At 41.3% G+C, this 226391-nt stretch overlaps 8 protein-coding genes across 23 annotated transcripts in view; 4 read left to right on the top strand and 4 right to left on the bottom strand.

Annotated features, from left to right (window-relative positions):
- The first annotated feature begins 48984 nt into the window (after positions 1-48984).
- Positions 48985-50674, top strand: RPS27A (ribosomal protein S27a). Its single transcript, XM_066177935.1, has 5 exons — positions 48985-49141; positions 49413-49467; positions 49663-49748; positions 50050-50181; positions 50492-50674. Exons 1-5 carry the CDS (start codon positions 49094-49096, stop codon positions 50639-50641), a joined length of 471 nt encoding a protein of 156 aa, XP_066034032.1. The 5' UTR covers positions 48985-49093; the 3' UTR covers positions 50642-50674.
- An 18-nt stretch (positions 50675-50692) lies between these two features.
- Positions 50693-60893, bottom strand: MTIF2 (mitochondrial translational initiation factor 2). Of its 2 annotated transcripts, XM_066177934.1 has the most exons (14): positions 60758-60893; positions 59278-59509; positions 58694-58799; positions 57625-57796; positions 57305-57465; positions 56709-56885; positions 56171-56310; positions 55657-55781; positions 54719-54923; positions 53886-54138; positions 53019-53159; positions 52104-52268; positions 51793-51933; positions 50693-51417 (listed from the first exon to the last, which is right to left on the bottom strand). In XM_066177934.1, exons 2-14 carry the CDS (start codon positions 59500-59502, stop codon positions 51248-51250), a joined length of 2181 nt encoding a protein of 726 aa, XP_066034031.1. In that variant the 5' UTR covers positions 59503-59509; positions 60758-60893; the 3' UTR covers positions 50693-51247. The 2 variants fall into 2 exon arrangements, with proteins under 2 accessions (XP_066034031.1, XP_066034030.1); XM_066177933.1 differs by lacking the exon at positions 60758-60893 and having other exon boundaries at positions 50694-51417; positions 59420-59504.
- Positions 60894-63242: 2349 nt separating this feature from the next.
- Positions 63243-64430, top strand: LOC136286401 (prolyl-tRNA synthetase associated domain-containing protein 1-like). The gene is made up of 2 exons (XM_066177932.1): positions 63243-63334; positions 63908-64430. The coding sequence occupies exons 1-2, from the start codon at positions 63254-63256 to the stop codon at positions 64343-64345; spliced, it is 519 nt and encodes a 172-aa protein (XP_066034029.1). The 5' UTR covers positions 63243-63253; the 3' UTR covers positions 64346-64430.
- A 1500-nt stretch (positions 64431-65930) lies between these two features.
- CCDC88A (coiled-coil domain containing 88A) lies at positions 65931-132554 on the bottom strand. 14 transcript variants are annotated; one of them, XM_066177925.1, is made up of 34 exons: positions 131738-132553; positions 131516-131616; positions 116686-116794; positions 113066-113135; positions 109428-109486; positions 108745-108828; positions 108021-108161; positions 106746-106915; positions 103819-103900; positions 103080-103238; positions 101522-101668; positions 100884-101028; positions 100070-100254; positions 98581-98718; positions 95399-96469; positions 94827-94954; positions 91827-91968; positions 91069-91245; positions 90405-90566; positions 87318-87595; positions 86172-86315; positions 85474-85660; positions 84970-85115; positions 84208-84300; positions 83801-84012; positions 78958-79041; positions 77719-77922; positions 77363-77434; positions 76723-76809; positions 76310-76390; positions 74665-74930; positions 72971-73460; positions 69090-69189; positions 65931-68556 (listed from the first exon to the last, which is right to left on the bottom strand). In XM_066177925.1, exons 1-33 carry the CDS (start codon positions 131798-131800, stop codon positions 69125-69127), a joined length of 5742 nt encoding a protein of 1913 aa, XP_066034022.1. In that variant the 5' UTR covers positions 131801-132553; the 3' UTR covers positions 65931-68556; positions 69090-69124. The 14 variants fall into 14 exon arrangements, 12 of the variants coding, with proteins under 12 accessions (XP_066034022.1, XP_066034023.1, XP_066034025.1 ...); XM_066177926.1 differs by having other exon boundaries at positions 74665-74927; XM_066177928.1 differs by lacking the exon at positions 76723-76809 and having other exon boundaries at positions 91827-91965.
- Positions 132555-150827: 18273 nt separating this feature from the next.
- Positions 150828-166181, top strand: CFAP36 (cilia and flagella associated protein 36). Its single transcript, XM_066177917.1, has 10 exons — positions 150828-150958; positions 154482-154546; positions 155445-155546; positions 155946-156060; positions 157021-157108; positions 157730-157781; positions 158689-158815; positions 159062-159231; positions 159641-159796; positions 160490-166181. The coding sequence occupies exons 1-10, from the start codon at positions 150844-150846 to the stop codon at positions 160574-160576; spliced, it is 1077 nt and encodes a 358-aa protein (XP_066034014.1). The 5' UTR covers positions 150828-150843; the 3' UTR covers positions 160577-166181.
- Positions 166182-167431: 1250 nt separating this feature from the next.
- Positions 167432-187734, bottom strand: PPP4R3B (protein phosphatase 4 regulatory subunit 3B). Of its 2 annotated transcripts, none has more exons than XM_066177916.1 (16): positions 187279-187734; positions 185877-185932; positions 179949-180047; positions 178822-179442; positions 175796-175873; positions 175477-175593; positions 174732-174848; positions 174257-174388; positions 173739-173841; positions 173007-173048; positions 172596-172754; positions 172216-172385; positions 171463-171602; positions 170540-170724; positions 169873-170075; positions 167432-169148 (listed from the first exon to the last, which is right to left on the bottom strand). In XM_066177916.1, exons 1-16 carry the CDS (start codon positions 187418-187420, stop codon positions 169053-169055), a joined length of 2460 nt encoding a protein of 819 aa, XP_066034013.1. In that variant the 5' UTR covers positions 187421-187734; the 3' UTR covers positions 167432-169052. The 2 variants fall into 2 exon arrangements, with proteins under 2 accessions (XP_066034013.1, XP_066034012.1); XM_066177915.1 differs by having other exon boundaries at positions 169873-169997; positions 187279-187513.
- Positions 187735-191034: 3300 nt separating this feature from the next.
- Positions 191035-206793, bottom strand: PNPT1 (polyribonucleotide nucleotidyltransferase 1). The gene is made up of 29 exons (XM_066177914.1): positions 206603-206793; positions 205111-205171; positions 204722-204796; positions 204171-204276; positions 203782-203831; positions 203245-203308; positions 203112-203159; positions 202291-202404; positions 201859-202045; positions 201629-201680; positions 200844-200901; positions 200589-200685; positions 200382-200484; positions 199497-199567; positions 198850-198886; positions 198028-198094; positions 197831-197920; positions 197466-197519; positions 197255-197361; positions 196632-196703; positions 196472-196535; positions 195839-195922; positions 195302-195385; positions 194550-194656; positions 194399-194454; positions 193768-193846; positions 193347-193394; positions 192838-192996; positions 191035-192116 (listed from the first exon to the last, which is right to left on the bottom strand). The coding sequence occupies exons 1-28, from the start codon at positions 206791-206793 to the stop codon at positions 192841-192843; spliced, it is 2382 nt and encodes a 793-aa protein (XP_066034011.1). The 3' UTR covers positions 191035-192116; positions 192838-192840.
- Positions 206794-224872: 18079 nt separating this feature from the next.
- LOC136287588 (TOG array regulator of axonemal microtubules protein 2-like) overlaps positions 224873-226391 on the top strand; it is a 10292-nt gene continuing 8773 nt past the window's right edge. Inside the window, exon 1 of the mRNA XM_066180365.1 lies at positions 224873-224892. The gene's annotated coding sequence lies outside the window, so the exon portion shown is untranslated. The remainder of the gene's footprint in view (positions 224893-226391) is intronic.

The raw sequence follows: 226391 nt of genomic DNA, 5'->3' as shown, positions 1-226391 counted from the left end.
CGCTCTCCTCTGCCAGGAGTAGTGTCATTCTCTTTTTCTGTTGTTTTAAACGGCGGCCAAAAACCCTCAGCGATTTCCAGAAAGAGAAGGGGATGGCGCAGGGCACCGATCCACCCTAGCCCGGCTTCTCTCACCCTGGATGTGACCGAAGGATCCCGAGGCATCCCAGGCGCCGCCACACTGTGGGGCCGGGGAAGGGTGAGGCGCCGTCCCGGTCCCAATTCGGTTCCATGGGCATCGCGCCTATCGCCACAGGCACATCCCCCTGGGGCGGGAAGTGGAGTGAGCCAGCGCCTTCCTCCGACGGGAATGGAAGTTTTAACCAAAACATGATGCAAAAACCTTCCCGTGTCTGAAGAAAAAAAAAAAAACAAAACAGAGGAGACATCATCAGGAAAGGCAAACTTGTTTAACCACCCGTGCTAGTGTAAGGCAGCCCCACGAAGAGATCTCATCATCTCTTTAGAGTACGAATTTAAATTGTGCAACTTTTGCTGGAAAGAATGGAAAGGAAAAGAAAAATGAAAGGAAAAAGGAGAAAGGGAAGTGAAGAGGAAAAGGGGAGAAAAGGAAAGAGGAAAAGTGGGAAAAGGCAGGAAGGGAAAGAGGAAAAGAGAGAAAAGGGAGGAAAGGAAAGAGGAAACAGAAAAAAGGGAGGAAAGGGAAAGGAAGAAAAGAAAAGGGGGGAAAATTAAGAAGGAAAGAGGGGAAAAAAGAAGGAAAGAGGAAAAAATGAAAGGAAAAAGGAACAAGAGTAAGGAAAGAGGAGAAAGGAGGGAAGAAAACTTGGCACCTGCCTCGTGTTAGATTCTGGTGTGGTCTCCAGCTTTCTGCTCAGAGATGGAACATTGGCCAAAGCCCTTAGGGTAACACTTAATTTAACTAAAATAGCATCTATTTGGATGCTGTTTCCACCCACACAGCTGCCTCAATAAGACCAAAAGGTCTTATAATCCTATATTTAACATTACTCTAACATCATTATGGGTTTTTAACCCACAGATGATTTATTCTCCCACATACGCCCATAGAAAGAGATTAGTTAATGGAAACACTCAGAGCAAGCAGCTGCCAGTTCAGTGAGACATGAGAAGTCAGGGAAAAGAAGCAGCTCCCCTGGCACTTCCCTTCTGCCAGTAGGGTGCAATGGATGCCAAGATGGACGTTCCATAAGCTGTCCCACTAGCCACTAGTGCCTGACAGCCTGGAGCAGGAGAAACTCCCAAGTGGGATCAGTTCAGCACACCTGAGCACAGTGAGGGACAGCTGCATCGCACACTCCAGAGGGAAGAGTTTCTGACTGGAAACTGGGGTTCAATCACCAGCTTCAGTCACTGTCTGAAAAATGGGATGGCAATAAGTGAATGGAGGGGTTCCAAAGGGTGCCAGCACTGAGTGCTCTCTTGCCTCAGGAAAACATATTGTATTCTTTGAATGAACAGTCTGAACCCAAATATTTGTTGCTGCTATTACTATTGTGAAGGCCATTCTAAGATACCCCATTTTCTAAATAACAAGAGACCTTCCAGCTTCTACTCCTAAGTTGCTCAAGGCCAAGGTACACCCTCTTACCACTTTTCCCTTTAAATTGTTCTTTTCCCTAAATTTTGATTCCTAAGAATACACTTTGCCCAGCCCTTGCTTTCCGAAGCTAACACTGGAGAAGCTGTGCTGCCACCCTTCCCCCTGCTCCTCCAAGCAGCCTTTCCCTGCACCCAATCCAGTCTCAGATCAGGCACAGGAAATTCCAGATGAGATTTTTTTTTTTCCCAAGAATGTACAAAGACATCAATATGCCCTATCACTACCAGAAATTACCAGAACAAATGTGCAAAGTATTTTTATAAACACAGCGACTGTAACATTGTTATTCTGCTGGAAACATATGTTTCCAGCAGGTGAATAAGCCCTTGACAAATTGTGAGGTCTTTTGATGTCATTTTTTGCCCCTAAGATTTTGGGTGTTCATTGACAAATGATCCATTTATATTTTCAAGTCAGCCCCTTTTACAGTGATATAAGGGATGCTACAGCAGCAGCAGTATGGAGACATAGCAAATAAAATACTTCAATTGAATAAGATCTTTGTCATTTCACCAGCAAATCTACTTTTTGCATCTCTTGGTTAAACAAGAAAATGGATTTTAAAAATTCCATTATAATATAACCTAAGGCAACAAGGTACCTTTAAAATTTAGTCAAATTCTGATCATAGACATGGTACTGAAACTATTTTTAACACATTTAACTACATTAACTATGGGGATTTTTGGTCATCTACAAGAAGGAAAAATCTATATATAATTTATTGTTGAAATTCTCTAGGGGAATGGTTTCTCCCTTCTGATCCCCTGGAGTTTCCTTACTACATAGAATGATTTTTTTTTTTTTTCCTTTCCCCAAGACCTTTGTCCCAGGCATTTATTCTTCGAAATTCCAGGGAAGAAAGAGGATGAACAAGGAAAAGAGAGGCATTATATAGCCCCCCGCTCAGGGAAAAGATAGTTGGACGATAGCCAATAGGGTCAGAGAAGGAAGGAAGGGTCATTCTATGTGGTAAGGAAACTCCAGGGGGTCAGAAGGGAGAAACCATTCCCCTAGAGAATTACAACATAATTTGGCTGATTTTATCAGAATACTTGGAAGAGTATCAATCATCAATTAAGGACAAATGAAAGGAGTTTTTATTTAGAGACAGGAAGTGACTAAAGATCTTGGAGGGAAACAGGAAGGGAGTTCCAGATTCCCTGAGCAAGTCAAATTAACCAGCGAGAGGAAAACAGAGCTCTGTAGTACTGAAACTATATTGCAAAACACCCCGGATTTTAGCTCTTTAGAAAAATATTTTACAATTCTGTTAGGAAGATTGTCAAAGAGTAGAAGTATTTTGCAGATATTCAGCAATTTAATTTACCTAAAACTTAGTGAAAACTTAATTTTCATGAGCTGTTTTTCTATAGCAGTTAGGAAGGAAAGCATTCCATGACAGAAACCCCAGCAGGGATGTTTCTGAATTTCCACAGCAGTGCTGCTAATGGTTATGTATTGGTGGGATTTTCTCAGTCCACTCTGACCTTCTGCTTGATCTTACACAGAAGTAATATGATATCACAGCATATCATAGACTAATAATGGTGATAGAACAAATGCAATACTGCCACTTCACAGCAGGATCCAACAGAAAAAATCCCCACATTTGGTCTCAGATAGCAATTTAAAAAGATGGATTTAAAATTGCAAGGGTGGCTGGATTTCTGTCCCTCCTTTCAAGCTTTAAGGACAATCCCCCAGGTTTCAGACATAATGTCTTTATCTCTGGAAGGATAAAACTCTGCAATTCTGTATTTTCAGATTATGCCAGGGCTGAATCGAGCAGATTTGTCTCACAGGTTTGTCTTCGCTTGAACACCTGCTGCACTTCTTTGCAAGATCAGCAGTGGGATATTGTGACAAAATCACTGCTTAGTTTATTAATACAAATGGAGCATATGGAGGGGGAAAAGTGTGAAAACAGTAGAACAAAGGGATTTCCATCTTTTGATGTAACTGAGCCAGGCTGGGCTTTATCAGAATCTTCTGTGGGGCCTGCCTTGTCCTCTGCTATAAATAACATTTTCTTGGTGATAACTTTCCTAACATTATATATTCTTTAGTGTTCCAGGCACTTGTTATTCTGAAATAGTTTGATTGGAATCATACACATCCATTTCTACAGTAAATGTCCTACTAACCAGGTCAATATCCAGTATTCTGATTCAGACCTGTCACAACACACCCTTTAGAACTTCCTTCAGCCAGCCAGGTGCTGAGCCCATCCATCTGCATGAACGAGAGCAGTTTCAGGACAACTCTAAAAGACAGCTATTAGCTGTAGCTTTAAATTCCTACGTCCAGGTAGTTTCTTTTTGGTCTCTGTAAGCTCTCATTCAAAGGGACTAAAGCTGATGCGTGGCATTAAAATGATGTTACAACAGTGAACAAGAACACATTTGTTCATCATTAAAATAGGTAGCATTTAAAGGGAACCAAACCAATGACAATGCTCTTGAGCAAATGAGACTGTAACATGAAAAATTCGCCTCACTAAAGCTGCACAGGGATCCACTGTTAATGGGAATTAACAGTCTGATAACTCTTTTTCAGTCTGAATTCAATCTGATTATTTTTTTTCTCAGAAAGAGCCACTTAGGTCTTACTTAAAGGATAATTCAGTTAATTTTATGTTTTACTGACACCCCTGGAATTTTCTAATTTTCAGAATACAGGTAATTCCCGACATTAGGTTTAATGTTACTACTTGTCAGACCATCACACTTTTAAGATACACAATTAAATTATTCACTTACCAGTTTGGCCATAATACTTCTCACTCTTGAGGAACATAAGGACCATCATCTCCAGTGGACCTAGAAACAAAAAATCCATTCTCTATTAAAGCCTCTTGCAAACAGCTCCAGGTAGTGTCAACTACTATTTCTAATTCATGTTCCTCCTCCTAATTTTTATTTTTAATCGCCTCCAAATTCTGACTCCAGCTACTGAGCTGGTGATGCCACTCACTCAGTGACTAGAACTTACAACAGAAAGAATGAGCACTCTGAAATCATGGCATTCTACCAACATTTTTAAGAGCTTTTTTAAAACTTAAGGATTTATTACAGCTATAATAAATTGGAATTTAAACTGGTTTGCTTTGTAAAGGGAAAAGTGTATATAATTTATAATAGAGATCAATTTTTGCTCTTTCTCAGCACTGATATTGATCCACTTAGGAAAGAAACAGCCTGGTAACCAATATTCAGGGTTATTCCCTTGCCTGCCAAACGTGCCTGAGGAGAAAACAGATTGATGGGGGCAACATTTTCACCATTACTGCGCACAAGGCATCACTACTGGAATTAGGAAACTTAACTGTACAGGCAAAGTGTGTAGAGGAACTGGCAGCACTGATCAGAACTCACATTTGAAAGGAAGAGCTGTTACTTTCCAGAACGCTGCTCACTTCTTAACAGCTTGTCCCTTGCAACTGTCTTTAGCAGGCTACAGCAGCTGGAGTCTTCACCTGGGTCACAGTGGTGCTTGGGGCCACAGAGCATCTCTGACTTCCAGGGTTGGAATGTAGGGCGGCTTTGGAAAACACCACCAGGACTGAGACTTCTTTCTTAGAGTATTTAGGGAGCTCTTCCTTTTATCTGGGTCAGACAAAGATAGGACAGCTAAGAAATGTCTAACATGACTTCCCTGCTTTCTCAGTAGCACATCCAGCTGGTCATACACTGAAGCCCTTTACCTCCCTCACCTTTCCCCTGATAAAATATTCCAGCTTTTGAACACTTTTGACAATTTCAGTTAACTATGGTAGTGGCAGAAGATTCAAGGATATTAAACTCCTGATAGTTTTGTAGAAACCAGCAGCTGGCTAAATTAGAGAAAGTTGATGAGCTCTCCTATGCAGAGAGAGCTAGGAGAACCTGGTGGCTCCCCATTCCACTGGTGTATATATAAGTAGTTTTTACAAGCTTATCTGTCATTTACTCAAATGGCAAAACCAAAAAGGAGGATGAGAGGTGTGAGAATGACTGAAGATATTCCAAGATAGAGATGCAAACAATGTAAGACCTAGAGCCATAGGAAACCTGAATTTGCTTGCTTCACTGGTTTTGGAACTAGTTTCTGAATGGTGTAGATAGGGATATATTTTAGGTGAGTCATGCCAATGGTGAAGGACTACCTAAGTGCAAACACAGTGTTGGCAAAGGAAAAAAAGGAATCTTGTAGGCTAAATTCTTTCTGATATATCCTGTGAAAAGGAGCAGAAATGAAAGGAAAAGATACTGAGAAAACAGCACATGGAAAAGAAGGGGCACAGGGCTACTTTATTTCTTAAAGAAAATCAAAGTTCTTCAGATTTCTAGAGCATGATGTTTGGCAGGTATCCCTTACTCTAAACTATTTTCAATGTATTTTTTTTTTAGTGCAAATATAGTTTTTACTCTTCTCATTGTAACTTGTGACAAACTAACATATCTCAGTAAAAACTAACTCCTTGAATGACACGTAACATCTCCTCAAATTACTACTTCAGCACAGGCTGTTAGCTAAGATTTACTGGATTTATTCCATCAGGTAGAGTCAGGTTGCTAAACAGTGTAATTTTTAATATATGAGCCCGAAAATAACTTGACCATATCTTGGGTATAAATGACTGAGTAAATTGAAGAAAAACAATCAGTTTGGCTTTTGAGGCAGCTAGTTGTATGTTATTTTTTTCTCATTCAATTTTATCCACTTGAACTTTTTGAAAATAAAATCAGAATTTAGAATAGCATGCTTTAAGAGCTATCCAACCGAATTGATTCAACAGAATTCTTGTAAATTACAGTTGCTTAAAAGAATGAGATCATGGAACCATAAAATGATTTGGGCTGGAAGGGACATTCAAGACCATTTCATTCCCCCATCCCAATTCCATGGGAAGGGATACCTTTCACTCGAACAAGTTGCTCCAAGACCAACCAGGCCTTGAACACTTCCAGGGAAGTGTAAATCACATAATCATATAATTCTTCAACTCTGCAGTGGGCTGTAAAGCCAATCTTCCTGAGCAGTTTTTGGACACTACAGCAGCAGCAGTTTTTTATCTAGACTGTAATCTGGAAGAGGAACAATGTACACAGACATGTGATCCCTTTTAGGCTGCCACTGAATTCATGTCAATTTTATTTGTTCTTTCAGCATGCTGTATTTCTTGCAGTGTAGAAGTGTTTTGTAGGTATCCTAGTAAAAAAGCACAGATTCAAAACAAAGGCCTATTGATTGGCATTTCAAACACATTCCTTGGATGGTGAGAAGACAACCTCCTTGCTCCTATTAGTTGCATCTAAAAATTCCTCCATTTTGCTCAATAACTGGTGATCCCAGATTAAATTTAGGCAGTTTCTTGATACTTCAGGGTGCTCATGTAGCTGATGTGATGGTCAAATATACCTCTGATCACTCATGTGGTGTCTTTGCAGTTCTTATGGAAGTGTCCTTCTACTAACCTTCTACTCTTGTCTCACAGAATCCTCAAATTCAGTCCACTTGCAGCCAAACCCCCTCAGCAGATCACTGCCTTCATGTTCTGCTCATCTGACCTGGTTTAGCCATTCTTACAGCTTGGAAATTCATACTGATGTTCAATTGTTGCACTGAATTCTTCTTTGAAGTAAAGTGTTTTTTCTTTTTCATCAAGAGGATAAGAAAAAGAACAATTGTAAGGCACCATGAAGTATATGCTTTTTATATTAACTAAATGCAATATTCCATCACGGTTTTTCCATGAGACAGGTGATGGTTAGCTTGGGAGAATCAGCCTCTCTTCCCTCATCTGAGGATTTTTTTCCCCTGTAAAATCCACTTCTCTGACTGCTCCAGAATGCTGAACTTGTAAAAGTAATTTATGTATCCCACTATGGGATAAGGGGGAAGACAGCTGGGAGCAAACAAAAAGAGATTCCAAAACAGATCAGACCTCCAGCTGCTGGCCCACAGAACAGAAAGATCAGCACTGGCACCATCTCAAACCATTAACTTTAGTTCCCCCAGATTAAAACAGCCCAGGACTGGGTAATTCTTACTTCTCCATATAGCATCCAAGTGCAACTAAATAAAGATAAACATATTATTCCTAAAAATAGCATGGGATATCATCGTTCATATTTTTCAGAAATAGCAAGAGCTATTTAAACTACTTTGACAATGAAATCAGGTGCCACCATATAAATACTCAGTATATGATACATTGGTTCAGTTTTAGATCATTTCATGGCAACTGGATGATATTTAAACTTTTATTGCATTCCTACTAATATATAAGTTTTAACACATTGTGTTAGGGATTTTTTTCCCTCTCTGCTTAGAAATTTTAGATCAAATTATAGCTATTCCTTCAATCTAAATATTTTTGCATTTATAGTTGTGTGTGGCATATATATATAGATGCATGGATAAATGCATATCCAAAATGTGAACCAAAGAAGCCAAATCTATCAGACTGGTTGTTGGACACTAATTAGGTTCAGTTTACCCTCTGGAGTGCTCAGGCTCCCCAGTCAAGCACCAAGGCTCAGCGTGTTACACAACGTTGGCACGTTATGAAGTCAGTTCAGCCTACACACAGTTCACAAAGCATAATACAACAGGTGGATGAAAGATGTGTTGCGTAGGGGTGTTTTGGAAAACTGAGGCAACAACAAACCAAAGGGGTCAGTGGAAAAAGAGCAGTCAGCCTTGCCACTTCCCATTCTTAAGTAGTTGTTTTCTCTTGCAAATGTTTGGCATTTGCGTGGATTTGCAAGACAGGTCTAGAACAAGTAAGGAAAGATATACATGCACTGAGAAAGTAAAAGAATAATATCCCATAATTCTAGGTTTAGCTCCATATCCAGGCACTATCTGTTCTCTGACAGGTAATGGCACACAGTCCTGTGAGCCCTCCTCAGCTGTAAGCTCCTAAGGCAAAGCCCCCATAATCTGCGATTTACAGAGTGCAGCACCATGAGCCCACAGTGCCAAAGGCAGCCCCTGTTGCTGTGGCTGGGCTATAAATACCTTCTGCCACCATGGGCTTTTTCAAATCTTTTCCAATCAGATTTCTCCCCACTTGGCAGCCAGACCAGACACGTCAGCTGGGAGCACTGCCGAACCTGGTAACCCACACCGGCAAACTTCAGAGGAATCATTCTGCCCCTGAAGTTAATGGCATGATACAAAGAACAATTTAATTTCCATTTGTTCTGGTGTCATGTCAGCACAGGACTGGTTTGGTCTAAAACCCTCTCTGAGCCTAGCCTTGGCAGCACACAGATGTGTGGGATATATGTGTTTGTAGCTGTGTTGCCTGGGGCAACATCACATGGGATTGGACAAGATAGGCAGGTTTGGGGTTTGGCAATACCTAGATAAGGAGCCCACATGATTCCTGCATGTATCTGTGTTCTCAGTGCTGCCACACAGAAACTCTGGCCCTGCCATAAGCTATGTGCTGCTCTCCCAAAAATCCCAGCCACCTAACAGAGCCAGCATGGAGAACAGCTGGCAGTTCCTGCCCATGTGCCTGAATAAAGCCATTTTCCCTGGCAGAGCAACCAGCAATGGAACTGGGAGTTTTGGGGCTCCCCAGCAATGGTTACATGGAGGAGAGATTGAAATGGCTAATGGGTAAGGTGGGATGTTGTGGATGGAAGTTGTGGACAGAAGCTGAGCAAGCTTTGGGATGGGAGGACAAGTGAAGCAGAGTCAGTCAGCAGCAGGTGGAGAAAGAAGAAAACAGAACTAAATGGAATCTGTATCCCTGGGGTTTTGGAAAAGTGGCCTGTGGCCAGACATGAGAGGGTTAGGAGGAAAGCGAAATGAATCATGAGCCTAATCTACAGAAATTGTAACACATGAAGACAAAAGCGAAAAGGCAAGAAATCCCCTTTTCTAGCACAAAAATAGATCAGGCAAAGAAACAGTGAAAAGTGTAATTTCAGGTTACCTTGCTGTACTGAATGCATTAATAGTTTGATTCAATTTTATTTAAAAAGAAGTCAGAAGAAAGAAAAGGGCATAAAGCCCTCGTTACAAGCAGAAAACCAGATGAGGCAGAAAACAAAAGAAAAAAAATTCTAATTTCGGGTTCCCTTGCTGCACTGAATGTATCTACAGTTTGAATCAGTTCTGTTATTTTAGATACACAATTAACTCAATATTTTCTCTACTCACCTTTTTATTCAAAACTTATTTCTGAGGACCAGTTTTTCTCTCAGGGATGTGTATCTAAGTGTTACTACAGTAAAATGCAGTTGCTTAGGGGTGTCTGAAGGCAAGAGAACTAAAATCTGGTGCAAAATAAATCAAGGCAGTTTTTACACTTCTCTCCATATGGCCAGGGCTGACTTCATAGCCTGACCTTCCATTCTGCTTGTTCCAGTTGTACAAAGTTATCAAAATAGGAAGGTGCTACTCTGAGACAATACTCAGAAACAGCCGAGAATTCATTTATTGAATAATAACAAATTTGAGTCTCTGCATTTATGAATATCACTCAGATTGAATTTCTTGTAGACTAAGAATGCACCCTCAATCGACTGTTAAGCAAAAAACCCCACTCCCAAATAAAAGCTGAAAAGACATTTGAAAGTATAATAATAGTAATAAGCAAAACCATTACTATGATTAAACCTTTAATGTGATTAATGCTTTTTGGAAGGATTACATCTAAAACCTTGGAAGCACAATGGAACTGGGGAGAAAAACTGAAAGGTGTTCAGACTTGGAAATGTACAGTTGAAGAGACGCAGCTGCTCAGCTCAGCATTTCTGCTTCTGAGCATGTGCAGGAGTGACAGTTCAGCCACAAACCCAGGAACTGCTGGCACCAAGAGAGAAACACAAGTGAGCCAAAGTAACGAGTCTGGGAAAGCAACATGAAGCCCAGCTAGCAGAGGACTAAGGACACACAGAAAGTTGGTGTTATCCTAACACAGTTACCAATATTGATATAATCCCCAGTGCTCACAAGGGTTTGAAGTCCCATGAACCCTGCTGCAGTGGTTAGAGCTGTGGATTAGGGACCCCTTTCTGGGCATGCAGCAGGGCAGAGAAATCATCTCCCTCTCAGTTCTCCAGAGCGAGATTTTCTGCACAGCTCTGCAGTGGAAGGAGAACAACCTCCTCCTAAGAATACACAGCATAGCTTTACACATTAATGACATTGGTAAACATGTTCAAAAGATAACCCCAGAAATGTGTGAAATCACATAAAGGTGTATTTGCTTCTGGGAAAAGGGAAGCAACTCTTAATTTTTACCAACCTGGGTAAAGATTATCTCCAGAGAGTTCAATTATATATTTAAAAGAATTGTCACTAAAATCACATCCAAGTTTGTTAAGCAGTGAGCTATTGGGTGAGACTCAGCTTGTATGGATTCAGGCTGCTGCAGCGGAACCCCTCTGCTGGGGCCTGGTGTGAGCTCAGCCCCTGGCTGGCTGCACTTGGGCTGAAGACATTTGAGGTTATACCCACATGAAACGTGGGCTGTGTGAAGAGCACAGTATCAGCAGATGTCTCTGTGCAGAGCAACGCTCCAAGCTAAGGGCTGATACACACTAACCCTGTGTCACAGACTCACAAAGTCCACCTTCCAGATGTTTAGTGCAGAGCCAAAAACCATCTCCCATTGCCCTACTACATCTTTCAGCCCATAGCAAAGACCAAGCAACCAGAGATTTTATCTTTAATTTTTTTTTTAATTAATGAATGAATGTAGGTCTCTTGACAGATAAATTTAGAAATACTCTACCTTCAAAATTAGTTACATTCTGTTTCTTGTTATTGTCTCTAATGGACCCAGCAATCTTCTTCTGTGTACTTGAAAAAAGCAAAACCAAGCTGGGAATACTGCTACTATTCCAGCTTGAGCCCATATTCCCACTTCTTTAGTTGCTATTTGGGATGTTATGCAACACTGACACCAAAGAGATGGATTTAGTAGGACTATGCTGTGTTCTCAGGCTGACAAAAAAAGAGGAACAAAAAGGGCTATGCAAAGTTAAAAAAAAAAAATCAAGAAAAGGTTTTAAAGCAATTGTTGTTTATAAACTTTTTTTCTAGAGCTGTATACTAGATTTTGTACCAGATGCCTTTTTAATGATATCTGGCCTCACTGCTAACTGTGTCTTTGAAAATAAGTGAGTGTTGCCACTCCACATATTTTTCAGAAATTAATGGAATGGGATGTACCCACAAAATTATCTTTAACTGCACCCATTTTTTTGTATTTGTAGATTTCATCTAATCTTTGTACTTGATTCTAAGCTGAACATTCTCCTGGATAAAGTCTACAAATTTCTAAGAACAAACAGTTCAGATATCTCTATTCTAGTTACCACCATACCACAAGAACTGAAATAGCATCAATTAAAATTGTCATTGACCTCTTACAGAGCACTGATATAAGGGCCATTCTCCCTGTGTCCCAGCTGCTTTTTATACAACACGGTATTTGATTTCCTCTGAAGATTTGATATAAAGATTAAACTGTCCAATGTTTCCAATTAAAAACAGTTTGTGTTCTACAGGATTTAACTACTTGATTAAATCACTCATTATAGATCTTCTCACAGTCCTGTTTTCAGCTCTTTCCTTCAGTCTGTAAATTTTTCACTTATGGATCTAATAAAACCATCAGGAAGCCTAAATTTCATTCATATGCCAAGTATCACAAGTATGTAATTAAAAATCATTACCAGGATTCCATCTGCCACTTCTGCGCACTGTCAGTGCACCTGACTCCTCTGTAAGCAGAGTGTTAAGAAGTCTGCAAATTATTGCAGTATGAGCAGAGAAAATGCCTTTGTTCTCCAGACATCCTTAAACTGTGTTCCCTTTACATCTCAGAGTGCTCCTTCTCAGCCCTAGGGAACCATCACACAGCCAGTGCCTTCGTGGGAGTGAAATGCTTCTCCTTGCTTTTTGGGAATATTGCCAGTCCACTTCCTCGCCACTTTGGGATGTGCCTGCCCTTCCGCATGTCTGTGTTTTGTTCCATTAAAGCCAGCGTGATGTCAGGCCCTCTCTGCTGCTGTGAATGCACGCAGAATTAATAGACTTCATCTGCTACAAAAAGATGTTGGCAGGAGTTTTGTTGGCAGCAGGCAGAGTAAGCACATAACTCCCTTAGAGGCTTAGTTACCCTGGTTGCCAGCCACATTCAATATTGGCCCCAAGGTGCTTCCTCTTGACCTTTAGAGACTTGTGGAGTCACCACCGAGCGCTTTCTCTACAGCAGCAACTCTCTCACCTTCCAAGTGCCAAACTCAGCCTCTCCTGAATCCTCCCTGTACCCCCAGCAGCTACCAGGTGCGCCCAGGCAATGGGCAAGTCAGCAGCACTGACTGTCTTTCTCTTGCAGACATGCCCAACCTGCTGTGATCACCAGTTACATGAGAGTTGGTACCCTTTTTCCCCTCAAAATGCAAGTTTGGTGTCCAAAGCTACATGGAAATAATTTATTTCAAAGTAAATGCTGAATCTGGTTGCTATAAATTAAAATACAAATTGCACTTGTCACTCTCAGTCACTCCTCCCTTACCAAAACAATACTGAGCTCTAAGGAGCAGGTGACAGACAGACACTGACCCTGATGGCAGTTCCTATCACTGAATGAAAAGATTACAAATAGTGAGTTCTCTTTGGAGACTTTGAGCACCAAACTAAAACGTCTGTTTAAACATTAAGCAATAAGTATGTGACTTTAAAAAAGAACTTTTTCCTTTTTTATTTACTCTGCAGGGGATGTGCACCTCAACTCTCCCACAAAAATGGTCTTCAGAGATGAAAAATTTAAGCTTTTTTTAACAGACACTGTTTGCAGAGAAACTTGTGGTTGTGTTTGAATGGAGGGCATAGCTTGTGTTTTCAAAACTCTAGTTATATTTAACAAAGTACTGACACAGGCCTGCAATGCAGAGGGCTTGTTTCTGAGCATTAAAAGCCAGCATAAAAGGGGAAAGCTGATCCTGGCCTCTTTTTTTCTGGAAAGCTTGGCTCAACTCCAATCTTCCCTCAGTTTAGAGAGTAGTTAAACTACTTGTCAGCCTAAGAAAAAAAAACTAAGCCACTTCACCTTTCTGGGATCATTTTCCTAGTGAACTGTTCCCTAGTCTTTTTCCATGTGCCTGAATTTCTGTTGCAGTCACAGGTTAACATAAAGAGAGTGACAAAGCCCGCATGGTGCCTTTCCCTGCAGGTACCTGGGAGGGAATCGCTACAAAGGAACCTTTTTAGCATAGTAAAAGGAGGTGTGGTTTGGTTTGCTGCCTGTCAGAGGGGCTGGAGGAGTTTTCACAACAGAGAGTCAACACTGCTTTTATTTTAGCAACAAGAGCTGTTCAAGTGATGGTATTTAAGGAATGAGGTCACATATTCAAGCTGTTTAGATACAACAGTGTTTGGAGATGTCAGTCAGGCTCTAAAGTAGATAAAAAGTGCATCAGCTTATCAGGACGGCATTTCTAGTGCTGGGCATGCAAAGTGAACTCCAGGTTGGCACACAAAGATGCTGCTGAAGGCCTTGACATTATACAGCAGCCCAAAAATATAAATTACAAGACCTGATGCACATCTCTGAATGCCTACACTTCTATGGTTCAGGAAAAAAAAAAGAGTCAGTAGATTTTCTCTGTTAGGAAAGGTTTCAGTAAGAGAGGTGTTGCAGTGGGAAATCTTACACAATCTAACACATTTCCTTACTAAAATGGTGAAACTTACTCAGCAGTGTAACATACCAGATATAATTAATTAACATGGAAAATTTGGCTCAAAATCTTTGGCAAATGACAGAATATATTTGAGCGTTCTCAGGTATCGATACAAAGACTAAAATCTATCCCATTATGTAAAAAACACAGGCCAATGCCTGACATGGGCTGAAATTAGTTGGAATGACTGGAACCTGAGTAGAAATTTTCTTGATCACAGCAAGATTTTAATTCGATCTTTTGTAAAAAAGATCAATAAATGGTTGATAGTCAAGCCCATATCTGATTTACCATAAGCACTTCAACTGAAATCCACAGGAATGTAAGCACTGAGGCCAAATTTTATTTGGCCCAGAACACTGACAATAAGTTTCTTTTCAAATGTAGTCAGTTAAAACATTAATCTCTGTTTTCCTAAATACCTGTAGCATGACAAGTCAAATGCAGGGACACAGACAAGTCTATCTGACAGATTTTGTCTCTCAGCCTACATAGATCCACTGTTTTTTCACTCCTGTAAATTTCTTCTCAATGGTTAGCAAATGATATGTCCTTTCTCAAAGCACATTTTAGAAAGTGTATTTGCTGCTTCAATTATTACAAATCTATTTCTGATATGTGTTTAAATTATAATTCCTGCTACAACAGAGCCAAAAATAGGCATAATAATTGCTCCTCTGAAGAATTTACACTGACTGAAGCTCTACATTGAAAATATTTCCATGCAGAGTTCAATAAAATTATTCACAAAGACAAAATAATTTACGTGTATAAAAGTTGCAGATTCCAGCCAAAAATATGATGGCAAACCCCCTCAGTACAAACTCAGTACTCAGTACAAACCCCCTGCAACTGTCTTTAAAATGTGCAGGGTAAACCAGGCTGTCAGGCAGTGATCTGCATTCAATTTTAATGAAACAGTTTATGCCAAATATCCATCTTCTGACTTCAGAAATGTTTCCAGGACTCATACATCAGCAGATACTTACATTAGGCTGCAGTAATTTACATCATCACAAAGATACCAAGGCCTTTATTCCAATAAATCTTAAGTTTCTAGGTCCCCCTAAATTGTATTTTACTGTTTGTGTACTGAAGCAACAAGATTGCGACAGCAATAAAAATACACAAATACACAATCAAAGCACACTTTGATTTACATTGCTTCATGTTTACACTGGAGCCAAAAATACCCAACAAGTCTCACCTGGCACATATGAATTTTACTCAAGGAAACAAGCCTGTGATGCCTAACAGCAACACTGAGGTGCATAAAGAATTAGCTCCAAAAAGAGGACCTGAATTTCAGGAACTATCCCTGAGAACTTGCCGGAGCGCTTGCTCCCATTATTTCTGTACAGCCCCAAGGCACTGCAGAATTAGCCCTGTATGATCCCAGGAATCCAAGAGTACTGAAGTATAACTGAAAGATATCACAACTTCAACTTGTTTTCAAATGGGATCTTCCAGAAGATTCATTATGGTAAAGAGAAACAGCAGATTCATGTGTAAAACCTTTGGTAGAGACTTAATTCGTAGCAGTCATGCAAAAGCATGACATGATCCTGCTCAAGCATAACAAAAAATCACACAAGTTAAGCAGAGAATTATTTCACTAAATTCTGAGCAGAAAAATTAACTCAGTAAATGTCCCGTTCCCCCTTATAGCTTAGATAGCAACTACCTGGCCTATAAGATATTCAGTATTTTTCTCTAGGGGGAAGGCAGAAATGTGGAATGCCCAGTTGGAGAAACGATCAGTGAAAGTTCTGCCATGGAAAGTGAAAGTAGTGAAGGGAGCAGCCCGTGGGTAAACTGAGACAGCTGAAACTGAGTTCCTGTTTGAAAAAAAATATTTTCACTGACATGTCTACAATTATTCTTCTTTCGTTTCCACAATCTATTGATCATTCTTTTCTTTCTTTCTGTCTGCCAACAGCAGACAGATAATTTTTGCCCTTTTCTTGTTTCAAAATGCAATTAAAGCCTGTCTGAAACAGACTGCTTTTTCTTCCAGAACTTTGATCTTTCTCTTTTGACTTACGCTAAAAACTTTCGACCACAACTCTCTTATCTGTACAATACAACAAACACCTAAACAACCTCTCAAACAAAGGAAACCTGTCTCAAGTTTCCCACTAGGCAATTTCCAACCAAGGTAATTTACTTCCACTGTAACCAATTAGTAGGGTACTAAGAGCATTTTTCCACTTCTTTATTTATGTTATCAAAGTGTGGGTGATCTACCGCATCCAAATGTCTTGTCTCATGGCTGAACAAAAGCTTTCATTTCACATACCTGAGTCAGAAAATCTGCTATTACTTCTTCCAGGTGGAGTTCAAACAGACACAAATGACTGAGTCTGTTCTGATTATTGACCGGATATACCAGCAATTACGAGTGTTTCTAATTTTTTTGTTAATTGAAGGTACATTACAATTGTGCTACACACTGTACTTATTTGGGCCAGATCCTCAGCTACCGTAAACAAGGAGACGCTAGTTATCCTAATTACCCTGTGTCATTGAGGCCAGCTGAATGTAACTGCCTTCTGCAGGTGTCTGTGTTTTTCAGGTTTGCCCTTGTTTCTTGTGGAGAAGCAGAACCACTGACTGTAAACGCCAACAGAGCAAAGGCCACCAGAGTAAGCCTGGAGTAGCCTCTTCTCAAATCATACATCCTCCCATATTACATACCTCACCTCAAAACTCTGCCTTCATTCCCTTCCTCTTTTTGGGAAATAAAGTTATTCTTGCTTCCTTCAAACACCCTCTAATCTTTTTATGGTTTTTAAACTTTTTTTTTTTTTTTTTAAATTGGGGAAACAGTGATAAAAATTCACTGGTGAATATTAAAGGGGACACAGAGCTGTGAGGGGACAGCCTTAGTCTCCAGATTACCTCAACTCCTCAGGGAATCTTTCCCCTAAACTCCACTGACATTAAATCTTCATGGCTTGACTTCCTCATCTTGCAGACACATAAAAGACACTACTCTAAACTGTGACAGACTTTACTGTTCTTTCTGGCTTACTCTCAGAGTATTAAACAGCAGAATTCATTTTCTATCTGCCACTCACCTTCCTTTGTAAATGTAACATCTCCATCTGTTACCTGTTAAACCAAGTCAATTAATTGTTTGTTTTAAGACTGGATGTCTTGCTCAGTGCCAACTGAGATGATAGTGAAAAGTCCTAGAGACACCGGGATACCACTCAGCTCTAAGGAACATGCTGTGTAAAGTTCTCTCAAATATTTCAGGTGTCCTAAGCCAAAATCTGTAGCCTAAATTATCTGTACCTCCCTGTCTGTGAAATAGGTTTCTCTTTTCCAGCCCCTATTGTGCTTCACACATTTACACCTGCCAAAACCCAGCACTAGGCAATTTCTTTCCACAAACACCCAAGTGGGAATCCCCACTAAATAACCTCTGCAATCTCTTTCAGCACAGTGCAGTGACATAACCATACTGGGCTTTTGGAAGAAGCTGATGGCTGCACCTGTCTGGGGACTCCATGTGCTTTGATAAAAAAGCCCAAGTATTCTCAGTTATTCAGCTGTGAAAAAGCTTGCCTGAATTAAAGGTTTTTCCTTTCCTTCCTTACAGCCTCACCTAAGACATACCAATACAGATAGTATGTTTTTCTAGTTGGATTATAGATTGATTACAAAGGTTTGGTTTTAGTTTTTCCCTATACAGACAGCGATATTCTCAGCTCATGAATCTCCCTCATTCTTTTTTCAAGACTGCAACAGTGAAGTACTGATCCAACAAAAACACTTCCTACAAACACTGTGACATGGCATATGCCAAGCTCTCTGCAAGCAGAGCACAAACATGGGGCATCAGGGAGTTCACTCCGCAGATTTTTCCTGGAAGTTGGAATTACATGCTAAGCCTGAAGGATAAACATTTATATTTCTTAACTTTATCAATAAAAAGCTGTCTGTTGAACATATATATGAATATCTGGAAATCTGAAGCCTTCTAAAAGGCAGAGGGTGGGCTGAGGCAGTGGAGACAATGGAGTCTTTTCTCTCCACCCCCCCCCCCCCCCCCACCGGTGCTGACACACGTTTAGTGGCACAGATGCAGCTCCTAAAAAGGAGCCAGGTAGTCACATGCTTGCCCAGAGCCTGCTTTAGTCACAAGCCATGAGGTCAGACAGGTCTTGTTACTGCCTCGGGCATGAATAGAATTTAGGCAATTTTACCCCATCAACACCCCGGTAGGAATTCTCACTTGACAACTTAAAGACCTCCTTGGTCTCACAGGGATACAGTACAAGGGCTGAGCACAAACCCTACAGATAATGACTAATCATCTAAAAACACACACCCTGCTCATTTTCCCAGTGAAATGTAGCAGCTACAGAAAATCCATTTACAGCCTGTCAAAGATGGGTGAAAGAAAGGAAAATCACAAAGGAGCTAATTCTTCATCTTTTCCCCTTTTTAGTCATTAGTCAGAGCCCATTAAGCCCAGCTCCAGCTCCCCTATTAAGGAGAGAAGCCCCGTGCAGATATAATGGGGAAATGGAATGTGAGGAGACCCCTGGCCCAGCCTGTGCACTGCCATCTGCTACCACCAGCTTCCTGGTGACAAGGCTTCATTACTAGGAGTATCTTCCCGTAGGGATCTTGAATGCAGCCAGGCCACTGCTCTCAGGCTGTCTGACTAAGCAGCTTTTGCCTGAGAAAATGTACAGTTGTTCCACCACTGGGAATACATTTTTATTTTAGAGTCTCAGCATTTCCTAGTTAAATACCCAAGGACAGTTTTGGCCCTCAGTGGATAAATGCTGGTGAACAGCTCAGAAAGGAAGCCACAACTAAGCTCCTTTTTTTCATCCTGACAGTTGATAAAGGGATGGCAGGACACACTAAATTGGACAGAGACCAAACCATTAAAGATACTACAGGATCAAATTCTGTCATCAATAAAATATGAACTACTCTGCAAGAATTTACCAAATCTAGTATTAAAATGACTTTTCTTTTCAAGGGTATGGAGAAATAGCCACAAACCCTGAGATGGGTGTTCCTGGTGAAAATTACATGCTATAATTCCACATGCTGCAATTACAATACAGCATTGACCAATACTTTGGATCATAATGCATAACTCAATACCAGCTTTATATTTACTACTTAAGAATATGGGAGACAAGTCTTCAGAAAAACTTCCTGAGATAGAATACATTAGGTGCAGAAAGGTTGCCTGTCAGGGTGGTGAGTCTGGTGCCAAAAAGTAAGGAACTTTTTGTGTGCATGGAAGCAACGTGGCAAGCTTTTGTAGGCTGCCTATAGACACCTCCCTCTTTACATTCTGCACACACTCTATCCTGCAGGAGCGAGTTTTGTTTGCAGATGACAGGGTTTCTCAGCAACGTAAGAATGCGAAGCAGAAACATCATGTGTCAATAAGAAAAATGCAAAAAGTCAGTCTTGGTTCTCTTTCACAATCTGGTAGTTTTCCTTTCATGCCTTTCCCCTGCTATACTCTTTGCCTACAGATCACACAACAATTATCAGAGGCCATCTCAGGTGTGCTCCTGCTGTGTACACAAAAATGCCCCAAAGGAAGAGAGGAAATAAAGGGCGTAAATGTAAGTACAGAGATTAAACGGTTCTGCTTCTCATGCAACTCCACAATACAGTTAAATATTCAAGGTCCTAGCTACATTATTGTGAAAAATCTCAGACCTGATGCAGTTTTAGGTCTGTTGATAAGCAGGATTGCAGCTCTTTAGCTTAGCACTCATATTCATCCCACCTGGATATGATGACTGCTTCTGAATAATCATATTGGTTTTACCTGATCCATGAGTGGACAAGTTAAAAAGGGCTCTAACGATCAGTTTAACATTCAGGAAACAAGCATACTAGAAAGCCATTTAAAGTGTTTCTTTTCTTAATGGTTACATCTTGGAGCAGAAGCATGGATCTCTTTGGCACTTTTGACCACAAACAACGCTCCTCAGTACTTTGTCACCACATTAATCAGATTTTAAACGCAGCCCCCTAACTATAACAGAGACCTATTTCTTCTCTGTTACCAAAAGTCATTATCTTTTGCATCAAGCCTCAAACTGATAGGTAATGAGGTGAACTAGAGCAATAAAATGGCCCCCGGTAGCCAACACTGAAGTTCTCTGTCATTCCCACAGCCCCTCTTTAGCTGAGGAGAAGCAAGAACAGCCTTGAGACTCAGCACTTTTGGGAAGGTCCAGCCACCCAGGCTAAGCAATATTCACTTACCAGCTCTAGCTTTGTTTGCAGAACTTGAAACCCAGTGGAAAACAATACCAACAACTCCTTGCCGCTCAGCTCCATTTGTCCTCTAACACCTTATTTTGGGGAAGGAAAGAAACTTGTTGCTGGACACCCTTCATGCCTTCACTAAGGAGCACAAAAGAAGGAAAGAAGTCATGTCTCAATTTCACTGTTTCCAGCAGGCTTATGTCCTTCATACTGTCAATCCAGCCCTGAATATTTATATCACTGCCAGTCAACAGACTGTGCTCTCTCCCAGACTGCCAGCCAAAGTGATTGCTCAGAGCCAAGCTGCTGCTGTTCTTCCTGTCCTTTCCAAGGGTCCAACTTCACATCAGCAGATAGAGAAAGATCAGCCTGAACAAGGGGAAAATTCACACATTCTGAAGTCTCAAAACAAGAAAGTAGATTCATCCACTGTGGCAAGAACCAAGAGCAGGAGCAATCAATTTGTTTGATCCAAGGTCTTTTGGAAGAGGTGTTGCATCAGGAGACTCTATAAGAATAACATTAATATTTTGGTAGCTAAGTCTGTGAAAAGGGTGGTTGGAGCATCACAGCAGCGGTGACATTTAGATGGCCATGTGCCTGCCAGCTTGAAGAGATCAATCATTGCCTGATAGAAGAGGTGACAGATTTCAGAACAGAACAGGAACTATAACTCAGTACTTCCAACACGCTGGATGTGACTCTGACTATTCATCCAACATGTCCATCACATGACCAAAAGGAACTGGGATAGAAATTCTTTTTGCCAGTGTCATTTCTCCGTTTTGTCATCCCTTAGATTACCATCTGACCAGATGGGACAAGTGTCAAAGTTAAATCTGCAGCATCTGTCCCACTCGTTCTTAGCAGGATGTGGGAAAGACATTATTTTACAAGTGATACTTGGAGAAGCTATCCTCTGAAGAGTCACAGACCTATTCTGTGACTTATTCAAGGCACAAGGGCTTATTTGGCCTGCTTGCAAGATGGAGAGAGAATAGCTTCTCCGAATGTTGCTTTTTTTTCCTAAACTCCCCTCTAATTAAGATATTTTAGGTATCTGGGACAGTTAAATTTTATTTTAATAAGCTGCCTTTGGAAACTGTTATGGAATTTACTCATGCTCTGCAAATGCAGGCCTCTCCTCACTAATACCAAGCAACTTTTGAGATGTCAGTTTTTTATTTGCCTCCCAGGCTGCCCACAGTTTTTGGCAGTGGGCCAAACTCAAGGACACAATCACTCAAAGAAAATAAAATTTCAGCTAAACACATTCATTTCTTTATTTGTTAGCATGGTTCACAACCTTATGGCAGTGGCATTTTCACAGGAGTGTGGCTCCATGGTGAAGATATGATCATCTCTGGGATGTATTCTTTGAAGAAATAGAGGTCATTATATACTCTTCATTGTTCCCCAGATATTTAAAAACACATTGTTTTGCTAAAACTGAATTACTAACATGAAGACTTTGAAATGATTGTGCCATATAGTTCAGAGGAGGCTTCTTGAATTCCATTACAACTAAAAAAAAAGATGAAAAATACCGCTTCTAGTATTTTTGTCTCTATTTAACTCTTTGGCTGTCATCTTCTGACATGAGGCCCAGTATTTGCTAAATTTCATCCCCAGTCCAGGCCTGTACTTTGACAGCACCTGTATATACTGTATGTGAACCACACCACTCTATGTTATCTCAGCTCTCTATTTGTCTAGAGCATCAAACAGAAAAAAATGTTGAAGAAAAGATAAACATCCTTTTCTTTTCTTTTCTTTTCTTTTCTTTTCTTTTCTTTTCTTTTCTTTTCTTTTCTTTTCTTTTCTTTTCTTTTCTTTTCTTTTCTTTTCTTTTCTTTTCTTTTCTTTTCTTTTCTTTTCTTTTCTTTTCTTTTCTTTTCTTTTCATCCAGTAGTAAATTACATGTGTTAGAACAGACCTGACGTCCTGGGTTGAAGTATATTCTATCACCATCTTCATGAACTGTTGAAACCAGGTGAGGCAGTGCTCCCTGCCTCCTCCCCTCCTGGACTATCTCCTGTTAATGGGCCCATCAGGCCTTATCACATGACTCACCATCCCATTGTGAGATGCTCCGCCCAGAGGGAGGAACCAAGCATTCCAGCCTGGATATAAGCTGAGACTCTGAACACCAGAGGGGCGCTTACCCACTGGATTCCCAGAGGACCCGAGCTACCAGACCTTTCTACAGGATCACTGCTTCAGGAAGACCACCTCATCTGGACTGCTTCCATCACTCTGCTCAGGTTGTATTCTGACTCTGTCAGTGGTCTTTTGTACTATTGCATCTATTCTAGTTTACTTTCTTTCCTTTTTTTTTCTATTAAATTGTATCTCTGACTTGGAGCCTCTCATTTGTTTTGCCTTCAAACTACTACACCTGAGAACCAACTTTAGATCAAACCGTTATAATAAAAATTAGGACAAGGTAATAGCTACTAACCATAAGTCAAATTGTGACCTGTGCTTAAAAGTGGCAAAAAGAAAAGTCTAGAATATAAGCCTTAATTTTTTCCCGCTTCTGAAGCAAAAGACAAAATGGGAATGAGTTCAACCTACTCCAGTTACTGCTAGATGATGGATGACTTCATTCATTCAACCTTCCGTAAGGTCGCCAAGATTAGAAGACAAAAACTCCAAATTCCAGCACAGGTCTGCAGGCTTTGCACCTCTAGCACAAGCTGCAAAGCTTGGTGTCCCTTTGGGAAGCACTCTAGAGTGGGGCACATTCTGAAAAGATCATGTGGCCCTTACCAGTACTGAAAAATGTCTATTCAAGAAAGTAATGAAGCTTTACCAAATTTGGCTTCTTAACTTCAGACTTGGAAGTTAAAGACCCAAGCAAACAACAATATTCCAACAATACTGTTTTTCCAGTGCCTGCAGGGTAGTCTTAGGCTCTGGTTCTGGCAAGGGAAACTTCAGTTCTTCTGGTGCTCCTGAAACAGAGAATAGATCCTGCAAGCAAAGAGGAAGAAAGCTGTAGTCACATGCAGTGTCACACAGTTGAAGTCATGCACTGGCATAACAGCGAGTGTTGTCAGTTGTCAAAGGCCATCTGTAGCCAGCAGACTTAAACTGTCATCCTGGAAAAAGATGCAAACAAGCCTAATGGGAGATTGCATTATCCTCTTCCTGGCACTCAATCAATGAAGCTTGTTCCCTGAACAGATATAGAAAACAAAGGGCCACATTCTTTCGTTCTCTTTTTTTTTCTTCTTTAAAAAGAAAATCATTATTTTTTGGCAGTTGCTATGTTTTCAAAATTACAGGAAAAATAGGAAGAACCAAGGAAGTCCAGAACTGAAGAGTCACTTGTCAAACGTGGCTTGTGTGTACTCGTTCGCTCCTACAGGAAGAGAGGGATTGCTCCACTGTTTGTGGAATTGACTCAGACTTTTGTTTGGATCATTTAGGGGTGTTCTAAGTAAGCAAATTGACACGCTGTTTGTGTGCTTTCTCTGTTCATGGAGGCGTGAGGAATTATTTTACAGTGTCAAACACGCTGTGTGAACTGCTGGAAAAAGATACTAAATAGGAGATCCATTCCTTGGAGCAGGAAATGGAGACACGCTTAGAGATGATGTATTAAGTGTTCCTGAGGGAAAGCAGTGACTGCTCCCAGTATATTTTGTGTCGCTCCAGCTGGTGTCAGATTTCCAAATCAACCTGCAACAGAACACAGATGTGCTGGGGAGAGGTCCCATCCCACCACGTGGAGGCCCCTGGGATGTACGAAGGGAAATATTCCGAGTCCGTGTTCCAGGAGGCAAAGATAAATGTGCTTGTTTGGTTGGTTCTAGTGCAGGCAGGGGCCAAAGAAGAGGAGCGCTGAAAAGTGAAAAATGAGCCTTGGGATCTGTGCCTGGTACTGATGCAAATGAAGGTGAAACTATACAAACAGCAACACAATCAGACCATTCATCAGTCCTTCATTAGCAGCTTTTCTTTGCAACTCCAACAGGAAAGAGAAAACCTTCCCTCCTTTTAGGAAGGACCAAGAGGGTTGAGAAGAAAGCCTAATTGGTGAGTGTAGGGCATGCACACTGTAAGGGCATTTGTAATGCAAATGGCCTAGCCCCAAATCCATAGGTGGTGTTAGTGTAATTCAATTTACACAGCCTTTGTCCTGCGGAATCTCACTGAGCCTGTGATAGGGAACCTCAGCTTGTGGCTAAACAGTGTCTGCCACAACCAGAAAAGCTCCAGCCGCCGTGCTAAGATACACATGCTAAGATACACATCTACAATTCGGATGAAACCAAAGGCAGTCATCTCGCTCAGATTTACAGGAAAGGTCAGATTTCCGTAACACTTGCAAATCTAATGTGCTTGCCTTGCTTACCCACAGGAACACAATCACTAGTAGTGAAAAATGATTGCTTTACAATCTTCTGCATTCCTTTAATAGGAGAAAAGCTTTTCCTCTTCTTTTCCTCTGGAGGATCTAACCTTACAGTTCTGTTTACATATGTGAGGATTACATTCTGGGCACCCACATTTCCATACTGTGAAAATTCCTGCCACTCCCCATTAAAACAATCTGACTTGAGCTTTTTACAAACCTCTGTGTAAAAATTTTCCATGCAATTGGCTGCAAATTTCGGAGAACTGTTTCCAGGAAATAAGTCAAAGGGAAAAACACACTGTCACGGTGATAGTAAAAAAGGAATTCTTAGAGTATTTAGAGGGTTGGGTTTTGGGTTGTTTTGTATTTATCTGGAAGAGCATGTAACTGGTAAGGTGCATCTTGTTGTCCCTGAAATAAATATATAAATATTAGAATTATAGAGAATCATAGAATGGTTTGGGTTGGAAGGGATCTTAGGGATCATCTTGTTCTACCCCTGCCGTGGGCAGAGACACATTCCACTATCCCAGCTTGCTTCAAGCCCTGGCCAACCTGGCTGTGGACATTGCCAGGGATGGGGCAGCCACAGCTTCTCTGGGCAACCTGTGCCAGGGCCTCCCCACCCTCACAGAGAAGAATTCCTTCTGTGTATCTAAATTCCCCCTCTTTCAGTTTGAAGCCATTCCCTTTCATCCTGTCACTCCAGATCCTGATGAAGAGTCCCACTCTATCTTCCTTGGAGGTCCCTGGAGATCCTGGAAGGTTCTGGGAGGTCTCCACTGGTAAGGTGTTCCAGTCCCCTTATCAACTTTGTGGCCTCCTTTGGACTTTCTCCAGCAGTTCCATGTTTTTCTCAGGTTGGGGGTACCAGAACTGTACACAATATTCCAGGTGGGGTGTCACAAGAACAGAGTAGAAGGGGAGAATCACCTCCCTCGGAAGAATTCTAACTCAGATTTACGTTGTAGAGTTTCTTGAATTTCAAGACCCTAGATTTCTAGAGATCCCAACATCTTTTACAACTCTGCATGCACTGAGACAGTGGAAGTACTACCCAGCTGCAGGACTTTGATCAGTAACTGCTGAAACCAGGTCCTAGAAGATGAAGGCACTGAAAATGAGGTCAGGAACCTGGCTACCCCAGTACTAACTATGGTAACTTCCTCCCCAGTGCAGAAGGCACCTGTTCTCTCCAGATTGATGCAAAGATGTTATGCAGGAAGTGAGCAAAAAGGGATAAAATGTGTTGCCTGCACAGTCACAGAGAGCTGATTCTATCTATTAAAGATTTCTCCTATTAAAATAAAGCATTGCCAGGTTACCTAGAGAAATCACAGATGGGGACTTGGGGCAGCACAGCTTGTTTCTTACTTCTCCCTCTTTGTTCCCATCATAACATTTGTAACACTGCACCACACTAACTGAGCTGCTGATCTGTGGTGTGACAGGGCTGCATTTTAACCACAGGGAGAAAAGCAGAGGCTGAGTGTTCAGCTCAGGCTCTTTGGAGGAGTGCCTTGTACCACACTGGGTCCTGCCTCTGGAATCACAGAGCAGTCCTGATGCAATTCCAAGTGTGCTTGCATGTCAGCTGAAACATTGCTGCAGAAGTAGGATTAAGGGAAATTATTACTTAAAAAAAACAAGTGCCAAAATACCAATAATCGGTAAGTAATTTGAAGGACAGCTTCAGGAAAACTAACACAGCCATAGAAATATCATTAAATTCTGTGGAGGCACAGGGAGGAACAAAAGAAATTCAAGACCAAAAGGAATTAAGCCTTTGGAAATAGACCAACAGCCAAGGATTCTTCGGATTTAAGGTCAGCCTTAGCCACTGGCTGCATTGCAGAAATCGTATCTGAACAGATTAGAATAAATGCAGATTTCAGCACTGTGGTGCCTGAGCCTGAACACTTGCCAGCCCTGTCCTTGATTTGACTTCTGCTTAATTCCATGCCAAGACTGAACAGCACTTCTTCACATCATGGCTGATCAATAAGGATCTTCTATGCATGAGCTGCCCAATTATGAAATATATAATACAGGTAACTGACAATAGGAGACAGAGGAACTCAGAGGAGAAAGCTGAACTTGAACACATGATGCACTATTAATTTGTGCAGTGCGTGCTTCTGTACCTGGCTGCTACAGATAGTTGGTAGTACAGAGGAGCAGATGGGATTCCCAGAATCAAATCCTAGAGAAATCAAAAAGGTGGGTGGAAGTTTGGTTATAGCTGGGGGCTATCACAAACATCTGTGCCAAAGTAGTTAAATAGAGATGGCCAGGTCCACACATTTTTCTTGCCAGTTTGGAAGGGACTGATTCCTTACAACCAAAAGTTGGGCATACAAAACAACAGGAAACAAAACTGGAGAAAAAACTGTCATCCACAGGCTCAAATGCAAACCTTTCATTCTAGCTAAAATTAGCACAGCTGATAATTATCAACCTGAATTTATTTCAGATTCCACCTTTCCATCTCCCTTTACATGAAAATAACACACCTTTAGAACAATTTAACATGCACAGCTGCTGAACCTGTTTAAGCATGACTCAGAGTGGAACACGAACTGCACAGCAGGAAAACATGACCCTTGTTCTGGGATCCCAACTCTTCATTATTCACATTTGACTTCAAGGAGAAGCTGAGGCAATGACCAATATGCAAGTGTGTCTTGGTTTAGATAGACAGGTATCTGCCAGGGAGGGTTGGAGTCTCCCTTGAAATGTAAGCCCCTCCCCCCTTTTCCAAATTAATATAAATTTGCAATTAAAAGGCTGTCAGGCAAAGATTTTGGGAATAGGTATAGCAGTTTTTTACTAGGGATATAAAAATACAGATGTTGTAGTACAGAAGAATAAGCAAACAAATAAACAAGAAATCCTAGAAAACCCTGACAGAGTCAGCAATACAACCTGACACCCTGTTGGTCAGGGTGTTGGAAGCAGTCCACAGTAAGCCCTCCTGGAGTGGCAGATGTGGTTCTGTTGGAGTAGAGATGATCTCGTTGAAGAAAAAGGGTCCAGTAATGGTGAGATGGGTCTGGTCTTCCTCCAGGGATCCGGTGGAAAAACTGGATACCTAGTGGGACTGTGGCTCCTTTTTATCTAGGTTAAGATGGTTTGGCTCCTCCTTCCTGTGTGGAGCATCTTACAATAGTGCACTGTAATGTGTAATGTCCTTGATGAGCTCTTAATGGTCCATTAGCAGAAGACATTCCCATGGAAGTAGTGAAACAATGAAAAGAGATAAGTAGCACTCCACCATCTGATAAGTGACACTGACTCATTTGGGCAAAGATAAGCAATTCTGCTCCACCTAGATGGAATAGAATAATATGCTCTTTACAAAACCCATGACAAAGTGATCCTAGTGGGGCCTGAAAGGACACAAACTGGGATCAGGAACAGCACAGGCTGCTGAACACTGGATAGTTTAGTTCACTCTGTCTACAATTTAAATCCTTACAATCTGGAATTATATGCAAGGTGCAACGTTCCTTCAATAAAATAAGAAGGCAAGAGAGACCTCCTCTGAGACCTCCCTGAGGTTCAGTTTTGAGAAAAAGGAAGGAACAGTCAGTTTGGCTGACTCAAGTTTGTCTATTTTTCTGGGTTTTTTTAAGTGAAGCTGACTCACATTTTGTAGATTGTTAGTAAAGAAATTTTCATCAGTAAAATAACAAAGGTCATAAAGAAAACTAATGAATATTTCTGATAGACATTTCAACTTTACAGGCCATTTGCAGGGCAGGCTGTGAGAGAATAACGTAGTCACATGGCCTCTTGAATTAAGAGGCAGTGCTAAAGCCACATGCAAACATAACTGGATTTAGAATTGGATATCCAATTAAACTTCACAGATTACATCAAAAGAATAGAACCCATCCTTTTTTCCTCATACATCATTCTCAGAAATTTATTTTAGTAGTGTCAAAGCAGAGTTATTGGTATTTTGATGCAGTTTCAACATCCCTTTTAGATGGAGAATGGACCCAAGACACGATTCCCTTCCACTTCAGCATCTTTTCTTGTCTAGTTGCTGATGTTTGTGCAGCGCTTAAAGACATTCTACAAAAATTACTGGCCCCCACCTATGATTTGTTATTCACAGCTGATAAAGCTTTTCCTATAGCACACAGAGTATTTTCCTTAGACTGAAGTGGGAAAACCAGAACTGGATGGATCCTTACTGAAGCCTGAGATACAACTCATAGAAACCAAAACTAGTTTTAAACAAGCCCAGCTTGTTTGACGGAGCCCTGGAAGTTCCCTGGCTCCAGCAATCCTGAGGAGAGTCTGCTATGGGCTAATTTTCCCTGTTTCTGGACAGTGTAGTTCAGGGTCAGGCTGGATTCCTAGAAGCCACACTGCAATTTCCAGTGCAGACATGGCCTGAGGGGAAAAGCCAGCACTCTTCAAAGCCCATGCATTCAGCCTGTCGTTATCAGGACTGTCCTACTGAGATTACATCACCCTGGATTTACCTTTCCTTTTTAAAAACAGTTCTTCTGGATGATACAGCTCAATAACAGAGCAAAAGAACAGCAACAGAAGAACACTGGTTTCTTTAGTCCAGAGACACTAACAGTGGTGAGGCATCAACTGTTCTTATCAAAACCTCCTATTTCTACATCCTTTAAAAAGATGATATTCTTGAAAAGTTCTTGTGGGGGAACTAATAATGAGTGCTGCTGGGAATTTTGGTCACTAAGATATGCTTGGGAAGTGTCGTGGGTTTTGTAAAGAACAGGTTATTCTATTCCATCTAGGTGGAGCAGAATTGCTTATCTTTGCCCAAATGAGTCAGTGTCAGTGTCGCTTATCAGATGGTGGAGTGTTACTTATCTCTCTTCATTGTTTCACTACTTCCATGGGAATATCTTCTGCTAATAGACCATTAAGAGCTCATCAAAGACGTAATACATTATATTGGACTATTGTAAGACGCTCCACACAGGGAGGAGGAGCCAAACCATCTTAACCTAGATAAAAAGGAGCCACAGTCCCACTAGGTATCCAGTTTTTCCACCGGATCCCTGGAGGAAGACCAGACCCATCTCACCATTACTGGACCCTTTTTCTTCAACGAGATCATCTCTACTCCAACAGAACCACATCTGCCACTCCAGGAGGGCTTACTGTGGACTGCTTCCAACACCCTGATCAACAGGGAGTCAGGTTGTATTGCTGACTCTGTCAGGGTTTTCTAGGATTTCTTGTTTATTTGTTTGCTTATTCTTCTGTACTACAACATCTGTATTTTTATATCCCTAGTAAAAAACTGCTATACCTATTCCCAAAATCTTTGCCTGACAACCTTTTAATTGCAAATTTATATTAATTTGGAAAAGGGGGGAGGGGCTTACATTTCAAGGGAGACTCCAACCCTCCCTGGCAGATACCTGTCTATCTAAACCAAGTCAGGAAGCTCCTAGGCAGTTGCCAAGATGATCTATGTGCGAAGAGATCCTTTTGGCTGGATGCTGGTTTGCAGGAAGAGACCCATCTTAAAGCACAAGCACAAAAGAAATGCACCAGTCAGGAAGGGGAAGGCAGTGTTACCACAGAGCTTGCCAGGTGCGTTAGCACTGCAACAGGGAAGCCTCAAAACTCGTGTGCAGCAGGACATATTTCTGGAAGCCAAAATACTTCCATGTAGTGCAGTCTCCATTTCCCAGGATAAGGAATAATTTCTCACATAAAGTTCAAGAGAAAAATTATAAGGCACAGTCTGTGTTCATGAGAAATTTTTTTGTCACACAGGGTAAATGGAGATTCCCTTAATGGACAAAATGAAAGCTTTTATGTTCTGTCAATGCCACCAAGATGGATGTCAAAGACACAATATATTCCAGAGATCCATGCGGAAAAGAAATCCTCCTAATTTCTAGCCCAGGGAAAATTCAGAATTATAACTGAACTTTAGAAATTAAGCTTTTAACGGGATTCCCATAGACCTTCAAATCACCCCTAGATACAAGAGAAGTTAGGATCCAAATTAAAGCTTCTGTTTTAGGTCCCCCTCTGTGCCTGAAAATGTCTGTCATACACGGAATTATCCTGTCCTGAAATGTGGTAGTTCAAAAAAAAACCCAAAAAACCAAATAAAACCAACCCATGAACATCTCCCAGGACCATTCTCAAAGCAACTGGGAGTAGCTTTTCTGGTTTGGAAAAGTGAATTCAATGCCTGCCAACACCAATACCTCAGGCAGAACTGTAGCAGCTGTTGAAACTATCATGCCTGTGTTCCTTATATTCAGCTTTTACCTCAAAAACTCATAATAGTCTTAACAGTTATACTACTTGTGACTAAAAATGAGAGTGAGCTGAATGAGTAAACAGCAGCTAATTTGAAACAAATTTCCAATTATGAGCTAACTCTTTTAGAAACTTCAGGTTCAATGAACCACGGATGCAACTTGTTTATGGCCATAATGTAAATTATGGAAAGACTGGAAGAGCCCAGTGTCTCTCAGTTTATTTGGAAAGAACACAGTTTACCTCTGTCAGTGATTGTGCACTATCAAGGACAGCAGTGCCTGGCACATTAGCTTGGTACTCCAATTCTATCATAAGAAAGATTAAGACACATTTCTATTAGATTCACACTGTCTCAGCACTAGGGAAATATTTATCCTTCAAGTTCCTTCTAATATAGGTGCAATTATTATTGTAATTTTACACAGGACAGAATGGTAACAGAGACAAATCAGGTCTCTTAATTACCACCCACTGAAAACTTGACAGTGTTGTTTCAGGTTAAACTTTGTTCTGCAAATGTATTAATTTAGCATTTAGCTCCTCTGTCCCAGGGGTCACGAGCAGTTCAACAGGTATGTTTGGAAATTGCTGCTTCTCTGTGTCTGGGGCTTCAGCAACTGATGCACACAACCATGCCATGCAGCGTGATGGCAGCCAGAGCTTCCACACTGTGTAGAGGGCTTAGACAAGGACATTTGCAGTCATGAATACTCCCCTCAAGCTCACAGACAGTCCAAGTAACACCTATATTGACTGACTTCAGGGGGAGACACTCTTAAAGGCTCATGGTGTCATGGCTGGAGCTAAGTTTCATTTTCCCTAGCAGCAAAGCAAGATTGGTATTTACTGCAGAGAGTTATTACAAGGGTTGCATAATGTTGGCAGAGTGCTGTGAGCATGAAATATGCCTCATATCATTAAATATGTGACAGATGTACCTGCAGAGAACTCATTAATTCTGATTTCTATTCCTGTTAGTCTAGAAATATTAGCATCTAATTGTTAGTTTCTAAAATATTCTGACAAACTTTTTTTAACTGAAAAACTGTGTCAGCATTTATTTTGGACTATCAGATGAAGTCTGTTCTCTTGTATGCCCCTCAAGTAATGTGTTACAATAACCTCAATTACCTAACAGAAAATGGTGGGGCCTTGAGCAGGAAGGCTTTAAGGAGGAGCTGGAAGATCTCTGCTCAGTAAACCCAAACGATGAAACCTTCAGTGGCATACGAAAATTCTGAAAATGAAGGCCAAATCTACTGCATGTGTGAGACACAAAAACTATGGCAGCATTGTAAATATTCTGAAGTTTTACTGCAGTGCCCATCAAGGAGCAAAGGGCTGAGTCGGGACACAGCCAGCAGCAGTGTGCTGTGTGCCGTAACTGCAGTCTGCTATAAAGAAATCCAAAGGAATTTGCATATCTTCTTTCCTTAAAGAGCATCTAGTGGAAGAAACATTGATTTTCTCTCTTCTGAGGTTTTTTCCCCCTGGAAGTCTTATGATCAGTTGATTCTACACAGTCACCAGAGTCTGGAAGTGATGCCAATAGCTGTGTAAAAAACCCTGCAAAAATGAATTCATCCATCTTAGTGGCAGACAGAGCTCACCCTCCCAAACACTGCTTCCCTGGAAAGGACAGCAGGACACCACATGTTGTTCCATACAACAGCATATGGGAACCAGGAATTTACTGGAGGTTTCCCCAGACAGCAGCTTTGGGGACAAAATCTTCTATCAGCTTAGACCTCTCAGCCTGCCTCATCAGCATCTGGTGACTTGAAAGCCTGACAGAGGAAAACTTTACATAACCAGAAAGATACCAAAAAAATGGGTATTCACAGCACAGCAGCAATACCTTTATAAACACTGAATAGGAAAACCAAACCAGACCATGAAATAGAAACACTGCTTTACACCACAATTTGCAGCAATTACAACCCTCGTCAATAGCAAAGTTGGAAATAAACTTACTGGCCAACAGACCTTTGCAGGAAATAAACTGTTTACTTTTTTAATAATTTGGGGAGGGAGCTAAAGAGAAGGGAACTGCACAGAGTAAACATGTGGGAATGGAAACATTTGCATAGTGTGGCAGCACAAGTGTGGACAGGAGAAATCCCAGTGTGGGTTTGCTGAGCTGTTTCCCACAGTACAGGTACACAGCAGGGAGGTAATGCATATGCATAGGCAAATCAGGGCAGTTTTCCCTCTCTGCTCACCTCACCGCCAATTGTTATTTCTTTTATTTGATTGCTCTGTTAATCTAGAACACAGGTCTGTCTTGCTGAGGCTGAGGGTTGTCTTTGTTCATGGAATAATATGCTCAAACGGTCTCCAGCAGGAGGCCTCTGCCAGTGACTCCACAAGTCATAGAAGCTTTTTCTTCCAAGTGTGCTCAGCAAGCAGCAACACTTTCCATAGGATCTGAGGGGTTTTACTGCCACAGTTTTATTTTTAATTCTGACTAAATATTCACTGGCTACACATCCACCTTTGCCTTCTTTTTGTTTGATTAGGTTTTTGGATCAGCACAGTGTGATATCTCACCATGAACAAGAGTTCAGTCTCTGCCCATTCCTTCAGTACCTTGCACATTGCAATTTCACAGAACTCAGAGTCCCAGCTGAGTGGGATGAAAGTCCTTGAGATCTGTTTCTAAGCAGTACTATAACTCAGAAACCTCTAACAGTGTTTGGGAAACAAACTTGGGGAAACCAAATCAAATTTGGGTTCTTATCTAGCATCACCACAAAAAAAGGTAGCTTTTTCTGTGAAACAAACTGTATTGCACAAGCAAATGGCATATTGAATTTCTGAACTACGGCTAAGCAAGGAAGCGAACCTTAGGAAAGGATAACACTGTTGCTTTGAAGTGCAGCAAGGCTGAGAAAATGTTTTTGACAGGTCTTAGGAATGGACTTCTGCTCAGCTTGGCTCATTTTCTTTGTGCCATCCTGAACTATACTGAGAATTAAAGAGGACACATGGAAGAAAAGAGACAAAGGGGCTTGCAAAGGGTCAAATAGTTCAACAGAAGCCATAGAATAAATGGAAATTATAGACGCAGTTTCATACTTTCAATCCTATGCAGAACTTCAGTGACATGCCATCTAGGCTATGTGTTAAACATCCTTAGGTAGGTAACATGTATGCTACAATACACTGAAAACAACATATTTTAAGCAACTTCTCTTCTATGTACTCTATGGAATTTTATCTGTAGGACTGTTGAAGGGTATTCCTGCTACTCTCTCAGTAAAGCTATTAGTATAAATGGGACCAACTCCTACTGTCACAGACAGCATAATGCTAAAAGGTTTAATAGGCTGTTTGGCAGGAGACAGACAGAATAGATTCAGCTGCTAAAATGGTGACACTGACACTTTGCCCTTCGTTACCCACGTTCTTATCTTTCCCCACAGAAAAATCAGTTTTGGATGGTGCAAGCTGTCAGTCTGTGGGTTTGTACTTAGGCTGCACTACAATGGCCCTGCTTCACAAAGACAAATTTATTTCCCAGTAATATTTGTAATCTGTTGCTATTAGAGGTTTAATTAAATATAGCTTTAGGGCACTAATTAACACATAATAATTACATGCTCTGACTCTCCTCCACACCCATCATCTAGCAAATATACAAGATTAAATCAAAATAGGCACATAACGTATATTCATGGCATGGCCTTGCTTCCTTCCCATTGAAGTCAACAATAAAGTTCTGAAATAATCAGGCAGACAACTCCATAGAGAATAAATTGCCTAAAAGTAAATTTTTGTGTCTTGACAAGTTGGCATTACATTACAGTTTTAGTATTCATTTATGGGTCACAGTTTTATTTTCAGTCCTGCCAATACTTTAAGGCATATGGGACACAGCAGGGAAAGGACATCTGAACAGAACTGTGCAGACACACTGAGTACCATGAAACAGTTAAAAAGAATAATACGCGGGGAAAAAATAATCATCCAATCCAACAAAACCCAGCCAAGCTGTACATGAGATAAAACCCAATATAAATATTGTGCCTTTCCAACCAGAAAAGGGCCAGGCAGTTTTTTGCATCCTTCACAATTAATAGGCCAGAGCACTCTTTCCAGAGTTCTCTATCCCTCAAGAATGGTTATTTAATCTACTTTTAATCCCTCTGTGTTTTCACCTGAGTGTTGAGAGCAAGAGAAGAAAGCTCCACCATCTAGGCTCCCATCTTATTCTGTCTAATATTTATGAGAGCAAAGCATGACTAAGAAAAAAAATCATTCCTGACATGTCATCCCTATAACACCCACCCAAGCAATTATTTATTTGCAATGGCCTGGCCTTCTGCAAGGCTTTACAAGGGGTTTATCTGCCATATGAATTTGTTTCAGACAAGTCACTACTTAATAAATCCACATCCGGAAGGAGGGTTATTTTCTGCCTGCCATGGGCATTACCCTCTGCATCCTGCAGTGCTTGTCTGTCCCCGTCACTAGCACTGCAAGCAGCCTCCACACAGCTTCGGTTCTCACACGGAGCAGTGGGTGGGTGTCGCTTTGGTGCATTACTTGTTTCTGTAGAATTGAATTCCAGGAGACATCCCACGTGGAGGTCCTTGGGAGCTGCACCAGGTGACACCGAGCCAAGACCGGGTGCGGCACTCGGTGTTCTCGGGCGCCACCTGCCGGCAGTTTGTTGATCACGGCCACCTCTGCGCTTCCAACAGGAATTTTCCGTTCTAGAGGTGGGGGTGCAACCCACAACGTCCAGCAAAGCTCCTAAACCATAGCCTGTTCTGCTTATGCTGCTGCTGGTACCCCATCGTGTCTCAACAGCTGATCCCAAGCCCCAAAATCTAGGTCTCGACTACATGACTCTAAGCCTTGTGGTCATTCTGACCAGTGGTGAGGCTGATTCACCTCTTGCTAAGAGATAAAAGCGTGTTTTGTGCCAAGATCTGGACTCAAAACCATGAATCCCTTAAGACCATGAATTCCTATTTCCCTGCAGCTCTCAAACACACGGATGTAAGACTCCAGTTCATGCCTGTTCCTAGAGAGAGAGAGACTTACCCTCTCTCTGAAGACAAAGGCATCACACACTGCTCTGGGAAGAACAAACTGTTGTTTGTATGGATCTCTGTCATTCCAAACCAGCAGAATAAATACCTCTAAGAGTCAGCTATTCCCATGAGACACTAGAGAATTCGACATTATTTGTGTGTGACAAACAGAATCTAAATTTACAAGTGTATGAATCAAACAGGGAATTTCCAGAAGCATTTTAGAATGAGAAGACCATTGAGCTGTTTCTCTCCAAAAAAACCTCCTGCCACATGGAGGCTATAGAATGAGGAAGAAATTCAGCTCTAAAATTCTCTGCTGATGACACAAAACTCAGTTTGGAAGCATTAGCTAAAGAAAAATACAAACCTGTTCCTACAACCACAGCTATGAAAACAAATTGCATATACTCACCAAATGGAAATTAGGAGTATATTTAATAGCAGGGCTTAGCAGAAGCAAGTGTACAACTATTAAACCCTGTCATACATTTTTTTGCTGAAGGATCAGCCCTAAGAATAACTAAACCCACCCTGTAAGTATCTCAGTGCAAAGAGGATTTAGACATGTGCAACTAATGAGGGATGTATTAATCCTGATGCATAAGAATATTTATACCCATACTCAGTGCTGAAGAAAAATCCTGAATATAATCTTGTATTCAAATATTCCATGAGCAGCTGCCAGTTCCAGTTTGCACAGTTCTGGAATGGAACTGTTGAGATGCAAATTCACACAGACATTACTTGTCTGTGAGTCTAATTAAAGATACAGACCTGGTGCAAATGGCAAAGCAGTGCTGGTTCAGCTGCACATGGCACCGATCCTGCATCACTGCTGAGCTCACACCCAGCATTCAGTAATCCACCACTCACCTCTCTGCTTTTCTCTCCAATAGAGTTGCAAATATCCCAAAGGAGAAAACTACAAAAAAAAAAAAAAAAAAAAAAAAAAAAAAAAAAAAAAAAGAAAGAAAAAAAATCCCAAAAAACCAAAACAGACTCCTCTAGAGGAATTAAAAAGGAAAGGCATACAAGCTATAGAGCCACCAGCTGAAATGCCACTGGATGACAGTCTTTTCTACCTGAAAAATAAAGCTATACCTGTCTTCTGACATTCCTTCAATCTTTTTTGAATTCATGGTTGCTTTCTTGAGCATTCCCTGCTGTTCACCCAGAAACATTTGCATTATTCAAATTTCACAGCTCAAGGAGTTCCTATACTCCCTTAAATTTCCGTATCCTCTCCTACAGTTCTCTCCTTTTTTGTTTTTCTCCCATCTCAAAGTTCATAAATAATATGAAAATTTCTTCTCCTCCTTCCTCACTTGCATCCAGGTCTCCACTTCCAGCTTTCCTTTCTGTGCAGCACTACACTGTCCCCCTCTGCTCTTCCTGTTCTTGAGCCACCAATTCTTTCACAGATGAAAAGGGTAACAAAGGAAAACCAACTATTTATATACCTGATGATGTGACACATACATTTTTATGGAATAATATCACACATTCACAGTACAAAGTCACAGCTTCCCATCAAACGTGAGATCCCAGATGCTGTGCTCCAAAACACTAAATACCAGTTAAGTGCCTCAGATTCCAGCACAGAATCACCATCCCTTTCGCCAGCTCTTATCTCCTGTACCTTCCATAGCACTCATTACTTTGGATACGACTCTCAACTAACTTTTCTTCCCCTTCTCACACCTTTCCACTTACCTTACCACTCCCTACCCTGATCTAATAAATTCTATTTATTCCTCTTATTGGCTCTAAATTCTACATCTGATTCCAAAGAATTCCCTCTGTGGGGACTGATACAAATGTAGCCAACTGTTCTCAAGAGATGAACTTCAAACTTGGAGGCAAAGTGTAAAAACTTGTATGAATATCTGTTCTGCAACAGGGGCAAAACCACTTCCACCAGCCCCCTGCAGCCTTTGGGAGCACTCTCCAGCCCAAAAAGCATGAACAAGTCTGTCGACATCATTGTTCTGCTGCTGCCTTCATTGCCCATTTTAATGGAAAAATATACAGGAGGAAGTTCTGATTTCTATTACCAGGCTGCACAGGAGCCTGGTAATGAACAAGACTCCATTTGCAGGACAACTATGTATAGAATAAAAGACAATCAGGACTCCAAGGAATTTACTGTCAGAGATGAGACACAACACATATAAATTTTCTACAAGGGAAGTAAAGAGATAATAGTATTGGTGAACATGAGAAGTGCAAATCATACAATTATGACCAAGCTTTTTGTCAGCACTGCTGTAGGAATTGATTTCAAAACTTTCAAAAAATGCCCATGAAAACAAGCAGTTTGATCCAAACAATGTAATTCTTTGCAATTAAGGGGAAAATCTTGTTGTTGATAGTAACTTTGACTGCAATGCAAGTTCTAAAGATTAAGATGCCTTTTTAACTGTATCTGACATAATATAAAGCTTTTTGCACAAAACAGCTAACAGAGAACAGCAGTAAAATTTAGGGGAAGGAAAACCTGGATCCTTCATAAGATGTGATAAATATAAATGTCAAGTCAGCCAATCAATTTTAATTAACTGGAACTCAGAATTGCAAGGACAGACTGCATTAAGCCTACAGAGTGGTCATGTTCTGGTACTGATGAAATAAAAGTAATAGCTATTAAATCAAATTAGAATGAGGAGGTAATGTTAAGAACTAAGAAATATTTATTTTTCATCAGCGTTAAGTTTAAAGAAATTTCAGTAACAAGTTCTTACTTTGACCAGCTTTGATAAAGGGATCAATACCACAAATGCAGTTGTAGAAATGTGGGGAGGTGTGTGGGGTTGTGCTTTTTCTTCCTTTTACTATTTTCTCACTTCTGTAAGAGGATGATCATAGACACCATCTTCCCTGCTTGGTAAACCAGCTACCAGAAGGCTTCCGATTCTTGAGTCAAGAGCCCCCAAGGCACAGAGCATGGTCTCCTGAGAGCCAAGGGGAGGAGAAGCCCTGAGTGCGGGCACTGGCTCCTCAAGGTCCCACTGCTCCTCTGTGTGCCAGAGATGTGCAGATGAGATGCCTCCCCCCAAGTTTACCAGGTAAAGTCACTTGCAGGAACCTGCAAGCACGGCCTTCCAGGAAGATGTCAACACTCTCTGGCACCTCATTCCATCTGCTCACCTCGTGCAAAAGCCAAGAGAGGGAAAGAAGCTGCTCCAAATGGGAAACTTACAAAGCAGCATAACTGCAGTGCTTTGACGGAGCCTCTGGCACTGTTCTGTACAAGGGCAAATATCTTCTTTGAAACAAGTACTAATATTCTCCCTCTCTTTCCTCCACCCTTTCCACAGCCCTTGGGAAATCTCTCTCCTCCAACTCCTTGCAGTTTCCTTCTGTTGTTCCTCTGCTGCTGAATGATCCTGTTGCCAGAGCAACGGCAGCTGAGGAGGGGAGCAGGGAGAGGGGCCTGGCTCAGCTGTGTGCTCTGGCAGCAGCTCTGACCCCACAGCAGCAGCCTCAAGAAATGAGCAGCTCAGCTGAGTGAGGTGCAACCTCATTAGGTGCTGGGGATTTTGCAACCACCTAATATTTTTGTACAATTATGAATAAAATAACCTAACACTCACGGCTGTCAAGCAAGTAGTTGTGTAGCTTATCTACACACCCAGATTATATTAATAATGCAACCACATTTGTTACTCCTTAATTTTGGTCCTAGTAGAACTCAGATGTACAAATTAATCAGCAATTAATCTCTAGAATCAGAATCTGACCTAAAATATTCAAATTATTATGCAGTCCTCTGCTCTTTTCATTGTGTATTTTAGAATTCAGAAAAGTAACCAGAACAAAAGTGTCTATCAATGACCTTTCCAGATCTACTTCAATATTTGTAGTGTGCTTTCTTTTCATTTTTGCTGTCTGTCTCTTGGTACTTGAGCAATACCTGGTGAAATGAGAATGTAGTCTCAGTGCTATAGCTCTGCAAGAAATAATAATCTCTGCAAGATTGCCAGCAGAGATTTCTTTTCTAAGATTGTTTTATTGGAAGAAATCTTTTTTTTCTTTCTTTTTTTTTTTTTTTTTTTTTTTTTTTTTTTTTTTTAATAGCATTCTTCTTACATAGTTTTGTGTTCCTGCAGTTTATGAAACTCCATGGGCTGCTCCCCCTCCCTTGATGGTTTATTATCAAAATGCTTGTAATTGACTACTTGCTGCTCTGGTATTCCAGGAGGGAGGATTGGGCAGGTTTTCCTGCTTTTGAGTAACTATCACTTGCAACATCAAGCATGGAATAATCTGTGTTGACATGTCTTAAATGACACTTCACTCTCTTTTCACTATAATTTAATTTTTATTCCTGAAGTAGAAGCACAGTTAGATGTTCCACTTGCATCAGGTACTAATGGTGAGATACTGCGAAATGATCTGACCTTTAAAATTTCATATCAATGTGAGCTTCATTCAAAACTCACTCACTCCATCTTATCCAAGTGCCTTCAGCAACTGCATGCTTGCTAATCCTGTCCTCTGCACTGTATTTACAGAACTTTTTAAAAAACAACTTTTAGACTATGTTTATTTTTGCAGAGCAAAAAATAGAGAACAACTGGAGTACAAGCCTGACAGGCTCAACCAGAAAAAGCTCAGAAGATAATCCTTCATTTTTTGCTCCGCTTTCTTCAGAAATAACCTACTTCCATTTTCAGCTATCTAGCAGAATACCCAGACTGAGTATCATCAGAGCAAAACATAGTCCAGAATTTATGGCTTACTAAATTCAGGGAGAAGCTTTAATTAATGAAGTCTTGAGCGCTGTGACTAGACAGCAGATTCCATCAATTAATTTGGAATAAAACTAGCAGGATTTCTCAGCACATCTGGAAGTTTCAAAACAATCTGTCAAAAGCGTTATTGTCTCTGGGCTTGGGAGCAATTGTGCTTGGGAGAGACTGAATCATTGGCCAGAGGTGCCTTTTCCATGGCTCTGATCAATGACTTCGACAAATCAGGTGGTTGTGTCCAGCTCTGAGAGCAGAAAAAGTCATGGAGTTCAGGGAAGAAAAGGGACTAAGGCCAACCATCCTTAGTGTGACTCATGGATTTCGATGGGATTACAGAGGGATGGAAATAGATCACATTTACCCTTAGGTCACCATGCTAATATAATTAATCTTCTGTCAGGAAAAGATTGCTCCTCCCATGCTGAGATTTCAAGTATAAGGACAATTTGCCATGGGGATACAAGGAAGGTAGAAGAAAAAAGTGAAATAACGGTAAGAGTTTGAAGAAACAACATAAAAATTTTGAATATCTTGATTTCTTTAAAAGGTCCTAATGAATATCACTAATAGACTCTTATCAATATAAACCCTTATCAATACATTTATCATTTATCTGTTTGTCAACACAAGTTCTTTTATGCAGATGACCTTCTACCCACGATTTTCATTTGGTAAAAGCTGTAGCACAAAATTTTGTTTGGCTTCGGATAACTTCAGAAAACCTCTCACATCACATAAGAGATTTGTGATTAAAGCATGCAAAAAGCTTAGTTATGCCCATCTCCACTCCATAAAACTTGTCACAGTAATATTAAAAAAAAATCTCGCAAAGACAAGACTTGAATAAAAATAATATTATCACTTCCTCAAGCTCTAATGAAATTTCTTAGTGAGGGGGTGGAGCAAAACCATCTTCTGTGTGGTAAGGGCACTCAGCTGGAAGTGGATCTTGGACGGGCTTTGTACTTTTTCCAGTGAATAATGAATTAAAGACAGAAGATGAATAATGAATTAATTTGAAATCAGAAAAATTCCATGAAGCAGGAAGAACAGCTTATGACTGCCTCCTTCAGGTAAGTGTCCTGGGCATTAGGCCATGGAAGTAACCTCCCATTTCCTCTCATTCCCATACCTTTCACCTCCCATTCAGTAAGATCTTGTTAATTAACAGCCTAGTTTCTACATAAATCAAGGTATAATGCTGACCTTTGGGAGTGACTGCAGCATACTAGTCAAGTACAGAGAGGAAGCAATTCAGCTTCTCACAGGTTGGCAGTAATAAATTGCATAGGACCATGATCCTGTGCACCTGTACATTGTGTTCATTCTTCAAGTATTTTAGAAACTCACAACCACCTTATCATATTTTGACCAGACAGTTTCATCCAAGTCAGTCAGGCACTGAGAAAATGATACATTCTAAGTTTGACCAATAAAAAAGAAAAAAGGAATATGAGTACTGCAAGTATCCAAAATGTTTCAGAATCTCTCCTATCACTGAGGTGACAAGACAACTCTTGTGCTTCTCCTGTTGTGAAACCGCCTACCTTTCCTTCAAAATAATAGCTGAGATTGGAGGGAAAGTTTTACAAGGCATGCATCCTTAAACTTGTTTGGACATTTACAGGTGTCTTTAGCTTTTATGAAATTCCATTTCTTCTTTTTACTTACTTTTGGGTGTTTGAATATTGCTAAAATACTACTTGGTTTTATGGGCAGTCTGGGTAAAAGTACATTGACATCTTGCTAGAGAATTTTTTAGAGAGCCTTTTTTTTTTCTTCAAGATGAAGTGACTGAAAATTCTTGAGGTTACTTAATAAAGCATGCATCTAAATTTGTTTAATTCTCAATGGATGATTATCAGCTGAGTCTTGGACTGGGAGACACCAAGCTCTTCTGAGAGAAAAAGAGGCATACAAGGTTGCACCAGTACAATTCTTCCCAGTTTGCTTTAGATAGTATTCATTTGACACTGCACCTGCACTTTCTTCTGGAGTTTGATTTCTAAAACTTCCAGAGGATGCTGAATAAAAAACAACTAACAAGTAAATAGGTCAACAGCAGAAGCACTTAACTCAGGCCTGCCATTTAGTCATGAACCCCTGCTGCAAATTCCTGCTAGAAATCCCTGCTGCACAGTGCAAATAGCCACAAAGGAAAAAAAGAAAAGAGAATAAAACCTTGTGTTTGGTCCATCACTGTCTTGTTTCACTTAACAAGCACTGTCATTTCTCAGCTGCTGCAAACACTAAACAAGAACCATGAAATCACTCTGGGGATTATGGCAATTGCGTCTGCCCTGCTTTCTTGCATGGACAGCTTCTGTGCAGTAACAAAGTCAGTGAGTGACCTTTTTGTTTACTGTTTTCACTCTTTTGGTCAAAATTTAACCTATATTGAGTAACATTCTTAAGGGTTAGATACTTAAGGGCATATGTTGAAAAGTGAAATTTCATACCCTTCTCTATTTCTCATTCACACAATGCTTCCAAGATCCATACACTGGTAATTCTTCTTTTAACTACAGTTCTCTTGTGAATCCTAACTCTGCAGATTTATCCATATAATAAATACTCTTTTAAAGAGTGCCAAAATGTATTAAAACTGAAACAAACAAGCAGTACCCATGTGTAGCTCAATTACTGAGATGATGGTTATTTGGGAACATGTAACACAGTTACAACAGCAAATGACATTCAGTATTCTTCCTGCTGATACTGGCTATGGCCTGAGAGCTAAAAAGAGGCTCTGCCAACAGGCACCTAGGGAATCTGCAGTTTGGCATCTTCCCTTCCTTAAGGATCAGCTTGGGCCAAGCTCTCATACTGGCTCTTACAGTTCAATATGGTCCACAACCCAGACAATTCCCACAGCAGCCCAAGGAGCAGGTGGATGCACGTGACCAAAGCCTACAGTTGTTCTAGGGAGGCATTTGTGGTTTTGACAGGATTTGTTAGATTATCTTGATAATCTAATTTTTATGATAACTCTAGCAATGACGTAGCAGGGAACCAATTAAAAAGACCAAGCACTGGGACATGCCTATATTGCATCCCTTTTGTCCAGCTCCCCAGTGAGGGCCCACTCAGAGCAGATCACTCACACTGACTTTAAACCCTTGTGCAGACCACAGCAAGACTACTGGTGTACTGAAGCTGGCAACATAGATGCACAAACTATTTCTATACCATTCCAGAGCTTTCTTCTCCACGGAGAATACACTTTCAGTTAAAATACAAACATGCACACATTCTCACACAGACATATTAAATGGACAAATAACTGATACTTGTTGGTAGAAGCATTCTCAGCATTGTTTGTGATGCTCTGTTTCCTACAGCTCCTCCAGAGCTAGGAGGATTCTTCACTTGCCTGCTGTAAGTGCTCCCTCTGTTGTTGTGCAGAGGACCTACCACCAAACATGTTCCATCAGCATGGCATCTTTCTCATCTTCAATCTTCCTCATCTTCCATCCTTTGAAGTGGTAACTTTTCATGTTTATTTTCTTTCCAAGTAACCTCTCTGTTGGCCCAGCCTTACAAAGTACTGCTGGTATAATTTAGATTAACAATGTATCTAAGAAAAAGTAAAACCCACATTTAAATATCCTGAATTTGCCCTAGAAAGCTTTTTATTACTCATATTAAGCATACTACAGAACACACTCACTGATTTCAATGTGGATTAGAAATCCTATGACTGAGTTGAAAAAAAAAAGGTGATGAAATTAATGACACATAAGAGAAAGACTGTATTTTAATTTAAAAGGTTTAAAGGCTAAAATCTCTGCTTGCATTCAAAATCATTTCTGAAATCTGTAACAGCAACAGAATGACAGAGGGGCTGCAGGCACAGAAGTCAAGGGCAGTTTATTGGAGCGAGACACAAAAAGCACATTAGATACAAATAGCTCTGTGTGGATGCAGAAACCTAATTTTCAGAAATTTTGTCTTTAATTTCAAACACTTCTCTTAGCTAAGTTCAGGCAGATATGTGTTAGTTTGTCTGCAGAGTGGTTTCTTGGCACTTGCTGCCCATGTGATTTGCTGCAGCTGTCAGCCCTTGGCTTGAGCTCCTGCTGCCTGGAGAGCTTCTGCCCTTGGGTCTGGCAGAGCAAGAAAAAGCCTCTCTGAAAACTTCCAGACCTTGGAACCAAGCAGGACTCTGTTTATTTTTGTGTGTCCTAAGCACTAAGTGCTGAGGTTGCAGCTTGCCCAAGAGTCAGCTCATAGAGGCTCCACTAGAAGCCAAGTGGCTGCAGAGTTCTCTCCATGAAAAGTTGCCCAAAGGAGCTCTGAATCCAAAGTAATTTGTAGGCTGGAGTCAATTTCAACTTGAAACTTGAAATTTCAAGTTTCAAAGTTTGTTATTAAAATTTTGTTGTGTTTTGTTTTTCTGCTCATTTCTTCCAACAGCCCAAACCCATCCTTTTTGTGATAGGCAGAGGTAAAAACTATAAATGAAAATTGTAGTTTTCTAATATACTGTTTTCTGAGGTAATGAATTAATGCAGAGTTAGGACAGCTTTCTAACAAAAATAAGCAATCATCTGAAAAATCAACTAGCAGGATTATTCTGTATTTGTGTATGGTTACCACTCCCTTTCCCAGCCATAAAGCCCCACAATGATTTTGACTCATTTCCCTGAACACTGTGGAAAGGCTGGAGGTGATGTTACAATCTAACCTTTTACTTGGAAGAATTGATACAAAGAAGATTTTTTTTCCTATAAATAGAAGTGTCGTAGAATGACAATATCAAGAAACGCTAGAAGAGATGGTAACCTGAAAATCCTCCCAGTAAATGGTCTGAAATACAGCCAGGAAATAAAATAAGAATTAAAAATAGAGTCATAACTAAGCAACACATAGAAGAAAGAAAAGGACACATTTGACCTTTGACAGGTAAGTCTCAGGGTGCTGGAAGTCCTTGGAATATACTGCTTTTCAACTGAAACTACAGAAAATATAACATCTGTGATTTGGGAAGAACTAATCTAATTAATCAATGGACAGAAACAGGAGAGAGCTATTTTTGAGTAGCAGTTACTCAGCAGACTATAGGAGATGAGTTAATGAACTAATTTGTGTGTTTGATATCCAGGGATTGTATTAGCAACGAAATCTCAGCACTGAGAAATAGACTGCTGCATTACTGGGGTTTTCAACAGCATCTAATGCCCAATTGCTTCCAGGAGTCTGGATTCTTTGGGGAAAGCCTCAGGTTGTACATTTTCATCTGTACACACAGAAGTAGATTTAAGATGAGCTTGTCAGTTTTCACAACACACAGAACAGCTGAGCTCTGCAATTTCAGTTTGTTTAGAGAAAGGGCCAAGGAAGAACCTCTGAAAATGGATAAAAATGGACTCCATGTGCAGGGCTGCCACAGCAGCACTTTTATGAACACCAAAAGGGTCACCAAAAGAATGTATCCTGGGAGGGCTCCATTCAGTGTGATGGGTGACTTGTGATATTTCAAATTGCTACACCACAGCACACAAACTTTTCTTCTTTCCTTTCCAAACATCCAAGTGACTTTTCAGCTGTTTTATCAGGGACATAATGAAATACAAAACATGGCAGGGCAGGATAGCCCAAATTCAATTCAATTCAAACTTTATAAACTAATACATTTTTATGAAAATATTTTTTAAAAACAGAGGATTTTTTTAAAATACTGAAATAATCCCCTCAGGCAGATGATTTGTTATGAAACACCTTTTGCAGCATCAGTTAATTCAGGTTTTCATGTTAGCAAGGTTTTACACAATCACTAGCAGCTGCCATACGAAAATAAAACAAGAATGGAAACATTTAAAAATATAAATTAAAGAAGCCAGAGACAACTAAATTATTAATGTCTTAATTAAAGAAACATATTTTGCACATATTTTAAATATTTTAAATTACTTCAAGCTCCATTGCTCTTTTCCTATAGTATAAAAGAGCTGTGGGCTCAGATTCCAGAGCTTTTAATCTCCTCTGAAGAAAAAACTGCATTCCTTTAACTGTTCTTGAGTCTGGCAATAAACACCTCACATTCCCATTTGGTTGAAATGAGGATATCCTTGCATACAGTAACATACTACATTATGTTATGGGGTTTTTTGGATATGGCGTTTATAGAGGGAAAATGAACAGCAAAACAACTTTCTGGAACACTCAAGTATGACAGAATGAAAATAAAATGAATAGAGAAAATTATAGAGCAAGCTTTATGGTGCTGCTCTAAGATAACAACAACAACAAAAGCCCCAAAAGTAAAGTAACATTGTTAAAGATGATGAAAATGCAAAAAAAAAATTTCATTATGAGGCAGTCTCTAAATTCACCTGAGATAAAATAATCACCAATATTGTTTAAAACTAAGGTAACTAGCACTTATTTGGATAGCTGCAACAGCAAGTAATAACATACATTTTCTCCAGGTGGGCACTAAATGTCCTTTGCACGTACAGGTGTGGAAAACCAAGGGAGCAGGGGCTGTGCATTTTAGTATCTTAAAATACCAATCCAACTCAAGATTTAACAGCAGAGCCAGTATTCCTTATTCCAATCCATCTCAAAAACTACGAGTCCTGATTTATTCTGGGCCTTTTTCATCTCAGTGTCTGAAAAAGGCAGACAGGCAGGCATACCTCAGGAAATTCAGCAATAACCCTTGCACAGAAGGGCTGGTAATGCTAACGCAGGGCATGTGAGATAAACGTCACGGGTCTTTTTAATTTTGTTGTTTTTCTCTTGGTTTAGGACAACTTTATCATTTCAAAACTCCCATAAAGTTACAAAAAGTGGTTTTCAAACATGAACCCTACTGTTTTTCCTGGGATTATGAATTCATTGTAGTGACCCTGACTCTACTGCAGCATTTACAGGGGCACAAAAAACAGCTGAAAATGTATCAATCCTTGATTTCTGTAACAACACAGAGGTGACAACCAGTCTGCTTATACCAACTGGAGACAAAAAAACCAGCAAACCACTTTTTACATACTGCCAAGTGCTCATTTACTTGAAAACTATTTGTTATCTTAAAAAATGCATTATTGTATATAATGTAAGACACCTCAGATAGACCTTACCCAACACAACCTACTTTCCCAGTTCTTCATAAAAACATGGAAGGGTTGAAATTGTTAAAATGGCCCCAGCTGATTATTCAAGCAGGCCCTGATTCTGCTTTAGCCTTTCCCGTATTTGACTCATAAGCATAAAACCACCTAACAAGTAATTTCCAAATTGTGACTCAGGACTCTTTTATTCCTAAATCACCTACAGCTTTCCTAGTTTTAAAAATCCTTGTCCAAATATAAACCTAGAATTAATCTCGAGGAGTCTGCAGGTGGCAAAGTGCCTCCTCAGGAACCAGGACATCGAATTCTGAGATTTCACGCTGCGGCGAATCACAGAATCCCAGAATGGCTTTGAGTGGGAAAGGACCTTAAAGCTCATCCAGTTCCATCCTTCACTGTGGGCAGGGACGCCTCCCACTAGGTAGCTCCGGACTAGACCAGGGAGCTCCAAGTCGTGGCCAACCTGGCCTTGACGGAGACGCAGGTAGGTCAAACATCCGCTGTCCCTAAAACAACAACAACGACGGCCACTACAACGCACAGAACAACCACAATCACAAGGCTGAAGAACCCCCCCACTCATGGCAACCCCGCCTCCTCCCCTACAGCGGCACCACCTCCCTCGTCATGGCACCGCCTCCTCCTCGCCTCACAGCAGCCCCGCCTCGCACGTCACGACAGCTCCTCCTCCTCCTCATTCGTCACGGCGGTCCCGCCTCATCGTCATGGCGTTTCCTCCTCCCCGCACGACGGCCACCGCGATGCACTGTGGGAGCCGCAGTTCCCGCCCACTGCTCCCGTGGCGGGACTACACCTCCCAGCAGGGGCGGGCGCGGCCGCCGTTGGCGGGGCATGCCGGGAGCCGTAGTCCCGGCCGCCGCACGCCCTCCCTGCGGCGCGCACGGAAACCCCGTGCGTGCGAGTGCGGCGCTCTCTCGGGCCGCCGCCGCCATTCCGCGAGCAGCGCGGGTAGCCCGCGCTCCGGCCCCGCCGCTCCGCGCCGCCCCGCGCCGCCGCTGAGCGCCTCGCCATGCAGATCTTCGTGAAGACCCTCACAGGGAAAACCATCACCCTCGAGGTGAGCCGCCGCCGGCGGGATGCGCCACCCGTGCCTGCCGGTGCTCCGAAAGGCGGGGATGTGCCGGCAGGCAGCGGGATGCGCCGATAGAGCCCGGGATGTGGGGGGAAACGCGACCCTGCACTGTCTGGGGCGGTTCCGACCACGCGGTGGGGGCCGGAATGGCCGTGGCAGCACCGGGCGTGTCGGGAGCTCCTCGTGGTTTTTCGGCCTTTCTGGGCTAATTAAAATGTGCAGCGTGTTTTGATTCTGTTGTTCTGTTTCATAATAGGTTGAACCTTCTGATACCATTGAAAATGTAAAAGCGAAGATCCAGGATAAGGAGGGTAAGCTCTAAAGGCACTTATTGGCTATTATATATTGATATCAGTCAGTATACGCTGAATATATTATTCTGCCCTCTACTCTTGTGGGATTGACATGTATCTTAAACAGATGTAATTTCCTGCAGCAATCTTGATTTTATTACAGCATGCTGTAGCTCACGTTCCTCGTTTTTTCCTGATTTGTGTCATCATTAGGCATCCCTCCGGATCAGCAGCGGCTGATCTTTGCTGGGAAGCAGCTGGAGGATGGACGCACACTGTCCGACTACAACATTCAAAAGGTGAGTAGGAAAGGCAGGACACAGCAGTGCAGTATCCAGGAATGGGATGGGCAGAGCTGACTGACCTTTGCTGCTAAGGCTAAGGAATGTTTTTAATAAATTCAGCCAAATCAAGGGATTGGAGTAGTGTTAATGCTGAGAGGTTAGGATGCCACCTTAACAGCAAATAATCCTTTTAGAGCTTTACTAAGTGCCTGTCACTTTAGATGTACTTTCCCTAGGTAGAAGGAAGAGGGCTGTTTAAATGCTGCACTTGCCTTGAGAAAGTGTTTTGAGTCTATTTCATGTGTTTTACAAACAGGAATCAACCCTTCACCTGGTGCTGAGACTTCGTGGTGGTGCTAAGAAAAGGAAGAAGAAGTCTTACACAACTCCCAAGAAGAACAAGCATAAGAGAAAGAAGGTTAAGCTTGCAGTGCTCAAGTACTACAAGGTAGGCAGAACTAACTCAGGGAGAAACTTGATGGAAACTCAGCTTTCATGAGGGAAGATGTGGAGCCTATAACAAGTCTGCACAGATTCTGGTGTATTTACTATTTAAACTCCTTCTATTTACAAATATCCCACGTGTTAAATAAAAGACACACGATCTGTTGCAATTGGGCACTTCTGACACATACCTCAAGAAGCTTGATGTAGTTGCTGTTACAAAAAGTATTATGCCAATGGAAAATACTCAAAAATATTATTGTTGCTAGAAGGTGGAGACTGTATGTGAACCATTGCCTGTTTGTCCTTCCCAGGTGGATGAGAATGGCAAGATCAGCCGCCTGCGCCGGGAGTGCCCTTCGGAGGAGTGTGGGGCTGGAGTCTTCATGGCCAGTCACTTCGACAGACACTACTGTGGCAAGTGCTGTCTGACATACTGCTTCAATAAGCCAGAAGACAAGTAAATGTACCAGACAATAAAAATCTGAGCTTCTGTACGGTTGAATGATTTATTTCTGTGGTGCTGTGTTTCCTCTCTGCTGATCAGTGAGAAAAATTTGTGGACCTTTGGGTGCTGCCTGCCAGATACACTCAAGATAACCTCAGACATGGTCTCTTTAATGTGGGACAGTTCTGATCTGGAAAAATAGGAAATTCAGAGGTCTAGAGTCATGTTTGCAACTGGGTCAGCACTAGAGAATTTGGTGTGGGAGGTCTGGTGACAAAACACAGCCAACACACTGAAACACAGCACAGCAGCATGGGGAGGCGAGGGAGGAAATTGCTGTTATTTTGGAACCAAGACATTGTCATCAGAAATATTTTACCATGATGGTTTAACACACTTGAAGTGGTTGTAGTTACCCTGGTGATTTTATCTCATGTTCCAGTGAGGGCAGCTGGTTGCTTGACAAGATAGAAGAGCAGAACATTGCAGATATAAAATGTATCTGAAGTGCACTGATGTAAAGAACAACTCCTGTGTGTCTCTCAAAATTCATTTAATGTTAAGAGTTAAAGGCCAGCCAGGAACATAATATATGTTCTTTAGTGTTCATGTGAAAATGTCTTTAAAATCCCGGGTCCCAGGAAGTTTTCTGTTGAACTTCTTTTTCTTCATAACAGATAATTTCATCTCCAATACTGAATTCCAGATTTTTGTCCAAACTCAATCCACAATCCATACCCGTTTTTATTACCTGGACATCATCTTTATGGTGCTTCAGCGATGATAAACATCCTACAAAGAGAAAATACATGAGACAGAGGCCACCAGCTGCACAGCAGAGCAGTGGTTTGGTTTGCCTGTCCTTTAAGATTAATGTGTCACTTTGTGGCCCCACAAGGGGAGTAGGAAAATGTGTCGATTGGGGGTGCTTGTGTTTAATGGAAGTCAGACTCCAGCTCCTTTTGGCAGGTAGATCCTGTGTTGCTCCCACTTGCCTACCAGAGAGGGTGCTTGGAAAAAAGTCTGGGAACAATACACTGGCATTCGGTGGCTTTCCCTGGACAGAATTCAGGACTTCTCTAGGATGCTTTGCACAGGCTTCCCAGGAAATTAGGAATATCTAAAAATACGGAACACAAATCCCCATTTTGTGGCAATTCCACTTACCTTTCCAAATAACATCCCTGTTACGGATTAGCTTAAACTTCATTTTTCTGTCCAGCAGCCCCTTGTGCACTCTGCATCCAGCCACTGGAATTTTGTTTTTTCCTACTGTGACAGAGAAGGTGTCAAGAACAGAAGCTTCCCCTAAAAAAAAAAAAAGTGAAGTTGAAGTACACAGGAACAACAAACTGGCAAGAGGTAGAAGCAGGCTGCATTTTTCTACTTGCCATGCTTTAAGATAAAAAAGTGGTTATAGAAGAGTACAGAATTTGCCACACACATTTTGAGGCAAAAATGTATCAATGAAAACTCACCTATTGTAGTCTCCACCACAGCTGACGGCAGCCTGCTGTTCAGCTCATCCTTCAAGTCTTCTATAAGTTTGTAGATAATGTTGTGAAGTTTAATTTTTATTCCCTTTTTATCAGCCAGCTTTTTGATACTTTCGTTGGCTTTCACACTGAATCCAAATATTACACCTGACAAATGAAACAACTGTCAAGTGATGACTACCAGGGATGAGTCTTTGAACAGTTAAGTGAAATTCTGCAGCACAGGGTACATTTTATTCCTGCTTCTCTTTTAAGGGGGGACCATTTACCTCTCCCATTGGCACATGGACTGCTACAAACCTATCAAAATCAATGGCCCAAAAAAGCCCACACAAGGTCCCTGATGACAACTGGAGGTATCAAAGCAGAAAATAACACATACAGCTCATGTAAAGGACACAGATCTCTCTTTCTGGGCTGGAAAACCAACTTGGTTGTCCAAATAAGGCTCGAAGTGAATTCTGAATGACTCTTGCCCGCCTGTGGGCTATGGCAGGTGCAGTGACCTCATGCTCTGCAGCAGGTGAGAATTAAGGGATATGAACAGCAACAATTGACTCAGTCCTACATCCAGTTACCTCCCTGAGCAAAAGGAAATGATTTTCTAACCTGTTTTTCTAGCTTTGCCCTGTGTGAGCATCGTAAAGCAGCCCAAGTGAAGAGCCAGAGTTTAACAAGTGAATTTTTGGCAAGAGCTTTTCCAGAGTCCTTCCATTTCCATAAGACTTTCAGCCTCCCCTCCTCTACCAGTTTGATGTTCAAGAAGACATTTTCAAGATGCACAAAAATTTACCTTATTCATGCTGCTAATTATTGAGAAAACAAAACCTGACTGAGGCCTACCCATTTCAGTAAGTCAGTAATTTCAAAACTGTAACATGATTTTTAAACACACACCATTAAATGCTTCAGCAAGATTGATATCGTTCTCACTGATATCTCCCATTCCAAAGTAGACAATATCCAGTTTGCATTCATCCTCACAGTCGTAGCTGTCCAGAATATTCAGAATAGCTTCAACAGATCCATCCACATCACCTGTATGGATAAATGGAAGTACTGCTGGCTTTGTGTAAGTCCAAGACACAGAAATTACAACTAATGTCAACTCCACACTGTGCAACAGAAAGCCTTCTGACATCTGTCAGTCTTGCTATATTTTGAGTAATACATTAAAACCCATCCAAAAAGTCTGTTCATTCCAAAAATAGACTGGATAAATATGGCTCTACATCTGCTGTCACTGTCAGGTCACATTTGCAGGTTTTCAACTACAGTCACTGCTTGAGTAACACTAAAAGAGGTTTAACCAAGTTCCTCCTAACCCACTTAAATACATAATTGTTACTCTCCTCTATTTTGCTAATGCAAAATGCTTATAACTTGTTTTTTTTTGTTGTTTTTTAACGTATATTTACGTATGTGTGTATATATATATATATATATATATATATATATATATATATATATATATATATATATATATATTTATAGGGGTTTATATGTATGGGCTTTACCCAGGAGCTCCTGAGTGTGTGTTTTGGACATGTTAAGTTTTCCTGTTGCTCTGGCCCTGCTGGCAGCACATCCTCCTGACCACTGGATGTTTCCTGATGCCCTTCCTCTTATGAGAGAAGTTCAATAACCAGTTTTAAACTGATCAAACTTTTGGTAATAACAAACTGCATTTAGTTTAGAGCTCTGTTTCAGACTGAGCATTTGAGAAGCACAGAACCAACGGAGCAGAACAGACAAGGACAGCACCTTTAACAATTAATGAGAGTGTGTTCTCATCCATCTCTGTTCTCTCCTTAGGCCTTGAGAACATCAGATGCTTATTGGCCTTATACAGCACTGCCTTCCTCTGTCTCCAGGTCAGGTGGGCCAGCTTCTGCTGCTTCTTCTCATATTCCAACCTGTGTTCCTTTTGCTTTGCTTCAATAACTTCCAGATCCTTCTTCATCTTCTCCTGTTGTTCAACATAGGTCCTCCAAGCCACAACTTCCTGTGCCCTTTGCTGGGCAGGAAGACAGAAACATTACCTTTAAAGCACTGCATCAGAACACTCTGCAATTCCATCCTTTTGCATCTTCTCTACAGGCTCACTCATTTTCCTTCACTTTTAACTATAGGTTTTGCTGCACACATGGCAGAGAATGAGACAAGAGCTTTTCCTCCCTGAGCTACCACATGACTCAAGGCCTATTTTTATAGTATCTCTGCATTGCAGAAAAGAATTATTGTTCATTCTTTCATGTGGTGTTTTTCCAGCTCTCACAACACCTATTTCAAGCTGTATTTTATGCATTTTCTTTTTGTCAGACAAGAGTTATGTCTTTCTCAAATTAAAACACTCATCTCCTCAAGTACTGGATTGTTCCAGTGGAGATGAGGACAGTCCAGCAGAGGAAAGGTGGAAAAGAAAGAGGCAAAATGCAAACCCTCATTCCTCTTCCAGAGCACCTAACTCAGGTCCCTTAATCCCCACGCTCAACCTTTCATGGTATTTTCCACATGATTAAAAGCTCTCACTATTACTCAGCTCCTTCCCATCCTTGCAGCAGTCTGAGCTTTTCACTGAAGAGTTCTTTCTGTACCTCAGACTCTACTTCAAGGATTTCATCTCCAGCTGAAGGGGATTCCTTCCAGCCCATGATTTCCACGGGGATGCCTGGTGAGGCTGCATCCACAGCTTTGCCATTCTCATCAAACAGGAAACGCACTTTTGCCCAGGTCTTCCCTGCAACCAGAACACAGCCTTTCCTCAGAGTTCCTCTCTGGATGATGGCTGTGGTGAGTGGACTAGTGAAGAACACAGGAGACAAATAACAGACAAAATGCAAGCGACGTTTCTCCCTGTCTTCACGGTCAGTGTAGGCACAACGAAACCAGAATGGATCTGTGATCCATCACAGGCAGAATATTCCTGTGATGATTTACTAGACCATTCACCAAATTTTTCTTTTAATAAAAAAACCCCAAAAGCTGTACTGTACTCTTCATGTCCGCAGGTCAATTCCAAATCTGACATTTGGGAACCCAGCAACAGGATGATTTTACACATTAAGTGAACCCCCACCAAAAAAAACCCCAACTCCAAACATCAAACCCGAACAACTTTACAGAATTCAGTTGATTCTTAAAGAGGGCAAAACATACCTTGTTCATAGAATCTGCAAATGGACTAAGGTACTTAAGTGCAGAATGTCATGTTACACAAAACTTTTCAAGAATTTTGTATGTATTGACTGTTAACTTCACCATTCCTACATTTTAAATGACATTTAAAAAAACACATGAGTTCTACCATTTTAAACTATTTCCTGTTACAGGATTTTCATTTCAGGGACATGATGAATTTTGCCCCATCAGTTTATAACCTCTTGTGTTGCAGAGTAGTATTTCAAGGCTTTGGCTAGGAACACTGCAAAGAAAGTGTTCCAGCTTTATTTACTGAGACGCAACTCCCCTGTCCATTGTGTCTGTGTTGTCACAAAGTGCTGCACTGAAGTAGCAGAGGTGGCACTTGACTCACCCTTTCCCTTTGTCTTTCCGAGACTCAATGATCATCCCCTCCACCAGCCCTGTGGCATCTGCCTTCAGTTCCAACATCTCTGCCAGAGCAACAGTTGCCTCTGCCAAAACCATCAGGTTTTCCCCCTGCATAAAACCACACAAAAACACACAGAAAAAATGAATTACCCATGCAAAGTGAGATCAGAAGTTCACCCCTTAGTTCCAAATTCCCCCATTGAAATGCGATGGCATTTAATACCCAGGCAAGACTTCAAGACATCAGACACAAAACTGTTGGGACAGAATTACCAGTAGAAAAATTAGGTATTATTGCTTGCTCGAAGTCTAAGCCTCAAAATACATTTCAGTGTGTTTCAAATAATTCTGGCAAGAGCCAGTATCACTGAGCTCATGGCAAGATATCAAATACCAGGAAGAGAAGCATTTTATTTTCCAGCTGCCAAATAAAAATGCATTTCTCTGCACATATTAGAAATGTATGAACACCATCATTTTTTATACCACAATCTTACCTTGAGTGCAGAAATATTTACAGCCTGAACATCACCTCCAAACTCTTCACAGACCACGTCATGAGCCAGCAATTCCTTCTTTACTCTTTCAGGATCAGCTTCAGGTTTGTCACATTTATTAATGGCCAGGATAAGAGGAACTAAAAAGAGAACACACAAACTCAGTCTAACCAACCTAACCAAAACCTGCTGTTACCACCACAGCTGCCAGAAAAGGTTAGAGCAAGTTATAGCCACTTAGAACAGATCATCTCACTTGGTGCCTCTTCCCTGAGCAGCCATCGAGATCTGAGCTACCAGGAGGGGAAGCTGGAGGAGTTATCCAGGGTATAAAAGGGTAAAAAACCCCAAACAATGAACTCGTCTTGCTAAATATTTGTATTTTAGGATCTTACTGCAACATTCAATACATTTTCAAACATCACATGGGATGATGAATGGGACTCGAACAGTTACTTCCCAAGTTCTGTGGATTCCAGTCCAAGGAAGTTTTTTTTGGGAGGTAAAAGCAAGGTTCCCAAAGCCCCCCATTCTGTACCTCCTGCATTTTTGGCATGCTGGATGGACTCTATGGTTTGCTCCATCACTCCATCCTCTGCTGCCACCACCAGAATGACGATGTCGGTGACATTGGTGCCTCTGGCCCGCATGGCTGAAAAGGCTGCGTGGCCAGGAGTGTCAAGGAAGGTTATCTTTTCCCCAGAAGGCATGTGCACTGTGAACAAAGGGCACAGCTTAACATCAGCATTTCACTCAGCTTTATTTGACGTGCTGTAGATCAAGCCTCACTCCTTTGAGAGTCATGTCATTTTAACAATAATGACATGTTTTAGACTATCAGGCAAATATTGGCATGAATGTCAAAGGTGCTGTTATATCCTCAGAAACAAGGAAGTGTCCTGGGATCTTCCATAATCCAAAACAGTCTAATGTCAACTTGTGCAGACAATTAATTTCAAAGTTCTATGTACACAGTTATGACAGGTATCAGCAAGAGACATTTTATATTATGGTTTCCTTTTTCACCATTTATGTGGCAACTTTTTTTCCGCAAAGAACTGGCAGCAAGTCAGCCTGCTGTGCGAGATGGAGAGGAAAATGTGTTACACCTGAGCACATGGACTTGGATCATACCAATAAAAGCCCCAATGTGTTGCGTGATGCCTCCTGCTTCCATCGATGCCACTTGGGTTTTCCGCAGGCTGTCCAGTAAGGTTGTTTTCCCATGATCCACGTGTCCCAGGATGGTGACAACTGGGGGCCGCGGGGTCAGTACTGCTGGGTCTGCAGGAGGTCTGCAATTGCAGCAAAAATAGGAGTTGTAAATGTCAAAAAATTCACTGGGCCATGCCCACCACAGCACTCGCTGCCGCACAGTCAATGCTGCCTCCTCTCCAAACACCTGCAGAAAGGAATAGAATAAAAAGAGACAAAAAGAACAGCTCACAACTTACCTCTTCACAGCATCTGTGTTTCTCCTTTCCTTTTCCTCTTTCAGTTTTGCTGATTTATACTTCATTCCTGATTTTTGAACAATCATCTTGATGTGGTCTTCATGTAAGATGGTGTCTGGTTCTACTGAATCAAGGTTAATGTCCGTGTACAACAGTGCTTCATAAATATGATCTGTAGCAAACATAAACACACTTAACAATTACATCCACAAAAACATGTGGGACAAAAAAACCCAACCCACTTCATCAGACTTTTTCGTTAATGTCTTTGTGCTAGTAAATATTATTCACCAAGCAATTTTCCTTCAGTTATATTTATCTAGAAGTTGCCATTAATCTACATACTTGCAGAGAACTTTTTGCAGATTTACTGAAAATCACTACTCTGTTAGCTGCTACAATCTTATTTTCCACTCAGATAATCATAGCTTACTTTTCCACTAACTCCAAAAGAGAAGACAACTGAAATTCATCTAAAGCAAACAGCAAAGCAGTGAATTCAAGGAGGAAGGAAATTTGATAAATCTGATCATTTGCTCCTTTCTTTGGTTCTAGAACCACAGAACATAGTTCAGTAGTCAAAAATGGTTACAGGGAGCAATTCCAGACAAGTCTTGCCACTCCCAGTTAATCAAATGACTGTTCTAATGAAACAGAAAATGCTCCTGAACCCAAGATTCCTACTCCTACTCTGGATTTTGGGCTGAAGCTCTTTAGCCAAGAGTTCTTAACTCACAGGGGTCCAGCTCTGACAAACCAGGGTGCAATGTTTTCCTTCTGGAATAAATTAGCCCTTACGAACCACAGCCACAAGGAGCAGCCTGCATGGATCAGAGGCCTTTCTGCTGGAAGGGCAGACAGACCTGGCTTCTCCACATTTAAATGTCTAGCCTGTTAATCTGGATGGCCCAACTTCTTTTTTCTTTAGTCTGCACTGTGTCTCCCAACATCTCCTTTGGGATGGGTACGACCACAACTAACTACGGCCACTGAAGACATCTTTGCCTTTCCCACTAGTGGAAGGGGTGTGACAGATATTGCTGTTTCACACCCCAGCGCAGGCTCTCACCTATGTCTTTGCCCATAGCTTGTGCTAGTTCTTCCACAGTCATCTTCTGCCTTATCTCCACTTCACCTCTCATCAGGGGAATCTTCTTTCTCTTCTTTTTTGTCTCCTACATGGAATTAGACACATACACAGGAATATAAACTAAGAAATAACAAAAACAATATTAAAAAGACAATGGTCTCAAGCCATAGGAGGTAAACACATCTTCTTTACTATAATACCAATTAGTTACAATTAATGAATGAGTTAACACATCAAAATGAACATTTCAAAGGTACCGCACACTTAATCTTTTTGCATTTTTAATTTTTCAGAACAGGGACAAAAATCAATTAGGATTTCTATTTTTGTTTGTAATAATTTCCTTCAGTATCAGAAAAAATTCATGATGCTATTGGCCTAAGTCAGTATTTGAGAGGGAATGGCAAAAAAATTATACATTAAGTACATTTTGTCTTACAGATTTGTAGCAACTTCTCTATACTCATGAATAAAGTGATTTTTAAAATTTTTAATTAAAATGTTCAAACCAAGCTCTTGTACTTTCCACACAAACCCAGGGACTACTGTATGTCCTTAATTACCTCCTTTGTGGCTAGATGTCTGCACTGTGGTAAGGCAGCATTGATTAATCTGGGTTTTGGCCAGAGCTGTTGATGCAGAAGGAGGGACCCCACAGGATGTGCAGACAACTGCACAGGCTTCCATTGTGCTCCAAAAACTTGCCTGGAGGACAGGGCACGCAGCTGCCAGCAGGCACCATGGAGCTGCATCAGATTTTCAAACCTCTGCAGCAACCCTCGGTTCATTTCCCCACTGAAAACACAAAGCACACATTGAGATCAGGCTCGAGGCTCCAAGATCCTACTTCTCAGGACAAAATGGACAAGAACACAAGGCACAAACATTATGTTTCCAAACAGGCTTTTTAACACTGAAAAAATTATTTAGGAACTGCTCCAGTTTTTCCATTTCCTTCTGCACTTCACCCTTCTCCATTACTCCACTGCAGACACATAGATCTGCTAAGAGCTTACAGATCTATCATCTTTCTCCACTGATCTCTGATATAAACTACTAATTCTCCCATTGCAGATTCTTTGACATCTGGTACAAAAACCCCACATTTGCACTCCTCATGCTATACTGACAGAATTAGCCAAGTGTCAACTACCTCTCTAAGCCAGCAAAACACACCTGCAAAATGCCCTTTATCTGAGCATTTCAGGACAAAAGCACCACCGGAAGACCACAGCATGGCAGTGACACCAGTGCTGTCCTGTGCTCAGAGACCTCCTGTGAGGCTAAGCCTTAGCTCAGCAATTAAGCTTCTGTCAGATCATCCCACATCTCGTTTTAATCATCTTAACTTTGGTTTGAGTCGTTTTGCCAATTATCCTGTTCAACGGTCTCCTCCCTGAGCTTCTCCTTTTACTCAGAGCTGCCTGTTCTGCACTGGTACAGGCTGCTCTGAGAAGCTGTGGCTGCCACAAGCCTGGAAGTGTCCCAGGCCAGGTTGGATGGGAATAGTGGAAGGTGCGGTGCCTCTGCCCACGGCAGGGGGTGGAGCAGGATGGTCTTTAAGGTTCCTTTCTCAATCCAAACCATTGTGTGATTCTGTCCTGCTCAGGGATGGACTGCCTGAACCTTCCATGTCCCCTCCCACAGGTCACCCTTGTGTCACCCTCCCTGCAGCTCCAAAGGCAGGGAATGCTCTGGGTTCCTCTCAGAATGGCTGCGGGCCCTTTAAAACCTCCCTTGCACCCGGACACCTGCAGGAAGTGAGCACATGACAAACTAACCAACCAAACCCAGCTATTTTGGTGAGTTTTTTAACCCTAAAGAGAACCTTAAAGCGGCCGAATTGGTAAAACCGAAGGAGCCGCGGAGCTGCCACAAGACGCGGCACACACAAACAACACAAGGTCGAGACACTGGCCCAGCTCACAGCGGCGAAACCCACGCCAGGCTCTGACTGCGGAAAACTCTTCCCGGCTCCCAGAGAGGAGGAGCAACACTCCCGCTCCTGCTGCTCTCCTGCCCATCATTCTGGCTGATTAATACCTGTCAGCCGCAGCTCGCCCTCGCCGCGGGGGCAGCGCCTTTCTCCGAGCCCCCGGGTCCCGGCCTTGATAGCCCGAGGAATGAAGGAAGGAATGAGGGAGGAAAAGAGGGAAATGAAGGAAGGAAGGAAGGAATGAGAGAAGGGAAACGACGCCGCGTCCCTCCGCGCCTCACGCCGACGTGCCGCCCTCTGCGCACGCGCCGCGAGGGCACCACGCAGGCGCAACTGCGACCCCCGAGCTGCCCGGGCGGGGGCGGGGCCTGGCCTCGCGGCAGGCGGGAAATGCCCCCAGGAGAGGGGGGATAAGAATCCCGTCATGTGACGGATTTTCTGAGTTTATGCCCATTCTAGGGGTTTTGAAATTTATTTTTAAAAACATCTATTTATCTATCTACACAGTTAAATTTGTTTTATTTCTTCCTGCCAGGAGACAGCAGCTGCTTCTTTGCAAAGACCTCCCACCCACACCCAGTGTAAAGATTTAACGTGTCTGATTTTTAAGTCCTCTCTAATTTGGCGTGTTAGGAAAATTAATCCACAAACGCCAGAGGTTTATGTCCAAAACGGAGACAGAGGAGACCTTTTACTTTATTCGAATAAAGGGAGAGGCCATGGGGCTTTTCCCCTGGGGTCTCTCAAATTTTGGAGGATGCAACCTCCTATTTCTCCTGATGCCTCGGCCGCATTTCCCTCGCTCTTTCCGCATTGGCTGAGGTACTTGAGAGTTACAGACTTCCTAAAGTGCCCAATACCTAAAATTCCCCTTTAATGTATTACCCCCCTCCCTTTTAATTTTTAATTCTTATGGAATTTATGGGTTTCCCCCATTGTTTCTTTCATCTTTTAATATCCAGTTTCATTTATCAGCAAACCTACAGTTTGTTTGTAAAGGCAAATATCTTTTCCATTCATCAATCAGTGGAATCCTTCCCATTGTTTCTTTTATCTCTCTGTGCTAGTTTTATCTACCAGCAGACCCAAGTTTGTCATTCCTCTCAGGCGTCTCTAAAATAGCGCCACTTAATGGAGCAAACAAAAATCTAGGAGGAAAATAAAAATCCTCAATGTTACCTGGTTAGTGCCGGTTGTAGAACCCAGAGATAATCCCAAGGGTCTGCCTGGGACAGTGCTGATGTTGTGTCGATCCCTGTCCGGACGCCGCAAATCGTGGGTGATGAGTAATGGCCATAAGTTCCTTTACATATATTTGAGCTGTGTATTTCATGCTCTTTGTCCATAATGTGGGACCCGTGATAGTTCACATATGTGGTTTTCCACACGTTTGCAAGACTCATAACCATGTGTTTTGCTGCCCTCAGCATCTTTCCTACAAATATTTGCTCATTTATGATGCTGAGTGTTAAAAAAAAATAAGCATTCTGCATTTCAAATGCAGGGTACTGACACCTTGAAATGCACAGGGCCCTTGAGTGTTTCTCCACAGGTAAAATGGGAAAAAGAATCTCAAAAATAGATCACAGTAAAAAAAAAAATTAAATACCAAAAGTTGTGCAAAGCACATTAAAAGCAGTCAGTGTTCTAGCACAGGAAGACACTTTGGGAAGGAAGGGCTGGCACAGGGACACTGTGAGGGCAACACATCCTGGGACTGCCTGGGACTGACCTGAAAAACGTTTTACTGGAAAGATAGATTTAGCATGCGAAACAGTCATCAGAGTTTACTGCAAATCTGCTTTTTGAGTTGATCTTCCACTGGATGCTGCCTGAAATCTTCCTGTGTGCTGCTGTAAGGCTCTGGGAATTAGTGTGGGATCATATTTTATCCACATGTCTCTTAACCACAGAGTCATACTGTTTTAATTTAAAGCTTGTTACAGATTGCCCGTTTTTCTGAAGGGCAAACTGAAAACAAATAATTACTGATGTCATAGGTCAGGGTGATGGTTTGGGTTATAGAAATATTTTCCAATTGTGTGGCCATTATTGTTTGGCTTTGTCCCTTAATTGCAATTCCTGATTATTATTGGTTGCCTTTTAAAAAAAAAATACAAATTACGGAGTTTTTGTTTTTAGGGTGTATCAGGTATTTTGATTTTCTTTTTAGCTTTGAATTTTTCGTAACTTTCTTATCTAGATGTGTTTTCAGCAAAACTGTAAATAAGGAGCATGCCAGAACATGGAATTAGAGTAAGGGCATGTACCAAAAAAAAAAAAAAAAGGTTAAATGGAGACAAATACCTGTTTGAAACCAACTTTTGAACCAAATATAGTTCACATGGAATGTGTGTCGAAGCAATCCGTTAATCTCACTATTTGAGAAGAAAAGTGCTTTAAGGGGCGTGAAATGTACTGAACTGTGCGGGAGGGGAGGCTGAGGTGGGATGCAGACATTTCATATCCACGGTCAGAACCGTGGGAAGTTGTTCCTTAGCAAAAACGAGTGCAAGTTTAATGGATTCACCCGTTCCTTGTAGCAGGATGCCGCCCGTGGGCGTGCCCGGCCCGGCGGCAGGGGCGGAGCGGGACGGGTCGCAATGGCGGCGGAGCTGCGGGAGGCGCTGGACCGGCGGCTGAGGGACTTGGGCATCGCCACCGTCACCGCCGAGCACCCCCAGGTACGGCAGTCTCCTGAAAATCCGGGAATAAACCCCTGCCTTGCCAGCGGGGCACAGCGGGATCAGAGCGGGATGAGGTCCTGCGCGTGGGGTTTTAGCAGAAGTATCAACGTAGAAGTTCTCGCAGGACCTGGCAGAACGTTTGAGGGCATTTTTTTGGTCGCTTTGACTCTGCCCTCAGATCCACCCCCTTTCCCCCCCGTGGTCTGAGAAGCGGCTCACCCACTTCTTTTCCTTGAAGTCGGCGGCATCCAAGATGCTTTCCGAACTTTTACTCGCTGCCAGTTACAAGCCACGTCAATGGTGTGGAGTCGCAAACGGGAGCGCTCCCAGCGCTGCCTTTAAAGCGAGACATTGCTGCACACACGAGACAGAAATGATTCTGAAAGTGTGCCAGAGCAGTTCATGACATTTTATTCGTGTTCTGTTAAAATTCCTTCATAAAAGGGTACAGCTTTTAGGTCGAGTAGAACATCCAGTATTTTCTAAATATTTAACAAAAGATACTGTCAGCACACGGCTGGGAGTCTAATGGGATATAGAGTCTGACACCACAGTGGTGCTGTTTTCCAGGTGTTCACTGTTGAAGAAATGATGCCGCACGTCCAACACATGAAAGGAGGTCACAGTAAAAACCTGTTTCTTAAAGACAAAAAGAAGAAAGGGTTCTGGCTGGTGACTGTCCTGCACAATAGGCAGGTCAATTTAAATGAACTTGGTAAAAAACTGGGGGTTGGAAGTGGAAACCTAAGATTCGCTGATGAAAATGCCATGCTGGAAAAACTCAAAGTGGGCCAGGGCTGTGCCACGCCACTCGCCCTCTTCTGTGACCAGGGAGATGTGAGGCTGGTGCTGGACGCTGCCTTGCTCGAAGGGGGCCATGAAAAGGTGTATTTTCATCCAATGACAAATTCTGCAACCATGGGCTTAAGCCCTGATGACTTCCTGAAGTTTGTGAGATCAACAGGCCATGATCCCATCATCGTACACTTCAATGAAGACATCAAGTAGAGGAAGTTCATTTTTCTACTACTACTCATAGATTTTGTCGAGCAAAACTGGTGAAAAAATCTCATTACAAATAAAACCTGAAAAAAATGGCTTACTCCTTTTTAATTTGTTTCAATTATGTAAGTTTGTATTGTATGATCTGGTGAGAAAAAATACTGCCCTTCAGTTATCAGAACTTTAACAATGTTCTTAAAAAGACATTTTGCAATCTACCACTGAAGAGCTAGTAAGTAGAAAAGGCATTATTTAAATACTATTACAGTCTTTATCAGTAAATGGATAGAACTAGAATTTCCCAGGCATGGGACTGGCCTTGAAGGTTTAAACTTGACATCACTAGGAAAGAACAAAGTCCAAGTTGTAGAACACCTGTCAATACCCCCAGGACAGAGTGACTGTCCCTGCACCCATTGATGTCCTACTAGACATTGCTTTCTATGTTTTTTACCTAAAAAAACCTACACTACAGGAAATGCATTTGATTGTCATTTTTCAATCATGGTGTGCTGAAGACAGAAGCAGCAGAAACTCCCTCAAGTCCAGTAAACATCCCATGGCAACGAGCTCCCCCCAAAACCCAAAGCCAGGGAAGCAGTGAGTGAGGGATGGATTCTGAAGTTGATGGGGGTAAAGGCTTTTGGATGCAGCTCAAGGACAATATCAGTACGAACAATGCCTCCAGGGCAAGAGCATCAGCACAGGCTGAGATGAACTGAAACTAAAACTACAGGAGCATAAATTAAAAGCATATAAAAGGATTTGTGATTCAGGTGAATGAACAATTACTATTAACAGAGTATGAAAAATCATCATCTACAGTAAGGCAAGTTCCTTCACTCAAAGCCTTACGACATTTTCCTTCATCTGGAAGGATCTGGCATCTGTTCTCAGAGCTCTTAGTGACAGAACCCTTCACCATCCAGCAGTTTCAGTTCTCCACTTCTGACAGACACAAATCAACCCCATCTATGCTGGGAGTCATGGCCAGTGGGAAAGAAGTGACCAAAAAATGCTGCAGCTGTAGGAAGAGTCATTAGAGAGATATCCAGATACATGTGATTTTATAGGAGAAAAGGAACATCTGGTATTCAGGAATACTGGGCTGATGAATGAGCTCTGAATTGACAAATGCAGCACTAAATTAGCTCCACATTCAAACACTGGGATGTGTCTTTAAAAGTAATATTCACCTTGCTCTCTCTGCCATTCACTGTCCCTCCCCCATAAAGTTTTTCTTTGTGGTACCCCAAAATCCCTTATCACTTCAAAAAAAGAGTATTAGATTTGACTTGCCAAGGTTTTTAAACCTAGAATGTTTTAAATGCGACAAATTGTTTGAAGGACATACACAATCCTGGAATCTGCACTGCCTAAAGCGTGACTAACTTCATCCTCAGAAGGGATCCTGAGACTTGTCTCAGCAAAAATAACTACCAGGCTTCAAATACTACATTTGGCAAATCTAGAATGATTTCTTTTTGTATTTACTTATTAAATCAGGTTTTTTTTAATAATAGTATCAAAATAGTGTACAGTTAAAAGCTACCCAGCTCTACACAAATCACACAGAACAAACTACACATGGTCCAGAAAAATTCTGCTACAGTTTTATCAGTTTCCTTCCAGAAGAAATACTCACTGCACACATCACCACGACACCAATACCTTTCCAGTAACATCAGTTTCCAGAGAAAGTGTGTATAAATATACACACACAAAGCGAGAATAAAAATTATTTGGTTTGGCATTTTAATAACATCATTAATAAATGTATACAATGGCAAACATTAAAAAATTAATATGTAAAGGAAATTACAGTTTTAAATAAGAGCTTTTTAAGTTCTGTTTCACACCTCGGTACATTCCTTTAAGGCAGTTTTATTAATATCAAAGCATTATTTACATATACATCATCAGCTACCCCTAAAAATCACACATGAGCTCCTTTGTTAGGCTGCATCATGTCCTGGACAAAATTTAGAAATAATAATCATATATGTTGGGAATGTTACTAAATCCTCAGAGACTATCAGAAAAATAAATAAAACATACACATTGTATGGCATGAGAACCTCCTTTGTAACCTGGAACTGGCAGTGCAGCGTTTGGGATTCCTGGGGTACAAAGGGGGTGCATGTGCTCCTGTGTACACAGTCCCCACAGCTGCTGTGTGCATCCCTGGCATTGGGAGTATCAGGAACTGTGAAGCTGCTCCGAAGTTAAATTTGCTTTTTTATTTCCCTTTAAGGGCATAGACTGGGAAGATTAAGAAAGGAAGAAGAGGGGAATCAGCAGAGTACAGAGAGCCATGTGACCGCTCAAGTGCCATGGAACTTCTCTGCAAAGCAAAGCGGACAGCTTGAGATGACCTGAGCTAGTCAGTGGAATGGGAGGGGATCCCTGTGGGATGGAAAGGACACATCCAGGTGTGGTGAGGGCAGTCACATGTGCCCAGCAGCGCTCCACACATGTGTGTGCCAGAGTCGTGACAGTGACAGTGAGTGTTCCCAGACACAGCCGCCGCTCGGATCCTGGCAGCATGGGCAGCATTTGGCACTGCAGTTTCAATCTCTTGGTTCAAGCCATGCATTTTTCTCTAACAGTAACATGACAAATGGTTCTGGTTAGGGAGTTTGAGCTGCATCAGTCCTCTGTCAGCAGAGAGTGAGGAGAACCCAGGCACAGGCCCTGAAATGAGCTTGAACCCGCTGTCAGAGCTAATAGAGATTTTCCTAATCTTTATGGCATTTGAATTGTCTGTCATACCCGCTACACCCTTATAGATCTTTTAGCCCATTTTATCACAAAAAATTTTCAGAAGAAACTAATTTTAAAGAAAACAAACAGAAATTTTCCCCTTCTAAAGCTTACTGGGCATGCCTCTTTTTCCCCCTTTTTGACAAGATTTCAAGCTTTTGAATCTGTTGAACTGCCTTAAGCAGTGGGGCTCACCTTCTGAGGAAGCTGCAGGTGACATTATGCACCTGCGTGTTGGACACTTGGAGGTGATACAGGGAACTCAGCCCTTAACATGAGGAACAGGAATGTGCTTACTGGCTTTAATAAAATAGAAAACTCGTTTTGGGTCTCAGTTTCCATCCACTTCCTCTGAGCTTGCTGCAAATCTTTCCAGACAAATACATACAACCACCAAATGTACCAATAAGGTTTGTTGACTTTAATATAAATCAATAATGAACAAAACGTATCTAGTAAAAGATATCCTTAGAGGGAACTGATTGTAAAATGCATATGATATTATTTACATTTCTTTTTGCCATGAAGAAACCTCCTAAGCCACAATCAGCTCATGTCAAAAGACAAACAGTAAAAAAAAAAAAAAAAAATTAGTCAATACACAAACATCATAAGACAGTCTTATCATGGAAATGGCATTTGTGGAAAACAGCCTTATATTAAAATAAAAGTTATAGGAAAACCATACCTGACAATTTCCTGTCAGAAACATCTGAACATATATATGCGGAGTAACTTGGGAATGTGAAAAACAGAAAAGACAAACAGTGTCTCTATAATACCATTATCCCATGACTCCCACTTCTGTTAGTTACTGAGCTTTTCCATGGATGTAAACAAAAATTTCTCTTGCAGTATGCAACAAAAATCAGCATAAACTTTCTTAAGAGCAATTTCATGCAGATTACGCTAACCAAATAAGGCAGTGAAGTGCCAGTAGCTGTGAGGTTTTTGTATCTGTATATACAGTCCATTTCAACAAAACTCTACGGCATTTCCTTTAGATTTACAGACGTAAATAGAAACTGCTAGTTTTGGGGGTTTTTGGCTAATTATTAGCAGAAGCTTAAGCAAATCAGTGACTAATTTCAAAAACAGAAGATGAAAGAAGTTTTATTTTGTTTTGTTTTTTTTTTTTCCCTGGAGTAATTCTTGAGACCTTAAAATCCTTGGTCCTTAGGGAGATGAGAACTGTCCTTTATTCAGTAGATCTTAACAGTGCAATGTGCAATAATTCCTAAGACCATCTACACATTTTCGGCAGTAGACTCCAGTAGAGCTCCTTGATTCAAGGAAGGAAGGAAGGTAGGTAGGTAGATTTTTATTTCTTGCCTGCTCTAGTCACGAAGAATGTAAAAAATTCCCTTAATTTTTATTAGTGATTCCTACAGCCGCTGTCTTGTTACTTCAGATATAAAGGCTTCACACTGAGATACTGAAGGACACTTTTCTCTCTGTGTTCAGTCAAAAGGCAGAAAGAGAAAAGAACGTAAGAAAAAGCTTCAGGTGTAGAGGCACAACACACAGAGTTCAGTCACTAACAGCACTAACAGCATGCACCAAAGGGGCTCAGGGAAGTTGAGAAGAGGACAGAACACCAAAACCAAGCTATGTAAAAAGGCAGATTCTGTGGGGTACTGAATACTCTTGAGTTTTGTTCAACTGTTCTTTCAAATTTACCTATCCCTATCTAAAAAGTGACTTCAGTGTTATTTCTTAATGGGATTTCTTTGTACCTTCTTCTTCAGGGTTTTGAAAAAATAAAAATAAATCATTTTTACAGGCAAAAAGCTGGATGAGGTTCTCTGCCTCTGGAGAAGCTCTGCAGAGCCACCAGCCCCGGCCTAACGAGTGAGCGTGAGAGAAGCCAGGTAAGCAAGCAGGATTTACATCTGGTTAATGCAATGTGCTCTGGGGCTGAGATGGAATGCTGTTAGTTTGTAGTAAATGAAATTCATCTCATTTACAGGTTGGGCAGGAAACTCACCACTTGGCCCACAGCTCAGGTAGTGGGTAATAGAATTAGGAGCTTTGTTGCTCCCTAGACCTGCTTTTTGAATTTCTGCTTTCTGGGATAGCTTCCACATCTGCAGAGAAAAGCATTTCAGGTTATTCATTGTGTTTATCAGGACATGAAAAAAACCCTTCATGCATTAAAACACATTCTACTCATTAGGGGAGCAAAATGATACATAAACACTTCGGCTGTTTTTAAGAGGAAAGGACAGAGGAGAGGGACAGAAGAAACTCACTTCAAGTGCCTGCTCAGCTACACTCACTGACATTCATCTCAGATGAATGTCATTACATTTACATTAGAATGGCATTTACAACAGCCAGGTGTTATTCCTAAAGCCACAGTCAGACACAGTCACCTATACACCAACCCTACATTTCTGTGTGAATGGAACGAAAAAGCAATGAGGTGCAATCACAGCTGACTGACCCTAGCAGAGAAGTTCCTTCATTGTATTTTGACCTGCTGCACACCGAGAGAAACGTTCACATTCACTTCCACAAAATTGTCTTTGCATGCAACAGCTTGAACATGCAAAATGCAGCATCTGAATTCACCAGTCACTGACAGCAAAGCGTCAAGCAAACCCTGAGCCAGGCAAACTCTGAACCAGGCAAATGTCAACTGTGAGCAAATGACTGAGCCTGAACAACAAAACCTTTCTGGGCAGCAGCCACATATTTAGTGTTTATCAGTATCATGCAAAATCCTAACTTAGCACTGTCCAAGGCAGCAGGAACCAAGGAATGAGCAAGGGCTCCATGTGTTTCACAGCCTGCCATGCACATGGGTGAGGAGCAGTAGGGATTGGGAAAGAATTCCATGGAACCTTCCACTGTTTGAACATAGATAGACATCCACAAACTTCTTGCTAAAGACCTAAGAGTGGAGAAAAAAAATATCCTTCTGTCCATGACATTTTCTTTCTTTCACAGATAATAAACAAATGCTGGTAAGTCATTACTCAGAGCCATTAAACACTCTCTTGCAGAACACTTCTGCTGCTTCCAAACTCAGTGGAGCAAAACAAGTTATTCTCCTCAGAACTGAAATGCAATTCATTGCAAATTCATAAAGCAGTGCAGAGTGGTTTGAGCTGGACAAGGTTAGTCACCAGCTCCAGCAGATTAGAGACACTAGTGCTCCAGGACACTTATGCTTGGCTATTCCAAAGCCCCTGGGGTTTAAGAGGGAAGCTGGGGACAGTACTGGAAGTTTTTATAGGTGTGACTGTCTAAGGACCTAAGCAAGAGGAGGAGACAACAGCACACCTGAGACTTCTGCAGCCAGAGTTGATCTAAAGCAGCTACACACCTTGTTCTGACCAGTGTCTCTGCAGGGCACAGGTAAGAAAAGTCAGACCCTGGCAGCCCAGGATGGGTTTGTATAAAGGGCTCTCAGAGCTAGGATTGTAATTCCTTAAATAAATTGCAAAATGCCTTGTGCACACATTGCTTGGGATACCGGCGCTCTTCACCTCCAACACAACTACAGATGAACTGGAGGGAAGTCAAAGGGCATGACCCAAGACCAGAACACTGGTCTCGCTCTGTGGGAGTAGATGTGTGTGAAATTAAAATTATGTATCTCAGATTTCTCATTCTTTTGCTGCTGAGACACTTCCAGAGGGAACACAGCAATAACTGACCACTCACAGTGCCCAGCACTGGGAGAAGTGAGAGATTTATCAGCCCAATAACAATGAGTGGTGCAGACCCGGGGCAGGCCTGTGTCACATCCTGAAATAGCTATTTTATTCTCCGCAGACATTCAATATCCTCCCTCCCCTTGCTCCTGAAATGCAGGGCTTCCCATCCCATATACAACAGAGCCCTTCCAGACTACCACATGGGATATCTGCTGCTCTTCCTTGGGGAGCTATGGATTCACTGCACCTCCCTAATTAAGCACTAAGGAATTAAAAGTTCAGCCCACACAGTGGTTCTGTGACTGCCACAAGACTGCTGGCAGAATAAATGCCATTATACAAAATAGAATGTGACATTTGTTGTTTTCAATACGTATTTTCAATTTTTATTATTTTCCCTCTAGCTATACTGTCATTTAAATTTTTTATAACGTATTTTGGCTCCCACAACTGGCATAACCAATGTCCTCTTGCAAAGAAGTGCTCCTGTCTAAAGCCTTGTGTAATTATAGCTTAAATCTGATACAATTTTAAACTGTTTAAATTTACCACTGAGATGTTTCAAGCATGTGCAGAAACAGTGGTACCTAAATAATTACTTTTCAACATTTCTCTTTAGCTGCTCATCTGGAATTTAAGGAGTTATTTGCTGAGGTATTGATATCCTCCCATAACCTCACAAGCAACTTTGTTCTTTTTTCTTTTCTTTAACTGTGTTAATTTAACATTTTCTGTTATTTTGTTACACCATTTGTTTTCTATTATATCAGTGGTACTTCCATTGACAAGAAAAAATGAATTTCCACCATACTCCATACACCAGACAGTTTTTTATTCCTATACATCACAAGGAGCCTGTTATTTGACCCCTGATAAAACCAAACACTTCACCACAGTTACACCCATGACTGGAAAGACAAAGCAGACCAAAGGGAAAAGGTGGAAAAGGTCATTTTTTCATGACAAGTGCTGTGTATCATGTCACTATTTATCACCTCTTTGTGAGAATTATCATTTCTGTTTAGGATAATGAATGGTCTGTGTGTTTATTACCCAGTATGGACAGTAATTAATATTTACTGTGCAGACTAGAGGCACTGAATTATTTGGATTATTGGGCACTTGTTCCTTGTGCATTTTTGCCATGACATGGCATAAATGAAAAGGGTAAGAAGGCACTGAGATCTCTCCAAATGCTTCTTTCCATTAGTACCTCATTTTTGCAAGAAGAGGAAGAAAACCTTTTTGTCCTCCAAGTAGATGATTAGTGTATAACTGATAGCCCTGAGAGCTGGAGCGCCACTGCCAGGGCTGTCCTTGTCCCAGGAATGCTGTTCCCTGTGCCGTTCTGGGCATGCGCTTGCTTTAACATGCAGCAGTAACCAACAGAAAAACACCAAAGTATTTGCAATGCGTGACAAATAAAAATAGAGCATGTATTATAAAGCATGCAAAATATACACAGTGCAATTAATGTTTCATGCAGACTTTGGTGGGGTTACAATTCCACAATCAAACATGCCACAGTCCACAGCCGCCGTTCACAGGGAACAACCACCCTGCGGATAAACCAAGAATGACTCCTTCATTGGAGGGAAGTTTTCTCTGTCATCCAGTGGACATGTGGAGAACACCTCTATGGCACGTTATACATATATATTTAATAAAACAACTTTCTTTCATACACAGCCATACTCATACCACAGGGTCTGGTTATCTTCTGAGACCAGCAGCGGGGACTGGGCCTCGCCAGCGCTGGAGGCAGGGACAGGGTCCCTGGTCAGAGCTGCCCGCGGGTCACCCTGAGCCTTTGGAGCAGCACAAGGCTGTTCCTGGCTCCTCAGCACTGACCTAAACGCTGAGACGTTTGCCTGATCAGCTGCTTTGGAGGTGGATCTTGGGGGTAATCCACTGATATTGCTGACTAACGCGGTGTTGAGGGATAAAAACGGCTGGGGCACAGCGAAGGAGCCTGCGCTGCCATTCCCAGATCCACTGGCTTTATCCCAGAACACACCCGGGCTCGGCAAAGTCCTCTCACGACAACCTGGCCTCTCCATCCCGGAAGGCTTGAGAAGCTCGGAGTTATCTCCTAAATGATGTGGTGTGAGCGAGGGAGCTGCCTCGCCCTGCAGGCCACGCTCCCCCCTGCCAGGCACACAGTGAACACAAGGAGAGGACACCCGCAGTGCCGAGTACTCACTGGAGGTGGGCGGAGCACTCCTGTCAGCCGGGGCCGGGGCTGCATCCACGGACACGGGAGGCCTACTGTCCTTAGACAAAAAATCATGGATGCTTGTCCTTCGGGTAGTTCCTTCTGCCGTGGAAATCACGCTGCTGGCACGAGGTAAGGTGGCATAGGGGTTGCAGTCCCTGGATTGTCGCTGGGTCACAGTTGCTTGGATCTTTTCTTTCACGGACCGGGCCTTCCCCTGGGCACCGGGGGTGAATTTGATTGGAGAGCTACTGAAGTAGAGATCTTCAGTCTTCCGGAGGCTGGGCCTTACCAGCTGCTCTGGTTTAAGGGATCGTCCATCTGAGAAATCAACTGTGTTTCTGACACTCAGGGATCTCACGATCCCACAGCCAGCCGCTGGCTGCTTTCGGAGCTTCTCCCTCCCTGCCAACTCCGCAGACTCAGACAAGCTTCTCATCACTTCATCTAAAAGGTTCTCTTCGCTCGCAGATTTCATCTGTAAAATCAGAAAACGTAAGTTTCTAAGTTGCAATTTTTACCTTTTCTTAAGCAATTCCGGTGGACATAAATGAAGAACAATTCTATGAAGATTTGGGATTTTTTAAAATTTCTCAGCTCTCAAAGCAGTATTAAACATTTATGATGCATACCTAGGAGTTTTCTGTACAGTTTACAAAAAAAGAGTTTAGGTGAGTAATATTCAGACTCAGTGAAGAAAGACCGCAGTTGTTTTCAAAATGGTACCAGAGACAATTGGGAAGAATTAAGCTAAAGGCATTAGGGAAATGCTCTGGCAGAAGACTGGAAAGAAACCCCTTGAATATCCCTCTACCCAGAATAGGCCTCTGAGGCTATGAAAGGGATTCTGGGATTTGTGAACAGCAATGGACCTGGCTTGATGACTTAGGTGACATTTTTTATTTCCTATTGCCAGAAGAGTATTGTCTAGTGCTTAAACCCCAAAAATCCTTCTCAGGGAGACCATGGGTGAGAGCCATTTTAAGTATCTAACAAAAAAATGCAGAAACTTCTCCAGATCTGTCTCACCTGCCCCAGACAACCCTGGATCCTCACTCCTGAGAGGCCCCAGTCACAGTGACTGGCTGGCTTTATCCTACAGCAGGATATCCTACAGGAGTTTGGGCAGATCTGCTCAAGAACAAGGGATGCACAACCTGGAATACCAGCAGAAATTAGTTGATTTGGGGCTTCTAAGAAACTGTCACTGATTTACAGAAACATTCCCTTCATCTTACTCCTCTCAGATTTCAATAAGCTCCAAGGTGACTTTGTTTCCCAGTACTGTTATGACGGAACTAAAGCAGACAAGAGTCTCCTCAGGGAATGAAATGAAACATCTTCCTTGCTGTTGATGCAGGACAGATGTGGCAGCAGCTGCTGCTGGTCTGGAAGAAGAGTGAACCTACTCTGAGCCCTGGTGTCCCACACACTGGACAGCTTTGTCAGTACAGGTCAACTTTCCTACTCAACCCAGGGACCACAGAGGGTCAAGCTGCAAAATTCCAGAGATTTCTTGCTGGTGGAAATGGACAGTGCATGAGGAGACAGTGCCTGTGACCTCTCAATGCAGGTGTGACCAACAGCTCCAAAAAATCTTTAAGGAATTCTACTCACTGTGCCTTGCACTAATTCTGAGCCCACAGATGGGACACTGTGTAGTTAAATACTCTTAAACTGACCTCACTGGAGTTACTCTTGTTGCTTTCTTCCAGGAACTGCTGCAGGGTGACAACTTCACTGCCAGGGGAGCCCGTTTTGGTGTGTTTGGGACGACTCCCCGGTGTCTCCGGCGTCCTGTGCTGGAGCACAGGGCTGGACCTGGTGTGGCCCTTCAGGTACTGGATGGGGCTGCTGCTGCTGCTGGACCAGGCCTCATGCTCATGAAGCAGGCTGAACTCCCCACTGCTGTGGCTCTGGGGCCTGCTCTGGCTGTTCACTGCACCTGCTTTGGGGGGGAAGGCAGTAAGTTTTCCATTAGAAATGCACCAGAAAGCTGTACGCTTGTATAACCACACTCAAATTTGGAACGTTACCAGATTCAGTTAACATTAATTCTATTTAAAAGACTAAAAAAAAAGTCCAGTTGTTATCTTTTACTCCATAGGACTGCGCTCCCCTGACTTACCTTTTGCAGCTCTTCAAACATGGCATGATTTTTTTAAAATAAAAACTACCTTTCACATATAATCTGGGCCTCCACCTACATAATATTATATTCCAAGAGGCTAAAGAGGCATCTCCACTTTTTTTCAGCAACACTGAGAGGCACAGGGTAATCAAATGTTAAAGGAAATACAGAGGATTGCATGGAAAGGAAGTATTTCCTCCAACAAGAACTACTCAGGAATGCTGCTTCTCCAACAATTCCTGGTATTACTCCTAGTTTGTTACAACTGGGACTTGAAGGAAGCACATGGTGTTAGATGCAAAATAAATTCCACAACACCAGTTCATTTTATTTTTCAGTAACTATGAATTGTTTTAAAAACACTGATGGATAATCAAGTATTTCCAGCTTCATACCACTCCTAAGAAATAAAATTAAGTTTGAACCAAGATAAACTGTTTATGGTGGAAATGCCTAATCCTGTATAGACAGTGGGGTGAGGAGAACCTGAAGGGATCTTTTACAGAAGGCAGCAATCTAACAGATATAAAATAAACTATCAGAAATATTCAGCTAGCACTGATCCCTAAATTTCCAAACAAACAGACACCATTTAAGAGATGCAAGCCATGAGTACTAAATGAAGTCTTGAGCTGGCAGTGCTCTAGTCTAGTCTGTACAACAGTCTCCAGCAAAAAGCCACGAGATAAAAAAACATATCAGGGTTCTTAATACATAAAACTTAGAGAATACTGATAGATCCCGGGATGTTAATAATCTACTAAACCCAAAATATAAATGTTTCTAGCATGAATCACACATGTCATTTTGTGCAGTTGTACAGCACAAAGCTCACAGCAGCAGTGCAGTGCAGGAGGATGCCTGGAGAAAAAAAAAAAAAAAAGGAGAGACTTCTCAGCTTAAAAAGCTTTTTAAGTAATCTGGGGGGGAATTCTTATTTTGTAACATTAGCCGGGTTAGGTTTGGTTTAAAATAGTTGGTAACTTAAAAACTAACACCACCCTTTTAATATTTATTAAAACCATAAATTACCTGTGCTTCTAATCTGGGGAATGAAGGCTGTGAAACACTCAAGGAAGCACATGCTGTGCTGTGCAGTGGGAGTTTTGGTTGAGGGGGTTTTTGAACCTCTACAGATGATCTTACAGAGAAAAGAATGGAAATGAAGCACAGATGTGAATTCACCCCCAGCATACCTTTGACTTCATGGAGTGAAGCATTGTTATTGCTATTGCTAGTGGATGTCCTGCCACTATCAAGGCTGGCTGGTCTGGAAGCTGAATGGAAAATTAGGAGACACCGTGATGAACAACATTTTAGCAGAGGACATGGCACCTTCACATTCTGCTGACAGAATGCTCAGAGGATCATACACGACCTCCCAGGCTGAACATGCCCATGGGGAACAAAGTGGTTTCTTACAGATCAGAAAGCGAAGGAATTTCCAGGCGGTCCAAGAGGACACTTTAGAAAAGGGCACTACAGGAATAGCGAGGTACAGAGGAGAGGAAAAGAGAAAGAGTGTAGTTTAGAATTGAAACTGAGTGCTCAGTGGGGAAGCAGGGCTCAGACAGGGGCATGCAGGGGCTGCTGTGGTCAGGTCACTTACAACAGATCTGACAGGGAACCCTGCACAGGGCTGGAATGCCACGGACAGGAGGAGCAAGAGCATCTGCACAGATAAAGTCCTGTACTCCTAAGTCAATACAAGGGAAATGCACTGTTAGTAGCCTCAAAAATGTTTGCTGCTTGTACTCATCATAAATGTTTATAGTACAGTTAAAACTTCACTTTATTAATAGTCTATTTTTCACTTCAAAGCTTTGCTTGAAGGAACACTTAATGATTTTATAAACTACAGCACATGGCAAATGTGGGGTTCACTGAACAATATGCATTGAAAACTCAGGCCAGATTTAGACTTGATTTTTTAAGACTGAAATGCTAACTTCCTTTATTTACCATTAACTCCAAGTGGAAGTTAAAACATTTTCCCACTGAAAGGGAAAATGTTTTGATCCTGTTCAGATGCACTTCACAAATACTTTCTACTAGAGATACAGAACATCTGTCTGATGTAGTAGTTAAAAGAGAAAGGAGAATCTGAAGAGATGATACAGTATGTTCGAGAGATATGAAATTCAGAGAGAGCATGCTCGTTGCAATGATGCCATTCACTGTATTTTCACAAATTCATTAACATTCACATCATATATCCTTAATTCATTTAATTAAAGCTCACATCTTACCATGAACTCTTGATCCTGTACTAGAATCATCACTAATACCTTGTGGACTTACATCTTCAAAGGATGTAGTATCTACACACAGAGACATAAAGGAAGATGTAAAATAAAATAAAGTGGAAAGAGTAATAAAATACTTATCATTGGTAAAATGGTAAAAAAATATTTTTCAAAGCAATCCAATTTTACTTAGGAAACATTCTGTAGGAAAAACCTTGAAATATTTTATAACTGCAGTTATTAAACCAGTTCATTATCTTAGCACTGCAACTCAAGTATTAAGATGGAAAAACTTAAAACATTAAGTCAAACCAATATTTACATAGTTACATCGCGGTGCAAAAAGCTTCTACCTATACCTTTATTATTTAGCAACTGCTTGGATCTGAAGCCTGTGGAGGAGTTGACTGTGGCAAAGTTGATAGCTGTAGTAGAGAAGGCCATAGCTCCCAATTCCTTCCTCCTTTTACCCGTGGATATATCATCAGGACCCTCCAGATGCTCAGAACTACCTGTCCATTGTCCTCCTGCCAGGACCATGGACTGCACCAGGTCATTCATGGCTGGGATGCAAATGAAAGCAAATGATCAGCGTGGACAATGTACTTGCTCAGGTCGTTAATCTGCATTGCAAAGGTCGGACAGTTTTCTAAGCATTAAAGCGCCCGCAGCCGGCAGGAGCAAACCACACCCCGGCTACCGCATGCAACCGGCTAGGAGGGAGGGACAGAGGAAGGGAGGGAGGGGGCTCAGGCTCCTGAGCCCAGGGAGGTGCTCAAAACAGGTTTGTCAGGGATCGCCATGCGCCAGGTGCTGTTAGAGGCTCTGCCAGCTGCTTGCCGTGAGAGAATGGGATGAGCAGGGACAAAACGGGCACAGGTGATCATACAACGGAGTGCCAGCGCTGACACGGGATCCTTGTACAGTGCAGGTTACTGCAGGCACACTGGGGTTTACAGAGCAACAGAGAGAGGATCTGAAAAATACCACATCTGATGATATTCACCTTTACTTCCCCAAACTCGAGAAAACTGTCCACCCCTCATTAGAAAATAAAACGAAACAAAAGAAATCAATGCAGCATTCTGGCAACGAGAACTGATGAACACTCGCAGAGTGACAGACCACCAGAGAGCCTTGCACAATCTCCTACACTTGCTTTAAACAAAAAAAAAAATTACAGTGACTTCTTAACAAAAGGCTTACGAAACGTGTCATTTAGAACTATTTCCGTTAACAGTGCACTGTAAATTCATATACACATGGGGCCATGTGTATATACACAGCTTTGTATACAAATATATGCAGTCACAAGGCACTGAATAGATTATATGCATGTGCATGGGAACATGTGGCTACGTGTGTGCACAGCTGCACAGACATAAAGTATTCAGTGCCAAAGTTTTTTCTTTAAAAAGAAAAGGTGGGGGGGGGGGGGAATAAAAAGAAAAAGCTCCAGCTCCTTGTACTGTAGCAGGACTTGCACATCGCAAAAGAGGAGGAAAAATAGAGCGCAGTCCAGGGAGAGGTTAGTGAAAAATTAGTAACGGAAGCCAGTGTAGCCATTGAGAAGAAGCTGAACTGTCATAAAGTCTTACACATGGAGCGACGGTAGAAGGCCTTCATTTTGTCTTTTTCCTTCGGTCTGTTCCTCAAAAAGGGCAGTCTTTTCAGTGCACCCACTTTTATGTCATAGCATGAGGAAAAACGGAAACAGGGAAATGAAAGAAAAAAAGGGAGAAGAACAGATGGAAGTTAAATGCTGAAACTAAGGACAGAAATGAATGTCTGAGTTTAAGCTAGGTATACTATGCTAAAAACTATCATTCTCCTGCTTCTGGGTGATAATGAAATATGAAAGTACACTGAAACAGGAAAATTGCACTAGGAAAACTTCCATAGGTAACTCAGAAATGCACTAAAAATTATAGTGCAGAGGGTAACACAGTTTGAAGCTCTTGAAAAAATAAATGTAACTTCTTTGCAGGTGATTACAGGAATTGACCATTATGCAATTTTTACTGTGAAAAATAACTTTTTTTTGAACATAAAGAAAAATGTGAAGCAAAAAAAGCTGAAAATGAAAGCAACTCTAAGTACAATTTCTATGTTAAAATACGTTCACATTGTTATTTTGGGGGCATAATAACTTCTCTAATGCTTTGTCTGCACATCAAAGAGGACACAGTCTATTATCAGTCTTCCATTTTCGCTCAGTAATTACTTTGGTCATCTACTGTCTCATAGAAAACCTACAAGGGCCATCTGATCAATGTACTTTGTGGGCAGTATTTTGGTAAAATACTAAAATCAATCTGCCTCAAATGTGCAAATATTTTAGCTGAAAAAACGCCCAAGGGGAAAAAAAAACCAAAACAGCAAAAGGAAACCCAAATGTGAGTGTTGCTGTAACGTTTTGGGAGGGTCTTAGGAAAACCGAGTTAAAGTCTACCAGGAGAATTACAGAGTTAAAATTACAAATAGTATTAAAAGAGGGAGGAAGGGGAAGTCATGAGTTAATCTTGTCCTTGGAGTCAGGAACTCTGCATTAGGAACTGCTGACCTGCCTTGGGTAAGTCTGGGGGCTGATGCCAGGCACAGGAGCCGCCATGGAAAGATCCAGAAGGGGACACAGGCTGGAATTCCCCAAAGTGGTGATTTCTGCAGAGATGGCAGCAGCTCTGGTTTCTGCAGAGGTCTGTCAGACCATGCTCTGCCTGGTTTGTCTCTGCAGCCCCTTTTGGGAGGTGTGGCCTGCTCCCCCAGCTTGGCACACAGCAGTTCTGTGTACAGAGCAGTGCATATATATCATATATACCATTTACAAGTGCACATGAGCTACCCTGGCAGTGAAATATTCCCTATTCCTCCCTCGCCATCAACTCTTCCTGTGTCTGCACCCACAGGAACAGGCTCACAAAACAATCTAACCATGGAGGTCATTCTGTCCTATTTCTACTTTTTGTCATCAAGACGACACAGAAAAATAATTCCTCTGTATCTTCTGTATCCTTTACAAAAAAATAACTCACCCGTCCGTAACCCTTTATGGAAGAGAAATGACCCCTCTTCACTAAAAACTCCTTAATCTTATAAAAAGTAACCAGAGGATGCTCAAGAACCATTTGAGTCATCTGTCCTTCCTGTCCATTAACACAGATCCTCTCCGAAACGGCTGATTTATGGCTCTCAGCAACTGTACCCACCAGGAAACTCCCCTGCAACCACTGATGTCCTGCAAATCCTGCATCAGAAAGGCAAAATGCATGGAGGGGAAACCGTGTCAGTAGTATCTGCACAGAATTCACCTCAGGAAATGTCCTGGAATAGTAATAATAATAATTAATACTGGGATGGCAGAGCTACAGCAGAAATCAACTACTCTTCTTCTTTTCAGTATTCCATGAACACTTTCTTGCTTTCTGAGCTGAGAATGAATGATGAGTATTGCAGAATTCCTCAACTGAGCAGGAAACATCCCATTTTGTAACTCTCCTGGCTTGCCTGAAATCCTCTGGGGAATTCTGTATTAAAACCCTGGCATCGTTTTGACCATGCACAGAAGAAAATACGAGGCAGCGATCTTTAAAATGCCTCGGTATTGGAAAATGGAGCCAAGAACGGTTCTTTTATTCTCTCTGTGACATGGTGAGTCTGCTACAGGTGTTCCTACTAGAGGTGACAGTTTACTAACAGCCCTAATTCCTTGGGAACTTGTTAATCCCTTGAAATGGCTAAAGTGGAAGTCAGCAAAGGATATCTAAATTTCTCCACAGAAAACAAAAAAACCCTCTTGCCTGCCTTGGGTTTTCTCTGGAAAAGCTCAGAATGGCCCCATCCAAAGGAAAAGCTCTGCACAGAGTAGGTGTCAGATCCATGGCACTCACCTGATCATTAGGGATGATCAATAACAATTTGTGGGCAGTATCTGGGAAGGAGGCTGTACTTCCAGCAGGCATGAAAAGCCAAGGTGAAACCCTGCAGTCAGGAGCACACACTTCCTGCAGGATTAACCTGTGCTGGGACAACAAAAGCCCTCCCAGGCACCCCCTCCTTCCCACAGGGATCAGACACAGGTTCTGGCCACTGAGACCTTAATTGGTGTTCTCTGAGAACAGGGTAACCTGATTTTTGGGCCAAGATCACCTTTCCCAGGCAGATAACAGCTCCCCTGGAAACATTTGCATGAGAAAGTGGCCTGTGTGGGAAAACACAATCTCCATCACCACCCACAAAAGAGGAAAAACTACAGATTTTACACACAGCAAATACTTTTGACATCAGTATCTCTGACAGAGAACGGGGGGTGTGAGCCCCGTGTATCCTGGAGATCTCTATGTCACATACTCAGTCCTCCAGCTCAGAACATCGCTGGTTTGTGCCAGGGAAAGTGAGCTGTCTTCTCCTGCCTCCTCAAGGACACACAGGACATTTCACCCTGGCAGCTCCTGCTGGAACCAGCTCCTTCCCCAGCGGCTGGAGGTCAGGGCGGCACAGAACTCTTCCAGAGCCAGAGCTGCCTTCAGCCAGCACAGAGGGCTCCAACACCTGAGCACTGGCACAGACAGGCAGCATTCACACGTTTGCTCCCTCCTGCAGCTCCTTCAGTAGAAGCTGCTACTGTCAAACTGCTTCCCACAGAAAAGAAAGGACCCCAAATCCTGGGATTTAGGACTTACAGTCACTCTAGGAGCAGAAGAAAGACTGCAAAATGTGCACCATCACCAGCACTCATCACACTGAGATAGTCTCTCTGCTATGTGAGGCACAAACCGTCTCAGATCTCTGTCTCAGAGACTGTCAGAGCTGAGTTGGCACAAAATGCATCCGAATTCTCTCCAAAACTGTGGTTTCCATGGCAACATGTGTAATGGAGGAAGGTAAGGATCCAGAATTAGATCAGCCCTTCCAGTTTGTGGATAAATACACTGGGATTAAGGGAAACATGAACAAGGTCCATGGAGTAGAAAATTAATGAGGTCTGAACAGCTTTAAACCTCTTTTGAGGCTCAGCCACCGTAACTGTAGCCGTGGCTCCCCAGGAGGGTAACTGCACACTACAAGGTCCCAAGGATCATGCAAAGAAAACTGTTACAGAAAAGCCCTTCCAGAACATGACAGAGATGTAGATGGGCTGAAGCACAGCGTGCACATTCTCAGTTCCCACTGACACACATCCAGGACAGCTTCAGTCATGTCCCAGGTCCACACCACTTCAGGGTTTGGATGTAAAAGCAACAGTTGCTTTGTAAAAAAGCTTAAAAGTACCTGTTTTGAAGCTTACACTGAAAAAGGCTGAGCTCCCCAAAGGGATTAGTTAGAAACAAAAGTGCTAAAATGTACCCTTGAACTATTTTCTTCAGTTATTAAAACAATACAGATCTGATTTTAACTTTCCCTGAAATAGCATTTTTTGGATGTTTTTAACCTTGATTAAGCTTCTGCAAGAAGTACGGAAATAAAAATACCCATCATAATGGCTGCAGTAATTCACAGCTGCCACAAACCCCATACCTGCTGTCTTTTGAAACCAAATACATTAAATTTAAAAGTAGTAGTGCAAAGATTGGAAGCGACTGTTAATGTACATAGATTCTGATGCTTTTACATGCACAGCCAAAATGCTTTTGGTGCATAGTTATTAAATAGAGCCATTGCATCCTGATAACTTGGCTGTAATTATCTCTCAAGTTGTGAGAAACTGGGCAGTTTATGATTCATGCCAGGAGTGGAGAACAAAAACCATAGATAATTAGTAACAAACAGAATCTGGGCTTTTATATATCACGGGCACCCGAATGGGATGGCTTTCAAATCTTTCAAGGTCAGCAAACTGTACCTGGAATATTCTATCTAATCACACTTCTGTAAGTCCTCATTCTCCCTCTCAACCACTTCACTCCAATTTCAGGATCAGTGACAATCCCTGTATTTTTAACAGGTTGTGTTTCTACATTAGCACTTCCTGTTGCATATCCAAATTTCCTCATTGTTTTTGTGAGCTGTTGGGGGAACACCTTCAGACAGAAGGTGTTTTTAGCAACTCAAGGATGTTAGCACAGCCAGAGCTTGGAAAACACCTCCAAGACAAGGGGTAGGAGTCATGCTGGGACAAGAGGGAGAAACAAAAAGGGTCCTAGTGGTGACACCTGACATTCTATCCCAAATCCTGCTCACCTGACCCAGTACCAGTGCCTGTTTCATCCTACCCAGGCACCATGAGTGTATTTTAACACTTGCATTTTGAGATACCAGAATGCTCAAAACTAGTTGTGCCCAAACACTCTGGGGAGTTTGCATGAGGTTCTGTCCTTAATAAATTAATTCTGGCTTCATTCCTACAGACTTAAAAACGATCTTTACAAATCCTCCACAACATGCAGTCTTTTCCAGTATTTAGCCAAGGTTTATTCATGGAATTAAGTGGTCTGCAGTACTCACTACTACTCTTTTTGGTGCCCAGGGTCTGCCCATCCTCCAGGGAGTTGGAGCCCACGGAGGAGCTGTCCTGGCTGTCCTGGTGGGGCAGCTGCAGGAATCCCTCGCTGGACTCGGAGCGTGTGGGTGTCAGCGTCACCGACTTGAGGCGCTCGCGGTTCCCGTCCTTCTTTCTCATCAGCTTCCTCATCTTCAGGGTGATCCAGTTGCCCCTTCTGTCATCAACAACACAGCACATTCACTGCATTTATAACACATTGCTTAGGCCTGCAGAGTCGCCTAACTTTTACGCAAAACACAGACATGGTTCTGATACCATGAATGCAATGGAATCTCGATTTTCAGCAGGAACAGAACAGGTCTGCCATGCTTTACAGCTGTGTTTTATTTTACATCGGGTTCATCAGTACCTTCTTGGCGGTGATGGCTCGTAAAATTTATATTGATCCATTATCTTCTCCTCCAGTTTCTCCTTCTGCCGCCTCAATTCATTTAGTTTGTCACTGCAAACAGAAATTAATGATAATTCATGCTTCAAAAACATATACAGGATGCATGGGCAGCACATTCCTCTGGGAATCCGTTATCTGAAAATTGTCACCTTTTGTGAGGAATTCTTACATAACACTTGTTTCTTATTGAGAAGCAAGAGACACAGCAAACAATCAGCCTTAGGCTTGACTTCACGATATAAAATGGAATAAAATTCTGTTTGCCTTTTTTTACACACTCCTCTTTTTAAAATAAAGCGCTGTATCATTTAGATAAGCACGTTTTCTCTTCTCTGAAGTCCACTAAAGAAATTTCGACCACGAATCTAAAAATTCATCTGCAATGTATGTAGACTCATGTATGAATGTATCAATCTACAAATACAGCGATTACAAATCTAAACTTTGCCTGTAGTAGAATGAGGAGTAAATACTGTTTTTATTCATCACTTCCACCATCAGTAATGAACACAGTTGCACTGATCCTTTAGAACTACAAATTTAATGTTCATATTTTGAGTTATCTGCTTTACATTTATCATTGAAATTCTTATTTTAAAGAGAAACATTTCAGAAGCAGCACATATGTTAAATTCTATATATAACAAGAAGATTTTAAAAAAATGCAGGTATTGGTGTCATTGCCCTAATCACAGTGATTTCCTTGTTTTCACAACTCACATGTACTGCCTTTGCTCTACATGGAAGAGATCCTTGCTTTCCATGTTCTGCTCCAGTAATGTCCTGTTCTGCAGCATTAAGGTCTGGATTTGATCCAGCAGGTGTCTGTTTTCCTCCTCCAGGTTTCCTTTAAGTTGGCTGAGCAGCTGTTAGATGAAATTGCCCATGCATTTATATGTGAGTGTTTTTTCCATAGAGATAATGAGATTATCAAGAAAATTTAGGCCTACAGAGGGATTTTGAAAGTCAAATCAAACCCAAAATTAAATAATGAATCAACTGATAAAAGCTTCTTTGAAGCTTTAAATAATTTAAACCAGTTTCCCTAATATGAGCCTGAAATTGTGTATTGCCTGTACAGCAAGCAAATTAGTCTTTGGATCCACTTCCTTATCTATAACAACTGATATGCCAGCACTTCATTTGATTTTATGAACCTATAAATACAATTATAAAAATATTCCAATGATTCCAGCCTTTACAAACAACAGAATTCCCACATACCTCACACTGATTATTTAGCTTTGTTGATGTAATATCCAGCTGCTGGTACTGTTCTTTGAGTTTGGAAAATTCGGCTTCCAACCGTGTTTGTTCCAGTTTGGAATTGTTCAATGATGTTTTCAGATTCTTGTGGTCAGTTTGGAGCACTTCATTCTCCCTCAGGAGGTGGCTATATGTGTGAGTGAGCCTGGGATGCAAAGACACCATCGAAGAGTGCTGGAAATGAATTTGTTACCGACACTCCCTCCGAAATATTTAATTTCCAACTACTCCATAAAATACATACACAAATTCCTTACTATCACATACTCTAAGTTATCCCAGCCTAATTTTCCTACGAATGTGCTCTGCCTTTGAGCCAAGCACTGTTCTCTGTATATTTAAATACAAAGCAGCATCACTTTTCAGAATAAAAGAATCTTACAAAACACCCAGGATTTCTTGCCAACACAAAATAGGAATGGCCTAAACTTTAACAATTGTGCAGGTTACACATATCCATTCCTGGGCTTCCTTTGTTCCCCCTGGGCCTTGCCATGTCCTTTTGTCCCACATGTCCTCTCAGGATATAATGATTGTTTTTGCGGGATCATGAATATTTGGAACAGCAGCATCAGGTATTAAGAAATGTGAAGGAACACTTTTCTCAGGCTGCACTGGCTCGTGCTCACATGCTCACATGCCAGAACTCTCTTTACCTTTCATTCTCATCCCGAAGTTTTTTATATTCTGCTGCCACAGTTTCATGTTTCTCATTTTGTTGCAGCATTTTGTCCTTCTCTGTCTTGAGAACCTTCTCCAGTTCTTCCAGCTGCACTTTCTGTTTCAGCAGTTGATTGTACCTGCAGACAAAGACAATATTTACACTTCTTTTTGTGGAATACCATAAAAAGAAAAAAAAGGAATTTTGATGAAATGGCCTGTGTCAAAGTTTTAAATCTTAGTGATTGTTGGGGGTTAGGTTTGTTCCTTCTTTCTCTAAAGAATTTTTTCCCCACAAGTTACCAAGGAGACCAAGTGTTGGATACTTGAGAGTACTTAACCGAAACAAAGAGGTGGACAAAGGTGGAAGGGGGAGATAACGCAGGTAAAAGACAAAGCTTGAGGCAGCTGCAAGCTTTTTTTTTTTTCCGGCGTTCGGGGAGACGCGTGGCTGCCGCTCCTCGAGGATCTCAGCCGCCGCAAAGCACGCCGAGCAGAGAACGGCTGTTGCTGGCTGGAGGAGTTTCACTGTGGCCACAGGGATCCAGTCCTGGGAAATCTACTATCACCGGTTCGGCCTGAATCCGGAGTTTTCCCTGCCACCCGCGGGAGTTGATCCAGGCTCTGCCTCGCCTTCCGCTTCTTCGGCGCTGCTCCTCTTGCTACAGTGTGACCCTGCACCCCCTGCGCTGCCGGGACATCCTGCCCCTGCCTGCCGGGACACCCTGCCATCCCAGCTACCAGCCCCGGGACTTTTCCACTGTTTCAGCTTGGTGCTCTGAGGATCCTGCAAGGACACCGAAACCAAACTGCCCTGGGTTTTGTGAAACAAAGCCCTCAAGGTTCTTGGTACTGTTATCGTTTGTCATTAATGCTGTAGTTGTTTAGTGGGGGAGGAGTTTTTTGTGTTTGTTTGCTTTGTATTACATACTAGTAAAGAACTGCTATTCCTATTTCCCAAATCTTTGCCAAAGAGCCTCTGATTGTAATTTTACCTGGCAGATACCTGTCTTCCCAAACCAAGATAGAATTTGGCGCCCAAACCAAAACAGTGATTTAAGTGATGGTGATTTTATTCGTTCTATCATTTTATGAAAGAGCAATTTCTGCTGAACAGCAAACTTGTTTTCCTGAGTATTTACCTATCCTCCAAGTCCTTGTGCTCAACCTCCAGGTTTTTGTGAGCAGCCTTGAGGCTGCCGTGCTTGGCGATGAGGGACTCGTACTCGGCAGCCTGGCGCTCGTGCAGCTGCTCCAGGCGCTCGTGGTCCTTGAGCAGGGCCTCATACAGCCCCTTCAGGTCCTCGTGCTCCTTCAGCACCGCCTCATTCTCGTTCTCCAGGGCTGACTGCTGGATCAGCAGCTGCGCGTTCTGGTTCATCAGGGATGTGCTCTGGGAGTTCAGCGTGGAATTCTCCACCTGCAGCCAGGAGGGAACCCCATTGCATACATGCAGATAGGTTAGGACCGGAAAACATGATATAAAGAGAACCTCCCAAGATGACTAGACTTGTTACCTAACCGGCCACTGCTTGCTACAGGAAATAGAATAAATCTGTTTTCTGCCTAGGTCAGCACCAGGTTACTTTCACCAGAAGCTCTGATCAAATTTTCCCAGTTAACTCCCCCTTGGTTTAGGTCTGGATGTTGCATCTGATCTACCTACATATGAATAAACACAAATTCCTTGTATTCTTAAGAAGGCCACAAATATTGACAGATGCTGTATTTTCAGTTCTTTGAAAAGAACAAGGACAAACCCCTAAGAAAGAGTGTTTGAACCCCACTCACTTGCGTTTTTTTTTACTATCCATTGGACAGACAGATAGTAAAACAAAACAAAACAAAAATTCTAGAAGAAGTCTGGTTTTTACAGCAGAGGAAATATAATTACAAGCTTAATCTTGAGTGCAGAGTCCCCATATGTTGGGCAGTCTGGGTTATTTTACCTTCCACTTAAAGATTTCTTGGGTTTAACCCTTCGCAACCTTCTGGTTCTTCCATTGACAACCTTTTCTTATATCCCAGGAGACAGTTCCAATTCAAAATGTTCCAAGAATATTTTTTGGCAGAAAGCAACGAAGCATGTGATTAAATTGACAGGGATGGCTTAATCTACTATTTACCTTTCAACATCTGTTAAAATGTTGTCTTGCTGACAGGGTCATTTTCCTCTAGCACCAAGATACCTTGGAGAAATAGATCACCAGTGATCCTAATAAAAGCCAAATCTGTGACATGACTAAAATAAAAGGAACTTTCATACTGGCATGGAGATTTATTTTTTAAAAGATTTTGTACTGTCACCATAAAATCTTCATGGTGTTCATGCATTCCTTCACAATGAGAGTTCTGACAGGAGCATCCATTCAACAGAGAGAGGGAGATAAATAACAGCACCTGGAAGGAACTATCCATGTTCTGTTCTGTGCTCTTTTGTGGAACAGGACCAGTCCTCCAACAACTGTCCCAGAACAATATTAATGTGTATTAATACACTAAAGCCTTCAACGTTAAGACAGTTTAAAAAAGTCCCAACCAACTAACGACTTCACTTTGTGTGCCTCTGGAGAAATCCTTGGATTATCTTAAAGAATTGGTGCTTGTCACTTGACCTGTACCAGCTTCCTTCTCTTTCCTGTTCAAGAGATGGAAACCACAAACATAAGGAAAAACATTCCATCTCTCACTCCAGTTCCCGCTGTTACCAGGGAACAAATCCCTTCCTGCTGGAACTGCAGTGTTCTTTGTTACAGATGAGAAAGCTGAACCTTTCACTGGAGATGAAGTCATGTCTGATGGCATGGGTGCGCTGGGAAACTTCCCAGGCTGAATCCCAAGTTTGGTTAGGTCAGAATTCTCAGTTACCCTTTCAGACATCCCTTCCCTTGGCTGCTCCTTATGGGTATCAGGAGGAAGAGAAGAATGAGCTGCCCAGGAACAGTTTTGGGATACTCCAGGTAGAGCAGCTCAGTCTGCACTTCAGATTTAGCCAATAGTTCATCACTTTGATTTTCCTGACCGTATTTCAGCTTCCACTTGGATTTGCAGTTCATGGAGAATTGTCTTGCCACAGAGGAAAGGCCCGTGCTGCTAGACATGAGGCAAAAAAGGAACTACATAGATATGCCTGGGGTTTTTCAAGGAAGGGAATTACAGAGTACACAGAGAGCTCTGAATCCCAGCAAACCCCTCTCAGCTGGTTAAGCGGGATATTTCCATGTCATATCCACTGGTTTTTAACAACCAGAGGAGGCACGGGGTGTGCACCAATGTCCTGTTTGACTCGAGTGCTGTGCACTAGTGACATTTCGATGTGGCAGCAGAAAGTGCATTAATGGGACAACAACATTCTGCTTTTCAGGAAGAGCCAGGAGGACACTCTGGGCATCCACCAAATGTACAATTTGTTTCATTCAGACAGTCCTTGACATCTTGATTCCCATCAGGCCTCCATCCTTTCTGACACTCTTTACTACTTCTGCTGCATTGTGGGGTTTTCATTCTCTCCTGAAGGAGTTTTGATTCTTAGAACTCCAAAAAACATTAATTCCATTAACAGGAATATTTTATGTTTAAAGAAAAAAGATACATATTTAATAACCTTATTGAACTATAAGGACAACATCTGAATTTTGGCCAGAAGAGCTGCCAGACTCTGGGGACAACCATTTTTGTAATTTCCATGGTCACGCATTACCTTTTTTACTGCCTCTCAATTATCTAAATTCAGGTCTTCATGTATTTATGTAGCTTTCCATTTTCTCTTGGTTTTCAAAAAATCTTCTGTATTTAAGTATCTTGATCTTCCTCTTAGGTATGGCTTTACTTTTGTATTTTTAAATATTTATAAAAATGGACGAAATTTATTAGAATATGGTTGGACACACTACTTCCCTAATTTAGATGTATAAATACAATAAAAAACCCTAAGGAATCTTGGAAGACTGGATAAGAGAACCTACTCTACTTCTAAGTATAAAGTCCAGATTTTACACTGGACAAAGGATTAAAACCAATTTCTAAAAATGTAATTATACACCAGCAAACAAACGATTACTTGACTGCTGCGTGCAGATTATTTTCACATCACCTTCTTTCCCATGACTCTCTGGGAAGCCAAATGTGATTTTAAAGCTAATGACAACCATGTATTTTAAGTTTTCCTTCAGAAAAAAAAACCCCTTTCATTTCTGAAATTTTTGAAAAGCAAACTAAGGCAACATTACCTGCAGCTTGGCATTCTGCGTTTGCAGAGTTGTGTTTTGCTCCTGCAGGGACACAGTTTGCCTCTGCAGGGCCAGGATCTGGGCCTGCAGGTTGTTGTTCTGTGTCTCGAGCTGCTTGAGCTGCGTTTTCAGCGCCTGCTTCTCTGCCTGCAGCGTTGCGTTCTGGGGGTTAAAACCACACAAAACCCTGGTTCACAGCTGCTCCAGAACTCCAAGATAAAACAGAAGTGTTTTCCAGACCACAGAAAGCAGCAGGACTGTGCAGAGATTTACGGGGTGGGATAAAACTGCAGAGAAAACACACTTTGGGGGGATTTATCACTGGAAAAACAGGTAACGGATGTTGCACCTATGAAGAAACAGGAGAGGAACCTCCAGGACTGGCGTAAATAGGGATTATGTAACAGGGATTTGAGAGAGAGAGCTGTGGATTCAAAAGGGCAAATTCAGGTTTTCACGTTTGCTATTTAAATGCCTGTCAAGTGCTTCATGGCATCCCACAGAGCAGAATCCAGCTGCTACACGCTCTGTATTTAATTCAGATTCTGCTTGAGCTGGAAACGAGGTGATAAATTAAAGCGTCTTAACAGCACCCTCATTTGCATTACTGGAACAGCTCACCACAAATAATTACCACCAGAATCATATTTAAAACACATCTTACATTCCTCTCCACCTCGATTAATCTATCTTTAACTTTCAATAATTCTCTAGTAGTCTCCTGATTTTCTTTCTCCCACTTATTGACAGATTGATTTTCTTCTCCACTTCTTGGGGGAGAATTCTGAACCATCCTTTCCTCTTCTTGCCTTTGCTTGAGAGCTTCATAGTTCTTCTTCACCTGGAATTATTTAGGACAACTTAGGTTAGGGTTTAGAATTTTCCATTTTGTATGTCCAAATCTATTTATTTATTACTTGACTATGTCCCTTCTCAAAGAACAGGAAGTGCTGTTACTGTATTCATAGATTTGTTTTTGCGTACGTTTTTGCGTGTGAGGTAAAATTATTTACGGATATGGACATTTTAACCCCAACAAACAGCAGACCTCTATTTTCTATTTTATTTCAGTGTTTTTAACTGTATCCCCCAATTTTTATACTAAAATTCTACAACCAAGGTGACAGAATTTCCTTTTTTAACCAATCTACCCAGGCTGCTCAAGGTAGGCCAGAAAATCTAACTGGAAATGACATCTCAAATCAACTCAACTCCAGGTTATTATTTATCCAGCTGACATTTTCCTGGCCAGTGAATAAACTCAACAACTTTCCATGTGATTTCAACACAGTCTTAAAAGCATTTACAACTTTGTCCTGATTTCTCTCACCTGAATGAAGCCAAATTTTTGCTGTTTAACCCAAAAAGTGTAGAAATAACAACAGCTCATTTAATATTATAGAAAAATGGCCTTTTCCTTACTGTTTTCAGTTCCTGACGCAGTTGCTGGTTTAGATTTGTTGATTCTTCCAAACGAGCCTCCAAAGCAGCAATTTTTTCTTCTTTTATTTCCAGAGACTTCTTGAGCGTGGATTCTAATTTGGACTCCAAAAGCTTGTACCTACTGGCCAACAAAAAACAGAAAAAGAGTCTGTATTTCAAATAATTGTTTGAGGTATTTCAATTCTAAAATGTTCTAGAACAGACTCATAGCTACATTCAAAAATCCCTGAGTGCTGTGGTCAAAAGTATGAAGACTCCTCAGCATCCAGAGCAAGGCCTGTATCAAAAATAACCAGAAGATGGTTGTCAAAACTGTTTTTGACTCCTCCTTTCTTTTAAAACATGTTAGACCCAGAAAAAGACCCATTCAGGCACAGTAGGGGGGTGCTGGGTTTCTCTGCATCATTAGTGAGTAGTGCCTGCACTCCTCCTGGCTCCACTTCAGCGAATCCAGTGGGGACCTGAACTTAATTAGAATGTCAAGTATTTGGAGAGCAAGATTTCCTGCCAGCTCCAAAGGGGAGGACAGGGAAGGAGATGGAGCACAGGACTGTGCAGGTGCACACTCGCTTGGTGCATCAATGTGCAAATTGCTCACTCAGCCCAGCTGCTGATATTTTAAGACTGTTGCCACCCGTGACGTGCAAAGCTTCCATTTTTAACCATATTCATGACATTGTAGGGCACCTAAAACTCCCCAAAATGTCCATTTGAGAGAAAAGTGGTCAGGTGAAACTGTATTGGTTTAGAACTGCACATCCTTTATGGGAAATACCAAAACCCCCACTCATTAATCACTTGTAAGCAGTTCAGCCCCTGTGTGTGGCTCAGAATCTGGAGAACACCCCACTCCTCCCCACAGCTGGATAAAATAAACCCAAACACTGACATCCCCCTTTCTAATCCTGGCTGCTGAAGGAACCATCAGTTTAGTGAGGGGAATAAACTGCAGGAGACTTCTGAATGGACAAAGGCATCAGATCCAGTCAGGAACTGGAGCAGAAGACCAATGGGAAGAGAATTAATAAGCAGAAAGCTGTCCAGTAGCATCATATACAAGGAGGAGAATCTGAGATTTTCAGATATGACAACGAATATCCAAGGATTTATGGAATAGTAGGCAACCTATGACTAGTAGAATATACAGCACTTCCCCTTCTTGAGCCAAAGCATAGATTTGGCTACAAGTAATTCCTGCTACTGAAAAATGACACAATTCTACAGAAAAAAAAGGAGGATAAATAATAATAGCAGAGATCCCACACCTACTTACACTTTGAACAATGAAAGATGGTACAAATCTTTTAATATAACTGCAAATTGTATTAAAAATTTTAATATAACTGCAAGTTATGGGTTATTTTGGATTCAGAGTCAAAATCCACAAATCTGTTTGTCCAAGGACAGCAGACAAGAGAGAATGGAAAACACTTCAAAGTTAACACATAAAACGTGGCCAGTTTAGACCTCAGCAGAAAGACTCTGAGGTGCTACCAAGATAATTTCTTAAAAACCACAAGCAGCTCTTTCCAATCAGGAGGAAGAAAATGGTACATTTTTAAATTCCATCATCAAAATGACAGAGGCTGATGAAAAACTACACTGAGAAGTAATTTTATCCATAATCAACCCAGGTCTTCATAGCCCTGATGAAAGAGCTAGTAATGACTCACCTATGTATTGTTACGTAAGGAAAGCAACCCAGGAATCTTTGGGATGAATGAAGAAGTTGAGAACAATGGAAAAGCAGGATATTTTTTGGCAGAGCAAAATTTCAAACCAATCCTAGTTTTCGCTCTGACAACAAACATCGTTCCTTCATGATCCTCCAGCTCTACATGGAGCTTGGGAAGAAGCTCAAGCCAGCATCAGAGCCCAACCTCCTCTAACCTAGAACTTGATTAAATGTTGCTCAATCTGGGCATCATCTGTGTTTAAGCTTCACCTTGGATCAAGGACTGGTGGTTTTTTGTTGGGTCTCTTTATCTAAGGACACACTAAATGCTAATCAAGTGCTGTATGTGGCACAGAAATACTTAAATCAGAAGAAATCCAACCAGTCCAAGTTCTGAGAACTTCTCCTGAACTCATCTGGGAGCTGAGAAATGCAGGTGAAAGCCACCAGCAGAAACCAAGAGGGGATAACACATTCACCCACAGGACCCTGGCACCACCCCTGGGATTGAGCACTGGGAAAGGGAAGCTGGATTCAAACCCCAAGCGTTATTTGGGTTCCTCTGGACACAGAAGACCCCAGATCCATCTCCAGGCTCACAACAATCAGCTGTAATAAAAGATCATGACAGCAGAACTGCACTGGGATGCCAAGCTTGGAAGTGTGGAAGCCCACACTGTCTGCTTTGCCCCTGTCACCAATTCTCCCTAAATCCCTGCAGGATTAGGCATAGGAAAAAAATGCAGCAGAGGAAACAGGCATTAAGGCAGCAGCTGCTTTCCAGTGGCAGGTGTGGAGGAGTGATGGAGCCACCACCAAGTTCTAGAGACACTCAAGCACAGGATACTTCCTAGCCAGGGGAAGTGGGAATGCAGCTTCCTTTAGGATGGAACAATTACAAGGAAATGGTTGCAAGGAAAGAGTGAGACACTTTAAGGTAATCACTATGTGATAAAAACCATTTGAGGCAGACAAAAAGGAAAAAAACCCTACTTTGAGCTAATTATCTTTTACTGCTACTGCTGCTGCTGCTGCTGACTAGAGCATAAAGCATTTTAATTATAATTAACTGTATCTCCTGACATACTTCAATGAGTCTCTTAGCAACAAAAAGTGGCAACTCACTGTCACAGTCAGCTGAATGTGAAAGCACAGCAACTAATTAATTTCCAAAAATATTAAGTTCCTTTTTTGGGTCTGTGAGTGTGCCTTAAAAATCTGAGAGTATGCACAGAACCAGTCTGCAAAACCACTTCATGAATAAAAAAGATCCTCATTTGTCATGGAGGCCCTGCCCTTCTCACCTGTCATCACTGCTTTGCTCATCATGCAGGAGACGCTCCTTGTTCAAGCCAATTTTTTCAAGCTCATGGGCCAGTTTTTCTAGATCATTGTTCATCTGTTGAGTCTTCAATTTCTCATTCACCAAGTCCTTGCACAGAAAAAACTACAGTCAGTATTTTCGGCAAAATAAAATAACATAATCTTAGTTCTAGGAGTGCTGAAACAAGGGTGTTTTATCACTACATGACTGGCATAATTCAACCTTAACTCTTCTTCCAGTTGTCAGCTTTCAGCTGTATCAGACCTTACACTGTAACTAGAACAGGATTCCTCTGTGGTCTCTCCCCTTCCCTTCAGAATTTCCCCATAAATTTGGTCTGGAACATGACAGTGAAGGGGCAACATTCCAGCAATATGATATTTTTCCTTCTCATGACTATGATTATAGAATTTTTGATTACCTAGTGCATGAAGGTGTTAATAGCAGACAGATAAAAGCAGAAAAAAAAAACCAAACAAATCAGATACCCAGATATAATTTCTGTATATTATAAACATAACATAATGGGAATGGAAACTCCTCTGTGTTTACCTCTCTCAAAGTGACCAGGGTTTTCTTATCAATGGTAGCTCTTTTCACCAGTTCCTTGTTTTCCTTCTCCAGTTCTTTCAGGCGCAGACAAGACTCTTTATATACAACAATTTCTTTAAAGAGAGATTTATTTTCCCTTTCCAGATTACTGATTTTGACATTATTTTCTTCTAAGGTACTATCTTTAATTTCTGCTTGCTGTCGAAGCCTTTTATTTTCCTTTTCCAGCTGTTTCTTATCCTTTTCCAGTTGAGAAGTCTCTTGTTCTAACAACTTATTCTCCTTTTCCAACTGTTCCAGGCGCTTACTGGAGATTTTTAACTCTTCCAAGTTCTTTTGCAGGGTCTGATTTTCAGTTTCTAAATCTTGTAATTCGCTCTCTAATTGCTGAATCTTCTTATTGCTGTTTTCCAGAGCTTTCTGTAGCCTTTGGTTTTCTGTGTCCAGGCCTTGGTAACTGACTTCCAAGCGTTCAGTCTTCTTAAAAGAGGCTTTCATCAGTTCAAGGCTCTTTTTGAGCTGCTCCTTTTCACTCTCCAGCTCCTTATTTTCTAACTGTAACTGTGCCACTTTAATGCTTGTACACTTCAAGGATTCAATTGTCCTCCGTAACTCTAAATTTTCTTCGTCGAGTTGGGAATTCTCCTTTTCTAAGGATTCTAATTGAAAAGTGAGGTTTTTCAGGCTATCCAAGGTTTTTTTCAGCTTTCTGTTCTCTGTCTCCAGGTCAGAGTTCTCTTGTTCTAAGGCCTCGATCTTCTCACAAGTGATTTTTAGGTTGGTGATTTTCTTCTGTAATAACTCATTTTCCTTCTCCAGACGATGCAGCTCATTCTCTAATTCTTCTGCTCTCTCCCCTTTCTCTTTGTAGTGTTCCAGTTCTTTCCTGACTTGTTTTTTTTCAAATTCGATCTTATTTAACTTACTGCTGGTCTCTTTGATAGACTCGTGAAGGATTTTATTTTCCTTTTCAATTTCTTTCATTCTTGCCTCAGCACTGATTTGTGAGCGCTGCCTTAGAGAAGCCACAGTTTGATTCAAGTGTTCATTTTCTTGTTCTAAGAGTTTAATCTAATTTGGGTAGAAAAATGGTAAAGTGATAAACAATGTGCCAACAAAGAATTACTTTCATATATAAACTAAAAGATACTCAGCATATCCTATTTACCTTTTATTTTAAGTAAAAGGAAATCTGTTACTCTGCTAATATTTATGTGAAGAATCACAAACATTATTTCTAGTTTGACGACAAAGGAAATCTTCAAATCTCTTCCTCTTCAATATTAATAGATAAACCTAAACCCAAAACGAATAAAGCACAAATCAAAGTAAAGCTTTACCTACTTCCTAGCAAATTTAATTTTCATTTGTGTTTACTCTCGTTTAGATTGTTTATTCTTACACTCTGTGATTACCAGAGCTGTGCGTCCATGAACAACAGGACTGCAGCAAGTTCTAAACCAATCTGAGATGGAGGGACATGTGGGAGCCACAAAAATCTTTTTATTTCATTTGGAAAAAATAGAGGTGATGGGTGGGAGATGAGGGCATTCTGATCACAGACAACAACAAATTGAGAAGAAAGACACCAAAGTTACACTGATTTCTGAGTTAAAAAGAACCTTTGGATATTCTGTTCCAAACCAGCTTCAGAGAAAGTGAATCATGTTGGAATTATTTTTTAAGGAAACATTTTCCCAGACGTGCCTCGAGGATAAAGGCAGAACTTACACCTTAATTTTTTAGTATTTCTTGACTTTTTAGGTTGCTCCAAATCATCTGGAATTGTTTGGGCATGTAACACCAGACAGCAAAATCCAGCAAAACTGTTTGGATCAATATTTAAATGTACACTAATAACCCAGTGTAAGGGATGTTTCAACAATAAACTGTTTGGGAGAAAAGCAAAAGTGCTGCTTGCAATGAAAAACAGACTGAGAAAATTATAGGCTGTTCTTCCATAGTGAAATCTGAATGGAACTGTTAATTACAGATCCACAGCTCTGCTCCCAGCAATGGCAAACTGCTCTGGAATATTCACCAGAAACTCATTAACAGGTGCCTAAACCCACAACTCTGGAGCACCTGGCACGGCACTGAATTACTGTCCATGATTTCTGTGCCTATAATCCCAACTCTACAAAAAATCCTGATAAATGCCTCCATGATTTTGGATGAGATCAAATGAACCTCCTACAGTCAACTCCAGAAAGTGTCAGCACAGGATTTTGGAAGACATATGGATGATGCTGTTGACTCATCAGCCCTTAAGTGTATTATTTTTAAGCAGAAATAGTCCCACTGAAATATCAGTCTTAAAACAAGATATATATCTTTAAATGAAAGTAAACCTTCCATGCCAAGCTTTTTTTTTTCCCCTCCCCTTTTTTTTTTTTTCTTTTCTTCTGGAATTTCATTTACTGATTAAACAGGGCCTTTGAAAATATTCAGCATTTTTTGAAATATTATATTCTGCATTTCAAAATACTGTACTTTAAATTAAACTAAATGGCCATGTCATCAGGAGGTAGAAACAGAATTTGTAACTGCCAGAATCAGAACTGGCAGTTCTCATTCTGAAGGACTCAATTCCTAAATCTGGGACTTTCAGAACTCTTTTTTTCTGGTGGCTGCTCTGCAGACACCTCAGAAGGTGCCAGTGTCCACCAGGCACAGGTACATCTTTTACAAAGATTCAGGTGTCAGTTTTTGGCAGTCACAAATAAATCCAGGTGGTCACAGCAGGAACCCATCCCAGTGCAGGGTAGAACTATGGAGCTGGACCTGAGGTTGCTGGAGTTCCCATCAATATTCCAACATTAGTCCACACACTGCCAGCTGCCTGGGACCTGTTCTCCTCCTCTGGGAGGTGTCTGGCCTTCCTCCAAAGTTCCCAATTTTCTCTTCTGCCTGAGCTACACCCTCCAAGCAACTCCAGCAGATGCCCACAGAAGCCACAGGAGCGTTACAAGCACCACAAAGCTCTAAACCCACCAGGAAAGCCCCAGCCAGAAATGAGTCACGTCTCTCACTGGCTGCAGCCCTCAGCAAAGCTGTTTTCCTGAAGGAACCTCCTTTTGGCAAATCCACTACATTTACAATCCCTTTATGTCTGTAAAATCCTACAAAAGGAGACCAGCAAAGCACAAAGCAACTTTAAAACTTTCAGTTCTGCTACTCACTTGTCGCTCGGAGTTCTCTCGAAGTGCTTCAAGTGTCTTTTCAAGCTGTGCTTTTTCTTTCATCAAATCTTTACTCAGATTTTGACTGTTCTGAAGACTTTGTTTCTCTTGGCTAATTTCATTCTCCAGCTCTTCAAGCTGGGAAGAGAAATAAAAGCTTTAAAATGTACTTAAAAACGACAGTCTTAGCTGGGTTGAAGGCACCCTTATAGAAATGAATACAGAAGCTTAAGGGAAAGAATAAACCAGAGTTTTCTAATCTTTAATTGAAACATTAATTTCTTCTGGGAATACAATTTCTCCCTGGCTCAGAACACTTTATCTATAAAGTACTTTAATGTGAAAAAAAGATTTTTCTCAGGCTCTGGATATTTCCTCAAGCATCTTTTTTTCCTCTCAGAATTCCATTTTAGTGAGATTTATACTGCTCCTCCAATACCCTTTTAACTTAGGAAGGTTCAATATGGTTTGATTTTACTTAACTATTTCAAGAGATAATTAAGATGATTCCCTTGGGAATGAAATGTATTGGTTTGTTTTGTCAAATGGTTCCAACTTGAAGAGAGCAAAACTATTTAAAATTTAAAACACCCAAGCATGATTTTTCTGTCACATTTAAGTGGTAACAAGTCGACCTAAATGATGTTTGTGTGTTTCTTACATCTGTTCCTTACTTCTGTACCTCCCAGTTGCCTTTTGGGCACAGCACAGAGGCTGCTCCAAGAAACACCAGCTTCTTAGGAATCAGAAAACTTATGGAAGCATGGAGTACAGTAGGGATTTCTTTAATTTTCTTTTTTTAATTATTTCTTACCCACTCTAAGAATAGTCTTTCACCTGAAATAACTGCTGAAGTCAAAGTTATTTCAGGAACTTCAGACATTTTCACTCCACCGTAATTAGTCCCAGCGGTTTTTTCGTTTTTTTTTTTCCAATTACTATTCTCTATAAATACCACTGAATAAATTATTCTATTTGATATGCATAATTTGAGGAGTAAAGTATTGTAGCCCAGCACAGTTAAACCTGGCAAACTCCCCTCTTGAGCTGTTTATCAATTCCTTGACCCACCTTCTTCCTTCCTCAGCTAAAATGAGGACACAGGACCTAGTTTTCAGCTCAGACTCATCGCTCACTCTCCACCTCTGCACACACACCTTTTCTGCTTCATAACTACCAAAATTAATGCTCTCCAGTATTCTAAATCACTTTAATTACTCATCATATCCACAATATATTATTATGTTTTCCCCTCACTGGTCTAAGACCTTTCTGAATAAACTGGTCACACTCTCACATAATAAAAAGAGAAAAGCCTCTTGGAGGTGGTTTTATTTTTTCCGATAAACTTACAAATACCGTAACTCCACTGAGACCCTTCTCATGCCTTACCCAAAATAACAGCAGTTCATAAAATTACCCTTTAAGAAGAAAATAGCAAAGAACATTAGGCAGCTCTCACACAATCCAAGCACACCCTGACCTTTACCTTCTTGCTAAGTCTTTGGTTTTCTTTTTCCATTTTCAGAATCCTTGAACTGCTGCCTTCCACAGAGCCCACTGCACTTTGCAGCTCTTCCACTGTCTTCAGCAAACTTTGGTTTTCCATTTCCAGCTTCAGTAACCTGCTGGATGTCAGCTCATTCACCTCATGGCCCAGTGATTTCTGGGGCACTGCAGGACAAAAACACCATTATTAAAATAAAAGGTGACTTATTAGCCAGAGTTCTTGGGATTTTGCATTTTAAAACTCAGAGGATTTAACAGCCTTTGAAGGTCCTTCCAATGCCTTCTTGGTGATCAGAGCTGATTAGGATTAGAAATACTAGAGATTAAAATATGTTCTCCTCTCCTAATGTTCCTAATCACAGCACAGATTTGTTTCCCACAACTCAGGATGTATCTCCAAATTCCCCAAGTGCTTTGCACAGAATCCAGTTTATATCCAAGCATGGATATAAAAAAACCTGGAAGAATCAAGATTTTTACCACAGCTCTTCTCCTTAACTTTGAGAACAGCAAAGCAAGAAGACTCATGATCTGTGCTGCAGAGCACAGAAGTCTGAATGGCAAAATAATGCAATTTCAAGTTACTTAAGGGTTTTACATCACTATTTAACTGAACAAGAACCACAAGAACAGACTTCTCTTGTAAGCTGTGTCTCCATGGATACATGGGGATCAGCATTTCTCCAGAGGACAACACGCTCTATACTTCAGAAATAAGGACATTTAATTTCCTAATGCTATCCAGCCTCTGAGATTTCCATTTCAATAGCTTTGGAAGTATTAACTATGTTTACCTTCAGAAAGTTCAGTAGTCCTGTTTATCTGCTCCAGCTCCCAGCCAAGATGCAAAGATTCATCCATACTTTGTTTCTGAGCCATTTCTAGGGTCATATTTTCCTCCATGAGCTCCTCAATCTTCTTTCTGTCCATATCACGCTCCTTGAAAATTATTTCACATGTTAAAAGAAAAGTCTCAATATGTGCAAAGTATTTTATTACCTATATTCTATTGATATCTATATTCTATTATCTATACTATAGGGAAAGGGAAGGGCAAAGTGCTTTTCTGATCTACCTAGATAGTGAGATGGGGAGGAACTGGGAAAAGTTGTGAGAACTTTGAAGGAAACAGTGAAAAAACAGTAAAAAAGATTACAAAGAAGAACCTCTTCTCCTCAAAAACTACAGCAATTACTCCCTACTCCTCCAAAGTTTACTTCTCTCTGAGTATTAGGAAACAAAGTGCATGGGTAAACACAGTATTTAAGTGACAATTGATTATATTCACATCAAAAAATCGATCCTGTTCCTCTTGAATCTCTGCATTTATCATCACATTCCTTCTCTATCCACTATTTTTGAAGGCTTTTATTAAAAACAGAAATTGAATTCAGTGTGTATCAGTTGCCTTAGCCACCCTCCCGGCACTCACCATTTCCATATCATGCAATTTAGCTTTTAGTTGTAAATTCTCTTTTTCTAACTCGTGCAGTTTATCTGAACGAGCTCGGGTCCCCTCTAATTGATCTTCCAACATTGTCTTGGTTTCTAGCAACACTTGATTGTCTTCCTTTAACTCCTGCAAAAATGGAGCAACAACAAGAAGTAAGTCCCAAACCTGAAGTATTCCCCTGCTCATACAAACTTTGATACACATCATAACCAGTTTCAGAAACCTGAACTAAAACTAGAAGCTGTAACAGACTTTCTATAACAAGCACATTAACAGCAATTCCACAGAAATGCAACTTATGAATTTCTGTGAAAATAAAATTTGACATAAATTAAATAAAATACTCCCTAAGCCACAAAGAACAAATAAGGTGTTGATAATTATAATCGAACCATCAGAATCTCTGTGATTTGGGCTGTGATCTGAAAAGAGGTACTGCATGTACAGCCCCAAATTAGGTTTATAGGCCACTGGGCCCAAAGTCAGGCCATGATGCTGAAAATGCAAACACAATCTTAAAAAAAACCAGCCACTCTCAAAGGGTCTGAGCAGCTTTCTTTTTGGTACACAGAGGATTTTTAATAGCATCTGAGGAAAGTAATATGTATATTACTTATATATATAAATGTAAACTATAAATATGTAACTGGCAATTTTCCTCATGATATAAAGACAAAACTTTTCAAACTTCAGCACAGTCAGCTGCAAAATCTGAAAAAGATCACATAAATCTCCTTCATACTCATCCCTACACTAATATCAAGTTAACTCATAATTATTAGGAAGCAAACCAAACAAATTAACATCTGTCTGTACTGAAGCATGCTTGAAATATCCGATATTTTACAGGCTATGAAAACATATAAACAATTTTATGTTTAAGAGGGTTTATTAGTATAAACATTCTATGAAAATGAAACTTCCACTGTCAAATCCTGTACACTAATCTGTTTTCATTTACTGATTTTTATACCATATGGCACTTGCCTATCAAATGTGGCATTTACAGACAGAATGATGATCTGATAAATTCCTTCATGTTGATTTGTCTCCTAAATTACTAATTCATGCCAGAACTCTAAGTTCCCCTTGCCTGTTGTTGGTACATCTTTTTTTAGTGAATTTTATGCCATTGGCCTGTACTTGTTTATGTGAACAGCCTTCACTTCCTCAACACTTGACTTAGAAAATTGCTTTCCCTTAGGAGACCTACAGGAAGAGAAAGGAATTATTATATTTACAGAATTTTTTGAATTAATTCCTCTGTGGGTTGCTCAATTCATCCTTCACAGAGGCTTCCACTGGCCTTGCTAGCTTAGAGCTCTGGTGAACACTGCTGACTTCCATGCCATTAGACACAGAGACAATTCCCTAAAATCTGGAATTTGTCACAAAAGCCTGACTTCCATATCCCAGAGCAAGAAGCTGAACCGTTTCTCACATCCCAATGCTTTAATCTCCAAATACACTTTGAAAAAAGCCCTAGCCAAGAGAAGAATAGTGGCTCTGGGTGATTTTTTTCCCTGGATTTATTTACCTCCACCCTGGCTTTGTAGAACTCGATGTCATGGAGCCTCTCTTTGTAGCGGCTGACTTCACTCTCCAGCTTGTCCACACGGATCGCCTTCTCCCGGAGCGCGTCCAGCTCGTCCCTGTACACCCTGGCAGAGCGGGCATCCGACAACAAGTTCATGTTCTGGGACAAAGGGAGACACAGGAATACAGGTAGGACTGGACAGAATACAGGTAGGACTGGTGAAGGATAACACAACTCCTTCATTGTTTAAATTAAGGGAATGCAGACAGGTATCGTTAATTCTGACAAAGAAAAAAGAAAAAATCAAGTCTATTGTAGAGGATTGTAAATGATGTCCTTCCAAGGAAACAGCACTGGCCTTTTTCAAGGACTCACTGTAAATATATATAGTGTATATTTATGTACGTATTTAGGGGTTTCCCCCTCATTATCACCACACAAAGTATATAGAAAAACCAGACAAAATTGGGAGCACTTTCATTTTAAGAAGATCCTTTCAGAGGATGCACTGGTGGCAAATCGCTTGAAAGAAGAAACAAAAAATCAAAGAAGAAATACTAACCTAAGTCAGGGCATTTTTTCCATCATAATATAACAAATAAAGGAATAAATAACACAAGATCAGGTTCAGAGTGCAAAATAAAAAATAAACATGGAAACATACTTAACATCTGAAAAAGAGTAGTGAATTGTTCTGGTGATGGCAACTTTTCTTAAAATAAAATTATTAAACCCACACCTCTTGCTGAAGTCTCTTCAGTTCAGCTTCCATCTGTTCCAGTTCTTGTTTACAGTCAAGCAGCTGCTCAGTCTTTTCCTCACTTGAAGAAGAAAACACAAACCAGTTAAACATGGCCATGAAACCTGCTAATGACCACCACGTTTGAGAACAGAATGCTGAGATTTGTGAGGCTTCCACCTTTAACCCACAATTTCAGGGAAATCAGAGTGTAAAATTTAGGGTTGCCATTATGACTTAGTTATTCTTTTGGTTTTAGTCTTTATCTAGCATTTTAAATGTTGTTAGACTTTTCATAGTGCTTTAAATTGTTGTTTCCTACTCACACAGAGCAGAACACAGGGTGCAATTACGGAATTTTTGCAATAGGGGATTTTGTGTAAAAAACCACAGACAATACCCATGAATGTGTACCAGGAGATCCACATCCAAAAGTCAACTCAGAATAATTTCAAATCACATATTCAAAAGGTCCAAATTCTTTCCAGGAGAACCAGACACTGACCCTTTGTCACCATCAAGTAAAGCCAATTTTAAAAGCACTTTTATAGTTCTGCATTTTTCCTTTTCTTGCAGAGAAGAGTTAAGGGATTTAAGAGTCTTTACTCAATTGAAGAAGATACTGCTTAATACACTCAGTAATTTCATGAAATGCACAATGAATTTTAATTTTATGGAAACAACACAGTGTCTATTTCAGTCTACTCAGAAACCTGTGATAAAAACAATTTGACGTAGAATGCTACAATTCTTACAGGACTCTTTCTTAACTTCCAAGTCATTTCCCAATCCTTAAAAAATGAGTTTGTTAAACCATGAATAAGTGCAAAGGAAATATTTAATTCTCTCACTGACAAAGAACACTTGATGCTCAAAATTCAACAGCACCCCAGAACAAACCGTATTTCCTGTTGAAAAACCTGCCAATATTGAATATTCTTAAAAGATATATTGCATATTCAGATCTGTTACTATATAATTCCACATTTCGGAATGCAAGTAAGAAACAAAAGTAGAAAAGGGGGAAATAAGAAAATTTAATGGAGTGAAATGTATAACACTATCTCAAAGCAATCATACCAACAAAAACCAGGTCTGTTTTAAAAAAAACTAGAGCAGTTGTTTTTAAAAATGAGCCAATTTCACCCTGACTGATCTTTCTGGAAAAGGATTATTTGGAAAAGGTCACTGAGCCTACAAGCACAGGAAGCTCAGCTCTGCACAGTTCAGTGCAACATCTCTGTCACAGCTCTCCCCCTCCAGAGGTGTACATAAACTAGGCACAAACACTAATTTATTCCTGATTTCTGTAACTTTTCCATCAGCATCCATATTCCTGTTATTGTTCTACAATAGAACACACAGAACTCAACACTCAGAAAATGAGGTGGTGCAATTTCCAGCTTCAGAGTTTCTGTACTCCCTGGTTTGCATCCAACTGAAAAATAATCTTTAGAGACATTTTATATGAAATTACACCAGCTACACTGCATATTAAACCAGGTATGAAGGTTCGCTGCCAAAACCAGATTATAAATAAATTTTATGCTGAGTATTTTCAAGTCTGAAAATAATGTAATTTCAAATTTATCAAATAGATGCAGCATTTAACACTAAATGCTGCAGACAGAAGTTAATTCATCCAAGTCTGGTATTTTAAGATACTCCTACACGTAAAGGGAAATTATTTACCAACTGAATTCAAATAAGAGTGCAAAATGTGGACTGTTCTGAGCCATCAGTGTTGCCCTAATTGCACGCTTCAGCTACAGACTGGAGAGGATTGGACTAAATTATACAGAACATACCAGTGTTCACTGTTTAGGCTATCTACTAACTGTCAATCAAACTAATAACAGCAATTTTTTCACTAATTTTCCTGGTGCAGCTGTTTATAGAATATCCTGGGCGGGCTCATTGCAGGAGACACATAATAATACAGACATCAGGAAAAAAGAGCCCCATCTTTTGTCCTTCCTCTCTTCCTCATGAAGACCACGCTGCAGTGGGGGAAGGGGATCCTCAGAGTAAATCAACAAGATCCTTAATCCAGCCAGCTAGAAATGATCTGATCAACAAACTCTGGGAATTTTGACTTATGCTACCTTCAGCTTGTGATTTAATTTACCTGTCTCCTCTCTCCATTGCTGAATTTAACAACAACAAAAAAAGAATCCTTATTTATGCTGTTTCCACACATACTGAATCTCTTCAGATCGAGCATTTTAATTCAGAACACACACACACACTTCACTCTCCTCAAACAACTGACACATTGCTACAGGGAGAAGCACATTCTCCACAGGTCTGTTATCGATCTTCTCTTTGAATATAAACTCCTCTCTCTGCTCAGATTTGCTCCTGGACTATGAAGCCAAAGTGTCCACTGAAACCTACAGAACCAGGAGGAGTTTCCAGGAGCAAGTTAAGTGTTGTGCAAACAAGAAATTTTTTACACAAGAACAAAGAGGTGGGGGTCAGGAAAACATTCTAATGGAAATTTTTTGGCCTATCTGCAATGAATTTAAACCATGAATTAACCATAGGTGAGTATTTCTTGTTGGAAACAGGCCACCTAATCATGCTGCTGAGAAGGAAGCCCTCCTGCACCATCTCCTTTTAATGACCACCTGTTTGGAGAACGAAATGCTGAGATTTGTGAGACTTCCACCTTTAATCCATCATTTCAGGGACATCAGAGTGTAAAATTTAGGTCAAAACATCATTATGAATACAAAGAGAGACAAACACAGATGAAAAGTTGTATTTGTCCCATGGGTCCACAAATCATCTTGTAATATAAAAATACCCCTTCTGGGGAGCAGTAACTAAAAGAAGCATTTAAAAGGATGAAGAATTGGTCTGAAGAGGACTAGAAGTGTGCCAAGGCAGCATTTGAAAGGATCTGAGTGTGAACTGGTACTCACAGCTCCTGCCTAAGCCTTCTGATCTTGGCCTTAGCGTCGGCAAGCTCCACGCTCAGGTGCTGCCGGCTCTCGGTGCGCTTCATACCGGGGGAGCCGCACGGGGACTGCGCTGCCGATGCGTGCGGCAGGAAACGGAGACAGTCCCGCTCCTCCGACAGCTCGATGATGGTCTGGGGAGTCAGAGCACAGGCAAAAGTCCAGAGTGGTACTCAGAGCCATCTCTGCGTGTCATTCATATCAAACACTGCAGTGGCATCAGAACGATGGAAAGGTTTTGGTCACCAAAGAAGTCAAAAGCTCTCCCTGCACCTCTACGCCTAAAGCAAAGAGCTCCAGCTCTTGGACAGGACCTTCTGCTATTTTACATTTTATTTTTCACTTAAGACTTTAATGCCCACAAAATGACCAGTGCTCAGAATGGACTGGGTGTTGAAAGGTGTGAATTCCTTGAAAACCACCACCTCTTGAAAATGAAGATAAACGTCTATCTCTAAACAAAGTCTTGTTCTTCTGTGAGCAGCAGCACCCTTGGCAACTGAATAAAGCACCAGAGCTACAGGAACATTCCTATTTCCCCCTATAAATAAAGGTGTTAGTCAAATATGAACATCCCTTATATTTTGAAGTATTTTTCTTTAGCTTTGCACAAAGGCATCACCCCCATCCTCTACCCTCTGTTTTACTCCTATCAAGGCTGTGATCCGGAAAAACTGTCAAAGGAGTATCTGGAATAACTGCAACATTGACATATCCACTTTACTGAGGGGCAAATCTGGGACCACCGAGATGATTCACAACTTGTAATTTTTACTAAATACTGTTCTGTTCCTTGATTCTAACACAGTACAACAACTGTGCCTCATGATAAGCCTGCAAAAGCTCCTCTCCTGGTATGGACTCTGCTTTATCCCCCTCATATCTGGACAATAGGACATGGGAATAGAACAGGCAGCTTTCAGTGATTGGCTTGCAAATTGATGGGTTATTGATTCCTGGTAAATGCAGCTGATACAGCTTCAGATTCTCTGTTTTCAGCTACCGATGGATGTTGAAGTTGTTTCCCACTGGCTACATGGAAAAGATCGCCTATTATCTTTCCCACTTTATCTTTTCTACATGATTCAACAAATATGCACAAACGAACTCCCTACAACAATGTTCTGGCAGTCAAAAATCCTTGCTTTAACATGTCAGCAGAAAATGAAACTGTTAGTTATAAAAATCGTGAGCTGCATTATCTCAAAAAAGCTCTGAAGTACTAGCCCACATCCATACCTCTGAGTGCTCATCTCTTTCATCTATAAGTCTTTTTAAATGCAATGCCATATTTTTCAGGAGAGGCTCAACATACTCTTGTGTCAGCACAATGACATCCATCCACTGTAGGTCAAACACATTTTCCTGATTATGAGTTACCTATACGGGGTGAAGTGAAAGACAAGAAACATCCTCTTGAGATTTTAAGAGCAGAAAGGAAGTATAGAAAAAATAAAGCTGCAACTCTACAAGTTAAATTCTCTGGACAAGGTATGAAAAAATGTTTAAAATATATTTAATTGTATGTAAAGGAAGAGTTTTTTGTCTACCTGGAAGCAGCACCTTGTCCTTCTGGCAAAGTGACAATCACATTATAAATTACCTACGACACATATTTGATTGGAATTTTACTTTATAAAGAAATTTGCGTATAAAGATTTCAGTCAACTAAATTGACTGATTAATTGACTGACTAATTTCAGTCAACTAAGAAATCCTTGGAGCAACAAACTTCCTTTCTGGTACTGCTCTAAAAATATTACCCAAAAATGCTCAATCATGAAATCTTTTTGTGAATCAAGTGAAAAAAAAATGAAGCCTTTTTTGCTTACTACAACCACTCAATATGCAAATCACATATGTGATTTACTTGCCATTGAACATGTGCAACTCCCCTTCCTGCAATACAATATTCCACCTCAAAAAAATCCCCAAAATTAAAAGCAAAAACCCCCCAAAATACCTCCTGAATATGGGCTGCAACAGCTGCTCTGGTATCAAAATCCAGGCTTTGGATTCTTTCAATAAATTCTTCTTTTTTCTGACACTAAAAATAGAGATATCTATTTTATATACATTTATATGTATAATCACAAGTATTTTCCGTCCTTTTGTATTTCTAAAAGCTAGAATATATAAAACTGACACTCCAAAGGTCACATGGCTAAATTATTATCCAATAATTCTGGTGACCAATAAATCTGTGGTTTATGCCATGTTGCAGTAATTGTAACTTTCAACACTAATTAAATGATACAAGGAAAAACAAGTTGAAATCGGACAATGAAGAGGTTTCTTAAAATTGCTACTTATTCAAATTTTTGATAGTTTATTAAATGCATGAAATAGTGCAGTGAATTAATTTTCAGTGCTTTACATTTCCTTTCTTTCTTTACAATATCAGGTAAATTATCACTATTGAAATTAATAACCCATTAGAAGGTTATGGTGGTATTGGAAGTATTTGTGCAATAACAGGTGTAGGGTTGTAGCCATTTCATTAAAAATCAGAATATCGCAATTTTTCAAGGAATACAATTGTATCACCAAAGGAAGAAAAGTTTTATACCACCCCAAGTACTAGAACCGTAAGAAAAGAGTTCAGTAACTCAGAAGTTTCATAGAGACAAACATAATTAAACTCACCTGAACTGCACAACCAAGCAAAAGCAGGAGGAGCTTTTTCACTTCTTCAGTACCTGGCTCTAAGAAGAAAAGAAAAAATGGTAACTGTAAAATTGTAATTAGAGCTTCTTCCCCTATACCTGAGAAAACACGAGGTTTTCTCATTATTTCCGTATCATTTATGTTAACCTAGTTTAGAAAACAATCAGATAAGCTTTCAGCTCAGTCCTTTTTGCCATTTAACCACCAACTTCCAGAGTTACCAAACACCTCAACAGCCATAACAATTTCAAATGGGAAAAAAAAAATCAGCCCTTCAAAAAGCAAAACTTCAGAGTGCCATTTTTAGAAGTGCTTTGGAGAGCAGCAATCAAGTTTTCAATGGTAATCTCAGGTATCTCAAGACAGTTACAAAAGTGCTTAAATTATCTGCCATTCCCAAACTGGAAGAGTTTAGGTGACAAGTTCATTTAAATTCCTTACAAAGCTATTACATATTAGATATATATTAGATACTCATCTGCACATCCAAAAAATAAACATGTATTTCCAAATCTGGCCTTAAGCATCTTAATCTCCTAAAGAAGCTTAAGTTAAAGAACTCTGTTTCCAGATTAATAAAATGTTTCTTACTTTCTAAGTTCACAATGTCCTCATCTTGCTACTAAGTATAGAAATACATTCTATATCTAGAACATAAATGCCATGAAGCAAATGCTTCAAGGATGACAAAACAGTTTAGGCATTGACGCAAGCTGTAGCTTTTGGAGGGAGCTACGTAATGTGTATAATCCCAATGAACATGGAATACTGCAGTTTGCAAGAGGTTTCTCAGGTAGATAAATACATTACAAAAAACATGGACTCAAATGGGAGATTTTTTAATCATTTATTCAAATTTCTTGTATCCCAAAGGCTTGAGCTGTAAAGTCTTATATGGAGAAACAGAAAACCCAACAAGGAATGTGTTTCACCAGAAGCTGCTTCAGCTGAAGAAGGGGAATTCCACCTGGCAGTCTTATCAATAAAGGTTAGAGGAATACTGCAACAGGAGGAATCCAAGCTCACAGCCTTACATTCACTTATCCCAACAAATTAATCACACTTTAATTTTTAAGCAATCCCTGAGCTCCTCTTCACTCTTCATCTCCTGACTGTCTTTCAAACGCCTGCCTGAATATTGATTCCTTGTCTCTCCCCCCCATTCCCTGAAGGAACAGGGCAAAACACTGAACCATCTCAGTTTCCCTCATATTCTGTTTTTCCTCCTTGTCCTCCATCAGAAACACAGAAATAGATGATTCTCTTCTACACCCTTCAACCTGCTGCTGAACTTTGTCCCTGCCCTGTGCCACTGTTTGATCTTGCCTGTGTTCACCCTTATCCCTGACTTTCACACCCTCTGCAGGCTTCCATCCTCCCCACCCTTGCTTGTTTCAGGAACATGAACTTGCTTTCATCTTTCCCCTTCCCCTTTGCCTCATCATTATCCCTTTGTAATTTAACATTTACAGTCACAGGCTGTAGCTCTCCTCCAGTTTTCTCCTCCAACTGCCGTCCTGCCAATCAGCTCAAGAAATATTTCCTGATAAAATCCCTGCTGACCCGTTTTACCAAACCTCAACTCAAGCCTTCTCCCTGCAATTTCTTTTACTCCATGAGCCAACTGCCTCTGGTTTATCTGCTCCTACCATCTGTAATTTGGCATCTTCTGGGGATTTCTCTACTAATCATTCCTTAGTGCAAAGGGGAAAAACTGGGAGACAACTCCATGAAAAAAATCACACCTCCTGCCTAAATGGACCAAATCCAAGTCTTTATCAGGGAACTGACTTTTACTCCGGGGCTTGCCTTGATGCAACCAGATTTACACAGCAAGTATCTCCAAAGGTCATTGAGGTTTCATTTCCCCGCATCTGCCCAAAAAAAGTTTAAAAATCCATGTAGGGATGAGATCCTTTTCCAAGCTGACACAGCAAGAGCAGTCCTAACTTTTAAAGGGGAAAGGTTCTGGACAGAACCCAAAAGAACAGGTCTATATTCTAGTTCAGACCAAACACCATGATTGAACTCCAGCAGGGAGCTGAAACACCTTCAAGAATGTTGTCGAAAGCACAACAATTTTTTTTTTAATGTGAGGGCTACACTACAGGACAGTCCGAATTTTCTCATAAACCCAACAAAATCCCCACACAAGAGCAAAGCACACACCAGCAGAGCTGCTAAACCACAGATCCCAAAACATAAAAGACACCTCCTTAAAAATGACCAAACCATATAATTGCATGTATACACCTGAATGCAGTATTATCTCTGAGGGGTTTGATAACGCATTTTCAATAAAATGTCATCTTATACTATACAATATTGTTAAGATATTCTTTCCCAGTATCTTGAACAGAATAAAAAAAGTCACTACAAAACAATACTGTGATCTGGGACTTTCAAAATGTTTTTCCAGTTTCTGGTTTCTAGGCAAATGCATGGAGTCCTTCGAAAACCTTAAGAAAGTCTGAAATCAAAATTATAAAAGCACGATGCATTCTGTTCTTTTGGAAAGAAAGAGACCACATTCACACTTCTTGGTGCATATGACAGCAGCTGCACATATAAAAACTGAAAAAGCTGTGACCTCGGAAGCAAAAGCAGCAATATTCAAAAGCAGAAAGTAAAACCCAAAAGAATTAAAGCAAGGTACCTACAGAGATGGGATATGTGCAGATGCGATATGGAAAATATCAACGTTATGAGCCCTGGGATTGGGAAGTGAGGAAACACAGATGGTACTTCTGGCTCATGAGGAACGCCCTGTCCCACAGACACAGAAGCGTGGCAGTGAAGACATCCCAAAGAAATAAAAACAGCCAGGGGAAGCTACACAGTCTGTTAGAGCAGTTCCTGACCTCTCTGCTGAGGTGTCAGAACGTCAGGAGGAGAACACCTGGAGCACATTAGACCCAAGTAAATAAATTCTGCCCAATCCTTAGTGGCTCCATGCAGGCCAGGTGTGTCTGCTCCGTGCTTCTGGAATTGAGAGCATGGTGCAGAGATTCCCAAGTGGCTGTGGATAGTCAGCTGGCTCCACACAGGCTAATATTCTTGGTCTGAAAATTGCAACTCTCAGAGCTGGAAGCAGAGAAGGTGGGAGCATGGAGAAGACAGTGTCAGTTCAGGGGAGAAAACAAGAAGGTAATTGCAATATTTTTCAGGTAAGGATGCAAGAGAAGCCAGGAGAGTTTGGGGGAGGGAGAAACAAGGATCGGGAGCTGGACCAAGTGATGCACTGAACTGCCAATTCCCTCAGCGGTGACACAGGTAAAGAAAGTTGAAAGTGCAGTAGCTGGGAATACATGAAACCTTAACTTTGTGCTGTCAGTGGTTCACTGGTTGCTGGGAAATGCACTCAGGCTCAGCATAAATCCCAGTGAGAGCCAGGGCTGAGGCTGGGACAGAACACATTTTTTTAGTGTGGACCCTTTGTGTGGATAAAGAAAATTATTATTAAATCATTACTCATCATTATTAAACCACTTATTTGATAAAGTATTTACACGATCTTCTGCTGAAAGGCTCAATCCTATAGGAATTTTATTTCCAGTGAAAGAATATAAATTCTCACACCAGTACATATTTTTATCTTAGTCAAAAAATAAACTTACCAGAAAAAGGATTTTTGCCAATTATTAGCACATTTGGCAAAGACATCATGATCAACTGCTGCAAAGTCTCCTATAAAATTAATTAAAACATTATTTACATTATATGTACTGAATGAAAGCAAACATCACATAGCAACAGCCATTGAAGAGAAATCAGTATTTATTAAACCGTTTTAATGTTTTTCAGGACTTCATGCATACAGTTTGTACAATGCGTACTTATTTCCATTCTAATAAAAAAAACCCTTACAAATATGAGTTACTTCTACAGAAGCTTTGTTTTACTGGTTTGCACAATCATCTCACACAGCAAAATCCTCTTGTGGCAATGAGCTGGCTTAGGGATCTTAAGCCAACAAGATACCAAGTCTCAGAATGCAGCAAAACCCTTTAAATTTATTGTGTTCATGTTTCCCTGACTAACTTATTGATACATAATCGTTTTATTGGCTCTAAGGTGCATTCCTACTGCAAAAAAAAAATCCATTTCCCTTATGTCACGCTTTCTTTGCCCTCACCAAAACGTAGATGTGAAAATTCCAGGGGTTTTTGCTGCAGTGACACTGGGCCAGCTGTGAATATAAAGGTACAAACCCCTGTCTGCACAATCACATGGAATTTTAGCTTGGAAGTGCCACACACCAGGCAGCAGCTCTGTCTATCTGTTCCATGGATTCCATCAATGGAGCTCCTGTAATGGCTGTAATCGGGTCAAATCCCCAGTCTAGACAGAGCCTAATTCTCCAGAAGCAGAATAGTCTTTCTCCTGCTCCCAGATGTTTATTCTCAGCAGATGCCATCCTACAGTCAGGCTTTTTGTTTTTCCACAGTGACAGATCCATTACTATATAAAATGCTCCTACTCAAAAGCAAAATATTCCAGAAAAGCCCAAGGCACACATCAGGTGCCACATTGTAAGCAACAACCTAACACAACTTGCTCAATGTCAAATTGAAAAAAAACCCCAGTATTTCTTGAAAAACACCTGCAGAAATTATTAGCTATAACTATACTTGAAAGTTCCCACTAGTTAATATACAAATCAAAATTATATCTGAATTGATTAATAGTAGACCACAAAATATACATTTGGACATGCCTAAGACAAATCATAAGAATGGAGGAAACATCTTTGACATCCTCAAATATCATGAAATTCAACCAACCATGACACCTGTACTTCTCAGACTTTGACAAAGATGAATTTCAAATAGAAGTAAGACATGAAGTGCACCACAGGATGTTTTAGATCAATATAAAACAGATAAAACATAATGAATTTAAAGAGTATCGACAGCTACTATGAAAGAAAATCACATATTTTTTAGGGGGTGTTTTTTTGGTAGTATCTCAAATAATTTCATGATGCTATCATAAAGCTGATCATGATCAAAGCAGAGTCTGAGCAGTAGTAACCAAAATATGTGTCCGGAATGAACATGATCACCTGTTTTCTTACAACACCTCTGCCTTTCCCCACAGATGTCTGACACCTTTTCTGTCACTTGGTGTTAACCTCAGCACAGGCTTTGCTTGCAAAACTTTTACAGTTCATTAGCATTTATTTTACTGAAGATTTTTCACATCCTCAGTCAAATCTACTGAGAGTCATGGACACTTACTGGATTAAACCTCTTGAGCCCACCAGAAATTTTGAATTAACTGCTGAGAAATTACTGGTTCAGGACCAGAATTTTAATTCCAACGAATAACAAGCATGCTGCAGGAACAAAAAAGACTAATCTAACGTAACACCTTAATTTTGTATGTTATATTCTACCAGTGCAGGTTTTTTGACAAGTACATCCACAGCACTGGTGCAACTTTTCACTAAACTGAGAGAAGGTTTTCCACAGATGTTATAAAACCACATGGAACACATCATGTGGACAAGCTCACAATGAGAAATGTTAAGAGTTAGGCTGACACAAGGCTAAAAATTCCAGATTCCCACATTCATCAGTGTCTGATTCCAACACTTAGTAAAATCCTCTCTCAGTCCAGTGAGTGCTCTCCTGTCCCCTCCCCCGGGATCCCAAGGCATCCTCAGGGAACACCCTCAGGCACACTGAGCTTTCAGGAGCACAACCCTCACCCCAGGCTAAGGGAGGCCTCTCAGTTTGATTCCAGGGCATCCATCAAGTCCCAGCTTTCCTGCCTTGGGGAATTTCACAGGTGACAGGAACTCAACTGACCCCTCTGTGGAACAGCCCATCCCTTAACACTTCAACTACCACAAAGCAGAAACCTCCCTGCAGGCACCGTAGGGAATGAATATCTACACATGCAAATAGTAATTTTAGATTCAAAGGAGCTCTCCAGTTTGGAGAGTAAATGCCTTTACTGCTGCTAGAAACACCAGCCCTTCAATGTCTGCATGGTGACCAAGATCTTGAAAGACTGGGGAGGGAAAGGGGGGAAAAAGTGTATAAAACAGTTAAAAGGGCAGTATGATACAACTTGGACCATTAAAGGCATGGTGACTGGTTTTACCACTTCTTAAACAAGAGTACTTTTTTATTTTTAAAAAAGCTCTAATAAACTAATTTCTATCACAAAGGTTTGGAGCAACATCCACAATCCTGAATCATCCAAAGGTACCTAAATGCCAGCAATTCTGCCTGGTACTGGAGCACTTGGACTGGTGATACCATGAGGCCAGTGCAGGACAGGGAATGCTTTGTGTTCCAATAAAGATCAATCCTGTCAGTGTTTGTGCCTTCTGCTGCATCAGTTGTGAAACACTAATGCTTGGTGGAAGATGACTTCCATTAGGAAAAGGACAAGCATATGGGCTTTAGCAGGCAGCACATATATCCATGTGCAGGAGCTACCAAGGAGAGAAGGGCGGGAAGTGCTGGGAAGACGTTCCATGGTTGGTCAGGGCAGTGACAGCTGGGAATTCTCAATGCACTGGGACTTTTGGGAAGCACACTAATGTGTGGACACAGGAGGAGCAGCAGATTTCAGCACAGGTTGGCCAGGAGGTGTGGTGAGAGGCAGAGCAAACATTTTCTCCCAGGTCTGGGTTCTCCTGGCAGAAAGGAGCAGGGCAGTGTGGAAGGGTACTAAAAGCCACACCTAAAGGGACATGGGTGACAGCTGCACTGCCCAGCTGTGGCGTGTCCATGTGTACAATACCCTACCCAGCTCAGCATCCAGCAGGCACAGGACCAGCTCCTACTACTGCATCAAACTTCAGTGGCTCTTTTACAGCTCTGACATAGATCCTCACTGCATTTACTACAAATTCCCCAATTAATTCTAAGCCCAGTAAATTTCATCACGTTTTTCTAACAAAAATTCAATTTACAAGACTAAATGCACATGCAATAATCTCACTCACTGGCACAAAACTTGCTTCAACTCAGATAATACCAACCAGAAATACTTAATGCACCATAGGAGTAACTGAACACAGAGTACCTATTCTATAAACAAATCATGATTCATACAAAAGTGCGTCCACCTTTATACCTGTAAACAGTGATAAAAAATTTGACCGGATATCTAAATAATCATCCATACAAGTATCTCTTGTTGGTTACTCTTAAAGCCGTAATTATAGACGAAAATTTAGAAATAATTCCAGGCAAAACATAACACAACAATTACTGACCTGATAGTAAGTTTTTATTTGTTTCACCAAAATAGACAAATTTTGAATCCTTAATGATGCATCATTGTTTACTTTTTTGTTTATCCTCTGATTAGCAGACTTTGGATTGCTGCAAAAAGAAAAGAAAAAAGAATACCTTAAACATGCTGAACATTAATCTTTAAAGCTTTCTCCATAAAACAAATGGTATAGTTAATGTGCCCGCACAGCCATTCCTTGTCTTGATTACCATGCCTTGTTTTTCCCTCCACAAATCAATCTGGAGCTGTGGAAGATGAAAAGAGCTTGAAATGTGTCTCTGACACAGCTAGCCAGCTCCACATTCTTGTTTGCCACCAATGCAGCCTGAAACTGGGAGAACCCACCACAACTCCCAGGGAATAGGTCTGACAGGAAAGTTTTTATGGCTATACGATGGTATTTTACTACCATGAGGCACAAGGAACAAAACGTAATTTTTGACTTTTAGAATGATGATGAATATGAAACACATCGTGCTAACACACACTAAACTGTTTTAAATATCTTTACAGATTGCTGAAACGTGTCAACAAAAATATTATTAACTGGAGTTTTTGTCATGTACTGTCATATACTACCAGATTTTTCTCTGGTTTGTCTTGGCTTCAGGGAGGAAATCAATCACTTTTTCCTTCACAAAGCAGAAAGAATCTGAGGAAATGCAGATGAATCACCCTTTTTCAATACCTCGTAACACACAGGACAGCACGACAACCAGTCACTGGGATTTCTCATGAAAAACCATCCAGAAGCAAAGCACCCCCTCATAACGCTATCTGAAATGTTGAAAGAATTCCTAAGGGATGGCCAATGTGAAGTTTCTCACTTTTACAGATTCTTGACACAGCTGCACAATGCAACTTTTGATATTTAATGGTATTATTGTATTGTTTGATGTTATTATTATTATCAGATAAATGAGAGCTGGCTGGGACGCTGCATTCAGAAACAAACTACGAACTCTTCCCTGTCAAACTAGGGCTCCCTGCAGGGATATGTGTCTGCTGGCTCTGGTTTTATTCAACATTGTCATTAATGATTTAAACAATGGAATACCGAATACACTTTCCACAACAGCCACTGGCGAACTTTAGGAGAAAAAAACCCAAAGAACAACCTTCAAAAAATACTATGGTAATGGAGAATGATCCTGGTAACGTGCAAAGTAATGGAATTCAATTAACTCACAGGCACAGGATTAGAGTCAGAAGCAAATGCAGAGAGAGGAGTTATTTGCTATAAAACAAAAATGACCTGAATATTGTGGTATCATGTCTTACTCTGATGCAATTTATCCCTTTCATTGGTAGTTTCACATACTCTTGGCACAAAACTTACATATTTTTCATTTATAAGTGTTGCCTACACAAGCTTTACTTGCCTTTTACAGCTCACTTAACTTTTAGCATATTAGGGTTTTTTTAATATATATTTATGTTTTTTCTTCAGTTTATTGCTATCAGCATTTCCTGGCAAGTAAGCACAAATAGAAATAATAGAAAAAACACTGCTCGGAAAGGAAGTCAGGTCATATAAAAAATGCACCTCCAACACACAGACATTAAAAAAAAAAAAAAAGCAGTAGGCACAGTATCTTTTTTTCTGCATTTATTATTATAAATCTAGGAAAATTAGGACGGGGTAATTGCCTCATTCCTAAATGCTCATCACCATGTTCCTAAAAATATTATAAACTAAAAATACGTTTTTGAACATATTAGCCAAACCATGTGACTAAGATGTGACCTTGGGTTTATTAGTTCAGCCAACCTGTAGCCGTAAAAGCAACTAAAGGGTCTAAAAATAATTATGCTTTGCAGATGCACAGAACTGGACTCCTTTCCACACTGAATTCATTCAAATTTGTTAAAATCAGAAGAGAAAATCCACAATAAATCCTGCTGACCTACAGAGATCAGCTGAAGTCTCCTATTTCTATATGCATATCTCCAAAAGGCCGATTTGGGCCCTAATCTTCATGTTTAATCTTAATGACCATGGGATTATCTCTGGGCTTTTTCATCATCTTCAGCAGCATTTCTACAGCCACACATTTCAGATGCCTCTCCCTTTAGAACACTCAAAACAGGGCACAGGGGTTTCCTGAATATTGTGCCAGCTCTTATTTTAGCATCAACACCAAAATTAGTGTGCAACCACAAGAACTCAAAACATAAATGTCATAAAAGCTCAAGATTTCCATTTTCTCATCTCCAAAGCTGTATTAGTATATTGAGATTGATCCTGGATGAACAAAAACTTTAACATTTGCATAGCACTGGATCTTCATGACACCAGGGGATCAGCCCAGCCAGCAGGAAAGGTTTGGGCTGCTTTAACAACCTCACCTCCCTCTATGACAAGCTGACCTGCTTAGTGCCAAAATGATTCATTCCTGTAGCTTAAAACAGAAAGTTGGGTGGTTTGTTTTTTTGTCATTTTTGTTTGTTCGTTTGTTTTTTGTTTTGGTTTGGCTTTTTGTTGTTGTCTTAAATTATAGGAAGCTGTTTACTGAGATTGGGAATTTTTGCTGGGAAAACTTGGGCCACAGATGTGCTCTGGAACTGTATTTTTACCACTTGAAAAAACTCCACTGTCCAGTTTCAAGATGCTTTGCTAGTGAAGTCGATCAACAATTAAAATGAAAACATCAGCCCTGGGACAACCTGGTGCACAAAAATTTTTATTTTAGTAATTTTAAAATTTTCCAAAGGATTATGGCAAAGGGTCCAAGAGAAAAACCAAACTCCAAGTTCCCTTAATATTTTTCAGCAGCACTTAAAAGTAGGTAGTGGTAACTAGAAGTTTAACCCACTGTTTTTCAAGTTCAATAAAAGCAAGGTAGTGAGATATCAGTACTAACACTACTAATCTCTACCAATCACTTTAAATTTAATTAAACATGTACCCTCAGTAACTCACTATTGGTAGTAGATTCCTTTTTCTGTTTTTTTTGGTAATGAATATTCTCTTGGCTCATTATTCTTCAACCATGGGAGATCAGTTGTCTTTGACACTCTCAAATAATACATGTTGGCCATGACTAGGATGAATGACACAAAATTGTTTCCAATGCTTCCCAGAGTGAAATTCTGCTCTCAGCACCTTCCAGTGCTAACAGGACTTCACCTCTGTGCTACAGTAATTGAGATCCTTCTAACCACATTATGCCATTAAATGATTATAAACACAGACTGTTTATAGGCCACTTACTAAAAGGACCCCTGTGCTGAAAAGTAAATGTTGAAAACTGAGGGATTCTTCCACCAAGAGGTCTCTGTGCTGGTGTTTATCAGAGATCCCTAATCTTCAGTCACTGATTTGCTTCTACCTTTCAGATTGTGTTAGAACTGTCAGGTTTTGTGTACGGAACAGCCAAGCACAGACCTGACAGATCCCTCCTCACACTCCACTGTTACAAAAGGATCATGATTAGGTCCTTGAACAGGAGATTCCTTATTTAAAAAAAAAAAAAAAAAAAAAATCACAAAAAAAAACCAACAACAAAAACAAATCCACCTTCACTTCCAATACTGATAACCAGCTCACACTTTCACAAAGACTCTGACCTGAATGCTCAGCAGTCTTCTTAATCCACTAAACAGCATTTTAAATATTATTTATTTAGTCAGTATAGTTCATCATCATAAGTATTGATGTCTTAATTTGTCTCTCTTGAAGAGGAAATAATATAGCAAGATGCTGGCTACACATTTCCATTTTATGTTGTTCGTAGAACTATATTTTTCAGGCTGGTCCAAGTCATGGCATACTAAAATTTTTTACTAAGCAGAAAGTCTCATGTGCAACTATTTCTCAATCAGAAAGATAAAATTCGAAACATGAACTGCCAAAACCTTCTAAGAGCATCTTAAAACTCATTTACAGTTCTTGAAAACTATTTTATAAAAGATTTTAATGAAGTCCTTGTACCCATATGTTGAACTGTTGAATTTTTATGACCAGTAAAATGTTTATAATAATTATATTTTTATAAACACAAAACAATTCTGTTTATTAGACTACATTAGGTCCAATGACGCTGAAATAGACTGATGGAAATACAGGATGCAAATTAAATAATTTTGATGATAAAAAGGTCTATTTTAGAACCAGTTTAAGAGACAGCTTTAAAACGCAGCTTTTCAAAACTGTAAGATTCTGGTGGCTACTATAAACATTTTTAAGGCCATCCATGCTCTGAACTGCTCCTTTTATGAGGTGGGGATACTGAGCTGCTTCAGTGGCAAACAGCCCAGCAAAATAGGGCAAATCTGTCTAGAAGTCAATAGGAAGCAGAGCGGTAAAAGATACCCTTAAGCAATTTTACATTTAAGAGCAACCTACTTATGACAAGATACATTAATTTCAATAGCAATAAAACCAGACAGGAGCATCTATCCCAATAATGCATTAGTTTAAACTCCTGATTACAGACAGAACTTCAGTGATTCTGAAATACTACCAGTGGCATGAATCACAGATTGAGACTTCATATAATCAGGGATTATGTGTCTTTAATTTTTCATTGACCAAAAATCTATCAGAAATGGGAATGTGATAGCTTAATGGCCTCATGCTTAAATCTATGCAGACTGCAAATCAGTTGTGTCCTCCCTTGCCATCTGTTCCTTGATGGTACTTAATGATTAAGTCTGGTATCATAACGCACCCTAATTTGAAGTATTCCATTGTTTGAATGTATTTGCTGAGTTCAGTGAAATGCTACCCTGTGGTTTAGCTTACAGCAGCACAGCATTCACTTGTACAAATAAATGCTGCATGCCTAATAAAGTTTCTTTCCTGCAAAGTCCTTTTAACTGGAACGTTGAGGTTCACTCTTGGTATCTGTCAAATATCTCAGTAATTACTGATAACAGAATCTGGGGATAGACTTCAACTAATAAAGCAGCATCTTCATTATTGACTACTGGCAAGAAAATAATAAGCATGCTCAAAATGCGTTTCACAAAGATTTAACACGACAGTGTCCTTTTACTGACAGAACAATAAAAAGTCAAAACAAAACTGGAGAAAAATTGATAATCTTCAAACTACTTAAACATTTGACAGTCTACCTTTAGATTGTACCCTGAAGACTGTTTGAGCAACAACCAATATACAGCTGAAATGGTTGTGTAGTTCTGCAGACATCTGCTTGAACATCTGAAGATATCCCAAACACTGAGATACCCTTTGCCACAAAATCAGTATTAATACTTCAATTTAAGGACACTCTGCTAACTCCACACTTAGAAAGGACTGACTGTGTTTGTGCTAGAAGTTCAACAGCTGTATCCAACGTTTTCTGCGTTGTGATCATGTGAGCTTTAGGAAGCAGGCCTAACATCAAAAGTCGTTTGGCCCTCGCACAAAACCCCACTTCCTAGGATTATGTCCAACATCATAAACTGTTAGGAGGCTGAAGCCCCATGCCTACTTAAAAATAAAAAACAACCAAACCACAACCAACTGGCCTAACCCAGACAGAGTGGCTGGTGGGATCACAGGGAGCACTGCCAAGAACATTTCCGTGGATACTGAGCATGTACAGACAGCTTCCCTCTGCCAGCCTCAGCTCAGCATCAGCGCAGCTCAACTGCTCCCAGGGCAGCTGCTGGTGCCTCAGCAGCCTGGCTGGCACTCCCAGCACAGGAGCTGCCCAGTTCCCCGCGGCAGCAGAGTGCTGGAAGAGCTGCAGCTGTGCCCTGCCCAGTAACCCTGTGTCTCCCTGCTCCAGGGATGGGGACCTGCTGCACTTCACAACCTTTGTGTGGTCCCACCTCAGCGTGAAGAGACATGCTCTCACATCCTCACACTCCCAGGTTTACACGGGAATGTGCCAACAGCCAGGCAAAATCACAGTACATTCAACAGGTCTGCTGACTGGTCTTTAATTCCTTCCTCCCAGGGATAATAAAAAACCAAAACAAAGCCCAGAACAGCCCAGATTTATTTTTGTTCTCTTTTCCCTAACTGCAGTAAGGAAGATGTATGCAGGTGAGTAAAATGCATGAGAAAACAAGAAAGAAGGTAAAACAGTTCACATGTCATTGACTAATCACACTCTTGTGGAAAAGACCAAAAACTCCCCAAATCCCTAAGTTCCAAGTTTATAGAGCAACCACTGTCTTTATCATCAAATAGTATGAAATAACTTAATTACTATTGTTTCACCTTGACCTTGACTGTTCTTTTGCTATCACACTAAAAGGTAGTATGTAAAAAAAATAAAGCTTTCTGCCAAAAATTGAACCTAGTGAGTCACTGCTGACTGCACCAAGTCACCAGGGTGAGCTCCCCACAACAAATCAATGAATGTGGAGCATCCTTTGCTCCACAGCTGGCAAAAGGTAATCTGGCTGCCACCAAATTAACAAGTGTCACTCACAGAAAGGAAAATCCATAGGATTCAGAGCAGCACAGAACACTTAACACACAAACACAGCTAGGTATTAAAAATTTGAGAATTTCTAGAACAAACGTCAACAAGAAAAGCTTTTTTATGGAGGAAAACATGTAAGAACCAGAAAGTCTGACAAACACATTCTACTCCAACAAATCTAAATCTCTTTCAAGGGACATCTTGTTAGTTTGCTCAGTTGGTTTTAGAGGGTTTTTTTAACTACAGAAGGTTTAGCAGGAAATATCATTTGAAAAGGGAGAATTAATCTGCTCTAGTACTTGCACCACACAATTTTCCAAATTAAACCAAACCCAAAAGGTGCCCAAGGATGCAAGAGTGCACAGGCCAAAGGTCAGGAAAGCAAGAAGACGTACATGCCATAGAAGCAAAATTCTGAGTATCATGAAGTCTGAAGTTTTGACTTCTACTTCAAGCATAGTGCGTTATTTTCCCTCTCAGAGGCAACATTTTTTACTTCTGAAATGAATCCAAATTTTCAAGACCTATTCAGTTTGGTACCAACTAACAGAGCAGTTGAGAACTACTTGACTCTGCGATTAACACCTCAAAGCAACTGACCACGAGAACCACCCCCAGTAATCCTGTGACAAGAGTAAGATCAGCTTTACACACAAGCACTGCCAGATCTGCATCACAAGATGCAGCATGACTTGGCACCAAACATCCCAGGGCACAGCAGTCAGGAAATGTTTTCACAGAGCACCTTGGGAGGACCATTCTGCTAACTGTGCAGGTATTAGTTTGGAAGAAATATCAGGCTATGAAAGAAGCAGAATAGGGCCAGCAAGTTGTCATCACTGCCAGGAAGCAGCAAGCAGTACAGAAGAGAAGACAATAAACACTTACTGCCCTGAGCAAATGACATTTGAAGAGCTAACATGCTTTCTAAGACATTTAAAATACTAATATAAGGGAAGATTACTATATAGCATTTAAAAGCACTACACATTTATGCAGTCTTCTTTACTTAAGCTTAAAAAGAAAAACTTTTTAGAGGAGTTCTAACTATCCTAACTAACAGCACCACAGTAGCATGTACTTTGCTTTATTTGATAATTACAGCACTACCAAAAATTATTTCTCTTTTGAAAGACTAGGGAAAACGTGCACTCATTTTACTCTCGACTTTAAACTTGGCTGAAGCTACAAATTCTCAAAAAAGTTCTTACTTCAGAGTCACAACAGCCTGACCAGAGCTAAACACCTCGGTACTTGGCATGAAAAACTACAGGAAATACTGATGTGTGATCAGCCAAGTGAGATGGCACCAAAGCTACACAAATATTGCAGTTTTAGTGACTAGAAAGATCGTCAGTTGTAAAAATTGCACCACACAGATTTCCATGAAATACCCTCAGTTGGAACACCATGACTGTAGCTAATTTCCTTTCTTATGAAGGGGGAAAAAAACCTCTCTCTAAGTAAATTATTAATAATAAAATACATATTTTCATCTTTCTCTACACCCATTTTTAGACTAGTGACAATGTGACATCTGTCTACATGCTCTCATGCATCTCCTGGTTTCTGTATTCTGGTTTTGCCCAGCACACACAATACTCCAAATGTACACAAGTGTATTCCCAAGCTACCAGGAAATTCCAGCAGACACTTTTTGCTCAGGGGCTTATTTAAGAAAAACAAAGATACCACACAGAGAAAAACTAGAGCAAATATTTCCCTGAAGCTTAAACCAAGAGAAAATTCTGTAATAAACCTAAGTGGACTGACTGTCTTCTGTCACTAGAGGGAGGGAGGGAGGGAGGGAGGGAGGGAGGGAGGGAGGCAGGCAGGCAGGAAGGAAGGAAGGAAGGAAGGAAGGAAGGAAGGAAGGAAAGAAGGAAGGAAAGAAGGAAGGAAAGAAGGAAGGAAAGAAGGAAGGAAAGAAGGAAGGAAAGAAGAAAGGAAAGAAGAAAGGAAAGGAAAGAAAGAAAAAGAAAAGAAAGAAAAGAAAGAAAAGAAAGAAAAGAAAGAAAAGAAAGAAAAGAAAGAAAAGAAAGAAAAGAAAGAAAAGAAAGAAAAGAAAGAAAAGAAAGAAAAGAAAGAAAAGAAAGAAAAGAAAGAAAAGAAAGAAAAGAAAGAAAAGAAAGAAAAGAAAGAAAAGAAAGAAAAGAAAGAAAAGAAAGAAAAGAAAGAAAGAAAAGAATGTATTGGAGGGTCTCCAAATGTGCAATACAAAGATTCACTCAACGGCCAGGAATATGGCAGACACCATTTATGAGTTCATCTCTTACAATTTCCCATCCAAAAATACATCAGACAATTTTTGCTTGGGTCAAGCAGTAGCCTTGCTTCAATTCAAAGCCTTGGCATCAATTAATCCCATGAAACGAAAGGGATGCATTTTGCAAACACTGCTCAACAGCAACCGCCTCTGGAGCATCTTTAGGATAAAGACTGGACTCTAAAACAAAGCAAAGAAAGCAAACAAACACAGAGAGTCTCACACAGTTATTCCCAAATAATCTTTTACATGGCTGAAGTCACATGCTCTAACAAAGCAGCATTTTGGAAGTGTCTTGATCCCTAAATAACTACTACCTAGGGAAAAGTGATGCATTATGAAAGACAACAAAGACAACAAACTGCTATTTAGCTTAGAGAAATAAGAGGAACATATGAACAAATACAAAACTTAAAAGACCCTTAACAGAAGAAACAAATAAGGAAAATCTGGTAAATCTCAAATTTTGCATAGGATAAGATGAGCTTGATTTAGCACCCAAAATCTGTTAACTAGGTTAGTTTTCAAAAGAAAGATCAGGGTACAGCACTACTTTGCAAATGTTTGTGGTGGGGAGATCGCCAGACCAACCATGACATGTGAAGCAGCACAGCCTTGCCACTGAAGGGTACAAGCTGATCAACCAGTTGTTTGCAGTTAACTTAAAACTCTGGATTTTACTGCTGCTGTTATTCTCATAGAGTGTTTTGAAACAGCATGTAGAATGTGAAATGCAAAATGCTCTGAAAAAGAAACTGCAAAGCTATAGTGAATGTATGTTCTTTCCTTGTCAGAATGCTTTAAAAGCCGAGACAAGTTATTTTGATATTAGACCTAAGATGGTTATTTATGGAACAGGTTGACAGGCTTAACAGAAACCTCTGTATGTAATAAAAAATAGTTTTTAATTCAGTTTTTATTCCCTGGCCCAAGGAACTAGCCTAGAATAAGGATGGGGTCAGTAGCAGTCTATCAAAAGAAATAAGGAGACAGAGTCAAAGAAAGATAACCAAGATGGCACATGAAGGAGAGAAAAGAAGTGAATGTGTACATTTAAATGAAGGTTAGATGATTTAATTCCTAATCTTCAAGATTTTGCAAGGAAGAAGAGCAAACTGCAGAGCAGTTTCCTGCTCAGAAAAAAATCAGGGTAGCCAGGAAGAAGGAAAGTGGAAATCGGCTGTGGAAAAGGGTACAAAAGCGTAACAAAAACTAGTAAAACAGGGACAATCCAAGATCAAGTACTCCAAGCATTCCATGTTCAACCCATGCATTTTTCCCCTTTATCTATCAAAACCCCAAGCATCTCACAAGTGCAGGTATCAGCCTGTGTCCACCTCACCTGCCCAATTCAGAGCTCACTGCAGGCTCATGATCCCGTCTAAAAGTACTCACCATTACACTAAGAACTACGTTTTCCGCTTCTCTAATCAAAAGGGTTTAATCCCAACACCCTGGTGCACATTGTGCTGGACCATTTATTAAAGAATTTGCTTCTTCACAAAAAAAGTGACTGTTACAAATTCAGCTCTCCTGAAGAAAAATCTCAGCCCTGATGCTGCAGAACTACTCTTAGGAGCAACAACTCTCATGAAGTCCAAGTGACACCTTGCATCTGTGGAAAAACAGACAGAGCACATCTGGGAAGTGTGAACCTATACCATGACGTGATAAAGGTGAGGACTTTATAATATCTGACATTTTTCTAAAATACATGTTCCTACTTCTGCTGCCAACATCACCGATTTCCTTTTCCTCAAAACTGTTTTCCATTTCCCTACTCAGCCAGAGCCTAGCTGAGCCAACTCTCCCTCCTTGGCCTTCCCAAGAAGGAGTTAATTGGGTTGAGGGGCTGCTGCTGCACTCTTTCACACAGCCAGGCAGCTGGCTCCAGCACTGGAGACCGAGTCCAGCTTTCAGGGGAAGATATAGGCAAGCCAGAAGTATGGGCTGGCAAGCTCAACTGCTCGGAAAAAAGCACACAACTGAAGGCTGAGACCTCAGAACAGGAGCCAAGGAAGCTGTCCAGATTCTAGGCACACACCACCGGCATGGTGGGAGGAAAGAGGCAGCCAGTCCACCTGGAAAATTTCATGGTGTGAAAGGCCTGCAGTGGATCCAGTCAGCGAAAAACTCTGGGTGAATGGTAAAAGGGGAAAAACCCAGGAGTATAATAAAAGACTTCATCTTTGAAGCAGTTTTCAGCATGTCTGGATGCAAAGACTGATATGGAAAGTATCACTTAATATATGCAATTAAGACCAAAGTTATAAATGGCACACTGGGATGAAAGCAGCCAGGTTTTCCAGACAGTGGATTAAATTACCTAAGTTCCAGAGTTTGGTTCTGTACATTACCAACTCTGCATACAGTCTGCGTCCAATAGTTCCTTTGAACTAGATTTATTTCCACAAATACAAAGCACAGTAAAATAAAACTATTACAGCTAGAATACTGTTTCAAGTCTTTGTTGCTTGACCAAATATTAATGGTGGTGGTAAATGTAATGAAAGCCCCCAATCTTGTAACTACTTGCAGCTGTCTCTGTATTCAAAGGAACCAGCAAGACTCTTGTCAGTTTGGGAACCACAGCTCATACTAAAAGACTTTCATGATTTCTTACCCAATCCTATTAGAATTCAGTTAACAAGTATCAGAGAACAAGACCTATCAAAAGTGGAAATAAACACCACTCAGAAAATGTGTGTTTATGTAAAAATACTGTGGTTTTTCTTTTTTTATTTTTTTTGATCAGAGGAGTTTATAAACAGTAGTGCTAAGACTACTAAAAAAACCTGAGGTGATGTTAATCAGGTTCTGGAACAGTATCTCCAGGACAACTGAGTATTATTTTACTGCAGTTGTACTTGGGTGTGCAACAGGTGACTAATCCATTGAATTACACTGGTTCACTGATTTCAGTACCATGCACAACAGATTCCACTCAAGCCTATGAGCACTTTATAAATACAGTATTAGAAGCATTATGATACAGAGGTGCAGTGAAGGTATGAAGCATTCCTGGCATGTTCCTCCACCTCCCTGCCATAGCAGAACACCACTGCAGTGATCTCTCATGCTCTGATTTATTTCCAAGAAGCATGACCCCTTTTTTGTATCAAAGAGCACAAAGATAAAGGCTCAGATTTAGAAAGACAGATGGGTTTCTATCCACAAGTATCAGATACTGACTGATCCCAGCAGAAGGTAAGTAACCGGATACTTCTGAAGAATGGGACCTAAATTTAAACAGGAAATTAAAGACATTCTCTCAAGTTAGGAGCTAATACTATAAACACTAGGACTCCCCTTAATTAAAAATAAAATTTAAAAAATAGTATTAATTGGCCTGTAGCATCTCCAGCAAGGAAGAGCCCTTCAGATGTAACTGGACACTGAACAGAATCTGTGCAATTTTCACAGGTGCCAAAACATCCAAAGGTAAAAAACACAAGGAATGTGATGAATTCTCTCATGGATGAGGTACTAATAAACTCAATACTGATAAACCCCACAATCTCAGCACCATCAGCACCCTGCAACCATTCCAATGCTGACACCTCTTTCCCCTGAGTCACCGAAATTGCTGAAAATAAGGTTGATCCAGGAAAGTACAAGGAGAAACAAATGCTGGACTAACAAACTCACTTGTAGATGATGGAGGGCAGGATTAACTCTTTTCTAACTGAACAAAAAACTTTCTCAAACAAAGCCACTTTTTTTTTTTACTGTGTAACTGTTTACAAACCATGCCTAATCCAATATTAACACTCACTTATATGGTCACAGAATTTGTTTTTTTAACATTTGGCAAGAATGAAGTAAGTATTAAAGTGTATGTGCAGCAGGACCACAGCACCTCTAACAGCCCCCACCATAGCTCCTAACCACAGACCACTAGTTCTCATATGAAGTCACTGAGCTTTAAAAACAAACTAAAACAAACAACCAAAAAAAAATTCCCAACACCAACATTCTGAAAAAAACCCTTTTTTTTTTGAAGTCACATGACACAAAATTTTCTGCCACATTTCCTCAATATATGGTAGTAAAAAATTAAAGGAAAATAAGAGAGAAATAAAAATGGAAAACACTGGAAATAATCTGTACTGATGATTCGTTAGAGCCAGATCTTTTAAGTGTTTTTGCAAACGAAGACGCTTAATAGGTGGATATTCAAAGTAAACAGGACTAAAAGTTAACAGAGGTTTCCACAGTGACTTCACTGCAGACAGGACCACACGGCAAAACATGAAACAATTTTCCCCCTATTTCAATCCTGGCACAAAACCCAAAACAAATGGAACATTCCCAAAATATGAACAGAGTTCTAAGAGGGAATTCTAAGCAGTAACCAGCCATGATACATCCCAGTTCTCAAAAGACCTTCCAGTGTAGTGACATATTTTTAAAACGTATTTTATTCATACGCCAATGCTTTTACACACCTCCAGTTTGAGATAGTTTTTACTGTTTTGAATACCAAACTCTTTTTTTTTTAATTTACATCTCCAATGTGTATTTTTTACACACACACACACCTAAAGCTTCCTAAGTACAGTAGGCATGGCATGGGGTCAAGGATGCACAAAGTCACAGCCAAATTCAACACGCAGTGCCTTAGGCATGGGAATGTTCCTTCTCCAGTTTTCCATTTGACATACATGCATCAGGTATCAATTTATACTCAGTATTAAAAAACTGACTGAAAAAAGTTTAAGACTATCTTCTTCAAAATCACCTTGTTCCAGTGCTAAATCTGCCTTCCAGCTGTCAAACTTTTTTATCCCATAGAAGCTCTACATATCAAATGCGTGACCACAGCTGAAAATCTACTTACTTCATGTAATCCAAGAAAAAAAGAAAAAAAGTCGTAAAATAAAAATAGTATTCTTCAGTGAAATGCATCACTTAAAATTCTTATTAAAGTGTGCCAGAATTCACTCAGATTTTTTTTTTTCCAAAAAGTTCCATTCCACCACGTTTTCCAGGTTTTTCAACAACAGACTGAATATTAGAAGTGAATATTTGGGAGTCTTAGTTGTACAAAAGTAAGTGACAAAGAAAATACTGGTTTCAAACGGCTGTGAATTCACACTTGAATGTGGTAAAGTGCTGTTCTTTTGACACAGATTAGTTACACAAGCTGAACACCAAGGGTAAAAACTTTTAAAGCACTAAATATTAATAAAAGCTATAAACAGAGCAAGAGGATGCCCACCCCTGAGCAGCGTTCCTGAGGAACAGCTGCCAACTAAAGCTGCTCACGTACTGATGGATGTATCCAGCCAGCCATAAGTCCACAGCTTTTCATACCTATGTAGAAAATAGATGTATTTCTCTGCAGAGACTCAAAATATCAAAAAAAAGGTATGTAGAAATTTTTGCACTAGTAACACTTCTATGATTATACCACTAGACACCTGACAAGTGTTACTCCCCAGCATGACAGTAAGTGGGCAACATTCCAGTCAAAATGATGATTAACAGAGAGCCACTGTAAAAGATTTTTTTCTGACAACCAGAGTTTTCAACAAACAGTTTATAAACTGATGTAAAAACGTTTCTTCTGTCGGTTATAGCAAGAAAATACTCTACACTCACAATTAAAGCATCAGCTTTAGTGCTCAACTGCTATGTACTGTAATTTGGAAGCATGGAAAATGAAGAGAAAGGAGCTAAAGGGCAGTCGTTCTGCTCAGTGCACAACCCTGTGTGAGTTGCCATCCTTAAGTTGCATGTCACGTGCACTAAGATATGGATTAGAACCTTATTATCCAAGCAAATTTATTCAAAATTTTCTTTATGAGCATGACTTACAGCAGGATGAACCTTTTTTATGTCTCTCAGTGGAAATCTGGGAAACTATTTACAGACAACCCATTTTCCAGTAAGTTCTACAATGATGATTCAGCCTGTATTACACTATACATCCTGCAAATACATTGCTCGGACATTCAGCTGTGCAGAGTCGGGATCTGCCACGATCCCAAGTCTCCTCTTAACTCACCACATGACCGTGTCACGCACAAATAAAAGTAATTTACCAAGGTCAATATGGGGAGAGGGGGAAAAGGATTTTTCGTAAGGCAGCAAAAAAATACAAGAGAAACAAACCAACAAAAAATCACCCCAAGGCAGCGCTTGCCCACACTCACATTTGCAGCATGACTTCGTTCAGATACACTCCATCCACCAGCGCCACATATTCCTCCAGGTTGGTCCCATTTCCTCCAGCCAGCGGTCCGAATGTCTTCACCTGGAACAGAACCAGCAGCAGCACCGTGACACCAACTCCACCTCGCTCCCCTGCCGCAAAGCTCTTCTCAAACAATGAGCAAATAAAACCGGGAACGTGTGAGGGGAAAATGAACGCTTACCCAGGTGACAAGAGGGCTCAACATGAACTGCTCCAGAAGGGGTGTGAAGATCTCGTTCTCCATTTTACAAAAAAATGGTTAACATCAATGCAGCTCCTCTGATGCAAAAAACAATAAAGGTAAGTCCTTCACTGCAGCAACTCTCTGGAATGCTCCAAGGATTCAGCTGGAATGACTGAACCCCATTTTTACCAAGCGATGCAACAGCAACAAAAGTCAGTGCACTGGCAAGCGGGATTTATCTTCCTCTTTCAAAAAAAAAAGGCATCCGAAAGTCGATCTATGCGTATTTCAGCCTTTCCATTGATGCCTCTCCCTTCCCACATAGCGATGGGGTGGAAGGAAGGAACGAAAGAAAAGAGGGAGGCTGCCTAGCTACTGGGATTCTGCATCAGACAAAAAAAAAAAAAAAGAGGAAGGAAAAATCTGCTTCAGCAGCGGCAGCGCCTCAGAAAGGAAGGAGAAATTCCAGCGAAACTCCGCAAGCTCATCCTGCCCCTTCCCCACAAAAAAAGCCCCAAGCCCGGGCGAGGGCAGCAGCGAGGGCAGCGACCCCCGCCCCTCTCGCAGCCAAGCCCCCGGGCTGCGGCTGCACCAGAGCCCCGCTGCCCCCCTGCACTGGCACCGACAGGGAACGGGCCCCCAGAGGGATCGGGGGCTATTTTAAATCAGTTCCCTTTTCTATCCCTTCCCTTTTCCACTAAACTACGACGCCAGAGAGCGACAGGACCGGCACACGCCGCCCGGCCCCGCAGCCTCGCCCTTCCCCCGCGCTGGCCGTTCCCCTCAGGCTCCGCTCTCCCCTCGCCGCTCCCGGAGCGCCCCCCGACCCCTCCCCAGCTGTTCTCCTGCCGCTCCGCCACGGCTGCCGCGGCACCAGCTCCGCTCCCCACCCCCGTCCTCCCGATCTGCGGGGCCACCTCGCCTCAGCCAGCGCGGCCGCGCCGCATCGCTCGCCCCCTCCTTGTCCTCGCCCTCCTTCCCTCCCTGCCTGCCTCCCGCTCTCCCTTCCCGATGGCCAGCCCAGCGTGCGGATCCCTCCGCCCGGAGCCGGGTATCCCTCCGCCGCCGCTCGGGGATGGCGGCGCGATTAGAAAGGGGCGGGGCCGCGGCGAAACCGCTGCAGGAGTCGCGTCCTGCGCGCGCGCGATGCGGCTGCGGGCACCGCTCAGCCTTCGGTGTGAGGGGGAGAGAGCCTTGTCCTTTCCGCGCTCCGGGAATAAGGGTGCCCCTGAGTGATGATAATGCTCTTCCAGTCCCCCTTTTGGGGGAATAGAGGTGCCCGTGAGGGAGATGCTCTTCCATTCGCCTCTTGTGTAATAAAAATGCCCGTGAGGGGAAAACTCGGCGCGGGAGGGATATTCTCCATTTCCCTTAAGAGAATAAAGGTGCCCGTGAGGGGAAAAGTGTGGGAGGGAAAGATGCTCTATCATTCTCCTTTGAGGAATAAAGGTGCCGCGAGGGGAAAACTCAGCCCAGAAGAATGAACGTGCCCGTAAGGGGGAAAAGCACGTGGGAGAGGCTCTTCCCGCCTGTGAGGGGAAAAGGGCGGGAACGAGATGCTCTTCCTTTCCCCTTTGGGTAATAAAAGTACCCGCGAGGGGGAAAGCGTCTGAGGGAGGCGGATGCTCTTCCATTCCCCTCCTGGGCAATAAAGGTGCCTGTGAGGGGAAAACTCATCACAGGAGGGATATTCTCCATTTCCCTTAGGAGAATAAATGTGCCCGTAAAGGGAAAAGCACGTGAGGGAGGCAGAGAGGGAGATGCTCTCCCATTCCCCTTTGGGGGAGTAAAGGTGCCCGGGAGGGAGAGGCTCTTCCAATCACCTCTCATGCAATGAAGGTGCCCATGAGGGGAAAACTCAGCGCAGGAGGGATAGTCTCCATTTCCTTTAGGAGAATAAAAGTGTCCATGAGGAAAAAAGCCTGGGAGGGAGAGTGAGAGGAAGGGAGAGGCTCTTCCATTCCCCTAGGGAGAATAAAGGGGCTCGTAAGGGGAAAACTTAGTTCGGGAAGGAGGGAGATGCTCTTCCATTCCCCTCATGTGGAATAAAGATGCCCATGAGGGCAGAAGGGTGGGAAGGAGATACTCTTCTATTCCCCCCACGGGGAATAAGGGTACCCATGCGGGAAAAGCTCGGTGTGGGAGAGAGATGACTTTCCATTTCTCTTTTAGAGAGTAATGGTATCCATGAGGGGAAAAGTGTGGGAGGAAAAGATGCTCTTTCATTCACCTTTGGGGAATAAAGATGCCCATGAGGAAAAAACTCAGTGCAGGACCAAGATGTTATTCCATTTCCCTTTTTGAGAATAAAGGTGCCTGTGAGGGGAAAACCTCATACTCTCAGGAAGTGGTATCCAGAAGCAGGGCAGGTTTTCTCCTCAAAAGGTGGAATCCAGACACACCCATGTTAAAGTAAAATCCAACTTTCTGAAAGGTTTTGTGGGGAATCAGAGGATGACAAGCAGTATGTTGGCCTGATCTATTGTCCCTTCCCTGAGCTTTCTGCTGCTATTTGTACTTCCAGAATTCAATCCTGCATTAATATACACGGATATATCTGCTAAATACATTATGTGGTTCATTTACAAAGCATTTTACAAAATCTCAAACTAAATCCAGCTTGTCTTCTGTGTGGTACAAATTAAATTACAGCAGCATTTTTTCAAATATCTTTGAGTTTTGCACACCAAATTAAAAAAAAAAAAAAAAAAAAAAAAACCAAACCAAAACCCCCCAAAAAATCCCACAAAACATTGCAATAGAAGTGACCAAAATATGTGCTTTTGAAAAAAATCAACTAACAGCTAAACAGATAAGGTTTTTCTTAACCCAAATACCAGATATACATTTTTCCTAATGTCCAAGATTGGGAAAAAAACCAATTCCAATCATGACTCATTTCCCATGAAGAATGCCCAAGTAACAGATCAGGAAAATAAATTATGAACGTTGTAATATTAGTCTGTTGTCTTGGGGTTATGTAACCAAAAAAAAAATTTATTCTATTCCATCTGTTGAAACTGGTTGGGGAGGTGTAACTCCAGGGGAAGTATCTATTCTTGTTTCTTGTAATTCCAGGGGGAAGTAGGGTGGCTGCCTTCTTATAATAGGCCAGCTGTTAAAACCAGGTAGGGCATTGTTCCTTATCTCTTTCCACCCTCCAGGAGATATCTTTTGGTAATGGGCTGTTAAGGTTCACCAGTGACATGACACATTACATCATCTCAGTATTCCTTATCTCCTCCACAGTGATACCTTCTGGTAATGGGCCATTAAGGCTCATTGACATGACACATTACACTATCCCATTGTGAGATGCTCCACCCAGTGGGGGGAGCCAAACCATTCCCACCCAGATAAAAATTGAGACGTAGGGTCACGAGACACTGGTTTTCCACTGGATTCCCAGGGCAAGACCAGACCCATCTCGCCATTACTGGACCTTTTTTTCTACAAGGACCATCTCTACTCCAACAGAACTACATCTGCCACTCCAGGAAGGCTTACTTTGGGCTGCTTCCAACACTCTGACCAACAGGGTGTCAGATTGTATTTCTGACTCTGTCAGGGTCTAGGGTTCTCTGTTTTGTTTGCTTGGTTTTTGTACTGCTACATTTGTATTCTTAATATTTCTAGTAAAAAACTGTTACTCCTATTCCCAAATCTTTGCCTGAAAAGGCTTTAATTGCAAAATTATAGTAATTTGGAAAGGCAAGGGGGGGTGGGGTGGGGTACATTCTTCATTCCAAGGCAAGCTCCAGCTTTCCCTGGCAGATACCTGTCTTTCCAAACCATGACATCTGTCTTTTGCATTCTAAGGAATTTTTTTTTTAATTTAGACGATGTTGCATAGTTAAATGACTTTGATTCTCACAGTTTTATTTTTTCAGCGAAAATCAGGTCTTTCCCTCCCAAACCACATCTCTAGAGTGAACTCAGCCCTCCTGTGAAACAAAAGAAATAGGGAAAGGCAAAGGAAACCTCTGCAGTCTTGGTTCTGAGTAAGAACCTGGTGATCCATGGGTGAAATAGCTGTCAATAAATTCCCAGCCCCTAAAGGGAGCCACAAAAGCATTTTTGTACAAGCCTGACCAGCCAACCGCTCCTCTCCCTGTGTCTGGCAGCAGTCTGTAAACATGCAATTGTGTCCACAATGCCATGGAACTTCCCTGGCTCATCCCCTTGTTTCTTGCGGGCTCTAATTAGGCAGTAATGACTTTGGCATAAAGCAATTTCTAGGAATTAGAGCCCAGCCAGTAGAAGTTGATAGCCCATGTAGTAGTAAAAGCAGCTGGCTCGCAGAAACCATTTTATACTGAGATTCCCTAGCATTAAAAATTGAATTAAATGGTTTTAGATGTTTTTGCTTCCATCCACTTGCTGTTGGCCTGTGTGCTCAGGATGGCTGTTGATCACCATTCCTGCAGTAAGACTGCTACATTTTAGATATGAAATGCATTGTCAGTTGTTTTACCTCAGATGATTTACAATTTCTTATTTCAACTGGAGATTAGTACAAAATAAAACTTCAGAAAAGGTATCCAGATGCAGTTGGAGGAGTTTTGTTTTCAGTTTTTGTTTGGGATGAGTTTTGTTTCCTTTTTTATTTTTCCCAAGACTAAGAGCTCTGAAAACCTGTGAAGAAGCTCCAAAGTTTCTTCTAAGTAGGTTCCACCAAGTGTGAGAATATTTACCTCTTTTTCAGGTACACACAGACACCAAGCAGCATGAACTGCTGCCAGGGCAGATGTTTGCAGTGGAGTCAGAGCCAGAAGAACCTGGACTGCAGCCACCTCAGCGAGGTGAGACAACTCAGGAAGGAAGCTGAGAACCTTTGATTGCCTTTGATTGCTGAGCCCTTGTTTACAGACAACCCTTAAAATGAATTAAAATGTTTGTCTTTCGAGTTATTTCTCTGATCCCGAACTGAATACGGAAGGCTTTCATTTTCAGTGTAGCTGTCGGGAGTCCCAGGAGTATTGTTCTAGGAAATACTTAGAAGTCACAGCTCGACAGGGCTACATTACTGTAACCTGTAGCTTGTGATATATTTCACTGCATTGTTTTAGCACTTTTTACCTGGGAGGGCTCCTAAAAGAAAGTTTGATGACTCCACTTACGGTGGTAAATCCCAGAAGCTAAGGAAGTTGACAACTGAAGTTAGCTGACCCAGAAACAGAGAAGAAACATTATTGTAAAACTGAAGTTTTAAAAGTTTTAACTATTCTAAGAATGTACATTCAGGAATATTTTGGAACTAAAAAAGTATCCTTTGTATAATTTGAAAAATTCATAGAGAACAATCTTGTTATTTCACGTCTCATTTTCTGGAACAGCACTGTAAGTATTTAATAGTGTGTGGCCTACTGCGTCTGAAAAAACAGATTTAGAGATTACCTTGTTGTTTGAAGAGCAGTGTTTGTTCTTGTACAGGTAAAGCACCCCCATCTCCTTTCTTTTGCATGTCCCATGTATCACAAAGACTCTACAAAGAAGACATGGAAATTATAAATGATCTGTGCCTTGATCCCAGATCTGCAAATTGCAGAGTTACTTCATCTTCTCAGTTAACTTTTTTTGCTCGTGGCATCACTTCCTGTACCTGCTATTGCAAAATAAAAATTGAAAAAGAATATCTAGAAAAAAACTGATGCCTTGAATCTGCAGAGAGCAGAAAAGTGGGACCATGTACAGTTCCACTTATATTGTCAGGGTTTGTCAAAACATTTCTGGTCAGCCCTGCCTGCAGTGAGCCAAGGGAGGGGACAGTTTGGGGAGGAGATGACAACCAACCTGCCCTTTTTAGCTGATGCAAGACACAGTGGTTTTCTCTTCCTCTCGCACATGAGCTAAGGAAAGAAGTGACGCTGCTCTCACCGCTGGCTCTTCCTCCCAGTCAGCACTGCTGGGTTAACAGCCTTTGCCTGAAGGGACATGGGAAACACAGGGACCAAGTGTGGATGCTTGGGATTCACAGCGGGGTTATGAAACCAAAGCCGAAACTGGAATGTTCTGAATATGGGCTGGCTTGATAGGACAGTGTCTAGTGAAAACTGCAAGCCAATGACAAGGACAGCCAACTTCCTTGTCCTGTTTGCTCCCAGAGAATCCCATCTCCCTATCAAACCAAGACTATAGGAATAGAGGGGGCAATAAAGAGCAAGGGCACTGTGGGGTTGAGCCTTTTTAAGTATGGCTATGAATTTCTAAAAGGGCCACAAATACAGGAGACTAAGAGTTACTTTTTGTTCCACAGGAGTGGAAAGAAGGGGAAATCCCCCTGCAACATTATTAAAGAACTGAGAATTCCACAACGATTCTTGAAGATTTCTTCCCTGCTACAGGGTCTGCTCTGACGTGACTAAAATTCCCCGTCAGCTTTAAGGGAACTTCCTGAGAAAATTTTAAGTAACCTCAAAATGAGGGTATTTTGAAAAATTAAGAAGAAAATAGTAGAGGCTTTGGGAAAGTTGATGTTGTCCATTTAAGGTTTTTACAGATCCCAGACATTTTACAGTTTGTGTCCAATTGTAGCAAATAGTAAGAAATTAGTACAGAGACAGCAGACAAAGAATACCATGTATGGGTACCAGTGTCAAATGCATCAGAATTTCCCGTCAAGGCACAATGTTCATTGCAAGAACAGCTATTGAAAATTTCTAGCCATGCCTACCTAACATATCCGCACTTTCCTTCGAGGACTACATGGACAGTACTTAAAAGGTGAAACATTTGGTAAAAGTGTCATATTTAATACTGGGATTCATCTGAGGACGGAGGAGCCTACAGTTTTTTGTTACTCTTCAATCAGTTGGACAGGCAGGAAGAATGTTACTGTGACAGGCTAAGTGATGTAAACAGAAATAAACCAAGTTTTCATCTTGATTTTTAAGATTTCCCATAGGTTTAAACTCTTAAAAATAGTGTCAAAGAAATACTCCCTTTCAAAGAAAATTCACTTGAACTTAGTATTACAATTCAGCTCTTTTTCCTGTTTAGCCAATAAAACACTTATCTGTTTCTGACTGTCTTCTGTGAACTTCAAGACTGTCTAATAACACTGTTTGTGAATTTCCCTTTGTTATTTGCTGCATATAAAGGAAATAAATTGTTATTTTCCTAAAAGCAAGTGTTGAGTATTTCAGCAAGAACAGCAGTTACCAGGACAATAGCTTTGGTACTCACTTCTGTTGTGGCCACTGGAGTGAGACTGAGCAAAAGCTCTTGCTGACATGCCTTCTGTCAGACGAAATCCTGCCAGTACGAGCAGTGTTTCTTATGAACTGGGTCAGAAAGATGAATTACAGAGCACGCTCTGCATTTCCTCTGATGAGGAGCAAAGTGCAGCCCAGGCTGCTCATTGTTAGCAGTCACAGCTGCCCGTGGATCTGCAGATCCGTGGCTGAGGAAAGCAAGACACTGGAATTGCATCAACAGCACTGGGCCATCTCGGATCCCTGATGTACAGAAATGTTGAACTGGTTTTTTTTTCTCTGCTGTTTTCCGTCAGCATGGAGCACTTTTCCCATTTAGCTTCACAAAACAGAAGAGATTTTGTATCCCTGGGAAAGACTTTTGTACCTCTTAAAACTCCATTTCCCTCAGTTTTGCTTTATTGTGACATTAAGTTTGCTTTCCTTCACACAACATTATGTTCCTGGTAATTGGCTACCTGGCCTTTGCCATGGACTCTTGCTGGTGCCTCCCTACTTTCACCCACGTTTTGCATTCTTGATGTCACTTGACCCCAGTACCTTGGGCAGTGCTGCCATGAGACCCAGATTTCTGAGCTTAGGAGAGGTTATTAAGTTCCAGAGCCCTGCATCACCTTTGATGTCAGCATGTCTCATTAGAGAGCCATTCTTCACCAGCTGGAGGTAGATCTCCCCAGGGTCAGGAAATAATGAACTGGGTGGAGAATGTTTCTGTCCTTTAGATTTCCATTTGTGTACATGGACATAGTTATGAAAAAATATACAGCACTAAGAATGCAGCTATAGTAGGATAATTTCTGTTCAAACCTCTGCTCTTCCAAGCTCCCTCCCTCAGGATCATCCTATTCATTTTCATGTCTGATTTTACCCCTGGTTATTTGTCAAATCATTTACATCTGAAAACAGCTTTTCTCTCCCTGAAATACTGGTGAAAAAATTAAAAACTTTTAAGATATCCCTATTTTGCCTTTGGGAAAATCATTTGACAAGCCTATAGAACCAGAAACACAAGTTATTTACAGCATTGCACTAAAAAGACTGGTATTAAAATACATGAACTAATTAATAGAAAAAACTATAGCTCATGAAAAAGTAATTAGTGCTGGATTAGAAAAACAGTAATTATACATCTTACATAGCATTCTGATGAAGCTTCTTGGAAGAGGGTGGATTCCTGAGTCACCTAAAACTGGGAACAACGTACTCACTCACACCTCTTTCAGACACCACTGTTAACTGTGTGACCCCTTTGTCTACATTAAGTCCAGAGGGTTCAGTTCACTGTGACACTAGTTGAATTGTGAATTTAATTGGAGATGAACACAAAATTGGAATTGAACCTATGTTCATCTCATATGCCATTTTTAAAATCCAAATCTACCACCCTTTAAAATTTCTTATTGAAGTATTTTTCTACAACAGGCAATTTTTCTTCTGCTGAAACCTGTAGTGATACACTTGGTAATTTTATTTAGGCTTTTCCAAACCGCTGTTATCAACAGCTATTTCCTGCCTATCCCTTTCCAGGGCCTAAATATCTCCCTCAGTGGATTCTTCTTGCCAGATTTATGTACCTACAAAATGCTCTATTTTTTCCTAAGGTGGTCATACAATATTGAAATTCTTTATGATTTTTACATTTCATTCTGTAAAAAAAGAAAAATCTGACTTAAGGGTACAGTGTGCAGTGGCTGAAAGGTCAAAGGATGGTTCAGCAAAATACTAAATTTCCTTCTAATTTCAGGCTTATGCTGAGATGTCAATTGTCTGGGTTTTTAAAAAATCTATTATGAAGCAATTTAACACACTCTTGATTTTTAATGCTAAAATTAATAAGCAATTACCTGAAATTGCTACAGAAACAGGGTGCCCAGGGGAGTGGTGGAGTCCCCATCCCTGGAGGGATTTAAGCCATGCAGATGTACCACTTGAGGATGTGGTTTAGTGGTGGCCTTGGCAGGCTGGGGGAATTGTTGGACTCAAAGATTTTTTCCAATCTAAGGGAGTCTGTGGTTTGTTTGAGGCTTTTTTTTAATAACCTGGGTAAGATTAGAATTCTGATTTCTGTGTATATCAATCTTGATTTCAGCACTTGAATTCTTGTGTGAGCCAGAGAAGGTTTAATTTTTCTTAAGATTATTACCTTTAAATATTAGTAACAGGTCAAAAATATATAAAGTATTAAAATATAATAGATATATTTAATATACAAAGTAGAAGATTGTAGCCCTTTTCACACTCTGCTAAATGCTCGAAAATGCTCTACTAAAACAATGAGTAGTTTGAAATGTATTTCTTCCTGCTATTATGATCTATAGGATATTTTTGATCATAGAATTAGTCTACCTTAACCGTCTGCCTTAAAAGGATGAGATTATTCAGCTAATTCAGGCTGTATCTCTGCAAAAGGAAAACACCTTAACAAAGAATGGTTTGTTGCTGACCTGCAGCTGGTTATGGTATTTCATCTGAAAGCCTATTTAAGTCCTTAATGGTAACATTTATTCCCTCTCCCTCAGAGGAGTATTTTACAAACGAAATTAATTAATGAATGAGGACAGCCAATTTTATGCTGTAGTTGAGGCTGACAGTCATCCAAAAGGGGTGCTGGCAGTAATAATAATCATTATCCCAAAGCATGGAGAGGTCTCCTCCTCTGATGAGATCCCTTCTGGAGCTGCAGCTCCCAGACTCGGTGCCTGTGGAGCACAGAGAACATAGAGCTGCTGGCAGGAAAGCAGAGGCTGCTGCACAGGGCTGGTGTACTAATAGTGGAAACAGCCCACAAGTAACCTCTGACTCAAATTATCCCCCTCTGCTCCCTGGAGACATCCCCCAGTTCGTCCACACTTCCATTAAAAAGATGACTGACATGCTTCCAGCTTGTGAGGCTTTTTTTTTTTTTTTTTTTTTTTTTTTTTTTTTTTTTTTTTAACATTTCAGACCTGAACCTTCTACACTGAGTGGAAATACACATTGCAAATGATTCAGATTGACTTGACTTCATAACTGCTCTGAGCTCAGATCTTCTGCCCTGTCTAGTTCTTTCTTATGCTGCTTCTGTCCTGATGCAGTTAAGTGGAAGCAGAGAACAGTGAAGTATTGGGAGTTCTGCAGTTCCCTTTGTACCAGCGACATGGACTGTGTTGAAGAAATTAGTCAGGCATTTAGGAACTGCTAATCCTTCTTCTGAAGAATACAAGGCTTGTTTCTTCCACGGAGTTCCTCACTCAAGAGCCCATGACACAGTTCAGTTTTACCTACTAAATGTTCTTGCAGCAAGACGAAATCAGCAAAAATAAGTGTTAAATATAGTTTTCTTCCCTTTCCACTGTTTTTTCTTGGGCTGTTTTGTGACAGCTGTGTTATGTTAGATAATATATTGATATGTCTGCTCTTTGAACAAGTAATAATTGTACTTATTAATAATGATAACAAAGAGAACTCCAACTGGTCAAGAAGCTTAACAGTGTACAAATTTAGAAATAATTTCAGTTCAATTATCATGGGCTTGGGAAATGGACACAAGCAGGAAGCTTCCTCCAAGTCACCAAATAAATTCTTCCCATAGGTATCTCAGATTTCCCGGTCACTGTGGGTTATACATCATAACCTGTAACAGCAGGAAAGCCACAACATCACATACAGTGACAGTTTATTTCTCCCCTCCCTTTCACACAAAAAAAATTAATGGTTGCAAAAGAAATAAGAAAAAACAATGAGACAGAGAAGTCAACATAACCCCAAATTTCTAAATAATGACCCTTCATTCCTACTATGACCCTATTTTAAGTGAAAGTCAAAATTCTGGCAGTGGAAATTATATAACTAGATTTGCTTTATACCAGAATTACAGATTTGAAGCTCCTTTGCCTTATGTAACACTTATTTTAGCTTATTTTTAACTATGACTTGAAAGTCATTCTAGGAGCTCCTTCAGCTTTTTTTGTCAGTCTACTACAAAGGAAAATCAAGATGAAACTGCACCTCCTGTACCTTGTGCTTAAACCAAGAGTGCCCCCGTGAGGATTTTTTATATATATCGGCACAGGAGCCGACAGCTTGAGGGTGACTGCTCAGCTACAGGGGAAATTAAAGTTAGTACTTTTTCCTACAAATAAGGCCCAGAAAGTTGGACACGGTATTTCTATAGATCTTTTATTAGGTTTATGTGGATCCAAACAGGCCTTGTTGCTTCCAAATCTCTCTGTAATTTTGGCTAATCCTAACACTACGTAATTGAAATGCCCACCTCCACAAAGCAATAAAAAGTCTACCAAATCTTAACAAAAATAACAGTGCTGGATTGCAGTAAAGACCAACCTTAAAATGCTCTGCTTCAAAGGATGAAAATGGGGAAAAAAATCCTCAAAAATAACGGCAGGTAAGAAAGACTTCAGAAATAAACAAGATTTATTATGATATACCACATTATGAGCAGAAAAGGCAAAAGCATGTTTAAACAAAAGTTCCCTGACATGAAAAAAGTATATGAGGAACAACACATGAGAAATTCTGAAAATGTCATGTATAAAATCTCATAAGAGAACTGCTGATTTGAAAATTGAAGAGTGGCTTCTGTTCCAGGGTGTGCCCACATAGGGGAATGGAATAAATTAATTGTACTGAGCTCAGTTACTGCTGATTGAAATGATCTGATCCATAGGATGCAGTCAGTGACTGGCACGATATCACACAGCTGCTTCTGTACAAAGTGGGGATTTGAAGGCACAGTGAGCTGGTACTGCCTTTGATATCGATGCCTCAGAGCTGTACTTTAGTTTGCTCTTCTCCTGGTGCTTTACCACTAGCTTGCCTTCTCAGCAGCCCAGGCAGCTTGCTCTGGGATCTTCTGTCACCCTTAGAGCCCTGATGTCCTTTGTTCTTACAGGACTGGCATTAGACTCAAAGAGCCTTTTGCAAGGGACTGGCTGAGCCCTGAGGAGCAGCAAGTGCTCAAGTGGGCCCTGATAACAAATCTCTCAGCCCTTTTATCTGCCAGCTCTTGACTCCTGTGCACACCGAAGATGCAGACCTGCAACTGAGATGTTGGTGATTATTTTGTGGCTGTATGCCATCAGCTTTACACTTCACTCAAAATGCACCTGAAAAAAAGTAACCCTTGCCCTGTGTATCTCCAGTCACCTGCTCCTAACCAAACCAAAAGCCACTCAGCCTGTCACAAACTGTCACCTTCTCTTTCCAAGCTCCCTGTCCTGACTTCTTAGTGTCAGACCTTCTCACTCATGTATTCTGTTGTGAACAGTGAAGGCCTGGCAGAAAACCCCACTTAATTCAGTTGTACCTTTTGCTCAACAACTCCCTTACTTCATTCCTTCATGGTGCTTCAGCTTCAGAGTTTGCTATTCTGGAAGTACTACTTTTCCCCATCCATTATTCCCTCTGGTATCCTGGATTTACAAATGAAAACCCTACCACAGAAAGTGTTCATTCAGCTACACACTTTGTGAAGGTCAGTTTGAATCACTCCATCCTATTACAGATTAATACACAACACCACATGAGACCTTCTGGAGGCATTTTCCAAATAAAAAGTATGGTGTTTCATCCCTACAAAAGCTTTCAGGACATATTTTTCTCATATAAAAGTATTTGGACACAAAAATGCATACAAACAGCAAGGAGCCAGTGATATTAATACCAAACATGCTAAACCCTATTTATTTCAGTGAAAACCATGTGTATTTCTGCAGGGAATGTAAAATTGAATTTCAAGTACAGGAAGTGCTCTATTACTACTCTGGCACCACAATGCAGAGCTGCTTTGTTGTTTGCTCTAAAATAGTGAACTAAGCCTGTCCAGCCAAGCAAAGTGTCAGGAAGGAGCCTTCTGATCCCTAGCTCCAAAATGGATCTGGCTGGTCTCTTGTCAGCTTTCCCAACAAGCACTTTTCCTACTTTATCACAGTGAACACATTACCAGTATTAAGACTCCCAGCAGAGTCTTAAATGCAATTTCCAACCTCCCCCCGACCCTTGTCCTCCATCCAACTCCCCTTATGGCCTAAAATTCTGCCAGGTTTTCTACCAAGAGTGCAGAAGCATGGATTAGCTTCACCCCGTGAGCCTCAGAGCCCTGTTTGCCAGCCCACTGTGGGCATATGCAAACCAGCAGAACTCGATAAAACCTTGCAGAGAAACATCAGGGCAAACACTTCTGAACAGACACTGAGCTCTGAGGAACCAGTAACAGGAACTGGCTAAGAAAATATCTTAATCACCACCCCACCCCCAAAAACCCCAGCCCCAAGACAGTAAAACCCCAAGAGCCCTAACCACCAACAAACAAGGACTGATAATCCTGGTCTGCCAAGATCCTCAAAGCTCCTTCATTTTGGGGACAGTGGTTTATCTCCAAGGCTGTCAAGTCAGCCTTTCTCCCTGCAGGCTATTGAAAATAAAAGATCATGGCTGATGTCTGACCCCTTCAGCTGAAAGCATGGGTGGCTTTCACTCCTCTTCAGAAAGTAGAACTAGGACTGGACAGAAAAAGCCAGGGTAAAAAGCTTTGTGCAGTGGTAACTTCCCGCTGTCCACCTTCCATTGTCAAACTAATTTGAAATCACAATTTTTTGTACTACTCATTTCACCTCATCCCTGTCTTTGTTTCCTACAAAATCTAACTAGCCTGCTTGTTCACACCTTTGTAAAGACTAGTGACAAGTTTCATACGCTTGATATATTTGGCAAGTTTTTCAAGGTTAAAAAGCATGAGCAAGACAGGCAGGGGGTGAAATAAGTCCTGGCAGCATAGCCCCCAGCTCTGAGCTCTACTGTGAGGTAATCCGTGATTCAGTCACAAAATAATCCACAGTTACACACAGCGTCATTTGATAATTAAAATTCTATAAAAGCATGGTTACCAAGCTGAGTTTTTAAAAAATCATAACATTAAAGCACAAGTAAAAATCCCATAGTCCACAAATGCAAACTACTTAATAAATAACTCATGGTGCTTTCATAAAAAGCAGCTATTAAAAGTTACAGAGCTTAATGAAAACCATGCACACACTGGAATCCTACAGTGTGTCCTCCAAGTAAGAACAGGAGCAGCCCTGCTTATGCTGCTATCATTTAACCTATTCACGAAGCTGTGAAAAGCTTCACTCTTCATCTCACAGCTCTGGTTTTTATGCCTTCCTGAGGTCATGCCTACGGTGTGGCAGCTGTATCCAGATGTTCAGGGAGACACAGCTCAGCAGCTCCTGGCCACGTCCAGCATGCCCCAGCTCTTCCTCTGTTCCAAACAGAGCCTCTGCTATGAGCCTGAGTAGATGGCACCTTAGAAAATAAAAAGAAAATAGCACAGCAAGAGGGGAGACAGCAGCACCACAGCAGCACCTCTGTTCTCCCCAGTGCTGGCCATGGTGGCAAAACCCCTTATTGAGCAGTGCCCCTCAAACCTGCAAGTTGCTGGAAGCCCAGTTGCAGCAGTGAGGAGAGTTAATGGGATGGTGTTAGGAGTCTAGAATTCCTGGGCTCTGCTCAGATCTCAGAACAAGTCACCCTGACATTCTTGCGTCACCCTGAACATGGGGCTCCATCACATCAGCAAGCTGGCACAGCGAGAGCGTGAGCTGTGAGCGTGGAGTCCCTTCTGCACCTAGGAGCCAGATAACACACCCTGGGAAATGGAATAAACTGCTGCTCTCCAGCAGATGCACCCTGCTAACCTAATTTGTGTAATTCTTCCAATATCTGACTTGCTACATGTCCTATACATCTGAAATCCATGAAACAGGGCAGATGAGGTTCTGTACAAAGCACTTCCATCTGTATCTCTACGGAAGTATTTCTTTCTTGTACATCCAAATGATTTTTCTCTTTCAGCAGTAGAAAGCACGGTCTCTGTGAGGCACTCCAGTGCACTGTCTTCCTTGGGATTTTTCTTTGGCTTTTATAATCAACAATACAATGCAATTAGCCAAAGTTCTTGGGGGCAATTGAAATATGTGAGTCATAAAACTCAGAAACGCAAACTCCAGTCCTTCCCCAGAGCCCCCCGAACCAGCACTTTGTCTGTAAATGCCTTCTTGAAAGCCAAGCCCTGAGGTAACACTAAACGACTCAAACCAAACTCATGTCTCAAATAAATTCTCTCTTGAACTGTGCAGTCGAGGAAACTCCAAGGCTGGGCAGCCTCCAGATGTCTTCTAGTCCCACTCCCCACATAGCCCCAGGTAACACTTCAGTAATCCTAATATTAAGGATTCCTTTTTAAGGGAAGATCTACAAAGAAATTAAAAATGTGTAATTCTCACAGTGGTAAAAACTGAAGAGAAAGTATAACAAGTTTATATGTAGATGTCTTTCTGCATGACTTTAGTGACTCTTGCCTGAAGGTGTTAGAAGCTGGACGTGTGCAGAAAGTCTTCTAAGCTCAGAAATAAAGATCTTTCCCCAAAATCCATACACAACTGAAGGTTATATCTTTTTCAAATATTATTATCATGGAGTTGTGGCAACCATGTTCCCTGACTTTCTCCCACTCTTATTCTGCAATGAATAAAATGCCCATGCATCTGGCAATTTATTATTTTATTATTTCTAACCATCTCATACCCTTATTGATACCATTTCATACTCCACAGACGCTGCCTTTCCTGGTTCAGTGAAACTCACTTCCAAAGAAAGGTCACAGGGCTTTTTCTTACCCTCTTTTTAACCTGCTCATGGCTGCAGAACTCTATGCCAGAAGATATTAGAATAATAAAGCTCACAGGCTTCAGATCACACCAGAGACTTCACCTTGCTGTAGTTCATCTTCCATCAATAACAATCAGCTGAAATTGGACAGAAAAATCTAAATCGTTACAAGGCTTTTACTGTGCAGACACCACAGTAAAAACAATAGTAAAAGCATTGCAGCAATTACTAAAACACCAGGTAAATGTGTGTGGGGAAAATCCCCATGAAAAGTGTATATGGGAATAAATCCTATTGTTGCTAAATGAAGAATAAAATTTGCTTCAGGAAAATATATGAAATCAGACTTATGGATAGACTTTTGAATAAAGGTGTAGGTAAAATGTGCACGGTTTGTGGCAAGTATAAAAAAGAGAAGAAATAATATTCTTTTACTTCTAGTATCTCTTATTTTCACAAGCTATAAAGAGAAAGCTTTACATGTTGGACACTTGAGATGCTTTTAAGATTAGATAATTTAGCTAAGAAACATTATTATAAGAAAAGCAGTGGCATATGCTTATTATTAGATAATTATGTTAGGAATGGTCTCTCAGGCAGAATGGATTCTGGGAAACAGCCTTACATTTGTATAAAACCTTCAAGTCACAAGAGAAAAGAACAGTTTTATAAAATGAAAGTTAACTACCTAAATAGCAAGATCTTAAGAAGTTCCTGCAGGAGCTCAATATCCCAAAGGGGAGGAAAATGAAGGTAACTCACAATTCCTTATGTGACTTTAAGCACTTCTTCAATGTGCTTGCATTGCTCAGAACCAATTTCTCTCCTAGTTTAGCTTTGACTTTAACCAGAAAATCTCCACAGTAAATCGTTGTCAATAAACCCAAACTAATTAGTATTTTAATTTTCAACCTTTTACACAGAAGTCACATTTAATTCTGTCTACTGGATTGAAAGAAACTTGCACCACAAGTTTTCAGAAGTTTGAGCTCAGTGTTCTCTTTGAGGTCAGATTTGTTTAAAAAAAATCCCTCCAAAAATAAAATTTATAAATGAAAATCTGGAAGAGTTGCATTAAGTTTACTAAGGTAAAAATATTTATAGCTGTTGCAGTAGTAAGACTATTACAAACGAGGCAGACAGGAGAATTAAAGCCTAAACAAAAGAGTAATTAAAATTAATACTGTTTAACTGTTAATCTGATAATTGCACTTTTGCCAGTATCCTTTAAATTGCTCAAAAGCTACAAAATTATCCACATTGAAGAAATTATAAGTGATGTAAAAAACACCTCTGCCAATAGCTAAGAAGCTCATCTGCCTCACTTCTTGCCTCCTCATTTATAAACAGATAAAGAAATTTATTAATTCAGCAACAGATCAAAAAGCATTCAGCAAAAAGAAGTCAGATATCATCAAGATTCCGGAATTTCAAACTTCTTTATTATTGTGCATGTATGTGAGTGGAACTCACTAGATGTGAAGAGAGTTGGGTACTGACATAAAGAATTCAGTGGAACACAGAGACTGCAAAGGCTTGACAAAATTTGCCTCTTGGCGTGTGAGTATACATTTATATATCTATATCTATATCTATATCTATATCTATATCTATATCTATATATCTATATCTATATCTATATATCTATATATCTATATCTATATCTATATCTATATCTATATCTATATCTATCAAAATGTCTGAAGTAGCAATTTGCTCAGAGAAGACAGAAAATCAAGTAATAAATGCTTTTTGTGACTCAGACACAGGAGCATTGCCGGCTCCATCTTTTCTACTATTAACAACTAAACCACCAACTCGAGTGTTTCCCCTGACATCTATGGACACAACATGATTACATCAGGCAGTTTCCTCTGAGGTAATAAAGTGGATTTGATTACAGAGGACAGAATTTTGTCATAAGCATTACTGCAGCAATTTTTCTTGTAACTGTGATGAAATGCTTTAACTTTTTATGCAACAAATAGGAAGTGACTATCTTGTCACACCACTGATGCTCTCAGATCACAAAACTGGCTGTAGAAATGGAAGTGTCGATGGTGAAAAAAAGTGGCCTGCAAAAGGAAAATTTGAAGTTTTTCCAGTGCAGATACTTATTTAAATGACGATCAGGTACTTCTCTGCAGTTCTGAGAGCACTGAATTGTTACCTTTGAGAAAGAATAAATTAGGCTTCACCTTGCACTGAAACTTTGTGCAGGTAAAATCTCATTGATGGCTACAAGAGTTCTTGGGCAACACCAAGCCCGACCTGATGTAATGAACTGGAACTGCCACTGTTTGTTGTCATTAAAATCTTTAAACAAGGGTGAGGAGCTTCTTTTTTGGGTTTGTTTTTGGTTTTGTTTTTTTAAACTTACCAGTGACATGCACCAGTAAGGCAAGCAATCATACAGTATTAGGAAGAACATAGATTTAAACATGGGGAAAAACTTTTCAGTTTGTCAGCAGTGTAAGAGATGAGGACAGTGAGAGAAATTTCCTTAATTTTAGTGGAGAAAGGGAATATGCTACAACCACCAGCCCTAAGAAATACCCAAACGATTAAGTGTTAATGTAAACCACCTTACCCATTGCCTTGTAAGTTATTTCCTAAATCTAGCACTGTAGGTTTTTTGCAGTGTTACTAACAAGGAGCATGTTATTGTTTGCTCCACAATGTCACTGCATTCTGCACATGATAAAAGACGGGATAACAGGGATTTTCCATCATCTGGGATAATTTTTTAGAAAATTTAAATATATAAGCCCAAGCTGGACTGTACTGTGAAAGTGTGAGTGACAAGAGGCGTTAGAACAACTGGGCATCTCCGGAGGGCACAGGGCCAGTGCGCAAGGCGGCTTCTCAGGGCAGCGTCCCTCATATCCATCCCGGCTGTCCCCAAACACAGGGAAGCCTGGCGGAACAGCCTGTTCCCGCGCTCCATTTCCCTCAACACTGCTGACCAACAATCACTGAAGGTCCTAATTTCTTCTCTTTTCGTTGTTGTGCACGACGCGCGCGTCAGGCGGCCGGGGATGTTGCACTCTGCTGCCAAGCGCGTTCCCCCCGCCCCAGCGGGAGAGGCACTCTCCGGCCGCACCCCGCAGCCCTGCTTCCCTCCGCCCCGCGCCGCGATTCCCGGGAATGCCGCGGGGGCGGCTCCCGACCCGCAGGTCCCGCCCCGTGACGCCGGTTGCCATAGCGCCCGCGCCGCCGGCCATGGCGGCCGAGGAGGAGGACGACGTCGAGTGGGTGGTGGACACCATCGCCGGCTTCCTGCGGGGGCCCGCCTGGTCCATCCCCATCCTGGAGTTCATGGAGCACAACTGCGAGGGTGAGCGGGGGCGCCGGGCAGGGCAGGGCGGGTCCCCCGAGGCCACCGCCGGGGGCCTGTCCCCGGTGCGGGGTGTCCCTGCGGCCCCCGGGGTCGTGCAGGAGCGCGCACTCGGCCCCTCCGGCCGCGCTCCCCGCCGGGCGCTCCCCGGGGCCCGCGGTGTTCCCCGGGCGAGCCGTGTGTCAGGAGGTGCCGTTTGCATCCATTAGCTCGTCCTGGGATTATGGCATGAGCTTACGGCCGACACCGAGCGAAGGCTGCATCCTGCAGCGCCTCGGACCCCGGCACGGCCTCCAAAGGAGTTTTCCTTAGGAAACTGGTCTGGACAGCCGAAAGCCCCATCTGGTCAGTGGGACATAGGAGGAGAAGGCCTGATGTTAAACTCCTGCAACTGTGTGACTGTTGTCCGTTAAGAGGTGAAAACACCTGAATTTCAGTACCTCGCAAAAATTAAAAGTCAGCACTATCAGTGGTTACCGGAGCTGTTTTGTAGGTGATCCTGTGTGTGAGTTTAGCTCTGAAGTAACTCCAGTTAAACTTTCATTTCTTTCTTCGTCTTCTTGAGGCAATCAAGGCATGATTTGGGCAGCAGCCTGGGTAAAGTGAAAGTAGAGGCAGTGAGGGGGGACAGGATTCCCCTGTAGCCAGGGGAGAGGCCTGTGCAGGTTTGTGTTGCAGAGAGGGAAGGAGGAAATAGACTTTCTGATGTAGAGATTTGGCTAAATTACTTCTGCTGCTTACAGAACAATTTCTGCTGCCAAAAAACATCTGGATCCTTACCGTAGCGAAGTAATAACAATTTGGGCAAGTCTGAAAGCAGTGCCTAAGCCCTTTGAAAAAACAAAGGCTGCTTTTGTTTGTGATTCTTGAAAAAAAAAATTGCTTCTCAGTTTCTCCCTGAATCGTTTCTACAGCCTCCCCCCCCCCTTTGCTTGAGGCACAATTGTCGGGAGTCTGTACGCCTTTCCCCTCTTAAAACTGGGAAAAGAGGTAGGGAAAGCTTCTGGTGCCTTCACAGCTAGGAAGGGTTAGAGAAACCTAGACTGGAAGTTTTCTCCTAGGAAGTCTGCCTAAACTTGGAGTGGGCCAAACATTCTGGTTATCATCAAAGGGTCTGGGTTCAGCTATCAAGGGAATTGATTTATCCCTCTCAGGAGCAATGATCCCTTCTCCTTAGAAGGTTGAGGGGAATTTACTGGCAGTAAGAAGATTTGTGGAACCGCTGTAAATTTCCACCTAGAGTGAGGCAAGCTCCTGATGGTCACATCCTGCTGTGCTGATTCCATTGCTGCTTTTGTACACTCATACTTTGTCAGGACACAGTCCTTTGCATTCCCAAAGCATTTAATCTTTGGGCTGGACAAGCAAATTAGCAGCAGTCTGGCTAACTGACAATAATTTGTGATTCCTCGAAAATGCAATTTGGATTTTGGTAATCAGTATGTGAGGAATTTATTTTAAAACTGTAGTTACTTAGGCCAAGTCCTTGCACTTCAATTTGCAAACTTATTGTGATGGTTTTTTATGTGTAAGTGTTTGCTTTCTCTCTCTCCCTCTTTCTGGGAACTTGATTAATTTTTTATAGCTCGAATAATTTCCTTTTACATCAAACTGAAATTAAATAGATGACGTGTATCATCCCATTCGAGGGGTCCTAGCCAAGACTTCCAGTTTTAACAGGAAGATAATGAGTGTCTCCCAGGACATCTGTGTCCCCTGGCTTGTCTTCATACTATGATTCTTCAGATCTTTATTCCTGTTGGGCGACCAAAGACTGTGCCAAAACCTTAAGGAATAATGACTACGTGATTCAGGAGCCCTGACTCAAGAAAATCCAAGGTCTCTGTTCCAAGTACTCCTTAAAGCCACTTAGCTGAGAGGAGATGCTGACTGCAGCTTGCTTTACTTGGCACTGAACCTCATCCCGCTGTGTCCCAAGCCCGGGGACAGAGCACGGTGTGTGCCAGCTTCCCACTCTGCTCTGCAGGAGGAACATCCCCTTGGCAGTGCCAGGCTAGCTGTCACCGAGGAGTGATATCCCTGTGTCACCCCTGCTTGGGATCCCCAGGGCAGGAAGGGTGGGGAAAAAGGAGACAGAGAAGCCAAGGTGAAAGTTGGGGTCTGCAAGAGCTGGGAGGGATCCCCAGCCAAGAGGAGACAGAAGAGGCTGTCAAGTGTCTTTGCCCTCCTGAGTTTGGTAATATGGTGGTTGCCATAGAACTGAAATGTATAATACCTTCCCTACCATTTGAATTTAATCCTAGATATTTGTAAACCTTTTATTTTAATTTCTTCATTAAAAAATTGCCATGTGCAAAACTCACAAGCATTGTTGGTTTTCCAAAGTATGATTAAAAAGCAGATTTTCCTCTGCTTTTGGGGGACCTGAACTATGTGTTTGGATTTCTGTCATTGCACTTCTGTGTTAGAAAGTGGTGCTGCTTTAGGAAGTGCCACCTCAGCTCACACTATATCCAGGTTTGGAGTGATGTGGCCTCAGGGCTGTCATGGCTGGAAAAGATGTTGGATGCCTTCAAAAATCACTCTAAATTTGAGTGAAGGTTGCACTGATTCCACAGGCATCACCACCATGAGAGATGTCACATGTGCATGAAAAATAAATCACACTCGTTCACCAATTTAAGCAGAATTCCCATTCTTCAAATGACTTCAAAGGATGTTCCTGAGAAGTGACTTGTCCAAGTGGCTAATCTTGAAGGGGATTGAGGCAGACATATTTCTAAGCCTCTGCTTTAATTGCCAGGTTTTACATTACCTTTCTTAGTTGTTGGCATGAAAAAAATTCAAATTAACCCCCCCGCCCCCCAAACCTTAGTTTTCCGTTCCTCTTATTTTCTGCTTCTTCCACATATTCTGCAGCATAGAGACCATGGGCTTCAGTAGTTCCAGTCAGGGATTTTAATACGGATTTACATGAATATGATTAATTTCGCCTATAGTATAGGAATGTCCATTTTTCCTAAATCAGGATAGATGTAATTAAAATATGACTTAAGATTTCCTCTTTGGGTTTATCTGGTTTTGCAGGCAGGGACTCATTTTCCTGCATCACCTTGGCTTTTCACTACGTGAATGACATTAAAAAAATAGTTTAAGTCATTAATAAATATGTCTTCCATGTAAATACATGGAGAGTGAGAAGTTTCCTGCTTGATATGTCATCTGCCACCATAGAACAACCTTACACAGGTTCACAGGGTAGTTCTTATATTAAAATTGACTTTTTAGTGAATGTATCTGCTGAATTCTCAACTTGCTGACAAGTCTGTTATGAAGATACATTTTCCCAATATTAAATTATGCAGCTTAATTATTTCAATTATCAAGAGCACATGCTTAGCCTGAGTGTGCAGAAAAACACAGTATTATTATAAATCATGGCCTATATTTTCATTGATTAAATATATTACCCTGGAAAGGTTAATCTTGCTATTTAGGGTATAAGCTAATTAGTAGTGGTTTGTACACTGACTGCAAAATGTTTTTTCTTACCCCTCCTCAGTTTTTGATGATGAAGAAGAAAGCAAGTTGTCTTACACAGAAATTTATCAGGAGTACCAAGCTCTGGTGAGCATTATTCACTATTTGTCGTAAATTTCTAAGCAAAACAATTTAAAATGTTAAATGAGTATTTAGATGAACTTCTAATTGAGTTATTATTGTTATTTAGAATTTTTCCACATGTTATTTAGAAATCCTGTGAGTTGTAGTTGTCATATGCATTTTTATGCCTAAAGACCAGGTACATAGAAAAGAAACTGTGACACAGTCATAGCTCTTAGGCTGTTTTACATATTTTTCATTAAAATTAATATCTCCACTACCTTCAAGATTGTATTTATAAGCTTGATAATGTTATTTTCTGTCAAGTTAAAATGACAACCAGCAGGATGTCTGAGAACACTCACGACTTGTATTTTGTTCACTGATGAGTCTGGGAAATCTTTTGAATTATCTTTCAGTCATCAGAAAAAACTACTGGAGATTTTTGGAGCTTAAATACCTATAAAACAGTACTTGCAGATTTCTAAAATACTCTTTCTGTAATGAGGCTGTGGAATATAGGATATTAAAAATCTTTGATTGAATAAATACAAACCAACATTGATTTCTGCTCTGACCCAAAGGCTTTCAGGCACAGACTGGCAAAAAGCCTTTTACTTACATCAAAAAGCCATGAGGAACACTAGCCAGGAGTTTGGGGAAAAGGTACACGAGTGAGAGTCCTGGAAATTGGAGAAGATAGATTAAGGAGTAATCAAATTTAGCAATAAAAATGCTCATTTTGAACAGTTCATGAAAGCAAATAAAGCTTGTCGTCAGAAAAGTCAGGTATGCTATTGTAGTGATTTTCCTTTGAGTTTATAAAGCACAACATGAGCAGAAAAGAATACACAATCATGACAAAAATTTCTATGATCCTCAGGGAAAAACCTTAGAAGGTAAGGCTTATACTTTCTTACAGGTGGAGAGATTGCTAGAGGACTACCTTAAAGAAGTTGGAATTAATGAGGAGAAATTTCAAGAAGCTTTTTCTTCTCCTCTTGCAAAGACCCACACCTCACAGGTATTTGCCTTCATTAAGCAATGTATGGATTTCATTCTTAGCTTGATGTTTTCCCTAACACAGCTGGCAGGAGATGAAACTTGGAAAAATTTTCATGGTGGAACTGTAATTTTCAACTGAACTGCAGCTCTAAACTTACACTGGGAAACCCAATTTTGTCATAATATTATAATATTGTCATAATGTTACTGCAGACATGTTGATCTAAAGGCATAACCCACCAAGTTATTTTCCTGACCATGAGCCCTTCTTGTATATCTGGAAAAACAGACAGGAGAATGAAATAGAATTATTGAAAGCATGCTCCCCAGAATTGAAAAATCAAACTCATTTCAAACAGACCAAGCTGTTTAGGATTTCTGTGGGGGTTTCATTTTGTGCATACCTTTCCTCCCACAGGCCATTCTGCAAACAGTGTTGGCAGCAGAAGATTTTAGACTATTTAAAAAAATGATGGTACAGAAAAATATTGAAATGCAACTGCAAGCGATTCGAATCATCAAAGAAAGAAATGGTGAGAGATGATGAATGGGGGGTTCGCTGCAGGTTTTTGGAGTTCTTTTGATGACTCTTTAAGCCATTCATAAATGAGTGTGAAATGCTGGTTCTGTTCCAGTTCAATTTACGGGAAAACATCCAGTTGATGATACTGGGACAGGAATTTCATTACCTAGTCCTTGGCTTGCACGCTCAATGACAGCTGTCTGTATTTTAAAGTTAACAGAATTTCAGTCCGTTTGTCTCAATTTCTCTGTGAAACTTGACTGAGTTTTCTGTTGCAGAATTTTGGTGACAATTATGAGTTAAAGCACTTAGAACAGCAGTTCCTCAAACGGAGCAGTATCAATAGCTGGAATTCTGCTTCTTGCATGGCAAGGATGGTGTAGTGTCTGCTGTGCTTACTCGGCAATTCACGCTGAAAAATCCATTCAGAAAGCACAACTTAAGGCCTTCATCATGCTCATACATGCATGAGAAAGAAGATGGAAGAGAAAATAATCCACACCCAACTTTGCTGCCCTGGTGATGCTTCTGAAAGGATTTTAATGCCACTCCTTCCTTCCATGTCTTTAGTTTTACTTACTTCTTACTGTATGTGTGTTTTTCAGAGAATAATTTTTAAATTCCACTTTTCATATAACAGCTACATTTGGGAGTGGTTCAGGTGGCCATGGCTGAATTGCAGCCTACGGGAGATGCCACATAATGGTCAGTGCAGAGTTTGGCTTAACCTTTGATGTCAAAACTTTCACTGCCAGAAATATTTGCCTTTTTTTCTACCAGGATTTAGGACCTTTTCCTCTAGGATCTAGGAGCTTTGGGGAAACAGTTTCAGAACAAGAATTACAGGGCTTTCGTTTTGTGAATGTGATTTTCTTGTGTTTGCGTTTTTTTTTTAAAATTTTCTTCTCTGTCAATTGGAGCACAAAACCATTTTCCTTAGAATAATGCATAAATCTGTTTTTTTTCCCAGGTGTATTGCCTGAGTGTTTGACAGAGGGTTCTGATGTATTCAGTGAAATTGAACAGGAAGAAATGAAAGTACTCAGGGAGGTTCTAAGGTAAGAAATCAGTCAGTCCAACTTTGTACGTTATTTTAAAATATAAGTCTGTAGGACCTAACTCTTCCAGCCTTTTCCAGGGAACTGCCTTCATCTTACAGATAACAGATAATTCTTGTCAACAGCCCACCTGAGGAAAAATAGGTGGTGCTGGGCTGTGGGTGTGCTCAGGAATATCCAAATAGTGAGTAAGAACTGTTGCTACGATCTGTGTGAGATCAGTACAACCTCTGCAGATTCTCCCCCACTCCCAGTTCACAGACACATAAACAAATAATAGCAGATGAGTCCATCCAGGTTATATTAAATAATGCTATTTTCCCTCTGGATTCTGGAAATACTTCCCTTCCTGTCTTTAAATTAGCAAATGAAATAAAGGGATAGATAAGTCCTGGAAGTTCTTACACAATTATTTTAGCACAGAGATAGTTGAGGGCAGTGGGCTCTTGTGTGTTTATTTCTATTAAGACTTAAGTCATGGAAATATTTTGGATGCTCACAAATTCACATTACCTTGTAATTGCTTTGATAGTCCTCAAATATTTAAGCAGTGTTAAAATTCCCTGAAAATCACTTACCACTAAATGAGTTTTGAATGTTTACTCATGTTTATTGTTACAGAAAATCTAAGGAAGAGTATGAAATAGAGCAAGAGAGTAAGAGGACTGAAGAAGTGAGTATCTTACCTTTATATGTGAGTTATGGGGATGATTAAGAAATCCCCTGATATTCTGTCATGGCTGTGCCCGGAGCCCTTCCAGGCCGTGTGTTCCATCAATGCAGTGTCCCACACAAAGCACATTCCCTACTCAGCACCTGAATCCTGAAATCCTGCTAACGGGTGTCAACCTTTCAGATCCAGAGAGCAGCTGAATTGCTGATATTGCCATGATCAGAGAGCCTTCAGAGTGTAAGCTGCTTGGAGATGACAGCACTCATAATCCCTCAGGAATTACCTTCAGGATCACTTGGTAGACAGCGCAGTTATTCATTAAGTGTTCACAAGACAGAATTAATCACCAGGACCCTGAAATCCTCTCCAGGAGACCATCCCTTGATGTTCATCAGAGTAAATCACAGAGAAAGGAAACTGAATGTAAATGGGAACTGGCCAGATTGTGGAATCATGGCAATAAACCTCCCCTTGACTCGAAAAACAGGCAGGTTTTATCCAAATCACTATAGACCTCCAAGAATATCAATATTCTTGATAAACAAGCCAGATTGCAGAGCCCCCAGTCAAGTTCATCTGGCCAGAGAAGGTGATAGTTAGTGTTCACTGATATGTTTTTTGTTAGTGTTCAGTGATATTATGTTTTTTGTTAAAACAATGTTTTAACACAAAATTATTTCAAATTTTAATGAATGGTGTGGGGTTCTGACATGAATTACATGGTTGATCAACAGCATAGACAATTTCAAGGCAGAAATTTTGAGAGCAGGGTTGGATTGTCTATAGTGTAAACAATGCAGTTTTAATTGAAGTTCTTCTGGGAAATTCCTTTGTGTGGACAGTTCAGTACTTGAGGTACCAGTGCCAGGAAATGTAACAGTTGGGTTTATTTGTTTTCTAATTCAAGGCACGTGCTAAACTCAAAGCTCCAGATGTTACCCACAATTTTCCAGGAGATTCAAGAGAAGCTGTTAAGGTTAAGGAATCCACTGAAGGAGCTGAGGACACTGAAGAAACTCCAAAATGCCCATTAGGTAATTCTAGGGGGAGTGCAGTGCTGAGTGGGCAACACGATGCTGGTTTTAAATGATTCAAGAGTCCACTTGTATCAAGATTTTAAGAATTTGGCTGGATAAGGCTGTGAGAAAAGTGTATTTGCCCTGCAGGAATACCTTCCAACATGGGATGTTTTACTATTCCATGATGTTCTGTTCTGATTGATTATTTTTATCTGATGTATTTCTATTCTTTCTAATTGTTTTCTATGTAAAATTACTTAGAGGGATCTCATAAGTCTGCAAAAGAAGACCCCAGACCAGTTTGCCCAGTACAAAAAGGAACCGAAAACTTACCCCAGCCCTCTTGTACCAAGGGGAAAGAAGACACTAAGAAAAGGTCTGCTGGGAAAGGTTCAGAGAACACAGTGCAAAAAGCTGGGGTGAAAGGACCTGTAAGTTAAATAAGAAAACAAGCCAAACATAGAACTAGAATGCAAAAAGAGGGGATTACATGTACAATGTATATTTAAAATAGTATTATATTTAAATACAGAATTTCTGTTATTGTAATCAGCTGGGTTTGGGTTATTTTGGGTTTTTTAGAAACAAACATGTAAACACTCTTTCATGTTTTTCACAGTTTAATTAGCACAAAGTTCAGCTCATGATTTCTGGTTTCAGAGTAGAATTCAGCATTCAGTCCTTTGGTAATTTCTTAGGAGACAGCTCTGACTTGAAGCCTCAACTTGGATTTGTTTTCACCTGGTAATTTTGGAAGCAAATGTGACCTAAATGTGCTTTTCTTGCACACGACATTGATACAACAGAATCAATTTCAAAATTTAAATTTTTTTCCCCCAGGATTTATCAGAAACTGAAAAGCAGCAGCTGAAGCAACGTGAGGATTACCTAAAGAAAAAACGAGACCTGCTGCTGGCTACGAAGAAAGAGTCAAAAAATAATGTACCACCACCACCAAATACTGACCAGAAAGAGGAGGAATCCCCTCCCAAAGAGGTGAAGCACTTTCATATAAACCCAAAGGTGCTTTCAGTGCAGGTATCCATGCTGCTGCTGAAGAGTGGGAATGGGTTAAAAAGAACAAGGGGGGAAATATTTCCAAGTTACTGGTTTTGCAGAAGCTTCGGGCTGGACATTTCAGTGATGAAGTTGGCATTAGTTGGCTTCAGCATCATCAAGCCCTCCTGAATAACTTCAGTATATGAATGGATAAAATGCATGCTCCTAGTCTGTGACCTACTGTTTGGGCTTCTCAGTTCTCAGGGATTTTATGTTTCTTTTGCAAATGCTTGAAAACTCTCAAAAAAGAGGAAAACACTAGAAGACCTTAAAATCCTCTTACATTGCAAAACAGTGTAATAAATTCTGTTTCAAACCCAAAAATCATTACTGTCCTTTATAGAGCAAGTACTTAAGGGCATGAACTTAAGTCCAAAGACTTTCTATTGCCTCAGATATTTTTCAGAGTTGCTGTGCATTTTATTATGCTCAGAAGGTGCCCCAGATCCTGGTAACTGGGGAGACATCAGGACAATTGCTCAGCAGGAGCTGAAGGGGGGGCTCCCAAAACACGGATCAGGGCAGTGGGAGAGGGCACGGTGGTGGCAGGAGACCCCTCCACCCCTCTGGTCCATGGTGGGGCTGGTGGTTGCTCATTGCTTACTGCACTGTTGTTTTCACTGTTTTTAGGAAATGTCAGAAGAGAAGCAAAGGCTGCTCCAGAAGAGGAAGATGCTTGCAGAAAAGCTAAAAGAAGAAGTAATTAGTAAGCGGTAGTTTTAAGAGGCTCATTGCTGACCCCAAGAACAGAAGGATGTTTTAGAATAAATTATCAGTAAGTGAAGGGATTTCCTATCTTGCACTGGGATTTATAGAACTTTCTGACAAGCTTCTCAGTACCTACTAACTCCCTATTGCAAATGCCACTGAAGCATGCCATGAACACTCGCTTTCCAGAGTGCTGGAAACTCCCTGACTCTGTCCCGCAGCGAGGCCGTGCCATCACTGCAGGGCACAGCCCTGCTCCAGCCCAGAACCCTGAGCCTGGAGAACAGAGGCAGCAGTGGAGAGCTGGGAAAGGAATTCCTGTGGGAACAGCTCCAAGCTCAACATGTTAGCTTTTTCATTTCAACAGTGCAGAACTTGGTTCCTTTCATTAGCCCATTACAAACAAATGGCTCTTTTTCAGCTGCGCAGTGTAATAAAGTCTGGTTTCACAAGGAAGTGCACCCTCGACCACCTCATTTGTGAGAAAGCCAGTGGACCCTGGGAGTCAAGACATTCACAAATTAACTCCAAGGTACAGTGGTTTACAGGCTTTTGGGGCAGTTTCCCAGTCCCCAGGTCCCAGTTTGCAATAAATGCAACTTTAAATAAAAGGAGTTGCTTCAGTACAAAGCTGAGGCTGTTCCCAGCAATTCATTTCCAGAGCAGCACAAATCTTTTTCAGTCCTTTTCTGGTTTGGCTCTCACAGACTCAAGAAGAAACCAGGAGAGGTCACCCTTTGCCCATGGCGTGGTCTCATTCAGAGGTCACCCTTTGCCATAACATGCCACAGCAACTCCCAGGAATAGAGACAAACCTACCCCTTCTAGTTTCATGGAATTTTTATTAACAGTTATAAACAATACATGTTACTACAATTGCAGAGTCTTTCATACCTGAGTTTTACAGCCGAGCATTAATATATAAATACTTAAAACATCTTTACACTCTAAAACTAGTACAGGGGGAACGAGAATTCTGCTGTCCTCTGGGAAGGAGAAAAGCAAGGAGCAGCCCTGCAGAGCAGCAGCCCCCGCCAGGCTCAGAGCACAGGAACTGGGGCCTACCTGTTCAGCTTCTGGCTTTGTCGATCCTTTTCCTGCTCATATTTTGTCTTCAGTCCCTTGAATGTCTGAACATACTCAATAGATTCAAGTGCATTATAGAAGTTTTCTACTATATGTGCAATAAGGGACTTAATATCTTCCTGTAGAAGAACAAAACAGGGTTTCAGCCTCAAATGGGCACAAGTTCAGAAAGCTTTTGAGTTTAGTTTGGAAAAATAACTGATTCTTTATCCAGAGCCAAAACACTGTTGTAAAGAACAAATGTGAAGCAATCAGATTTATCCTTAATAAAAGAGCTGAGATCTAGAGATAATTAATGAGCTTCCTACAGAAACAGACAGTGGACTCAGCACTGTCCCAGTGCTGTGACACTTCATTAACCAGGATGTTGCAGTCTTGGAGAGCTGCGTTTTGCCTTTGGACCTGAGGTGCCATGGATGTGTCAGAGCTGAAGCTGAACTCACCACTGAACTCACACAGCAGACTTGAGCAGGTTGTACCCAGATCCATTATCCAACAGAGCACTGATAACTGGCTCAAAGAGGTTTCCCTGGATGGTGCAATGGTTATAAAATCCATCTTTTAGGCCAATTATCTTCCTCATAAAGTGAAAAACACCTCTCTGAAGAATAAACACTAGAACAGGAGCCAGGGCTCTAATCTGCCTCTCATGGAAAGAACTGAAACCTCTCATGTCACCCAGAGAAGATGCAACCCCAAACCATGAGCATTACAATCTCATCCACGCTCATTAACATGATTTCCAAGTTCTGGTGAACACTGGAACACCCTCCACACTGTGCCCACCATGCCTGGAAGAAGGAAGTCACAACAGCTTCATACTCAAGGCCAGAAATGTGTGTTTTGAATTCATCAAAACCAGGACTCTTAGCCTCTTCTTAGCCTCGGGACTCCTCAATAGCATTTTTCCACAAGCACATTCCTAGCTAGCATCACAGGCTGATCCCCAGGACCTGCACTGCCAAGTCACTGCCAAACACCACAGGCCTGAAGGGGTAAAAGAGATAAATATCATCCTTATCTATTTCATATGTCTTCTGAGGCACTGGCCTGAGGTGGTGCAGTGAGAACAGGAACACAACAAATGTAGAAGTCCAGGTTTTTGCATCCTGAGAGAAAAAAATCACTTTATTCAACACTGGCATTCACGTACACCTTTTAAATAACAGGAGGAGTAACAGAAGAAACAGCCTACAAAGAATGTAGGCTTTTGTATTTTCTTACTTCAGCTGTTGCCAGCACATTCCCTGGATCGAACAGAGTACATCCATTAACTGATCGGCTCCTCCAAAATCAGGATCAGGATGGCAGCATCAGCTCCAGTGGTGAGAGAGGCATCCTGCAAAACAAAAACCAAAAAACCAAACCAAACCAAACCAAACCCAAGGAAAACATGAAAGAGTTAATTACAAGAGTCCTAATTCCTTAAGTTTCTATAACTTTTAAAAAAATGAAAATGAAGTAGAAAATGGAAATTTTATTTGGCTGGTTTGTTTCCTGGCTGCCCTAAGACTGTTATATTCAACAAACTCCAAACCACTTATGGTCACTCTGCTGGGCCTCTTGCATTACAAGTTCTTGGACAATGAACAGACCGAAGTCTTCTAGATTTGACAGTATAACTGTGACAGCAGATCTTACCTGCAGATGATCCATTCCCTAATAAATAAGAGACTTGGGTTTTGAAGTCAAGTTTAGTATTTATTACCGAGTAAAGTAAAGCTGCAAAGAAATGGAGTTAAAAGTTTTGGGAACGTTTAATAACAAAGTTTCTATAAGAAACACAGTAATAAAGTTACAGAAAAACAGCAGAAACCAGCAACATCTTTTCCCCACTCTTTCCCTCCTTTGGGAAGGACACAAGACTTTCTGTGGATTTAACAGCCCTGATTTAGGCAGGAAACATTCACCTCCTGCTACTTGCCAGAATATCTGAGGCACTGATCTGTACCTGTTATCCACAATTTACTCATTTTGTACCGAAGGACCAACTGGATACATGACTTTGTACAAAACTTTCTGTCTCATTTATGTGCAACATGAATGAATTTCCTTATGGATGTGATTTTCTGTGAGAAAATAACTTCTCAGCCTAACAGAGTGACACAACAGGACACCTTTGGACTGAGCTAGTCCTGGAACAGAATAATAGGATTAGGGCTGATCTAATCACTGAACATCTACAGGACTTTATAATGTTTTCCTTGCAGTCCATGTCCCTTGGTCAGTTCATGGGTTTTTACTCCAGCACAGAAACTCCCTGGAATTTCATGTTTCTGAGAAACAGCAGCACTGAAACCAGGAGTGCAAAGCTCAGGCAGTAACAGCTGCTTCAGCCACAAGAGTGAAAGAAATTCTGTTTTCCCACTGCTGATTAGGACAGATTAATCTAATAACGAGAGGATTACAGGATCTTTTGGGAGGAACCAGCCAACAGTTCAAGATTATCTAAAAATACTTCTCTGGCCCTGGGCCAGCAACAACCACACCACCAATCCAGCTGGCACTGCACAAAGAGCCTCTGCCAGTTTTTACGCCCCCTGTCCCAAGGACTGCACTGACCACAGGCTCCCACAGAGTAAAAACTCCCAGAGCAGCCAGGTCAGGCACTTCAGAGCTGGGGGCAGCCTTTGCATTGGGAACGCTCCAATCAACTGCCATTCCCAGCACAGCAAAACTGACACAGAAGGGCTCAGCAGAGCCCAGACTGCTTCATAGGATGTGGCTGTTCTACTTGGTTTAAAATCAGCTTGAAGTTTCACTCACCATTACAATTTCAAGAGCTGGAAGAATTCCCAACTTTGCCAAAGCTTTCAGAAATTCATCTCTCCTCTGAGGTAATTGGAGGGAAAAAGTTCAGAACTCCTTGAAAATCTTTTGCATGGGAAGAAAGTAATTACAGGTATATTTGGGTCAGAAAATTCTCTGGAAGGGCAAAACGTTTTGTAGCAGATTTTCTGCTGGCTACTATGGACCTTCCTAGAAAATGGCATTATTCCATCCTGACTGGTTATTAGGATTGGCTCTTTCCAGCAACAGGACGTCAGAACTGCCCGAGCAGACATTAAACCTCAGTGCCTGCAAAGATTACCAGCAAATCTCAATTGCCAAGGGAGCTGCTGGAAATCAGAGCTCTCTGGTTGTTTAGTTCACAGCTTTACACTGGGCCCTGTCAAAGTCTGGGAAGGTGGTGATGATTCCCATGGGAAAGTGTTCCTTCCTTTAAGGACATAGAGGTGCAGCTCATTGCCTTGCTGCTCCCAGAGTTGCAAGTGTACAATCTAAACTGCTTCATAATAAAACAACAAAGGTGAAAATAGCCCTAAGATACGAGAGTCACTGAGGTTTGCTCTGGTGGCTGGGGGCTCACACAGCACTGACACGTCTTTGTCTCTCCCTAACACCTTCAGCTCCTTTTGACTTCAGCTCCTATGCAGTTCCACTGCGCTCCAACAAGCTGCTTTCCCGAGGCCGTCTGGGAGAGGGACAATTAAACCATGGAACTCTGGCAGTCCCTCTCTAATAAACACAATCACACAAACAACACTCCCCTCCCAGAAAACATCAACCACCTGAGTCCCACCGTTACAGGGATTTTTGAAAAGCCTGACATTCAATCATGGGAACAACTGCTGCTCTAAGCAGGGGCAATTTAACTCTTGCACAGAAAAGAACAAGTATTTGCTTACTTTACAAGCAGGTTTAAAAAGGATTCACAAATACATCAAGTCGCGCAAGACACAAAAATACCTGGAATAAAACCAGCATGTTTCATGTTAATGGTACCTGGCAGATTTTTTCCCAAATTTCATCACAGCCAGCTTTTTCTTGAAAACTCAGTGCTAAATCATAGTTCTCTGCTTCTGACCAAACAATCAGGGTGTCCTGTTTGAGATAAAATGAAGAAAGTAATTGTTTCTGAAACAGGTCTGCACTGCGTATTAATCCCCATTCCCTTACGATATATGCCTACAAAAGTGTATTAATTCACCTGTTCTGTCATAAGGTACATCACCTTTATTTGGATCTATTTTATGAGCACTACCTTCTACGGAACAGATTTAAACATGCTTGTTTTTCCCCATACCCAAACCACGTATACTGGCAAGAACAGAAGGATGTTTTAGAATAAATTATCAGTAAGTGAAGGGATTTCCTATCTTGCACTGGGATTTATAGAACTTTCTGACAAGCAGCTCAGTACCTACTAACTCCCTATTGCAAATGCCACTGAAACATGCCATGAACACTCGCTTTCCAGAGTGCTGGAAACTCCCTGACTCTGTCCCGCAGCGAGGCCGTGCCATCACTGCAGGGCACAGCCCTGCTCCAGCCCAGAACCCTGAGCCTGGAGAACAGAGGCAGCAGTGGAGAGCTGGGAAAGGAATTCCTGTGGGAACAGCTCCAAGCTCAACATGTTAACTTTTTCATTTCAACAGTGCAGAACTTGGTTCCTTTCATTAGCCCATTACAAACAAATGGCTCTTTTTCAGCTGCGCAGTGTAATAAAGTCTGGTTTCACAAGGAAGTGCACCCTCGACCACCTCATTTGTGAGAAAGCCAGTGGACCCTGGGAGTCAAGACATTCACAAATTAACTCCAAGGTACAGTGGTTTACAGGCTTTTGGGGCACTTTCCCAGTCCCCAGGTCCCAGTTTGCAATAAATGCAACTTTAAATAAAAGGAGTTGCTTCAGTACAAAGCTGAGGCTGTTCCCAGCAATTCATTTCCAGAGCAGCACAAATATTTTTCAGTCCTTTTCTGGTTTGGCTGTGACAAATATGAAGAGAGGAAAGAGGTTGCCCTTTGTCTATAGCATCACCTCATCAACTGCCACAGCAACTCCCAGGAACAGAGACACACCTACCCATTCGAGTTTCACAGAATTTTTATTAAAATAGCATTTATAACTGGTACACGTTGGCAGATGTTCCATTCTTTCCCCAAAAGTGGCAGTGGAAGGGCCCAGGCAGGAGAACAAACATGGCTGCCCATGAGGGCAGACTGGGAACGAGTATCAAGAGGTGACAGCCTCGGGGAAAAGCCAGAGTGCTGGGTGTCACCTTCTCCTGGGATTGCAGGTTGGTGTTTAACAGGGTATCTACTGCCACTTCTCCCAGTCCTTTCCTAGGAACTATAAAAATTCATGGCATTCTTGGTTTTTCTGTAAAACAATCTCCTGTTTGAGTGTGTTTTTAAAGCTCCTGCTGTACTGCAGCAGGTGTTGGCGTGGTAAGGAACAGAGCAAGGACTGATACTCCTTGGGAGTCCTGTGGAGAACTCAGCTTGGGAAGCTGTTGAAGAGATTCAGGAATGCGGATCCATGCTCCAGGTGATGCCACTTCTTCTCAGGTGAGTGAAGGCACATCCCAGGTACCTGCTGCTCTCCTGGCCTGTGAATCTTCTTTACTGATGGAGACAAAAGACGCACTGGGAAGTAAAGCAGCTCAAGATGAGCACATGAGGATGGTACTGCAGCTTCTCTTTACTGGCAAACCCTTCCTTGGCTCTGGAGCTGACGGGCGTTCCCTCAGAGTCCTGTGCTGGGTGGCCTGGAGCTCTCCAGGGACATCACCACTGTCCCCAGGTCCATCAGAACACCTATGTCTTGCTTACACATTGGGAAGAGCTCAGCCATTCCCTGTGGGATTCCATCCAGTGGTATGGAGTTACTTTGAAACCTGCATGGATAACTAACCTTAAACAATATCCTACAACAGCCACACTGAAAAGTCTGAGTTCACTTACCATGTGTAACAAACAAAACAAAAGCAATAATTATGGAATTACAGGGTCACATTTTAATTCCTGAATTTTACAGTTCAGCATTAATATCACCACATGTATACAAATGGTGTAAAACAAGTACAGTGGTATCTTTAATACAAAATAAACTTCTGTTTTATGGAAAAAAACTATACTTCATATCTACACAGACAGCCCATCTTTTTCCAAACAAGAGCTAAAATTAAAACTAACTACAAAAATCTCCAAAACAGAGAAACTGCTTCAGTTTAAACTATTCCAGGAGAAATGGACCCATAACACATATTACAAGAGTGATCTATGTGGTGGATTGCAGCTGGTTCCATCTTCAACATCTGACACAGTTGCTGGGAAATCTCTCACTTAGTCATGATCTCAGATCACATATGGGCAAACTAACATTAAAATATTTACAGTTCATGTGCTGCTCTTGAAAATAAAACCTGGACTATTTGCCTCTGTCACCCTGCCATGAACTCCCCTACTCCTGTCACATTTCACTCACCTACATGGAATGTGCTTTTGTGTTTTAAAAACAGCTTTTGTACCACCCCCAGGTTCAGGTGCTGCTTGTGGATTCCGCCTCCAAGCCCTCAAGATGTTCTCTTGGCAATAATCCCGTCTTGGTCCAAACTGACTTTGGTGTTAAAAGCAGCTCAGTCCATCACTATGAAAAACCTGTAAGTGTTTCTTATTTGCACCTCCACCATGCAATTTCAGCTCCTGAACAGGGAAATGGCTGCTCCGAGAGGAGGCAGCCCTTGGAACACCACAAAGTGCGGCTGGAATTTGGGCTCTTCCCAACCTGAAGCCAACAGCTGAGGGATATACTGGGTGCAGTCCCACCATGACACAAGCAGTTCCTGCAGACCTTTGGGAAGGTATTGCTGCTCCTTGGCATAGATATTTCTGGACTTCTCACTGACAAAAACAAGCAAAACCTTCAATTTTGAATCCAGCTTCCATTCTCTCCTCTTGGAAAACACAAATTAAAACTTATTTTAACTGTTTTAAACAACTCAACATGCATTATAACTGCAGCATCCCTCCCTCTAACCATGAGAAATGCAGTTTGGTAATAAATGGTCCCAAAATATGGATTGTTCTTTTGCAGAGTTAGTTTTCCCTTAAAAATTTTTTTAAAAGAGGCATTGCTAAAAGAACACAACTGACAGCACCATTACAAAATTAAGATTACTGGGTTCAAAATTTAAGCTTGAATTTTTTTTTCCTAGTTCTGTTAAACACTGGGGAAACCCTGCAATATTTTAAAAAAAGTGTTACCATACCTTTCCCTCCCCGTTTCCCTCCCGACACCTGAGACTTTCCTTGCTGAGAAGCCATCATCCAGGTTCTGAGAATACTAACCCACCTTTTTTTTTTTAAATTTATTATTTTTTTGACAGCCTGAATGGCAGACTCCTTACTTTCTAGAAAGACATGAAGTTCCTTGGAAGCTTTGTGTTTACAGAACTAACTCTTTCTAGCTGATACACCGAGTTTCTTTTGCTACTCCTTGTATTATCTTATATACTCATGGGAGAAAGCGTTCTGAATCCTTTTTAGCTCTTAAAACAGTTGCAGCATTTGAAACCCCATCATAAAAGTTCTTATTCCAAAGTTTTGGTTTCTCTTATGAACCCAGACGAGGTCTTTTCCTTGGAGATGTCTCCTCCTCTTCATCATCGTCTTCATCATCAGGATAATCCACTAGCCCAACTAGACTTCCCTGGCAATTAGAAAAAGAAAAAAGGAAAATTTTATATTGAAGAAATACCTAGAAAGGTGCAAATTTTGAACAAAACTTCCAGCCAACCTGTCCAGGGCACACCAACCTTTGGCATTCTAAGTCCCATTTGTCTGGAAAATGGGTTTGAACCTCAAGCTGCAAAATGTACTGGAGCTTCCTCACTCCTCTGGGTCTGGACTGAGAATTGTTTAAAAATCACATTCAGCCCAGCGGGACAGACATGAACTCCAACGTGCAGGCTTGACATCCCTTTGGCTGCTCAGCCTTAGGGTGGGCAATCAGTCCCTGCCACACTGTTTTGTAGCTACTCAGGAGCTCCATAGCTCAACATTCCAGTAATGCACGGCTGAGTCAGGCACCACAGCAGGGCCACTCACTACATTTGTCTCCTCAAAAACACTCAGTAATTCCCCAGGCAGGGGGACACTAACAGAGTTCCCAAAAACCCCATTTTCCTTTGTACATCAGATACACAGAGCAGCAACTGAGCAGGAACAAAAAGCGGCAATAGTGAAATGATGCAGAGGATGTGGGATGAGACTCTGCCTACCAGATTCCAACAGAGTCCAGCCCCACTCAGACCTCCCCAGAGCACTGAGGGATTCACTGCACAGCTCAGGGTGAATTTATCCCCAACTCAGCCCTGTTGCCCACAGGCTGTTGCTGCTGTTACCCTGGGACAGCCCCACATGAGTTCTCCCACCTTGGGGGCTGGCACCGCCGGGCTCAGGGCCGTGTTCTTGGAAGAGGAGCCATTGGAGCTCGCTGGTGATGTCTGAGCTGCCACAGATTTGCTGTTTGCACCATTCGCACCGTTGGCTGGGCTGGCTGAGTGGGAAAAAGTGAATTTGAATCCCCCAGCTGAAGTCCTTTTTGGAAGATTCTCTTTGTCTTCACTTTCCTTAGCTGAAGGACAAACATTGTCACACTTAGGTATCAGCTGCACACCAAGGAGTACAATCCACATCACAGTGCAATCGCAGGGTGAGAGCCAGCAGGTATTTTGGGTCCAATTCTGCTGCAATTCTCAGTTCCCCAATCAAGCCCATCCTGAGCCCACCAGCAGCAAACTGAGCAGGGGCTGGAGGCTGAGGGCATGGGGACATGGCCCACCTGGAGCACACGGGCACATTCAAAGTCCTGCTTTTGAATACCATTTAAACCAGATGCGTGCTCCAAGCAGTTTAACTTGTTATTTTAATCCTAAACTGGTTTGTTAAGACACATTTGGATCTCATGACTCAATTACATGGAATACCCTGTACTGCTGCTTGAGGTACAGAGCACAAAACACAGGTTAGTTTAGGTGATACTCCACCTATCTACCATGGTGCACTTCCAGTGCCAACAAGCTCAAATGGAGTAAATACCTTTTTTAGTTTCCATAAATTTTTCATAGCTATCTGGAAAATCATCCTCCTGTTTTGACTTCTCAACTGGAGGTACAACAGCTTCACCTTCTTCCTCTTCATCTTCATTGAACCACATTTCTTCATCTTCCTCCAAGGCTCTGGCGTCCCTGCGGAATCTATTGCTACGCAATATGGATGGGACACTGTAAGAGACACACACAGGGATTCCAGCTTGGCTGCTGTTTCAGGCTTAGGATCAGAAATGCCTTCCAGAGCTCTACAGGGAATTCCGCGCATTTGAGAAGGCAATGCAGTTCCATCTCAGGTTCTGCCCTCACCCCAGACTCACAAACACCCCAGCTGATGATAAGACAGACTGAATCCCAAATCAGAGTGACAGAACAACATTCCGCTCTTCTAAAGCCGAGAGTTTTCTGAACATAACATTTAGTCCACTGGCCAACATCAGTTCTATTGTTGTAATTCTCTGGGGAATGGTTTTTCCCCCCAAGACCCCTAATGCCTGTAACCATATGGTTTGACCTTTCCTTCCTTTCTTGACCTAACTGGCTGAGTGCCAGCCATCCTCCCAGAGTGGGAGACTAGATAAGACCCCTGTACTTCCTTGTTCTCTCTCTTGGCCCCTGGAACCCTTCGAGAATAAACGCCTTGGAATAATCCTGGGCTAAGAGCCTCTCTTGTAATCTTTTGTCCTGTCCCTCTGAGATATCCCTCCCAAGCCTCTCAAAAGCTAGTCCCGGGGGGGGGCTGCAGGGGTATATTTCATTCTACTACACTAGGCCACAAGGAAAGGCAGATGGGGCTTTCCTCTAATCTGCAATGTTTTCACCAAGAATGAAACATAACCCCAGTCCCAGTCTCCTGCTGCCCTCTGGGAAAACAGCCCCCGCCAGGCTCAGAGCACAGGAACTGGGGCCTACCTGTTCAGCTTCTGGCTTTGTCGATCCTTTTCCTGCTCATATTTTGTCTTCAGTCCCTTGAATGTCTGAACATACTCAATAGATTCAAGTGCATTATAGAAGTTTTCAACTATATGTGCAATAAGGGACTTAATATCTTCCTGTAGAAGAACAAAACAGGGTTTCAGCCTCAAATGGGCACAGGCAGAAGTTCAGGAAGCTTTTGAGTTTAGTTTGGAAAGTAACTGATTTCTTGGCCAGACCCAAAGCATTATTGTACAGTATTATACAAATGTGAAGCATGAAATCAGATTTATCCTTAATAAAAGAGAAGAGATCAAAAAATAATTATTAGGCTTCCCATAGAAAAAGACAGTGGACCCAGCAGTATCCCAGTTGTACTTGTGATACTTCTGTTAAACAAAGATCTTTTCTGTAGGAGAGCTGTGCCCTGTCCTCCTCACAGGCTCCAGCCCTCCCCTGTCCTCAGCAGCTACAGCAGCTCATGTGGGACCAGGAACCTTTTGGTCAGTCCCCCTCTATCAAGTCTCTCAGCACATCAGGCAAATCCTACAATTCCTAATGTTCTTCTTGCTGAAAAAGACAGCGGCTTCCATACCCTACAACTAAAAACAGCTCTTCACTTTCACAGACCACAAAGATTCCCAGCAAAGCCTCCCACACATGAAGGCACTGGCAGTGTCTCAGGAGCTGCTGCAAGTCTTTGTTTTCCAAGGAGCTGGGTGCTCCTCTAAGAGCTGCAGCTGCACTCACCACTCTGATGAACTCAAACAGCTCAATCACAGCAGAGTTGAGCAGGTTGTACCGGGTGCCATTATCCAGCAGGGCGTTGATAACTGGCTCAAAGAGGTTTCCCTTGGTGATGTAACGGTTATAAAATTCATCTTTCAGGCCGATTATCCTCCTCATAAAGCGAAGAGCACCTGTGGAAGAAAAATTCAAGGAGTTAATAACCACATGCCAGGGCTCGTGGAAAGAACTGAAATCCCTCAAGATGCACCCCCAAACCACGAGCATTACAACCTCATCCACACTCATTAACACGAATTCCGAGTTCAAGTGTACACTGAAAGACCCTCCACACTGTGCCCACCATGCCTGGAAGAAGGAAATCACAACAGCTCCATACTCACACAAAGCCAGAAATGTGTGTTTTGAATTCATCAATACCAATACTCTTCTTAGCAAATCTTTGTTCATAATGTAATTCTTGATGTGATATGTGTGGTGTTCCACACAAAAAGTAAGCAGCTCCAAAATTAAGGCAAGTAGTTGTGCTGTTTGGTAATTATCTGCAAGGAAAATGAACAATTTAAACTTTCAGTAGCAAGGCTGACTAGGAAAAAATTTAAAAACAGATGAAAATGTTCCTTCAGCTTCCAGTCAAGTGAAGCAAAGCCTCTGCATCTCTTTCAGGAAAAAGTATTTAAAAGAAATGAAGTATGGGTATACCTAACTTTGGGGATTTTTTTTTTTTATTTTAATAGAATACCATACACAGCACACAAGACAAGTTTCAAAACTCAAAATCAATTCAGACTTACCAGGACAAATTGTATTACTCTTAGTGGATCCAACTACTGCATCTGACGAAGAGAAAATGAAAACAAAAATCAGAAAAAATGTTTTCAAAGCACTGTCAAGATTTAAAAGTTGGGGATAAACAATCAATTCTACCAAGTGGTCAGATTTTCCATCAGATCAAAAGTTTGTGAGCTACAGAGACAAACATGCAGCAAGAATGCAGCCAGGTGAGATTTTTGTGTTTAATTTACCTTACAAAGTTTTAAATCCATCTAGGTGAAAATGTATAACCTAAAACTTAGGAGTATGATATAGAACAAAAGGCACCAATCCTAACTTTTTCAAATAATGCATTAAAATGAGTACTACAGATATTTTACAAGTTTTATTTTTGTATAAAATGTGCAAAACTTTTTTTTTTTTTTTACTTTATATTTAATATAAAGCCTACAGACACTCTCTGCTTTACAGGAAGTATTTTGTAAATGGAGTTAACAATTGTATATTAGCATGATTAACATCAAGGAAGTGCAACTTCCACGAAGCACAGCATGAAGCTACAGCCACATCCAGAGTTGCAGGAAGAGCTGAGAACTGCTGCCCACAGAACCCCTGTCCCTGGGGGAGCAGCACTTTTCCACAAGCACATTCCCAGCTGGTGTCACAGGCTGATCCCTGGGACCAGCACTGTCAGTCAATGCCAAACACTGCTGGCCTGAAAGGAGGAGAAAAAAAATGAAAATATTCAGTACCTTTTTCACATTTATCCTCTGCTGTATTGGCCAGAAGCGGCGCAGTGAGAACGTGCATACAATGGTTGTAGAAGAAATTGAGAAATTCACTCTTTTCTGTTTTCTAAAACAAAAATAATTTTAATAAACACTGGGATTTGTACACAGCCTTTCAAATAAGAGAGAACAGTAACATAGGAAACAGCCCATACAGAATTCTACTGGCTCCTTCAGGTCTGCCTGTGTATTTGTTGGGCCTGCAGTACTGTCTTTGCTCAAGGAAGATCAGTTTTTGCATTTTGGGAAAACTAACCAAGCTCACCATCACCAAAAAACCCCCACCATGCAAACATTTACTGAGAAAACATCAACAACTCAAAAAGCTTGGCCAAACTTTTTTAATAAACACCTGCACAGCGCCCCAAAATGGAAACATTAAGTTTATTTTGGCTTAAGTTCAGTATCAGAGCAAACACAGAATGTCAGGTTTTCAGCTCTGCTGTGCCAGTGCAGTATCTGTACCCTCCACATCTCCTTACATTGGCTGTGGCCAGCATATTCTCTGGGTCAATCAGAGTTCTCAGCAGCCCCATTAACTGAACAGCTCCCCCAAGCTCCGGATCTGTGTCACAGATCATCTGCTCGATGACCACATTGATGAGGAGGATGTCCTGCAGAAAAATCCCAAACAAACACACCACCAAACAATTAGACACAGTGGAAAGTAATTTCCATAGTCTCTGTAATTTTTTGAAGATAATTTTAAATGAAACTGAAGAATTGAGAGTTGCATTCAGATACCAAAATTCTGTCAAGCACAACCCTCCACACCTACAATCCTTGCTAGCCAGATTTCCTAAACTGTAAACTCATACATCAACAACATGCTCAGAAATGTTTGTATATTACATCTATTTTTTCCTGTATTTCTAGAGGTTTGTTTTGCTGTTTTGTTTGTTTCCTGCTTGCCCAGAGATTGGTATACTCAACAAACCGCAAACCACTCTGACTTACATCATCACTCTGCTGGGCCTCTTGCATCACAAATTCTCGGACCATGGATGGGCTAAATTCTACCAGATAAGAAAATATATCGGTAGCAGCAGATCTAACTTGCAGATCATCCATTCCCTAATAAAGAGAAATTGATTAGCAAGAACAAATTAGGTTAGTATTTATTATCAAGTAAAGGTACAAATAATAAGTAGTTTTAAGTTTTGAGAACATCTCATTACAAGAGTTTCTATGAGAAGCACAGTAATAGAGTTACAGAAAAACAATAAACCAGCAAAATGAATTGCAAAGCTCAGGCAGTAACAGCTGCTTCAGCCACAAGAGTGAAAGAAATTCTGTTTTCCCACTGCTGATTAGGACAGATTAATCTAATAACGAGAGGATTACAGGATCTTTTGGGAGGAACCAGCCAACAGTTCAAGATTATCTAAAAATACTTCTCTGGCCCTCGGCCAGCAACAACCACACCACCAATCCAGCTGGCACTGCACAAAGAGCCTCTGCCAGTTTTTACGCCCCCTGTCCCAAGGACTGCACTGACCACAGGCTCCCACAGAGTAAAAACTCCCAGAGCAGCCAGGTCAGGCACTTCAGAGCTGGGGGCAGCCTTTGCATTGGGAACGCTCCAATCAACTGCCACTCCCAGCACAGCAAAACTGACACAGAAGCGCTCAGCAGAGCCCAGACTGCTTCATAGGATGTGGCTGTTCTACTTGGTTTAAAATCAGCTTGAAGTTTCACTCACCATTACAATTTCAAGAGCTGGAAGAATTCCCAACTTTGCCAAAGTTTTGAAAAATGCATCTCTGTTCTGAGGTTGTAACGTCTGAGAAAAGGCGCAGAATTCCTTGAAAAAGTTCACCTGTCGCACAGGGAAAAAGGAATTACAGGTATATTTGGGTCAGAAAACTCTCTGAAAGGAGTAAACAGCTGCATTTTGTCGCGGAGTTTGTGTGCTGGTTGATTCTACAGAAATCCCTCAGTGACTGCACAAGAGTTTCACTGTTTCTCCTTCATCCCTCTCACGTAAAGCTGTGGAGGCACCATGGGGAGCTGGGACTTACCAGTTCACACCGTTTGTCATCGTCTGTAGCTTCATCTGTCAACTGTGCAAAAACTTCTGATAAAAACTTCTCATCTTCCTGTGCAACACACAAAAGGAACACACCTTACACAGCGCCTCTGGAAAACAACTTCCATCCTTATAGGATCCAACCCTGCAGAAAGTCCAGGTCTCCATCCAATTTATCCCCAATAAGATGAATGCCAGAGCACACATCCAGCAGGATCTTTCCCAGGGCATTGTTTCAGCACTCCCTCTGAGCAGCAGGAGCAGCTCCAGGAGACCAGAGCCAGGTGAAGCTGAGCTCAATGATGGTCCCTAAAACTGCAACTACAAAGTGCCAGCCAAGGGACACCTTTGCAGCCATGTCCTCATTACCTTACAATAAAACAACCCCTCCCACTTGCGTGTGCTCTGCTTTGCCAAGCTGGGAAACTTTATGGACTACTACTGGCTTTTCATATTCACACCCTCTCTTCTCAAGAGATATTTTAAGTGTATACCGGACAACACCTCACTTCTTGTAAAACATTTCAGTTACCCCATAAGATGAAGAGATACCCAAAACCAGGGTGAACATCAGCATCTCTCAAGGGTTTGGGCACTTTCTGCCCTTTAATTATTCTGCACTCTTTCACATTGAAAATAGCATTGACAGTCACTCAAATTCAAATGTTTCTGTCACCTTTTAAAAACAATATAAATCTGACAGCAAACAGCAACATGCTTTACAAAATTTTGCATCACTGTACCAATTCAACTCAATAAACTTGTGCCATGAACAAAAATGAGCAGAACAGCAGCATTCCAATAAAATATACATTAACTTTACATTGCATAACACAGAGTGTGCTTACATCTCTATTTTGCCATGTGCTGTCACCAAAATCTCTCTGCTTTATTAGAATAACTTAATGCAGAAGTTTTACAGTTACAGCAATGCCAACCAAAGACTGGCAAACGTTTTCCTGACAATTTTAAGATGTGGGGACAGTGCTTTACAAACAAATGATACCTGGAATCAACATCACAGGGAGTGCAACATACACAGATTTAGTAGTTTATTTTAAGCTTTGCTGGCTTAAACAGCTTAATTAAGCCCGGTACAAAAAAACCCACCCAAACCATACTACAATCAACAGCAGATATAGTAGAAAATCCCTACTGCAGCACACCTGAGCACAGAAACATCTCCTGTTTGTCTAAGGCTGTTACTCAGCCAAGTGCTGTGTCCTGAAGCATGGGATGGATGGAGGTTTCTTTCCCACGTGGCTGCCCTTCCAGCAGCAGCAGCAGCACTGGGATCTAGTGCTCTGTGGCACGTACAAAGGAGCTTTGCTGCCGTGGCAAACACAATCTGCTGCTCCTCTGAATTGCCTTTTCCCAGGGAGCTTTGCCAGTGTATTTAGGGTAACAGGACGTCCTATGTGTTCCCCAAACCCAAAGGAGCTTTAGAGTTCTTGTGCCCAACAAGCTGATTTACACCACAGGCCTGCAAAAGCAGTCCTGGACCTGAGGTCCCCCCTACCAGGGAATTTTCCTCAAGTGTGCTATAACATCTTTTACATGTGTGCTTTCTTCTCAATCTGTAATTTTCAAGATCAACACTATTTGTAAATCACCAGACATCTCAACTACAGCTTTTAGAACAAGTAGGCAAACCTGTGTGCCACATACTCCATCTATGATGGCAAAGACTGCCATGGCAAAACCAGAAAAGAACTGTGAGAGGATTTCAGAACCTTCTGCACGGAGTACTCGAGGTAACAGCAAATCAGAGTTCTCTGTTACTGCACAATTAGATATTCAGTACTGTACAGTCTCAATGAAAAATAAAGAACTCTACAGTTCAAAAAACTGTACAGTTTTACAGTTTAAACTCTACAGTTTAACTCGACAGAGTTAAAAATCTCTAAATGCAAACAGGACTGTGGCCTCAAGAGCATAATACTGAATTTATTTTTAGTTTTTGAAAATACATGCAAAAGAATTTAAAGGAAAATCTTTAACACAAAGCCGTTGATTTTGCAAGAGGGATTTAATTTTTAGGTTTTTTTTTTTTTCTGCTATTGAGCCACAAAGATAGTAGAAAGAAGCCAAATAGCATACTCATGCAATTCTCTGCAATTACTCAGTTTTATTTTCCAGTTCTCTATTGAACTCTTTACCATATTTCATCCATATCTGAACTCATCAGCATATTCCATATGGATATGTTATGTCTCCAGTGTCCCTTTCTTTCCACCATTTTTACTCCCTTCCTCTTCTCCCCAACTCCTGGTGTTTCACAGAGGCTCTCCACACTCACTCCAAGACGCCTGTGATGTATCCTACACAAATGTACCATTTTTGGACACAGATAAACAGAATAAAGCCACTTGGGTACCCATGAGTTTGCACAACACAGCACCAACTGAAAACCCCAAAATGCCATGAATTCACACAGCTCTTCACCAAGGCTCCTTCCAGGGTCCCAACCACCTTGGAGCCTCTTCTGACTACAAAGTGTGCAGGACAGCTTTTCCTAAAGTAACAGCTTGGTTATTTATTCATTATTACTTCTGGATATCCGTATGAAAAAAACCCAGGAACTAATTACTTAATCTTTAAGACAACACGAACATTTGAAATTAGTACCATGATGTAACAGTAGTGTAACAGGAATGGTTCTGAACATGCTCTTTTGAATCACAGACCCAGAATTTGTTACAGAAACAGCACAATGTCCCTAGTACACAATACAACAAGTTGCCTATTCCCTAAATACCTACACAAACATGACCAAAACCTGTATGTTGCTTGGGAATCAAGGACAAAAATCTTCAGCTTTACAACCCATTAAAAAAAATTAGCATACTCACCTGAGCATTCCCTTTCAAAATAAAAAATCAAAGGTATCAGAGAGCAGGGGAAGCATTCAAAACATTGTGTGATTAACTGTGTGTGTGATTAACTGTAATCCATTTTGAAACTATAGCTACAGGTATCTACACACAATCCACCCAGACCATATGAAAAACCACTTACCTGCAACATACTGACAATCTCAACTTTGTTGAAGAAAATAAAGGAAGTGAGGGTAGAAAGAAAATTCTCTTCAAAAACAGATGGTGTCGGCAAGATGATATCCTGAATGTACTGTACCCTGTAAGTCTGGTGGATTTTTTGCCTGAGTTCAGAGTCTGTAATAGGAATAACCTCCTTGAATTTTGCTGTTTTGGTCAAGAACTCCCTGTGTCGTTTTGGCTGAGCCAAAGAAGGATCATACTCGAGGCATCCAACCACATCCATAATACACTCGTCAGAGAACATCACCTCAAACAGAGTTGCTTTGTTGAGGAACAAAATCCCTCTAATAATTTCATACAAATGATGCAAGCCTTCAGTGTTCTCTAAATTCTCACAGACTTGGAAAAGCTGTAGCAGTTTTTTAATGTAGCCTTCATTCTCCAAGGCCAGCGCCAGCTTTTCCCTACGGATGGGTGAAGAAAGAACAGAGGTAACTAGGTCAGCAATCTCTTCAAGTTTGTTGAGTTCACAAGTAGGAAGGTCAATCAGAGGACTGGTTTCAGGCATTTCCTCTATGTGTTCCTCTTCTGACTCAATAAGGTCCTGCGTGACTTCCACCGAAGGATCCTTACCCTGAACCTAAGGGAGGAGTGCACACCGTTACTGTCTAATCCCAAAATGTACCCAAAAATGAGCAGGTCAGTAACCGAAATAACAACACATCTCAACTGCCCAGTGTGTCCCAAGGCAGCTGCAATGGGATCTGAGCTCTCTGGTTCCTTACAGCACATTTGCAGTTCCACTGCACTCCGACAAGCTGCTTCCTGAGGCCATCTGGGAGAGGGACAATTAAACCATGGAACTCTGGCAGTCCCTCTCTAATAAACACAATCACACAAACACCACTCCCCTCCCAGAAAACACCAACCACCTGAGTCCCACCGTTACAGGGATTTTTGAAAAGCCTGACATTCAATCATGGGAACAACTGCTGCTCTAAGCAGCGGCAATTTAACTCTTGCACAGAAAAGAACAAGTATTTGCTTACTTTACAAGCAGGTTTAAAAAGGATTCACAAATACATCAAGTCGCGCAAGACACAAAAACACCTGGAATAAAACCAGCATGTTTCATGTTAATAGTACCTGGCAGATTTTTTCCCAAATTTCATCACAGCCAGCTTTTTCTTGAAAACTCAGTGCTAAATCATAGTTCTCTGCTTCTGACCAAACAATCAGGGTGTCCTGTTTGAGATAAAACGAAGAAAGTAATTGTTTCTGAAACAGGTCTGCACTGCATATTAATCTCTACTCCTTTACAGTCCATGTCTACAGAATAAATCATTTTAATTAAAGCCACACTTGTCAAAAAAAAGAACATAAAACACTAAAATATTAAATCACCTGTTCTGCCATAAGCAACATCAACTTTCTTTCTTGTTATTTTATGACCACTACTTCGCACAAAACATATCTGAAGATACTATTTTTCATATCCAAGCCACCTATGATGGCATTTTTGGCAAGATACATTTCTTGAGCCAACAGTCTTGAAATGGGAATGCACACACTAGATTAAGAAAACCTACAACATAACAGGTAAAGTATTTTCATATTTAGTAAGGCAGAAACAAATCCCCTATGATTTCAGTTTTCCCCTCAGAAAGCATTTAAAGAGAACCCTAGCAAAGTGAGATATAATGTCTAGCTAATGTTCAAATATTCCTTTCTGAATTCAAAGCCATACAGCCTAAATAATACAAAACTCCTAAATTCTTACTAAAGTTACAAACATCTTGTCAGATTCATTTGAGCCAGGTTTTTCTTCTCTGTTACTATTGTCTCCATCAATTCAATTTGTACACTTGCACAGCAGATCTGGAAGTTTTGACAGAATTTCTGAATAGGCTAAAATGGTTTTTGAAGAGGTTTTATTGGGACACTTGCTGCTGTCCTGTAAGGAATGCAAGCCTGTACTTCAACATTCAAATACAGAGTGGTTGTGGTTTAACCCAGCTGCCAAGGAAGTACCACACAGCTGCTCACTCACTTCCTCCCACTGCTGAGATGGGAAGGAGAATCAGGACAAGGTGAAAGTTCTGTTCCTGAGGTAAGTGCTGTTTCAAAAATGAAATAAAGCAAAATATAATGAGCAATTATAAGTTACAGCAAAAACAGGAAGGTGAAGAAAGAAATAAACCATGACACGATAAGTGATACACAACAGAGCTGCTCAGCACCACCTGAGCAGCAATCAGCCCCTCCTGGCCAACTCCCTCAGTTTAACCACTGCCCCTGTTATCCCAGGGTATGGGATAACCCTCCGGCTAGGTCAGTTGTCCTGGCCATGCTCTCTCACAGCTCCTTGTGCAGCTCCTCACTGCCAGAGCATGGGGAACTCATCAGTCCTTGACTGAAGGTAAGCACTGCTCAGCAATAACTAAAACATCCCTGTGTTATCAATGTCATTCTCATCCTAAATCCAAACCACAGCACTGCACCAGCTACCGGGATGAAAATTAACTCTGTCCCAGACAACACCAGGAGAACAGTTCACCATCCTACAGCAATCACACCTTCATATAAAAATATCCAAACTGAGCAGCTCTCTGCTAACTGTCCAGCACATTTGAGGAGCTCCAACAAAACCGTTCAACATTCCAAGTTTGTTGACTTCCTGAAGTGTTGTCACAGTTTTTTAAATACTGAAGTGTTTTTTAAAAGCTAGCGAGCCCTTGCTTAATGGTCAGTAAATTAATTTAATTTCCACATTTATTATGTTCAATATTCCCCACACAGCTCATGAAGGCTGGTTAGGTGTTTAGCTTATGCATCACTTTTATTGAACACAAAATATTAAGAGTGGTATCTTTAAGCTCAGCAAGGAAACCCAAAGAAACACCTGATGATATCTCTTAGGAAGTCCCAGGGGCAGTAAGGTTTAAACAAACCTTTGTAAATGCAGTTATCTGGGCTTACGCAGGTCAGGGAGCACTCCTGTACTTCCAGGTGTGAGGGGACTAACATTAGGGAAGGACTGCTGGCATGGAACAGTAAGTTCCCTCTTCCATCAGCAGTTATTTGGAAAACACATCTGGCTCAACAAACACAACTTCCCAGCTGCTACAACTATCACAGGAACGAACATCAGCAGCACTGATACAGCACTAATTCTTCAGTTCGTTTCTACAGTAATCCTAATCCCTCAATATCCATGGGGAGTTGTATATCTTGGGGGTTTTGTCTTTGTCCTTTTTTTCCTTTGAAAATAAAAATTTAGAATAACATCACCGTTGACAAATGCCTACCAACAGATCCACTTCCTTCTCCCAGAATAATCACAGGCCACACTAAAAACAATGGAATTTGCACAGACACATTTTTTTTTCCTTTCTTACTAATTTTTGCACATTTCTTTAGAGAAACAAAGTTTCCCCGTTGTGGAAAGAACGGAGTTTAATGCACTGTGGTTTCAGCACTGTTGTGAGTTGTTTATTTACATTACCATGTCCTATATTACACCTGCACTTTTCTCCTACAGAGACAAATATTAATAGAGAGCCTCTCTGCTGCCAGGCTCCTACTCACAGCTGGTCCAAATTCTTAGAGCTGACATGGTTTTCACTCACTGCTGCCCCTCCTCATCTCCAGGTCAGGACATCTGGATCTCTGTATTTACCATGTGCCATTTCAGAGTCAACAACTCAACTGGGCTTCAAAGGAAAAATAGTAACTGTCAACTGCATGCACTGAAAATCCTCATCACTCCCTGATCTGGTTCTGTTTCAGTGATTAACCAAAAAACAATTCTTAAGTACGGTTTTATGGCTGCTACAGAATTCCAAATCTGAAATGCTGATCTTGAAACATTCTGTGCAAGTACTGATGTCCTGACACTCAAAACCAATGCACTCCCAGGTAAGCTGAGCCTCAGAGGTGCTTCACGGAACAAAGGACACACACATTCAGCAACCCTATTCATAGCTCAGGATGATTCAAATAAGAGAATTAATGCAGTAAGTTAAAATGATTCCAGGTATCCAGGGACTGCAGTCAAAAATTTGTGAAAATTCTTGAGTTACTGAATGGTACTCGTTACAATCTGTACTGCCCACACAAAGCAGAAGTTATATAAGCTTTTCCAAAAATATTTCAGAAAGACTGAAAGATGGTTTCAACAGAAAATAATTGTCCAATGCCAATGTAAGATGTACTCATGTGGCACACACTTCCTGCATGACCTCAGACAACCCACGAAGAGCAGAGACAGATAGACACCTTCCAGGCCTGGCTCTACCACTCCCACCTGCTTCAAGGCGATGCTGCTCCATCCATGAGCAACAGCAACATTCCTTAATTCACTCAAATACCACAAAGACAAAAAAGATTAATTTGGAACAAAAATTGAAACTCAGAGCAGTTCAAACCCTTCTCCAGTGCTGGCATTGGTTTGCACAGTGTCTGCTACTCCGCCTCTCCATGTTTCTGCACTGTACCACGTCCCCAGGCCAGCACCAAGGTGCTGCACAGGGAAGCAGATGGGGAACACGTGTTGATAAAAAAGAATCCTGCAGGAAGACATGTTTCAACTGACTCAGTCCTACATCTGACCTGCCACATGGTAACATGAACGTTCTTGCTGGCATCAAACAGAAGAGAAGAAGCCCTCTGGCAACTGCTCTGGCTGGCTTTAACAGCATCCCTGTAAATGTGTTAAATCCCGGCCACCAGGAACTCATATGTTGCCTCGAGCAAAGCGCTCTGTTATCACACGAGTAATGGCAATTCTGGGCAAAAGACAGGATTTGCACACGATTTTCATCTCAGAGCTGCAAACAGAGCACACCCAAAGGAAAGGTAACAACAGAAGGCAGCACTCTCAGTAAGGATTTCTGCAGCAGCTCCGTGTCTTTCTGCCATGCACTCGCTCTTCTGCCAGCTCTGCCAGGGAACCTCAAGCAGAGGCTGAAACAACAAATGGGTGTGGTGCCAACATTTAAAACTACTCCTGCCAGAGCCTCCAGAACACATCTGACCCTGCCCTCTAGCTAATGTAGGGTGTCCATCAGAGATGTGTAACTCTCAAAGCCTATGCCTCAAAATCCAGAGGGAGCTAAAGCTCTTCAGGCTCTCATGTTCTTTACATTCATCTAACTAGAGATAATTTTACATTGTATGCTGAGCAACTTGGCACCTATGTCCCACTCATCCAAGCCCAATTTCCCTTGAGAAAGCAGTATTGATGACAGTGTGCCCAACACCTGGACAGAATGAGTTCCCCAGGAACCACAAACACGACTGGAGCAGGGAGGTAACAGGCCTGTCCTGTTTGGTGTTAGCAAATAGCTACAGCACAACTTGGCACTAACAGTGTAATACTGGAAGTCACAGATTGATACAAAGCACTGAAAAATCAGTGGTTTGTTTCCTTTTATCACAGGACGCTGTTATGCAAACCACAATTTAGTGTTAAGTACCCTCTGAGTCCACTCAAGTCAGACAGATGTGTGGGCAGGGCATGTTTCTCTTCCATCAAGCTGCACCACCATGAAACTTTCCCCCAATCCAAGATGATCAACTTGAGGACAATGCTCTGTGTCAACTAAAAGCTGCATGGGGTTATACAAACCTTTAAGAAAGAACAGTGAAGTAAATGCTTTCTGTTACACGGACACAAAAGCATTAGTATCGGAAATAAAAGCCAGCCAAAATAAACCTCAGCTTGAGTTTTCCTAAGCGATAATCTACCTTTTCCACAACAAAAATGGTAACAAAAGCTACTCAAGTCACTTGAAACTTTGCTACCAATTAAGTAAAAAAGGCCTACAATTAATCAGTTGTAGTTTCAGGAAACAGGGTGCGAAAGGAAGCATTTTAAAACTTTACAGCAACAAAATCTTCATTTGTATTTCACTATGTATAGGCTTCCTCTAGTAAACAGGAAGCAGTCCAAGACTCTCGGCTTCTGGAGCTCTGCAGAGCTCCTTCCTCAGCATGGCCTCCCCAAGGAAAGCCTACAGCCACCAATCCCTAACAACTGAAAAGCAGAAACCACAGCAAACAGCCTCCTTGAAAGGCTGGCCCAAAACCCTACCTCACTTTTAACCTAAAGGGAGCCAACCAATACTCAGGAGGTAACAAAGTCTCTTTCTCAAATTCTCACATTGTAACTTGTCACTATAACAAAATCCTCAAAGATGTGTCCCTCTGTGATTTAGGAAGAACAAAATTACTGTTTTCTAGTGCTGTAACAGTTTTGGATACCATAATGATAAAGAACAGTATCAAACACTGAAGGAAAGGAATAGAGACTCTGCAGCAGAACAAAGGAAGAGACAGAAAAAACTCCAGAAAACCAATGAGAACAATGCAGGCAGAGACATCAAAAATGCATGCTGAAACAGGGAAAAAAATAAACGCAGAAGAGATTCAGTAAGCTCATTTTTGTCAGTGGATGAACCAAAAATAACCTACTAACACAGCTCCCAGCTGTTTTACTTCTTTGTCTTGCAGGAGGTTTACCCCTAGGAAAGGTAACTCTCACCACGGCCTGCAGCCTTACCTGTGACAACAGGAGCTTTCAGGGCTTAAAATAAAAACTAAACAGCAACAACAAATACAGAAGTCCCACAAAGACAAATTCCTTCGTGTTATTTCCAGAAAAGGAACTCAATAAATTAATAAATACACTTCAACAGAGCTGGCTAAAGTTTTGCCTCCCTAATTTTGCAACTATTTCATATGGCCTGGCATGGGAGATAAAAGTTACACATATATGTTTCTAACTATCTTTCCTGTAATGATTTCAATATTTATCCAAATTGCATATATTATCTTCAAAGCCTGAAGTGCAAAATGTATTTTTCTAGAAGACTCACACATTAATTTCTAGAATGTGAAGTGTTGAGCACCCACAGGCTTCTAAGCAAGTTTTTCACCTCCATAAAAAACAACCTCAACAATTCCAAGTCATCCTGCTTTCCCTTTTTTCCTGAAAATCACAATTACTCTGAGCACAAAACAATTCCTCAACATCAGCAACCAGAGAAAGTAAAGCCTAGCAATAATACTTGCCTGCTGTTTTTGATATGCAGTATTTGGATTTATCTTCGATTCTAACAGTAGTGAACCTGAAAAAGGTATGAAGAGAGATTTACTGAATCCAACAAAACAAACATCTCCACACATCTCACACCACGGCGCACGTGCCAGCCAACAGACTCTCAGCTTAATCCAAATCTCACAGAAAATCCACAAGAACCACCTCTTTTAAATGTAATTTCCTAAAATAAGCCAGGTAAGGCAAAATTCAACAGGAATATCCCTATTAAAATACACTTTTCTCTTCTAATTTAGTCCAAAATCCACTGTAGCACCTTTTTCTCCTGAAATCTGGTGCAAGAATCAGCTTGTTTCGTGGTCTTTTAGGCCAACTATACAAATTCCAGCAGGTAATGTGCTGCCCAGCATAAAAATGTTTTTGCTCAGAGAAGCCACGTGGGCCACTTGTTTTTATTCCCTTCAGCTGCCCTTCAGAAGTGAATCATCCGGCTACTATAAACGCAGGGACTTTATCTTGTGTATGCAAGTAGTGTATGTCTCCTGGCAACAGCTCCGGAGCAATTTATACCAGTCTTAGGTGGTTTATTTAGCACATTAGCACATGTCGGCTGACCAAGTGGGGAGCACGTACCTCCCCCCTCTAAAAAAGACCCTTACAGGTGACTTTAAAGTGCAATAAAACACAAGGGACAACACTCGACTGGAACACAACCCGCGAATTCCTGAGGAGAAAAAGAGCAACAAACAATCAACTTTTTTACAGCAGTAAGGAAGGGAGGAAAAAACCACCTCAAAAGCAAAGAATATTGCTCTGAAAGAGAACAAAACGCCCTCACATGTCACAGCTTCAGCTCTATTCAGGCTGGGGAGCTGCAACTGGCTGGGGTAACTGCATGGAGCTGAGTCAGGGGAGGTTTAGGATGGATATCAGGGAAAGGTTCTTCCCCCAGAGGGTAGTCGGGCACTGAAGAGGCTACCCAAGAAATGGTCCGGGGCTGCCAGAGCTCCAGGAGCGCTTGGACAACGCTCTCAGGCATAGGGTGGGATTGCTGGGAGGTCTGTGCAGGGCCAGGAGCGGGACTGGATGATCCTGATGGGTCCCTCCCAGCTCAGCGTATTCCATAATGCTATGAACTGACAGGGGAAAAGTCTAGGACCACGGCAGCGAACGCTGCTGTGGCTTGTGGGGTAAGGAAAGCCGCAAGATAAGAGAAAGCACGGAAGGTTGGAAATTAATAATAATAATAATAATAGTAATAACAACAATAAAAACAATAATCCTCTGGGGTCTCCCAAGGGAAAGCACCATCAGCCGAGACTAGCGACGGCGGCCCCGGCTGGCGGGGCCCGGAGCCGGGCGGGGGGCGAGGGGAAGCGGCCCGGGCGGCCTGGGCAGTCCCAGCCACGCTCTCACCGTCCGACTCGGCGCGCACCAGCAGCGACATCCCCTTCAGCCGCTCCACGTAGCTGGAGGAGACGTGCCCGGTGCCCCTGTCGTCCCATTGCCGATCCTCGTTGAGCGTGTAGACCTTCACCCGCCGGCGGGTGTCCGACATGGTGCAGCCCCGGGCCCGCTCCGCCTCCGCGGGGGCGATGGAGCGAGGGCGGCGGGAAGCAAGCAGGGCCGCCGGGCTGCTCAGGGGCACCGCGGGGCCTTTACCGCGCCTCTTCCCATGGCGAGTCAGCGCCGCCGCGCCCCGGCCCGGGCCTCGCTGGCACCGTTCTGCCTCAGCAGCTACCACAGCGCCGCCGCCATCTTGAAACCCGGCTCGGGCCGCCTTTCTCTTCCTCCCCGCCCGGGCACGGGCTCCCCTCGCAGGGGCTACGGCGGCCGCCCGCTGCCGCCGCGCCGCCGACGGGACGGCGGCCACAGGGCGGGGCCACAGGGGCGGGACCGCGCGGGCTCCCTCACGGCCCCGAGGCGGGAACGGGGAGGTGGGAACAAAATGGCGCCTACCCTCAGCCACAGGGGCTGTGGGGACATCACTGCCTTCTAAGGCCCAATGACTCACATGTTCCCCCGAATAAGCTTCTTTTTTTTTTTTTTTTTTTTTTTTTTTTTTTTTTTTTTTTTTTTTTTCCCTTCTTCTCTCTTTTTAAAGTCTGTCTGAAAGGTGGTGCCACCGCTGACGAAACACACGCCTCCCCCCTCAAGCCACAGAAAGTGCCACCCACCGCCGTCACACAAAATGACGGGCGAGCCCCACACCCCAGACCGGGTAAATTTAAACAGCACACGCAACTGAAACAGTTTCAGTTTTTAGCATGAAAAGGTGCCCCTTGCATCACAAAACGGCAGAAAGGTTAGTGAGCGGCATCTCCTTACAGCAATAGCCATACTGTAACATACACTCTGTGTCTGCTTTGTACATTTCCACAGAAGGCTCGAAAGCTAAACCGAAGCTGAAGCTTCAAAAATGAGAGAAACGTCCTTAATTAGCCCTTACACACAGCGTACAATTTTAGACAGACCACTCGCCAAGAATCGTGAAGTCTGTAAATCCAGTTTTCCACACTAAACACCATCTTCACGTTTCCTCTGTACTACAAATAAAAACATAATCACATCTCCGTGTTTGTGTGGGAGTAGGGGAAAAAAGACCCAAAAGCGTTCAAGGAGTCAAGCTGCGTGAAAGAGCAGGAAACTGGGGACGAGGGGAAGCTTGAATGTGTCTCCGAACGCAAGGTTTAGGCTCTGAAGCGGAAGGAGGGAGGGCAAGCTCCCCTGAGGCCAAGGTGCGCCTCATTCCCAGACAAAGCCAGACTTTCCTGGCTCTTGCCTCACGGTGAAAGCAGTTACACCGGTATGGCTCTTATTCACACGACTGGCATTTCTCTGCTCTCAAGTTCAAATGTCCTTCCAGAGGAAGGGAAAGAAAGGGTTTCCAACAAACTATGCCACTCTGAGTAACGATGTGCAACTTTTCCAAACATGCTCTAGGCAGATTTATAAAACCTAGCATCTAAGTAACATTCACGTCTCAGCTTTCGCTCTGATGTTCACTGTAGCAAGCCTCTAAGATTCATCATAAGGGCACCAAGAAAATACAAGATACACCTCTGGGAATTTTTGTATACACTGATATTTAGCTGTATAGGAGCACGCTGTGGGACATGTGCATCATGGATAAGTGAGTCAGTAACTATAAAAAGACCAGGTTAAGTGGTTTCAAAACCCTGGATTGAGAGTCACGTGAACCAGTTTACAGTCAGGTTCCACACAAGCCTTCCCTGCTACGTTTTAGTGGCCTTTCCTCACAAGGTTTTACACACTGAGCATACTTTTACCTTGGGGAAAGCTCAATAAAAAGCAAACACACAAAAAGAAACACAAACCCCAACAGCCACAGCATATTTCTGCCTCAGGACATCTGCTGCTCATGAACTGGTTCCCTTTTGCACAACTTCTGTGCATGCTTTTTAGCTCTTCAAACCAAATGCACAAAAATAAATGCATGATCTCTACTCATGATTAAATGCAGCATTTCTCGGGATATATAAAACAGCAGGAAACCACAGAAGAGTATTTTGGAGCAAATTCTTATGGTGAATAGCTACAGAAAGGAGATACATGAATTAGAATTAGCATGAAATACTATTTCTCATGCTTCAGCTATGAAATAAATCCATGATCTCTCCAGGCATGAACTCAATTACCTCTGTGGAAAAACATCACTCCAGAACACAATGGGATTGCACTCACTCAGATGTGGGATGTCTTTGCCCAAAACAGCATCCAGGAGGTTGTAAAGCCCAGCATGACCCTGCCATTGGTACCTACATTCAGTAAGTCAATTCTGGGGGCTTTGCCTGAACAAGACGCCCAATACTTGCCCCCAAAAATGTTACATGCCGGATTTAAATCCAGGATAAGACCAGGAAAGCATCTGAGTCACTGCTCTTTAAGATACACAGAAAGCAAAGCAGCGTTTTCCACTGCGGTGTTGCACCTGCCGACACCTCATCCTTCTCCATCACTGCCACCAAGTTATCAATGTTGAGAATTCCCTATTCTTCATCAAAACAAAGGATTTCATTAGGGTAGACAGCAGGCAGAGCAACTCACAAGGGTCACAACCTCAGCAGCAAACCTCCTTTTTTTTGTTTTCCCAAGCAAGATAGACAACTCATTCCTAAATCACTTAAAATTTCTTGGAGTGAAATTAAGAAACTGTATCATTCCCTCTGGCAGGTAATCCCAGAAGTACAATTAGGCCAGCTCATACACTTTTATGATAGCATTTCTAATATTTATTGCTGGCATTTAAAGATACCCCAGCTCTTTGCACCTGCATGAAAACTTCAGACTTGTCAAATAAAGGCATTTCTGGCCCTCCTGAGTTGCTACAATGCTGCCCCTGCCCAGCTTCACTCTTCAAAGCCATTCCTTTCAATGGCTCCATTTAAGACAGGTCATTAGCGAAGCTAATTATATTGAGCAGTAAGAAAGAAGAAATAATCGCTATTTCAAACACAAAAAAACATCTGCAGCAAAAGGACTGAGGTTGTTTTCTTGAGCACTTTGAACCCACCTGGTTTCTGATCATAGCTGATCCCACCTGAGAGCCAAGCACCTCCTGCCACAGCCCCGCGCTGACTCTGAGAGCCCGGGATGTCCTTCCCTCCAGGAAGGGTCAGAGCAGCACACGCTTACTCAACTCTTGGCTCCCATTGAGCTTCTCTCCCCAGGTAAGAGCAGCTGCTTTGTGCTCCTCCCAGCCAGATCCCAAGTGTGTTCTTTCCCCGCCCCTTCCCATAGGGCCTAAAGCTGGTTCCAGATGCAGAAAGTCAGGCTGACTGTACAGGTTCTGCCACAGCAACATTAAAGTAATTTTGCTCGTTTATCATCATCTACCAAACAGACAATGTCCCAGCACTGCAGTAGCAGCTTTACTGAGACCAGCTCCACAACACAGCCTCTCAGAAAGGGAGATAAACTTTGGAAAACCACTTAGATTGGGGAGGTCCATTTCTTCAAAGAGTTACCCAAAATGGCAACATACAAGTTCCAGTTCAAGGACTTTAACATTGACCTACATCATTGTATTAACACTATTCATATCTAACAATTATGTATCAGTCAACTGTCACAGTAAAAAGTGACATCTGAATTCTTACCAAGAAATAAGACACAGCCCTCAAAGAGGAGGTAAAGATTACCAAGGAAATCTTTCTTCAATATTTCCAAACTTTTTTCAATTTTTCAATCTTACATGATGAAGGACAGAGACCATTATAGAGCAGCATACCAGCCACTTCTTTCTTTTTTAATACTTTAACTTAGAATAAAAAAAGGAATAATTTTTACTGTACATTCCCATTACTCCTCTCCCCAATGCTTTGTTTTTTTTCCAGGACATTCAGAGCCCACTTGCCATCAGGTGGGAAGTTGATTTTATTATTAGTTCTGCATATAAATTGGTGAACAGCAGAAGGATCCTGTTTGATTTTCAAAGCCTTTACCTCACAGTAGAAAAACAAGTAATACTTGTGAGACCCTGGGAAATGTTTTGAAGTCTAAAAGAGACCAGTGAACTCACTGATGAAACATAATTAATAGAAGGATTAAGACACTCTTAATGAGACTGTTTTAGGAGAAGATTTATCACATCAATTGTTCAGTCCAAAACAAGTATTTTAATGTTTTAATTATGTATTTTAAAAGTCAGTGCTAACGAACCCAGGAGATAAGGGGTGATGTTTCAGCCAGGTTCTGCTGAGATATTTTAGGAGGTCTGAACCTTTTGAGAGTGATGCATTAATCTAAAACACCATCCATCATGTCAAAGGCGATACTTCTAAGTCTTTATGTCTTGCTCAACATTCTTGCACACTGAAAAGCCAGTAAGACTTTGGCCAAGTGTGACTCTTGACCAAGTGTACAGATAATTCCTTCTCCCACAAGAGTTGTTCAGTTCTTACTTCCCATATTCACAGTTTTATTTTGAGTGGATAACTCAAAAGAGAATAATCTTTAGCACTGAAATATCATCTTCCCAGTCCATAGAATTCCATGTTCTTGTATTTTCATCTCAACCTCGCTACACAAGATGAGGGCATTGCTTGTTTCTGGTTTTATTTTAAAGTTTTTAATCAATTTGAAGGCTTTGAAGTTCTACATCACCTTTAAGCATAAATAGTATCTATTTTATAAATATGATTCACTACCATCCACCTGCAGATTCTTGTGAAGACAAGTAGAGGTTCTAGAAAAGGTCACTTGTATTTTCACCAACTATCACATCTTTTCTCCTGAAAGAGAGAAAACACTTTGTAACCAACTGATTATATCAAGTACGAAATTTAAAAACATTCCTTAAAACCAAGATTTCTTCAGTGAATTTTCCCGTCTTTTTGTGCTGTCAATCATTCCTAGAGGGTTGCCACAGATTGCCTTAAGTTCCCACTGGCGCACTGTGCATTTGCCAATCTCGCCGTGTAACTGCTCCTGATTTTAACATCGGACATCTTCCTGCTCTAGCAGCTTTCTAAGGAGAAGAAAACCCACACAAACTTTGGGAAAACTTGAGGCGCAAGCCTTCTGACATGCTGGAAAACTACTTCAGAGAAGAGCTTTGGCCAATTGACTGAAATCATTTCCACTACTGACTTAAGAAAGCAGCTTATTATTTTTTTTTTTCTCTTCCAATACCCTGTTTGGGTTTTTTTCTTTAAATGGTAGAGAAAAAGGATGTTGGAGATGAACAACTAAGTTAGTTTTGGACACAGCGGGCTGTCCAGACCGCCTGAGACTGCCAAGGCATTAGAACCAGTTTTATAAGATCAAACTTTCTACAGCTACAGCGTACGAAGCGCCAGTTGTTAACTCCCCAACAAGCTCCAACACAGCTGGAAGCAGTCCCTGCAGAGCACTGAGGAGTAACTGCTCAGTACAAACCCAGACTGCCACAATTCTTCAGCAGAGCTGCCAAGTGCAGCCCTGAGTCAGCAGAAGCTGCTACGCTGGCCTTACCTGTCACTGGGATGAGGTGGATGTCTGAGGAACAGCCCCTCCTAGGACAATGCTGTTTTTGTCCGTCAGGGTTTTCAGGGTGCTGGTGGCTGGGGACTGCAGAATTTTACGTGAAAGCCTCATTCTGCCATCAGTGGGATCACGGCCAAAGTATTTAACCTGGTAAGGAAACAAAGCACTTTCAAACTGACCAACTTCAAGAGCTGGATGCAGAATGTCCCTTAAAAGATGGGGGATTGGGCTTGAGTTTTTATCAATTTGATGATAGAAAAGCCATAAATAGGGATCCTTCAGCCTATATTGCTGTCAAATTCTGTGGTGCCTAGATAGCAAGAGTATGACATTAAATAAATCTAATTTGAATGATCAGGCCTTTAACTAGCACAGAAAGGGAAACCAACATGGAAAAATATTTTCTTTATAAACACTAAATAAATAATTAGAAAAATGTCAAAATTTATAGTATGAACAGCATTTTATTAGCCTTTTAAAGTTAAAAAAATAATTACCTGAATTTCTTGTCCAACTTCTAATCCCAGGGCACTAGGGTGTTTAACCTAGAACACAGAGTTTTTCAGAAATAAAATTATCAGAGTTTGTTGCAAAAATCCCTTCTTTCAGGGGTTCTTCATGCTACGCTTCAACCCAGTGGCTCAGCACAATCTTAGGAACAACAGGTTTCTGATATTACACTGAAAAGGGTATTGCAGAGCCAAAGAACTTGGTGTGAAAATGACTGCAGCAGTCACACAGTTGCATCTTTGCAGCTTTAAGTACAGGGCAGGAAAAATTAGAACAAAAAAGTGCTGTTAATTAACAGCTTTTCATCTGGAAATGGACTGTGGAACAACAGTAAATGTGTTACAGCCATGCTAACTGGTTAAAAATAAATCTAATTGCTTATTTTATACCTGTTTAAGGATGGGTTACCTTTCTTTGATCCAGCTGTGAATTATGAAGTAATACCGGGGTCATGTTTGGGTACAGTTTTACCATCACTCCAGAATCTCTGCAGCAGGAAACAGCACAGTTATTCCAAAGTGCATCAAGAAAACTCCACAATTCACTCTCCATATAGTCCTCAAAGCAAGCATTTTTAGATTTCTCATAAACAAATTTTTACTCATCCCTTCTTAAAAATCTTTTACCCACCATAACATGTACACTCATTTTTCTTTAACTGAAAATGAATGAAAGTTTCTTATTTCAGGGCAGTATTCCAGCAACAGGTACCATCCAAAATGTAATTTTTACAGGACAAATACTGCAATGAAAAGTGGAAAGCAAATTCATACCATCACTTTCAGATTCAAAGATGATAAAGGCCTTAAGCTTTATAATTTAGAGACATTCTAGAAACTAAACAACAGCAAAAAACCCCAGTTTTATCAAGAAACAAAATATTTTCACCAGAAAAAGTATCAGAAATCATGCAGGTGCCAAAAACCCCAGCATAAGTTTGGCACTCTTAAAAAACCCTATGATTATTTTACATCATATTTAAGTATCAGGAATACAGCTATATAAATAAGTTAATTTCAACTCCAAAGCACTTCTATACCTTATTTCAGTAATTGTGGCTGTATAAATTGCCCCAAATTCCAAATTAACTTCTTGCTGTTGAAGAAAAAAAAAAAAATAAAAAGAAACCAGTAAGACACAAAGTCACAAGGAGCAAACTGAAAAAGTTAAAGGCAGAAGTCTGTCCTTACATCATCTTTGCAGATTTCCCCAATGAATTCCCTGGCTTCATGCATTGCCCCTGGCGTGGGGGCAAACACAGAATATGTCTCTTCATCCAGCTGACTTACAGTCACACCTAAAAATGGGGATTTAGGAGAGCACTTAGGGGCACATTGCAGAAAAGTCACATTCAGTGAAGAATTGCTCAAAGCAGAATGGTTTTGCACACTCATTAAGACCTTAGACTTCTAATCATTATTTAATCTTGTTCAATTTAGGCATTGAACAACTGCATATGGCCACCACCTCCTTGCAAATACCTTGATGAACTTGTGGGCCATAAAGAACACAAAATTATTTTTATAAACCTTTAAAAGCAGGAAAAAAACACCCTGAATAAATGTTGAGGGTTATGAATCAATTTCCCAGAGATTTTTAACAATACTTGCATTAATAGCAAGAGGGAAATGAAAGTGTTTTGGAGCCAGAATGATAAAATTCTCTGCCCTTCTAGAGTTCTGTGGCCAGACCAAAAGGCTTGCAACCAAAAGGAAATAGGATTTTTCCTCCTTTTCTCCACCTCAATCCCCTGAAAAGCATTAATCAAGTTCACCAGAGACTTAAGGGTTTCAGGTCCAAAGCAGAGCATCTACCGGTACTCTACAGATACCAGAATTTTTTCATTTTCAGTTTGCACTGAGCATTGAAACAGCTCAACATACAAGTCTGAAACAATGAGGAACACGAGGATAAATTACCACAGGGATCAAGAATGTCTCACCAGTCTGTGCTTGAAGTTTTTTCAAATTATAAGCCCCAGGACCAATGAATCTTAATCTTTTTGATAATGGAACGTGGATAGTTTCTGAAAGAACATTTAGAAATCTTTTGAAGTGCTAAAATATAACCATCTTGAAAGCTATCACATAAAAAGGCATATTCCTTTAGCTTTTAATCGCTTACAGCTACCCGTGGTATTTGCTGAACAGGGATGTAATTACAGGCAAGAACTAAATAAATGAAGACACAAAATATACTCTGATGACTGTAAATTACATTAAGCCATACTAATACTCCCATCTATATAAATTCTGATTTTGTGAGAGCTTCACATAACTTCACTTAAATTCTGTTTTCTGGTGTACACTGAAGTGCTGCCCTATGTAGCAATAAAAATTCCCCCAAAATAACCAAAAACCCTCCACAAATTATCCCCACAGGGCAAGGGCAAAAATATATAACAATCAATCATTACTAAGCAGAACTTTATTGTTAAAAAGGTAATTATGAAAGCTATGAATTCACACAGTAACATTACCTACAACTGGTCCACTTTCTTTTCTGTTAGGTCTGGGTTTTGCCAGTGTTTGGTTCATAATTTGTAAAATCTCCCTCTTTGCAGCTAGAATAATAATAATAATTTAAAAAATCAGTAATTTTGTATATGATTAACATGAATACATAAAGTTTTTGTTACACAGTAGAAAAACATTCCTTGTCAAAACCTGTCTCCTGCCTAGCTGGAGAATGTCAAGCTGAAAGTTTTCCAACTCATTAAATCCTTATTAAACCATGTAGCTTCATTTTCTCATGTGTTTCAGGAATATTTTAGCTGCACATGTCAGAATACAGATGGCAGCAAGTTTCACTTGTAAATATAGCTGAATTTATGTGAAATGAGAGAAAGTTTGCTGTTATTTTTATAACATTATCCTGTTAGATTTAAACAAAGTCATGTAACGTGTGTTAGTCCAAATTATGCAACAGCTGAAGTTACTTTGAAGTTAGTTTGGAACTCATTGATTAAGCCAAACTCATTTCATAAAGACAGAAGCTTTTTTTTTCCACAATGAGAACAAAAAATGATTAGTCCATTATTTGGTTTCATAAAACTTAATACCATTTATCATTTAATATGATAAAATGGGTGTAAATCCAAGAACAGACCTACCTGTAGCTTGCTGAATAGCTTCCACCACAATTTTTATTGGTATTCCTGGCAGCTTGAGATCAACCTGACATGAGAAGAATTAAGTGCCATCAACATCTCAGGAAAGCTCTTCTAATACTCTCTCAGAGTTTCACTTGAGGAAGATCTCATGTCACAATACCTGCAATGCTGTTATCCCTTTACTGGTGCCTGCCATCTTGAAATCCATATCTCCATAGTAATCTTCAATTCCCTGCCAGCACAGATAAAACCAAGCTCGAGTCATTTTATCCCACTACACCCAAATACTTTGAGCAAATACTTTTGATACTTCTAAGTTTTCTTCAGCTTTAGTTTGCTGTTCAAGATTAACACTATTCCTTTCTCTCCTAGGGAGTTAAGAGATTGCGTGGACAAGTTTCTGATACACAGCTGATCTTGCACAGTCCATAGCTGCACATTTTCCTTCCCAGCCACTCTTCCAAGTGCTCATTCTCCACCCAATATATTGTGTCTTTCAGTAAACTATTCATCTTTTTCTTTCATGAGGAAAGACAACATTAATTGGAAGAAGAAAGCTTAAGAATGCTTAAATAACTAATAGCACAAAAAATAAGGAACATGACTGGACATTTCATAAAAATTTTTCAAAATAAGGGAGGGATTTGGGAGATAAAACAGAAAAGATGCAACTAATTTTTCCACGAGTGGTGTTGGTTGACTGGGAAAAAGGTTACAGAAGAAGGCCAAAAGAGGTATTTTTCAGCACTAAGCAGCAACAATAACAATGTGAGGAACACTCACCAGGATGTCTGTCAGCAAGCGATAGTCCTCGATATCCCCTTTTCCCCGACTGCACTTGGTAACAAGGCCTATGGCTACACCTGCCACTGCATTTGACACTGGAACTCCTGAGAATGGCAAAAAAACCACATTTTTGAAGCCTTTGGTCAATTCCAGATCCTGTAACACATTATCACATGCAGTTTATCCTTAGAACTGTTACATTTTGTACCTGCATCCATTAGTGCCAAACTCCCACCACATGTAGAAGCCATTGAGGAGGACCCTGGAGTGGGAATACAGGAAAAAAACAGGGATTAAACACTGAAAGATGGTCTCAATAAAAGCTAGAGGTTTTTTTCTCATCCTGTAGCATAAAAATGCCCCCAAATACCATTTTATTAAACCAAGAAGGGTCCACTGTTCATGAACATGTACATGCTTTTAATTTTAAATATTTCAGGTAATAGTTATTAAGAACATTTAAACTGAAGTCTATTATTTAACATGCTTATAAATCAAGTCTGTCAAACCTAAGCTTTTTAAGAACCAAATTTAGTCTCCAGCACTAGGTTAAAAACAAGAAAATCCTAATACCATTTGATTCTAAGACTTCAGAAGTAACTCGGATTGTGAACGGGAAATCCTGGGGTATAACTGGTTTCAAAGCTCGTTCTGCCAGTGCACCTGTTTAAAAAAAAAAACCCCAAAACAACCACTAAGTGATCAATAAATAAAAAAATCAGATAAAATATTGGAACTTAAAGCATGGGAGTTCTCTAGTCTGGACTTACCATGTCCAAGCTCTCTTCTGTTCATCCCAGTAACTTTGCCAATCTCATTGGTTGCATAAGGTGGAAACTATGAAGCAAAAAAATGTGTATGCAGAAAATTAACCTGCTTTTCTTTTCCATTTTAAAACATACACTTAGAAAAACATCTTTGAAGTTTCGGTGCATCTCAGGGTAAAAATATATTAAAAATAAAATAATCAAACCACCACATGATTTCTATCAGTCACTTGGTTTGCAAACCAGGACTAGTTTAGGTAATGTTTAGTAAATGTTTTACTTCCACAGGACAAAAGAGAATAAAGCAGTAGGCAAGGTAGCTAAGAGAGAACATAAGAAGCTTCCTCCAAAACTTGTTAAACAACCTAGCAGAAATGTTATTTCTGTCACAGAGATAATGGAACAAGATCTGCCTGTTGCCCGTAGGAAATACTTTGGGCAAGCTCCAAAGGCTGCGATAGATCCAAGATGTAAAAAGCATTTATTTACTATTGCTGTGCCACGTCAGCTAAATATATTAACAGAGTTTACTAAAAATAATAACACAGGTTAATCCTGCTTTCAGTAAGAACCTGTTCTGAAGGAGCTCACCTACTGTTATGCCATTAAAAAGCCTGTATACAATGGTAATTTACTAATTACCTACTGCTTTTCAGGAAACTAGCACTTCTGCTCATATAAATTCATGCATGAATTAGCATAAATACCTTTTAGCATATCTGAGCTAATTTATAAACTTGGAAGTGATCAACTGCACCTTTAAAAGCAAGACATGAAGCCCTTCAGTGAATTATGCACGAAGCTGTAACATAGGAAAAGTCTCACCTCATAATGCAGCATGAAGTTTTTATCTTTTATTCCACTATTAATTAAAAACAAGACCATGTCAAAAAAGGAGCAACCAAACATGTTTTACACACAACAGGTAATTCAAACTAATATTGTTATGCATACACATGGACCCAGCCAAAACCAGCAAATCAATACGTTCGCTGATCACCCCCAGTTACCAAAATTAGAGAATATGGACAAACTCTTCCAGGGTAACAAAGATTTAACCACAGTAAAGCTGAGACATTAAAATGTAAAAGCTCCCTCACTGGGATGAAATCACTGAAATGTGGCTTTAAAGGGAAAGGATTTAACTTTAGCCCTCAGCAATGAAGAGTTCAAAGCACAAGGACCAGCTTGCTACATCCTAAGTTAAATTTTCCACAAATATTTAGAATATATAAACCAGATTGAATGTTACTTGTAACACTCTACAGTTTCAAATGTGTACTATGGAATTAATGTCACCCTAACACAAACCCATTGCTGTGACCTCTGGAAAACAGACCACTTCCAAGTCTAATTTTACACATTTTTCAGTCCTGAAAAGGCACTTGTGTCAAAGTTCAAGGGAATTTTATCAAATGTGGTTAAATGCTCATCCTCTTGTTACTACTGCCAAAGCACCAAGATATACATACCTCACGGCTGTGGAGATAACATCTGATTTTACACTTGATTCTAAAGAGTCAAATGTAACTGTACACAGAACCTAAAATAAAAATGAGCTAAAATAAAAAATAAACCCCTCCTAAACCCTTCCAGCCTTCACAAATATTACTGTTTACGAAGAATCAAAGAATGAGTTCAGCAGCAAATGAGATGCCATCAGCTACCACTTGTACAAACTTTTTCTCTCCATCATACAAACTTATTCTGTGATAATAATAATCTGTAAAGATCACACAATCTTACAAGCAACCCCATTTAAAAATACTAATTTAATGACTCTTAAGTAGGAGCCAAGAGCAGTTTGCTCCCTAAGAAACATTTCAGAGACAAGCTCAGCTGCAGCCAAGATGTCATTTGTGCCTGTTTTCCACATGGACCTGCAGTGGTTGTTATTTTTAGTGGGATAAGAGGGGACAACACTGAGGAGGAAATCACTGTTCACAACTGCCACCCTAAGTCAGTGTAACAAGAAGCCAGATCAATGGCTGATAGTCTTCTAGCAAATGGAGCTATAAAACTACAGAAGACCAAACCTCGAGTGCGACCTTAATTTAATCCACCCAACAGCTGAAACTTTTGGCAAAGAAGAGAAAAAAATTCTCGTTATTGAAATTTTTTGGGTGAAATTTCCCTATTTGGTTCAGGTTGCAATTGAAGTTGCTTTCAAAAGATTTCTCATGACATGCACAATTTAGCAGTGCCCTACACACTAATGTACTTACCAACCTACACACTATTTCTGTTTATTACTATTTAAATGTGAAGAAAAATGAAACCTGGCATTTACATGAGAGACCCAAATCTTTCAGCTTTTGAGAATTCACTGATCATTTGTGATGTTTAAGTGACACTACCTGTGTTTGACCTCTCTGAAATAAGGCTGATCCATGAAGCATTTTGAACATGTTCACTTCACATTTGATGTCTCTGAGGGAAGTCAAGTCTCTCCCATCACACCTGAAGTGACAAAGAGAAATTAAGAGATCAGTTAAACCATAGTCTTATTAAAGCCAAATTAAAAGCTGACAGAAATATTATCAGTAGGAGTTTGACACACCCACCTTCTATATTCATTTAGCACAAGATTTCTAAAAATATCCTTTGAAACCACATTGAAAGATTCCATGATTTCGTAAGGCTCAGCCTCCGGAAATTTTTCTGGGTATAGAAAAGAAATTGCATCTGAAGCTGGGAAATTAGTTTTATAGAAAAAATATTAATTTTATAGAAAAATAGCTTCCAACAAAGAGCATACTCTAACTCCAAGTAGTGCTACCTTCATTGAAGCATTCTCTAAATATTAACAAAAATCATACCTTTCAGCTGTTCTTCTGTTTCAAGCCTTATTTTGTTGATTGCCTCATCTCTCGAAATCTAGAACACAGGATTTGCAACCAGTTAACTCTACAGGGCAGAACAACAACAGAGGTTTGGGGCTGTGTTTGGTTTAAAGATCTGCAAAAATTTAAGGAATAAGAAACAGAGCTGTCACACAAATTCAAAAATCAATAGTGAGGTTGGAAGGGACCTCAAGGGTTGTGTGGTAGAACCTTTCCTGGCAAAAGCACAGTTTAGACAAGATGGTCCAGCACCCATCCCATCTGAATCCTAAAAATGTCCCACACTGGGCAAATCCACCACTTCCCTGGGAAGACTATCCCAGTGACTGATAATTTTTCCCAAGGAGAACATCACTCCTTGTTCCAATCAGAACCTTACAGGAGTAACCTGCACCCATTTCCCCTCATTTTTTCCATGTGACTCCTTGGGAAAAGGCAGCCTCCACCTCCACATAATACAAACAAATATTCTAGTAGGTAAGAACTTCAAGAGCAGTTTATTATTATTATTATTACCAATAGATGCAGAGAAAGAGACAAACTTAAATTACAGTATCAATGAGGTTGAAAAAGACCTCTGAGATCATCAAGTCCAACCTATGTACACCACCTTGTCAACCAGACCATGGCACATCCAGTCTTTCCTTAAAACACCTCCAGGGACAGAGCTTAAAGAGCTAAAAGCTTGAAGAACTCAATCCTACTACAGATTCATTATGATGTTAATTCAAAAAATAATTATATCACAACTGATTACTTACTTTATCATGGCTTGAATCTGTGAACACTGCATGTATCTTGTTAGAAGCAAGTCTTTAGGGAGAAAAGGAAGAATTTTTGAAAACACAGCTTAAAAAACACTTCTATAATTAGGGTTGTTTTTTTGAGGACTAAATATTTGAAAAGTATTTAATGAAATACCAGGCTGGTGAAAGCACCAGACTGATATTTATAAACGTTCCTCCATCTACATTATTTATTCTGCACTTACTTCTTTGCAACTTCCACAATCTCTTCAGGAGCAATAAACAATTTCTGGACAGTTCTCTTGACCATGCCCTTCTCCTTCACCAGCTGCTGAATGCCCTGGATGATCTGCTGGGTCTGCTTCACCCCCACTTTGATGGCATGGCAGAAGTCTTGCTGTAAGATGTTCTCAGCAGTTGCTTCCAGCATAACTGGCAATGGGAAGATGAAAATTAAGTAAATTCCTGTTTTATTGTTCCATAGCAATTTAACTCAACTGAGGAAACACAGACGAACATTAAACTGCATAAACATGAGCGAATATACTTTACTTAACCAAAAGGTACCTATGACTGTTGTTTGCTCTTACTACTGTATAAAAATTCACATTTCAAAGACAGGGAAAACATCTGCAAAGATTTCCAAGCCCTCAAGAGACAACAATTAACCTACATACCAACTTGACTTTGTGGAGCTCCAGCAACAACTAAATTTAGAGCACTAGAGGCCATCTCTTTTCGAGTTGGATTGATAACAGTCTCTCCATCCACCAGCCCTACCCTCACTGCACCTGCAAAGAAACTCCAGAAAGTCATTTATTATTATAATAAGGAAGTTCTTGAAGACATCACTTTATTTTGAAAGTTACAGAGCTAATAACAATAATTCAAGCTACAGATTAATTTCAAAATATCAGCACATTGACTGGATATTCAGAACAAATCTAGAAGACAAAATGACCTATTTATTTTTCTTTTGGTTATTATTACTGGGTAGGGCAAATAATGCCAAGTAGTATTACACACAATTCTGTGATTGTACAGGGAGGTTTTTGTCATTTCATCACATTTTCTAGAAAAAAAAGGCAGCTGAAAGGAAGAAACTTGTTCAATATTTTGTTCTTGGGTAGATCTTTTCTCTTCCCAGAAAATAGTCAGAAAAAATAAATCTCTTTTTGAGTTCCTCGAGGAAAAGTGTTCTGAACCAGCTATTTTCCAAACAATGTATATTTCAATAAATACATTTCTCTTAAGAGAAAATTAATTTACTGGTCTCTATAGTACACTATTTCTGTATTGTAATTCCTCCCAGATGTGCATTTAGTCCAGAAAAAATAATCCCTTGAAGTGCAATAATCTTATCCACTGTAAAATTATCTCCAATGCTTGAAATGTAATGTTTAGATGCAGCTTCTAGTTAAAAAAAAGCAAAGTATCACCTGTGGTCTAAGTTTAACATTACATTAAAACCACTCATAATTTCAAAATGTTTACTTACCAATAGGACCATTCCAGGGGATATCAGACAAGGCAAGTGCTGCAGAAGCTGAAAGAAAGAAAACGATCTAGATTAGAAGAAAACTGATTTCATGAGCTCCCACTGAACCACCAATTTCTCACAGCCCTCTTACCTCCATTAATTGCCAGAATATCAGGATCATTGACACCATCTACTGCTAAAAGATTACAAAGGATCTGGCATAAGATAAAAGACAATGAATAATTTTGACCTATAAATTTTTATTAACTGTCAATACAAAGCTAAGGATACTAAAAAAACCCACATTCCACACATCTACACAAGCCTATGCTGCACATGGAAATTTTTTCACGTATTTAAAATAGAAAGCTGGCAATAAACCCCCACTAATGGATAATACTGTATCACATCATATATAAAATGTTTACTGTTAGCAACTTTCCTCTGTCGTACAGAAGAGGTTTTAATTTTGTTCATGCATCTTGACAACAAAATTTGGAAAGTAGGATGTAATAAAAATAATTTAAGACAAGGAGAGGACAGACTAAAAAGCAAAATTACACTTGTTTGTGAAGTGCAAACTCCTCCTTGATGTTAACAAAAATAGTTTTTCTTAAAACAAGGCCTGTATCATGAAATTTTCTTTGGCCATATCAAAGTTTTCCATTTTGAAGGTAGCATAACCTACCTGTGTATCATAGAAGTAGCCTGCTGGGAAAAGAGGTCTGATTGACCGATCTGCAAAGGAAATAATCAAACTCTAAGAAGAAGCTGTGTTTCAGTAGTTAATATTCACTTTGTCTTTCAACAACCCCACAAGAAACTGACAAAATAGGGGTTTTTAAACAAAAACAAAGAGAAAAGGCAGAGAACGCAGCAAGATATTTTAGCATGACATACATAACCTTAAAATTTCAACTGTATTGATAAACAATAAATTAAAAGTTTGTTTTCTGGCATTACGACAGAAACAATCGGTGCAGCAAACAGCAGTTACAAATTTTTATTATTTTCCAACACTCATGAGAAAATTACAACATTTTAATAATACATTGTAAATAAAATGTTCCAGCCTACCTATTACTCTGCTTGTAAGAATTTCTTTATCAGTGGAACCAAGCTCTCTTCTTAGATAGTTTGTAGGAATTCTTCCTGCCGCAGCAGCTTTCTGCCGGTAGTCAACCTTCCAAAGACAATTCAGGAATTATTAATGACATCTAATTATTTACTGCAGAGCCACAGAAACCCTCAAAAGGGACCCCCGGGATCATCCAATTCCAACCCAAATTATCTGCTTCCCACCTTTAACAATCACAGCCCTCTGAGGCTCACAACCCAAACAGTTTTCCACATAACCAAATCCCGACATCTGGCCCTGGATGGCGTGGCAAAGCTCACATGGGCTTTGAGGAAAGCCTCACTAAAGCCAAGGCAGACAACATCCAAGGCTCATCCCTCACCCACACAGAGATCCCGGATTTTATCATCAACTGCAATTCTGACGTTCAGGGACTGTCATCTACGGTTTGCATTCCCCACTCTCCCCACCATCCTGAACTCCACTATTTAAGGACTATGCTCAGTTGACCACTGATTGGCACAAAACTAATTCTGTCATTAGTACTTACCACTAGTGGCATAAACTGAGATGGAGAGGGCTTGGTTTTGCTGACTGCTGTGACCATCACTGCTGTGTCACCTAGCTGGGTTAAAAAAAATTGGTAAAAACTGAAGTTACCTGAAAAGAAAATAACTTCCAATGTTCTAAACTTACTCACAAACCAGTAATTCTTAATAATTATACTCTGCAGAAAACCACCACATAAATCCGCACTTTACACCACTGTTTTTGCTTTTCAAACATTTTTTTTTTTCCTATAAAACACAGCTGTCCCTTCATTAGGGTTGAAATTGCCACTTGAGGCTCTGTATCCCACAGGCTCTGATGCCCAAACAATGACTTTTAAGATACAGAAATTCTGAAGCAGCACAAATTTTAAGTAGTTTTTGCTCCTACCTGAACAACAGCAGATCCATCAGCAAACTTTGCAAGTTTTCCAGAAGACAGCTCCATCTTTCTAAAGGAAAGAAACAACCTTTTACATGAGTTCATAGTGAATTCGTGTACATTTCCCAGCAATTTCTGCATTCATCTGTAGCCTCAACTGCACAGAATAAAGGCTGTGCTTCATAAGAGATATAAAAATCCTCCTTAGATATAAAACCTGAAACTCTTTGAGCAAAAGTGACCAAATCCTCTTAAATTTCAAGGCTTTAGCCTCAAATGTCCTGCTTCCTTTACCTGGAAGCAAAGCCTTGTAGCACATCAGCTATCCCCAGGAGTTACATCCATGCCTCGGAGGCAAAAGTGAATCATCACTTGTTCCAGCTGGGGTTTAGCCAGTGGAAAACATCCTCACAGGCGGAGGGGAGCTGCTTGCACACTTCCCACAGCAGCTGCAGAATATTCCCTCCTTTGTGGCAAAGAATGGAGAGCAACAATACAATGATGACGCACTCAAGAGTGAGATAAGGATTATTTATTCAAGAGCTGTGTTGGGTGCTTGGTGCTATTGCACAAGCCCAGCACACCCTCCTGTGCCGTTATTTATGCACAGAAATCCAGAGCTGGCCCCTTCCCAAGCACAGCCTCTCTATTATGATTAGTTAGTAATTTCTATACAAGTTATCCCAGGTAACTTTTTCACCTTCTCAGGGGAACACCTGGGCAAGGCCCTTATGTCCTGTAGGTGTGATTTTTACTGTTACAATAAACACAACTCAGCTATAGAAACAAGCAATGGTTTGGGTGGGAAAGGATCCTGATGACCATCGAGTTTCACCCCTCCACTATCCCAGGTTGCTCCAAGACCCATCCAACCTGGCTTTAAACGCTTCCAGGGATGGGGCAGCCACGGCTTCTCTGGGCAACCTGTGCTAGGATCTCACAGGGAAGATTCCCACCCCACCCCCAGTATCCCATCTAAACTTACTGTCTTTCAACTTCAACCCATTCCCCCTTGTCCTGTCACTCCATACCCTCATAAACAGTGTCTTAATCTTTCTAGGCAGCTCCCTTCAGGTCCTGGAAAGCCACAATTAGGTCACCCCAAAGCTTTTCTTCTCCAGGCTGAACAATCTCAATTCTCTCAGCCTTTCCTCACCGGAGAGGTCTGCATCCCTCTGATCAACTTGGTGGCCTCGAATATTTTTCTAAGTTGGCAATGTACACATAGACATCCATCAGCATCTTGATTTAGTACATCCGTAGGGCTTGTTAGTTCCCGGCTGCCCCGACTAAGCGATGACAAGGCTGATTTCACTGCTCCGGTCTCCTTTCTTGCTGATTAGGCTTGGCAGCACACCAAGACCAGACATCAAAGAACGTCCTGACTGAGGACAACCTCGACACATTCCGCATTTTGCACCAGTTTTCCTCACGTCTGCCTCACTCTCCAGCCGGGACAGCGCTCTGCCCTGCCCCCCCCCGCCCCCTCAGAGCCCCTCACCTGCCGCCCACCTCCACCGTCACGGCTCGCCCGGGCCCGGGCTTGGGTCCCGCCGCGGCGCCGCGGGCGGGCACCCAGGGCAGGGTGGGGCGGCCCGGGGGCAGGACCCGCCGCCACTGCGCCGCGGCCCCGCCGCCATCCCGGGACAGCGCGCCCAGTGCGGCGCGGCCGCAGCTCGTGGCGGCCGCCATTGCGCCCGCGGCAGGAAAGGGCGGCCGTGCGATTGGCTCGGGGGATCGGCGCCGCGCAGTAAGAGCGAAGCGGATTGGCTAAGGCGCCGCCGTGCCTGCTGCGGTTCCGTACGGGCGCTACAGCGGCTGAGGAGGGTCAGGCAGCGGAGAGCCTGCGAATCCGGGTGCTCTGCCACTCTCGAATCCTGTGGTAAAAAGCGTCAGAAAAAGGTCCGAGGCGGCGCCTGAGGCGGCCTTGGAGCCACTTCGGGCTGGAATCTGAGGAAAACCCGCTCGAACGGGGGCTCAGACAGAGGAAGAGGACACCTGCACCGGGCTGCCGCCTCTTCGCACCGCTGGCGTCTCAGGAGCTCAGGTGGCGACTGGGAGAGTTGGTAACGTTACCAAACCAAACGTTGCCAAAAGTCCCCGATGTTCTGTAATACATCGACAAAAAAAACCCCAAACCAGACAAATCCAAACCACCCACTTTTGAGCCAGGAGCACCTAAATAATCTGCAAAGTGTAAGAAGAAGGTTAGAACACAGATACTGCTTATCACAAACTTCATGCGCTCTAACATACTCAGAGTGCATCAGAATGCCACTCATGGGACAGTGGTTTTGTTACTTTATTAGTTATTCCTCAGTGTAATGCAAAATAGATTAATAATTAGTGTTAGTTATGTCACTGAGGTGAGCGAACAATAATGTGATTGTGGAGATCTGATCACACTAACAGTGACATAGTTTGTGTTCATTTAATCCCACATGTATATGTCACACATCACCTCAAACGAATCTGCTATCTGGATTTAACAATTTAAAATTGGCAAGTAATTAATAAAAAACCTTAGTAATTTACTACTCTTTTATTTCTAAACCTGTTTTGATATTGCTTGTAACTACTTGAAATTTTCTTTCCGAGCTGCTTTTACAGGAAACAGATTCACTGGGAGAACGGTCCAAGCAATAATTTTTCTTTTGTGCCGACATGTTTCTTACCTTTTTCGCAAGACACAAAAGAGAGAAGTAAAATGGTCAGAAACTTGGGATTTGGCCTGGGCAAAAGGGCTGTTAACTTTATCCAGATCTAAAATTTATTGGTACAGTTTTATTTGGTCCAAAAATATATTAGGTGGCAAAGCAGAAGTGTTCCCCATATTCTCTTGAATTCACATTCACATTGCTGCTGATAAACAGTTGTTTGGAATGGTTTTTCTGTAATTATTAAAATTGTTATTCTCACACTCACCAAGATGATAAGTGAATATTTCATTGCTGGCATGGACTAACAAACTATGGCCATACCACTGTCATAGGAAAAGGATACCAGAGCTTGGATTTCATTCAGGATACTAGGCAGCAAACAAAATTATTGTTTAACATCATGGGAAAAAAGCAAAACTATGGTTCATTTATTAAGAAAGATTTGCACTTAATTTCCTTCTTCATTAAATTTTATCTGGGTTTTTTGTTTGTTTGTTTTTTAATTCCACTGTTGGAAATTCAAACAAAAGCCCCAAAACAAGCCACAAAAAAGAGCATTATTAAAGCTTCCAGGAGAGCAGCAGTAGTTTTTCAGCCTTTTCTAGCAGTCTCTGCCACACTGAAATAAACATATTTAATATCTCCCTATGATATTATTCCATGTTTTTATGCTGTATGGGCCCTACTGATATTAATCTCATGGTCGTTAATAAAAGTAGGGGTTTTATTTAGAAGCAGCATAAGCAGCTCCCTTTTGGCCATTTTGTCTCTGCCCCCTCCTCTCCAGATCACTGGGTGTGCTGGTGCAGCAGAGAGCTCTTCTGCATTAAAGTTTTCAGAGTTCTTTGAGGGAATTAATTATGATCCACTTAGTCTTAAGGCACTAACTTATTTTGGCCAGGGTCCATCTGTAGCTGATCACCCAATTCTATCCATCCCCATCCTGCAGCTCAATAAAGCTCTTGCTTCAAGTGCTACAGACACTTGTAAAAAAAAAAAAAAAAGATGTGTGGCTGTTTTAAGGAATGGTAAACATGGAACCAACTGCCCTAGAAAGAGGCTGTGACCATTTTCCATGCACTCCTCCACTGGATGGCTTCTTATGGGTCTATTTTTTCCTGAGCTAAAAAGTTTATATGCTAAAAAAAGATTAAATTGAGCCCCTTACATAGTTTTGGCATAAAGCTCTACACACTTATTATTTTTTATAATTTTATTTTAAAGTAAAACCAATCGTGTAGACCTAGGTCTATAAAAACAGCTCCATATAGAACTTAAAAATAAACAAGCCAACAGCCTGACAGTGATTTATTTCCCCCTTTTTTCCATCATTGCCAATAAGGACAATGCTGATAAGAAATTGTACTTGCAGCTGTTCCAGGAAAGATTCCCAGCAGTGTTCCAGCCATTCCACTATGCCCAGGTGGGGCATCCCATTCCGGCTGTATTGCAAACTGTGAAGAGCAGTATGACATCAATAAATAATCCTGGGAGCCCTGGGGTGCAGCACCTGAACCACTAAATTCTTTGGAACTGATAAACTTGTTTTAACAGGATACAGGTCTCTCATCCTAACTTTCTAAAGAGGCTTTAGGAGAATCCATTGAAATTGCATGACTTTAAACCAACTTATTTTCTACTTCACTTGGTCTTCTCTCCTTATTCTTGTCATGTTTAGCTCTACTTTAATTTAATTTCCTGCTGTATTTCTTGTGATGGCTTTCAGATGCCACTACATTTCCTTAACTGGTATAACTCCAGTATCTCAGTGTTCTTCAGAGAACTCCTATGGATGAACTTTGCAATCACAACGTCTGTGGCAGGTGGGTGTAATCTTTGCTTTGAGTGAAATGAAAAGGGGGGCTGACTGCATTAAACAAATTGCTCATCTGCCTCCTGGATCTTGTTAGGACACCTGTGTCTCATCCTCTTTTAGGGCAGCACCAGCCCTCCTTCCTTTCTTTCAGGGTTCTGTGCTGCTCTGCTCCCTGAGGAGGAGGTGTGAAGTTGCAGCATTCCCTGGGAATGGAAGGTAGATTCAAACAGAAGATGTAGGTGAATAAACTGAACCCTGTGCTTATCCCAAGCCATCTTGTCCTGCCAAGTAAGTTGGAAATTTCTACAACTATTTCTCTTATGGGACTGCTTGAACACAAGAGAAGGAGTTGAAGATGCAAGTCTTCTTTCCCAAACCAGTGTTGTGGTTTCTAGAGTGAGCTGGGTGTGTTGAGGTTTTCTTCTAAAGTTTTTTTTTCACTCTATAAGGAGCAAGTGAGGCAGAGGATTGAATAATTGTCTGAGCAAACTTTTATTTTCTAGAAGATTTATTTGGATATGTCAGTAGGCAAAGTGCATGTATATGTAGAGCCTGTGTATGTAAAGCCTGTGTATCATGCCCAGAGTGTAATAGACACAAAAGGTATCATCTTTTTTTCTTTTAAGTGGGAAACTTTGAAACAGTTTGAGTCCTGGTTTTTATTGCTGGAAGTCTAAACTTAGTGAAGGACTTCAGGAAAACTGTTGCATTTTTTTCTTCCTTGTGGTAAGAGAAGCATAACACTAAGGAAAATATAAGCCCCTTACTTGAACTGGTCAAATCAACTCCTTCATGTTTTCTTAAGCTCTCTTTTGTCCAATTTATTATCTTAAGTTGAGAGCTAAAGCATCTTATAATGAGCAAACTGTGTTTAACTGAGCCCTCCTGCTGGTGTATGGGATGTAATGTGTCTCCATAGGATAGCTTTTAGATGTTTCACCTAATGGAAGGAAAAACCCGGACCTGGACAATTGGAACTTCTGGCAGGTAGAAACAGACTTAGCAGATGCAAAGGGTGGGAGCAGCCTCTAAAACTGAGGGGCTGTAGTGGAAAATTCTGTATTCAGCTGCAGGGACCTTGTAGCTGTGCAGAAGATTTTACCCAAACCTGTTATGTGAACTGGCAAGAGCAGTTCTGCAGGGTAGTGGGCATTGGTAATATATTCTGAGAGAAATACCTCTGTATTAGTCAGAAACAGAGACTCTGTGTCATTCTTCTTTCCAGGAATTTTAAATGTCCTTGACCAGGTACTGAATTAGAGCTGCACTGATTTCTGGGAGCTGTGGATTTGGGTTCTTTGACACTTAAAGCCACTTGAATTCATTTGCTAAGTCTGGATTGTGCTGAAATGGTTATGTACATGTGCTGCAAGATTGTATTAATGTGTATTTCCATCTTATGAAAGGAAAACTCTTCCCTCTAACCTACTTTGTCCTTTTAAAGGTGTTACCTTTACTGTTTATACATCTTTATTGAGCTTCTTTCTCTTTCACCAACTCCCCTGGAACCAGGAACATTCCAGGTCAGGTGGGGCAGGTACCACGTGGAGGTTCTGCTTGTACATATTTACTTATCAAATACATAGACCTGTTTGTTGTAGCATGTGAGATTCAGCAAGTGTTTATTTGCAGCGTGTCTTTGAAGTAAATGTGCTTTATTTGAAGTGGTTAATCTTTGGCAGTGGATGTTGAGCTGGGGGTGAGGTGTGTGCTGGGGCCTGCTTCTGGCGTTGGACAGAGGGAAGAAATTAGTAGAAGGGCCTGGAGCACTGGCTTCACCAGAAAATCAGAGGGACGAGCAACCACAGTGAGAGTTACCCCCCCCCCAGCCAATTCACTGAATAACAATTGCTTCAAGGCGGTGTGAAACATGGCATTTTAATTCTAGAGTCTAGCCCTTTTCTCGGGGGGTCTTCACCATGCCCTGGCATTTCTGTAGTACAGAAATTGAGAATGCCATGCCCACGTTGGCAGGAAGCTCTCTGGACAGAGTAAAAGCCCTAAAATGCATGATATGGTTTGTCTTTATGGAAAATAACCTTCTGCCCCGAGGTGGCATTGGTGAGCTGAGCACGGCCTGTGCTGCGCCCGGCGCTGTCCAGGCTGTGTTCTGGCTGTTTCCTGGCGATGCCTGCAGGGTGCAGCTTCTGCCCACGTAACTCCTCCGTGGCTCGCTTTGAAACATCCAAGGGGACATTGAATATTTATGGAGTAATAGAAAGCAACAGCTTGTTTCATTTCATTTCATTTCAATTTTTAATTTGCATGGATGAGTGATTGGCACAGGAAGTATTTTTTTATTTGAAGCGATGTAGCAATCTATCTGTATAACAGGCCATTCTGATGCACCAGCTAAACTGGTTGTGTGTAATGTTATCAAGCCACCTGCAGTTTTGTTGTTAGAGCTCTCAGGAATTCATCAAGGTTACTGAGAAAACAACAGGATCAAAAATAAGAGAGCCTGAGAAAATGTCTGCAAAAAATGTAAACCCTAGATAGGGGAAGCACAATGTAAGGATGGACACTTGACCAATTGGATGTCCTGAAGGATGTGTGCCTACCTCATGAAGAAGCAGCTTAGACAACCCAGAGATGCGTGCCCACGTGGACAGTAGACCTGGAATCTATATCTGGCATGTAATATAAATAATAAATGGCCTCTGTTGGAATCATACTGGTTCTGTTATTCAGTGGCCCATTGCCCCCTGCAAAGCGAAGAGGTAATTCTACAGCAATAATAAATTTTATAGAAATTACTATAGGCACTGCTCTTCCCTTTTTTGTGTGCAGTGGGAGTGGAGAGGGGCTGAAGAGACCCTAAATTCATGGATTAAAGAGGAGCACCTAGAGGTGCAATTTTTAAGCCTTTTCAGACATTTCTGTGAACTCTGATCATTTAATGCTGTGTCTTTAACAAAGAAGTTAAGCAAAGCTAAATGCAAGAGTGCTCTGCGTGTGTGGGGTAATGTTTAGATTCCTGTTTTCTAAACTGAATTAGCACCACTTCTAACACTACAAATGACTTTGACCTGTGGTGTAAAAAATGGAAGCTAACATCATGTGTAATGCACAAAGCTTCCTGATATGTGTGCTTGCTCTCTGTCATGTCAGTTTTTGGGTGCCCAAGTTGAAATCATTTGTAATCTAAAAAATACTTCAAAAATCCCATTTGAGGGCTGAGCACTGCTCAGGGCTCCTCTCTGTCTCGCTCTGAGAGGCTGTGCAGATCTTTGTTGGCTGTGAAGAGCCAAAGCTATAATTTTAAATGCTTATGATGGGAATTATGGTACATACCAAGGAATACAAGAAGGTCTGAAATGACCCAAGGCCCTGAATTCCTTGAGTGATTGAAGGGCAAAGTGTGACCGATTTGTGGTGTGTGTTGGGTGATGGCACAAAATCAGTCCAAAAAGGTGAATTTGGAGCTCTTCAAATTCCAAGCTTGAAACGCTACTTGTGATTGTTTAGCTGTGGATGTAACATTTTGAAATAACTATTTAGTGGTTGATTTGGGCCTTTTTTTAAACTTAGTGTACTAATTTTGAGAGGCATTTTCAAGTAAGGGAAGCAAAAGTAAGACAGTGATTCATAGAGCCTCTCTAACAAAGAACAATGTTCTGGGAGCCTCCAAGCTACTGGAGGTGCCAAGCAGAAGGGCAGATAGTGGAGGAAGACAGGAGAGGTTCACTTGACCAAAACTCTTCCATCATTAAAGTGTCTTGGCCTCTGAATCCTTTTTATCTTTGGTCTCTGAGAAACCCCAGTGAAAAGCCTTTGAAATCTTGCTAAAAGTTGCATGTTGATGAAGTCTGAACTTGCAGCAGTGCTGAGTGTGGTGGACAGCACACTTGAAATAAAGCAGCAGCCTTGAAGCGCAGTGTTCTGTGGATCATGGCTGTTCCCCTTTGGCAGGATGCTTTGCATTTTTCTCCTCAATTTCAAAGCAAAACTATAAATAGGAGTTGGGAACTGTGTGAATATGGTGATTGATATGGGTTTTTTTTTGCTGTTCTCACCCACTTGCCTTGTAAAGGAGGTCTAAGCCTAAATTAAGAGCAAATGATGGAGCAGTCTGTCAAACCATGCCACGTCCTTGATCTGTTTCCAGTGTGTTTGGCTCCATCCTCCTGCTGTGTTAAATGTCACTGGTTTCACCAGGGCGGGGTCAAGCCCTTTATATGAATGCTCTAAGTTTTACCATGAATGCAACTACTTATTTCTCCCAAAATAACTCATTGGAATTCCTAAATATTTGCATTATTTTTTTTCTTCCTTGGGAAAAAAATCTTTATTATTTTTTGGGGTATGAAGTAACATACACACACCTTGATATAGGTCCTCTTGATGAGAGAAGATATGACATAAAATGAAAGATGAAAGCAGCAATGAAAAGTTTCTGAGGCTGATAAAAATATGATTTATAGTCAGGACCCACCTATAAATCTCATCAGCACTTACTATAGCCATACTTACACGTTGCTACCTTGTTGAAAGGAAAGTTAGTAAAGAATTCAGAGTGTGGTGTTTAATTCATACAGCTACCTGCACAAGTTGCAACTGGCTTGAAAAATGCCAGTGTTAGTAAAAGTAGGAGAAGAGTGGTAATTGTTTATATTAATAGGGGTATCTGCCTTTAAAACTGTAGCCAACCCTGTTTTGGGGTGTGAAATCTGCAGAATGTAAAATTTTTGTAGGGTAGTAGCAGCTGTTCCCAGTAACAGGTATTTGCTCCTCAGCTAGTAACAGTTCAGTGATTCAGCTGCAAACTTTGATTTATTTTGTTGTCACATAACTTCATACTGTGTGTTTGGCCTTGATCTTATTTCAGGTGCTGTCTTCAGAGCATCCTAAACTTGATCTCTATAAGCTGTTTGTAAGTTTTTGTGTGGTGGGTGGAAAGAGCATCTGAAGGAAATCAGGAGTTTCTCAGTGGTACACCCTGATTTTTAACTGTGTCACAGGAATGATCTTTATGAACAACTCCCAGCGTATTATTTCCAGGACAGATGGTACTCTATCCTTCTGGCTTCAGAGGTTCCAACACAGTTCTGAAAAAAACACCTTATATTAAATGATTATTTTTAAATTGTTACTGGTATTTTCAGAATATTAAAAATGATTGTGTACAGGTGAATAGAAACACAAAGCCAGGGCAGCAATATCCAGGGTACTATTAACTATGGGCTCTTCACTGAATTTTCTCTCAGTGACTTTTTAGGTACAATAGGATTGTACCTATTTTCCACTTCCAAGCAATTGTTGAGTAGGTTTGACCTGCGAAATCCTCAAGCAGATGTAATTCTGTCTCTGCCATGAACAGCAAAAAAAAAAAAAAAACAAAAAAAACCTCTCATCTGTAAATCTTATCTTCCAGACCCTGATACTTTTGAGAGCAGTAGCACATGGTTGGCTGGACTTGCATAGCAATTTCTACCGTAATGGGGATCCAGTGCAAGATGCTGTTGGGCACCAGCAAATTCACAATCTCTAAGGAGGCTGTGCAAAAACAAAAAAAAACCCGCAATGCCAAGAAAATCTTCTCTTCACTTGCCATGCCACAAAATTTTGAGGCCAGGGCTGATTTTTTAACCCTGGTAAGAATTTGAAGCCTCTGAGGTTTGGGAGCCTCTGGCCCTGAGTGGCTGAGCTGGAATAAAACCCAACTTCTTAGCTGACTCTGCAAGGTTTGGGGTTTGTTGGTTTCTGCACTGGGATCCCTGGCCAGGGCTGGCCCTGAACATCAGTGGCCTTGGTTACATACAAGAGAGAGTATGCTTTTGAGGATTGCAGTAAAATACTGCTGAGGGTGCTTTTGTGGCAATTTGGGGTCTGTTCAGCACCTACCTCTAACAGGGTGGGAGTTAACTGATGCTTCCTGAAGAGGCTTTCCCTTCTATAACCTTGCCTATGGCACCTCCTAGGCTGACCATTGGAGCTTGATATGGCCGTGCTGCAATCCCTGAATTCCTGAGGGGAGCCTCCCTGTGTCCCCTGGCTGGTGCTGCTACTGGCAGGAGGAGGAGGTGGGACACCCTGTGTGCCAGCTTGGGCTGGTTCTGCCTGGGGCAGAGTGGGCTTAACACTGAGCAAATGCCAGAGCAAAGCCTTGCACAGATTTATTCCCATTCAGAGAAATGTGCAAATCTTGGCTACAAATTTAGGAGCACAAATGTTTGAGGGAAGGAAAATGAAGGATTAGTACACACTCATATCATAACTGTGCCTTCAAATGGAGTTAATTATGGATATGTTTCCTCAGCCCTTCTGTTCCCCACAGGTTTTCCTTGACCAAATGAATTGTGAATCCTGTTCCTGTTGTCCAAGTTAAGTGGAGTGAAACCTGCTCTAAGTAATACTGGGAGAGGTTTCAGTTGTAATTTTTTTATGATTAACTTTGCCATTTAACATCATTAAACTCAATTATCACAAGTTTTCTCTAGTGTTTTTCTCGGTGCTTTTACTGGATGTTTTATTTAGTTGATTTACTTCACTTCCTGAATACATAGAGTTTTAATGTTCCTGGTTTTGTCAACCTTCTAAGAAAATTGAGCTTTAAAAAACTGATTTCTGAGAGCTACCCAAATCAGAGAAACAGCACTCTTGGTTCCATCATGAAGAGTGGAGTTGTTAGTGATTAAACTAATGAGTTGTATAATTATAGCACAGGTTGAGGTACAGAGATTTTGCAAGCAATTCTTCCCCAGTTTCTGTAAAACCAGTGCTTTCTGCCCTGCTGTTCCAGAGACTCTTTCCATGCAGGAATTGATTACATTTGGAAAATTTTCTTGTAAAATCTTTCCCCTTGCAAATGTCCAATGCTGATTGAATTAGAAATGGGTTTGCATTGAGAGAACTTTTCCCCTTGTTTCAGGTAGAGCCTTTCTCACAGGGCCCAGACTGGATCTGGTAGGCAAAATCTATGTATTGCTATTGCCGTTGTCATGATTCCTGGTCTCCAACTCTTGTTGTCTTTGGATCATGGCAAACAGATTGTGTTCAAGTTTTATTTGAATATCTGACTGCATGGGAAATCAGGCAAAATGAATTTTCAGCCATCACTAATAGTAGCAATGTCAAACTCTCAGGAAGTTTCTTTCTTCTGGTTTTCCATGATCTTCTTTATAGCTCTGTTACACCACTGTTTCATCTGAATGGTTGAAGCAATAATTTTGGAGGTGCATCTGCAAACTTTTCTGATGTTTTGTGAGTTTAATCACAGTCGTGGTTCCTGTGCACACAAATGTCCCTTTAGGTCTGTCCATCTTGTTAGTGTGTACAGAAATTTGATTTCTTTCTGGAAAAAAAAATCTCCATAAAATAGAGTTACTGTTCTAGCAAGATAAATGCAGCATTTTAATTGCATTTATAATTTGAGCCCAACCAGTTGTGTATTAGTAACTGTTTTCCTCACAACAGTAACCAGCAACAACCATAGGCATTGAGCTCTGATCTAATTTTTGGAAAAAATGTTTAGCAATCACTGCTAATAGCTGCCTGATACTTGCATAGTTTCCAAGTTCAACTGTACATTTGCCTTTCACAGGACAGACTTGCAAACATGATCTGGCACCCAAACAGGCCTGTGCTAGACTAAAATTATTCATGTGTAGTTCAATAAGTAAACAAATAAGGAATTTGGAGACTTTCAAGATTATTGAATATTTTTAGTTGGGTATCTGCCCTTTTAACTTGGAACCACTCAGAATGGTCTTGAAACCAACCTTTTAGGCTTCAAACAGTGTTTGTTTCTAGTTTCAGTATTTGTAATTAATTAATGGATTTCATGAGCTCAGAACAGTCTTAAGAGGGGGAATATCTTCTCGAGGATGATGGATATATCCAAGCAAAAAGGATATACACTCTTTATATCTGTACACTGTACACTTTGCTGTCAGGTTGATGCCCCTGAAGTGTTGATCTCTATGGCACTGATGGTTCTGTTCTGCTCTTCAGCAAAATGGTATTCCCTTGATGTCTCATAGAAAAGGCATGTGAGCCCTTAAATGGGAACAAGTACCTTTGCGACAGGTGACGTGAGGTGAAAAGGGGGAAGTGTCAGTGCAGGGGCTGTGCCGGCTCCTGAGCTGCAGAGCATAGCAAATGCTTCAAATATCAGATGTGTAAGTTGAAATTGCCTCAAGGCAGCTTAATCTTATAGGGGAGGAATTGGCATGGTGCATAAATCAAGCAGAAATGGGCCCTGGCAGCTGCGGAGCAGCAGCTCTGGGACAAGTTGTTCTGAACATTTTATCGCTTGTGGGGCTCATGCTTACTGCACTGCTGACCTGGGCAATGTCTCTTGGCTTGATATTGGCCTGATATCCCCCTCAACCAGGCCATCCTGTGCTTTATCCCAGCCTGAGCCAGCTTTCCAGGGAATTCCTCCTTGCTGCCTGGAATCTGTGGTGCTAGGGAGCGCTGCAGCACCACCCCAGGGTGGTGCAGGAGGTGGCTGAAGCAGTCTTAGAGCTGCAGGAGGGAAGAATGCAGTGTCATGGAAGTAATGCTTTCCCAAATATAGGGCATTCCCTGCCTTTTTTGGGGATAGGGTGGGCAGGTTCCGCAGCAGGTCTGTGTTCAAATCCACTTGGGCAGTTTGGTGCCTCAGGACTCGCTTCTGCTCTGCAATTTGTCTGTGCTGGGACAGTGTGGAGGGGTTATTGGGGCAGAATTAAAAGCTTTTTTGTTGTTCTTGAGCATGTTTTTTTGGCACTGGGAAAGCCTGTAGATCTTGCAAAACGTTCAGCATCCCTGAGCTTAAACACTATCACAACATCAGACCTCACTGGATTTTGGCTTGAGGCTTGCATCTGGAAGTATTAAAATGCTTGTGTTTGACAAGAATGTTACCCTCAATATAAATTTCTATATAAAAACCTCGACTTGTCATTTCTCCATATATTCCCCGTTTGTCTCACACCCTGATTTCTTTTCATTGCTGTTTCTGCTTGGCAAACACTGCTGTGGTCCTAGCTGCATATCAGCCTTGGAGGGAGTTCCTACAGAGCAATGAGGCTTTAAAAATTAACACAAATTAATATTTTAGGCTTCCCATGTGCTCTTTAAGGCTTGTCAGTGCCCGGTGAAGGAAATGTGTGAGCAAAGGAATGAGAGTGATGTGGGGAAAATCCCACAGACTTCTCCCAGTGCCTGGGTGGCCACAGCTATGGGTTTTTCCTGTGGGATGAGGCACCCTGTCCCTATTCCTGCACTCTTGTCATGCTGCTGTGCTGGGTGGGATGTCGCTTACACCTCTAAAGCCTCCTGAACTCTGCACTGGCGAAGGGCTGTGTGGTTGCTGGCTCCAGTCTCAGCGCTACAGGGCATGATTTCAACCATGTCTGTGAAGACCGATTTTCAACATCAAAACAAACCAGCATAAGTGGAATTTATACTACCTTTTAAAAATGCAAGTCAACAGAGCTGAGGGCTCTGCTTCGAGGAAGCCTCTTGGGTTTGTTTGGGGAATTACTACAAATATTTTACATCCTTTTGGAGACTCCAGGCAACTTCAGGAAGCTTCTGCTGAAGACAGCTGTTGAAATACCCCAGGTTAAATTGCTGATCAGAGGGGGTTTGGGGCCTGAGAAATTAATTAGATCAGACCTGTTTTAAGAATCACTAGTGATGAACTTATCTCACTTTTTAACTTATTGAGAAGACACTGTGACATCAAAATCCTAAAACTTCAACACCTGAAGGTCAAAAAGCCCTTGAAAAAGTCACTGAAGCTTTTCAAAAAATAGAAGCGCACTGTTGTGCTCCAAAAGAGCCCTTTTTTCTTGCAGTATTAAGAAAAAAAAATGCAACTCTATAGTCTCATTTTTCAATGGGATACTTCTAAAAAAATCCTCTGTTAATCACAAAGTAGGTTTTCTTTCTTATAAGTCTCCAAACAAAATTTTCACAGCCACAGAGATGACAACTCAAATCATAATTAGAGCCAAAACAAGATTGCTAACTATGGAAAATCAAGATTTTGTAATTATTTATTTGCTTGTAAAAAGATAGTACCTTGATAAAGCTTTGCAAAATTCAGAAGATTTGCAAAAAGCATTGTTAAATTATTCAGGTGTTTATTCTATTCATTACCCCGGCCACAAATTATTGCAAACAAAATTAAGTTTTAGAGAAAAGCCCATGCAAAAGAAAGAGCCTTTAAGTGCTGTAATTCTCTCCACTAATAAATCAGAGAAAACATACAAATCAGTAATAGTATGGCAAAATCAAACAACCAAAACATGAGAGTCAGATGTTCAAACAATAGATAGTTCTCCTCAGATTGTTAAATTAGCTGCAGTAGTTAGTTTCAGCTCTTTTCAGAGCCTTTTAATTTAATTAAAAATTCATCTTATGTTACTAGTATTGTTAAAAAACAGAAGTTTTAAAAGATGCTGCAAATAATAACCTGTATTGTAAACTTTCATGTCTTTATACAGTTTTACAATACAAAACTAACCAATATTTTCTCTCATATCAAGGCTCATTCCTCACTTCCAAGATTCATGACAGAAAGAAATACAAGAACAGACAAACTATCAGTAGTTAGTTCGAACACTTTGCCAAACATTTTTAAGCAAGCAAAACTAAGTCATGCCTTTTTCCATCAAAATGCACAAGCACTTGTACAAATGTTTCACATCTCTAAAAGTCAGGCAAAAGCCACTATTAGTACACTTGCCCTAATTCTGAACTTGTACAACCTGCTGTTTCTACAAGAGCTGTCAACCCACAAGAGTTGAAAAGCCTCCAAGTATAACAGACAAATATCACCAAATACCCATCTTTTAGAAAATATAAAAACATTTATGTGTCGACACTTTTTCAAGTGCTGTTTTTGCCTCTGTCTCTACAAGTGGAACAGCCAGTCATGCCTATCAACATTTTCTACAAGCTTTTGTTTCATTAAGTGCACCTCAAGAAATAAAAACAGACAGTGGCCCTGCATACACAACTCAAAAATTAGCCACATTTTTAATAAATTAGGGCATTTGTCACACTTTTAGAATTCCCTCCTCTCCCACAAATCAAACAATTATTAAAAGACACATAACACTCTAAAACACAGACCAACAAAAAGAAGAAATGGCCTAAGTAATGCCTCAGATGAGGTTGAACAAATCTCTATACATTTTTAGTTTTTTAAATAGCTCTTTTGCAGAACCCAATCCACCAATTTTTAGGCACTTTTCAAATAACACACAGGCAAAACTGAAAGAAAATACTCCAGTTTTCATTAGAAACCCTGAGAAAGGACAAATTGAAGGTCTATTTAGTTTAATAACCTGGGACAAAGGGTTTGCTTGTGTTTCCACATGTCCAGGATCTGAGTGGATTCCAGCGAAGAACGTGAAGCCATATCATGCACAAGAGTGCACGGACAATTCCACAAGCAGGGGAAAGAGCATGGAGACGTGAGCTGCACAGAGAGACTACGGTTCACATCCCCTGCCCCTGACTACGGTTCACATCCCCTGACATCCCCTGCCCAAACTGCAAACCTTGGGTTTTATGTCAATGCTAAAACTGTAAAAATTGTCGGTCTCATAGAGCTCTTTTGGCAAAATCATGGTGTCCATTGTGTTAAAAAGAATCCCAAGATATCCAAATCTGCAAAATTAAGTGAAACAAGACAATCTCTCTTTGCTGTCAGTGTTGGATCTCACTAGAGATGGATTTCCTGTTCTTCCTCTACTTGCTGATTAGGTCCAACCCTGAGGAGGATATTAGTGTGCAATAGAAACACCAGAGAGGCCAGCCTGCATGCTGAGAGGCCTTTGTGGTTTGCAGAAATAGCAGTCACACCTCTGTGAGTGTTTACTGGTTATTCACAGAAGGCCAGTCTCAGGAAGGAATCATTTTTCTCCTCTTATCATTGGAGCCTTCCACCTTTTCCTTCAGATTTGCAAACTCAGTACTGTTAAGAGGAATTAAATGCAGATTAGTTCCATGAGAAATAAATACAAAGAAATTCTCTGAGTAATTCAGAAACTCCTCACCCATTAGATGTGTTGATGTTAAATGTAGAAGATCAACTAACACACTTCTGCCCTTGTAAGTAGGGCTAAGGTATGCACAGAGGTGAGAGGGGAGCTGTGCTGTCTCTGGCAGGAGGAAGGGTCCTATGCCAGCCTAGAGAGCCTGTGGTAGCTCTGTGGAAGTGGGTCAGGGTTTTCCCCTGGCTGGCTTCAAGGAGCTTCCAGCAAGAGCATTCTCCCTTTACAGCTATTTAGAAGTTTTCAAGAAATGTGTCCCATGAAATATGGAGCTTCAGATGCTTTAGGTTTGCACTGTGGCCTCTGTTATATTTTGTGCCTCCACTTTGCAGGCTTGACTGGCTACCATCTTGCCAAGAGGTTTCCCCTGGCAAGTCCCTCTATGCTCCTTCCCTCCAAGCCATTGCCTCACATCCTCCAAAACTCTCCTTCCACCAAACCAAGCGAGATATGCAGCGGAGAGCAGGAGAATGGGAAAAATGGCAGTGCTATGATGATGAGAGCAGGAGAAAACAGGGTGTAGTGGTTTGAAAGCAAAACAAATGAGAGGCTCCAAGTCAGAGATACAATTTAATAGGAAGAAAGGAAAGAAAGTAAAATAAAATAGATGCAATAATACAAAAGACCACTGACAGAGTCAGAATACAACCTGAGCAGGGTGATGGAAACAGTCCAGATGAGGTGGTCTTCCTGAAGCAGTGATCCTGTAGAAAGGTCTGGTAGCTCGGGTCCTCTGGGAATCCAGTGGGTAAGCGCCCCTCTGGTGTTCAGAGTCTCAGTTTATATCCAGGCTGGAATGCTTGGTTCCTCCCTCTGGGTGGAGCATCTCACAATGGGATGGTGAGTCATGTGCTAAGGCCTGATGGGCCCATTAACAGGAGATAGTCCAGGAGGGGGTTATCTGTGAGTCATGTGGCAAAGGTGCTGATGGGCCCATTGACAGAAGATAATCCAGAGTGGAGGAGGCAGGGAGTACTGCCTCACCTGGTTTCAACAGTTCATGAAGATGGTGATAGAATATACTTCAACCCAGGACACAGGGGCTGTGTTTTGCAGGAAAAGGACGTAAGGAAAGGAGACCAAGCTATGTCCTGTGTGGTGGATTTTCAGTTTATGTGCTGTAGGCAGAGCTCAGAGACCTTTCCCCTAACAGGAACTGAAGTTTGAACAGGTCCTGATTTGGCTCTTTAGCTCTGCCACAAATGATGGATACTAAGGAAGGCTGTGATCTCTCCCCGCTGCCTCCACCCCCCTTCCTGGCCATGGCAGGGGGACCCTGGAGCAACTTGGGCAGGCAGAGACCTTCCAGAGAGCAGCAGTGCTGAGTTTCCAAAATGGCAGTGAGCTTGAGATGATGGATGGGTGGGAGCTGGAGAGCACTGAGCATCCCAAGAGCTGAGCAGCACATGGGCTCAAAGGCTGCTGAGGAAGCGTAGGAGGGAAGGGCAGCAGCAGGAGAAATGAGGGGCTTGAGAAAAGCAGGTTTAGACATCCTGCAGAATGGCTTTGTAGGGACTTGTCTGGAGATCAGCACTGGCTGTTAGGTGCCTTAGGGGCAGGGAGACAATAGCAATCTAAACCCATTCCCATACCATGCAAAGGCCAGTGGAGGTAGTGGCACCCCAGAACATCTTGATGCCAACCATGTGGATGAGAGCTGGGAATGTAACCACCATTCCAGAGAGGTGAGCATGAGGGGAGAGGTGGCAAATGTGTGACTTGGTCCCTCCCTCACCGCCTCCCTCTGCATTCCCCATCATGGGCCAAGCTGCTCCATCAGTTTGATTTGTCTTTTCCTTCCAGGTCTCAGTTTAAAGCATGGCTAAATGTCTAGAGGCAAGAATGAGGGCAAGGCTGGAGGCTTCATCTGAGCACCATGTTTTACGCTTTCCAGACTTCTTTGATGGATTCTACGGGTGGGGATATGAAGAAGGGGTCATTGAGACCGCCTCTGATTCCCCCTCTCTGCAAGGCAGTAAATCCCCATGTTGGCAGTGCTGCAGGGTCTCTGCAAAGGTCTCTGCAGCTGGATATCCAAAAGTCCCGGGAGATGAGGTAAGCCAAGGTGTCTGCTGCTGCAGTGTGCTGTTCACCTCAGTCTTCCAGTCTTGTGAGGTTATTTTGCACAGTCAGCTCTCCCATGTATGTAGGCAAACCTCTGTGTATTCAGCATTTTGCCCACCTATGATGAGCCAGCACAGTGTCAAACCCAACACCGTATGCCCCAAGAGCAGAGGTGGCGGTGGGGAAGAGGAGGCAGGGCTTACAAGCACAGGTCCTGTGCTGGACTTGGCCATTGATTCCCTCTGTAATGTTTGTGATGTCATTTGGGAACTGTAGTGCATGGGTCTGGATCCTGCTGATCTTTGAATACTCTAATCCTTGTCTGTCAACTTCTGCAGCCACAAGCATCTGTATGGCCAAATATTGGCTACTTTAGAGGTGTTTGCAAATTCAGGTACTGCTTCTGTAAACATCAGGTGAAATTTCTCGGTGCCTGGGCCTCCACTGTGGAATGAGATCCCAGGTAAATTTTGGGGTATAGATGTATAATCTGATTGATGGTTAATATTTTGCGAAGAGGGTGAGGTGCTAGAGAAGAGGTATAGAATCGTACCGGATGGAAAGATAGTGGCTTAGAAATATGTGAGAAAATGTAGGTGTCAAGCTTCTCAAAGTGATATCCATAAAGAAGGAGTCACGGAAGTATCATTCCAATCAAAAAGCTTTGGTAGGGCTTTTAAAGTGCAATGTGAATATCCTTACCTAGCAGCTGAGTTGGAAAAAGCATTTTTCATGTGGAAACAGCAAGGAGGTATAATATCATTCTCAGGAGACAGCAGTGCTCGGATCACATGGAGCACGAGACTGTCCCCAGGGTAAGGCAGGAGCAGGCAAAGTCAAGCAAGGTGCAGAAGTACAAAAGTAGCTGCCCTCCATAGAGACTTGTGTCTCAGCTCAGCAGCTCTTGCTGCTTCAGAGAGGCTGTAGGAACCACCTGGCTCCAGAAGGAGAGACAGCAGAATTGGGGAGAGATGATGCAAGTGTAAGAATGACTGCTGTGTTTCAGCTGGAGCTTGGCGTGCTCTGTCCGACTCCAGCAAGTGAAAGCTTGAGGACAAGGACTTTGCATCTTCTTGGGTTTATGCGTTGCATTTCCTTCTTCCTCACAGTGATCATGCTATGAAGGTTTGCCTCCTTTCATGCTACACCCATTCCCTCCCTTCTCTTTCTACCTCCTCATATGTTCTTTTGTCCTCCATTTTCTCAAGGCCAAGATCCAGCAGCAGAAGCAAAGAGAAGGACTCTGAACATGCAGGTAGGTCCAGGGCACGTCTGTCCTGAAATGACCATTGGAATCTTGACGCAAAGGTGACACTTTGCAAGCTTGGTTAAAAACCATTCTTTTGAAAATTTCTTTAAATTTGTTTTGTTGAAATTTGTTTGGTTTATTGAGCCTTGATGGGCTCAGTGGACTCTCCCCAAGGACAGTTCCCTGGGAGTGTGCTGCGGTGGTGCAGTGAGAATTTCTCCAGTGGGAAGTGTTGGGTGGCAGGAGCTGGAGTGGTACCTTGGGGTCCTGGAAATGCAGTGCAGGAAAAGGAAGCATTGCTCTCCATCGTGCACATGCCTTTTATCTCCCTGCAGCCTTTCTAGTTTGACAATTAGTAGAGAAAAAGAAGGCAGTGAGCATGAAAGGAGAAATGTTCCCACTCCTTCCTCCTGCCCTTGAAGGAGAAATTCTCTTTCCTTGGGGCAGTTTGAGAGCTGAACCCTTGGAGATCAGAAGGAGATTCATGGGCATTGTCTGGTTTTGCACTGAGAGAAACAGGGAAACCTCCTCTGACAGAAAGTCCATGTGAATTTTCCAGTTAGAGAGTAGGAGACTTCCAAATGGATGCAGCCTGTGCAGGGTCTGAGCTTGTCATCCTCTGACAGCACAAGCCCAAAGGCAGCTATGGCAGGTTCAGGATGACAAATCTCTTCTTGCCCAGCTCTGTCTGCCTGTGTCAGTGTTGCAGGCTGAGGCTGCAGGAGAAGCTGCCTTCTGCCTTGTCCCCCATCCCTGCCTTGCCTGATCCATGACAAGTAGAATTGTGCCAGACAAAATGCGGTCTCCGGTGCATGTGTGTCAACCAATGGTTTCAAGCTGAAAGCCTCAATGAAAGCCTGTTGTTGTTTTTCCTCTGCCATCTCTGGGTGTGTAATGACCAGATGCCCTGATCCCTTTGCTTAGGGTTAGTTCTGCCAAATCCTGGGTCCAGCTCCTTTGGAATGACTCCTTAATTGCTGATATGCAGCTGGAATGTTGAATGCAGCTAGGGAGAAGTCTTTCTCAGTCAATAAGGTGACATTTTTGCTGGATTAATTCTGGACTAGAAATGACAAATCTCATAAACCTTACCTGTTGTGCTTTTATTACTGACCAGAACATTTTACAGGGTGGAAGAATGCAGTTTTAAGACAAGTATTCCTCTCATACTGCTTGGTTTCCATATGACTAACCCTTTGTGAAGCCATCTAGACTATTGGTTCTCTTAGGCCTAAAAGCTGTGTTGGAGAGTATTTCAGAATGGCCTCTATTATTTCCATTAAGAAAATCTTGAATTTTGTGGAACTGCCAAGATCAGAAATGTCTTGAGGCAGGTCATATTTATGTTGGATTTGAGTGTATCTGGAGAAAAGAAACCAGGGAATAAACCCCTGGAACTGGAAAGCAGAGCAAAAGTGGAACATTTGAATGACCGCTTCATTCCCTTCAAATACAGGCTAGCAGAATTCTGGGAACATCTAATGCGGAAAGCAAAGCTTCTTTTG

This window comes from Chamaea fasciata, unplaced genomic scaffold (genome assembly GCF_029207755.1).
Source record: "Chamaea fasciata isolate MVZ Bird 193981 ecotype frontalis unplaced genomic scaffold, bChaFas1.0.hap1 SCAF_3, whole genome shotgun sequence".
Taxonomy (NCBI): Eukaryota; Metazoa; Chordata; class Aves; order Passeriformes; family Sylviidae; genus Chamaea; species Chamaea fasciata.
This window is presented reverse-complemented; position numbering and strand designations above follow the sequence as displayed.

What these genes read in the sequence shown, in the direction of transcription:
- RPS27A (XM_066177935.1), top strand. Translation starts at nt 49,094, where the DNA reads ATGCAGATCTTCGTGAAGACCCTCACAGGGAAAACCATCACCCTCGAG. An exon ending in CCGACTACAACATTCAAAAG is followed by an intron (nt 49,749 to 50,049) that starts GTGAGTAGGAAA and finishes TTTTACAAACAG; the next exon opens with GAATCAACCCTTCACCTGGT. An exon ending in CAGTGCTCAAGTACTACAAG is followed by an intron (nt 50,182 to 50,491) that starts GTAGGCAGAACT and finishes TGTCCTTCCCAG; the next exon opens with GTGGATGAGAATGGCAAGAT.
- MTIF2 (XM_066177934.1), bottom strand. Translation starts at nt 59,502, where the DNA reads ATGAACCGAGGGTTGCTGCAGAGGTTTGAAAATCTGATGCAGCTCCAT. An exon ending in AACACAGATGCTGTGAAGAG is followed by an intron (nt 57,466 to 57,624) that starts GTAAGTTGTGAG and finishes CTGCAATTGCAG; the next exon opens with ACCTCCTGCAGACCCAGCAG. An exon ending in TAAATATTTCTGCACTCAAG is followed by an intron (nt 55,782 to 56,170) that starts GTAAGATTGTGG and finishes GGTTTTATGCAG; the next exon opens with GGGGAAAACCTGATGGTTTT.
- LOC136286401 (XM_066177932.1), top strand. Translation starts at nt 63,254, where the DNA reads ATGGCGGCGGAGCTGCGGGAGGCGCTGGACCGGCGGCTGAGGGACTTG. An exon ending in TCACCGCCGAGCACCCCCAG is followed by an intron (nt 63,335 to 63,907) that starts GTACGGCAGTCT and finishes GCTGTTTTCCAG; the next exon opens with GTGTTCACTGTTGAAGAAAT.
- CCDC88A (XM_066177918.1), bottom strand. Translation starts at nt 131,800, where the DNA reads ATGGAGAACGAGATCTTCACACCCCTTCTGGAGCAGTTCATGTTGAGC. An exon ending in CGCAGAATGCCAAGCTGCAG is followed by an intron (nt 87,596 to 90,404) that starts GTAATGTTGCCT and finishes TCCTGGCTGCAG; the next exon opens with GTGGAGAATTCCACGCTGAA. An exon ending in CTTCGGGATGAGAATGAAAG is followed by an intron (nt 85,661 to 86,171) that starts GTAAAGAGAGTT and finishes TTTGCATCCCAG; the next exon opens with GCTCACTCACACATATAGCC.
- CFAP36 (XM_066177917.1), top strand. Translation starts at nt 150,844, where the DNA reads ATGGCGGCCGAGGAGGAGGACGACGTCGAGTGGGTGGTGGACACCATC. An exon ending in ATCAGGAGTACCAAGCTCTG is followed by an intron (nt 154,547 to 155,444) that starts GTGAGCATTATT and finishes ACTTTCTTACAG; the next exon opens with GTGGAGAGATTGCTAGAGGA. An exon ending in AGAGTAAGAGGACTGAAGAA is followed by an intron (nt 157,782 to 158,688) that starts GTGAGTATCTTA and finishes TTCTAATTCAAG; the next exon opens with GCACGTGCTAAACTCAAAGC.
- PPP4R3B (XM_066177916.1), bottom strand. Translation starts at nt 187,420, where the DNA reads ATGTCGGACACCCGCCGGCGGGTGAAGGTCTACACGCTCAACGAGGAT. An exon ending in GGTGCGCGCCGAGTCGGACG is followed by an intron (nt 185,933 to 187,278) that starts GTGAGAGCGTGG and finishes TACCTTTTTCAG; the next exon opens with GTTCACTACTGTTAGAATCG. An exon ending in CAAAGCCAGAAGCTGAACAG is followed by an intron (nt 170,725 to 171,462) that starts GTAGGCCCCAGT and finishes TGTCTCTTACAG; the next exon opens with TGTCCCATCCATATTGCGTA.
- PNPT1 (XM_066177914.1), bottom strand. Translation starts at nt 206,793, where the DNA reads ATGGCGGCCGCCACGAGCTGCGGCCGCGCCGCACTGGGCGCGCTGTCC. An exon ending in GTTATCTCCACAGCCGTGAG is followed by an intron (nt 198,887 to 199,496) that starts GTATGTATATCT and finishes TTTAATTAATAG; the next exon opens with TGGAATAAAAGATAAAAACT. An exon ending in AAGGGATAACAGCATTGCAG is followed by an intron (nt 196,536 to 196,631) that starts GTATTGTGACAT and finishes TTCTCATGTCAG; the next exon opens with GTTGATCTCAAGCTGCCAGG.